We start from the raw sequence: 282,829 nt of genomic DNA on the forward strand, positions 1-282,829 counted from the left end.
TATATGCATTTAAAGAAACATATTCCAGGGAATGAAATTACTGGAGTTGTGCTTGAGCAAATCCTGGTGGTGGCTGGAATGTTCAGGCTGCCCAAGGACTACTGTTTTGTCTGAAATGGAAGACAGCTCTCTTCACATTGTACCAAATCAAAACCATTAACTCATCAATTAAAAAAAAAAATTAGGAAAGAAAATCCATGGTACAGCAGAGGTAACAAAAAGCTGAAGTAAACCAGATGCCTCCCCACAAACTAAATGGGGGTAAAGCAGATTCAATATGGAACTGATAATAAACCTGGAGATAGGGCAGTGCTGAGGGATTTCCTTCCTGCTGCCTCCTCTGGACACAAACCCAGGATTTGGAGCATGGAACGGCCTCTTCCTGGTCCAAAATGACCCAGTCATCAATATCTTAGTGAGATTTTATTAATTCACATTCCAAATATCCTTGCTTTTGCAGTTTTTTATCAAGGTGTGTGGCGAGAAAGTTACATTCTATTCTATTCTATTCTATTCTATTCTATTCTATTCTATTCTATTCTATTCTATTCTATTCTATTCTCTTCTCTTCTCTTCTATTCTATTCATCAGTTTTGTTCATTAGCTGTTATTTATTCATAAATTAGATATCATACATAATCACAATATAAGGGAGAAGGTGGGAATGAACGTTTCCTGTCAGGAGCAATGCCCACCAAGGAGCTCCCCAGCAGTTCCTCCTCTGCCACCCTCAGCACAGTGAGCAGGGCTGGGCACAGAGCCTAGAAAAAAGGGGTGGAACTTCCCCTGCTGCCAAGAAAAAGAGACATGAAATTCTACCTTTGCATTTGCATATTTGTACTGCAAACAGAAAGTGACCTCAAATCAACAGCAGATGTTATTTTTCAGCTAATTTGTTTGTGTGCCATTCCAGGCAGTCGCAGCCTGAGGAATTTGGGCACAGCCTGGATTGTGGGGTGTGGAGCTCTGAGTGGCACTGCCCTCTGTCAGCTGCTCCTCAGGACAGCAATCCCAAGGAATAATGTCAATTCTTACCTGTTTCCATTTAAAAAAATAAAGAAAGAAAAAAAAAAAATCCCACCCAGAAGTGTCTTGAAAAGTTTGTGTACTTTCAAAAAAAACTGGAGGACTTTTTTAAACAAGGATTTAGCAATCGTGTATGTGGATGTTTTTTCCCACCCATCCCAAAATAAAGAAGTTATAAAATTGCTTCCTTCAGCGGCTTCCCAGGCTTTTTGTGTCCTTTGGGCCCTGAGGATGCGCTGCTCTGAACTAACAGAACAGAAATGTTGTGTCTCTGCCTGTGGGAAATGCTGTAAACATCCACGTGGAGACCACAAAAAATCAATAAAAGGGGAAAATCACCATTGTACCTGCTGCTGTCGGTGCAGCAGGAAAGTTCACAGCCCATTGCAGCAGTGTGATGGCCCTCCTGCTAATGCCAGGGAAATAATTGTAATCCTGCAGCACGGCCCAGCAGGGAGGCAGCTTATTTTCAAAACACAGCCGCAGTGAGAAAACCAGCAACTCTTCAGCTGTGAAAAATGAGTAGTTTGCTTTCTCCAGACAGGATGATTTTTATTTTTTCTTGTGGCTCGAGCTACAGTTTTGAGTTTTGATTTATTGTGCCCAGGCTTTTTTAGCAGGAGGACTGGATTGATACCAGTGTCATATCCCAAACCTGGCGCCAGTTTTGATCTTGCTCTGTTGTGAGATGAAGATTAAACCCTTCCTTGTGCTCTCTGGTCACCTGAAGAGCAGCACGGCCCTGCCTGAAAGGAGCTCTGTCCACAAACTCAGCTGTGGACCCTCAGTTTAATCCTCTGAAATGCCTCGCAGCGTTCTTGCCAAAATCCTGTGTGCTTTTCCTGTCCAGAGCTCTGCTGACCTGCCTGAAATGCCAGCCTTCATTTGTGGGTCCTGCGTTGTCCTGGGCAGCAGATTCCCTCAGCTCTGTAAAATGTGAGTGACTTTTGGCACTTGTTTATTTGATTTTCTCTTCCTTCCAGTGTTGGGGTCCCCCTCACACTGAGCCCTCCTCAAATCAAATCCCCACTTTGCTTTTGTGACTGAAAAATGGGGGTTTTTTCTCCATTCAGAGAAGGATGATGAGAATTTTAGGAAAACACTGGTCTTTGATTACTGGAAAAATATTGATTGGCAGGGGAAGAATTTACAGCTGGATTTATCAGCAGAAACCTGCTTTCTATGATTGTTGTCATGAGCAAGTGGCATCCCCTCTTTTCTTTCTCCAAACTATTCCATCATGGCAATAAAAGTTAGAATTAGAGGACAATTTGGTTTAAATCTTATCCCCTTTTCACCAGCATGCCATTACCTTTCACCACAGCCTCTTCACTATCAGAATATTTTAAAAACCCCAACAAACACATCAAGAGACCAGAAGATTTTACTTTGTCAATTATATACAGACATTTTCATTGATTATGGAACTGATTAATTAATTTTTAAGCCTGTTGATATTCCCTCTCTACCTGGAATGGCAAAGTATTTTCAAAAGGATCTGCTAAATACACTGCTACAGCAACAGATTCCTTAAAAACTAGTTACCGTTTGGAAACAGATTGTCCCTCCTGTTTGCACTCCCACAAAAATGGCATTAACCAGTGATCTAAGCACTGTAACAATTCATGAATTTTCAGTGATATGTGCTGAAACTCAGAAAATTCAGTGCCCCAGGAAGACAGGACAAGAATGACTGAAAGTCTTTGAATGGGTTATACTACAAAATGCCTAAATTGTCTCTAAATGGCTACTGTGAGTACATATTAACATTTATTTGTATTTATAAAACTGTTATTTTAACAATCTGTGTATAAAATTTGTGTTTAGCTCCAGAGAAGGTGCACAGAAAGCACCTTTTACCTGCTCTTTGCCTTGGCCATGATGGGAAACTGCACCTGTGGACTGAGCCTTGTTCTAAAGATGCCAAACCCCAAATCCTCCTGGGCCCTCTGCTTTGTACACCACCTTCCCTGGCTCATTTGAGCTTTGGAGTTTTGTTCCCTGATATTTTGGTATCATTTTCCTGTTACAGCTAAAGATTCAGGGTGGGCTTATTAATAAATAGATCAGAAATGAAGTGGGTTCTTTTTAAAATCAGATTTTTTCTAATCTGATCATAAAACCTTCTTGCTGAACCATAATTTTTACCCTCTCGCTAATGATAATTCTTAAGAATAGCAAGTTTATAGAAGATATCAATATTAAAGCTACTTTAAACAGGTTCATTTATACCTTGGAGCAAATAAGTAGACACTAAAAGTTGGGAGGGGTTGCACATGGTGCTGGGGTTTTTTTATATTTAATATATTCATACCCAGTGTAGTAGTTATTGTTAATCGTGTCTTTTCCAGGTGGAGCATTGGCATTTTGTGCTCAAGAAATGAAAAGCAAAATCTTTGGAGAAACTTTTGTACCTTGGCTTCAAACACCTGGTGAAAAGAGACGGATTGGGACTGTGCACTACAGTCACCTGTCTTGCTACCAGAGCTTGGATTTGCACTTAAAAGAGCAAAAAAATGAGATTTTCTGATTTTTTTCTGTAGGTTTGTGTGTGAAAACACCTCTGTGCTTAACTCCATGAAGTGGAGCCATAAACCAGGATGGAACAAGGAGGGATTCCAGGCATTTTGTATTAATCCATTCCAGATTAAATGCAAGTTCTTCCCCAAATTTACCTGGAACTCTTCCAGGAGCTCTGATTCCCAGAAGTCATGATTCCAGTTGGTGTTGTCTTTCTGATTAAAGGAATTTCAGAAGGCCCTGCAATCAGAGGAGTGACCAGACAGCCCTGGCCTCGGGATGGGCCCTGAAATTCCAGTGCCATTCCCAAAACCTGATTGTGGGCTGGGTAAAACCTCCTGCACCATGGAACACAATCCCCCCTGAGCTAGGGACTCTGACCTGGGGCTCCTGGCCGGTTCTGAAACAAATTCTGCTTTCATCTTTTATGGGACAGTGCATTCTGTGAGCAGACTGTGGCATTCAGGGGTTATTCCATGAACAAACTCCTGACTTTCTCCTGCTCCAGCCCCCAGCTGGAAACATAAACCAGGCAGTATTTACTTACCCAAAACCCCCTAGAACTTGATTTTGACGACCCTCACAGTACATTCAGTACAGATTTGCAGATGCTTTTATATGATAGACTCTGAAAATCAACTTTTTATTGCCCCCAAAGCTCCCCTGCTCCATTCCCTGCCCCGGGACTGCAGTGCCAGCCTGCACATGACATCAATTCCTGGGCTCTGCCTTGATTGGGGTCTGAATCCAATCTTGTTAATAGTCCTCCAGTTCAGATTGTATTGGAAACAGATGCTTCCAAATCAGGTTGAGGAGCTCACAGGAATCTGGTCAAGTATAAAGTGTTGGTTGGGGATGGATGAAGTATTTGTAATCAAGAGAAAACAAAAGCAGACCTCCTGCTTGGAGAGCCCTGAAGGTAAAGGAGGCACTGCTTTTAGAAAGCTGCCTCTTGCCAAGCAAGAAAATACAAATCTGGCAAATTTATCCATCACTTCAGTCAGAAACCAAAGGATGGGCTCACCTGGATCTTGGAAAACAGGAATTAACCCCAGAAGTCCTAATTTCTAAGAGGGAAGTGTTTCATCATTGGTATTTGTGTAACAGTCTGTTTTGAGGAGAAATTGCCTAATTCTGGTCGACTTTATTCCTGATTGCATCCAGAGTTTCATTAGGTGGAAAACAAACCCTCATTTCTCAAGGTCCAAGGCAGGATTAAGAGTTCACTCACTCTGTGTCTGCCTCACTGTTCCTGTGCTTCCATCTGACACGGATTAATGCTGGAAACAAATGGGCTCCTGCTCGGGCCGGGGCAGGATTCCCCAGGGCAGGATTCCCCCTCAGCCTGGCTTAAAGGACAGCAAAACCTCACCCAGAGCTGTGGGGGCTGCAGTTAGAGGGGTCTGCTTGCACAAACAGCCAGTTATTCCCATCATTAATGGGAGTGCCCAGCTGTCTGCAGAGCGTGAGCTGCCCTCCTGTTCACTTTGTGAGGGGTTTCATCTCTGCACATTTCAATTATAAATTGGACAGAATTTCCTGCTCCGGTCGATGTTTCCTCCCACTCTGCAGCAGGAGATGGTTGGGATTCCTCCAGGTATTCTGGGGCTTGTCAGAGATGCTAAACCTGCTAAACCCAGGTTTGGATTTTAGTAGAGCTTTAAGTTCTGTGCATGACTATTTAATGCTTCCCTTGTACACAGGGCTGCAGTCCTAATTGTTTGAAAATCCCAAATCAGTCCAGCCCTTGGTCTTGGAGCAGCACCTTCCTGAAGCTGCTAAGAGCCTGAATCTAGTGCAAGTTTTTCTGGAAAACTTCATCCTTTCCTCGTATTTCCTCCCCTGTGTCCTTCCTCCCCTGCTCCCTCCAAACCCAAACAACTCTGCTTTGTGTTTAGTTCAGAAAAAACCCTTCACCGAGATTTTTTCCCCTTATTTTTTAGCTTTGACATCACCCTATTGTCTGGGAATTGTGTCCAGCTCTTCCACATGTTTTCCTTTTCATTAACCATGGCCAGGCTGTGGCTGGATAGCCAGAGTTTATTCAGCAGGAGCCAAGCTGCTGTACACAGACTTCTCCTGCACCTTTGGGATCCTTTCTAACCCTCCACAAAACATCAGGCTCTGCAATTTAATTACTGGGCTAAAAACAGAAGCCTGGCCTGACAAGTGAGCCAGGAGAGTTTCCCAGCCAGGCACTGAACTTCCCTGCACTCCTGGAAATGCTTGGGGTTGCCTCCAGTTTTCAAACTCAGTTTTTAAATTCATCTCAGATTTTTAAATTGCCAGTGCATTGTTTAATTTCATGGAATAAATTTGCTGCAGTAGCTCAGTGGCTGTTGGAAAGTTTACCCTGGAACCCACTTTGGGTGTCTCCTCCACCCTGGGCTCTCTCTTGGGGTCTGAAAGTTCCTGGATTCAGTATTTTGGCAGTTTTTTATTATTATTAGTAGTAGTAGTAGTAGTAGTATTAATAATATTATTATGCAGTTTAGATAATAATAATAATAATAATAATAATAATAATAATAATAATAATAATCATAATCATAATCATAATCATAATCATAATCATAATCATAATCATAATCATAATCATAATAATATTGGCTTTTCCAGCCTTAAAACCTCCAAGGTTCTGGAACTCTCTAATCCATGGTGCAGCTTCCAACAGATTTTCCCAGTTCCCATGGAAGCCTCTGTTAGAAACCAGAGTGGTTTGTACCAAACTCAGACCTCAAGTACAAAACTCCTCGGTTATCCAGCAGAACTTGGGGAGAATTGTGATTATTTTGTATTTCAGGGCTGCCTGTGCTCCAAGCCAATGACTTTACTGCAGAGCTGACACCACCAGAGAAAGGACAAGGACACATTTGTTAATTCTGTTTAGATGAGCAGTGTTTCAATGGCCTGCTTTACAATGGGGATAAATAATTATGTCTAATTGCACAACTCCTGCTGAAAACAGCTCTAAATGTTGAGTCATTTGTTGTCTGAGTGTCAGTGCCTGGAAATTGGACTGCCTGGAAGTTCTGCAGGGGATGAGAATTGTGTTTTGTGACCAGGCCCTGCTGAGCTACTGCTAAGAAGAGTTTTTACATAATTTTTAATAACCTTTTCTCCTTACCAGCCTCTCCTCTCCTTTTATACATTTGTGGGCTGATCAAGAAGCTCCTTTGATTTCAGGTAACTTAAAGGGACACAATATAAATTTTGGTTTTAAATAATAAACTAATGGATTCAACTGATTGTATTTAAATTCCTGTCAAAAGCACCCCCTGAACATGAAATGTTTTCCCTGTGTTTTTGAGGATCCACCTTGGAGAACTCCATTACTTTATTAGTTTCAGTCTGTATTTCCCTGATTTCTGGAGTGAGTAGAGGGAATTAAAAATTAACCTTTTCAGTCCATAAATTAAAATGCAATTTGTTGTCCTCCCAGATTTATCTGCTGTACACATGATATTAGCAATCTCCTGCCTGGCTGTGATTGAAACCATGACTTGTTCCTTCTTAATGCCCTTAGAATTTGTTCTTCCATCATTTCTTCAAAGATTATTTCTCCTTGTATTGCTGCTCTGTGTAATCCTGTTTTGGGATGTCTTTTTATCCCCGTTTCATGCTGCTGGTTAGAACAGCCAAATGTGGAGTGTATAAAGTTGCTGTGATTTAATTTGAGGCTTTTGACTGAAAAGAATTTTAATTTTTGCATGTGAAGCTGTGGTAGTTATTTACTGGTAGGTCATATATAAGTAATTACTGTGTATGGGTTAAATCAAGGCTTCAGCTTGAGAAAATGTTATTTCCATGCTCAAACATTCCAGGTCAAAGGCTGAAAGGCAGGTCCTGATCACCTCTTCCTTAATCCCAGGAAAGCACAGCATGGAGCTCCCATCCCAGCTACTTTATTGGAGAGCAAAGTGCCTTAAATCTTCTTGATTTATTTTACTAATTCTTCCCTGGTGCTGCTTGTAATCCCAGATTAACAGCATTGTTTGCTAATTTCTTTGTTTTAACTATCATGGAAATCTCATTAACTAAAGGAAACATCTAAAATGTCTCCAGGGCTTTATTTCTAAATAAATTAATCCCATTTTAAACAAATTCACCCCACCACAGTTCTCTGCTGTTGTCAGCAAACTCCTCCAAGGCTGGAGTTACTCCTGGTTCTTACATCCCAGGTTTGATCCCTTGTTCAATAAGAAAACTGTGTCTGAAATAAGAAAACTCTGCTTTATTTGCACCTTCTGCCTTTCTCCTGGAATGCGAGGTTTTCCCAAGCCCATCCTGGTGTTCCACTCCCCAAACTGGTGTTGCTGGGAAGGGAAATTGGTTCAGCACAGGCGTGTGCTCTGTACTGGGACGAACTGGGATTGCTGCTGGAGCAGCCCAGTTCCCTGCTCTGTACTGGGATGAGCTGGGATGTACTGGGATGAACTGGGATTGCTGCTGGAACAGCCCAGCTCCCTGCTCTTTACTGGGATGAACTGGGATTGCTGCTGGAACAGCCCAGCTCCCTGCTCTGTACTGGGATGAACTGGGATGAACTGGGATGAACTGGGATTGCTGCTGGAACAGCCCAGCTCCCTGCTCTGTACTGGGATAAACTGGGATGAACTGGGATTGCTGCTGGAGCAGCCCAGCTCCCTGCTCCAAACTGGGATGAACTGGGATGAACTGGGATTGCTGCTGGGCTGTGTCCCCTGCCCCGGGAGGTGACAGGGATGCTCCCAGACTCTCCGTGGCAGCACAGCCTCTCTCCAAAGGCTCTGGAGCTGTCCCCTGGGAGCTGCTCTGGCTTTTCCAGTCCCAGCCCGGAGTTCCCAGCCCTCCTGCCCTTAGGGAGCCCCATCCCAGCCCGGAGTTAAACCCAGCTCCTGCTTGGGGGCGTTAAGGGAATCCCAATGGCACAGGGAGCATTCATGAATATTAACAGCCTCCAGTGCCTCGGTGTCCATCGTGTGGCTGCTCGAGAGGCTGCTGGAAATATATGGGCCGGAGACAGGGCATTGATTCATTCCAGGATGAGGGGGGTCGCCCTAATGTGCTCCAAACAGCTTTTAAATAATGACTGCGGAGGAATTAAGACCAGTTTAATCCGACTAAATAATACTCCTAATGATAAACCATTAAAATCAAGTTGACTTTTAGATTCTAGCAATTGTATCAGACAAGGTGATTACACTCACCATCAGTATTGATAATCATTAAAATAGATTAAACCACGGCCTGGGAAATGAGAGATGCCGGGTGACTCGGGCAGAAACGCTGCTTTGACTTTCCAGCAGGGCCCCTCCTGCTCCCTGGAGCTTCTGCTGCTCCCTGGGCATTCAGGGACTGTTCTCCACCAGCCTCAGAACGAGCAACTCTTGAGACAGCACATTTTATCTCAAAATGTCTTGGGAGGGGGGATGCAGAAGAGAGAAAGGAAAAGGATTGAGTGCTCTTGCTTTGGTCCACCCTCTCTGCCTGGAGCCCAACCCTTGTTCTCCCATTTTCCAGGGTGGGAACACATCCAGAGGGAATGGCCCTCACTGGGAACTGAGCTTTGATTCCTTCAGCAGCAGGGAGGAATTCTCCTGAGGTTTCTCCTCTCACAGGAAGCTCTTGTAGATGTGCCCCAAGGTGACTCTGAGGAAGCTGAGCATTCAGAGCTGTCCCAAGCAGAGCCTCAGCTCTGAGCAGGACGCGGCTGGACACGAGCCAGCCCTAAAGTCACCAGCCCTAAAGCCAGCAGCCCTAAAGCCAGCAGCCCACGGGGCCAGAACCAGGTGGTCTTTAAGGTCCCTCCCAACCCAAACCATTCTGTGATCCTGTGACAATGGGAAGGACCAGAAGCAGCCAAGGCAGGGGGAGAGGAGGAACCACCTTGTCAGAGCTGCTCTTGTCCTGCAGCACCTCTGCCCTGTGGATGGGCCACAATCCCAGAGCTTGATGGTAAAAATCCCCTCCACATGAAGACAGAAGGTGTTCTGTGAGTGGATGATGCAGAAGAGCCCTTGGGCACGCTGGAAAAGGAATTTCTCAGTGTTCCAAAAGGCTCCTTGGCAATGGAGCCTCCCCTGCAGTGCTCCCTGCGAGCCACCTCATCCCTCTGAGGGCTCTGACTGAGCCTGGCGTGTTTGGGGTGATCCAGGGCAGCGTGGCTGCTGCTCTGCTCGGGGAACATTGATATGGAGCACTCACTTGTCTGTGCCTTCAATTGCAAAGGGCTTTTTAAAATTGATTACTAGTCTGGCTCAAGTTATTGGATGACCCTGTAAATACAGAGCGAGGATGGGCGTTTTATGATGTCTGACTTCCCTACAATATTTTTTTATTAAGTAAACGGTAATGGAAATATTGGGTTTTCATTCCTTGCTTGCTCCTTTTCCAACAATTGCCAGTAAATCAAAGTTGCAAAGAGCTGCTCCGTGCTGGCAGGGCTGACAGAGCCTGGTGGGCACTCATTTTGGAGATGATATCCCCTTATTTCTAGGCACTCAGCAGACTTCAGCGCTGATGTATTGACACTCCCAGCTTTCAGGTCAAGGAAATAGTGCAGGAAAGCATTTCCAGCAGAGAAATGCCCATATTTTAAAGTAAGGACTGCCGGTGGTAGCGACGCCAATTTGCTGAGGTACAAAAATGCCACGCTCAGAAAGCAAGGAAGTATTTCTTCCCTTCTTGTTCCCACATCATGTCTGGGTGTCTCCATATCCATCAGGCACTTTGGACAGCACAGAAACCCCTGTGAGCCCCAGGCCAGGGGGCCAGGCTTGGGCCACCTGTCCCATCACACGTCTAACACCCACAGCCAGGCAATTGGGGCGCTCCCCACCCTCCCAGGAAGGATCTGATCTGAATCCCCTTTCTTTTCAGTGATTTGTTTATGACCCGAGAGCAGCCAGCCCGGCTCAGCTCGGTTTCTTTGGGACTGGTGACTCCAGCCGGGATTCCCCGGGATACTGGGAGCCCTGGGATGTGGGACTGGCCAGGACTGGCTGGGACATCCCTGCTGCTCTGCCGGGGGAGCTGCGAGCCTGCATTCCCCATCGCATCCCACATTCCCCATCATATCCTGCATTCCCCATCATATCCTGCATCCCATCCCTCATCCCTCATCCCATTCCACATTCCCCATCCCATCCTGCATTTCCCATCATATCCTGCATCCCATCCCTCATCCCTCATCCCATTCCACATCCTTCATCCCATCCCACATTCCCCATCCCATCCTGCATTTCCCATCATATCCTGCATCCCATCCCGCATCCCTCATCCCATTCTACATTCCCCATCACATCCCGCATCCCGCACCACATCCTGCATTCCCCATCACATCCTGCATCCTGCATCCCCATCCCAACCCGCATCCCCCATCCCGCATCCCTCATCCCATCCCACATTCCCCATCCCATCCTGCATTCCCCATCACATCCTGCATCCTGCATCCCCATCCCAACCCGCATCCCCCATCCCGCATCCCTCATCCCATCCCACATTCCCCATCCCATCCCGCATCCCTCATCATATCCCACGTCCCTGATCCCATCCCGCATCCCGCATCCCATCGCGGCCGGAGCCGCTCCCAGCAGATGGAGCAGTTGCTGTTCCAGCGCTGCCGAGCCGTGAATCCCAAACTCTGCGGCTCCAGGCCGGACCCGCTGATGCTGCGGCTGCTCCCGGGTGTGCATCTGCCGCGGGGCTCCCGGAGCCACGAGAACCAAACCCCGGCCCTGCTTTGCTCCGCTCGTTTCGGCAGCCCCTGCTTCCCGAGCACGTCCCGGCTCTGCCCGGCTTTTCCCGGCTGTGCCCGGTTTTGGCCGCTGCTGTTTTAGCAAACTCCTTTCACCCGGTTTGGCCAAAAGGGCAAAGAGGCGATCAGAGATCAGACAGCCTGAAACAGTGACCCGTGCTCCAGGTGGGACTGGGGGGTCTCTCCTGGGGGAGCAGAGGATGCCCACACAGGCACCCCATCCCTTGGCACAGCTCTGGGGCTGGGCCCTGTGGCTCCACACGCATCCCTGACAGGGACGGGAGGTGAGGGAACGGCCTCGGGATGGGCCAGCGGAGGGAAGGTTGGATATTGGGAGAATTCTTCTCAGAAAGGGCTGCCCAGCCTGGCACAGCTGCCCGGGGCAGTGGTGGAGTGCCCAAACCTGGAGGGGTTTATCAGCCCTGGGCATGTGGCACTTGGGGACATGGTCAGTGTGGCCTTGGCAGGGCTGGGGGAATGCTTGGCCTCAATGACCTCAGAGGGCTGTTCCAAACTGAACAGTTCTCTGAGCCTGTTCCTTGACTCTCCTGCTGCTTTAAAAAGAAATTGTTCCTAAGCCATCCTGCCCTGGCTGTGCGCTGCCGTGGAGGGTGATGTTAAACCCTGTGTGCCTGAACTTCTGTGATAACCACGAGAGGTAAAACTTGAGATTTTTCTGTCTCTGCTGGAGGCAAACCTGGGGGTCCAGGTACCCCCAGAATTTGGAAGGCTCAGCCAGAGCTCCAGACGTTGCATTTTGGAGCTGGCTCTGAGCTGGTGAAACACCAAGGTGTGATTTATTATTGCCTCATTCGCCTGCACATTGAAAATAAGATTGTGTTACATAATCAGATCTCATTTGTTATTTATTGCTTTCTCTCCCTGCGCAGATGTGGATGTTTCTCCCTCTCCCCTGGTGCATAATCCCCGTGGTTTTCCTGCTGGGCTGTGGGAGGTGCTGTGGGATGGGTGGGGAGCCAGGGGCTGGAGGGATGGGATGGGTTCAAGTTTTTCCAAAGAAAACCAACATCTTTTGCCTGTTAGTGCCTACAAAGCTGCAGGAACTCCTGCAAACATTGAGTTCAGGGGCCATGGCTTGTCCTGGGAGGTGAAATGCTTGGATATCGGGGTGATACTGCTGCAAAAAATGCCCCAAAAATGTTTGGTGACACCAGACCCCACCACAGCTTGTGCAGGTAACTGTGCTGCCTTTCCCAGACAGGGCAGGCACAGTCACCCCCAGGCATGGGCACGACAATCCCGATCCAGGTGCTGCCCAAGTGCAATCCTTGCTGCTCGGTGCCACAAACACCTGCAGCACGAGCACTTTCCCTGCCCAGCAGCCTTCCAGAGCTCAGGGAGAATTTGGACAACGCTCTCAGGGCATGGTGGGGCTTTGGGAGTGTCCTGAGCAGGGCCAGGAGCGGGACTGGATGATCCCTGTGGGTCCCTCCCCGCTCAGGATGTTCTGTGATTCTGGGACTCTTCTGTGCCACAGAGCATCCCACAGCAAGCTGAGCCCATCCACACCCCAGGTAAAACCCACATCCTGCTGAGAGACAGCGAGATTTGGGATTTAGAAATGGTGTGAGGTGAGGGAGGGAGGGCTGTGCATTGCACCAGAATCTACAGGTGGCTGTGGGTGCCAGCCCTGCTGCTCACGCAGAGCCCTCAGAACAGATCCTGCTCTCTAATCCAGATGGATCAGCCCTTGGAGCGTGTCCTTGCTCCCAGTCTCCCCCAGGCCCACACCCATCAGCTCCATCTCCCAAACCACAACAGACAAGTGATTTGAGTTGTGTTTTGGATCCCCACAGCAAATTCAACACGACCCCGGCGGTGCCGGCGCTGCAAGAACTTGCCCCGAGCACAAAGCTGAGACGGGTTTGATTTTAAACCTCTTTATCCAATATTCCAGCTCCTACTTAAAAGCAGGTGTATGATGGGGACGTAATAAATGTTGATCTTCTCGCTCCAACTCTCTGCTAATGTGATTTTTGGTGCTGCATCGTGTAGAAAATATGAATTCTTGTTTTCTTATGTAAAAGGGCTGTCACAAACCCCAGCAAGTTTTCTGTGTGATGAGACCCTTAAAAAGGGGTATTTTTGTTGTGCTGTAGTTACTGATGTCTTCTGCAAAGGAGATGCTTAGGAGACAGGAACAGCTCTGGCTGCCAGTGCTGGGAATCCCTCGGACCCTCATGGAATGCAGGGACAGTGATGGAAAACCTCCCCACATTCTTGGCTGGGTTTGTCCTGCCTTGCTTTGTGCTTCCCTCAGGTTTTTCACTTGGGACCAGCCTGTGTCCCCTCCCTGCCTGTCCCTCTCTGCTCTCACACAGAAGGACTTTTCCTGCCAGCCCAGCAGAGCTCCCCGCTGTCCCTGAGGGGACCTGGTGGCAGCAAGGGGCACAGGGACATTTCCTCTCCATGCAGAACTTCCCTCAGCAATGCTGTCCTGGCCCCGGCTGCTGCTCAGCACGAGGGTTTCTCACTGACTGCCCCAAAGGTGAAGCTGTTGGTGAATGCTTGTTCACTCCTCTGCAGCCCAAATTAATTAAACCATGCTGGATCTGTTGTGTGGAATAAATGGGAATCATTTTATGTGGTGGAGTGATTACAATGTGTGCTCTTCCAGGGTAAATATGGGGAAACAGGGTGCTCCCCTGCTTTTCCATACATCCCTGAGCTAAGGGGGAGTGCAGAGTAATGCAGGGTGGCTTAATACCCAACATGACAGACGGATAATCCACACCCATGTAAAACGCGGCAAGCACCAGCTGCACGTGACCAGCCTTCATCCAAAACACGTGTGGATCTCCAGCATTCCCTGCACTGCATTCCCTGAACTGCTTTCCCTGCATTGCATTCACTGTGCTGCATTTCCTGCACTGCATTCCCTCCATTGCATTCCCTGCACTGCATTCCCTGAACTGCTTTCCCTGCAGTGCATTCACTGTGCTGCATTTCCCGCACTGCATTCCCTCCATTGCATTGCCTGCACTGCATTCCCACCCATCTCATTCCAACCCCTTGCCAGGGGCAGGGACACCCCCCAGACCTCCAAGTATTCCAGAAGAAAAGGCATTACTGAGAGCCCACTCAGGAGCACTGCAAGTATCCATTTCCTGAATGAAATAAAATAAAACCCAGAATAAAATTCTGCTTTTTTAACTGAAAATGGGGATGTGGGGCCACCAGCCGGAGAACAAAGGTGACAGAGCTGTCAGAACCGAGCTTTGTCTTCAGAACTATCACTAAATCATCAGATGTTGCTGAGAGAGGAGCACCAGCCCAAATTCCTTATAAATCCTTTCAGATAATAAGGCCACAGTCAATAGTACATAGAAGAGGAGGAGATTTGGAAATTCCTTTGGAAAAGATCCAGCTGCTCTCAGAATTCTCCTGCAGGATGTTTGGAGCACTGGGAGCAGCTCTGGGAGTGTGGGGGAGGCTGTGCCCAGTGGTGTGCCCAGGAGCCCAGACTGTGCAGGATGGAAGGAAAAACTGTTCAGTCCTCTAGAAGCACCAAAAAAAAAAAAAATTGGGTCTTTAATACATTAAATTTCTAATTTCTAGGAGAATGGTGCTTCTTTCCATGCTGGTGGGGCTCTCTCAGTCCTCACATCTCCAGGAGTTTGGGGTCACTGGGTTCTGCTCAGGGTGAAGGGAGCAATGCATTTTGGAAGAGGGGTTATTTGGATAATTATATTGATAATTTCAGGCTTTGCAAAATTCCTCAGCTCCTGATCCCTCTCACTGTTTGTATTTGCTTTCCAAAAGAGAAAATTTGTTTTGCATTTCCCAGCCACGCCAAACCTGGGCTCCTGATGCCCAACACGAATCCTGTCCCAGCCGAGCTCCCCTCTGCTGCCCTGAGGGAAAACGGGAATCTGAAGGAAGTGTGGGAAATGGGAATCAAACAGAGAACAAAGAAACCAAGAGCCCGATTTTGGGGAGGGTGAGGAGCACTCCTGCACACAATCCCCCCCTCCTGTGCTGCCTGTGTTCACAGATTCTTGTTTTACTCATCCTGCAGCTCCAGCTGTGGCAGCAGCTTCTAAGAAAGCGGCTCAAATACAAATTTGATGTTCAAGTGGAGGAATCAACAGAATTATTCAAGTGGTGCAGAAACAGCCTCAGAAAAGAGTGTGTGCAGCATCTCAGCTATTAATGTATTATTCCCTAACAGCATTCCTCACCCATTGAAAGAGCAGAAAGGCCTGATTTGGAATGCTCCAGTTTATATAAGAATATTAAACATGCCAAAGCTTTTCCAAATAATGGTTTTATTAGTCCTGCTGGGATCACACAGGATCCAATCCTGCTCCGTGCAGCACCTGGGGCACCTCTACCCACAGGGTGGCACCACACCTGGAAAGGCCAATCAGTGCTTCATTTGCATAAGAAGTTCATTAACAGGTAATGAAACGGCAGGAGTGAGGGCTCTGGATGGGCAGGGTTTGGTGGAGGAGCCAAGGAGCTTCTCCTGGTAACCTGGGCCCTGTTTGGTGTTTTTGTAAAACCATCTCAGAGTTTGCGGTTCTTACCAGAGCTGCTATCAGTGCCCTGGGTTTGGACAGCCCAAACCAAGCGGGGGAGCTCTGGGCATGGCCTGGGGATGATTCCTGTTCTGGTGTGATTCCACACACCCAGAGAGAAATCCGCAGGAGTTTGGTTCCTGTTCTGGTGTGATTCCAGAGAGAAATCCCCAGGAGTTTGGTTCCTGTTCTGGTGTGATTCCAGAGATAAATCCGCAGGAGTTTGGTTCCTGTTCTGGTGTGATTCCCCACACCCAGAGGTAAATCCCCAGGAGTGTGTGGCTGTGTGGGGCACCCAGCTTTGCTGGAGAGTGCCTTTCCTCCCAAGCTGGCTGCAGGAACACGAATCCATCCTTGACCCGGCTGGACAGGGGCAGTGAGCGCACCCTGAGCGGCACCAGCACGGTGCTGGAGCAGCATTCCCGTTCCAGGAACAAAGCCCACCGGAGCTGCCCAGCGCTGCCCAGGCTCTGCACAGGGCTGCTGGAGCTGGGCACTGCTCGGGGGGAATTCACCTTTTACCAGCTGGGTGCCCTGGCCACCGGGGCTGCCGCGTCCCCCGTGTCCCCCGGCTGGTGTCACACCCGGCCATCAGCTCCGGGGCTGCCTCTGGAGCTGCTGTTTGCAGCTACTCAGTATTCAGTGGCACCACTTACCTAATGCACGCGGATTTAATTCATTTCTGATTGATCCCATAATTACAAAATTTGTTTAAAGCTGTTATATTATCTCCTTATTTGACACAATATGGCACAATTTTGTTATAGTATTGAAAACCAAATAAGACAACTGCAGCTGGTAGCATTTCAAAGAGCCATTCCCTTTAAGATGAAATCAATCCCGTTTCAAGTTTATTCCCTTGCTTTAGGATCGAGGCTCTAGGGGTGTATTTTGCTGAAAAATGTCTTTTTGATTTTTCAGAAATTCTTTAGATTAATATGCAGCTGTCATTGCAAGGCAAATCCAGCCCGGCTTTCATGTGCTCCTCTCTCCCCGGGCTGTGGCGAGCGCCCGGCCCTGCCGGGAGCCAGCGCGGGGCTGGTGGCAGCGCGGGCACCGACACCGGGCACCGGGACCGGGCACCGGCACCGGGCACGGGCACCCGGCCTCGCCCCTCGGCCCCGCCCCGTTAAACCGGGCTTAAAGCACACGCCCGTGACAGTACAGAGAGTGCGGGTCCTTTGTGCGGCCCCTGGCGTGTCCTTTGAAAAGTTGTTTAACTTGCAGATCATGTCGGCAAAACTTTCCAGGGGGATGCTTTGGAGTAAATAGACGCTGAAGGGCCTGAGTGAAGTTTAAATATTTATATCAATATTTGGCTTATTCTTTCAGCAGCATCGATCAGAGAATCACAGAAGGGTTTGGGTTGGGAGGGACATTAAAGCTCATCCAATGTCCCATGGGCAGGGACACCTCCCACTGTCCCAGGAGCTCCCAGCCCTGTCCAGCCTGGCCTTGGGCACCGCCGGGGATCCAGGGGCAGCCACAGCTGCTCTGGGCACCCTGTGCCAGGGCCTGCCCACCCTGCCAGCCAGGAATTCCCTCTCAACATCCCATCCATCCCTGCCCTCTGTCTATGTGCAGCCATTCCCATTTCTCATGGATGTGCCCTACAGAGACTCCACCTCAGCCACGGCTCATCCCTGGTGTTCGGGAAGGAATTTTCCCGTTTTCTCCCTGCATCCCATCCCTGCGGAGCCCCCCGGGCTGCTGAGGACCGGGATCATCTCAGCCCAGCAGCTCCTGCCCAGGATTTGCCCGGGTGGGCAGAGGAGACCCTGGGGGCTGTTGGAGCTCCTGCCCTGCAGAAAACACTGCCACAGCTTTCGAGACGGCGTCGGGAAAAAGGGAAGAAGTTCTCTTTTTATTCTTTTCCTTGCTGAGTGGGAAGAAAGAAGGGAAATGGTTATTTGAGCGCTCCTGTGGCGTCCCGAGCCGGCCCGGCCCCGCTCCTTCCCCTGCCGGAGCAGCCGGGCCGGTGAGAGCGGGGATGGAGCGCTCCGGGAAGGGCAGCGGCGCCGGTCTGGGCGTTCCTGCAGGCTTTAAAGAGCTCGTCTCAGAGCGGGGACAGGGATCCGTCTCTTTTCTTGCAACTCGCTTCACACAGAGCCCCGCTGTCCCCTGACATCTTCAAAGGCGGCGCTGGCAGCGCGGTTGAAAGCGGCCGTGCGGGAGGCGCGCTCCTGCGGGGAGATGGAATGCGGGAGATGCGCTCCCCTGCTCCGAGCCCGGGCCGAGCCTTCCCCAGCACCACCCCCGAGCCTTCCCGAGCACGATTCCTCCGCTTCCCGGCCCCCCAGACCCGGCCTGGGCCTCTGCAGGGGCTGGGGGGGCTCCCCGGGCCCCCTCCCACACCCAGATGGGCATCGGCCACCCGGGTGTTGGGGTGCTGCCAGTGCTGGGGAGCTGGGGCTACTGGGAGCACTGGGGTTGTGGGGGTGCTGAGGGCACTGGGAGTGCTGGGGTGCTGAGGGCACTGGAGGGTGCTGGGGATGCTGAGGGTTCTGGGGGTGCTGGAGATACTGGGAGTACTGAGATTCTGGAGGTGCTGAGGGCACTGGGAGCACTGGGGTGTTGAGGGCACTGGAGGGTCCTGGCGGTGCTGAGGGCACTGGAGGGTGCTGGGGATGCTGGAGGCGCTGGGGTTCTGAGAGTTCTGGGGATCTGGGGATTCTGAAGGTTCTGGGGGGATCTGGGAGTGCTGGGGTTGTTGGGTGTTCTGAGGGTTCTGGGCGATCTGAGGGCTCTGAGGGTTTTAGGGGATCTGGGGCTTCTGAGGGTTCTGGGGGTGCTGGTGGTTTTGGGGGTTCTGGTGGTTTTGGGGGTCCTGGGGAATCTGGTGGTTTGGGGGTTCTGGGGGGGCTGGTGCGCACAGCTCGGGCTGCAGCGCTCCCTCAGCCGTGCCAGCCTGGTCCCTGCTCTCCCTCAGCCCGTGTCACTCCCGGCTGTCCCACCCGAGGGCTCTCAGGGGCCGGGTCGGACCCTCCCAGCCTGGCCGGGACCCTCCGGAGCCCGGGGCCGGCCCGGCTGCTGCTGCTCACGGCAGCGATGCAAATGAACGGCTCTGGAGCGTGTGGGATAAACACAATGTTTGTTCTTCCTAATGGATTTCAGCAAGATATGGTAAATATTAACTCCCAGGTGGGGCAAATGCATAATTCATCGGCAGGCTCGCTGTGATGAACGCGCGGCAGCCCTGGCTGCGGCAGAGTTAATTCTCCTCCCAGGAGCTGGGCTGGGGTTTGTGCCGGGAGCAGCACCGATAAGCCAGGGCTGGTTCTGCTCTCTCTGGGCAGGGCTCACACGGCAGAGAGGGCTTTGGGCGTGCACAAGGAGCTGGGGAACCAGCCCCGACAGCTGAACCCAGCTGACCCCAGGGGTTTCACTTGGTCCCTCCCCAAATCCCTCCAAGAGGGACTGAAAACCTCAGTGAGGTGATGCAGGTGAGTGGTTGAGCTGGGGACAGCTCTGACATCATTTCTGGGCAGAAGATGGGGTTTAGTCATTAATTATCCCTCTCTCAGTCATTAATGATCCCTCTCTCCTGTGTCCACACTCTCCTCTCTGTGTCAGCCCACACATCCCTGTGCAAACCCCACGGCACCCGAATCACTCCCTGCTGCTCCATCCACCTTCTCAAATCACAATTTTTGGTAGGTACGTGCTGAGGAAAGGGTTAAGAGCTGAAACCCTCCTGCATCGATCCTTGGCCATGTCATTTAACCCAATTAATTCCAGCGCAGTAAACAGGATTTAAATTTCTGCTGAAGTGATTTGTTAAGTCAGGAGATAAATACAGGCCCTCACCTCCTTCCCGTTAATTAGATGTCAATTCATAAACGCAGGAATTTGATGCCACGGCGAAAATTGCCCCCAGAAATGATTAGAGCCTCCCTTAAACTGGTGGAGGAAATCTGTTTTTACAGACTGTTGGCCCTTCCACTTTTTCCTGGGCATAAATTAACCCCTGCACACCCCTTGGTGGCTCTGGTGGCAGCGCTGGGTGACACCGTCACCCTCTGGAGCTGCTCCCTCGCCCTGCAGTTGGATTTAAACCCAAGCCTAAGAAGTCAAGGCGGGCGCACTGACTTAGCAGTGCCCAGATTTTCTCCTTGTTTGAAGCTGCCTTTGCCCGGTGTGGTGACAGCCCCACCAAAAGCCATCTCCCGAAATGAAAGCAGTGACATTCAGCGATGCGACTGCAGACCTGGCTAAGTCAGATGTTAAACACCTTAGGGGTATAATCTCCTTTTAATGTGAGCACAAGTCCCATTAACATTAATAGGGGGTTGTGTGGCGGCTTCAAAAGGAGAATATGCACCTAAAAGTGCAAATTAGCACTTACAAACTCTATTGATAAATTATTAAAGCGGATCATTAAAGCATAGCCACGCCTCCAGATCATTAGAGCGAGTCCAAAACATCACGGGGGCATGCGCAGTGCTCCCTCATTAAAACAGCTCCTAAAATGCCATTTAGGCCCCAAAATGAATCCAGAGTAAATATTGGTTCATCAGCCGCAGCTTCGTGCAGAATTTGGAGCTTTAAGAGCTTGAACTTCTTTTCTTTAAATGCAAATGAGCAGCAGGCAGTGCTTTAATGCAGGTCCCCGCTCAGAAATCCGTGTTTAAAAGGTAAATTGAAGCCCAAAGCCCCAAGCTCGGGGCCAGGCTGTCACCAGAGCTCTTTGTTGTTGTTTATGTGGTGACAAAGCTGCACCCCGTCCCCAGGGCCCAATTCCCAGCTCTGGACATCTCATTTTCCTCCTGTCCTGGCGCCGTGGGTGACGCCAGAGGCTTTGAGGGGACTCTGGAATCCTCCTTGCTGTCCACTGCTGGCTTCCCTCATCCCCATGGCTCATTCCATGGCTGCTGCAGCTCATGGCATCCCTCGTCCAGCCCCGGGGATGTGCCTCACTGGGCAGGCTGGGGCTGGTTAATCCTCCCTGTGGTGACACAGAGCAGATCCCTCCAGGCTGGATCATCACGGGAATACAATCACCTAAAATCCTAAAAGGGGTTCAGCAGGACGTGGTCATCCTGTGAGGTGTTTACTCAAGCTGTGATGATTTTCAGATTTCACTAAAATGGTATTTCCCCAACTGCAATACTCAGGTTGCCATGGTTTGTAGCATCCGAGTGACCAACATTCCTAACTTATAGAGTATTGCCTTCTCCCTTCCAGGGATATTTTTTTAATTTAAAAAAATGGGTTATAATGTTATAACCACTATCCTAAACACAAATCCCAAACTCCAAACCCATTCCCAAAACCATTAACCAAATTCTTTTTGAAAATAAGATTATTTCTATTAATGTAGCAGCAAAAGGAGCAGGAGTCAAGAAAGCAGCTCCTCAGTGCTGATGCTGAGTTTGGGATCATGCCAGTTCTTTCTGCTGTTGAGAATTTTGAAACAGGTGAATGTGAAGCTAAATAAATTTTATTTAGTTATCTATATTTATTTGTTTATTTTTAATAAATAAATAAATAAATAAATAAATAAATAAATAAATAAATAAATAATGTTTCTGGAGATAAATAAAGACACTAATTTAGCTGGGGAGGTTAAAACAGAACAAGAACCAGGTCTTGGTGCACCATCAGCCAGAGCTGGGTGCTGCTGCATTTCCCAGGAAAATGGAAAATGTGGATTTTGGGGCTGGGTTAGAGCAGGTTCAGCTCTGGGCTGGAGGCTCCGGGTGCAGCATCTGCCCAGGCACGTCTCCAGCAGCCCCCGGTGCCCCCAGAGCCACCGGTGCCCCCAGCAACACCCCCCGAGGAGCCCAGCCGGGCTCAGCCCCATTAAACGAGTTTTAATTATTCCGCACATTGCACTGAAAACACTCGTTCCTTTTTTAAAAATAATTCTCCTCAGAAAACACGTTTTATCTCTCTAATAAGAAACCATTAATTAGGAGATGTTGACCCGACGAGCTGTGATAGTTTGGTGGCTGATGAACGCTGCCTTTAATCAGACCTTTTACAAGCTGGTGGATGTTAACTTGTGGCTGTTAATTATTCACACCTTCAAGTATTCCGATGGTCGGAATATTTCATGAATGCCCTTCTTTTTATTTAACAGCGACGATGGATTTTATGAGCCAGGAATTGCACTTATTAATTTACAGTCATTTTGCACTTCCATGCCAGTCGTTTGGCATTAACTCTCTGTTTAAAAATAATAAATGATCCCTGACTCTCTATTGTCTGCCCTAATTAGCATATTGTCTTTTAAAGAGGAAAGCGTGTTTTCTCTTCATTAACAGTAATATTACCTCGGCAGACAATCAGTAGGTCCGTGATCTAGAAGCTGCCGTGGACGCCAAATTACCTCCTCTACCAGGACAAAATCAATTAACACCACTAGGGATGTCATTATTGTCACATTATGTCACCGGATATACTCCAGGGTAAATAAATGATTTGTGGAATTTTTAATGCCGGAAAGCCGCGGCTGAGCCACCCGGGTGGTGGGAGCGGGGAATGCGGGCACTGCCCGGCCGTGGCCTGCCCTTCCTGGGGGACAGAGCTGGGCAGTCCCGGGGAAAGGGTTGGGCCGGGCTGGGCTGGGCCGGGCTGGGGACCCCAAATCCCCCCGGAGCGGACCCCAAATCCCCCGGGACACCCGCACCGGGGCAGCACCGAGCTCCAGCAAGGAGCGCCCGTGCGGAGCTGGGACAGGGAGGGCTCAGCGAGGGCACAGAGCAAATTATAAACAATTTTATTGCCAGGACCGCCCGCGTTTGCCGCTCCGACACGAACCGCCCGGCTGCTCCTCGGCCGCGCTGCCGCAGAGGTGCCGGCGCTAAAAGTGTCCCCAAGTTGTGCGTTTGCCCTGCGTCGGGGGGGTGTTTAATTAAGTCTGCTCTGTCTGACACGATCTGATGTCATTGTACAAGGAGATGTTCTTTGTTAGCGGCGCGCTTAGTTTCGGGCTCCTCTGTGTATTTGAAACCATGGTAACAGAAGAGTAAGCTAAAGCCAATGAGATAATGAGATATTCTCATTGTAATTGTGTTTCACGAGGGCACACGCTCCCATGGGTGGGATCCGACTGTCTTACAACTGCGAACAGAATTTAAGGGACAGGAATAAATTAGCGCGGCGGCGTTTGCCGCACCAGCCGTGTAAACACTCCCGACGCGGCGCTGCCGCTGTCCCGGCGCCTTCCAGCGCGTCCTGCGCGGCTGCGGCGCGGGGAAAACGCGGCCAAATGGGGAGCGCCGCGCTCAAACCCCTCAGAACTTCAAGGAAGTTGGGGTTTGAAAGGCATTAACGAGCGGCGAGGTGCTGGTTTGCATGATAATTGCGGTGGGCGCTGGAGAGGAGGCGATGGAGGCAGGGGAAGGGGGACCGGGTTGGAGCTGCCGCGGCCCCGGCTTGTTGGGGAGATTGTGGAGAATCCCATGGGGAACGCAGCCCAAGGGCCCGTGGGGTTCGTCCTCCTGCTCCCCTGGAAGTGAAATCCAAAAGTTCAGCCGTGATTTAAATGATAAAACTTTCTGGAGGCCCTGAGGAAGGGAGGAGCTTGTGTTCTCCCATTGTAGAGGGAGAAGCTCAAAGCGAGGGGTGGGGTTTGGAGAGCCCTGGGTGAGGTTTTCACTCTGCTCCTACAAGGCGACAGGGGGGCCACACCGTGGGCAGCACTTCACACACGAGATGGACTCCGAGCACCACAAAGCAAACTAGGAAATGTGATTTGGGGAGTGGAAACAGGATCAGATCTGCTTCATGCCCTAATTGTCTTCATCCTATAATTGTCTTCATCCTGTGCAATTCCCAGCAAATGTACAAATATTGCTCTTTTCCCCAGAACATCTCAGTGCAGGCAGGGCCATTTGGGGTGGAGCGTGAGCCCAGGAAATGTGGGATGGTCTTCTGAGAAAAGGCACAAAACGTCTGGGAAAATCGTTTTTTCCTGGAGCAGGAATAGCGAGGGGGTCCCCAGGAGCAGAGCCTGGAGCTGCTCCACCACCCGGGCAGGCTCAGGCAGGGGAGCAGCCACAACTTGCTCCACATTAGGCAGGGATGATTTTTATTAATGTAATTATTACTGTTGCTCAAAGAGCGCACTTCTGATGTGGGGACAGCTGACAAGATAAATTATATCTGTTGTCAGCTGCAGGGAGAGACCTTTGGGAGATTTTAATTGGCAGCAGGCTCCCCCCAGCACATTGTGCATCTTCCCCAGAGCGGGGCTGGAGCCACACGGCAACCACCCCATCCAATCTCCTTCTGAATCATCCAACCTCTTCTGAACCACCCAACCTCTTCTGAACCATCCAACCTCCTTCCCAACCATCCAACCTCCTTCTGAACCATCCAACCTCCTTCTGAACCACCCAATCTCCTTCTGAACCATCCAACCTCCTTCCCAACCATCCAAGCTCCTCCCCAATTATCTGAGATCCTCCCTAACCATCCAACCTCCTTCCCAACCATCCCACCTCCTCCCCAACCATCCCACCTTCTCCCCACACCATCCAACCTCCTTCCCACACCACAGAGATTTGGGGTTTGCCTCATGCACCCCAAATCTCAGTGCCTGTATTTATTTGGTGCAAAACAATACCATGAAGTGCCATATTTTACATGGGCATCACTCTTGGGGGCATTTCCCATTAAAGCTGTCAGCAAATCATCATCACAAGGGAGATAATCAGATATAAAACCCCCTTTAACTGGCTGGCTACTCTGTAAGCTCCTCCCTGGCACAGAGTCCAAAGGAGAGGTTGTTTAGACTCTTAAAGGAGGATTATTTTCAGTGCTGCAGTGCCTGGGCACTCTCTGACCCAGAGCCTGGGGACTATGTGGGATAAATGGTGCTTCAGCTGCAAAGCTGGTGCAGGAGGATCCTCCAGCACCCAGGTGTGGAGTTGGACTGGTCAGTGCCACCCTCTGAGCTGCCCACAACCATCACCCCCAAAAGGTCCAGGGCCTCCCACATAGACAGATGCACCAGGAAGGAAGAATATTTTAGAAATTGTTCCAAAAGAATCTGCCCAGACTCTCATGCAACCCCATCTCCTCCTCCCTGACGTGCCCATGCACAGAGCAAGTTGCCAAGAGCCTTCTCTCAGAATTTACCACAGAAGAGCTGTCTGACAGCCTTGTACAGGAAATCAGAGCTGTGTCGTGGCTTTTTGAAATTTCAGCAATATACACAAATCAAGTGCATTTATTAAATCAATGTATAATCATTTTTACAAGGAAGTGTAATATAAAAACAGACATAAAAGATTTCGAAAGTAATGCTACACATTTCTTTTGGACAAATGTTATTTCAGGGATTTATGATAATTCCTTTTCTGAAAGAAAAACGAAGCTAATTGAAACAAACTTTGTAGTTTCTATTAATGCCATTGGAATACAGTATGTGCTGCCAGTTACAAAGTGACATTGAAAGCTGATGCTGTTCTCAACAACACCACGATTTCTCAGTTTTATGTACTTTTTAATTTCCTCTGTGGAAAATCTGTTCTTCATAAAAGGGCTGCTGAAGAAAATGTGGAAAAAGTTGATTCATTCCATATTTACATTCTTGCAAGTACCTGGAAATGAACCAATTACCAACGGGAGCCAAAAGAGAAGTTAGGAAAGTCATTTAGAAAACTCATCTTCTGACAGGCCTCAGAAGTGCCCTGGGAAAGTCCTGCTCTGATTGCAAACCCCTTCCAGCCCAGCAGGATTGGGATCCTTGGCCCTGGTCCTTGTCCCACTCCGAGCTCCAGACCCTCTGGAGCTTGGGGACAGCTCTGGAAAGGGGCCTGGACTCCTGTCCCAAACTTCAGCTCACACTTGGACTGGGACCCCAATCCAACCATCAACTCAAAGCCAAAGCCAAAACCAAACCCAAAACCAAACCAAACCAAACCTGAACCTAAATGTAACCCAACTCTGATGTGAACCCAACCAAAACCCAAATCCCGACCCAAAACCAAGCCTACACCAAACCCAAAGTTGAGCCCAACCAAAACACAAACCTGAGCTCAAATAAATCCCACACCCAAACCTAAATCTCAGCCCAACCCAAACTAAAACCTGACCCTAAGCCAACCTTCAGCCAAAGGCAAACCAAAAATAATCAAACTCCTCCACAAACCCAGACTCCAAACCAAACTTGAACTTTAACCCAACCCAAATCTAGTCTCAAACTGCAGCAGCCTCTCAGCCCAGCACATCAGGGCAGGGCTTCTGTGGTTGCAGGAGAATGCTCTTCCTCTTAAACCCTCAGAACCTCTCCTAGTTAAAAAAAAAAAAAAAAAAAAAAAAAAAAAAAAAAAAAAGGAAAACCAAAATTCCCCAAAAGATTAAGAAGAAGGGGAGTTAGTTGTACTTTTGCCAGTCCCACCCTGAAGCCACCAGGAGAGCAGAGTTGCCTCACCCAGCTCCAGACGTGGCTGCTGCCAGCCCCAGCCTGAGCCATTCCCCCCTTTTCCCCTCAGAGTTTCAGCTGATGTGCCCTTCTAAAAAAGCCCCCCAGCTCAGGAGGGGCTGTTTGGAGCCTCTGTGCTCCCTGTTGGTGACTCAGCTGTGCAGGAGCTGAGTTTTTCCCTAAGCCTGGCTTTAATAAAGCCTTGCTGCCCTGAGGTGCTGCTTGGGGCTCGTGCGGCTTTCAGCGGCACTGGGCCCGGACAAGGCTTTATTAAATTCTGCCAGAGGAAGAAAAGGAAAAAGTTGAGTTTTCTGCACTAATATTTTTTATTCTCTTTTTTTTATCCCCCTCACCAGCCTGGTGGCTTTCACACTTGTATTGTGAGTCCATTTCCAGCAGGGTTTGATGGGTCCTTGTTACCGGGAAAAGCCAGGCCGGGCCCACAGCCCCACAGGCCCCGGAGAAAGGGAGAAGTCTTGTCCTTGTCCCACCTCGTGCTCCACAAACTGGAACACAACCTCTGTCAGGGTGGATACACTGAGGTGGAGAGTTTTGCCTCCCTGAGGTTTTCACACCCCATCCCTGCAATCCCTGTTTGTGTTTATTTTGGCAAGGAAATAAACTGGGGATCAGGGATCTGCCCCAGCACCCGGCAGCCCCGCTCTGCTGAAGGGTGCAAAGAGGATGAACCTCCCTTCTTGCAGGCGTGGAGAAACTCAGGGAGAAGCTTCCCACATTCAGGAGAGCTGGGAAAGAAAATGTTTGTGTTCTTGAAGAGGGAGAGAAAACCATTCCCCAGTCCTGCCCTGGCCATGGAGCCAGCATTGAAGGGGGCTTGTCTGAGCCCACACTCCTGGCTCATGGCTGTGCAAACCCTGGCTCAGATCTCCCTGAGCCTGAGGATCCCGAAATTCTAATGGAAAGGCAGCACTGGGCAGGTGGGATTGACCCACTTATCCCAATCCCCAGCAACCACACCATAGCCACTGCACAATAAACACAGGGCTTGGAGCAGAAATACCAGCATTGATCTGATACTAATGATCCTTTGCACTTTCACAGGGCTCCTAGGGAGTCTCCAGGGTTTCTAGGATTGTTCTTCTTATCCAGAGCCCTGAAACAGCAACTGGCTTTGGTGTTCCCCTTGGATCTGTGGGAGCATCAGAGCCATCAGATTTTATAGGAGCAAAAATTAAAATTGCTTGATATGCAACAGGTTTCTCAGGCTCCCTGCTCCAAATCCTGTTTGTAAACCCAGCCTTTCATGTTCCTCCCAGCAAGCAGTGAGCAGGGAAGTTGGTTTGTGGCCTCCAAATTAAATTAGGATTGATTTTATTTTGGTTTTTTTTTCCTACAGGCAGACTGAAGAAATATCTCCAGTTAAAATTGCTTTAAGTCCATTTTAAAGTATGCACTTTCATACTGAATTTAGCACACAGGCCATTAGTCTTGTTATTTTAAATTAACTAGAAAATCAATTGGAAAAAGTAATTTCCATGCACAGCTGCAGGAAACTGTGGGAGCACCAACATCTGCTGCAATGGGGCATCTGAACATCTTAAGTATTAGAGGGTAAATGAACCACTGAATGTGGACACTTTAAACTCAGCTGAAATACACCACCATGGCATTCATTAACTGCATCTGTTTGGATGTGTCAGTGTTAGGTTAATTGTTGGACTTGATGGTCTTAAAGGCCTTTCCCAATATTAATGATCCTGTGATTCTGTATTTTATATAGGATATATATAGATTTGTTCATATTTTTCCTCTTGTTGTTGTTGCCGTTCTTCTTCTTCTCCTTCATATCAGTATTTTTAATTTCCAGTCTTCCTCCTTTCCATCTCCTCCTGCCATTTCCCTCCCCCAGATTCTGAGCTCAGAACATTTCTGTGCCTCTTTGAAGCTGTCCCTGCCTGGTCTTTTCTGAGTTTCCAGGAGACAGGGCCCAGGTAATTCATGGGGCTCTTTGCTGTTAGGACTGGCAGGAGAAATGCTGTAATATCTTTGCAAAATTTAATGAAAGGAGAAAAACAAATTCTTAACTGAGCAAGAGGAGTCAAATGTGCAGCTTCTCCAATAGGAATGGTTCTGTTTTCCCCTTGGATTTTCCATCCCAAGAAGGGTGCAGGTTGTACATGGGATTTACGTGCTGGCTTTTGTTTCGGTGTTGATTTATTTATGCTGAGGCTATGAACTGAGTGACTGCAAAGTGCCTGCTGAATGCCATTCGGATAAATCACTGCTGGTATTTATTGTATTCCTTGCTGGACTGGTGTTGCACACACTGATATAAAAAAAATGGACGGGAAATCAATGTGGCTCAGTGTAAAATATCTTGACTATAAAGATTTTTCAGATCTATCAAACATCCAGTGTGTTTGCTGTGTCTGGAGGCCGTTCCCTTGACATGAGGATTGTACTAATTGTCCAAGTATTTGATTTAATTTGCCGTGGGAGCCAGGAAGGAGCACACAGCTCCTTCATCAGGGATTTCACTGGGTTTGGGGCAGGAAAATGCTCTGTACATAGACAGCCATGGGATAGAATCCCTTCCATGAATTTGAGCCCAATCCAAAGCCCCCAAGGCTGTTTTCCCTTCCTTCCCCCATGCTCCCTGGTGTAGGGATGCTGCAGGACTTCTTCACACCACAGAAACCAGAGCAGCACAAACTCTGCCTGTAGACACTGCACAGATTTGCTGTTGGGTTAGGGATGTCCTTCAGCTTGGAGAGCTCTGTTTCCTGCTGGGATTGCACAGTCAGCAGTGTCCCCTGAGCACAAATTGTCTATAGACACTCCACAGATTTGTTCTTGGGTCAGGGATGTCTTTCAGCCTGGAGAGCTCTGTTTGTTTCCTGCTGGGATTGCACAGCCAGCAGGGTCCCTGAGCTCAAGGTGCCTCCTCCTCCTCCACCATGAGGTCTCTTGAAGAGGATTCTGAGCTGAGCAGAACTTGCCACGGCTGCACATGAACCATTTCACAGTGATGGAGAGCAGGGCTGGATGGGACATTGGGAGGAAATTCTTCCCTGGGAGGGTGGGCAGGCCCTGGCACAGCTGTGGCTGCCCCGGGATCCCTGGCAGTGCCCAAGGCCAGGTTGGACACTGGGGCTGGGAGCACCTGGGACAGTGGGAGGTGTCCCTGCCATGGCAGGGCTGGCACTGGGTGGGATTTAAGGTCTCCCACCCAATTCTGGGATCAGAGATGCACTCAGTGAGGCTCGGGGTGCACCTCAGGGTGCTCATGTGTGCAGACAGCTTTCAGGGAGCCATGAGGGAGGCGAAATGCTGCTTTCCCTGCACATCCCTCGTTCCAGGGAAGCCCCTCATCCCAGCACCGAGTGTGCCGTGTCACCGCACACCGCGGCACCGCGGCCTCGTTAGCGGGGGGTTAATTGGGAAAGCGGGAAGCGTGTCCCCCTCAGAGCAGCACCTCTCCTGTTTGGATAGAAAGGAGCAGAACAATTCCAGTATTTCAAACATCACTCAGGCCCCGCCGCTCTAATCGCCGCCGGCCCAACCTGCCTTGGGTCACTAATGCATTCAAACACCGCTAATGACACCGGGGGATGACAAGATAAGGACGGGCTGCGGATGAATGGCTGCACAAAGGCAACGTGGCAGAAGTAATTAGAGCCTCACGTGGGCCCAGACGCCGAATTTCGTGTAGAGCTGAACCCCCACAGATAACCCCGTGTGCTGGGAGCTGGGCTGGGCCACCCCTGGAACCCAGCTGACATTGGCTGCCGTGAACATGAACCAATTTGCAGCGAAGAACCAGCCCCCATTTCCCTCCATTAATTAGACAAATTAATTAAAGCGCTCTTTGGAATCTATTCCCCATTCAAGACGAGGATGCTGCAGAGATTTTGTTAAATGGTTCAGAGAAGGCTTATTAATCCTGAAATGAATTCTATCAAGCCCTGTAAAGCACCAACTTCAAGTGCATTTGCGGAGAAGAAAGCTTTGCAAATCAGATAGGAAAGCTACAAAAGTGCTGGGTATTATCCTAATCTGGGGAGTGTTTAATTTGACACTCTTATGTCAAGATATTAGAAGAGAATGAGCAAATGGCCTGATAAATATGTACTTAAAGAATGACAATCCTCATAATCAGTTAATTTCTATTTATCTTGTGATACCCTTTTCCGCAGAAACTTGTATTAGAAAATAAATAAGATTACAGGGTAATTCTGAGAGTTGTAAAAACATAAAACACTCGTCTGCCCTTAAAGGCAGAAGTTGTGTTTTATTGTGCATCACTTCCACAGTGATTCCATCCACTCCCAGATGTGGGATTGTCTCCTGCAGGGACTGGTGCCGCCAAAACCCCCAGCACGGACATCTCCCTGCAGCCCAGGGACATGGAGCAGCCAGGAGCAGCCAGGGAGAGGCATCAGAGCTTGGAGAACTTCTTGTGCCAGAGCTTGGTGATTTCTTCTGCAAACCACATTGCACTGAGGAACAGAGCCTGTCTGGGGGAAGGCTTGGTTTGGGGGCTGTTCTGCTCGGGCAGTGCCTGGGAGGGCTTGAACTCAAAATTCCTCATCAGAGGGGCCAAAGAACAGCCTTAAAGGCTTCAGAATATGACCCAGGCCTGAAACAATAGCCAGCCCAGAAGAAATGAGTTTATTATCTGCTCTAAAGGGATTTTATTGACTTGCTGAAAAAAAAGTCATATTTAATATTGAAGTATAACTTTTAAAAACAGAGATGCTGACTCTATAAAAATGTGCTCTGGAGCTGAGACCTTGACTCCAAAGTGTAATCCAGAGTTTTTTTATAGCTGTGCTATAAATCATCAAAATTAAATGTTTGCATTAGCAGCAGTGGGAGAAGACTATGCAGAGTGTGGGGATGTGTCACCCGGCACAAAGCTCAGCAACTGCACACCCTGGGGTGGTTCTGACCCGGGGAGGGCTGGGGGTGGGGTTTGCCTCTATTTCTAGTGGGTTTTGCTGTTCCCCTGTGGGGTTTTTCCCAGTGGGGCAGGCAAGGTGTCGGGAAGCTGGCAGTTCCCTGAGTCCCTGCTGGGGCTGGGTGCTATGGGGTGCTTTCTATCCAAACAGGAGAGGAGCTGGGAGAGGACGAGCAGGGTGGGGAGAGGCTGCCCAGGACAGTGAGGGTGAAAAAATTAGGAGTTTCCCCCATTCACATGGAGGGCACCAGGCTGGCACCACCAGCCCTGGGCTTGGCCTTCCTGAGCTGCTTTCTCACCATAATCATCACAGGAATATCATCACTATCCAGGAACTGTCCGGATCCCCTGGCCAGGCTGGCCCCAGGGTGTTTGCAGCCCTGGCCTGGCTGGAGGAAGGTTTCAGTGCTGTCCTGCACATGAACCCCTTCCCTGCACCGCTGCAAACACTCTGCAGTCCGGCCAGCCAACCTGTTAACATCCTCTCCTTCACACTCCCGCAACGAGCCAGCTGCTCTGCTAGGAAAATACAGCTGGAGAGGTTTATAAATAGTAAATTAAGGCTTGCTCCAGCCACTCCAGCTGGGCAATGTTAGAGGAGTGAGCAATTCATCACCGGGGTGTCATCCCCCCTTGATGAGCTGCCCACCAGCCCCGCGCCGGCGCGAGCCGGGGACTCCTCGCCTGGCTTGGCTCAGCTCCCAATCAATTCAGGGTTTGATCCTTCTCTCAGGGCTCACTTTGCAGTGTACCCTGCCCACTGGGGAAGTGTCGGTGACAGGTCGCCCACGGAGGCCCAAGGACATGGCTCCCAGGGAGGGACGGGTGCTGCAGGGCCCAGGAGCCCCCAGTCTGCCCCGCTTCCCCCTCGGCCTCTGCAGGGACATTTCAGGGCCAGGCCTGAACAAGCTCCATCTCTGCTGGGCAGGAGGGGCTGCAGAGATGAGCCCGGACATCTGACACATCCTCCTGCTGTGACTTTGCTTCAGGGAGAGGGGAGAGAGGGCTCGGTCCCTCCATCTGTTGTGTGCATCAGCCGAGGGTCTCCTGGGGGTGTATCCATATCAAAACTCAATTAGAAAATGAGCCCTGCCTGTGAAGGACTATTGTGTTCCAGGTATTTTTATAATTAAATCTGAGAATGTGGGACAGGCTTTTATGAAGGGCCTTCACATGGTGCATGGAGGAAGGGGGTAGGAGAGTTTATTTTATGTGTGGTTATATCATTTTCAGTGCACAATGGGGAGAAACCTCTCTGAGAGGTCAGGATCCCAAATGCACATCAGCATCATCATCATCCTCATCAGCACCACCCTCACCCTGCACTGTTGCTGGTTAATTGTTTAATACCCCTCAGTCACTAAGCAGAGATTTCATCCCAAGAACTGGAGGGGTGCAATAGCAACCTGCACCTCCACCCCATGGAGCAGCCTCCAATGGAATAGCTCAGAATCACTGAATCCCAGAATGATTTGAGTTGGAAAGGACCTTATAGCCCACTCAGTGCCACCTCTGCCATGGCAGGGACACCTCCCACTATCCCAGGCTGCTCCGAACCCCAGTGTCCAGCCTGGCCTTGGGCAGTGCCAGGGATCCAGGGGCAGCCACAGCTTCTCCAGGCACCCTGTGCCAGGGCCTGCCCACCCTCCCAGGAAGGGATTTCTCCCTGACATCTAATCCAAATCTTGCTTCCTTTATTTTAAGGCCATTCCCCATTATCTTATCATATCTGCCTGTGTTAAAAGTTGCTTCTCTTCTATTTTATAAGCCCCCTTCAAGTACTGGAAACTGTAGGGCTTCAGCTTTGTGCTTCTGCTCTTGAAGTCCTGCACTCAGAAGAAAAGTTATTCCCTTTCTAGATCCCTGCCTGAATTATTTCCCACTTGCAGAGCTGCTACCTACAGGATATAATCATGAGCACAGTAAATCATTGTGCCATGTCAAGCTGCAAGTGGTTTTGGAGTTAGATCTGGAGTTCAAATCTGCATCTGACTGTGTATTTTATCTCAAATGTACTTTTTAATTTGTCCTTCTGAAATTCTTCTAAATTTAGGGGGTATGCAGAAAGAAGAGAAAAAGTTTTTCTAAGTAACTGTGGTTATTTTACTGCCAAAGTCTCTGCAAGAAATCTCAGCCCAGTGCTGGAATTAGGGCTGTGTTTAGGACTGGATGTCCCTTTCCTGCACCCCAGACTCTGCTCTGCCCACAGAAACACCCAGAGTGTACACACAGATTTTTCAGCCACAAATTGCATTTCTGTTCTTTGCACAGATCTATTTAATCTATTAATCATGATTGTAATAATTTTTATCTGTCCATTTTTTACTCTGTTGAAAAGCCAGTATGATGGCTCCCGTTAATCACCCAAAGGAGTGGGAGTTTTAATATTCTTCGTAGCAGGTGAATATTGGATGTGCAGATGTCACCTCCTTTGGCGGTGATGGGGACATTGTGACAGCACCGGGCAGCAGTGAGGGGACGGGAGGGACAAACTCCTCCGTGCTGTCCTTGAGCTCCCCTTGCTGAGGGGTGGCAGGCGGGGGAAGAGGAGGACTTGGCCAGGAACAGAAGAGTGCAGGGCCCAGGATGAGACGTCTTGGCGTTTTCTGGGCTGGCTCCCTGGAGCCTGGCTGAGCCGTTATCCCGCTGCCAGCGCTGCCGAGGCCAAGGCTCCGCGCCACAGCGTCCCCGTGGGCACGTTCGTGCCTCAGAGTCTGCATTGTCCTCAGAAAATAATCCCCCCTCCATAACTCCCCTGTAATTCTCCACACGAGGGTCTTCCCTGCCCAGGCAGGGGATGGGAAGGCAGCAGAAGCTCTTCCACAGTCCGTGAGCCCAAAGTGAATCGTGCTGGGCATGGAGCGCGGCTCTGCCGGCACCAAACCCGGCTGGCACCCACGGGCCAGGGAGACCACAGGTCATCACAGCTGAATCAGCACATTAAAAAATAACATCCTGGCAGAAGGGACTGTCTTCAAAGCACAAAGGCCAGAAAGAACAATTGTATTAAACTGCATTCATGAATTCATAATAAAGTTCAATTTGCCACCATTTATCATGTGACTTAAAATTAAATTGAGTTTTTAGAGCAAAAGAAAAGGGTTTTGTGCTTTTTTTGAAAATAATACAAGATCTTTCATGCCGTTCACAAATCATTTGTATTAGCACCAGTGTATACAGATTAATTTATTTATTTTCATTAATTCGTCGCTGCTTCCCATTGTTCCATTATCCTCAGGGACAATCCTTATTCTTTCATGTATTTTTAAGCACTAAAGAGTCACACAGACAAATAACAGACTAAAAAGACACAGTGGCTTTGGTTGTCTCTTGGATTTGGAGTGCTGGAAGGAGTTAAAAAGCATGTGCTGGAGGAGGCCATTGTGGTGGTGGCACTGACCATGGCATTGGTGTTGACATTGGTATTGATTTGGCATTGATGTTGGCATTGGTACTGGTGTTGGCATTGGTGCTGGTGTTGGCATTGGTGCTGGTGTTGGCATTGGTGCTGGTGCTGGGTTTTTGGTATTGATTATGGCTTTTTGGTGTTGATTATGGCTTTTTGGTGTTGAAGTTGGCATTGGAATTGATGCTGATGTTGGTGTCGACATTGGCATTGGTGTTGGTGCTGGCACATTAGGACAGGACCCAGGAAATAGGGAGGCACTAAAACAGAGACTCTATCCCATAAGGATTGGCCTGTTGGAGAGAGACTGGCAGCAAACCTTCATGCCCACCAATGCCTCCATGGAAATCAAGGAAATTCAAGTGCTGGAGCTGCAGCTGCCTTTGGGCACTGCACAGAGGTGCTGCAGGCCTGAAGCAGGAGCTGCTCACAGGAACCCCTCACCCCGTGCAGAATAAAGAGCAAATCCAGCCCAGCGTCCCCCGGTCGCCCCTGCCGAGCGCGCTCCTTATCAGCGCCGTTTGTGCGCCCGCCGAAAATAATCATCTGTGAATGGAGCCCTAATTACATTAGAGCTAATCCATTTTCCTCTCTGAAGCTGGTAGTCAACAGTTTATTCTCTCACCTCCGAGATGAAACCGAATGTCAATTTTGGAGATAACATTGACATGAACTTATGTATCAGGCAAGTAGACAAATACCATTATAATCATTTATAATCCTTTAAAGCTGTGACTGAGAAGTGGCATTTGGACTGGATTTAAACTTGGCGTTGTCCGTGCAGAAGATTAACCGCTCCATAAGACTTTGATTTCAGAATATTGCCCATTAGAGAGTTTTGACATAGGAAATTGAAGTATTATATATAGTTTTAACGTGGTTAACAGAGTCTGACACAAACAATAACATTCCAACTTCAGTTAATTCTTTCGCATCCCATTTTCCCCAGCAGGGAAAACTCCACTCTCGTCCAAAAGCACCCCAGCAGGACTTTGAAGATTATTCCTGCTGGATGGGAATTACACATCCCCAGCTCATTCCTGCTGTTGCCGATCACTATCGATGCTCTCCAGGAGCTGCTCTGTTTGTGCAACCAGGCCCAGCCTCTGGGGCCAACACCAGCCCACAAAATCATAAAATCATGGAATTGTATAGGTTGGGAAAACCTAAGACTGAGTTCAACCATTGCCCCAGTGCTGCCAAGGCCACCACTAACCCATGTTCTGAGGTGCCACATCCACAGGGATGGGGACTCCACCACTGCCCTGGGCAGCTGTGCCAGGCTGGACAATTCTTTCCTTGGAAATTTTCCCTGGATGGAGCAAAGGAACGGCCAGACTTCTGCAGTATCTAGAGTTCACCCTTCCCAAATGCTCTGCAGGAGCTGATGGCAGAAGTCAGTGCTGACTGCTGACAAAGGAATGGATCCTATCCAGTGCCACTGAATTCTCTTGGTGACTTTTGTACTAGAACTACAAGTTCCAGACATTGCCCATGCAGAAGTAGAGAGCCAAACCCCAGCAGGGAATGGTGCTGTAGTCCTTGCTGGATGATCCCAACCCTGCAGCTGCTCCAGGGAAAATGAGCACCAGGATCACACTTAGAGCTTCCAGGAGGAAATTAGTGATTAGTGTTTAATACTTTTTATTGCCACTTGTTCCTCAAAATCACAAGCAGCTTAGGAGGGACAGAAAGGAAATTTCAGTGGTGGTGCCTGCTAGATGACAAGAAGGCAAAAGGGGAGGGTGGTCAAGGGAGAGGTGGAAATTGCTCTGGTTTAGATGTTCTCCAGGCACAGGGATGTGCCAGGCTGTTGTGGGCTCCTGGTGTTGGCTGGGTCTTCTCCAACCTTTGAAAAGCTTGAGGTGCTTTCCATGCATCATTCACAGTTTCCAGGATTGTGCCCCGATTTGAGGCCTCTCCTTTTACCACAGGAGGGATGGCAGTGACCGTGAGCAGGTCCCAGGGGAGCAGGAGTGCCCAGCCATGGTTGGACAGGGATGTCTGGGGCTCTGGAGGAGGCAAAGGGAAGGAGCCACCCAGAGCAGCCCCCACGTTCCCCCCTGGGTCCCCAGCCCGGAGAACTGGGTGTCTGTTGGAGGCACATTCCAGCCCATGCGAACAGCCCGCTGTCATCTGGCTTCAATCTGGGGATAAATGGGCTCCAGAAGTTTTGGAATATTTGTATAAGACCACAACGCTTCTTATCAAAACATTTCCCATTATTATTTTCCAGTCTTCCCTCCATCCCCAGCTACCTCCTCCTTCCCTTCGGTGCCCAGCCATGCCCCAGCCATTAGCAGTGCTATCGTTTTTTCTCTCCATATGGGAAGCAGAGGAGAGCTTTCCTCTAAAGAGGGCAGCCCAAATCCTCCTGGGGCTCCCAACCCATCCTCCATCTGCGGTCACACAAGTGTTTCCTCCCGGGCATTATCCCTGGAAATGAAAGAATGTGAACACGCCAGGCTCATTTGTTTTGTGTGTTTAATTTCGGCGTAGGTTTGTGTAAGTACTTATCGTCTTCTCCTCGGGAGATAATCCAAGACAAATGTGCAGGCGAGAGGCAGCTTTAACAAATGGGGCTGCCTCCCGAAAACTCCGTGGAATAAATCGGGATGGAAGAGCAGAAGGGATGCTCCCAGGAAGCACGGCAAGTTATGAACACAGCTCAAATCAGCACGACCCCATCATCAATATTCATAGAGCCCAGACAAAATATTTCATATTGGAGCTGCTCATAAATCAGAGGGAGAAAGAAGGGGGAAAGGGAAGAGGTGAGGAGAAAGGGGAAGATAGAAAGGATAGAAAGCTGGGGGATGAGGGGATGGCGAGGGGGGACTCTGCTCATGTCAGGGTAACATCTGCTCACTCTGAAGTGGAACCACCTGTTAGTTTATTAAACTGTGCAATTAATTTATGTGGAAGACGGGAAAGGCTATATCCCCTCAAAACCTTCCCTTTTAGCCTCTTCCTCCAAAAGTGAGCTGGGTAAAACTGCATGGCACCATCACTTCTACAGGGAATGATGGAGGATCCCCAGCATGTCCCCCCATGGTGCCCATCACGGCTGGGAGCCAAGAGAATCCCAGAATCCCTTAGGCTGGAAAAGCTCTTTGAGTCCAACCATTCCCCCAGCAGTGCCAGGACCCACATCCCCAAGTGCCACATCCACAGGGCTGTTAAATCTCTCCAGGGATGGGGACTCCATCACTGCCCTGTTCCAGGCTTTGACAAACCTCCCCACAAAGAAATTTTCCCTAATATCCAACCGAAACCTCCCCTAGTGCAACCTGAGGTTGTTTCCTGTCCTGTCACTTGCTCCCTCAGGGAAGAGCCCCATCCCCACCTGGCTTCAGTGTCCTTCAGATGGAGGTTGAGGATCACAGAGCATCTCTACAAGGAGCATCATCATCCCGAGCAGGCAAACAGGGGCTGCAAACCACTGCTCACACACATCCCAAAGGTTTGTCTCCAAAATCCTGCAGTGCCAGGGAAAAGCACTGTGCAGGAGAGGTTTTGCACCAGCCTCTTGCAGCCCTGCTCTCCAGCACTTACCCATGTCAAAACACTTGAATTTTTCATTATCAAAAAAAAAAAAAAAAAAAAAAAGCCCAAAGATTTTCAATAATTTATTTCAGGCATCTATTCTGGAAGGCGTCCGAGCGGCTCCTTCCTGCAAGTCCCCACCAGAGGAGGGTTCAGAGCCCCCGGGGGTCCTGGGCCTTCCGAGCCCACAGGATCGGGCTCCAATTAAGTGCAACGCTCTCCAGATTTGGTTCCCATTATTGTCTTCCTTTGGCATGACCGACCGGAGCACTCGAATTGGAAAGGCCCCAGAATCTTCAGCCTCCTAAAATATTTTCAATAACGTTGAGAGCAATTTTCCTTAGAGCATGTAAGGATTTCAGTGGAGGAGCCAACTTTCCCAGAGGAATGATCCAATTATGAGCACTGGATGCTCTTGTCAATCTCTCCCTCAGGGACGTGGAAAATCAAAATTATGATTTATTTTTTTGAATGTGACAGTGAGCGTAAAGGCAGAAATCTAAACCATGCCCTTATCTCCCCATGCACCCCCAGCTCCCTTTCTGATAAAGTCAGCTAAAAATACCCCCTCGTTTCAGGCAGAACCTCCTGAAGCTCTGCTCTAATGACAGCACAGGCAGGACCCAGCCCTGGGAGCAGCTGAATGATGACTTTTTAATGGTGACCTTTGCATGTAAAAATTGAGTCAAAATTACTCTGCTTCTCGGTAATGCAACGAGGGAAATGTGGTTTGAACCCCGTGGTTTGTGCTCAGTGACAAAGGGGGGAGAGGCACCAGCAGGCCCCCAAAAGCTCAAAATAGCTCCCATGGCAGGGGGCAGGGGAGGGTGGGGGCAGTGAGCGAGGAATTGGCTGTGCCTTCGCTCAGGGTGCTGCGGGAGACGGCCCCAGGGTGCTGATCACGGGCTGTGCCAGCTGGGTGGGATCCCAAAGGGCACCATGGGCTGTGCCAGCTGGGTGGGATCCCAATGGGCACCATGGGCTGTGCCAACAGGGATGGGATCCCAAAGGGCACCATGGGCTGTGCCAGCTGGGTGGGATCTCAATGGGCACCATGGGCTGTGCCAGCTGGATGGGATCCCAATGGGCACCATGGACTGTGCCAACTGGATGGGAACCCAATGGGCACCATGGGCTGTGCCAGCTGGGATGGGAACCCAATGGGCACCATGGGCTGTGCCAGCTGGATGGGATCCCAAAGGGCACCATGGGCTGTGCCAGCTGGGTGGGATCTCAATGGGCACCATGGGCTGTGCCAGCTGGGATGGGATTCCAAAGGGCACCATGGGCTGTGCCAGCTGGGTGGGATCCCAATGGGCACCATGGGCTGTGCCAGCTGGGTGGGATCCCAAAGGGCACCATGGGCTGTGCCAGCTGGATGGGATCCCAAAGGGCACCATGGGCTGTGCCAGCTGGATGGGATCCCAATGGGCACCATGGGCTGTGCCAGCTGGGATGGGAACCCAATGGGCACCATGGGCTGTGCCAGCTGGGATGGGAACCCAATGGGCACCATGGGCTGTGCCAGCTGGGATGGGATCCCAAAGGGCACCATGGGCTGTGCCAGCTGGATGGGATCCCAATGGGCACCATGGACTGTGCCAGCTGGATGGGATCCCAAAGGGTACCATGGGCTGTGCCAGCTGGATGGGACCCTGATTGGCACCATGGGCTGTGTCAGCTGGATGGGACCCTGACTGGCACCATGGCTCATTCCAGCTGGGACAGGACCCCCACGGGCTCCCTTGCCCCCCACCACCCTGCAGCCCCGGTTCCCCCAGGCACCCCTGTGCCCTGTGTGGGTGCAGCTGTGCCTGTGCCAGCCCCGCCGTGCCGTGCATTGTGCCGGGAAGGGGCTGCCTTTGTCTGGCGGGCAGCAGGGGGCCTTTGTCCCCTCGGGGCCGCCTGGCTCCCGGGGCTGGAACGCCGAGATCAAGGCGTGGGCAGTGGGATGTGCACCACCCGCTCCCCCTTAGAAGTTGTTGTTGCTATGGGGTCCATTGTTGGCAGCTTTCCCCCGGTGCTTTACATCCTGCACCTTGCTTTTCACAGGGTGAACAATAATGCAAACTCTTTTTGCTCCTGGAGTTGCCTTTTCACAGTTTCCCCCCCTTTTGCAACCTATAATGAGTGATAACTCTAAAGAACAGCACAATTCTCCAAGAGACTCCCCCCTCCCCAGCTCACACCGTGCTGCTCGCTGGGTTATTCTGCCCGAGAAGCCCAGGAAAATCTGCATATTTGGGGATGTATAATTACCCAACGTGACATCTCTAGCTCTGCAAAGATCATCTCTGGCTAATGAAGCTGTCAGGGCAGGCTCCACGCCGATGCCACCCTGCCGTGGGTGCTGGCCCATGGCCAGCACAGCTCCTGCTGTTCCCTGCCCCAGTCTGCAATCCCAGCAGCACAGGAGCAGCATCCAGCCCTGGCTGCTCCCATCATCACCACACCAGCTCCATCCTCCAGCGCTTCTGGATCGCCTCAGCAAAAAAAAAAAACAGCTGGAAATCAAAACTGTTTGGTCTCATCTATTAATCCTGGAGGTTGAACATGCAGCAGGAGGAACCAGAGCTTTGATCCTTTCAGGGTGTGACCTCAGGCCCCTGCAGATCCTCTGTGTGCTCCTACAGGGCTCTGGGGAAGACAAATGGAATGAATTTGATATTGTGCCAGGGACAGGAGCAGCATCCCTGGCCTGGGTGCTGGAGGGCAGAGGATGGCCAGGTCCCTGCACCAACACAGCACTCATTTCCTATGGTCAGGTTCCCATCCTTGTTCCAGCAGTGGGGAAACATCCCAAGACGCTGGTCCTGCTCCTGGGAACCTCCAGGCAGTGATCTACCCCATGCTCCCATCCTCAGGAATCTGTCTTTCATGAAACCCATTGTAAGGGATGAATAACCCCCCGTTCAGAGCAGCTTTCCATGATGGGACTGATCTTTCCTGCTGATACAGACTGGGCTCCCTCTGCTCAAACTCAAGCTGTAAAATTCCTTAAATGGAAATTGATACTCATGTTTAAATAAATTATTTTATTGGTTTAAGAATTCCTAATGACGAGGAGCAGGAGGGCTGCAGGAGCGCGTGCCAGATCGTCTGCTTTCCTAATGACAAATGTTTGAATTAAAATAATTCTAATTAAATGGATGTCAAAAAAATGTTTCAGTTCGAAACACACTTCACAACCTCACATCACATCCTATCAGGCAGCGGAGCACATGACAAAACACAAAACAAACTGAGACCTCTAGGCAGACATTCCTCAAAGAGCAGCAGTAATTCCCAGCTGGCTGTGCCATGTGCTGGCAGCCAGAGGGGTGGCAGGGCCAGGAGTCACCTGCACCAAACCAAAGCCACTTTGGGGCTTTAATTACTCTGACATCATGTCACTTTGTAGGGCTTCAGCTCTCCTGGAGGATGTGGGAATCTTCACTCTCACCCAGCACACGTGGAACCAGAGACAAGGTTTGATCTCCTCCTACCCAGGGTGGTTTTCAGGGTTGGATTTGGATGATTTCTCCTTTGGAGTGGTGGTCTGGGAACATAGAATCATCAAATGGGTTGGGTTGGGAGGGACCTTAAAGCCCATCTTATTCAACTCCCCACTGTGGGCAGGGACCCATTCCACCATTCCACCACCCCAGGGTGCTCAAAGTCCCATCCAGCCTGGCCTTGGACACTGCCAGGGGTGGGGCACACACAGCTTTGGGGCAATGGGTGCCCAGTGATTGGGGCACACACAGCTTTGGGGCAATGGGTGCCCAGTGATTGGGGCACACACAGCTTTGGGGCAATGGGTGCCCAGTGATTGGGGCACACACGGGAGCAAACTGCAGCCCGGTGCTCAGTGTGGTCAGGAGGGGAAGGGGGGGGAGTGAGGGACATCAACAACAACATCCCCAGGACCCCCCTCTCTGACCCCAAAGTGATCTAACAGGACTTGAGGCCATTTATCATTTTCTCCATCTGACCCTTTTAATTTCCCATCCCAGGAGTATTTCCAAGGGATCCCCAGCCCCTGGGGGCTGCAGGTGAAGCTGCCAGGATCCCATGAGATCCCCCATCCTCTATCCCACATCCCACACAAGGCAAGGCCGCTCTGCCGCCAGGGCCGAACGCTGTAATTGGATCTTAATTACACAACTCTGCAAGAGGTTATTTTTATTTCTTTGTTTGTTAATGCAATTATTTAGCTGCCCTATTTTAGCCTTGACCTTGCAGGAAGAGGGTATTTTCCAGTCAGCATAATGCTTTATCTTTGAAAGCTCCAATCAATAAGGATAATTAATGATGCCTGCTGCAATGATAGCCTCAGCAATCATTATCCCACATTAATCCCTGCAGTCAGCCTGGGGTCAAGGCCATCTAAATCATTCACCTGGGGGTGGAGAAATTCAAATAATTTCCCCATTTAAATCCAAGCAAACAAATCCCACTGTATTTTTCCGAGCTGTTTGGAAGAGGCTGCAGCCTGTTGCGGCTGTGTGTCTGCAGGAGCTGTGGATCCTCCTTGCAGGAATCCAGGTGCCCTGGTGGGGATGGCAGTGGGGACATGCCTCAGGGACATGCCACATGTGACACCAGGCTCTCCTCAAACTGGCAGGAGGATTCGATGTGGGGATGGTCACACTGCACACACAGCACACCCCAGTCCCAAAACTGGGATCACCCAGCGTGGTTGTGCTGTGGGAGCAGGAAGGGAGTTGTGTTCCTCTTGAAGGCACAAAATGTCTCTGTCACCAACCCTAGGAGGGGATTTTGTCAGCCTTCAGTGCTGGTTTGTGCTGGAAACCCTTGGGACATCCAAAGGGGGGACAAGGCATCTCCAGGACATCTCCAAGAGGAGCAGAGGTGTCTTCCCAGATTATTCCTGTCCCCCACCAGCCTCCCAAACTCCAGCCCATGCCTGAGCTCACGGCACAGCCACCTGCACAACCCCTGATCACCCAACTGCTGCTGCTGCAGGTGTCCCCAACCCTCCTGCCCATCCCACATCCCATTCCCAGCCAGCATGGAGTGAGGCACTGGCAACTGGGCATGAGCACAAACTGCAAACCCGTTGATCTTTCTCGTTCTTCATCCTGTCCTTGGCACATTTATAATCTCTTAGGGGCAGGAATGCATGTGGGGCAGTGTGGAGAGCCCAAGGAAAACCCTTGGCATGTTCCCTCTGGAATCTGCAGCCATCCTTGAGGCTGGGGCAGCTCTGTGGCTGCTGTGCCCGGCTGTTTTTAATGTCCCCTGTCAGAGGGGTGCAGCTTTTTGACATCTCTGTGCTAGCAGTGAAGATATCCCTTGTCTGCGCCCTGCAAAGATAATTTTTGGGATACAGCCAGCACTGATACCTCCCAATGTATTCAGCTGGGAGAATGCTGCATCCCTTTGACCCCAAGGTGAGGAGGAGGACAAGGATCCCATCCAGCCCCGGGTGCCAGTCCCAGCCAAAATGCCCATCCGGTGCTGCTGGGCAGAAAGAGGCACCAAGGACTTTGTCAGGATATGGAGAAACCCACAAAGCCAAGCTGGTGTTATTATAGAACAGCTGCAGAGCAATGTCCTTGGCCAAAAACCGGCATTGTTGGTAATCAATACAGTTTTGCTGATCTAAAGCTACCTCTGGTGGCCCTTGCAGGGCTGGGTTTTACAGCTGGACATGTGGCCTGCTGAGATGCCCACTGCAATGCCCACCATCATGTCCACCACAATAACCACAGCAATGTCCACCACAATGTCCTCAATGATGCCCACCATGATTCCCACCGGGACATCCAGCACCCTGCAGGACCAGCAGTGGAGCAGGATCTCAAGGCTGTCCCTGTGTCCCCCCAGGGTCTCAGCCCAGCTCAGGGGCTCGATGGCCCCCAGGGTGGGTGAAGTTTGAGACGTGCCAGCATTGAGTCCCTCCATGGAAACGAAGGGACAATTTGGATTAGTTGTGATTTATGGCTCTGTTATGACCAAGTTGGTGTTTTCACCAAAGTCCTTCTCCCCCTGCCTGGAATTAATTCTATATTAACAGCAGCGTATAATTTATATGTGGACACATCCACATATTCAATAAATTATGGCCTAACTCTATAATTCCACAGCTATAATTAATTACATTAAAGACCTCCATTTTAAGCCCACAATTAGATAACCCTGGGAGACAATCCCGTTAGCATTTTTAATAAATACTTGTGTTTGAAGCTGTTGAACAGAGCACCTGATAACTGATAGAGCAGTGTTAACATCTGTTCCATTATTTCCACAGGACGTTGCTTTAACGTAATGCTCCTCACATAAAATATGCATTTGTTCTTGACTGTCAAGTGCCTCTATTATTTTATTAAAAAGTCAAAAAAGAATATAATCAGACTTCATAATTTATGTGTGACATTTTCATTACAGAAAACTTTATGCAAAATTGAATTCTAAAATTTAATTTCCTGTGATGTTTAAATTACTTACTATCTGGCTCCTCTCCAAACATTGTGATCACTCCAGGCCCCATATGAATTCCATTAAGGATATGTTTAGCTGCTGCCAAAACGTATGGGGTATTTTCCTATGTAATTCCAAGAATATGCTCCCTAAATTTATTTTGTGCCAGTTTAAATAGTTTCTCTCATGCAGGAAAGAAACACAAGACATTTTAACAGCTGCCATGGCTTTTTTTTTGTTGTTGTTTCCCTTGGGTTTTGATGCTCATCGTGGTTCTGCAGTCCCATTAGCCAGAGGAGAATTCCCAGCAGTCTGGCAGGACTGGATGGAGACCTGAGCTTTGAGGGTGCCCTGCTCACCACGTTCCCTGTGTGCACTGGAAATTAGCACGTGCAAATTAGGTGTAATGAGTGTGTGGCTGAAGGAATATGGTCGGTGCTGCCTCAGTTCCCAAAATCTGGGGTTTTTATTGTCCCTGCTCCACGTCATCTCCCTGGGATGTCTTCAGTATCCATGTGAGGAAGAGAAAGCGAATCAGGGCCTGGAGAAGGGCAGGAATTGGGAATTGTGAGGGGCTTCATGGAACCTGAGTGGGTCAGACACAGAATCCCTGAATCACAGAATCCCTGAATCACAGAATCCCTGAATCACAGAATCCCTGAATTCCTGAATCACAGAATATCCCATCTGGACCCACAAGGGTCAAGTCCAGCTTCTGGGCCTGGAGCAGTGGGGGGTGTGGGGGGACCCCAAGGAGGGACAGGGGGATGCTCCAACCCCACCAAGACCCACAGGACGTGTGGAATCACCCCTTCCTTGGTCCCATCACCACCCAGGAGTGCTCAGGTTACACATCTCAGCATCTCCCAACTTCATCCCTCCCTTGGAGCAGTGTCCTCTGGCCATGTCCATGGCTGTGGACAAATATTTGAGGAATAACCAGGTGCCCTAAGCTATCCCAGCTCTTCCTGGCAGCTCTTTCTAAAATCAATCTGCGTTTTGCATGGCCTCATCCACCCGGAGCCAAGGCACTCTCAGCGCTGAGATCAATACATCCTCCGGCCCAGCGCTATCAGGTTCACTCCTTTGCTGAGCAGAACACGCCAGTAAAGCTCAGCCTGCTTGGGAAATATAGCCTGAGCTCGTGAATCTTCAGAGAAATACAGGGAAAACCTTCAGGCTTGTCTTTGGAAACAATTCCAAAGTTGTTGTTGCTGTAAAATTGTGATGTTTCGTGCGCTGTGATTGACGCTGACGTAGGGGTCACCAAAATAAAGGTGCTCTGCCAGGTTCCTGCTTCCCTCCCTTTGCCTGGAACCTGTGAGCAGCACTCACACCCTGCTGTGTGCCTGTGGGAAGAGTGACTGGGAATAAAGAGATGCTGGGAAAAGGGGATGCCTGGACAGAGCCATGCCCGTGCCCTTCGCAGTCAGCTTTGGTGTGGATCAGGGAGATGAGCATGGTGGTGAACATCCCAAGTCATCCCAGCATGTCCCAGCAGATCCCAGCAGATCCCAGTACATCCCGGCTGATCTCAGCATGTGCCAGGATGTCCCAGCAGATCCCAGTCCATCCCAGCTGATCCCAGCATGTGCCAGGATGTCCCAGCAGATCCCAGTACATCCTGGCTGATCTCAGCATGTGCCAGGATGTCACAGATCATCCCAGTAAATCCCAGTTCATCCCAGCACATCCCAGCTGATCCCAGCAAGTGCCAGGATGTCCCAGCTGATCCCAGCACATCCCAGTAACTCCCAGTGTTCCCAGCTCACTCCAGGTCATTGTCTCTTCAGGGATGTTCAGGAAAGGCCTGAGCTCACTGACCCCAAGTCAGAGGAGAGGAGATAAAAGCCAAAAACCCCTCAGCTGCTTGGATGGAGAGGGATTTTGCACATGCCAGGGGTGGAATCCCTTCCCCAGGGACATGGTCCCTGCTCCCTGGCCGTGTGCATCCCCCTGTGCCTGGCTCCCTTTGGATCTGCTCCCATTGCAGGTGGGGGAGTGAGAGCAGGGCTGATGCTGGGAACAGGGATGTCACTGCTGGGACGGGCCCTCTCCCAGCCCTCCCTGGGCACTGGGAGGCCAAACTGGTGAGTGGGAAGCTCCCAGTTGCCGTTGGGAGTTGCGGTAACCGGATCTGCCCGGGCCAGTAGCGAGCACAGAACTAATAAAGGATGCAGCCGGGCTGATGCCGAAGGAAGGCTGGGCAGGAATAGGATGACAGAGCAATATCGCAGGAGGTAGGATCCTGCTGAGTCTGGAAGTGCCTGATTTATTTATATTCAGCTAAACTGAAATATTCAGAAGGAGAAAATCTTCAAGCCGGACCCTTTCGCTGCCTCCTTTCAGAAGGGAGGGATGTGTGTGGTGTTTGCCAGGGAATGATGCTCACCCTGTGCCTCTTCCAGTGCCCAGCTCCCATTAATTCAGGTAGCACAACTCCAAGATGAATTTCTTCTCTGATACCTTGTGGTTCCCAGATTGGATGATGACAAAATGAGGTAATTTATTACCAGTATATTAATTTATTTATTATTGAACATTTGATTAACCTGTACACTTTGCTGCCTGCTCATCTTCAGGGGTTTGTAGTAAATGTATTCATTTATTCCTGAGTGTGATCTGGTACCTTCATAATTCACCTGTTAATTTTGTCCCCCTTAAACCCTTTGTTTAAGGGTTAAACACTAATGATGGTAAAGCACATTCTCATTCTGGAGAGTTGCTTCCCTCAAAATCTGCTTCCCCATCCCTGGCTCAGCCCTCCTCGTGTGAACAGGTCATGCATTGATATGGAGTCCAGCATTTGGAGCCTATTCCCATTCCTTAATGGGTCAGAACCATTTAGGCAGACTGTAAAAGTGGGTATAGAGGGTGATCACCATTCCTGTAGGCTGTTCATAAAACAGAATCACAAAATTCCTGAGCTGGAAGGGACCCCCAAGGATTGTCCAGTCCAACCTCTCCCTCGCCCTGCCCAGACATCCCAACAGTCCCACGCTGGGCATCCCTGGCAGTGCTGTCCAAACTCTCCTGGAGCTCTGGCAGCCTCATGGCCGTGCCCATTCCCTGGGAATGTGGACAGTGCTCAGCACCTTTCCCTGCTACCCAAACTAACCCTCCTCTGGCCCAGCTCCAGCCATCCCCTGGGTCCTGTCCCTGGCACAGAGGGCAGAGATGGCCGGCTGTGTTGGCTGAGCAGTGCTGTTGGTGGGTGCTGGACATTTGACCCCCGTGAGAAGATGTTCCCTTGCAGGTGAAGCTTTCCACAGCTCTGAGCTGCCCTTGGCCACCTTTTGCACATGCCAGCCTTTTCTGCCAGGGCTGGTGCAGCAGGGTGTTTTGGGGGGGATCTGGTGTTTTGGGGCAGAAAACTTGAGGGGGAAAAGGGCATCTCACAGCGCAGGGAATAAAAATAGTATCGTGGGGAGGGGAGGGGGCTGTAATAAGAAACATGTTGGGCTGGAAATAACTTAATTCTGTCACAAACACCAGCTTAATGTATGCCCTTAAATTTGCAGCCATCTAGGTTTCCCTGCAACATCCGCCCGTATCGGGAGGATCTGCTCCATCCAGACACCGTGGTGCCTCGCGCCCGCGCTCGCAGCAGCTTTTAATGAGCATTTCTCTATTTATCTCATGTCACTGCTTCCCCAGCAGCCCCGTGCCCGGCCTGGCCAGTAAAAGCCATTATCTCTATTATGCTGCCGATAGCCCATCGCCGGGATTGCTGCTCCCTAATTGCTGGAGCACCCTCCTCCTCCTCCTCCTCTCGCTGATAGATTACCCCGGGCTAACGGCCCCGGAGCCCGCTCCCCAGCGCCAGCCGAGCCCCAGCTATTGGGCTGTGCTCTCAGGAATAAATCCTAAGCTATCAATATATAATAGGGCTAAATAATCAACAGCTCGAGACGTTGTCTGCTCCGGGAGGGCTCCGCCGCGCCGGGCAGTTTTTATCGGCTATAATTAGCAGCAGGCAGAGCCTGTGCCTGGCCAGGCTGCGCAGGAACGAGCACGGGTTTTATGCACGTTCAAACATGATTTAATCGGCTGCTCTGCCTGTCTCGATAATGCGCAGGGGTGTAAAAAAGTCCAGCTGGCCTGGGAACGTGTGGGAAACATAAATCCTGCGGCGGGCGGCTCTGGAGGGAGCTCTGCCCTCGCCGCTGCGGAGGTGCCGTATTGCTGATAGCGGGGCAGCGGCCGTGGGAGAAACCCTGCCAGGGGATTGGGACGGGGCTCGGAGCAGTGGAGGGTGCTGCTCCCCATGGCAGGAGTGGGGCTGGATGGGCTTCAGGGCTCCTTCCCACTCAATGACTGTGATTCCGAGATTCTGTGATTGTGTGCTCAGCCTGGGGGCTTTGATAGGAGGGGTTTTGCATCCATTTAGGAGGGGCTTTGCAGCCAGGAGCAGAGGATGCTGCTGGAAAACCAAATCCGCTAGAGTAAAGTAGCTGTGCACCAGCCATGGGAAGGGAGGAAGGAAAGGTGCCCCAAAACAAGGCAGTAAAACTATAAAGTTAATGAGGAACCCGTGTCCTTTTTTACAGTATCACCCTTTACAACCCCTCCTCCGGAGCCAGGCTTTCAGGGGAGCACAGCAAACGCTGTAAAATGCATGTTTAATGTAGCTGGGGGCCAAGAAAAACATTGTATAATTGTAGTAAGCAGCTTGCTAAGTAAAGCGATAGCTTTTAAAGGATGAAATACAGCGTGGGTTTGCAGGGCTGCACAGGCTCCAGCCTCAGATTGCCTCAATAACAGTTTCCTCCTTCCACTTACAAACACATCTCTGAGAAGATTTGGGATTAATATCTCTGGCTTTTGAGACCAGCTGCTGACTAGGCCTGCTCTGGGAATAAATGACTTGGGACAGTCAGTCCTCACCCCACTCACACCAAATTTGTTTGATTTTCATCCTTTTGTGCAGACACGATCTGTCCCACTGTGTCCCAGCAGGGCACGGGGGCAGTGAGGGACGCTCCCCTGGGATAACCACCCCGGCTGCACCCACACTTCAGTTTGGCTCCTGGGGGTTCCATCATCCCCGCGCCTCCCAGCCACCCCGGTCCCACCAGGACCACAGTTCCAGGGCTTCCAGCCTGTGTGATGTGGTTTGGGCTGGGCTTCTGAGGAGAAGGGGCACAGGGAGAGGGATTTGGGTTTGGCTGGTTGGTGGAGTTAAAATTTTCTTTGTCTCCCAACATTCCAGGCCGATGGTTGCTGTGCAGCCCTTGTAAATTCAAATTAAAGGGCACCTGTGTCTTGGCTGTGGTTTCTAACACAGAAATGAATCTGTTATATGTGATATGTGTCCTCAGGAGGTGGGGAGGCCACTGCTCAGGATTTGTGGTCTCAGTGGTGCATTTTCCCTTCCTGCCTCAGTTGTCCCCTGGTTCCCATCACCCTGAGAGTCACAATGCCCAGCCTGGGCCATCCCCCAGGGTGTGCAACTTCTGCTGGAAAAGCTGCTCACTTTTCATGCGGTGTTTCCTGTTCAGAGATGCTGAGGGTGTCACTGGTAAGCTCAGTGAAGTGAGGGGCTGAGCCTTCCTGGTGGCAGTCAGGAGATGGCACCGCCACAGAGAACTGTGACCAAAGCACCGTGTGGTGTAACAGTCACAATACTCTCAATTTGGGCAGAAACAGCAAAACTCAAGTACAAAATACCCTCCTTGGCTCCTAATTAATGGGGCCTGTTGAAGCTGAGAATAAACCCACGCACCTCTGCTTTCTGTGTGTGCACATAATGGGAAATTTCATCAGCTGCAATATTCCCGAAGACAGGACTCGTGAGATATATCACATGTAAATGGACACATCATCTGAGCAAGGCCCCATTCATCAATAGCACTTGGAAATGCAGTGGAAGATCTGATGGGATTATGTAGATCTCAACTATCCATGGGTGAATGAAATTGGGTAACCTTAGCAACCCCAGGTACGCTTGTGCAGCTATGAATCAAACGTCAGCCCGATGAGCTCTGTGCAAAATAAAGAAATAATTCTTTGAAATATTCATAACAGTCTGCAGAGTATTATTTTATCAGGCTCTGCCTATTATGCATTTTGGAAGCCAGGTTTTAAAAGAACCAACATTAGCATTTACATCCCCCACGCTGGCATAAATGCTTATAAATAAACCCAAGATGAAACACAACCAGCAACTGCAGCAAACCAGGGCTCCTCTTCCTGCTGGGGGAAAGGGCATCTCCCACCAAGCAAATATTCCTGCTGGAGGAACAGCACAGAGGATGGGTTATCCACAAAGGTTTGGAACAGCACCTCCCATGATCAGGTTGGATAAAAACAAAAGTTGTACACTGTCCTTTCTCTTGTGTTAAATTCATCAGGCTGCTTTAATGCCAGGAAAAAAAAAAAAAGGTGTGAAAAGCTGAAAGTCTCCCTTAAAAGTTGATTAAGTAAAGAAAATGTATGGTTTGGGGTACTTGTTATGCTGTTTTGAATATTTATTTTGGATGTCCAAGAAGTAGTTTAAATACACACTGTATGTTCATTTAAAAATCCATAATTACATCTGAATTTGCAGAGAATTCCATATCCCTCTGCCCTTGGCTCATGTTCAGCTCCAGGGAGCATTCAGGCAGGTGCCAGCTGTGGTCTCCTCCAACTGAAGCACTGAAGTTTTCAAAGTTCCCTGATTTTTCCCCACGTGGAAAGCCATCCTTTATCCCTGGCATTGCTTGGAGACTGTAGTTCTCATCCTGAACATTTATTTTTAATTAATTAATGGCCACTGCAGTGACCTGCAGCAGCTGGGATCACTCACTCCAGGACAAACAACCTCTGAGCAACTTGGTCCAGTGGAAGGTTGGATGATCCTGAGGGTCGCTTCCAACCCAAACTGTTCTGGGATTCCATCACAAGGAGAAGACAGGGCATGGCCAGGGTGCTCAGACACCTCCAAGCTGCCTCCTCCACCTTGGTGTTCCCTGCAGATGTTCTAAGGTTTATCTGTGGCAGAATCACAGAATCCTACAGTGGGTTGGGTTGGAAGGGACTTTAAAAATCAACCAGTTCCAAGCCTAAAGCTGGAACGATGTAGCTGAAGTTTTCCTTGCAGCCTGAGCACAAGAAGTTATGTTGATAATTGAGAATCTCAAATTTCCTTCAAAATAATTCCTCATACTTGTGGTCAATGAAAAAACCCAAACATATTTGACTCTTGGGCTCCAGTTCCCTCTTGCTTTCCAGGTCCTGAACACTGGAGAAATCAGATTACAGCTTCCCAGTCCTCTCAGCACCACGTGCCCTGTGGAGGGCTCAGATTTCAGAGCCGGGAACCACCCATTTATTTATTTTATAGTGCTTTAACCCACCCTCACGCTTAACAGGCTGGCAAGCTCTGCGCTCTGTTTCTTTATTTCCCAAACAGCTCTTAAAGAATTAGTGTTTCCATAAATGCTTCTCGTTCCCGTTAAACATTTTGGGTGGTGCTGGAGAGCTCAGCAGTGAAACCACCCTGAGAATTGCAGCAGCAGCTCTGGAGCTGCAGCCTTGTTTGTTCCAAATCACCTCCTCCGATGGCTCTCCCCAACGAGCTGGATTAATTGTTCAGGACCTATAGCACATGCTTCAGTGAAAATAAATTACTTTATTTCTATTACACCACCAGTGGCTGTGTAACTTAATTTCATTAGCTCAAACCTGTTGAGAGTGTTCAGATTTCCATGGCAGGACGCACTCGAAATGAAAAGACGCCTTCGATTCCCAATTAACAGAATCGCTCCCTTTCAACTGAAATGAATGTTATTGAAACCAATTAGCATAGACTGGAAAATCTCTCATTAATGAGGGGAGTGTGGGTGAGTAAACAGCAATGAAAAGATGAAATTAGAGAAGAGGCTCTTCTTGTTGGCCTGAATAATTACATGCTTAGTTGCCTAATTGTCTGGTGAAAAGCCTCGCCGTGCTGGTAACAGATTGCCGTGTTCATTAGGCTGCAAAAGGCCACCTGCTGCTGAGGCTCATTTTCCTGCAGTCCATATCCACGTGTTGCTCCCCAGGGACTGCTATTTGGACACAACACTGGCTGTGAAAAGCAAATGAGCTTGCCAATATGCTGCAATATTGTGTCCTTTATGCCAAGATACAGAAGCTTAATATGTCAAATATAATGAATAAAACCAACAGCGATAACGAAGTTTATGAGGAGAGTGACCTTCCAACACGGCCTGGTGCAGGAGGGCAGGGCCCTCCATGCAGATGTTCCTGCCTGGCCTGGACTGCTCCGAATTACGGAGCACAAAAGAGAAGTTACAACCGCCACCCCTTAGACAATGGCAGAAGGAAAGCCCACAATGGCAACTGGTAAAATTGGAAACAAATGTGAAATTCCGAGCGCTAAGGAGGGCTCACGAAGCCCGGCATTGTTCCGATTTGCTCCGCTGTGGCAATAAACATCAAAGGCAGGAGGCCTCTGCTCCAGCCCTGCCTCAGATCATTCCGTGTCTTATAATTGCTGGCTTTATGGGGCTTTTAAGCCAGGCTTTATTGCATGGCGCTGTTGGCAGGCAGGAGTCACCCTGGGCACGGAGTCGAGGGGCTCTTGCTCCTCTGTGAGCCCCGGCACGTACTGAGAGTCCGACCTGCCAAGGGTGGGATGGAGCCTTGGAGGCTGCTGGAAATGTGGGATGTTGCAGGAGTGTCCAGAGAAGGGAATGGAGCTGGGGAAGGGTCTGGAGCTGGGCAGGCTCAGCCTAGAGAAAAGGTGGCTCAGGAGGGACCTTCTGGCTCTGCACATCTCTCTGACAGGAGGGAGCAGCCGGGTGAGGGCTGGTCTGTGTTCCCAAAGAACAAGTGAAAACAGCCTTGAGTTACACCAGAGAAGGTTTAGGTTGGATATTGGGAAAACTATTTCATGGAAAAAGTTGTCCAGCCCTGGCACAGCTTCCCAGAGCAGTGGTGGAATTTCCATCCCTGGAAGGATTCAAAAGCCATGTGGATGTTACACTTGGGGACAGGGTCACTGGTGGCCTTGGCAATGCTGGGGGATGGTACAACTCCCTGATCTTAAAAGGTGTTTCCAGATTAAAAACTCCATGATTCTATGATTCCATGATTCCATGATTCCACGTCCTGCACTGTGCAGGAGGAATTGCAGGGTACAGCAGGTTGGTTCACAGTCACCAGCAAAGAAATCAGGGATGTGTGGATCTGAATATGGATATAAGTATTGATGTACACATTGGAGGGTATTATACTACTGCAACTACTACTAATGAACAGCTGAGGCAACTAATACTAATTGCATTGGGAGGGGAGTGGCTGTTCCCTGCTGTCTCCCATGTGGGGACAGGATCTGTGTCCCTGGCGGCATTCCCAAGGCACCCTGGGTGAGGAGAAGCCCTGTTGCCATTTCACAGCACAAAACTTCTTCCTCCGCAAAGTTAAAATACTCCATGCCCGCAGTTTGAGCCCCTCACCATGGTGGCACATCCTGCACTATATCACGCAGCCCCCATTGTCCCCATGTCCCACCCGCTGCTGAGGCTGGATCCACATGGGTTAAACACAAAGGCTCCAGTCGCTCCCAGTGAAGGCTCGGGTGACCATGGGGGAACAAATGCTGCTGCTTTGTCAGATTTTGGTTTGCTTTCTGTGGAGAGGTGAGTGTGGAATGTGTCCCCTCATAAATGCAGAGAATGGTAAGATGAGATTGAGAAATGTTTTTATTGTTGGAAAGCAAGGATGATGTGCCTGGCAAGGAGCAGGAACATGCCAGGTGGCGTTGAGGGGAGCACTGGGAATGTGGTTCCAGTGGTGGAGCCTGCACAAGGCCCTCCTCAATGGCCGCCCCACCAACAGATCCTTTTTAGGGTGTGCTGTAGCAAACTCTCCCTCCCTGACCATAATCACGGCCTTTGTTTAACTCCATAAATTGCAGCACAGGGATTTCACCTCAATTAGCCATCAAGTGTCCATTACAACCCCTTTGGAATGGCTCCAGGTAGGAGCAGGCCCTGATGCCGAGCAAAGGCCGGCTCGAAGGAAGGAAACAAGCAGGCCCTTCCCTCCAGGATGTGCTGATTTCTCTGGAAATCCAGAGCATTAATGAGCACACAAAACACAAAAAATACGCAAACCACACAAATCCTGCTCTGAACCAGGTCAGGATTTGCTGTTTGTCTCCGGACAAATAAAACCTGCTGAGGCCTGCAGGCCCAACTCCCATGAAAATGGCGGATCTGCATCTCCTCTCCCTCAGCTGAGCAGTGACCCCAGGGGACAAAGTTTGAGGCCCTGCCAGGGGTGTCAGAGCACACAGAGTCCCCTCCCCAATGGACAGGGACCCCCTAAAGCCACCTCCATCCCACAGCTGGAAGGGGATGTGGTTCAGCCGAGCCAGGAGGCCTCACACCCATCTCCCCTCAGCAGTGACCACCACAAAAACTATTTATTGCTGTGCCTGAGTCCATGTGCCCACCTGAGCCATAGCTCTGTGTCATATCCCAAATCAAAATTACAGTTCCATGTTACCCTGAATGATTTTTACAGCTCTCTCAGGTTTTATTCTGTGAGAAACCCAATGCGATTACATTATTTAGGCCTCTTGCCAACTGGTTAAATATAATTGACTAAATTAATTACTAAGATCAGTTTTACAGCAGATTAGGATAATTTATTGGGCAGTTTGTTGTTTTCCTAATAGTCTCACCTGATTGATGGAGAGGCTTGGCTATAAATGATTTTTTATGACCGAGAATGGCAAACACAAACTTAATCAGGTGTTCCACTCTGCACTGAGGAAAGCCTGTGTAACTTGGATAATGTGCAGGTATCATTCTTTGGAATGACTGTGAAAATTTTGAGTGATTAAAGGGGAAAAACCTCAGAGAGAGGCATTTATGTGAAGCAGCTGGTTTGGGGGGCAGCCCCAGCTCGCCCCTGTTGAGCTTTAGGGTGATGGGGATGTTGGATGAGAGCTCAGCCTCAGGATTCACCCTGAAATCCTTCTGTACTGTCCCTGTGGGGAAAAACTGGCACCTTTGGAGACTCTCTCTCTCTATCCAACAAATTTTTGGGCCAAAAGTTATTGTTAGTGACAAATCAACAGCAGAAAATTGAGAAACAATGACCCAAACTTAATTAAGAAGTTCAAAAAAAGGGCAAAGCTTCTCTGGGTGTGCAGCAGCAGGTTCTCAGATCCCCTCTCTCACCCACCTGCAGGGGGTGAGGCACAGGATGTTAATTTGATTGCACCGACTCCTTTTCATGCAAAGAGTGAATTGTTTTCAGACTGCTGATGATTAATGTGGTTATTGATTAATTGATCAATAAGGCTATGATGTCTAATTATTGATAATCCTTCCCCAAATGAAAGATCGAGTGTAAGGAGTGCTACTTACAGAGCTCAAAATATAAAGTGATTCAGTGTGAAGCCTGGTAATTGAAAGTCAAACTAATTCCATAAATTAAATCACAGCAATCCATAACATTTACCTGATAAATCCTTTGGAAAGCTTTATTTAACTCTCAGTTCTCATTGAGAAAGCTTTGGAGGCTCCCAGGAAAGTGTCTCTGAGTCTGGGTTTGAAGTGCCATCCTTAATGCAAAAGTTTAATTTAATATAAATGTATATAATGACAGTGGTTTGAAATGTCTGATCTCACAGCTATAACTGAATATATTTTGCTACAACAATTTACTTTGGAAATTTAAGGATACTGGTACCAGTCACACCAGTGTGTCACCTGTACACCAAATTGTTTTCCAAACTTCCCCTCTAAGCCCTTTCCCTCCCAACCATTTATATCATAATTAGATGGGGGAAAACAACCTCCCTTTTCCCTGACAGCCCCTGCAAGACTTTTTAGGCACTTGGAAGAAACAGAAATAAACAAAACTAGCATTTTTAAAGAAAGAGGTTTCTCTTTTAAAATCTAAGCATTGGAAGAGCATTTTGAGAAAGACATTCATTAGGAATTTGTGTTAAATACAATGTAATGGTCCCCAAATGACAGCAGTGATTTGGTTCTAAAAATTGCCCCATATTTAATAACAGCATAAATCACCTGTAAAAGATTCTTCACACCAAGCGAAACTGCTTTACATACATAAACCCCATAATTTGTTTTTATTGAAAAGATTCTGACAGTCGAAGGTTATTTATGTTTTTAATTTGTCTGCACCACTAAATAACTCCCTGCTCGGCGTGCAGCCCTGTGGGGAGCCTGGGATGGGCAGGGCAGGGGGAGGCAGGGCTGGCTGTGGGTGCTGCTTCTCCTTGGGGTGAGCACATTGCACAGAGCTGGGGTGCAGCTGACCCCTCGTGGGTATGGAAATTTGTCATAAAGTCTTTGCAGTTCCCCACCAAAGCCCCAGCTCGTTCTAAGCCCTTCTACGACCTCATTAGTCCTGGAGCAAACCAAAGAAATTGTGTCCCTGAGAAACAAAATCAAAGTGGGTGCCATTTAAATATCAGCTGGGAAGCTGTCCTGAAACAGCATTATCTGTCCTTGGGGTGATAAGGGCGAGGATCAGGCTGGGAGCCGCCCTTCCTGGCGGTCCCACATGGGCTGGTGGCACCTCCAGCTGGCACTGGCCCTGCCCGGGCTGCGGAAGGCACGGAGGCACCGCGGGGAGCGGGGCCGTGCTGGCTCGGGGATGAGCAGGGCAGCGGGAATGAGCCCTGTGGGGTGTCCAGCCTGGCCCAGGGTGTGACCGGAGCAGGGCAGCGGGAATGAGCCCTGTGGGGTGTCCAGCCTGGCCCAGGGTGTGACCGGAGCACGGCACGGGGCAGAGCTGCGCTTCGGGGTTTCCCTGCACAGAACGAGCCTTGTGCTGGGAGAGGCCCTCGGCTTGCCCGGGTGGCAGCGCTGTCCCCACGGAGCGTCAGCTGGGCACAGACACCCCGTGCCCCCCCAGCCCTGCCTGGTGCCATCAGGGGCTGGGGACAGGTGGGCAGTGGGTGTGGCAGTGCCAGCCCGATGCCATCAGGGTCTGGGGACAGTGGGTGTGGCAGTGCCAGCCCTGCCCGATGCCATCAGGGAAAAGGCGGGCAGTGGGGTTGGCAGTGCCAGCCCGATGCCATCAGAGGACAAGAGGGCAGCGGGGTGTGGCAGTGCCAGCCCTGCCCGGTGCCATCAGGGGACAGGCGGGCAGTGGGGTGTGGCAGTGCCACCCGATGCCATCAGGGTCTGGGGCAGTGGGTGTGGCAGTGCCAGCCCCAGGCCTGCCCGATGCCATCAGGGTCTGGGGCAGTGGGTGTGGCAGTGCCAGCCCGGTGCCATCAGGGGCTGGGGACAGTGGGTGTGGCAGTGCCAGCCCCGGGTCCCGGCGCTGTCGCGCTGCCGGCACGCGGCACTGGCAGCTGTGACAGCCTGATTTAATCTGCGGGAGCCTCGCTGCCTCCGACCACTGCGCCGAGTCATTAACCTTGACTCGCATAATTGAATTCAAGGTTGATTGCCTGTGACCCTCCTCGGCGAGGTCCTCCAAATGTACATATTCATTATGAGGCGCGGGGCTAAATGGATTGCACAGGGAAAGCTGTAGCAATCAGCCTGCTTGGTATGCGAGGGGCGAGGAGGGCACTAATTGCATGTTAGAGTTGAGGATTAGATTATGAAAAGAGTGAGAAAATGAAGATAGATCCCTGTGACACTGTCAGATTAAGGGCAGCCGTGCACAGGAATATGACATTGAAAATTTACGGGACTGTTAAAGCAAAGGAGATTTGAAAGGGGGTGGTGGGCGTTGGGGTTTTTTTTAATTATTTTTTTAAATTCCCATATATTTTCTCAGTTAGGAGCTATTTAAAAGCACAAGCTGACAAATGTGTATTTTGAATCTCACTAAATGCTGGAGTGGTTTTGATGTCTCTGATAGTGGCTATAAGGAAGAACATTTTGAACATTTAGCCCCACAGCACCTACTGGGTGTTTAATACACCCTGAGCAGCCTGGTGTGGGGAAGGTGTCCCTGCCCATGGCAGGAGTGCCAGGCTGAGCTTTCCAAACCACTCCATAACGCTTCCATGATTCAAGCTGTCCAGTCAGGACACAAACACCCAATGACCCAGGGGGTGACAGGCTCAGCAGGCTCCGGGAATCCAGCAAAACTCCCCTTGGCAAGGGGGAAATGTCTGATCCCCAAAGCTTTGCCTTGTCCTGATGCCAGACCTGGCTCTGCCCAGCCCCGGAGGGAATGGGCTGAGGGAAGGTGGCCACCAGCAATCTTTGGGTTCACATCCATGTTGTTGTGATAGCTGGGTAAGAATTTTCCCATGTTTTGCTGCAACTCCAACCAGATGGGATTTTTTTTTCTTGAATTAAATGAAAGTTAAGTACAAAAACATTTTGCCCGCAGGGAATTCAGATTCTCAATGTGCTTTTAATAACTGTTTGTAAAACATTTAGGAAAATCTATGGCAACATGTTTGAGGGGAGGGGGGAAATCAAATTATTCTTGCCTGAGGATGTTATTCTGGTATCTAAACTTTATGAATCATCCTGTGTGGCCCAATTTCTAAGCAGTTACACTGTGCAACAGAATGGAAGTGTCTGAATTTAATAGATGTAAAAATTTTTAATAAAGACATTAATCACAGCCATTGGCTGGAAATCTGTTAAGAGCTTTGTACTAATTTAGATGTCCAAACCTCTGCAGTCTAATAAAGCTTCAAAAGCCCAGTTCAAATTAATGTTCTTGTTAGAATTGATTGCAATGGGTAGGCCCCAGTTTTGGGCCACCACTCTAAGCCTGCTCTTGTGTTAAAATCAGGCTTAAAATCACAGAATGGTTTGGTTTGAGAGGGACTTAAAACTCTTTTCATTCCACTCCCTGTACCATGAGCAAGGACACCTTCCACTATCCCAGGTTATTCCAACCTGGCCTTGAACACTTCAATCTGCCATAAAAATTGTATTTAATTCCAGCATTTCTGGAGGTGGAAGCTGAACACCAAAATCCCAATCCAAATGTTTTGTCAGCATCACAGGGTTGTTGTTAAATAGAGAAATTCAGGTTGCAAATGGGGCAAAAGCTCATGCAGGTTTTTATCCCAGTCCTACAAAAGGAGGTTTTGGGGAAGCTTTCCCCTTGCTATTCCCAGTTCTTGTCATTCCAGGTGTCAGGGGAGGCTGTGAGCACCTATTGATGGAAGGATAAGGGAGAAAGCACTCAAATGCCTCCACACAGGTGTAACCTGTGCCTTTCCCAGGCAGCAATCTCACCTTTTATGCAAAAAAACCTCTTTCTTGTGTAAGAAACAAACCCTGGAAAGCTGCAAACAGCGTGCAGAGCTCCTGGGATCTCTCAGCTTCCCCTCATCAAGGAGCAGAGCTCTTCAGCCAGGCTCCAGGTCACTCCCTGCTCAGGGCACCTGTCCCTCAGCCACCTCTCCAGAACAGCAACTCCATTAATTTAATTAAATTCCCAATGTTCAGACCTCATAGTGTTGTAATAGCACTGAGGTGGCAGCACATCCCCAAAATCTCAGCCCTGTGAATTGCTGGGGTTTTGGGGGTTCTGATGTGTTGAGGACATAATTAATGGGATAACTTTCCGCTTTCCATGGCAGGGCTCTGTCCTGAAAGGAGGGCTTCTCACTAAATGATCTGTCAGGACCACTGCTGGGTGGGTATGAGCAGAATTTTTATGTCCCGCTCATTAAATTACCACGGGCTATGACTTTCTAGGCACTGGAAGTCAGGGGAAATCGTTGCTGACTGACAATCTGGGATTGCAGGTTACCAACAGCTGCCTCAAGTTGAATAAGACTGACAAGTGAGTGCTCCTTGCACAGGCCTGTAATAAAATCACCCTGCGACGTGGGGGTGTCTGTGCAGGAGGGTGGTGGCGCCCACAGAAGGAAGAAAGAGTCGTTCATTCACAGGGGGGAAAAGAGGAAGTTTCTGAAGTGCTCAGATTCAGCAGCAGCACGTTGCTCTGTGGAGTAGGCAGTGAGACAGCTAAAATCCATTTGTCTCCAAAAATCCCTTTGATTTGTTTCAATTTATGAATGAGCTGCAGAGAGCGAGGCAAGAGCCCAAGGAATGTAAATGAAGTGGCTGTGCCATGCTCTGTGAAAAAGGCCCCCAGACATCTGATGAAGGAAATTTTCTGTGAGGAAAACCCAGTTTGTTGGCATTTTGTGAATCCTAAAAATACCCCAAGACAAATAGTCTAACTCACTACTGCTGAAATTTCATTTACTTACCAACCACACTAATGAGGCACTGCAGAGGGACTTCTAATTAGATCCACTTTATTCCTGTCACTGAAATTAATTTATTTGCTTCAGCTCCTAGAACTAGTTTGATATTACCCTGATTTTTAAGCTGGGCTGTACAAAGCTGGGGCTGGCTCTGATGTTTACACCCTCTGACCCAAGGCTGGAAGTGCAGGTTCTGCTGCTGGGCTGGTCCCAGGCAGAAGCTCTTTCTCAGCAGGTTTGGAGCATCCCTGAGCTGAGCAGGAGCCAGGGGAGCCGCAGCCCTGGGCTGGCTGTCCCCCGAGCCCGGGCAGGGCTCTGAGTAAGCACTAAAGCAGCAATATTGTGCCGCTTGGCGATTTCCTGCCTCATGCATATTCAAAGAGGGAAGAGGCTGCATGCATAATTCATCAGCCATTACAATTGCATTATACTATTTATACTATTACTTCGGGAGCTGTTTAAATTAAGGGTTACAAATGGCTCGTTTGTTTTTCCCAGCCCCTCCAAGCTGCTGGGAGGGCTCTGGCCAGGGCCGGGGGCACCGAGGGGTCCCCAGCCAGGGCACCCAGGAACTCTGCAAACTTTTGTCCCTCTGGGATCTGATTTTACAATGAATGGAGTCCCCTGGGGGAAAGCCCAGCCCGGGGGTCCGGGAGAAGCTTGGTTGGGACTCTGGGAATGCTGAATAAATCACAGCTGTGACAGTGACATGAAATCCTCTTCACACCCCAGTAAAACTCAGAGAAACATGGGAAACCCTCAGCTGGTAACTAATTGTCAACTAACTGCTAAACCCCAGGTCTGGCTGCACAGATTATGACTCTTGGTGCCTTTCCAAACATTATTTTATTAATATGAATAATATATTAACTATTGAACAGTCTGGACTGCATCCAAACCACTCTGTTGTAAGTGCTTTGCTAAGACTTACCAAGGATATTTACTTCTCTAAACAACAGGCAACATTTGTATCGGTTTTGGTTTTATTATTGTTTTACTAAATAGTTATGAGAGCACCAAGTGGGGGATCTGAAGATTTTTAAAACGATTTGAAAGATAGTCCATAAAGTGCTTTACATCTTGGTGAGTTTAAAAGGTGAATTACTGTTCTTTAATAATTTAAAGAAAACCCTCCAGAATGCATTTTTAAATGTATTTCCAGCTAAACACAGGATCCTGTCCTGGGCTCTCATCACCAGGGGATCACGTCAGGATGAATCACAGCAGTCAGGGCTGTGTAATTGAGAGCAAAGCTGCCAAGGGAAGAGCTGCTCCCCAGGGACAGCCAGCAGATACCTCTGTTCATTACCCTGTGCCCAGGTCACAGGCCAGGGACAGATCTGATTTAGATACGACTTAAAATTCAATTTCTCAAAGTTTACTTAAAATTACTGAGTTCTGCAAACGGTTTTCTAGAGCGGTGGGGCATTAAACTGAGAGAGGCTTAGATGAGATGTTGGGTTAGATACCCTTTGTGGTGGGAGGTCCCAGCTGGAGTTTGGCAGCAGGAGCTGGACCCAATGATCTTTGTGGGTCCCTTCAAACTCTGGTTACTCTGTGATTCTCTGATTCTGTGAATAGGAAGGAATTCCTGGCTGGGAGGGTGGGCAGGCCCTGGCACAGGGTGCCCAGAGCAGCTGTGGCTGCCCCTGGATCCCTGGCAGTGTCCAAGGCCTGATTGGATCAACCTGGGATGTTGGGAGGTGTCCCTGCCCAAATCAGGGGGGTGGAATGGGATGATTTTTAAGGCCCCTTCCAACTCAAACCATTCTGGGATTAACAGATCCCCCCCCACTCCCTGCAGACCTGCAGGACTCAGGGATCACACAGCAACAGGAGAATGAAGTGAAACTGGCTGTGACAGGAGGCCCTCTCTGAGTCTGCAGGGTCAGGAGAGACCCGGCCCTTCCCACAGCATTTCCCAGCCAACCTTGGCCATGGATGCCAGGAGCCCACAGGGGCACCCCAGAGCTGTTCCCCAGCCCTGGCAGCATCCTCGCCTCCTCCTGCTCCATCGAGGGGGTGGCTCCCACATCACCTTGGGGCTGGCTCCCACATCACTTTGGGGCTGGCTCCCACATCACCTTGGGGATGGTTCTTACATCACTTTGGGGCTGGTTCCCACATCATTTTGGGGCTGGTTCTCACATCACTTTGGGGCTGGCTCCCACATCACCTTGGGGCTGGCTCCCACATCACCTTGGGGATGGTTCTTACATCACTTTGGGGCTGGCTCCCACATCACTTTGGGGCTGGCTCCCACATCACCTTGGGGCTGGCTCCCACATCACTTTGGGGATGGCTCCCACATCACTTTGGGGATGGTTCTTACATCACTTTGGGGGTGCCTCTCACATCACTTTGGGGCTGGCTCTTACATCACTTTGGGGATGGTTCTTACATCACTTTGGGGATGGCTCCCACATCACTTTGGGGCTGGCTCCCACATCACTTTGGGGATGGCTCCCACATCACTTTGGGGCTGGCTCCCACATCACTTTGGGGATGGTTCTTACATCACTTTGGGGGTGCCTCTCACATCACCTCGTGGGTGGTTCCCACATCACATTGGGGATGGCTCCCACTCCACCTCCCCTTCACAGCTGAAGCAGGTTTGCTGTCCAGCTCATTCCCATTTCGCTGCCCACCCCCAAACTGGCTGTGACACGGGTATGCACAGCTCTGAGCATCCCTCGGGGTGACCCCCAGCCCAGAGAGTTTAACCCTCACCAAGCTGTGCAGACATAAAAGACACCTCTCAGTTATAAACTCTCAAACTCCCTCAGACTTGCATTGACACGTCCCTAAGTGTGTTTTTTGCCCAGCAGACCCTTCAGGGAGGTGCATTTTGCCTTCCTCGAGTTTCTGCATTTTCCAGCCTGGCGGGGAGGTGCCGTTTCACCTTTCCCACACGCTGGGGGCTGGGCTGGAGGGGACGGTCCCTCCACGGCGGGGTTAAGGCAGGGAGCTGCCTGCCCAGCAATGAGGATCCTCTTCCAGACAGCCCATCATCCACTAATGGGACTTAAGACAGTTGCTGCCTCATCGGCAGGAGCGTAATGATCGCTGGGCAGGGAGAGACCCATTATCCATCATCCATCCTTCTCCTCTGCCTGATGATAATGATTTCTTAGTTCAACAGTGGTGCACTGGGACCTCGGCGCTTTGTGCACGACTGGGGTTTAATATCCTGATCAAGACAAATACAGATCGTGGCCGGGCCATGGGGCCACTGCAGAGGACAAAGCCAAAAGGCTCCCTGGAAAACTCAGAGGATACACAGGAGCCTGAGAAAACCTGAGGAGTGCCTGCGTTTTGTGCAGTGAGGAGAAAGTCACTCCCTCCCCCCACAGCACACAACTTTGAGATGAGGATTTGAGTGTAAAGAATCCGATCACCAGGCTGAGGAAAAACCTAAAAGCTCTTGAAAATGTATTTCTACTTCCCATTTCATTCTCTTCAGCTGTTACTCTCCAGCTCAAATCACTCTATAATTCCATTGATTGCATATTGTCTTTTCAATAATTAGTACTCATGGATTTAAGCTGAAAGAGCGTAGATTTAAATTGGATATTGGGAAGGAATTCCTGGCTGGGAGGGTGGGCAGGCCCTGGCACAGCTGGGGCTGCCCCTGGATCCCTGGCAGTGCCCAAGGCCAGGCTGGACACTGGGGTTGGAGCAGCCTGGGACAGTGGGAGGTGTCCCTGCCTGGCAGGGATGGAATGAGATGATTTTTAAGGTCCCTTCCCACCCAAACCACGGGCATTTGCACCACGGTGCTGGTGAGCAGTGTCACGGTGGTGCTGAGCCACCAGGGCCGTTGTCCCCAGCCACAGCAGCTGTACTCATCACTGGCAGGGACAGGGTGAAGCCATCTCACCACACCCTCCCCGCCACTCTCAGCAACTTCAAGTCCAATAAAGGATGCTCAAAAGAAACACAATAGCAAGAGCGGAGCCGCCGCTGGAAATTAAATCTGAAAGACGAGTATTTATTCTTGTCGGGGCTCCTCGAGGAGCGCGGGCACACCGGCAGCATGTTAAACACTGCTCAGGTTCAGCCAGACAAATGTCCAGGCAGCTCTGCTGCAATATCCATTTGAAAGGAGCTTAGTGCCACGAGCCTTTCATCTCAATATTCCTGAGGCCGGATTTGAAAGTGCTTAAGGTTAAATATTGCTCACTCCTGGAAAGAACAGCTCCATCTGTCTCGTAAAAAAAAAAGCTTTCAGTCTTGGAGGAGCTCAGGGAAACTCACCCATAAACACGGTCAGGAGAGGCTGCACAGGCAAATCCTGTGGGCCCTGTCCCAGGAGTAATTAGCCCCTAAAATTGAGCAAGGATTAATCCAAAATACCTTATATACAAAATATAATCCATACTTTATGTGGGACGAGTGACCTGCCTGAGTCAGTGCTACACAGCTGGATCCTCTCATCTGGGCATCCTGAAGAGTGAGGCAAGGCGAAAAGTCCCATCTGACGCTGAAGGATCCCAGAAAGGCACTCCTGACACGGTCCCTGGCTTCAGGACAGAACCTCTGGGTGCTCCTGGCCGACTGGAAGCTGCCACAGCATCTCAGAGGTGCCAAGAGACTCACGGGCTGCTAAATGCCCAATTCACTTTTGAAAACCGGATTTAAGCAGCTGGTTTTGAACATTTGTGGTAAAAGAGAGACCCGAAATAGCATTGTGTGATTTGGGGTGAAGTGCCCCGAGGCCTGGTGATAATAATTGTAGTGCTCTTTAAAAAGAAAAATGACATTTTTTTCAAGGCGGTGAAAGCCGTTGACGACATCCCTGGGGAGCTGGGGAAGCTTTGGAGAGGAGGAATTCTGTCTTTTCAGAGGCTGACAAATGACAGGCTCGGCAGCCTGGAATGTGTCTCCTGGAGTCCTGGATCAGACACAGAGTGACAGTGACAGTGCCCTGGGCCCGTGGTGACCAGAGGGACCATGAGAACCCTGGCCAGCAGCTGGAAAAGCCTTCGAGTTTTCCAGGGGAGCTGCTGGGAAACTCTGCTTTAGGAATCACTCCCTGCTCATCCTCGGGGAAGGAGCTGAGGTGGGTCCTGCTGGCAGGCTGGGAAGTGTGGCTGCTTCTCCTCTCAGGTGTGAATCATCCCCAGGATGTCCCAAGGCCAGGAGGGGAGGTCTGAAGGGTCCCAGTCCCTGCTGCTGAACAGGTTTGTTGGAATAAAACTGATCCCAAGATTAAGCTGCGTTTTAGATGGCTCCTCATTCTGTGAAAAATACTTTATTGTGCAGGCGTCTCCTTCAGTTTGAAACCTCTTCCCACCACCATCCTCACTCCTGCTTCATTTCCCTGCTCTGCTCAGCCCTGTAAGGTCCCAACACGACCTGGGGTCTTTTTAACCCCCCCGACTCCAGTTCAACGATTGACTGGGAAGATGGTGCCGCACTGGTCACTCCATGTTGCCAGGAGAGGCTTCCAAGGAAAACTGACTTTTAATGTATTGATCGCTGCTATTTGATTACACTGGGAAAAAGGTCGGAGAGAAAATGCCAATAACGGTGCAAAACTTGAAAGCAAATTAATGCTTTTCCATCATCACCCTCTGCCTCCCGCCAGCATCACAGAGCAGCAGGAGCAGAGCCTTGCACAGAGATTTTATGGTGAGGACTTCTCCTTCCCACTGCAGGTGAAGCAGGGAGATGTGTGGTCTGGTCCTGATTAAATGGCCCCAATCTGTGCCCAAGGGTCACACCACTGAGGTGTGGGTGCTGGGACAGCTCCTCAATCCCATGGACACAGGAAAAAGAGCGCCAGGAACCCAAAACCAAGACACATTTTCAAAATATTTTCAAAATAGCTTTGAAAGAAGGGCTCTGATATTTTAAGTGACTCAAAAAGAACAGAGAATCCCATAAAATCCAGAGGCACCTGCACCATGGATGTCCTTCAGCAGAAAGATTATCCTGGACATTGAGATGTTCATCTGGAGCCACTGCCAACCCACACTCACCCAAAGGGGCTCTGTGGGGGAAAAATAAATCCAGGCAGGAGGACCAATGAGAGATCTCGCAGAAACACACAAAAGCGACCCAATCAATACCAATAAACTCCTTCAGATGGTGATTAATTAATAGCAATTAATTTTGAAAAGAAGAGGATATTGACTTAAATTGACAGAGGGGCTAACCTTTGAGCAATTCTGAGAAAACATCTTTAAAGCACAGTGATTAAGTTGTAGAAAGTAATAAAAGGGCTACACTGCCTCCAGGACGAGCTGAACCCAGCTTGGGAACGGTGTCAGGAGAGCTCTAATTAGACGTTGCAGCTTGATAAAGTAAATTGATTAGCTTGGCTCTGCCAGGTGGGATTTAAACAGGCATCTCAGTTTGGAATGTGTCCTCTGTGCCAAGAGAGCCAGATTCTGGCAGATCATTAAAAATGCCAAAAGATTTGCAGGCTGGATGTGCTGCAGCAAGGGAGGCTCCGTGGTGTCCCTGGAGTGAGATGGTCCCTTCCAACCCAAACCATTCCATGGGTTTGTGATTCTGTGACACCTCACCTCCTGAGAGGTCACAGCCATTCCAAAACCTCCTTATTCATAGGAGAACAAGTGTCCAAATGTCCCCACGTGGATGCTTCACAGGAAGGCATCCCTGCAGGTGCCCTCGCTCCTCAGAAGGTTTTGGCAGCCTTTCCTTCTGCTCCAGGCACAGGGATTGGTGTCTTTGAGCGAGTGAAGCTGCAGAGTCAAACCTGGGTTAGGCTGGGGGTCAATTAAATTATTTGTGAGCTGATGTTAGAGACATGAGGCCTAAACTCTGCTCTGACAATTTGCTGATAATTAATTACTCATAATTGGTTGTTGTGGGGCCGCGTGTGGTGATGGCCAAGCGGGCAGAGCCCATGGCCACAGCAAACATGACTCAGCCCTGGTTTTCGGGCTTCTCATTTTCCTGGGAATGTAAATTATTGAAACCCTCCCGGATAGGAGACAGGGACATCTGGTAGCTCTTTGTGGTGGGATCAGGAGACACAACAGCTCAGCAGGTCAAAATTGTCTTCTGAAGGCCTTAATTTCTTCTCCCTTTTCTTCCTCGACATCCTGAAGTCCTGACAGATCATTTGAAGGGAGTCCTAACCATAATCAAGCAAAACCAATTTCCCAGCCTTCATGAAATGCATCCCCCAGAATGACCCTCCATTACAACAGGATGCTCAGAAATTCCTGAAATCTGCTCCTGCTGGGAGCTCCCCCCAGGCAGGAGAGCCCAGCTGTGGGTTTTCCAAGGAAGAGGCTGTTTCTTTTTTAAATAACTTTGCTCTACCTTTCTTCTTGAGTGGAACAACAATTCAGCAGCTGAAGGAAATGGTTAATCACAGCCACGTTGTCTGGGATGCAGCACGTGGGCTTGAGCATTGTCTGATCACTCTGTGGGCTTGGAAAAATCGTCTCCTCTCCCAAAATGTGCCATTTTTAGCTGGTTTTTACAGGTCTGGTGAGCTCCTTCAGAGCAGGCACGGAGCTGTTTACTAACAATTATTTCCAAACAGATAATTAAAAGCCAATTTTGATAAAAACCTTAAAAATAGAGGCATTCTAGAAACCTTCTCAGCTTGTTTTGAAATAGCTCTTTTAAATGTCAGCAGATGAAAACATCATCCAGCAACAGGGAGCTGGGCCCTGTTTTGAAAAACAAATAGCAGTGATTGGATTCAGCTGTACAACAATGGGAACGCTGGAAAAGCCCAGCCAGGGCTTCACCCCCACGGAAGAGCCCCGTCCTTCCCCCCAGCTCCAGGGCCACGGGCAGAGCCCAAGAGGTGCCAGAGCCTCGTGGAGAACCCCTTGTCACCCTTGTTCTGGGCAAAATAAAGCCATTTCTGTTGGCAGAGACTTGGGAAGGATCCCGAGGCGTGATCGGGTTTCTCCCTCCGAGCTGAGAGGCTGAAGACAGCCCTGTCTACAACGGCTCGTGGAGCAAATAATTATTGAGGCTGAGGACCTAAAATGACCTTGCAGAAAGAAAAAATTGTTATGGCAAGGGAGAAAAACTCACCCCAAGAGGGTCTATTGTTAATGGCTGGCACCGTTATAAAGTTCACAATTGGTAACTTATTTAAAGATTATTTTTGCCCGGATTTTTTGTGCTTTGTGCAAATCTGACTTGAAAGGAATGCCATTCTCTCAGCTCTCTCCCAACACTGGTGTTTGCAGCCATGAGCAGCCCCTAAACTTGTATTTCAGCACTAAAGACAATTGCAGAAGCAGATCCAGATTCTGATACGACTTTTTAAAAACAAATAAACATCCCCCAGTGGGATTTGCAGCCCGTGGCTGCAGGGCCACACTGATGAGTGGGAGCTGGAAAAGCTCATTTCTGGGGCTCACTGAGGCACACAGGGAACCAAACCAGTTCTTGGCTGTTCCAGCAGAGAGAGAGAGAAGAAAGCCAAATGCAGGCTCCGAAAATGAGATGAGGTTTTTAGATTTCTCTCGATATTATTAATCTACAATGCTGCCTTTTAGCACTGTTGACCAACATTTTCATACAATTAAAGCTGGCGCTGCTCCCGACAGCTCGGGAGCGATCAAGAGTTGATTTTGGTGTTGCATTTTGACACATTAGCGGGTGAGGACAACGCTGCATCCCACTGGAGTCAGCCAGGAGGTTTCTTCTTGCTTGTAGGGCTGGAGGAACAAGAGTGAGACCTCAGCCCTGGGGTCCCTGCAGGTCATGATCCTGCAGCAGACCCCCAGTGAGCCACTTCCAATGTGGTGGAGCCTTGAGCCATGAAAAATGAGGAAAGAAAGAAAGGAAAAAAAAGAAAGAAGCTAATTGAAACAACAGAACATTGGACTGTTCTAAATGTCAGTTTATCTCTGTTTTAAATATCAGTCTAATTCAATTTTAAATGTCAAGGCCTGATTCTCCTCCAGGTCACACAGGCCTGGTGTGGGCCCTCCCTCCCTGCTGGGCTGCAGAGCCCAGGGATGGCTCTCCAAGGGGGCTGGGGGCTCAGAGCCTCCCAAAACCACCCAGCAGCAGCCTGGCTTCCCAAAAACTGTGAGCAAAAGGAGATGTGAGGGTCTCTGAGCAAAGTGAAGGATCTCGTGGATGGGACACCCTCTGAAGCTGTGACCATGAAGGACAAAGCTGCTCCTGCCATGGCCTTCCCGACCATGAGAGCTCTGCTGGCTCCCAGGAACCCTCAGCAATACTTTTGATAGAAAGCTGTGGATTTTTTGGTCAAGACTTGCAGCAAAGGGACTTTTATAATAATATTTTACTGGCTGTAGCATGCCTGGTATTACACGGGAAAGAACAATATAGGAAACACATGTGCAGATATTATTTGCTGCAGAAGTTAAATTCCATCAAAGACCACAGAAATATTTATGTTTCTAGTTTGTAATGAAAAACTGAGTTGTAATTATGGATTTGCAGAGGTGGGAGCACAATATCAGCACAGCATTTATAAAAGAAATACTCATTCCCAATCCTGAAGGCCGCAGTCAGAGTGAATCTTGGAAATACAGGGACACCTCCCTTCATAAAGCTGCTACAGCATGTCCATAATCCCTTTTCTTTTATGATCCAACTCATGCACAGAATTTAATAAAATTGTATTTGCTTTACCAAAGGCACTGAGCGCACACATGTGGAAGGATAAAGAGAGAATGTCTCAGGAAGGGGGAAGACGTTCAGCTCCATCATGGAGAGGAGCGAGGTGGGAATGTGGCTGCTCAGCAAAGGCTGCAGCGTTAAATCCTTGCACCAGAGACACCATCTGAGGTCAAGGGAGTCTTTGGAGCCCTTGGCAGATGAAATCTTGTCCTGCTGAGGAGTCAGGGAAGGGTTTGTTGGGAGGGAGGCTGAGGACACAATGAGAGCTCTGCCCAAGCTGCTCTGAAGGGCACCAAGGTGCATCCAAGGGATGTGTCCCAGCACAGTGACAATGATCCCACTCTGTCCCCTCCCTGAGGGTGTGCCAGGGGACACTGTGCTGCCAGGCCACCAAAACACCTCCTAGAAGTCACCACCCTGAGCCAGAGTGTCTCCAGGGAGCAATGTGGGGCTGTTTTGTCCAAATTCACCTCATTTTCAGTTACTGGCCAAATGTGATCCCCATTGGACATCCTGTGGATTATCTTCACTCAGAAGTGGATGTAGGACCAGGAATTTTTCACATTTTGTCTCCAAAAGCTCCAACAGAGCCAAATGTGCTTCTGCAAAGGCTTCTCCAAAGCCAGCAAAGTCCAGAGCCCAGGAAGGGGCAGGCAGGAAGCTCCTGTTTGGTGGGGTAACATTCATCCTTCAAACAGCATTTTGCACACATGGAGATGGAGATATTTAGTGCAGGTGCTCCGGTGACCAAGGGAGCTCAGGAGCTCAGCTTCTCCAGCAGTTTGGTCCTTTCCCCTGCACTGGGAAGGTGCAAACCCTCTCCTGGGATCACCCAGGTGGGCTTGAGGTGTTCACACACCTCTCCCATCACCCATTTGGGAGAAATCCTGCTGCCTAGTGTGGGCTTTCCTGGGAGAATGTGGGGGCTGCACCTCCCAGCGCTGCTGACCCAGTGGTGATGGCCAAACCCTGGGCTTGACAGCCCAGACACTGCTAGAAATACTTTCAAAACCGGTTAAAATGAAGAGAGCTGATTTTTCAGTGCTCAGTCTGAGGCAGCAAAACTAAGAATAACTAAAATAAACTCTCCTAATGAGCAAAAATATCCTTGGCTATGGATGTGTCCAATGGTGGTGACGACTCCTTATTGATTAGGTTGAACAGGATTGCTCTCTAATTATGTGACCCACTGATGTCCTAAAAATCTTGGCAAAAACTCAAAGTTGGAGCAGGTTATTACACAAGGTTTTAGCCCTGGGTTTCCCTTTAATCAATCATAACAATGTGGTTGAAAGGATTCATTGAGCACATTTGGTTTTTCCCCCCATTTTGCAGGAGTTGGGTGGCAGAGGAGCTGGCACAGCCTGCAGACCACCACGGCTGCTCCATGAATTATAAGGAGCAAAATTTCCAGCACTCCAGCCACCTCCCTGAGTGGTGTCACCCTACAGGCGTTAGGGGAGAGAATTTTAATAATGAAAAGCTTAAAAATTATAGATCTGTAAGGGTCGAATAAGCTGTCACACCTTCAATGAAGATAACAGATCTGTACAAGCACCTAAAATATTCCTGCAGACTTTGGAATTTAGGCTTATGGCATAATAGCATTTGCACAATAATTCAATCTAATTGTGTAGGGGAGCTGTAAAACTGCTCCATCTCTGATGCTTTACTGTGCAGAGGAAAAAAAAAAGGGATGCTGTTCCACCTTTTTCGCTGACATCTAATGTTTCAGGTTTTTAAAAATATTGTATAAAGACTGAGATTTATTTCCTAAGATGTTTCATTAATGGTTGTGGCAGGCAGCTGGCCTGAGGTTTGACACACAATAAAATCCATGTCAAGAATATTAAAGATAGTGCAAAAGATAACTATGAATTTACATTCAAACAGGCTTTTGACAAAGCCATTGCAACAGGCTCCTAATCAGGTCTTGAGACCCAGCCTGCCCTCTCTTTAAACCCGTGATCTTGAAAAGGAGCTTTAAATTGGAAATTATTACACATTAAAACCTCAACATGGAGCAGATCGAAGCGGATCGATATCTTGCCGAGCACAATAAATCAGCTGCTGCTCTGCGGTTACTGTTTGCTGAACATATTTAAATTTTCTTGTAACAAATTAATTCCAACATTTTCTCTTGATTGAATTAGGGCGAGTGTTGGAGCTGTCACAAGTATTTCACTGCTTCAGGGAGACAAATTGCTCGTCTGGACATGGGTAACAAGCCAAAGTGTTGAGTCCCTGATAATCTTTCCACTAATTCTCCATTACAGCAAAATGAAGCCATAAATCACCGTGACAGCTGATCGATGCAAACATTGTTTCCGCCATGATTGCCAGCGCTCCCCGCGGACCCACTGTCCGCTCACGATTCCCGGGAATTACTCCCCGGCCAGGCTCCCCGGCCCCGCTCCCGTGCCACAAGTAACCATCTCATTTCAGCCCTCAGCCCTCCCCCAAAACTCAAATATCCATCGTGGTGGTGGTGCCCGTTTGGGGCAATCCGTTACAGCCCGGCGCCCTCCCTCTGCCGCCCCAAAAAAAATGGGATTTTAAACCTCCTGTTGTATAAAATGATTCTGCGGGCTTGTAACAACGTCAGGCTCCAGCCCTGTCGCTTCCCCTTAACTAACTGGTGGCAAGTTGGATGAAATTACTTGACCCTTTATCGAGTTCTGCTAATGCCTTCTAAAAAAGAAATTAAAGCCGCCCGCGGCGCAGCCCCCGGCAGCTCTCCGTGCACATTTAATTCCAGGGAAGATGGATTAAGTAGTTCCCAGGACTAATTCACGCAGAGGTGGCTCCGTGGTGCTCCGGACAAGGAACCTGGGAAGGAACCACAGAGCCTGGGAAGGTCTGTGTGGGTTCCCAGCCCCAATCCAGACTGGGAATTCCAGATTAAGATGGGGTTTTGTGTGATTACCCAAAGGTCAGGCTGCTCCGCGGGAGGAGGGCTTCAGCACCGAGTGGGGATGTGGCAAGGAGGACAGATGGGGTAAGTGCTCTAGGAAAGCCTGAATTCCATGAAGGAGCTGTTTGCATGGCTGAGATAATGCAATAAAAGGGATGAAAACAATGGAGAAGTGGTTCCAGGAGAGCCTTAGGATTGCCGATGGAATGTTGTCCCCATGTGTGACTGGGAGCAGCACGAGGAGCCCACTCTGGGACAACTCATTGTGGTTGGACCTCTGACCAGACAGGGCTGGATGTCACAGCCCTAAACTGGCCCAGGGCACCTCAGCATCCTCAAGAATAATCAAGGTTGGAAAAGCCCTCTCAGACCATCGAGTCCAACCATCCCCAGCACTGCCAAGGCCACCGCTGAGCTACGTCCCCAAGTGCCACCTCCCCAGGGCTGTCAAACCTCCAGGAATGGGGCTCCACCACTGCCCTGGCACAGGACAACCCCTCTGCTGAAGAAATTTCCCAGATATCCAACCTGAAGCTCCCCTGCCACAGCTTGAGGCCGGTTCCTTTGTCCTGAGCACAGCAAGCGTGTCCCATGTCCCGGGGGAGGTGCCAGGGAGAGGGGGAACAACAAATGTGCACAGTGCAAATGCATCCAGCAGATCCCTGCCAGGGAATAACAGGACATTTCCTAATATTCAGGTTTCAGAGCTGGATCATTTAGATACCAACAACACTGTGTTATCAGCTCTGGAACTCCCCTGTCAGGAGCAGAAGAGGCACCACCTTCCCCAGGCTGGTTATGGATGAGTGAAAACTGGGGAAACAGCGAGAGGGATCCAAACTCCATTTCCTCCCATCAAACACGAGGTGCTCCATCCTGTCACAGCCTCTCCACTCTGCAGCAAATCCCAGGAATTCCATCGAGGAATTCCATCTGTGAGCTCTCCCAAGGAGCCAAAATTCAACCCTCTGTGCCTGCCTCGGCCTCAGCCCCCGATTTTCCCTGCACAGGGCAGGGCCAGGGAGCTCAGCCCGGGAAGGTGAGGGGCTCTGGGCATCCATCCCCATCCCCATCCCCATCCCCTGGAGCTGCTCCCAGCACTCCCAGCTGGATCAATGCGGGATCGTTAGGGAGGAGGGACAGCCCTGGGGGTGACCAGAGACACGCAAAGATAGCAAACCCCGGCCTGCCCTGGGTGTGATGCATCAGAGAATTCAAAGAGAACTTAAAAAAATAAAAATAAAGCCACCTCTGCATCACTTCTGCGCCCTTCCTTTCTTTTCCATGCTGCAATTCCACTTTGGAAACTCTTATTATTATTGAAATACACTTAATTGAGGCACGTTTAACTGAGATTAATTGAAATTCCACTGCCACAGCAGTAAATCTAAAAAGAGGGGGAAAGATCAGAAAGGATCTTTTCTTGACATTGCTAAACTCCAGCTTGTTTTGCTGTTCCAAACTGGAGCGCTGCTAATAAAAAGCCTTGTTCTTTTTGCAGTAATTGTGCATTTTCAAATATTGTTTCTAAGAAAAAGAATCTATTAAAACCAGAGAAACAATCCCAAAGAAATGCCAGTCAAAGCCATTAAGATGTTTTCACTGATGCACTGCATGTAAATCTGATTTATGTTGGTTTAAACAGTTAAGAAATCCCCGAAATAACTTCATTTATTATTTTATTGCCTGATTAATGGTTCAGAGGAACTGATTTGTAGCTGAAGTTTTACAGAACGCAAAATTAAAATAAGAGCCTTTTGTAGAAACGTCCCGTATTTGTTCAATTACGTGTTCAAAACTGAAACAAATATAAAAACTTCAATAAATATATTTTCTTCCAAGGAATGACATGCTGTGGGTTTGCTGTTATTGTTGGGTTTGATGTTTTTGCCTCTAAGGAGGTCAGCAATATGGAAACATAAAGGCCAATTTAATTTGTGCATCTGTGGCTGCCAAGTATTTTAATTCCGACAGCTGTGACTGAAGAGTTAATATTTTACTTGTCAAAATCCAAAAGGAGGCCAGTGAATCACTCTAATTCTCATTAAGAGGCTTCCCCCCAGTAGCACCCTAATTCAAAATAATGAAAGTAGAGACTGAGTGCGATTCTAATGCCAGTTGAGACCTATCTTTTAATATTTCTCTGGTGATGGATTAGGGATCGGGGAAATTCATCTCAGATCATAGAGCCTAATTTAATAAGGGATCATTCCAAGAGTATTGCATTTTATAATAATGTCATTTAATGTGTCGTCTTCCATTTTTACTGTCCCATATGGATGCTTACACGATGGTGCCACAGGGATAAACTTTTAAAGAACCAGGCTCGCTTTTTGTCCTGGGCTCCCCTTGATGAGGAACTTTATCAAGGAGATGGTTTATTAGCCAGCTCTGGTAATTGTGGGGTGCTTAAAGGAACCTTTGGAAGGCACAGGAATGGTGACAAAAGCCACACTTTCAAACCCTGGAGTGGAGGGGAAGGGAGAACATTTAAAAGTACGTTAAAATCTGATTTTAGTGCCTAACGCAATTGTGCCGTTGCATGAAAAATGTGGGCACCTGCTTGTTTAAAACACATGATAATAAAATCATTTTCCCTCCGTAACCACATCTCTATACAACGTTTCCTACTTGCTTCCTCTGTGTATTCCTGAGATTATTTAGCTAATTGCTTCTTTGGGGGTTTTCATGCCTGTTTCCCATCGTTCTTTTCCCCAAAAATACAAAGATTTGCCATGCTGTGAGGGCAGCAATTTCAACAACCATTAAGGGATTAGATGTAATTATTCTGTCTAAATATTTGGGTTGTAATATTTAATTGAATTTGTGTTTTTTGGCATTGCACAGAAGGGGAGATCCTGGGTGATTGCCACCCCAAACCTGAGCTGCTCAAGGTCAAGGAACGAGCCAAGCCCCCAACCATCAATGGCTGGGGATTGCCAGAAGCTGCAAAGCTGCAGCCTGAGCTTTGGGTAATCACACAAAGCCTTTAGGAAAAACGGGGCCATAATGAGGATTTTTGTTCCCAATCCATTGGCGTGATTAAGTCTTTATTTTCAGGTAGCAACTCAGGGGCTGCACTGCAAGGTTTGACAGAATGAGATCAAACGCAGGCAGGCTGAACAGGAAGCAGCTGAGGAATAAATAACCTGCTGTAAACAATAATCCCATTACAGCAGTTTTTTCCAGTGTTGGAATGTGGTGTCTGAAAGGGAACACAATTAATACAAAATGAGGGTTTTCATATTTTCTCTTTCCTCCTGAGTGTTTTCACAGTTTTGTTGTCTTTAGAACATTGTAACTCCTGGTATTTCTTGCGCTTTTCCTCATCCAGCTCAATTTTTTATCCCTGCATTGTTGAAATTATTATTCCTTGGCATTTCTTTTGATTTTCTGCTTTTCTCCTTTGACATTTTGCACTTCTTTTTCAAGTCCCTGTTTGTTTACTGTTTATTCTCTTCCTTTGCCTCTTCCTTCCATTTTATTCCACTTCTCCCCAGTCCAGTTCTTTCACTCTTTTTCAGGTTTCATTTTTGAGCCATACCTTTGCTTAAACTAGTGTTTGTAAAACTCTTTGTATGCATTGGAGAAGTTTCATCTAAATTTTATAGACTGGACTTTTTTCTTCTCACCATTTTATCTCTTTATGTGCCAGTGTCCTGTTTGCTAAAGTTGTTGCTTTGGATTCAATACCCAAAATTCTCCCCCCAGTAGGAATGTTACAAATGTCCATGTCTGGCATCTGGAACTGCTTTAGGGACTCCTTGGGTTTGCAATGAGAAAATTATATTTATAACTGGTTTAAATCAGAAAAAAAAGGGGGCTCTGCTTGCATCTAAAATAATTAAAACTGACTAGTTTATATTAAAGAATTAAAAACAAGCAAACAAAAAGTTAAATAAACGGGGGTTGAGGGCTGTTGTTTTTTTTTTTTTGATGAATGCTGCCTGTGTGAGTGACCATTTTCCATCTGCACTGCTTGTTTTTCCCATGTCACCTGCATTCCCATCCTGGAGGTGCTCCAGGCCAGGGCTCGGAGCAAGCTGGGGTGGTGGAAGGAGCCCATGGGAGTCAGGCTGAGGGGACAGGGGGACACAGAACCAATTCCTGGGCACTTTTCCCCTCTGGAAAGGAGGTTCCCAGAGCAGGAGGCCCCTCCTCGGGCAGCTGGTTTGGGGGAAGTTGAGCTTGTCCAGCTCAGCTGTGTCCCAGGGGTTGGGCTGGCCCAGCCAGGCTGCTGAGCTGCCCCTGACACCCACCCCATAGGGCTTCAAATAGAAATATCCCAGTGGGACAAAAGGGACCAGCCAGGAACGGGGGCCTGGGCAGGAGAGAGGAGAGAGCAGCAGCAGAGTCACCCCCTGCCAAAGATCATAAACACAGAACGTTTCCAAACGGACTCATTCCCGCCTTGCCATCCACAGCTTCAGCTCCCTCTCCCCTCTCCCAGCCCCGAGTCCATCAGGAGTGCCCATCCCTCCCTCCACCTCCTCCTGCTGATGTTAAATTTGATATTCCTGCCTTGTCATCCATAACTTCAGCTCCTTCTCCCCTCTCCCAGCCCCAAGTCCATCAGGAGTGCCCATCCCTGCCTCCACCTCCTCCTGGTGATGGTAAATTTGGCATTTCTGCCCCCCATCACAGAGCTGAGCTGTTGAACCCCCATTTCAGACTCGTGGGCCCTCTGACAGCAGGAACACCTGCAGGAGGACACTCCAGGAGGGAGCTCTCCACGATGCTCTCACTGCAGGTCTCCCTCCCTGCCTTGTCAGGCCCTGCCAGGGGATCCAGCCCAGCCCCACCACGGACCAGAGCTGCTTCCACCCCATCCCTGGAAGTGTCCCAGGCCAGGCTGGAGAGGATTGGAGCAGCCTGGGGTGGTGGAAGGCATCCCATGGCAGATCAGCTTCAAAGTCTGTCCAACCCCCTCTGGGATTCCAGGATCTGTTCTCACATTTTGAGCCCTCCATCCACTCCGGACCATTCCCATCCATGATGTCAGGTAGCAGCTCATGGCTTTCCTTTTGTTTCTTTCTGATCCTTAAATTAATTAGAATTCATTTTTAATCAGAAATTCACAGTCAGTTGACTACAGGAATTTGAGAGTTGATACTTAGGGTAATAGAATTGTGCAGTTAAGTCTTAAGGCATTTTTCTTTAGCTGTCTGGACAGGTATAAATCAGTCTCCAGAAAAAAAAACCCGGGCTGCCACAGCAAATATTCTTTATTACAATACAAAACTGATTTCCAACAAATAAAATATGCTGCTGTGGTCAGGACTGCCCCAGATCTCTGCCTGCTAAAGGATTTGCAGACAGCAGGCACGGGCAAAGACAAACACCCCGTGAATTGATGCTTTAAAGATCAACCCCCTCGCACACAGCAACTGCCAATAGCTTCACTGAGCAGAAACCAACATCAGCTGAAATCCACCACGTCCTTGAGAAGGTTGGGCTCTTCCTGGAGCACAATTTATTTTATTTTTTTTGTATCCAAATAATCAAGCCTGCAATATTGATAAAGGGGTGGTAGAAATGGAACCAGATTGGCCATGGAAATGCAGCCAGAGCATTCACCCTGTTCTCTCTGATACTGAACTGGTATTTTTCCCTTTGCAGATTCTTTATTAAATGCCATTAACTTTACGTCTGCCGCTCCAAGTGTCTGCCCAGTGGGGAGTGCCTGAACACGAGGTAACTCTGACTGTGTTCAGGGGCTCCTGCAGCCCTCGATCCCTGAATCCCAGCCCTGCCAGGGTTTGGATGCACAACCATCATTAACTTTTACCTCCCCGTGGTGCCCAGGGGAAGCGCTGTGGAAGGTCCCTGTGGAAGGACAGCTGGAGCTCTGCTCCCTCCAGGAGCAGGAGGGGAAGATGCTGGGATTCATCTCCAGCAGCAAGGAGCTGCTCCAGCGTGGGCCTTCAGATCCCAACACGTCCTCCCAGCTGGAAACCTTTCCACATCGCTTTGGCAGAGCTGTTTGCTGCCCTGCGCTTTGAGGGGGAAATGAAGGCGCTGGGAAATGACTGATCCGGGGATGTTTTCCCCTCTGAAATCCCAAACGGAGCCTACAAAGGGCTCGAGGGTGCCCCCGGAGCCCGGGGCTCCGTGTGATTCTCTGTGTTTAAACACTCCCTGCTCAAGCACCCGGGCAGGGTTTCCACAGCTCTGCCACGGCCGCAGCTCTGGCTGCGAGCTGGAAACCCACTTTGATCTCTGCAAACAAATGCGTGTGGGTTTGGGCACAAATAAATGCTAAACCAACAGTTTATTCTGGGGGCCCAACGGCTCTGCTGAGAGCTTGGAACATAAGTTGTTACTTAGGTTTGAATCTCCTTTAAAATGGGTGTCAAAAATAAAAATTATCCTTTGTGAAGTTGCGCTTACACAGACAGAGCCCCAGCTCAGTGAGTGCTGCTCGTGAGACTTTCCATGGAGTCACACCCCACTGGAATATTTATTATCCATGTGCTGCAAGTGAGGGAATCCAGTTAGAATTAAATGCTATTTTGCATTAATTGTGTTTAAATGCTCACAGTTTGCTGGTAGCCAGGCTGAGGTTGGCAGTTCCTGTGCCTCTCTGAACAAATCCTGAAGGAGGGAAAAAATATTATTTACAGCTTAAAATCTTCTGTCTTCCTTTCCATCACTGCACATCCCCTTTCAGCAAGGTTTCCATCACCCTCACTCTGGAACTGCCTTGCTGGCAGCAGGTGCAAGGCCAGGAGGACATTTGGTGAGGAGGAGGATGATCTCCATGCCCTTCATCCAGCTGTGATCCCTTCAGGAGCCCCCCAGCTCCCCTGAAGGAGTTTTGTTCTCCCTGTCCCTGGGAATGATGGAGACAGTGGCCATTCATGGATGATGGATTAATGGATAGCAGGAAAATTGAATTTCCTGCTTGTACTCCATGGTTCTGCTCCTTCTGTGGGACACAAAAGTGCATGAGACAATGACATTCCGAGGGCCAAACTGGAGATTTCCCTTCCCACCTTCACCTGCAGAATTCCCAAGCTCTGGGAGGGCCAGCACTGCCAGCCCGTGTGGCACAGACCGCCCAGGCTCCCTTGGGCTGTTTCATCCGGGAAAATAAATTGGTGAGTGAACAAAGCATCCCATGAATCCATTGGGGTTCACAGAATCACAGAATTCACAGGATCACTGGGTTGGAAGAGACCTTCAAGATCATCCAGTCCAATCCAGCCCCAACACCTCAACTCACCCCTGGCCCCCAGTGCCACATCCAGGCTTTGTTAAACACACCCAGGGATGGGGGCTCCACCACCTCCCTGGGCATAATTCCAGAACTTTATCACCTTCCTGTAAAAACTTGTTCCTGATATCCCACCTGAATTTCCCTTGGCACAACCTGAGACTGTTTATTACAATTAGAGCATTGTGCCCAGCTGGGAGGGCATCCAGGGGACCTGGAAATGCTCCCGGTTTTGTCCATGGCTCCCACCAAACTCCCTGTGCTCGTCCCCATCCCCACATTCCCTGTCCCAGCTCCTCCTGTCCCTGTCCCCATCCATGGCCCATGCTGGCTTTTCCCTGCCTGCAGGGATGGGTTCCTGCAGGGATGGGTTCCTGCAGGGATGGGTTCCTGCAGGGATGGGTTGCTTCAGGGATGGGTTCCTGCAGGGATGGGTTCCTGCAGGGATGGGTTCCTGCAGGGATGGGTTCCTGCAGGGATGGGTTGCTTCAGGGATGGGTTCCTGCGGGGATGGGTTCCTGCAGGGATGGGTTCCTGCAGGGATGGGTTCCTGCAGGGATGGGTTGCTGCAGGGATGGGTTGCTGCAGGGATGGGTTCCTGCAGGGATGGGTTGCTTCAGGGATGGGTTCCTGCAGGGATGGATTCCTGCAGGGATGGATTCCTGCGGGGATGGGTTCCTGCAGGGATGGGTTCCTGCAGGGGTGGGTTCCTGCGGGGATGGGTTCCTGCAGGGATGGGTTCCTGCAGAGATGGGTTGCTTCAGGGATGGGTTCCTGCAGGGATGGGTTCCTGCAGGGATGGGTTGCTTCAGGGATGGGTTCCTGCTGCTTTGGCCCCTCTGTCACACTCAGAACCCCCCCTGTTCCCTCTCCCCCTGCAGCAGAGCTGGGATGTGGCTCCCAGCACCCCTGCCTGGGTTGGGTTGGAGCCGTGCTCAGCACCCACAGCCCCCCAGATTTCGGGGCTTTGCTGGAATTCCCTCCTTTGGCTCTTTCCTCATCCCTGCCATTCAAGGACCAGCAGCAGTTGGCTCCCAAGGGGCGTTCTCAGGTTAATTATTTCCAGGGAACTCAGAATCCCAGAGCTGTTTGGGTTGGGAGAGACCTTAAACATCATCTCCTTCCACCCCTGCCATGGCAGGGACCCCTCCCACTGCCTGGGATGCTCCAGGGTGCTTCTCTGCAGGAGCTGCAGCTGCTTTTGGCAGTTTTACACCTTTTTCATGTGAGACTGCCCCAAAGACTGCCCACATTTTGTGCCTTCCTGGGTGTCCCAGGGCAAACATTGGGAATGTCAGAGCAGGAGAGCTGGGATGGACATTTGGCCTTAAATTGTTCCCCAGGACCTCAGCGATAAGAGCCACGCTCAGGCACCATCCAAGAGCCTTGGGCTGTAATTTTCTTACATCTTTGAAGCTGAACAAGGTTGTGCCAATTGGAGAGCTGTACAGAAATCAGGGAAAATGCAATTTGTGGCCAATGCATTTCTTCTGTGCCCAAATCTGATTTTTTTGTTTTCATTTACATTCTGCAGCTCCTTCTCTGGAAGGGCTGGCTGGAGTCCATCCTTCCATCCTCCTCCTCAGACCCCAGGGCCAGGGGGTGCTGCCCACAGAGGGACCCGGTGCAGCCCCAAGAGCAATTTGCAGAATTCTTATGGTTTTCTTCAAATGTTTGCAATTTCAATTCCATGTTGAGGTTGTGACCATCCCCATTTTATAGGTGTTAAAATACAAAAGTCTGAGCATTTTTTCAGGGCCAGGTTGGGCTGGGCTTGGAGCACCCAGGGGTGGTGGAAGGTGTCCCTATCCTCAGCAGGGAGTGGAATAGGATGGGCTTTAAGGTCCCTCCCAACCCAAAACATTCTGTGATTCTCTGGATTTTAATTGCAAATTGCAGAACAAAAGTTTCTCTTTCTGCTCCAGTTGTTCTCTTGGCTACTGGAGCCTCCAGCACGAATCCACACCTCTGCTCCAAGCTCTCTGCACTTAGACAAGACCAAACCCCCTTTTCCTCCTTGACAACACCTGAACCCCCAGACATTCCCCACGTGAATGACCCATGATTGTGCAAGCACACAGGAAACAGTTAAAAACAAACCCAAATCCTGCTCCGTGTTTGTTTTTATTTTCCTGAAAACTAAGCAAGACATTTAAAGAACTCATGCACAACTTGAAACAAAATTTAAATAAATTCTTACATTTGATAGCCCTGGAGATAAATTACCCACAGGAGTACTTCAGCCAGAGCTCAGCCTGGCCCAGGCCATATCTTGGCTAATAACAATTGAAGTGTATATGTTCCATTCTTGAGAGAAGGCTTAATTCATCTGAATTCATCTTCCTGCAGGCCCAGAGCAGAGCTGGCACCCTGTAAATCTGCCTCTCCATTGTTCCAGACACAGCTCAGGGCACATTCCTGCCAGAGAGCTCGGAGGGAAAATCCACAGGCACTTCCCCAGCCCAGGAAAAGAAGTTCTGGATTTCCAGCAAAAGGAGTTCATTAGAAAATAATCCAAATTAATTACATCTGAACGTAAAATAATGCATGAATTGCAAATGTTGCTGTTTCCTTTAGCAGTGTTGATGTGGCCAAATTAGTTTTGAAATTCATGCAGAATCCTTTACCTGGGTAGGAAAGTATTGTAAACAGCTTGTGTAATTAAAGTGATTACACATGTACTAATTGTCATCTGCTTGAGGTTGCACAGCTCTTTGTCAGCTGCATGGAACAGGGACAAAACCCACCAGGCTCTGTCTGGGGGAGGAGGACAGAGCTGCCACTGCTTCCACCAGGTCAGGAATGGCCTGAAACCACCAGATCCATCAGGAAATGCTGTCCTGCAGTTCCACCAGATCCACCAGGAAATGCTGTCCTGCAGTTCCACCAGATCCATCAGGAAATGCTGTTCTTCAGTTCCATCAGATCCACCAGGAAATGCTGTTCTTCAGTTCCATCAGATCCATCAGGAAATGCTCTCCTGCAGTTCCATCAGATCCATCGGATCCATCAGGAAATGTCTCCTGCAGTTCCATCAGATCCATCAGGAAATATCTCCTGCAGTTCCACCAGATCCATCAGGAAATGCTGTCCTGCAGTTCCATCAGATCCATCAGGAAATGCTCTCCTGCAGTTCCAGCCATGTGGGATTAACCCAAATCCCACTGCAGGGATTGCACAAGGAGGAAAAGCTGCTAAAAGCCAAGCAGGAGCCCTGGGATGAGCTCCCATCCCTGTGCAGAGGGAGGATGGATGTTGGAGCTGCGGTATCTCTGTAAATGAATGACTCTTCAGTAATTGGGATAATCTGAACCAGGTATGGGATGACAAAGGGAAAGATCGGATCCTGGGAGGGAATTTCTGGCTGGGAGGGTGGGAAATCCCTGGCACAGGGTGCCCAGAGCAGCTGGGGCTGCCCCTGGGTCCCTGGCAGTGCCCAAGGCCAGGCTGGAGCACCTGGGGCAGTGGGAGGTGTCCCTGCCATGGCAGGGGTGGGTGGGATGAACACTAAAATCATTCCCAAACCAGTCTGGGATTCTGTGGTTTCAAATCCATCAAACCCAGTTAATTCCTCACCCCATTGTTTCCCTGTTCCTCCAGAGTCAGGACCCCAGCAGAATTCCTGCTGCAGCCACCAAAGTCACTGGGAACATCCCTGGGTTCCCTGCCAGGGACAGCAGGGACATTTCCATGTGGTTCCCATTGTCCTGCATTTAACCTCTCGGAGATATTTTGGGGCAATTCTTTATTTACATTTTCTTTAACAAAGAATATGTTTACCTTCTTCCTAAAGATTACCACATGGCCAAACACTTCCAAATCCAAATATTTCCTAAAGGGGAATCTGCATAATAATTAAAGTGTGTACATAGAGCGGAGGAGTGGTGAAAAAGATGTTCTGAGTGTTCACAGGGATTTAGCAAGGGGATCCAGGCAGGATCTCAGTTTCCAGCAGATTGCCAGTCTGGGGGAGTGCAAGCCAAGTTTCCACTGCTTAAATATTTACTCAAAGGACAATGAGAGGGCGGGAAGTGTGTTGTTGTTAATAATAACAGTTTGCACGCTGCTGTCTGAGCTGGGGTGCCAAACCCCATCCTGGATGCTCTGGACACCAGGAGGGGAGGGCACCTGGGCCAGCCCTCAGCACAATTCAGTCACTGAACTAAAATCACCTTCAGGACAATCCTTGTGGCTTCTTCTGGTTGCTTCCAAAATTCAGATGTTTCTTCTAAGAGTATGTAGAGACAGGGCAAGGGGGGGAGATGGCTGCAAAGTGATGGAGGGCAGGGATGGGTGGGATTTGGGAAGGAATTGTTCCCTGGGAGGGTGGGCAGCAGTGCTGGCACTCACTGCACCAAAACAGCCCCAAAACATCACCAAAACTGGCAGTCACTGCACCCAAACTGGTACTCACAGCCCCAAAACTGGCACTGTCAGCACTCACAGCCCCAGCAATCACCCTCACAGGGAAGAGAAGGGTTTGTGTGGCTCTTCCCCCTGTCAAAGCATCCCCAGTGATAGCACAGGGCTGAGGGAGGTGATGGGCAATGGTGGCTCTGCTGGTTCTGCCCTTGGGAACTGGGGCAGGAGGAGCTGGCAGGGCAGCACAAACACATCCCAAAGCCCAGAGCCTGCCCGCAGAGCAGGGAGACTCGGGGTGTCGAAAATTCTGAGGATTTCCTTCACTCACACCAAGTTAATTGCCTAAAGAACACCTGGAGGGAAGGCTGAGTGCTGGTGTAAAGTGTGAGTAGTGACAGCTCCCGTGGCTGGGAACACTCACTGGATCCTCCAGGAAAACCAGGGGCAGTCGCTGCTTGAATGCAGGGAAGGGAAATTTAAAAATGAGCACAGCTTTTCCAGGTCCCTGCAGAGCTTTGCTGAGCCCCCAAAGGGACGCACATCTCCTGCTTTTATTCCTCAAACCTGTGCAGGAGGTGACCTTCAAGGTGCCCTCTCACCTGCTGGCACCTCACAGTGAGGGAATCAGGCTCAGGAATAGCCGGGGACCGAGGACTCAAGGGCAAAGAGAACGGGAACAGCCACAAAATGCAGCAAGTATCAATATTTGCTGGGCAGGAAGGAGCACAGGCCGTTCTGCTGGCACAACACGTCGTTAATTCCCTGGCTGCCCAGCCACAGCTCCCTCCAGGGATCCCACAGAGGCTCGGGTGCTTTTCCAACGCTGCCGCTCCAACAGGCAGCTCTGGAGGAGGAGCAGAGCTGTGGGAGAGCCCCAGGGGACGCAGCAGGTCCGTGCCCAGCGCTCTGCACCTTTCCAGGCACGCTGTTTGCTCCTTGCCAGCCCTGCTGTGGGCAGAGCCGAGGGCCAGGCAGGGTCTGTGGGGCTGAGCCCCAGTCAGAGCTCCGGCTGCTCCCTGCCCTGCTCTCCTCATTGCTGCTGCTGCAGGCAGACACCAGCATGTGGGAACTGCTCCTTCAGCCCCACAGACCCCGCGGCAGGGCCTGCAGCAGCACAGGAACAGGTGTTTGTCCTTCCTGCAGCATTCCTGGGTCCCTTCTCCACCCCCTGCTCGGGCCAGCGCGTCTCCCCGCCAATCCCACACCAAAGTTTTATCTGCAGGAAGCACGGGCTGTGAGAGCTGGCTGGTTCCTGAAATAGCCGTAATTAAATTTGGGGAAATCTACGGGGTTTTGTAGAGGTTCAGACACTCTAAGAAATAAAATAGAAACAGAAGAGTCCTGGCCAACTTCTGTTGGCCTGTAGACTTATTAGGGATTCCAGTCCAAGGAAACCAGGAATGTGAGTATTCCTGTCCAAAACATCCCGTTAAGGCTATTTTATTTTAATCACAGCTGTGCTAAAAACCACACAGTTCTCTCACACCATCCAATCACCTTCCCTGATAGGATGAAAGCCCATTTTCCCTGACTTTTTATTACAACCATCTTGAAGACAGACGTGCCAAGAGCTGGGGGAAGGTTTGAGGCTCCCACCACGTTTGTGTTACACCCCAAAAACACGCACAAGGCTTTAGGGCTGCTCCACCTCAACAATTGTGCTCTAAGCAGAGCAGGCAGGACCTGGCAGGTTTATTTGGAGGAGGGAGAGGGTGGCAGAGGCCGGGGCTGAGCCTGCCGCGCTCTCATGCACATATTAATGAACTGCTCTATTCGGGATCAATCGACAGCACCGCTACTTTTATTGACTTTATAATTAGCAGTATCTTACTTTTGCCGGAATAAAGCCGTTTTACCTAATGTAAAATCTATCATTTCCAGCCCGTTATTAGCACAGGAACGGCCGAGCTGCTTGGGGCCTCGCCGGGAGCGTCCTGCCTGTCCCTGTCCTCATCCCTGCCCTTGTCTGTGTTGTTATCCCGGTCTCGATCCCTTGTCCCTCCCGCGGGGACACCTCGGCCTCTCCCGTCGCTGCCCGTGGTGCTCGGGCCGGCCAGGGGAACCCTTCTCGACCCTCCCCATCATTTCCCGACCCTTCCCAGCCTTTCCTCGGCGGGGTCTCCGGGCTGCGCATCCCCGGCCAGCCCCGGAGCGGCTCCTCCCGCCGGCATTTCCCGGAGCTTCCCGGCGCCCCGGGAAGGAGGAGCGGGAGGAGAATCCCGGAATCCCGGGGAGGGGAGAGCGGCCGGCCGGGAGCGGGCACGGTGCGGGCAATGCCCCGGTGCGGGCTCTCCCCGGGCACGGTGCGGGCAATGCCCCGGTGCGGGCTCTCCCCGGGCACGGTGCGGGCAATGCCCCGGTGCGGGCTCTCCCCGGGCACGGCGCGGGCAATGCCCGGGCACGGCGGTCCCGGTGCCCCCTGTGGGATGGGATGCCGCCCTGGAGAAGATGCCGAGCCGTTCCGCTTTGCTCGCTTTTATTACCTGAGGGAACCTGACAGAACTCGCACAGACACAATTGCCGTAGAGCGCCCGGCCCGGCTGCCGCAGCGAAGCCCAGCGCGAACGTCCCGGTTTGCGCAGCCGAAACTCGGGGGAAACTCGCGGAAAGTGGAGGGGAAATAAAAAAATGTTTTTAAAAAAAGCTGCGCGGAGGCGAGCGGCGCTTCCTCGTCGTGCTGAGCGCTATCGGCGTGTCGCGACATCTACGGAGCGGGAAGGAACGTGCGAGATGTGGAGGAGGTGAGAACACGGGAAAGCAAGAACATCACCGCTGGCCGGGCAGGGAGCTGGCACCGGCCCCGAACCGGCCCCGGCATCCACAGGCAAAGTGTCTTAAATTCATTACTTGGCACTTATTGAAATTCGTGACGTCGAGAATGGATTAAAAAAGGTGAAGCAAACCTGAGTGAAACAAAATATATTGTACTGACAACAAATGCAATGAGATAACAGCATCTTGCTTTCTTTTCTTTTTTTTTTTTCTCTTTTTTTTCTTTTTAAAATAACTTAAAATACACTAGAAAAAATATGGTCAATATAAATAATTTTGTTTTCATGGAGAACAAATAGATACAAAGCCCGTCCATACCAAAGTTCACGTAGAAGAGCTTTCCCTCTGTCTTGGCAATAAGCATGAGGGTCAGATGGCGAAATCTGGGATAACAATCACTGACTGCAGGGTACCCCAGGTTAAATAGCTATACGTCTCTCAAATAATAATAATAATAACCAAAAAAAATCACAAGATTACGTGAATAGATACACCTTTATGAGATAAAATGTAAATGTTTGACAGTCAACTATCAATTCACAAGTTATAGCCAAAATAAACTTTGTTCGTGTGTATCAACATATTTTACATGTACCCAGTACCTCTTATTGGAAATTGCCGTGGTGACAAGTGGTGGTTGGGAATTAAATACTCTTTTTTTTTTTCCTTTTCCTTTTTTTTTTTCCCCATTTACTTTTGCCCTCAGGACAGGAGAGACCCGGCAAAGGGAGGCAAACTCCGCTCTCCTGGCGCTTTCCGCTCCCTTTTATTTCAGAGGTGGGACAGCAAACGACCAACAAAGATTTGAGAGTGGGGAAGGTAGCGCTTGATCTGCCTCTCTCTGCCTGCTTCCCTCCAAGATTAAAGGAGAAAGAACCCAGCCACGTTTGTTTGTTTGCTTTTGTGGTTGTCTCGGTTTTTTTTTTCTACTAAAGATGAGGGTGAAGTGCAAGTGAATCAAAGGACTCCATCAATGAAATACAAATACATGCAACCCGGAATGCTGCTGGAGGAAGTATCCCGGACAGTTTCCCATTAGAAATTCGCAGAGAAATCATTGTCTTTTTTTTTTCCCTTTTTGTTTCTGTTCGTCGTAGTCTTTCTTTTTTTTATTTTCCTTTTTTTTCCCCTTTTTTTTTGTCGCTTTTCCAGACGTGGTTGTTAAACTCAAGTACCTGATGCAATGTGAAAGGAGGCCCGCCTCTCTTATCAAATTTCTTGTATTAAAGTGAACTTCGCAGAAAAAGGTCAGTTTCAAAACCTGTGAACTTCCCAGCTGCGCGTCCTCTAATTCCTTAAATAAGTATATATCTCCCGTCCGTTTCTCCTCTCCCTCGTTTCTTTTTCCTTTTTTCTTTTATTTTTAACTCTTTTTTTTTCGCTTTTTTTTTTTTTTTGTGGAAGAAAAAATAGTAATAATAAAGCAGCGGCGTTGCGGTCACAGCCCGAGGGCGGCGGCGTGTTTCTTGGCCTTGAGGCGCAGGTCGGCGATGCTGGAGTTCTTGCTGGTGGTCTTGGCGGCGGCGGCGGCGGCCACCACGGAGGCGGCGGAGGCGGACTCGGCCAGGGTGGCGAGCGGGAGCCCGAAGGGCGGCGCGGGGAACATCATGTAGGGGGCGTGGGCCAGGTGCGGGTGCAGGTGATGGTGCGCGTGGGCCACGGCGCTGTCCAGCTGCAGCTGCGCCTGCACCTGCGGGGACAAGCGGAGAGGGCGGCCCGTGTCACCCGCGGGGCCGCGCCGCGCCCGCGCCGCGCTCCCGAGCGCACTTGCCTGCTGGAAGGGCATCCTGAGCGCGCCCACGTTCACGTAGGGAGCCACCCGGCAGGCCTCGAACTGCGTGGCGGCGCCGATCAGCACCCCTGGCAGGGGGCACGGCGCGGTCAGGCCCGGGCGGCGCGGCCCCGGCCCCCCGCGCGTGCCCGCGGCGCGCCCCCGGCCCGCTACCTTTGTGCAGCTGGTTCTCCTGCTTGCGGCACTTGGCCCGGCGGTTCTGGAACCACACCTGCGGGAGCGGAGCGGGACACCAGTCAGGGCGGCCCCGGAACGACAACAGCGACAACGATAACCACCGTGATAATCATTAAAAATGACTGAAAATGCCCCGAACCCCGCAGACAAAGAGGCGGGCGCGCCCCCCGCCCGGGCAGCCCCCGCTCCCCGGCCCCGAGAGGCGGAAGGGAAGGAGCCCAAAGCCCCGAAATGGCCAAAGGCAGCGCGCACCCCCGGGGAAACGATTGCCCCAGCCCCGGGCTCCTCTTCCCGCACCAACTCCCCGAAGGCTGGAATCGCCCTCGATACCCGCTGCTGACGGGCGGTAATGGCCTGAGAAGCTGTGCTCATTAATAAATAAATTAATTAGCTCTGTCTTACAGAAAAACTCAACGACAACAGGGTTTTATGACTTTTTATCGTCTTTTTTTTTTTTTTATAGGGGGTGGAGGAGAATCGCGGTCCTAAAAGCTTCGCTACAAAGAAGTTTCGAATTTCTCTGTTCACTGGAGTGTAGCGCAGAAGCGGAATAATTATCTCATTATCATAATAATCTAATTTGCTTGCACCGAAGAGGCTGCCCCGTTAGACAAGAACGTACTTTTAATATTGGAAATGGAATCGTTAAAATAAATTCCCGGCCCGAAGTTCTGCTGGCTTTGGAAAGGAGGGAGGGAAAGGGGGAGAGCCGGTCCTAAAACATCCCCGTTTTAACCCAGGGCTCTGCAGCGCATCCCAGCAGCCGCATCGGCCAAGGAATCCTTTCCCCGCGGCCAGAAAAAAAGAAAAAGATAAAAATTGCATTTTTTGAGGTCTTACTTTAAGAGACAAATCTAAACGGGAATTCCTCCCGCCCTGTCATTTTCTCCAGCCAGGGAAAATCTGCCCGAGAGCCACGTTCGCCCTCAGCCTCCCGTGGAAACAAACGCGCCTTCCGTCATTTACAAATTAGAGCAGATACGAGGCAAAATATTATTGAAAAGCGGTTTTTTTTTCCGGGCGGATTTCTAGGGAATGGGTTTAATCTATGTAAATCTCCAAAAGTTATTATGCACCCTGCGATTTGGCATCATGGGAGTGCGGATTATGCGCCGCCGCCGCCTCCTTTGTCGAGCACCTCCCTGCTCCATTTTCCACAGCCAACAACTTTTCGCCTTGGTTTTGTTAGGGTTTTGTGAACAGAAATAAAAAACAAATTTAAAAACCACGAACAAACACAATTAAAAACCAAGCAACCAAAAACCGAGCAGCCAGGGAAAAAAAAATAAAAAAGATAAAAAGCAACCAAAAAATAACAGGAGGGGGAGAAGAGAGGGGAAATGAAGAGTTTTAAATTTTTATTTCTTTTTCTTTTCTCTCTCTTTTTTTTTTTTTTTTTTTTTTTTTTTTTTTTGGTGGTTCAGGCTCTGACAAAAGCTGCTCGTTTTGAGTTTTTCGGTTCCCCGTGCCGGCTCTGCCTCTGTCCTCACAACCTTACACGATGCAGGGAAAGCCCCCAAGGACTGAGCGCGTACCCGGGTGCAGATGGTGCCTGCGAGCATAAAGATTGAGGGGGAGTATCTGTTACAGCGATACTTTCCACCAGCTGCAGATGTTCGGGGCCTAAAACTTCTCCATGTGTTCCAGCAAGTAATGACCATCATTTTCTCTTCTTTTATTTTCAGAACGGAAATACACCGGAGCAGCTACATTTGTTCTCATTTGAGGGATCTCCCCTTCCTCTCCTCTCCTCAGCTCATCCCGACAGAACTCGCAGGGAGCAGCCCAGGGACCCGTTCGGAAAAACTTTGGGAGGGTGCAAAGCGCAGGTTAAACCCAGAGAAGCCGCGGCTTCCCGGGAGGACAGAAAGCTCAAAATATCTCGGGTTAATCCCGGACTTTCTGTATTCCATAAACCCCAACAAAGCACCTCGCTCAATTTTCGTGTCGTTTCAACATTTAGGAACTACGAGGCGAAACGGGCAGAAAATGCCTCTAGCATTGTTTCACTCGGCGGTGTCTAATTCAGTTTACGCTCGCCACATCCATGACGGGAATCGCTGTCCATGGATGAGCCGGGCAGCGGCCCCGGGAGCGGCTGCCGAGGCGGGGATGGAGCGGCGGCGGGGCTGGGATAAACCGCGGCAGAACCGGGGGACACAAACCCCGGGCACGCAAAGCCCTGCGAGGCCCCGGGCAGATCTGCGGGGGAAGTTGGGAGCTGCGGAGCCGCCTCCGGGCCCTGACAGAAGGATGCGGCTCGTCCACATCGTCCCCCCGGCTCTCCCCGAGCACACGCACCCGCACGGCCCCGGCTACCTGCACCCTGGCCTCGGAGAGCCCCAGCCGCTGGCTCAGCTCCTCCCGCATGAACGCGTCCGGGTAGTGCGTCTCGTCGAAAAGCCTTTCCAGCTCGTTCAGCTGCTCCAGGGTGAAATTCGTCCGGCTCCTCCTCTGCTTGATTTTCGTCTGCCCTTCGTCTTCCATCGCTTTCGCATCCTCCTTGCGCTCCTTCAGCTCTGGGGACACTGGGCACGACACAGCAGTCAGAGCGGCGGGGCCGGGGGCACCGGGGCTGGCCCCGCTCCCGTTCCCGCCGCTCCCGGCGGCCGGGGGGACGCGGGCGGGAGCGCCCCGGGGCCGGGGCAGCCGGGAGCGGGGCCTGTGCGCCCGGGCCGCGCTAGGCCGCTGCCGTGCCGGGCTCCGCCGCCGGCTCCGGTACCGCTGCCGGGGGAGCGGGCTCCGCACCGAGCCCTCCCGTCCGGCCCCGCCGCGGCCCCGGGGGATGCGCAGCAACAGGTCCCCGGAGCCTCCGCCGGCCGCCGCGGCCCCTCCGCGCCCCGGGATCCGCCGCTCTCGGTCAATTCTCGGCCGGAGAGCGCGGCCCGCGCCCCGACCCCCGGGACCGCCCGGCCCGGTCCCGCCGCCCCGATCGGCTCAGTGCGGGCACCCGATCCGGGATGCTCCGGGCGCTCCGCCGGCCCGAACAAAAGGGCGGCAGCGACCCGCGGGTCCCCGAGGCCACGGGCGCGGGCCCGGCCGCTTCCCGCAGCGCCCGGGAGCGGCGGGCGGGCGGCCCCGGTGCCGGCCCCGCGGTGCCGCGCGGAACGGCCGCGGGCGGATCTGCCGAAGGCGCGGGGCCAGCGTGGGCAGCGCGGCCCGGCCCCACGCGAGTCCGCGGGGGAACGAACGGGCCCGCGGGGCCGGGCTTTCGTTGGCGGCGCGGCTTCCCGTGGGATGCCGAACGGGAACGGGAACGAGATCGCGTTCGGAGCAAGTTAAATCCGGGTTTAAATATTTTAATCTAAAAACTTCGAGGCCGGCCGCCCATCTCCCGCGGCTGGGAGCGCCCGGGCAGCCGCCCATCACCGCCGGCCCCCCGCGACCGCGGCCGCCCCGCGCGTACCGACCCCGACGGGGGAAGGGGGGACGGGGAACGGGAACGGGAGAAGAGGAGCCCGCGGTGCCGCCGTTACCGTCGCTGAGCTTGGGGGTGGCCGCCTCGGCCGCTCTCTCGGCGGCGGCGTCGGGCTCCCGCGGCGGGGAGCGCCCGGCCGGCCGCGCCGCGGGGCTGCCCGTGTCCTCCCGGCCCGGCTCCGGTGCCGCCGCCCCGCCGGGCTCCCGCGGGCCGCCGCCGCCGCGCAGGGGCCCGCTCTCCAGCACCTCGCGGTAGGTGATCAGCTCCTTCTTCTCCTTGGCTTTGGGATCAAACGACTTGGAGACGAACGCCGTCAGCTCCTCCATGGCTCAGGGGCGCGCTGCCCCGGCTCCCCGGGCGGGCATCCACGGGGCGGGGAGGCGGCGGCGCCCCGGGCCGTGCCGAGCCGGGCCGGGCCGTGCCGCCCGACGTGCAGGGCTCCCGGGGTCTGACAGCGACGCCGCAATTGAAGTGGCACTATTTATACTTTGCAAAGCCGGCCCCTTGTTCCCGGCGAATTACCTCCCCTCGGAGCTCTGAATGGACCCCTTCCTTCCTCCCTTCCTTCCTCCCGTGCTCGCCGGCCGCCCGCCCGCCGCGGGGCACTGCGGCCACGGCACCGCCCGCCCGCCGCGCGCTGCGCCCTAATTAATTTAATTAGGCGCGGGACCGTGCGCGAGGTCCCGGCTGAGCGCGGCGCGGAGCGGGGCCGGGGCGGCGGGGGAGTGGCCACGGGACGCGCGGGGGGGCGGCGGGGACGCGCAGGCTCCGCGCACCGCCCCGCGCCGCTCGGGTCAGCCCGGGCACGGCCAACCGGGGCGGCCCCGGCCCCGCGGGAGCCGCCAAAGTTCCGCCGTGGGCGCCCCGAGAAGCCGAGGGGACAAATGACGGCGAGGGACATCGCGCTCCTTCCGCGGCCGCGCAGCGAGCGCCGAATTAGAGCCGAACGCGCCGATATCGCTGAGATTGGTGTCCCTTTGTTTTTTTAAATCCCACCGCGGAGCACTTTTGTCGGCGGAGCTCGCCTCTTTCCCACCTTCGCTAAATTCTAATAAATTATTCAGAATTGTTTAACTCTTGCCTGCGTATCGATTTTTCATTGACCTTTGGGGCGATGACTGCACGTAACGGAGCGTTCATTTACCGGGGCAGGGTGGGCACCGGGGGTGGCAGCGGGGTTCATTCCGAGCCGGTCACGCGCGACCGTGTCGCGACAGGCGGCGAGTGCCGGTGCCCGCCCGGGAGCCGCTCCCGCGGGGCGATTTCGGTCCCCGGGGCACCGAGCACCGGGGCATTCGGTGTGACGGGCCCGCCGCGGCTGCCGACCGGCCCGGGGACCCTCTCCGGCCCCTCCGCCCTGACATTTCGTTTGTCCCCACGCGCGTCCCGCCGCTCCCGTGGCGGGGGAGCGCGCGCTCGGGAGCTCGCGTTAAACGAACCAAATTCGGTAGGAAAATCGAATTAAGCGGAGCGACGCGATCGTTCTGTTGCATTTCTGCTCGGTGCCCGGCGGGGGCTCCGCCCGGCCCGGTGGGTCAGGCTCGGTCCGTGCCCAGCCGCGCCCGGCGCGCTCCGTCCCGCGGGGCGGCTCTCGGTGCCCACGCCGCGCGTGGAGCGCTGCCCTCGGCCCGCGGGGCGGCTCTCGGTGCCACAAACCCCCGAACCTCCCTTAGCTCTCCGGGACGGAACGAAACCCGCTCCGTGCCGCTGTGACACGGGGCGGGCGGGACACGGGGCAGGGGAGAATACGCCGTGGGTCGCCGTGTTGGGCACGGTGCGGACAGAACTCCGTGGGCTCTGCACCCCCCGTGGGCAGCGGGACCCCGACCCCGGGACCACCCACGCTCCCGTCCTGCGCGGCGTGTCACGCCGTGCGCCCGTGGGTCACTGTGTCGGGCACGGTGCAGACCGTGCTCCGTGGGCTCTGCACGCCCGCGGGCAGCGGGACCGGTCCCGACCCGGGCCCGACCCCGGCCTGACCCCCGCCCGTCCCGCGTGGGCGCTCGCCGGCGCGCCCCATCGATGGCTCGGCGCTCGCTGCGGCCGCCTGGCCGCGCTCGGCGGTGGATTGGCGCTGCCTGCCCGCCGCCCCGGAAGGCGCTGGGCTCGAACCGGGGCCGCGGCGGCTCCGCCAGGTACGGGGGACACGGGGGGCATTGGGGGCACAGGGGGGGACACAGGGACACGGGACACAGCCGCACCGGCACCCGAGGGCACGGCAGGGCGGCCGCTGCAGGGCCGGCTGTGCGCAGCGGCCTCCGGTGCGGGCGGTGCGGGGCACGGTCCCGGTCCCGGCGGAGCCCTCACGGGGTCCCGACTGTGCTGGGCATCGCCGGCGTGCGCAGGGCTTGGGCCTTGGGAAGGAGTCCCTCGAGCTGCTGGGTGGCGGGGAGCGGCTCCGGGGGATCGCGGTGCTCCCGGGCCTGGCCGGGACCGCTCGGGAGCTGCCCCGGTGCGGGTGCCGTGCCCAGACCGGGCCGCTCTCCGGAACGGGCCGCTCTCCCGGAGGGTGTTGTTCCCTGGAGCCCCGCGGCTCCCGGCAGTGCTCCGAGAGCTCTCCGTCTCCTTACGGTGGATTTGCCTTTCTCCGCTGCAGGCGCTCGCTGCCCGGTGGATCAGGAGGCGCTGCCCCGGTGACCGGAGGTGTGAGGATGGGCCAGAGTTTGGATGGAGGAATTGAGCGAGTTGGAGCCGCCCGTGCTGGGAAGAGGAGGAGCAGAGAAGGGAGCGGAGCTGGGAAGGGAATGGAGCCCAGGAGGGGCTGAGGGGGCTGGGAAGGGGCTCAGCCCGGAGCAAAGGGGGATCGGGGGGGCCCTTGTGCCTCTGCACAGCTCCTGCCAGGAGGGGACAGCCGGGGAGGGTCGGGCTGTGCTCCAGGGAACGGGGACAGCAGGAGATGGAACGGTGTGTTTTGATTTAATTTTTTTAATATGATAAATACAAACCAAGCCAGGGCGGGCAGCAGCCCTGTCCCAGCTGGGCTTGTCTGCGCTCCGTGCAGGTCGGGATGGGCCGGCGCTCCTCGGACACGGAGGAGGAGGGCAGGAGCCGCAGGAAGAAGAAGCACCGGCGGCGCTCCTCCTCCAGCAGCTCCTCGGACAGCCGCGCCTACAGCCGCAAAAAGTCGGGCCGGAAATCCAGGTCCAGGTCGCGCTCCCGGGATCTCCCGTCCTGGTCCCACTCCTATGAGAAAAGGTGCATTTGTAGGAGATTTTAGAAACTCTTTCGTGTTACAGCAGGAGGCTGGAAGGGTTTGGGTGCCACGGGTTGGGGTGTTATGGCACAGGTTGTTCTGAACCTTAAGAGATGTGAAACTGCTTTCACTTTGTCAAAATAAAACCCCAAACCCACCACCATGACCAGAAATACCCACACCTCCTTCTCCCCAGGGGAACAAGGCAGGGAATGTGCACGTCCAAAGGGAAATTCTGCTTTAACCCAGGGAAACCCCAGGAGGCAAAATAACTTTTCCTTTCTTCTGCCAGCAGGGACATGTCCCTCTGCCCCAGGGTCTCCCAGCTCATCCTTGGGCACTGCCAGGGATGCAGGGGCAGCCCCAGCTGCTCTGGGAATCCCATCCCAGCCAGGAATTCCCAATTCCCAATGTCCCACCCATCCCTGCCCTCTGGCACTGGGAGCCATTCCCTGTGTGCTGTCCCTCCATCCCTGTCCCCAGTCCCTCTGCAGCTCTCCTGGAGCCCCTGCAGGCCCTGCCAGGGCTCTGAGCTCTCCTGGAGCTGCTCCTGTCCAGGTGAGCCCCCCCAGGTGTCCCAGCCTGGCTCCAGAGGGGCTCCAGCCCTGCAGCAGCTCCCTGCTCCATCCCGGCTGTCTCAGCCTGGCTTGTGCAGGTGAATTCACTGGGAGGAGGAGCTGGAGAGCTCTGCTGGTGTCCAGGAGGAAACGCTCCTGCCAGGCCTTTCTGGAATGGCTGCAGGGTGGGAATGAACCTCAGGGGTGCATTGCCAGCCCTTTCTCCTGCTCCTGCTGGGATCTCCATCCTCCCCAGGGCCAGGGCAGGGCACCTGGATCCCGTTATTCCAGCACAGCTCCAGGGATCCCAAGGCATCCCTGCTGCATCCAGGGATGATCCAGGGCTCTGCTTTTGGGATCCTGACTTTGTCCCTGGGGCAGGGCAAATGCTCCTGGCAGGTCAGGCCCTGCTCCATGTGGGTTTATCCCTGACCCCCAGGAATCAAAGGCAGCAGTGTCTGGAATTCCTGTTCCTCATCCAGCAGGAACATCACATTCCCTTTCCAGGAGCAGCCCTCTTCTTCAGCATTAATTTTTGTATCCTGCCCAGCATTGCAGCTCCTGCTGCCCCTTTGCCCTTGCTGAACCATCCCTGAGCACATCCTGAATTCCATAATATAATATGATATGATATACTATAATATAATATAATATAATATAATATAATATAATATAATATAATATAATATAATATAATATAATATAATATAATATAATATAATATAATATAATATAATATGATACATAATATAATATGATACATAATATAATATAATATAATATAACACATAATATAATATAATATAACACATAATATAATATAATATATAACATAATATAATGCAATATGACATAACATAATATAATGTAACATAACATAATATAATGTAACATAACATAACATAATATAATATAATATTTTTTGCATTTTAATATTAATCACATGTAAAAATAGGGAGGTTGTAATTGTTAATAAATTAACTATTGGGGGGATGGGGAGGAAGTGTTAATATTTGGATTTTGGGGTTAATATCTTTTCTTTCACCTTTCTCCTTGGTGTAGAAGAATTTATTCATGGAATAGACAAAACTGGGAGGGAGGGGAAAAGGAAGAGACCCTTTTGATTCCTGATTGGACTCAGGAGGGAGCTGCCCTTAAATGAACTCAAATGAAGTAAATCAACACTGATTAACTGAGTACTACTAATAGTAGTTAAGGACCCCACCCAAACTTCATTTTTTGCCTGGGATGTGGATTTTGGAGGACCAACTCTTTAGGGTAGCAGTGTCCCTGTGTATGTGAATTATTTGCCATGGGGGAATAGTGGGATTTGAGGTTTCTGGAATCCCCCAAGTCTGTGCATGTTTCCTCAGGAATTGTTGGGGGTTTGTCATGGTTTTTTTATGGTTTGGGGAGCAGTGCCAGCCTCACCCCTGGCTGTGTTTTCTCAGGAATTGGTTGAGGTTTGGAGAGCAGTGCTATGTTCAGCTCTGGCTCTGTTTTCTCAGCGATTGCTGGGGGTTTGTCTCTGTTTTTGGGGTTTTTGGGCAGTGCCAGGCTCACCCCTGCTCTGTTTTCTGAGGACTCCTTGGGGTTTTTTTGCTGTTTTGCGTATTTTGGCAGCGTCAGGCTCACCCCAGCTCTGTTTTCTGAGGACTCCTTGGGGTGGTTTTTGCTGTTTTTGGGTATTTTGGCAGCGCCAGACTCACCCCAGCTCTGTTTTCTCAGCACTCCTTGGGTTGTTTTTGCTGTTTTTGGGTGTTTTGGCAGCGCCAGGCTCACCCCTGCTCTGTTGCAGGCGCAGACACAGATCCAGCAGCAGCTCCTCCTACGGCTCCAGGAGGAAGCGCAGCCGCTCCCGGGGCAGAGGCAAATCCTACAGATCCCAAAGGTCCAGGTCAAAGAGCAGGACCAGGAGGTAAGAGTAACCCTAGGAAAAAACAGCAGCGGTGTTTTATTGGAAAAACATTCCTGGAAAATCCTGCCGGAATCACTGGGCTTGGGATCAATGGGAATAATGGCTGCAGGTGATGGTTCACACCACACATCCCTGGAATTCCTCATTTGGGGTCCCTGCAGTGCTTCCCACACACTAAATCTTTCAGTTACCCTGGTGAAACACTTTTGAAGATAAGATATTTATTTTGCATTTGATTCAAGCAAAAACCCCCATAAATAGGGTCTCTCAGTGTCATACAATCATTTGGAAATGTCTAGTTTTTTGGTTTTTTTTTTCCCTTTGATTCCTGCTTTCCATAATTCCCACACATAACGCTGGCTCCCTGAAGTTCAGAATAAACTGATTTTCTCACCTGTGTTCCTCTCAGAAAAGGATGAGTCTTTTTAGTTATGCAATCTTTTATTAATATTTAAGGATGTCTGCAGTGAAAGTTTGCATGCATTGGTTTGTGACAAACAAATATTTCACAATTTAAATATTTAAATCTTAACCAGGAGTTGCAAAAGATATTCTAAAATCTGCTTTTCTTCTTTAATTAAAAGATGCTCAAGTTGTGCTTGTGTGTATTTTCCAATTAAGAGGTTTAACTGAAGTTTATCCTGGCTACCAGGTTTCCAATTAGCATTTTCTATTGATTTGAAATTAATTATTGAGTGGATCAGGCAGATCAAAGCTGTTTGGGTCCCTATTTAAAATCTTCAGCCAGGTGATTTTGTGTGCTTGCACTAAGAATTTGTTAAACCTTTGGTTTCCATGTCCAAACCAGGAGAGCTGTTGCCTGTAAATGTTGAAAAATTGTTGTTGAAAGATGTGAATATTCCCCTTTCTCCTCTTTGTGCTGTGCCATGACTTATTCCCAGCTGTTCACTGGAAGAGTTGCTTGGACCCTTTATTGCTGCAGTGCCTTTGTAGTAGAAATTTGATTATTTAGAGTTAGAAATAAATTTAGAAATTAAACTGCCTGACCTCTCCTGGAGTGTCCTCCCCATCAGAGCTGTGCAGGTATTCCTGTGAATAGCCACTTTTTTTTTTTGCCAAGAAAATCAGTTTGAACCCACAGAAATGTCAGAAGAGTGAAGTAAAAGGGAAGAGTTTTCACATACTCAGTGTTAGGAAGTGTGATAAACTGATTTAAAATGGTTTTTATTATAATAAAACAATATATAATAAATCACAGACCTCATTAGCTATGGCTTAATGGTCATACAATAATATATAATAAATATAAATTGCAGCTCTCAGTAGCTGTGGTTTAGTGGTCATCTTTCCAAGGGATTTGATTTTAATCATGGTTACAATATATAGAAATTAGGCACCTGAACTTGAAAAACCTGGCTACTGCTAGGAAATATTTGGTGTTAAATAGTTGATGTATCAGATATTTCATGTATCAGATATTTGATGTATCAGGTGTTTTATGTATTAAATATTTGGTTTGTCAAACATTTCACATATAGAGTGTGCAGCACCAGAGGGGTAGAGCTGCACATTCCTTTAAATGCTGGTTCTGTTCACACCCACAGAGGGAAAATATTGCTAAATAACATCCCAAATGATCCCACAGGACCCCAAAAGCTTGAAGTTAAACCCAACAGGACCCATTCCATCCTTTATTGTAAATTTTTCTGCTGTAGTGTGGCACTGAGCAGCTCTGCATTAATCTGATTTTGGGGAGTTAAATCTTGGTTTAGCACAAAGCTGCTACTCCAGGCCTGTGCCTGCCCTGCTTGTCAGTGATGCCAAATAATCCCTTTTCTGCCTCAAAATCACTCAACCAGGGGCTCTCCAGCTTTCCAAGGAGTTCAGGATTCCTCAGGCTGGAAAAGAGATTGTGGGGGAGAGAGGGAATGTGATGGAGGGGTAAAAAAATAAACCTAAAAATAAAGATGGTGGGAAAAGGTGGTTCAGGATTGAGGGTTCCCCATCTCTGCCCCACCTGGGACAGGTGTGACAATGTTTGTCCTGGAAAATGTGTGTGTTTCTAGTGCTGGCATGGAATTCTTACGGATTCCAGCTGTAATTCTGAATTTTTATTTGTTCAGGGCGGCACAACTTATTTTCCTATGGCTTTTCAAGGGAAATCCTGAAGAAACCACTTGTAAATAATTAAAAAATAATTAATAAAAGGCTCCAGAGGAGCTCAGGCAGCCCCTGTGTTCCTGTGGTGAGGAAAGGGTTATCCAGGGGAATATTCCTGGGGGTCTCCTGCATTGCCAGGGAGTAAGGAAAAGCTGTTTCCCACCTGGAAAGGGGAGATCAGCCCTGGTTTGTACCTCCTGCTGCACCCCCAGAGGATTATCCCCTTTAGGAGCCCAGAAAAACTACATTTGTAAATTTTATTTTATTTATTAGGAGTCTGCCTCTAGAAAATCACCTTCCTGTTGGAAGTTAAGGTCTTTTTTGTGTTCTCTTTTAAATGCCTGGAATTGTTTTTGGTATAAATCATGCAGGTGGCACAGATTCTCCATCCTGTAACATCTTTTCTCCCCACAATCTTCTTTGAATTTGTTTTTCAAGGTACTGAAGGTGGTGTTAAAAGTAATGTGTTTTTTAATAACTTCTCTAACACAGGTGTTTTATTTGAGCAGGTGATTTACAGATCTCCAGCAGTGCAAAGCACTGAGATAGATCAAGTTTTACTTTGAAAAGTTGAATTTTTATAATGATATGTGTAAGATATTTTAAATAGGTGTTGTTTGCAACCTGAACTGATTTCTTGTACTTTTTTGGAGAAGAAAACTTGTGCATATTGTGATTATTTTATTTTAGATGCATTTTTAGGGTGAAAAAAGTGGGACTTCCCAGTATTGCTTGTACTTTTTTTTTGAGAAGATAAGAAAACTTGTGCATATTATAATTATCCTATTTTAGATGCATTTTTAGAGTTAAAAAAGTGGAGCTTCCTAATAATAGTTGTGTTTTATTTGAGAAAATAAGAAAATTTGTGTGTGTTGGCTGTTTTATTTTAGATGCAGTTTTTAGGGTGAAAAAAGTGGAGCTTCCCAGTAGTGGTTGTGTTTTATTTGAGAAGATAAGAAAACTTGTGCATATTATAATTATCCTGTTTTAGATGCATTTTTAGAGTCAGAAAAGTGGAGCTTCCCAGTAATGCTATAAATTCCAAGCTGTCCTACAGTGAGGGAGTACAATGCAAATACGACTTAATAAGATCACAAACTGAATTTCAGCAGAAACAACCAAGATTTACATTAAATTAGGAATTTTAAAACCGATTTAGTTTGTTTTACTGAGCATTTGCTTAATAACATTTCGCCTCCTCACAATCTTTTTAAAGCCAGTAATTCGCCTGCGAAGCGCGGGCGCATCCTCCTGTGGAAAAATTGGAAGCAACAGCTCCCTCTCTGCAGCCAGGCATCCAGAGCTGGGAAGGAATATTTCAGCTCCACAGAATTTAATAAATCATCCCATTTCCTAATTTGATCATATTAGATGCTGATGTGGAAGGAGCATTTCAAATAGCAGCTCCTCATTAATATACATCAGGCTGGGGAATAGCAGGGAATACTTATGGAGGGATGTCACAGTTCCTGTTCCTTAGTTTACTAAGTGGAACAGGTTGATGTGATCCTGGGTGTTATTTGTCACTGTCTTGCTAAAATGGTTTGGGTCGAGTTATGGAGTCCAGGCAGACGGGGCTGATAAATCAAAAGTGGATTGAGTGGACAGCAGGCAGTGATTGATACCGTGACAGGATATGAGGAAAGGAATCTTGATAGGAGCATGCCCCATATTGAATATGAGAAGGAAAATGGCCCTGGAGTATGGATATTATTCAAGGAAATGAGAATAATAATATCATCTTGAAATTATTGCTGGGTGAAGATTAGGGGAGTTCTTATTAGAATATTCTGCTGCTGTGTCTCCTGCAGGATTCTGGGCTGGATGGAGCCCTGGGAATACTGGGAGAGTTTCCACTGTGATTGTTCTGCCAGTTAATCACATAGAAAATACTCTGCAGCAGAACTTGCTGCACAAATCTTCTAATTCACAGAGCTTTAAATAGAATTAACCAAAAAATGTTGACCTTTATTCCCTGATTTCAGCCAATCCTGGGAGTGCCTGTGAATATGCAGGTTTGCTTTATTGTCTGCCAAATGGCTTTGGCTTCTCCCATTATGTTAAACTGCAAACTGCTGCCTTAAAATATCTTTAATGCGCTTCAACTTAAAAATCTACACAAAACCAGCGAGTGCATCTGTACATGTTGAAGAAGAAAAAAAGATTATATGGGAAGTAATCCTGCCTGGAGAGCTGATCCTTGGCAGTGTGGCTGAAGGAGGTGTTGGATCAGGTTTTACATCTCGTTTCTTTCCATTCCTCCAGTCTGGTTATTTCATGTGCAGGTTACTGCAGCCAGGGCAGGGGAGCTGCTGCTTAGGGCAAACCCCAAACCTTTGGCACAGCTTTGGGTTTGGGGATGCAAAAGCAGCTGCCACCATGCCAGCAGTGCGAGCTGGAATTAACCTGGGCTCAGCCTGGCACAGTTCTTTGTGGTTAGCAGTTAATTTGTGCTACTTAAACCCAGAGTCCTCAAGTGCACTGTGAGAAGAGTCATTAAATACCTGATAGTAAAACCCCACTGATTATGGGGTTTTGGGGTCTTAGAGAGTTTCCCTTATAATCCCTTCTTTAAAAAATTGCTGTTATATATTTTATTGAAGGGTTGGTACTGCACAGTTTGTAAGACTTTTTAAAGATGGCATCACTGAATGCTTTTGTATTTGTGTTACTGGTACCTGCCCTCAGTTAATCTCCTTTTTTCCATGCAATTATCTTAGTGTGGGATTGAAATGCTGGAGTCTTTCCACATTAAAACCAGGCCTATCAGACCTCAGAGCTGATAAGAACTAGTGGATCAAGACACAATTTGTAGTAATTTTGTGTCTGTCTGTCCTGCTCAGCACACGCTGGTGGAGAGCTTTTCATGGATTACAGAGCAGGGGCTTCATTATGAAAACTTCAGGAGGGATTTCCTCAAACAGCATTGGCCTAAAAGGAAAAGAAAGCTTTTTAGGAGGGAGGAAATGAAAAGGGATGGATGTTTTGAGTGGACAGCAGATAAATAAAGAGTAAAATTGTGATGGAGAGTTTATGGAGGAACAGGAGGATATAGAGGAGAGATTGGTGAAAAAAAAGAATGGAATGTGTCCAGTGGTGGGCAAAGATCCACTGTAGTGGCGTGGAGTTAGCAGATTGGTTTTTAGGGGTGTTGGGGTGTGAATTTGAGGGTGCTGCAGCTGTGGGATTAAAGCTGGTGGTGCTCCAGGTGAGAGCAGAGGTCTGGCTGTGGCACTGAGCGCTGGCACAGCTGATGGTGGCAGCTCAGGAAAAGGACAAGCTGGGGACAGAGGGGAGGGTTGGGCTGCCCATGCAGCAGCTGTGTGTGCTGGGAGGGTGGCACTGGGACTGGCACTGGGCTGGGAGCAGCAGGACTGGCTCAGAGGGATGGGACAGGGACAGGCAGGGCCCTGCTCCTGCCGCAGGACACCTGGGCACACAGGGACACAGCTGTGCCCTCTGCAGCTGGGAAATCCCTTTGGAAATGCCAAGGGAGGAGTTTTCCAAAGAGAAGCAGACAGGAGTCCTGGCAGAAATCAAGCAGTGCTGTTTAATTAGAACATTGCTTTTGAAATTCCAAGCCATTCCATGCTTCTGTAATTTTATTCTTGTGATTAATTCTTAGGATTGCTTAATTTTTTGCCTGGTTGTGGCCACTGGAGTGACTATTTCTTTCAAGTATTGATCTGCAGCTTAGGATATTTTTTTCCCCTGTCCTTGCTCCTCAGGTTAACCCACTCAGGTGCAATTATGTGAGGAATCAGTGTAAATATTACATGTTCTCTCTTTTTACTGCTGGGAAAGTTTTAAGCCTTTGGTCCATTAGCAAATAAATTTAATTAAGATATTGCAGCATTTCTTTCATGAAACTTCAAATAAAAGCTTGAGGCAGGAGGGTGGAATTGACGTTACTGAGTGTGATCCTGCTGATGGTAATGTCAGCTCTTGTTTGTTTTTCCCCCAGTAAATCCAACCCTGCAGTTTTTATTTAGGATCTTGTTGCGTTCCAGGTTGTATCAGCACCAGCCTCTAAAAATATCCTCTTCTTTTGTTGCAATAAGTGACTTTTTCAAGAGGATTGATCAGTTTGTGTCCGTGGCTGTCTAGGAAAGGCCCAGAGGTGGAGCAGGAGCAGTGAGGATATCCTGGAGCAGTAGGCACTGCTGAGCTCATTGCCCACCCTTAATTGACCACTTTGGGAAATTAAACTTCACAAGGCAACGCCAAGGGCCCTCCAGTTATCAATAAAGGCACAGAGCTGCGAGTGACAGCTGCTTTGATGCTTTTCATTGGTATAAAACCAAAAAAAGGAGCCTTAAAAAAGCTCTGGATGCAGAAGTGCTGCTCATTGGAGCTCAGGCTCGAGTCTGGTTGCAGGGAAAGTTGGTTTTTGTGCAGCCCAGGTGGTGGGTACACAAAATGTGTTTAAAGCAGAGCTGTTTATGCTCCAGAACCTCTCACTCCTGCCTTTGCAAAAAGGGGTCTTTGCAGGTTGTTGGGATTTTTAGTGCTTCAGTTTTCTGTTTGGAAAAGGAACTCCCCTCAGTGAGGAACTGACTTTTTGATTTCGGCGTGCCTACATTCTAAACCACTACATATATTTTAATTTTTTTTTTAAATTCTCTTTTTCATCTGCTACCAAAGCTCTGGCCATGAAACAGAATCTGTTTTTTCTTTGCTGCAGAGCTCGAGTTTCTCGAGGCAGCCCTGCAAAAGCAGATGTCTTGAGGATGCCCTGGTAATCCAAAACCCTCTTTGCTCTGTAAATTGTTGCTCTTTCCAGGGTTCATTTCTAGGAGTGATTTTTTTCCCCACTGTGAAACACAAAATAGCAGAATTTAGTAGTAAAAATTTACTCTTTATTCCCTTCTTTCACTCTTTCTAATTCTGATAATGTATGGCAGGAACAGAATCTGGTTAAAATGACGAATTCAAAAAAAGCGGTTTTCTGCCAAAAAAGTGATATGGAGAGGTTATGTTGGGTGTGGAGTGATAGAGCAAGGGGGGGATGAATTCCCACTGCCAGAGGGCAGGGCTGGGTGGGATTTTGGCAAGGAATTGTTCCCTGGAGGGTGGGTAGCACCGGGATGGGATTTTGGGAAGGAATTGCTCCCTGGAGGGTGGGTAGCACCGGGATGGGATTTTGGGAAGGAATTGCTCCCTGGAGGGTGGGTAGCACTGGAATGGGATTCCCAGAGCAGCTGGGGCTGCCCCTGCATCCCTGGCAGTGCCAAGGCCAGGCTGGGCACTGGGGACAGTGGGAGGTGTCCCTGCCGTGGGTGTGGATGAGCTTTAGGGTCCCTCCCAACCCAAGTCATGCCATGATTGTCTATAAACCAGCATCCATGCCCTGGAATCCTTTGCTGTCAGTATTTCTGGATTCCAGGCACTGCTCCTTACCAGGACATGGCTGTGTGTGGGCAGGGTTTGGGGGCCTTGTATCAAACCTTATCCCATAAAAATCCATTTTGTGCCATTCCCAAGGTGTGCTCTGGGAGTGAGTCCATGATTAATTTGGTTAAAACTCTGCTATCCTGCCACTCCCTGGCTGTCCTTTCATCCTTTGTGCTGCTGCTTCTCCTCCCACATCTGAGCTCCTGAGATTTTACATTTTCCCAGTTCCCAATGCTGAGGCTCCCAAAAATTCCAGAGCAAGTGTGGAGCTGATAATTCATCTGCTCCTAGTGCAGCTTTATTGGCATCAAACCCCAGCCCTGGCAGAGCTGTGGCAAAGCTGCACCTGAGTTCAGTGATTCCAGATTCTCCCAAGCTGGGACATTCTAGGAAGAAAATGTTCCCAAAAAAAAAATGGGATAATTACAGGCATGTGGAAAGCTTTTGTCCTTTTGCTGTATTAAAATAGAATAAGAACAATTCTTTGAACAAAATATTTAATGTTAAATATGTGGTGAGGGTAATAAAAAGATGGGAAAACTTAGATTTGTTTTTGCACAGTGTAACTGAAGACAGGTGTATTGGATATATAATGTATATTTAAAAAACTGAAATCTAGAAAGATATGGGAAATTAGTATCTATACCATAATTGTAGCTATAACTAAAATATTTTTATTGTACTCCTGTAGAATTTTATTTTGAGTTCAAGTTTTCTGCAAAATTCTTACGTGCAAAGCCCCAAAATCCTGGGAATTGTGTTTCAATGGGGAATTTAATACTTTATCCATAGGTGTTATTGTAAGAGATTCTCCAGTTGTGTTTTTTATTGGATCATATCCATATCTCTTAGGAAGGCAACCTCTCAATGAATTTAAAGGGTCAGGTCATGCTCAGCTCAAATAACTGATGTAAATTCTGGTTGTAATTCTGTGCCATGGATTTATATCCTAGAAATGAAGGCAAGGCCAGCAGTTTGGGTTTATTATGTAATTCTGTATAAACTCTTAGGTATCTATTTTTCTTCCATGGTTTTTGTTTCTCCTCTATGGAAACATGGAGGGATAAACTGAATTGTGACAGAATTTAAATTAATCTGTGGCACAGCACTGAAAATCTGTTCCCAGTCTATATCAAAAAGAGATGCTAAAAGTTTTCCTGTTAGAGCTCTGAGCTTCTTGATTGGAGAATGGGTGAAAAAAAAAGCAAAGCCTTTTCCTATTTTTCTCCTATATAGTCTTCTTGAAGTTCTTCCAAATTAGATTTTAAATGCCAATTAGGAGGTTGAATATACTAAAATAAAAGCAAATACAACCAAAATGGCCTCACCTTATGGCTAGTTAGGCTTTTTCTCTCAAAAGCAGAACCTTTGCTCTGAGCATGGCTTTGAGAAAGATATTCAGCTTAATGAACACATTAATTAGAACCATAACTATTTATAAGATAATTAGAAACGAAGCACGGTAAACTGGGCTTTTCCTGCAATTAATGGAGGATTAATTACTGGAGGTAATGAAGTGGATTTTTAAATGCATTAAGGTGAAGTACAGAGATGTGCAAGGCTTTGTGATAGTTGCATAATTATTCCAGGCTGTTTGAGCAGAGCTCCTATGAGCTCGCTAATAAGCATCATTGCATCATTATGTATGCACTTAAAAAGACTTACCACCAAAATGACTGCCTAATTATTTCTAATTGGCAGGACTCTGTGTAGTCATTGAGCTGTTTGTAGCCATTTTAAGGTTCATTTAACTATCCTTGGGGCCATGTGATAGATGGAAAAAAGCTCCTGCTCCGCGCTGGCCTTGGCTGGCGCCGTTAATCAGTTTTGGTGGGCTCCAGTTTGAAATGCATTTGCTCCTGCAGAGGTCAAAACCCGAAGTAGTCCAAGCAAAGTTTGGCTTTTTGAAGCCACTTGACTGTATTCATTAGCAATTAGTAAAATAATTGTGTCTGTGGCTGTGTTTGGATTTCTGTGGGGCCGGGTGCGCTTTCATCGCCGGCCCTTCTCACGGCGCATCGGCTTCCCAGGAATCCAAACCTTCTCCCAGAGCCCCTTCAGCAGCCTCAGTGCTGTGCCTTGTGTCCAGCTGCAGCACCTTTCTTCAGTCATTTGTTCCTGATCCAGCTGCCAGGGTTTCACCAGCTCCTGGTTCCCAGTGGGAGTTTGTGCCCTGGGACAGCGCAGGGCATCTCTGAGGAGCCAGGACTGTGTTGGGAGAGGGAGCCAGGAGCGGGCAAACCCTGCTGTTCCCCAGGGTTTGGGAGTCTGGGGCATCCATTCCCCAGCTGCTGACAGCACTGACGTCCAAGGACATCTCCCAGCAGCAGGAATAATCCCAGGTCTGTGTTGGGTCAGTGCAGGCAGCAGTATTTCCATTGGAAATGTCGTGGCTCGAAACCCTCTCCTGTTTGGAGAGGTGGAATCAGTCTGGAGGGTTTATCTGCCCCTCTCTGTGGGGCTGAACGTGAGATCCCCTTAGGAGAGGGCCTGGGAGGGTCCTGGGTGTAATCACAACCATCTGCAGGGCACTGTGAGCTACAGGAGCCACTCAGGGGAGCACTGGCAGCAAACTGCAGCCTGAGAAAGGAGAGGTCAGCAGTGCCTTTGGGCCACAAAAAATGGCCTTGGGGGATCTAATATTAATGCAGAACCCAAACAGGTATTGTGGGCAAAGTGTAACGTTGATTAAAAAGAGTTACGAATTACAAAACAACCAAAATGTCATTTATTAATGAGATATTGGTTCAAATAACAGATAAAGGATTAAAGCAAATGAATTGTGGCAGTGTAAACAAAAATAAAACCAAATCCTTAAGGAAAACTGCAGAATTGTATCAATTTTTTAAAAACTGGTTTAATTGTGAGACTTCTCTAAGGGTAATATTTTGATTACTCTGTGAGCAAATATTCAATACAGAAAAATGATGTAAAATACAAATATTTTACAAAAGTACAAACAAGCCTTTCTTATTCATTAGGAGTTTTATTTTATGGAGTCCCATCAAATATGTGGTCATGGAAATTGTTCAGTAGATTATCAGAACTAGGAAATGCATTTTAGAGTGAAGCTACAGCTTTAATTACATCCATATAATATGGAAAATGGGAAATTAAATTAACTTAGACTTTCAGTGAAAATGGTACCCACTTCCTCAGAGGGTGATGGTGGGAGGATGGGGTGTTCCTCATTCCCTTGAAAGCAATGTTGGAAATGTGCATGTTGTGGGTCAGGCAGCAGGACAAAGCCAGAGCTGGAGCATTGTGGTGGCTCTAAAATACCTGAATTCTGAGGTGTTCCTCACTTCAGCCACGTGAAAAGATGGAATTGTCTGAATAATCCACTGAAGGCTTGGCCTTGCTCAGAGCATCACTCCTGGTGAGGGGAGCTGGAGGCTGGGGAGCAAAGCCAAGGGGTTTGTGTTGTCCCAGCCCTGGGGCTGAAGGATTGTTGGTGGTTTCAGCTCAGCCAGGGAAGGGTGGCACCCCCAGTGACCCTCAGGTGATGGGGACAGGGAGGGGCTGGGTGGGATGCAGCTCTTTGCCCTCTGCAGCATCCAGGAGTGTCCAGAACAGAAATGCCAGAGGCTTGGAGCTTGGTCAGGAGCAGGAACCAGTGAGAGGGAGAAAAAGCTGGAGAAACATGAAAAATACATCAGTAAAAAACTCCAAAATGCACAGCAGGAACAGCTGGGGATACCAGTGACTCCCAGAGGGGTGTTGGACACATTTCCCTTGGGTAGTACATTGGTAAACAAAAGTTGCACATTTCAGTGTCTAAAATCCCATTATATTCCTATTCCATCCCCTCCAACGTCCCCAGGATGGTGTCAATGATGGTGTGAATCTTCCCAGAGTTGTGGGGACAGAATTGTGGAAGGTTTTGAGTGACACAACAGGTACTGGTTTCTTTTTGGAATTTATTTGTGGAATTCCTCAGCTGCCTGGTTTGGGTAATATTCTCAGTGATGGAAAGAATTCATTTTTCATTTTAATTCTTGCCTTGAGGTCTGGAAATGCAGGTGAGTGTGGTCCATAAGAGCTGCTGCAGAGTCAGGAACCTGTCACTCTTTCCTGGGTTAGTGAGGCTTTGTGAGTTTCTTTTGTGTTTTAAACAAAAAGCAGAGCTTGGAAGAAAGTTCCATGAGACCCTTTTTTTAACAAAGCCTAGCTATGTAGGAATCACATCATAATTCACCTTTATTCCCCATTTAAATTAGCACTGACACCAACCAGTTTGTGCTCAGCATCATCAGCTGATCAGAACAGTCAGAACACATTTTGAAATATAATTATTAAGTACTTCTGTTGCTTTTTGTCTTTTTTAAACAACAAAATCTGGATTTTTTTTTCCTGGTGTGATTTATTTGACAATATTTTTGTAGCTATTGCATATTCCATGAGGAAAACACTAATTTTAGAATAGTAAATGAAATATTGAGAGTTTCTTCCCTGGAATTTTTAATTAGCCATAAGAATTGGGCTTTGGGAGGGACAGGACAGGGTTAGAGGTGATAACTCCCAGAAAAGGAGATTTTGGGGCTGATAAAGGTAGCAGCTCTGTGCTCCTCAGCAGTCTGCAGGAATGGAGCTGTTCAGTTTTCATCCAGGGGAATATTGAAAACAGCCCCTGCCTTCCTCTGTCTGCTCTGGGTTTGTTACATGCAAAATATTTAAAGGGAGATGCATCCAACTTGCATGGAAATTAGGAATTATCCCTGTGTTTATAGACACAAAATATCCAAACTCTTTGTGTTGTTATGTTGTCCCTCCCCAAGATTTTGAGTGGATGGTGTGAAATATTTTTGTTTTTCTTGTGTTTTTCTAAAACCTTTTAATGACTTAATTTTTGGAGGCCAGGTATAGCAATTTTCATTAAAAATGTTAAGTTTATTTTGTTTTTATTTTGGGAAAATGCAGTATTCTGAAAATCTTTCTGTATTCTTCGTAAACATATGGTGGTAAAAAGTACAGGTGGAAAACCTTAAATTTTTTTGCATCTCATAAAATTTAAACCTCCACCTGTCTGGTTATCACTGAATTAAAGAAAAAAATTGCCTTTTTTAGAAGCTGTGAGCACAGAGAATGGGTTCATTTGTTTTACTCAGGAAAAGGCAGAGACACAGCTTTTCATCCAGGTGTTATTATTTGTGTTGCTTGTGGTCATTATGAATCCAGTCAGTCTCAATATTCCCCGTCTCCCAAATTAGGTATTTATTTCTAGGAAATGCCTTAATCCTGTATTTAAGCAGATTTTTTTTTTCTTTGCCTTTTAAAAGGTGTTGCAGTGTTGAAGAATGAGGAATATTCAGTTTTTTTCCCCTGTTGTTTCAGTTTTGGCTCCGTGCTGGTGGCACTTTGAGATCTCAGTTGCCGGTGCTGGTGCTGCATGACCTAAATTGGCATTTTTGGGGTTTTTTGCAGTTTCTGAGAGCAGGTGGTGTGTAAGCTGATTTCAAATGTGTGTTTAGGTAATTCCCTTCAGCTGTCTAATATCAATTTGGGGATGTAAGGACACACAAATATTACAGATTCTTTAAGCCCATCACTGGGGCCTCAATCTTGGAGGTTTTATGATCCCAAACCCTGAACCATTGGGTTTGTCCCAGGCAGACAGGGGAGCAGTGTTTACCTGTAATTAATCTGAGCTGAGGCACAGGGGAAGTGGAAAACCTCAACCTGAAAATCTCTCCTGTCTGTCCCTTAACATTTTACCATAATATCAGAGGTGTTGTCAAATTTACAACAAATAATTGCCTGGCTCGTGGCTCCATCTGGAGAATGAATTGGAGCCTTTTCCTTGCTCTGGGATCCATCCAGGGCAGATGCAGGGGCACTAATGCCTGCACAGGCAGAGAGGGATAATCTGGCCTGTTTGTCCAGGGTCCTGCAGAAAGCTGCACCTTTGTGTTTTCAAATAGATTCCAGCTGCCTGGAGAAGGGAGCAGCTCCACGTGCTTGTAGGAATTAATTACAGGGGCTGATGGATCTGCTTGCTAATAGAACGTGGGGCTCGTTTGTTCCTGTGGAATTCAAGTTTTCCCATTTTTTTTGGAGAAAATAAAAAATGTTTTCTCTCCAGGATTGCAGAATTTAAACTTTCATTCAGCCCATTTTTTTTCTGGTTGCCTTTCCTCAGCCTAAGCAGGGACAGTTCTGGGGTTTGCTTGGGAGAGGAAGAATTTCCTTGCTGGTGTCTTTGTGTGACAAATGAGCAACTGTTGTGTTTTGCCTCACCTCGTGCTTTAAACTTTGTATTTTGTATTTTTTGTATTGAAAACAAGTTGGGTATTCTCAACTCAACTGAGCCTTTTTTTGTTTTGTTTTCAGATTATTGGAATAATATTTACTTCCCTTATCAACGTTAACTTTGGTTTTATATGGGAGTTTTTATCTAATGTCCCTGCAGCTGGGTGTTGCACCCTTTTTTTTTTAGATGTATGTGGAGTTTTTGCCTTTGAATTCCAAGATTGCTTTGAATGAGAAAGGACAAGGAATGGGAGAGAGTTTGGGCTGTTTATTTAATAGGACAATGCACCAGTTTCTGTATTAACTTTGCTTTCTTTATTATTTTATTCCCTAAAGATTATTAGAATTAGGGTCCATATTTTTCTGCTCAGTCATGACATGGCTACAGGAATACAGGGTTAGAAAATAGTCCTGCTTTGGGACACACTCTGAGAAGAGGTGAGGGAAATTCATGTCAGGTAAAACCAGATGGGTTCTTATCTGGTGATCTTAATTTGAAGTTGAATTTTAGGAAGGAGTCTTTGAGCAGATTGACAAGAGAAATAAATGGTTTATCTCCCTTCTCTCCAGGGAGCTGTGCCTGGATCCCAGGGGATGTGCAGGGACTCCTTAGGATAACCAAGGCTTTGTGGCAGAGGAGGCACCTTCACCCCCTCTGTAATCCAGAGCAGACCAAGAGTCTGGAGAGCTCAAGTTGTGCCAAACCAGCTGCTTCAGAATTCCAGCAGTGACCCATCCCTGGGTTCTTCTCTCCAGCTGCATCCCTGTCCTCTCCATGCTGCCTCTCCATCTTTTTCAAAATGACAGTTGTGGGAATTTCACCTCCTCAAATGTTTGCTCGTGAAGTCGCCATGATTTAAAAGTGCAGAACTGCTGGGCTGAGTTGGTGCTGGTGTTTGGTGAGTGCATTTCCTCAGCTCTGCATTTGGCATAATTTGCCACACAAAGACACCAGCACGGAAATTCTTCCTCTCCCAGCCAAACCCCAGAACTGTCCCTGCTTAGGCTGAGGAAAAGGCAGCCAGGAAGAAATGGGCTGAATGAAAGTTTAAATGTTGCAGTTCTAAAGGAAAGACATTTTACATCATCTCCAAAAATGTTCATGGTTGTCCCAGTTCTTGTATTTATTTCATCCTGCTTTTCTCTGGCACTGTGGATGATACTTTTAAAAATCTTAAATATTTCCTTATTCTGAAATAATATGTCTGTTTTGTCACTTTCCAACTCTCCAAACAACTGGTTTGGTACAACTTTTCCCTCTTAGCATCAGTCTCCTTTCAGGTTGAAACTCTGCTGCTGCCTACTTTTGTTATCACTCACCTTATATTGAACAGTAAATTATTAAAATACTATTATCATACATATTATCTGTATTTAACTTCCTCAAAGGCATGCATTTTAAAATTGCAAACTAATAATAATGACCTGCAATGTTTATGGAGGCAGCTACATTTGTATTATATATACATCTTTAATAATTTCTGCAGTCTGAATGACTGCAATTGATACCTGAAATTATTTTACCTTTCCAACAACTTGTACCGTGATTTTTTTTTTTTCCTGGTGGTGAAGTTGAGTTAAACAAGGAACTTTCTCTTAATATGCTTTGAAAGAGAACATGGCATTTTGCTGCAATTACTTGTGTGTTTGCACTCTGGCTTTATTAGCAGTCTGAGCACCCAGGCTTGATGCAGCGCAGTTGTTCCATTGTTCCGCCCTTGGATTTATGGCTGGAGTATTAAAGAGCCCTCAATTTGTTGCCTTTTGTTTGTGGCCATTGAGCTAAACATAATCTAATAAGGCTTGTGTCAGGTGAGAGATGCTGAGAAGAATTCCAGGGGAGAAGTTGACATCTCAGCACCCTTCTTTGGAGTGGGGGGTGCTGTTTGCCAAGAAAACAGATTATTTGTGCAAAAATTGATCTTTCCTGGAAGAGCTCAAAGAGAAGAAAACAAGCCCTGTCTTGGTTTTGGGCTCTAATTCCTCTTTCCATTTAAAAAAGTCTCTCTTTTGCAGTTGTAACCTTTTGAAGAGATTAGATTGGACCTCTAAGATAGAGTTCAGTGCTTTAGTGCAATATAATTGGGGAAATACTAAACGCCACTGACCTCATTTCCTTTAGAACAATGAGAATTAATAGTTGCACGTTTTATTAGGCTGATATTCCAGATGTAGTGTACATTTAATTAAGTGTAGTTTCCTTTTGGTTATGGTATGTGGCTCTGCTTTTTGTCGCAAATTCTTTCTAGTTTTACAGTTTTCCACATGTTTTCTTTCACCATTTATGATTTTTTCAAAGCGGGGCTATAAGGATTTAAATCACTTTAGCATGCAGCAAAACAGTTCCCATTCAAACAATAAACGCCATTTTAAAAAGCCTTTAGATCTTCTGTCACTTCATAAATATAAATGTATAAAAACATTATGCAGTTGTAGTGCCCACCTGCTAATTAAATGCAGATTTCCTCAAACTTGTTTTAAAATCCGCTTATTTGTTTCAACTCTGTCTCTGCTCAGAATACATATGGCCCTTGTGCAACTAATTATGCTTATGGAGCAGCTGTTAAATTTAGTGCAACTAATTTTATCCAATATTTTACATTTTAATTGATTACCTGTGAAGAAATTAGCAAATTAACACTTATTGTGCAGTAACTGAATGGGCTTTTATGGAGACTTTCAATTTTTACAAGCGGCCCGAGTGCTGATGGAATAAAGCCATTTCTTAGGGCTGGAGATGGGGAACTTATTGGTGAGCCTTGATTATCTGGTGTGAGAATTTAGGGATCCCGAGTGATGCCAAGCATCTGTGTGTTCTGCAACTTAGACATGAAAAGCAGATTGGAAAGTAATGGCTTTTCACAGAATTTTGGGAACATATGGGCTTATCTGGATCTAAGAACCCTTTGAAGATCTTTGAACTTGACTAAATGACTTAACCTTTGGCATGGTGGGTGGGTGTTTTGGGTGTTGTTGGGGGGAAGGGGATCCATGCTGCAAATCTCCTCTACAGCTTCATTTTTTGGTGGTGGGTTTTTTCCCCCCCCCCCGGTAGTTCCATAATTTGAACATTTGGGGTCTTGCTTTAATAGGACTAATTGTGATTCTTGTTATTTTTCAACAGCAGATAAAATAGAAAATCTGTCTGCTCTGCCAGATCTGTGGCCTTTTGTTGTGGTTTGGTGGTGAGCTGGGGACACAGATGACTTTTGGGAGCTCCATTTCAGGAAGTCTTATCTTGATTTCCTGTCCTGTAGATCTTGCAAGATACTTTAATAGGAATTAAGAATCAGTAGAGAGAGGCTCTTCCCAAGGCCATGGAGTGATGGGATGTGTGGGAATGGCCTGAAGCTGGTGGAGGGGAGGTTTAGAGGGGATATTGGGGAGGAATTCATCCCTGTGAGGGTGGTGGGACACTGGGGGCACAGGGACACCCTCCACTGTCCCAGGGAGCTCCAGTCCCTGCCTTGGACGCTGACAGGGATGGGGAGATTTCATGCAATAACTCTTTTAATTTTTAAAAACTGTTTCCTGTGTGTAAATGTCACCTGCACAGACATGGGAATGAGCAAAAATCCAGGAATTGAGCATCCAGCCTGCCTGAGCTGAACTTGTTATTTGCACCTGCAAAAGGTAGAGCTGAACTCCAGTTCAGATAGGAGCTGGGAAACTGGAGTTCTTTAGTAATAAATATTTTAGATTCCTGTTATTGCTGGTTGAGGACTGTGCCATTAAATGAGGAGAGGCCCTGCATTGATTAAAGATGATTTGTGTTGCTACAGGGCTTTGTTTGTTTGGGGTTTATTTTCTGTTTTGGACTTACCTGCAGTTCTGAGAAGCCAGGGTTACCTGGGAATACTGGATTTAGGGCAGTGCTGTTAATCTGTGCTGCCTCATCATGATGTTTGTACAAACAGTGTCTCTGTGCCAAACAAAAATTAGATTTAATATCCAGAACTGTCTTTTGAGTCAAAACTTCCTCTGCCTGAGGAGTAAGGATGGATGGATGGATGGACACGTTTACATTTGTGATGACACGCTAAAAATCCAGTTTATGCCAGCAAATGCTCTCCAGTTAAGAATCCAGCAGTGCAGTGGTAATTTGATCTATTTATGAGTGTTAATAGAGTGACCAGGATGGGAGAGCTGCTGCTGGAAGGTACCAGCTGCTGAAACAGGAACCCAGCCCTGACCTCTGGAGCTGCTCCTGGCAGGAACAGGGACCTGAACTCCCATGTGCTGGACAAATTCCAGAAATGTAATTTATAGCCTCATCTGGATGGAGGATTTTCTTTTGCTTAGTCTATTGTTGAGTTTTATTAAGCAGTTGTTGTTTCATAAAAGGAGGGATTTTGTCTGTGTGATTTGGCTTTTAAAGGCTTTGGGAGTTTTGCACTCCAAGAGGTGCTAAAGAAACTTTTTACACTGTTTTAAAAATTCTCCTATTTCCTTCAGTACTTGATGAAACTTTTCCATGAGGTGTCATCAGAACTGAATCATGGAATTGTAGAATCATGGGATGGGTTGGGTTGGGAAGGACCTTAAAGCCCATCTCATTCCATCCCTGCCCTGGAGGGGCACATTCCAAAGGCCAGGGTGCTCAGGTAAGAGAAACCAAGGAAAACTTGACCTGATTTTCCCCAAATATCCCTTGTTCACTCAGGTAGCATTGATCTGTGACAAATTATCAAATAAAACTCAGAAAATGTTCTACAAGAAATTCAGGAATAATGAAATAATTTTGGACACACAAAGAACCAGCCCTAATATTTCTGGATTTTTTTTCCATTTTGTTAATGGATGAATCTATTATTTGTTTTAAGTTACTTTGCATCTCTTTCCAGAGCAGGAGCCATGTTTTCTATTTCACTTCTTTTGCTAAATTGTCAGTTTAAAGGTATTAAATTGTGACATATGCTGCATTATTAGGTGTATTTATTAAATGTATTGAAATTTAATAAAAAATAACACTTTTTATTATTTAATTAAAATTAAATAATAAAAAATATAACAAGGCTGAGGAGCAGTGCTGGTGAGAAATGGCTCATGGATTGTTCTGATGATGAAATTTTCTAATTGTGAGGTAGGGCAGTAAGGTCTCTGAGATTTTCACTCTAGACCTTTAAGGCATTTAAAGTGTTTGTGTTCAGGGCTGAGTAGCCAAAATCTTCTAAAACCTGGAACTGAAACCCTTGGTAGCAAACTAAGCCTGGTGATGTCTGAGTCTGACTTCACTCACTGTGGTTTTTGGAGAAAAAAGTTACCTAGATATCTCTGTGGAGGAAGGCAGAGGAATTGATGGTACTTTGTTAGGCTAATTTGGTATTTTACACTATGGAGATCCTTGTTGTCTGCCTAGAAGCAGCCCCTTCTTTCTCTGGTGAAGGAGAACCTTCCTTCACTACCTGGGTGCTTCCCCACAAGTGTTTTGGTGACTCCTCTTCTGCTTGTTTAGATAATCCAGTAGATCCTGTAAAAGATTTAACCTGTTTTAATCAGAATCTCTTTTCCAGTTGCTTTTACTCCAATATGGAAATGGACCAAAACTTGTAAAAATGTGAGAACTTGTGACTTGGGGTCCATCTTGGGTCTGTTTTGGGTGTAGCCTTGGTCAGGCTCTTGCACTGCCCAAGGTGTATCCTTTGAAGGCATTTTAATAAATCCCTGTCTGATTGCTTTAACTCTGCCCAGCCTCTGTTCCAGGCAGCCTCTTTAGGCATCAGTCACCATCCCTGGTGTTTAAAAGCAGACTGGGTGTGGCACTCAGTGCCAGGTTTAGTTGGGGTGTTAGGGCTGGGTTGGACTCAATGATCTTGGAGTGTTGGAGTCCTGGATGCCGAGAACTTTGGATTTCTGTGCTGCCCAGCACGGACCCCAAAGAGAACACTGCGCTCTTACAGCCGCAGCAGCGAGAGGTCTGGCCACAGGGCTGGGTCCCTGTGTTACTTCAAATTAATTCTCATCTGCAGGCCAGGGTTGTCCTGTTCCTGTAAGAGTAGGGCATGTCCTTGTTCTGCCCAGAACTCTTCTCCAGCTGGTGTCTGTGTGTCCCTGCAGGTCATGGTCACAGCAGCACTCCTACAGCCGCAGCAGCGAGAGGTTCTGCCACAGGGCTGGCTCCCAGTGTTCCTTCAAAGTAACTGTGTCACCTGCAGGCCAGGGCTGTCCATTTCTTGTAGGAGTAGGCCATGTCCTTGTTATGCAAAGAGTCCTTCTCCACCTGGGGTCTCTGTGGTTGTGCAGGTCGCAGTTGTGGTGGTGCTTCTACAGCTGCAGCAGCAAGACGTTCTGCCACAGGAGAACCCACAGCGGGTCCCTGTGTTACTTCAAAGGAACTCTACAATCTGCAGGCCAGGGCTGTCCAATTCCCATAAGAGTGGGGCGTGTCGTTGTTCTGCCAAGATTCTTCCCCACCTGGTGTCTGTGTGTCTCTGCAGGTCACGGTCATGGTCACAGCAGCACTCCTACAGCCGCAGCAGTGAGAGGTTCTGCCGCAGGGCCGGGTCCCAGTGTTCCTTCAAAGTAACTGTGTCACCTGCAGGCCAGGGCTGTCCAGTTCCTGTAAGAGTGGGGCATGTCCTTGTTCTGCCCAGAACCCTTCTCCCCCTGGTGTCTGTGTGTCCCTGCAGGTCGTGGGCGCTGCCGCGCTCCTACAGCCGCAGCAGTGAGAGGTCCAGCCACAGGGCTGGGTCCCTGTGTTCCTCCAAAGTAACTGTGTCACCTGCAGGCCAGGGCTGTCCAGTTCCTGTAAGAGTGGGGCATGTCCTTGTTCTGCCCAGAACCCTTCTCCACCTGGTGTCTGTGTGTCCCTGCAGGTCGTGGGCGCTGCCGCACTCCTACAGCCGCAGCAGTGAGAGGTTCTGTCACAGGGCTGGGTCCCTGTGTTCCTCCAAAGTAGCTGTGTCACCTGCAGGCCAGGGCTGTCCAGTTCCTGTAGGAGCACAGCATGCCCTTGCTCTGTCAGGAATTCTCTTGCAGCTGATGTCTCTGTGCTGTGCAGGTCGCGGTCGCGGGCACGGCAGCGCTCCTACAGCCGCAGCAGCGAGAGGTCCGGCCACAGGAGAACGCCCAGCGGGTCCCGGGAGCGCCGCAAGGGCAGGGACAAGGACAAGGACAAAGCCAAGGACAAGGGCAAAGGGAAGGAGAAGGAGACCCACGGCACCAAGGCTGGGTGAGTGAAACGGCAAGTGATACAGCTGGAGCAAAACCGGGCAGCAACACCATGTCCTTTTACTCTTCCTTTATAATAATCTTCCTTTAAATTGTACTTGATATCAACTAAGCTTATGTAAATGCAGAATATTTGAAAGGTGGGGAATTATTCAAACTGTTTGGAGAGTGGGGTTTGTAGGGTTTTACAGTTCTGCAGTGTGGTAATGTTTCACACTAAGTGATGGTTTAATTTTCCACCCTTTCTCTCCTTGCTTGGTTTCAGGTGGGTTAAAGACCTTCTGCAATTTGTTAATATAAACATTCTTCCCATATGTAATAGCCATGATATAGGGGAAAATGAGGAATATTGGAAAGCATGAGGGCTTCTTCCTAGAAGAAGGTGGGTTTCACTGTTCACACACACCTACACCTCCTCCCAGGGGCAGGAGTTCCTCCTGGGCTGTGGTTGAGGCTCACAAATGCAGTTCCAGCACAAGCCTTGCTCTGGGTGAATGATGGGAACCCTTGAGAACCTGCTGTAGTTGAATTTCTGCTTGGAATAACTGGGGTTGCTGATGACAGATTGCAGGAAAGGCAATGTAATTTTTTTATATTTTATGTAATTCACGTAATTCCCTCTGCTTTATGCATCATGATCTGATGCAGCCTTTCCTGGCTGTTTGCTTTTCCCTCTTTGTCAGATCCCTTCCAAAAAAACCCAAAACACTGAGGTGTCACTTCATGACCTTCCCTTGGGTGGATTCCCACTGAAAATGCTCCTGGGGAATTTCTGGAGCAATATATTCCACCCACATTTGGGCTTCTGTTGGCTTCTGGAATTCTCCCTTTGTTCCCTGTGGCAGCAGGAAAATTCCTGGTTGAGTTGGATCCAGTTTGGACTCTCCAAGCAGATTTAGTTTCTAGACCCAGAGTCTGGAAAGTCTCATTATTCTACAGAGCCCTTCCAGAACCTCCAGCATCAGGGAATCCCTGGTGGAAACAATCCTGTGGCCTCAGTATTTGAGCAGATCCTTCCTCAAAGGCACCTCAAGGACCAGGTCTGGTTCCCAGTTTAAATTCATGGCTGTTTGCAATGTATTTATTCAAAATAGCTGCTTTGGAGCTGTAATGAAGATCAGCCTGAAGCCAGATTGTGGGAAGAAGGGACATAAATTCTCAGGTGCTGCTTGACTTTATAGTTTAACTTTGCATAAAAGGAGGTATTTCAGCTTGGCAGCACTGTGGCTTATCTGAGAGATGTTGTATATTTGGGGCTTTACTGCTCCTCTAAAGCACAAAATCAAAATGCTTTTTTTTTCACTAATTAAGCAGCAAATTTGTTTGTGGCTCCTGTGAGTCCTAATGATGATTTTCTGTCCTTGGCTTGGCTATGTTTGTAGATGTGAGGGGGAAAGGTCTGTTCTTGGGGCTTTTTTCAGGCAACTTTAGATTCTTTCAAGGGAGATCTTGTCACAGTAAACATCTCAAGAGGAATTTCAAAAGAAAAAACTAAAATTATTTTAAAAACATATTCTGGGCATTGTCCTTTGACATTCCCCATTTCAGTGATGATTCTCTAACATTGAGCACTGAATTTCTGGGGTGCTGGAGAAGTACCAGATGTTCATGAGCTGGGCTGTGAGACACCTCAGCTCCTCTCCTCTTACACCCTGAAATGTTTTAAGGGATGTTCCACTTGTCCAGCCATGATGGAGGGAAATCCTGGGAATGTGGGGAGCTCCAGGGAGTTCCCTCCAGCCCCAAATCCCACGTTTAGACCAGCAACATCTACATGCAGGAAGCCCTCAGCTGTCCAAGTCTGCACAAGTGAGGGGTTTTACAGCACTACAATGTTTTCCCAGTATTTCTTGTACTAATCAAAGCATTGCATTCATCTTTTATTTATGCTTTTTGAAATTCTCTTGTTTTAAAACAACCTGCATGCGTGTCTTCATTGACCTGGTTGGGTGTGCTGTTGAATTTTGATGTTTTGAGTCTTGATCAGCTTCTAAACATGCAAATTCTGTTGTTCTGAGATGTGTTTTTCATAAGGCTCCTTGCTTATTGTTAAAATTGGGGGGCAAAGCTACTAAAAGCTTGTTAGTTTTATATAAATTTTCCTAGATTTAGTTTTTTCCTAGATTTAGATTTCCTAGTCTCGTAGTTTCTTGTGTACTGGTGGAATTTGGGATTACTTCTCCAAGTGATTTTGACAATTTTTAATGGAATAAATTAAGAGCAGCTCCTCAGTCGTTAAGAGAAAAGAAGTGGTGAACCCTTAATCAAACCTGACCACTGGTTTAATTGCTGATCTTTAATGAGGTTATTGATACATTTGAGCATCAATGGTTTCACAGCTTCCTAAATACCCTGACAGATCCCAGAATCCTGGAATGGTTTGGGCTGGACCATCCCTAAATCCCATCTCATTCCAGCTCCTGCCATGGCAGGGCCACCTTCCATGGACCAGGCTGCTCCAGGTGGCCTTGGGCACTGCCAGGGATCCAGGGGCAGCCACAGCTGCTCTGGGCACCTGTGCCAGCCCCTTCCCTCTCTCCAGGGAACAATTCCTTCCCCATATCCCATCCATCCTTTCCCCTGGCTGTGGGAGCCACTCCCTGGGTCCTGTCAGTACTCCAGAGCTGAGGAGCTCCTTGTTCCAACACAATCCCCATTTTTCCTGTCAGTTCCACACTTCAGGGCTTTGAGGCTTCACCGAGGTCCCCCAGTCTGAGGGCCATTTTCCAGTGGCATTTCCTGCAGTCCCTTGGAGTGGATCCATACCCAGTGCCCCATGGATGGCACGTGGCTCATTGATGGCTGTTGATGAGATTTTTGCTGTTTGGAGGAACATCAGCAGTCAAGTGGCAATATTGGACTTTCCAGAGTCACACTCTCCTGGAGCTTGGCACAGGATTATTTTCCCCTTCCTTCTTCCCAGCCAGTGCAGTAGGAAGTCATTGATGGTAATTGGCCCTGATTTGCATATAGGTGATGGAGTTGTGTGGGGCAGAGCACCCCCGAAGTGCTGGGAAGCTGTGCTGGGATCAAAGGGGCTGTGCAGGAGCTGTTGTCTGACACCAGGCTGGGGGTGTTGTTTGCATTAAACATTCATCACCCTCCCAGCCTGCCAGCAGGAATTCTGGGCTGGGCTGACATGTTTTCATGCAAAATTTATTGGGCAAGACGAGGGTTGTAAAGAGAGATCTCGCTGCCTTTCACCAGCAGCAGAGGGGGAATGCTTGATTGGGAGGAAGGATTCCTCTGGCACGTTTGGGGCCTGTGTTACACCAGAGCTGAGGGGTTGGGAAGGCTGATTCTGTCTCTCCAAGACCTTTTCCTCAAAATCTGACCTGCCAAAATCCATTTCTCAAGGAGCAGAAATGTGCAAACACAAATTGATGTTCAGGATGCTACAAGGCTTGTTTAATTTGCACTGCTCAGGTCTCTCTTTCAGGAGTTCTTGTTGGTTGTTTCAATTCTCTTTGGAGTTTATTTCAAAGAGGTTTATGAAGAAAATATAAAGTACATTGTGTTTGGTTTGTAGCTCAGGAGTCCAGGAGGAAAATGCATTCATTTTGGAAGTTCTGATCCCAAATAGAATAAATAAGGATTGCTGCTGGGCTGGACCCTTGCATGCCATGGTTCAACCTTGATCAAATTCTTGTTGTTGAGTTGTAAACATCCTAGAGGAGGTGCTTCCAGGAAAATGGAAATGGGCAGCAGAAATGGGCTGCTGGGAATTGTAGAATGTGGCCAAAAATCCCTCTTAAACATGGACATTCCTAGAAATACTGGAGAACTTCTTTAAAATCTGTTTAAAATTAGCAACTGCATTTTGAATGCTGAAACCAAACTACTCCATCCTGTGGTGGAAAGTAGTTTGAATGCTTATGGGAGAAATATCTTCTGGCAGAAGGGAAAACCCTTTCCTTAATCCAGGTAGGTTTATTTTCAGTGTCTGGGCTAAATTACGAGGACTTTGAGAAGTGCTTGCAGTAAAGTTTTAAGATGCTTGGTAGGACTCCTTGGCTCCAGTGATTTCCTTTGGTAGCTTCTTGAAGAACAGCTTCTAAAATTGAAAGAGCTTGAGCCCCTTTGTCTAGCCTGGGATACTCCAGTGGCTGCCAGGCACTTCCTTGGACTCAAATTAGATTTTCCAGGATCTTTAGGATGGCAAAGGAGTCACTTAACCACAGTAAAACCAAAATGCCTCTTCTATTGATTAATTAATAATTTATTCTTACTCCTTTTGCCTTTCTCTCTGCCTCCAGCCTGCAGGCAGAGCCCAAGCATGAGGTGACGGGAGCAGGTAATGAAGAAGTCACCAGCAATAGGTCTCTGGGTGACTCAGAGCAGAAAGATTGAATCCCTTGCCCTGTCAGGATCTGTGTTTGCTGGTGGAAAAGGAGCTGAGCAGTTTGGGCTGGTCCCTGCAGTGCCCGGGGTGGGGATCCAGGGAACCCCTGGGCGTGTTTGGGGTGATGGGTGAGGATCTGAGCTCTGCTGGGAGGCAGAGGAAGCAGCTGAGAGGCCAGAGCAGGACAGTTTCCTCCCTGTAAGTCAGCCAAAGGCTAATGGGAAGCAGAGGAAGGGTTTTCTCTGAAAAGGACTGAGACCTCCATATGCCCAGAGCAGCTCGAGGGTCACTTGCCTTTGACCGAGATTTGTTGCTATTGTTGTCTAAGCTGTGTTGGCCTTGTTTTTCTTTTTGTTTGCTAAAAATCCTCTTTTAGGACTCAAAAGGCTGGCCATTTATTTAATGGGCAGCAGCGTATGGGATGATTTCTTTTCCTTTCACTCCCAGACAGCTGGAAAAGCCAGTGTGGATGGCACACGTGTGTGAGCTGTGGAGCAAAACTGTGCAGGAGGTGCTGGGGAACCACTGGCTCTGGAAAATAAATAGAATTTAGTTCAGAGTAAACATTTCGTTTTCATTCATTAAGTACTTTTTGTGCTAAGTACAAAAATCTAAGTTTTGTGTTCAGATTCTGTAGTTCAGACTGTCAGTTAGTGATGGCTGTCAAATGAGCTTCCCTGCTAAATTCATGGACTATGCTGAGGGAATTATATTTCTCCCTATTTCCAGAAATAGGTTTTGGAATGCATTTGAAGGCAGTATCTTCAAAGACACACATTCTTTTAAGCTGTTTAAAATTTTCCAAACTATCCGCTCCTTAAAACTGCCAGCCACCCTGATTGTCCTTTTATAACTATATAATTTGCATTATCCTGGGGTTTGGGGGGAATCATCCCTTGAACGTGGGGTGTTCCTGCTGAAGGAGGGTTTTGTTTGCCCACATGTCCAAACACACACACGCTCTGAATGTAAACGTGGAGTTTTGGGTTTTTTTTTCCCTGGGACACCTTGTGCTGGGAGAGCAGCTGACTATTGTTTTAATGGCCTCCCTTAATCTGGGCAGGAGGAATCCAAACTGAATGATCCAGAGCTGTGCAAATCCAGTTAGTGTGAGCTGTAATCTCTTTACTGGGTTTAAGGAGTTGGAGTGGCACTGAGACACCCTGCAGATACTGAACAGCAGAGATAGAGTAATCACCTCACCCTGCACCCTGCTCCTGCATCCTGCCACTAAACCCCAGTCCCAGCAAGGATTTAGGGAAAACCCAGCCCCAAACAGAAAACTGCTCCTCAGAGCAGGCACAGGAGGGGCAGGTCACACACAGCCCATCTGAAAGATCATGCTGTGGTAAAGGGAAATTGAAATTCACATTAAAAATATTAAACTCGCTGTTGCGCCTCGTATTTTGGATTGGAAATGCTTTTTTGGAATGAGCTTACCTGCTGTGGAGATTATAAACCGTCCATGGCTGTGATTAGGAAGGGAAGGAGAATCTTTGTTTGGAGGACGCATTTCTAATCCTGGTCTAATTTTGGACCTTTCTGTTGTTTGGAATTATAAAATAATGTGACGAACTTAAATAATTTAAATTGTTATCAGTGATGGGACACGAGGGAATAGTTTTAAATTAAGAGAAGAAGGATGTAGTTGGATATTGGGAAGGAATTCCTGGCTGGGAGGGTGGCAGGCCCTGGCAGAGGTGCCCAGAGCAGCTGTGGCTGCCCCTGGATCCCTGGCAGTGCCCAAGGCCAGGTTGGACATTGGGAATTGTAGCACCTGGGACAGTGGGAGGTGTCCCTGCCATGGCTGGGGTGGCACTGGGTGGGATTTAAGGTCCCTTCCAGCCCAAAGCTTTCTGTGATTCCACAATTCACTTCCAGCCCCTGCTTTCATCCTTGGCACCCCTGGTTCTGTGCAGGGCAGGTTGTTCCTACCCAGCAGGAGTGAAACCCTACAGAGTTTATAACCTGTGCTCCCATTTTCCTGCTTGCACATCCTTTCATTGCAGTGATTTTCCATTGAGGAGGGAAGGCTCTTGGATCTTCCCATGGGGGAGAGACTTGCCAACCCAAATTTTCCATTCTGGAACTTGTGGGTCTGGTTCCCACAGGAGATTTCCAGATGCAGAGGCTGCTCTTGACCTTCATGTCCTTCTTTGTTCATTGAGAATCCCCTGATCCCTTCTTGGAATGATCCCCTCTGGTTCCCCAGCAGGATGGGATGATGTTCCCCATGGAGCAGAGTGGTCCTTGTGACAATAATTCAGCATTGTGTTGGATTTATTCCTTCTTTTTTTTTTTTTTTTTTTTTTTTTTTTTTTTTTTTTTTTTTTTTTTAGATTATGGCAACCTGATGCATTGCACTTTTTCTGGGGCAAAACTCTGGGAATGGCTTCCACTCCAGCCACTGATTTTTACATTATTTAGTGTAAAAACCAACACCTTCAAATATCCATGAGAACAGGGCTGGGAAATGCTTAGTGTGCCTTCCAGGGTGGGAATGGGGAGACCCAGAGGAAACATCTTGGATTCTCCTGGATCCTGCCTCGCTCCTCAGCTGCTCCAGCAGCTGAAGTTCTTGTAATACAAGGCCCATGTAATGGTGAATTATGTTGGGAATGATTTTTCCTGGGCTGAAACTGAAGCAGCAGGACCAGTCCATTCTCTCCAAATGGATTAAGGAATTGATCAGGAAGGTCTGCCTTGGCTGCTCAGAGCAGAATCTTTTGAGGCTGCTTAATGGGATCATGCTGTGTCCAAGAGGGAAAAGGGAATTTTCCATTGATTATTGTCAGGTGGGCATTGAAAAATATTAGGGAAATCCAGACAATGGAGAGTGTTCACCAGAGGAATTGGGATTGCAGGGCCAGTGGTAAGAAGGCGTCATGTGCCTCCCTCTGCCATCTCCCTTTTTCCTTTTTCCTTCCTCCTTTGCTCTGCCTTTATTTCCTGGCCACACTAAACAGTATGAACAAAACCTGGGTGAAGTTTTGGATGATGTTGCAGTGGGAGTTTCTGCTTGGAGTTAATTTACAGGTCCCCAGTGGGTCAGAAGCATGAAGAGGGAAGAGAAGGAAGGGGTTTATAAGGAGTGAGAGCCACTAAATCTGATTTAAAGGGTCACAATGTGCTTTTTATTGAGGAGGACAAAAGATTAAAGTCCATCAATTAATTTATTTTAAAAAACAAAGCAAGCTTTAGGCCCCAGAGCTTGTTGGAAACTCTGTCCATGAGCTTCAAAGATAAATTTTAATAGTTCTGCTGCTTTTTTCCTTTTTTAAACATTAATGCTACAATAACTCAGTAAATGGAGAGTGGATAATTAGGTCTTGATGTTACAGGCTCAAAATTTTATATGCTGTAGGTTTTAGATACAATTTTTGAGAATTCTACTCTGCCCTGTAATATATTCTGACTCGTGCCTTATTTTTAGGTTGTGCTTCTCACATTGTTATGGGAGAGGAATTTTTTTCTGATGAAGTTTCCTGGGATTTGATAACTGTATTTCCTCCAATGTCCAGCCTGGCCTTGGGCACTGCCAGGGATGCAGGGGCAGCCCCAGCTGCTCTGGCAATCCCATCCCAGCCAGGAATTCCCAATTCCCAATGTCCCACCCATCCCTGCCCTCTGGCACTGGGAGCCATTCCCTGTGTGCTGTCCCTCCATCCCTGTCCCCAGTCCCTCTGCAGCTCTCCTGGAGCCCCTGCAGGCTCTGCCAGGGCTCTGAGCTCTCCTGGAGCCTTTTCTCCTCTCATGGTTGGTTGTTTCTCTTCTCTGTCCTGCAAGTTCTGGAGCCACTTTGGGAGCAGGGCCTGGCGCCAGAGGAAGGGGCAGGGGCTGATCCCAGGGAATTGCCCCAGACCAGAGGGGCTCTGGAGCCTCCCAGGGGCAGTTCCAGTGCTGTGCCCTGGGGTGGCACCAGGCGAGCCCTGCGGTCCCTCCCTGGGCTGGCATGGAGCAGCAATCTGGGCAGGGCTGCAGAGATTGCCCCACGGAAATGCAGCCCCAGAGCAGGGGTTGCATTGGAGCTGCTTCAAGCAGTGCTGGTAAGGGGTTCATCACCACTTATGCAATATTTTTATTGGAATATTTACCAATATAGCCAGAAGGGATGTGCCTTGGCTTGTCTGGCCCTTGCAGGGTGGGGAAAGGAGGGATGATTGACACACCTGAGAGGGAATGGTCGGGCAGGGACCCCGGTTCTGGGGTAAACCTTGAAATCACACCTCAACATCTTTTAAAATATATTCCCCTTCAGTGCTTTTCAAAGCTCTGTCCAAATGGGTTTTGTAGCAATTCTGAAAATTTTACTTGTCTTGGATAAATGATCCTTCCAGTAAGAGCCAGGACTTCTCTCCCAAACCCCTTCCCATGTGGAGAACGTGTGGTGAAATCCCTTTTTTGGGCAGCCTGGGAAGGGCCATTTTGGGAGGCCAGGATCCCATTTCAGCGTGGCACTTGTCACCCACGGTCCCAGTGCTGTCCCTGTGTGCCAGCAGGAAGGCAGGGCTCAGTTTGCAGACACTGCCTTCCCTGCTCTGCCTTTAATCTCTGCTGTGTTTATGTAATGCAATAGAAATGTTGCTAACGTGATTATACTTTTCTATCTTATTAGCTTCAATACTGAGCACAATAAAATGGAAAACTGTTTAAATGTTATGTTTAAGTGCTTGAGATAAGAGTTCTTGTAAATGAAATGTGATTACATTTCTGTAATAGATCTTCTCTGTCTGCTCGGACTTTGTTGAGCAATGTAATTCTTTTGGGATTGCTGTTTCTAAGTTTGATTTCTTTTTTTTCCCCCTTTAATTTTGATAGAACCAGCCATGTAAAATGTTACACACCAGCAGACAATGCACAGAAATCTCTTGAAAAGGCAGGGCTTCCTGTGTGAGGCGCAAAACCAGGGCTCCATAGTTCTCTTTGTGATAACCAATTTGAATTAAACATAATTCCCCAACATCACCTTGAATTTCCATCTGTGTAACCCCGATGTTCTTAGGGGGTTTTGCATTTACCTAATGCTCTGGGCTATTTTCCCTCAGCACGGATGGCAAACTGTGACTATCTCCAAACTGGAGATGATATGAATAACAATTGTTTGCTGATCTTCCCCTGTATCTCCCTGCATAACCTGCAGCCTGCAGAGGCTGAGGAAGTGGCAGATAGCTTTTGTCATCCCTTATCCGGGCTGTACACTTGTAAGGAAGAGCAGGGATAATCGCCTAAATCTAATTAGGGGTTAAAAGAGGCCATGACTGTGATGTGGCAGTGAGACACCTTACTGTAGCAATCCTGTTTGCATTAGAAAAATAAGGTTGTCATATTGATTATTCAAATGAGCTTCCATTGGCCATGGCTCAATGGCTGCTCTGCAGCTGAAGCTCTGGAAGGTCCCAGCTTTGGAGCATACATTATGTGATGTCTTGTTTGCTCATTTCAGGGCTTTAAACCTGAGGCTGAGGGAGTTTTGTCGTGACAATTAAGGGTTTAAGTGACCACTGGAAAATGAAGTTGAGCTTGCCTGGGTGATGGCTGCGATTGCTCCAAGCCATTCAATGGGGGCCAATGAATTTGCTTCACATCCTTTATGGAGAAATCAGTATTGGAGTTAACAGATCTTGTTTGTGCATTAATTGATGTTTAGTTCAAAGTCAAACAGAGCTGAAAAGAATAAAGTAATTGCATTCAGATCAATTCCACGTCCAAGAGATAGTGAATTCCCCTGGCTCTGACTTTAGGGGCTGCCTTTTAATTTTTAAAAAAATGTTTATCTGGTGCTGGGCTATTACAGCTTCTCAAATATTTCTCAGCACTTGGCTTTTTGTCACTTCCAGTCAGTTCTGTGACATCCTGCAAGTGCAGGAGATGCTTCAGGATGTGCTGATTTCAGCCTTGCCTGTTACCTGGTAATGTAAATGCCAGATGCAGGATGGAAAAAAGTGTTTTAAAAAACCAATTTATTAATAAAAAAAAATATTTTTGGTCCTTCTGTAGTACACCAAGTATCATGTGCTAGGCTGTGTTTTATGTACAAAGAGTGGACATTTTTCTAGTGTTCCTACCATTGGTTTGTGCAGCTTCTGTAATTCTGTAAATCATTACAGATTTAGAAGGAAGAGCCCACCATGAATCCCAGACATGAAGCAGAGTTTGCAAATTTTACCCCATAGTTGAAATTATTTCCCCCATTTCACCTGCAGTTTGAACATTGTTCACTCCAGCTGTTGGCTGTGCTGGGCAAAAAAATACATCTAGAGATACTAAACTGTTTTATCTTCTTGTAAATAGGTACAAAGTTTTCAAAATTAATATTTATTATTACTATTTAAGAATAATAATTTTTATTGATTAATAATTAATCATTATTATTTTAAACTAAAGTTTTTTTATTTTTTCACTTGATTCTTCCAGTTTCTTCCATTCTCTGCTTTTTGTACTGGATGAGTAAAATTTACTTTCGTAAATTTTTTGTGAAAAGTAAATTGTAAAATTTACTTTTACAGTAAAAAAATTAACTGTAAAAGTTATTCACTCAAATGCTGACCTGGTTGACTGAAGACATGATGACCAGAGGAGGGGAATATTTTTAATATCTATATTTTAATATATTATTTATTTGTGTTGCTGGACCATCCTGGCCTGTTTGAAAGGCCTGAAAATTGTCAAAAAACATTGATGTAACTTTGCAGCATCTTGCTTGGACTGGAAGTTAAGCAGTGGCTTATCCTGTGCTGCCTTTGTGTGAAAGTCCTGAGCTTTGTGCTGATGCCATGGATGTGTTTGACTGCTTGGAGCAGTTCCAGTTCCACCTTCTGGGGACTCCCCTTTGTGGCACTTCTTTGCAAGGCACAATAATCTTGTCTGTTGAAATTGCAGCTTTCAGCCCAAACTGAAAATGGGTGAAAAGCCAATATATGAGGGGTTTGTTTTTCAGCAGTATCAAGGTGTTGTTTGTGGAGATCAGTCTCTCATTTTGCACATTCATTCTAAATAAAAATTTAATAAATTATCCATTTATTTATTATTTTTAAAATTTTCTCTTAATCCCTTTGAGCCACAAGTATTGCAATGTTCTCTACCACGTTCTTCGTCCACCAGCAGTTAGCAAAAATGCAGTTTGTTGTGATTGATGTCAGTGAGATCGTCTGGATGCATTTCCTAAAGAGAGGGAAATAAGACAAATCTGAGGAGTGTTGCAATAGGGAAAATCCTTGATCCTGGGAGCATCACAAAGAGGCAGAACTTGCAGTTGGCAAAGGGGTTTTTGGCTGCTCCTCCTTTCAGAAATTATAAAAGCTCAATTCACCCACGAGCTCAGCTGACTCTGGGCTGGCTGAGGTCACCACCTTGAAATTTGAGGTGAAAATAAGAATTTTAAAGTAAAGCAGCAGCACTTTGGGTGCATCAGTCTGCAGTGGTTCAGGAATGGTTGGCTCAGTGATTTTTGGGGATGTTTTCCAGCCTTTGTGAGAGCCAGGGGAGGTTCAGGTTGGACTTTGGTTGGAATTTCCTCCCTGAAGGATTGGTTCAGCACTGGCAGGGCAGCCCTGGAATGGTCACAAAATTGGATCTCCGTTTCATAACCTGATTTCATTGCAGGATTTGGTCGAAGGCTGGACTTTGATGGTCTTGGAGGTCTTTTCCAGCCTCAGTGGTCGCAGGAGGTCCCTCCTGAGCAGAGCTGGGGGACTGCTGGAGAGGACACATGGCACAAAAACCTGGGTACAGCTCACTGGGTGGGTCTGGAACTCGAGGTGCTTGGGGATATTCCCCTGGTCCTTTGAGCATTTGGGATTCTTCCCTCCAGTGTCAGCTGGATCATCCACATTCCCTTTTGTATGGGCTGGGAATCCTCTGGGAAGGGCTGCCCTGTGAGGATCTGGCCACTTATTTGGTGTTTTTATTTTAAATAGAATATTTCACTTCACCTCCAAGACTTGCAGGTACAACAGGAGGTGCTGGTTTTAACCATCAACCTCTAAATTCCTTAGGATCCAGGTTTCCTTGGAGCCTGCCTTGTTTATGGTGCTCGATTCCTTCAGGAGTCTTTTCTCTCTATACTTAAAAACAACCTTTGAAGGAAATCTTGGCTGTAGAATGAGACATGTCTTATATTTTTGTCTGTTTTTGGTCGCATTTGGTGGTAAGTCAATAATGCGCAGCAGTAATTATTTTGATTTCATTGAAGAAATGCCAGAACACAAAATGTTTTTGGGAGATTCTGGGGGAAGGTGTCCGTGGGGAGCTGGAATGGGATGGGCTTAAGGTCCATTGCAACCCGAACCTTTCTGGGATTTTGGGATTCCTGATCTAGAGCTTGGCTGGCACTTTGCTGGGAGTTTGTTCCACCCTGCAAAGCCACTCCTGCTCTGTTTCCACTGGAAGTGCTGGGAGTGAGGAATGCCAAAGCAAACTGATGGTGTTGGCTTTTCATGGCAGCAAAAGTTTAAAAAAGCAAATTACTGAGAGCAAGAGAGTGAAATGAGTGAGGCCAGTGTGGTGTGTAAGAATTTTAGGTTTAATAATTGGTGGAATGAGAAGCCTGAAGGAGGTTCTGGTGCTACTCAAGGAGCATGAAGAGCTCAGGCAGCTTGCTTGGTGCTTTTGGGGTTTTTTTAGGCTGTCAGATTTTCTACCAAAAACACAAATTGTGATTTAGGGGAACTTGCAGATCTTTCCTTGTTCTCACCCTGCTGTGGTGCACATCAGCCTGTGTCTGTGTTTCCAGCCCTGTCCCAAAGGTGCCCAGCCTTGTTTTGGGCTGAATCCTGGGAAAAGCAAGGTGAGAACTTTAGTGATCCCTGTCCATCTCCTCTCCTTTACGAGCTCCAAGTAGCTGGTTTTAATTTTATTTGATTTTTTTCCCCTCATGCTTTTATTAATTTCAAAGCATTTCCAGGTTATTTTGTCACTGTCTCTTAGGCTTGGGTTTGGTCAGATGTGTTTGAGACTTGCAATCAGTTTCTGTTTTAATTTCCTTTTGATGAAATATTATTTCTTCCTCTTCATTTGTGGCCAAGGAACTTGAGGAATTCCCCCTCAAGCTTGACTTCAGCTCTCCCTTTTAAAATTTTATGAATTTGTCTTGCAACACAGCCCAGCATGGAAGTTGTTGGAAGATACAACTTCCTTCCTTACTGGGAGTTAGACTGGGCTGCTTGGAATGAGCATCCTGGAGAGACCAAGAGACTTCCAAAGGTTTTCCTTAAAGCTACATTGAGTTGAGATTAAAAAAATATAATAAATTAATTGTGGAGGAAAGCCTGAAACTCAAATCTCTTCTGACCAAAAAAGCTGAGGTAGGTGAGGAGAGGAAATATTCTCAGATCAAGTGGATTTGCTCTGTTTGGGAATGGGGAAATTCTTGTCTTGTGTAGGAATGAAAAGCTGAGATATTCTGAGAATATTCTGAGATCAGCCTGGGCTGGGTGGAAGGAGGGAGAGGAATTAAACCAAAGTCACCAACTCAACCCAGCAGCATTTCCAAGCTGGGTTTTCATCCCTCCCCACAGGGATGCCTAAACCCCCAGGAGGTTTCAGGCTGCTCAAATGGGACCAGGTGCAGTCCAAGGGCTGAATTCCAGCCAGGTGGGAATTTGTGGGGCTGAACTTGACCATGACTCCCAAAGGGCTGCACTCCTCTTCAGGGATATTGGAAACCTCTGTTTAGTCTTTGCTTGTAAAAGCTGTGCATCCAAGGCTTGCTGGGTGTCCTGGTCCTTCCCTGAGCTGTGGAGAGGAGTTGGTTGTTGGTTTATTGTTTTTTAATCAGTTGTTTGTTTTTCAGCAGTGTTGGTGCCATCCTGCTGCTGGCTAGAGAGCACATCCCAAACTTCTCCTAGGTTTTTTTACGTTATTAATCTTTCTTCCTTTTTTTTTACTTTATTCATCTTCCTTCTTTCTGACCTGCTGTTTGAAATCTGTCACTGTCTCTTAATTCCTATTGTAAGTGCAACATCTTGTGCTCTTTCAAAGTCCTTCAGAATTGTGCGAATTTTAAATTAATTTTTATTTCAATTAATTTTTATTTTGAACTATGGGGCAGCAGGGCATCAAAACCAGCTGCATCCTATTCCTTCATAGATAGAGGCATTTAGGCTTTGGGTTTGTTCAAGTATTTTTTTAATTATAAGAACATCTTTGCGTTTAGAAGCTTTGAAGAACTTGTGAAGTGCAAAGAACAAAAATGAAACTGTAACTTGTGGTGTTTGGATTTTCCATAAAAGAAAGCCTGAATAGAAAGGAACATTTGCATGAGAAGAGTGGGGAAGAAGTTGTCTGACTTCTAGTGATGGGTTAGAAAAACAATCAAAAATCTGAGTTCTGCAGATAGAGTAAGAAGTCATGGGTGAGGTGGGTCCCTGGGTTTGAGGGAAGAGATTTTTAAATTAATAGAATAAATTAAAAATATGTACAGCTCTGTATTGGTTATAGGTTGGATAAGCTGAGCTCAGTTCAGATATTAAATACAAATTTAGCTTTGGTCTCTGAACTCAGATCTGTGGGGATTAAAGAAAGAAGGAAAAAATTGGGAAAAAAAGAGTAATTTGTTTCTAAAGTCAGTATAGAAGCTTTAAATTGCTTTGTAGAATCCTTGAGGTTGGAAAAAAAATCTCTGAGATCATAAATCCCAACCTTTAAATATGCATATGCAGTAATAGAATGATATCTGTGCAAGGGAACCAAGGCTGTGCCTTGTAATGTGAATTTTGAGCAGTGAGCAAAAGCTTGAAGAGTTTTATTCACAGGTCTTAGTGGAAAGTTGTGCGCCAGCAAATAAGTTTAAAATACTTAATAAACTTCTACAAGATTTTCTCCTCTTGGGAAGAATTCATGGCACAGAGTCTTAGAAAAGAAATACAAATAATTAACTCAGATAAATTGGAGGTTGCCTTGTTTCCTAGGCTGAAATCCTTTAATTGGTAACTTTATTTTTGCTGAATATTTAATGAGCAACTGGCAAATGTTTCCCCAAGCACAATTTTCATGAGCATTTAGTATTTTTTGAGCAATTTATAATGAATTTAGACAAAGATGGAGCCATTCAAACCCGATGTAGTTTCAGTGTGGTGTGAAGCATTTACCAAAGATTATTGCAGAACTTGTTTAATGTGCATAGAGAGTTTTAGAACACCAACCCCAAACTAAACAGGCTTGAGGTTTCCTTGTGGGATTTTTTTTTTTTTTTATCACCAGACTGAGGGCCTGAAGGAATAGAGGAAGTGAATGGACACCAATGTATCCAAATATCTCATTTTGCCTAAAAGCAAGTGCCGGCAGATAAATGCCCATAAAGGGATTTCTTTCTTAAGCCCCATGGATTTTTTTTTTCTGCAACTTTTTGTGTGAGTTGGAAATGAAAACCATTCATCCAGTGCCCCAAAGAAGGGCCTTATTGAATGGAATAACAGTGTAATGTACCATTGAAGGCAGGATTGAAAGTGATTATCTTGTTAACTCTTGACAGTTACCGCCAGCTTGAAATAGAACTGGCAGGCTTGATTTGCAAATGAATTAGAGCTTTTTCATTTGGTGCCAGGATCATCTTTTTATATTCTGATATGACAGATGCTATGTTCCATGCTTTTGTTTCTCTTCACTCTTCTACTTGCAAATAAAAAACAAAAGATTATGATAGTAATTTTATTTGCATCTTTTCTCTAGGAGTTTATTCTTTGTCTCGAAGTTTTTAATCTTATATTTTTTTCAAGAATTTGTTTAAGAATAGTATTGTTCCCGCAGAATAAAATTTCATTAGGTTAAGTACAGTAGTAATTGGGTGAATGAGGGGGATTTAGAAGCTTTCAGCAAATGGAAAATTGATTGTACTCAAATTGTTTTAGTGCTTAGAACATTTAAATTTCCTCCCTGACTTACACTTGCATTTAATACTCCTCAGTACCAGGAGCAGAGGAGAAGCTCACAGAGTTTCAGCATTTCTGCTAATGGCAGCACACGTGTAATTAGTGGCAGCCATAGTGCTGTGTTTATATTCTGCAGCCATCCCAGCCCAGATGGGGAGGTGTTGGGTATGATAATTATTGTGCTCTGCCTCTATGTTCCTCATTAACCTGTAACACTCTCTACCAGTCCAGAGAGTTTTTCCCATAGTTGTGCTTCCCAGGACTGGAACTTGCTGGGCTTTGTTTAATATTCAGCCCAGCCTTGTGGGCATTTCCAGTGCTGGGCTCGCTGCTCCTTCTGTAATCTGGTTTGTTCTTGGGGGCTAATTAGCAGCACTTCCGACTGCCACTGATGTCCATTATGGAAATGTTTCCCTACACTTTCACCTACAGGATGTGTTTTAATTGAATATCTACTAAATAATATTACAGAGAAGGTAAACCAGGCCAAAGTTGTCTAATTTATTTAAGGCTGGTTAACAGAGACGGTGACATTGCAGAGCCTGATGTTTAATTGCCTGTGTTTGCTGGGAATGCAGACTGGGAGGAACAGGATTTCATTCCTGGTGAAGGGAACAGGAGGAGAAATGCCACCCAGCCAGCCAGAACCAGGGGAAAATCCAGCCAAAATCAGGGAAGAATCAGCCCAGCCAAAGCCAGGGGAGAACCAAACAAACCAAATCCAGCCAAAACCAGGGGAGAACCAAACAAACCAAATCCAACCAAAACCAGGGGAGAACCAAACAAACCAAATCCAGCCAAAACCAGGGAAGAGCCAGCCCAGCCAAAGTCATCCAAAACCAGGGAAAACCAACCAAACAACACTCCAAGTAGGAAAACTCCAATGATTTGCACCTTGTGATGTCCTTGGAATCACCAGGTTGAGTTGAGGAATGGCTTTAAGGCAGCCAGAACAGAGGAATCAGCTTTGGTCATTTATGGGGTTTCCATACCCAGCCTGAAGCCTCCATGAAACAAAACCAGGAGATTTTGGGTGGTTGTTTTATCTCTTGTGATTTATGGGATTTTCAGATCTGACTTGAAGCCTCTGTTAAGCAAAACCAGGAGATTTTGGGTGGTTATTTTGTCTCTTGTTTATCTGAGAAATACATGCAAAGAAGGGCAATATTTTTGTAGGGTCTGTTTGAAATTACTGCTTTTATCAGCACTGTATTTTGGAGTTCTCCCTCTCTGTTTAGTTTCAGTGTTGATATTGCATAAAATCTCGGATTTTACTCTCTGAGCCAGGGTTATTATATATTTCCCCTGCTGAATATTTGATAAGGTCTCTTGGGTACTGATTTTCCTTCTTTCTAGGATAACATCTTATGGAAATTGTTTCACCTTGTGTCCTGTTTAAAGTCCTGGTTTTAGCATGATTCAATTTGGTTTGCCTTATATTCCATGGAGTTCCTTGGCAGTTCCAAGTTATTCCAGAGTGTTTGTGTGGGGGCTGACTTTGGCTTTTCATCCTGCTTTAACTAAGTGACCTTCATAGGATCATCTTGGGGTCTTTGCATTTAAATTTATTAGTAATTGGCCAAAGTTCCTACTGGTTTTTCCTGAGAGAAATTATTTGGATGATGGGAGGGATCCACTGGGGCCAAGACCACCAAGTTTGGAGTCTTCACACTCCAGAATCAGCTCCAGATCATTTGAAGTTGGTGCTTGGTAAGAACAAAACAACATTGCACACTTTAAAAAATATATAATGGGTGCTTTTCCTATCAAGACGTGAGATTCCCAAACCATTTGCTCTTCTTGATGAGTTTGTTGTGCAGGAAAAATTGGAAAGAGCAGCAAAAAATGACAAGTTCAGCAATGTCTCATCTTGGGATATCCTGAGGTAGAAATAAAGTTGTGTGATCACATGGAAATCTAATTCTCTTCTCAGGAACTCTGCACCTTCCAAAAGCCCCTTTGACCTGAGTTTTCCTGTAATGTCCATGTAGGTATAAATAACCCAAAGGATTATCCTGCAGCCTATGGCTTCTCACCCAGAATCTATGGCAAAGACAATTATTAGTTATTAATTAACTGTGTATTAATTCTACAGTTCTTGGGTGGAACTGCTGTAAATTCACTGGAGAGTACATTATGTGTGAAATGTTCAGCTGTTTTATAGTACCTAAATGGGGTGTTTTGAGGATAGTGCACATTTTTCAGCTCCCTTGATTGATGGTTAGTTTGATACAGGGAGTATTTTTAGGAACATGAATATGTTCCAGGTTAAAATCATTATTTCAGCAAGTTCTAGGGAATATTTTTAATTTAATTTACTAGCAAAGGAAGTTCACACCACCTCAGTTAGTTACTGTAGGTTTAAGTAATCCCAAACCTGGCAAAACCTGGAGAATTCCAGAATGGTTTGGGTTGGAAGGGACCTTAAAATTCCTCCAGTTCCACCCCCTGCCATGGGCAGGGATGGAACTTCCTTAATTGAATTCCAGCTTCTTGCTACAGGTCCCTGATGACCAGGATTCAGATGGAGCTGGAATGTTTTCCCCTGGCACTGCTGAAAAGTTTGGATGAACCTGAGTATGATATTTCCTGGGTTTAATGGATGACTTTAAATATATATGCATGTCAAGTGGTGTTGTACTGCAAATCCTTGGCCAAAGTGGGGAAAAATTCCAAACCTTCTCTGGTAGAATAAGGAAGACTCAGGAATAAAATCAAACTTGCCTAGTGAACCAAAGAAAGGAAGGTGCTGCACTGGAGATGGTATGAAAAGCAAATATATGGGGAAGTCTGGGCTATAAAATGAAGTAAAACATAATTACCTGGTAATGATACCAGATTAATGGTTTCTGTTGTGTTGTGAGCATTGGAATGTTGGATGTGCATAAAGCTGCTCCTGGCTTTTATTTGTGGTGTTTAATGGTTTAAAATTCTGCAGGCACTCAAGGCTGTGTGGGAGAGACTGAGCTGTGGCCACAGGTCTGATTTTGCCTAAAACAACATATGAAATATAGTAATAATTGGAGCCTTATTTGTATTTGTTGTACAAATAATATAATTTAAATATGTGGTTATTTCACATAATTATAAAAATGCAACAGATGTTGTAGTATAATTTAAGGTATGTATTTTAAATATATAATTGTTAGATATATTTATATAAATATAAGGGTAATTATGTAATATAATTTATAGTATGTATAATGTAACATAGAATGGGATGCAGAATATAATTGCATAAGATCTCTAATATAATCTATGGGCTAACTAAAAGATAAACCCTGCCATAGCCTGGCTGATTGATGCCCTGCAGCCTGAGGGTGGGAAGAGGTTTTCATTGGAAGTGACAGGTGCCCCAAGGTTTATTTAGGACAAGCTCAGCCTTGTCCTGGTTAGTTTGATAATGTTTTCCTTATGGATGTTCCAGCAGTGCATTTCCTGCGTTAGGGCCTTGTGCTACACCAATATTCCTGTCTGGGCTGCCTCAACTACAAATTGGCTGAACAGCCCGTGACACTTTTTCAATATTATTGCATTAAACCAAGTGGATTTTGATTGATAACCTAATATTCAACTAATGCAAAACATCAATCATGGCAAGTATATTAATTATTTAATATTGCAGCCTAATTCAGGAATCGATGTGCTGCAGGAGGGGAAGGGAAACTCGCTGTTCCCAGAAGGTTTGAGACAGGGCATGATTAAAAAACAGCCCCACCAAGCCCCGCTCTGCTCCCGTGTGTTGGTTCGATACAAATCTTTATTCATTTGCCGATAATCTCCTCACATTTTCCACTTCAGGACCTTTTTTATCAGTTTTGAGGCCTGGAATTGAATTAGGGCTGCTTTCAGCACAGGCTGAGGGAGGTGCACGGATATTGATGGCAGGGATGGGGCTGGCCTGGAGCTCCTCCAGCCCTGCCCTGCGTCCTCTCCCAAAGCAGCTCCACCTCCAAGGGCCAGGTGGAGCCTCCAGAAGGGATCAGGGAATCGTGGAATGCTCTGGGTGGGAATGGAGATCAATCCTATCTATCCCACCCCTGCCATGGCCATCCCATGGGAGATCCATCCCATGGGAGATCCATCCCATGGGAGATCCATCCCATCCATCCCATGGGAGATCCATCCCATCCATCCCACCCCAGCTACGGCAGGGACACCTCCCACTGTCCCAAGTGCTCCAACCCCAATGTCCAACTTGGTCTTGGACGTTCCAGGGATGCAGGGGCAGCCCCAGCTGCTCTGGGAATCCCATCCCAGCCAGGAATTCCCAATTCCCAATGTCCCACCCATCCCTGCCCTCTGGCACTGGGAGCCATTCCCTGTGTGCTGTCCCTCCATCCCTGTCCCCAGTCCCTCTGCAGCTCTCCTGGAGCCCCTTTAGCCTCTGGAAGGGCTCTGAGCTCTCCCTGGATCTTCTTCCTGTCTCCAAAATTGGGATAAATCCTATAGGGCTGAGAAATTAAATTCTTTCAAAGTCAAACAACTAAAGTACTTATTTTTTATTTTTCCCTCTCACTTCATTAATGACATTTAAACAGAAAAAAAAAATCTTCATACCAGATTCTGAAAAGCTTTAGGAAATGATAAACAATTAGCAATTTTAGTACTAGTAATTAGTAATAGTGTAGTGTTAACTGGTTCCCTGCAGCCCTCACGGGCTGGTTTCTCTGTTTGCTGTGGGAATGACCCACCTTCCAAGAGGGAATGTTTGAATTAGGTAGAACCTGGGGCTGATGGAAGCAGGAATCATCTCCTTGTCTGGTGGGTTGGCATTTGGGGAATTTTTAATTTGTTTTCCATTGGATTTCGTCTTTTTTTTTCCATAGCATGATATGTTAAAGATAGATTTTCCCTCTGAATTTTTGTTTTTCAGAGTTTTTACTTGGATACTTCAGTCCATTCTTTTTGCAGCTGCCTTTATGTAAAATTCTTCCCATTTTCTCTCTGTACCTTTGTACTTTTTGCAGCTTTCAGGGATTGGATGCCCAGCTCCAGCATGGCTGCCACAAGCCATGGAATTAATGACAATTCCTTCTCTCCATCCCCTTGGAAAGGGGCAGGGAATTTCATTGTGGGAGTGGTGGCAGGGCAGAACCAGGAGGCACCAAACACAGATTTGATAAACAGCCCCATTCCCTGATTCTTTCCAGTGTAAATAGTGGGATAATTAGGTTAAAATGCTAATTTAAATGTGTATCCTGTGACATTGCCACAGTTTGTACAATTTCAGGGCAGGTACTGTCTGAGAGTTGAATTCTGTCATTGAGCATTAGGATAATCAATGTTTTTTAGGTGTTACAGGTAAATATATGTATTAAAATTAAAAATTGGACACACTGGAGAAATTACCCAGCTTTGCCATTTCAGAGTTAAACAGAAATCGTTGCAGACAAGGGTTTAGCAACTATTTAGAACTTTTGTTCTTCTCTTACAGGGACTCTGCAAACATCAAAGCTGGATTAGAACATCTGGTAAGTTTTAATTTTCTCTTGAACATTTGCATCATCTTTGATATCTGCATTCCAAATGAACACTTTTGAATGAGCTTTGAATACCTTGAATTGAGAAAGTCAACCATTTCCCAGAGGGTCAGGCTACTGTTATTATGTGAAGGCACTCACATTTTCATTTATCTCCCCATTTCAAGGGAATTTTAATTTTTTTAAATTACTTTTTTTTGATGTCGAGATGAAATAAACTGGACTACAATCCTTGGATTGATGATTGCCTTAATTATAAACAAAAATTGTTTGGTGTCGGATTTTTGGCATATCCTGATCTGAAAACAACAAACTTGTGATTAAAAAAAAAGTAAAAAAAAAAAAAAAAGAGCCAGGGACACAATCAAATATTGCATGCATAAATATGGTGTGTTTGAGTCATTTGGAGGCTTTGAAAGAAGTGCACAGCTTTGTGTTTTCTCTTGTCTTTGCTTTATGAATAATGGATCGACTTAAATTCCATTCAGGGCTGCAGTAGGAAATAATAATTGAGGTGCAAAATATTTCTGGTTTAAGTAAACATATTAAACCCACAAGTGATGGCAAGCCAGGCTTAGCATTAAAAACTCATCAGTTGATCAAAACTGGGAAAAATAAAATCTTGTCACAAGTCAGAAGCAGTTGAGCCTCACATGTTGGTACCAGCAGTCAGTGGAACATTAAATAGTTGATGTAAAGTGATTATTAAATCCCATTAAATGAAAATATTCACTATTAATGGCGCATCCATCCTGAGAAGGGTTTAATTTTGTCATGGAATATCTAAGTAATCCCTGCTGTTCCATAGTGCTGTGAAAAACTTGGTGTGTCTCTTTGGACAGAGCTGCTTTCCTCTGGTTGCTTCCCATTCTGGGAATTACCTGGGAAGGGTTTGGAGGAGCTTGGGCACCAGGATCTCCTTGGAGTGCCAGAGGGTGGAGAGGATGGAGATCCTGGTGGGGTGGAAAGGATGGAGATTTTGATGGGATGGAGGTCCTGGTGGGGTGGAAAGGATGGACATTGTGGAAGAGAGGTCATGGTGGGATGGAGATGATAGTGGGATGGAAATGATGGAGACTGTGATGGGATGGAGGTCATGGTGGGATGGAGAGGATGTAGATCCTGGTAGGATGCAGATTGTGATGGGATGGAAAGGATGCAGATTGTGATGGGATGGAAAGGATGGAGGTCCTGGTAGGATGGAGATCTTGGTGGAATGGAGAGGATGGAGATCCCGGTGGGATGGAGATCATAGTGGGATGGAAATGATGGAGATCCTGCTGGGATTGAGATCCTGAAGCTCCTCCTTTCTAAAGGTGTCCTGTGAAATGTGTTGGGAATCACCAAACGCAATAAAGAGCAGAGTTCTCAGAGCAGTTGGAAAATCCACTTTGTTTGCTGCTTCCAGGGGTGTCTCACCTGCAGGGTGAATCCCTTAAAGGTCTTTATTTTGATTTGATAATCTGTTATTGGATCCCTTCTCTAAAATTGTGTTTTACAATTTGGGATTTACAAGAGTCTGGGCTGACAGGACACAGGGAATGCTTCAAACTGGAAGGAGTAGGGTTAGATGGAATACTGGGAAGGAATTTCTGGCTGGGAGGGTGGGCAGGCCCTGGCACAGGTGCCCAGAGCAGCTGTGGCTGCCCCTGGATCCCTGGCAGTGCCCAAGGCCAGGTTGGACAGGGCTTGGAGCAGCCTGGGGCAGTGGGAGGTGTCCCTGCCATGGCAGGGGTGGCACTGGATGGGATTTAAGGTCCATGTCTTTCTTTAATCTGATCAACCAAAAAAACCCCAAACTCCAGCCAAGAAAGAGCCCTTCTCCTTTATTCTGTGTTAATACTTGATCAAGCATTGATTTTAATTAAACGTCAGTATGTTTTCCTGGCTGTCCCTGGGTTTTCCATGGAGCCTGGTTGCAGTGCTGGCCCCTTGCTGCTCGTGGCTCTCTGGGTTTGTCACCTGTGGTGTCACAGCTCGGTGGCCCTCGGGTGGCCACCAGACAGCCACGTCTGGCAGAGTCCTGGGCTTCCTAACGAGCTGTAAACCAAGCAGCCAATTATTTTTGTTCACAAACAATTAATTAACGCTCTTAATAGGAGTAATTATGTTTATCTTGCTGTCCTGGCAAAATTCCATGCTGGTCAATTATGCTCTGCAGGCTTGAATTGTCTCTTCTGTCTCTCTTGAATTGTGTCTGTCTGTTCCATTCTGAGAGGAAGGGAGTGAAGGTGGGGGTGGAGAGGTTTTCCTCCTGAGGCCAAAGTGACATTTGTGCCCAGGGACATTACAAATTTCCCTTTGCACAGGCTGGAGAGCCAATGAGTGTCCAGCTGGACGCGCCAGCTTGGAAGGTGCTGTTTGGGGAGCAGTGCTGGCTCTGGCTGTGTCCCACACTGGGAGGGGACCCTGGTGTCCCAACCCATCAGGTGTCAGTGGCTGATGGACCTTTTGGCTGTGCCGGGGTGGGCATCCCAAACATTCCCTGGCTCAGCAGCAGCCTGGCCCTTGGGAATCATTCCAGCTCCTTGAGGAGCTCTGGACCAGGTTCATTCCAGGTGATCACACTGCAGAGATCAATGGCTTATGAATATCCATGGGAAAGCAGCTTGGTTGGCTCTGCCTGCCTGCAGGGATGAAACCCGGGCTGCTCCTGCAGAGGGGCTCCGTGGATCCCAGGATTTGGGGAGAGCTCTCTGCAGTGAGTGTTGTTAAAGTGTGTGCACACACGGCTTTATTTGTTCTGAGGTTTTGCTGCTGGTGGCTGCAGATGTGAATCAAACAGCAACACGATCAAACCATCAGAGGCAGAGCATTTCATGGCAGAATATTCAAAGGCTTGCAGCAGTTTGTTGTTCCAACAGTGACAAATTTTGTGGAAACTTTGTAAGAGAGGCGAGTTTTACCCTGTCACTTCCCATTACCAGCGGGCTCTGAAACCAGAGCCGCTCCACATAAAACAACACTTTAATGTCTCTGTGTCTTTATTAAAAAGTAAACTTTGATCACTCACTCACCACCGAGGCTGAGGTGCCTCCCCTGCCCTTGGCTGTGGTGGGGACCCCATGACCCTCCATCCCTGTGACCTTTGTGCCTTTATTTTGCTTTCCCTTTGTCACCCCGCTCATATTTCCCCCATAAATTCGTTTGGCCGCCGTTCTGCGCCGTAAATTCGGAAAGGCCGACGGGAGCGTCCCCGATTCCCGCTCTGCAGGCTGAGGAGAGCAGTGATCAGCTGAAGTAAATAAGGCTGTAAAATATCAAGAGTGTGATTTTCCCTGGCATCTGCATAAAACCCCCGGCACGTGCGGGTGTTGTTTCCAATCGCGCCGGCGGTTTGTTCGCAATTCCCGTAATTTGATCGCGGCTGATGAAAAGCTGACAAGATTTCCACAGCGCCCCATTAGATGAAAGCAGCATGAAACCAGAGGTTAATCTGCAAACAGATTTTCCTGCTTATTACTCTAATGATTCCATCAGATTTGATGTAGCAGGCTGCGAGGCGTCTCTCGGCAGCAACAGTGTGCTGGGGTTTGATCTCGGTGCTCATTAAATGATGGAGTAATTTGGGTGACCTCTGCCCAGGTGCACATCTCCTCATAATTGCACGGCATTCTGATGGGGAAATTACTGGCGAGAACCCCGAGTATTCATCCCGCTTTCCGAGTGGAAAAACTAACAAAAGAAATATTGCATTAATTTTCAAATGATGATATTACATTTAGTGCCTGGGCCCCATATATCAAAATCTGAGAACTGCTCAGTTACTCACTGCTCTTAATCTTAATGGTATCTGTGGATGTCAAGGGCATGGAGGAAATTAAATCGGAAAGTGCAGATAGACCTAAGAAGACATTATCTCTTGATGATTGCAGTTTTGATAGGTATTTCAGTGAATTTCATTTTCGCAGAATGGTGGAAGATGAGTTAGCCACCAGATTTTCTCATTTTTCTTCCCCATGATTTATGTGAGTTGAGCATAAAACTTTTTATGGGAGTGCAGTTACGGCGGATGAGAGGTAAATTAATGCACTGGGTTTCCATCTCGGCCCCGCGCGCGATTGTCAGAGCTGTACATACGTAATGGGGCCCATCATTATTCAGGGTTGTTTACATTCAAAATATGTAATGAAATCTGTTCAGAATAATGAGGGAAATAAAAGTTTAGAAAATTGTAAAGGTCATGAAGTTTGAGAAATGATGCAATGCTCCCAAAATAACATTTAGGCAATATAAATTACATTATTATGCACCAACTCTGCCTTATAGAGACATGAAGATAAAGTGCTTTCGACGAGTAAAATGCTGTTAGTGCTCTCTGAAGTATGAGAATGTGTAAAATGTTTCTGATTTCATATTCTGGTTTTGTGCATATTGTGGAAAAATATATAAAGGAACTTTATGGAGGGCAGTGGCTGCTTCTCTATCCCCAAGTTTAAGTGCCTTTCCTGGGAGGGTTTTCTCCAGCAAACAAACACTTTGGCAGAAGTGTAATTGATTTTTAATTTAATTGTTGAGGCCACCAGCAAGTTCGTCTTTTTAGGGGGATCTTGCTCCTCTTCTTTTGGGGATTTTATATTTTGCTCTGAATGTATTTTATTGCAGATACTGAAGAGGGATCTTGGCACAATACTGAGATGAAGCATAAATTTGCCCAACTATCTGTGATCTGCACCTAAAATACAAATCTCTGCACCCTGGTTTTATGCAGGTGCTCCTCAGAATAATTATGTTTTGCCCTGCACATTTTATATTGTACTTATTTGTCAGAAGAAGCAGCCAAAAGCATGAAACACAAGTCATTTTTGGAAAAGTTAAACCTGCAGATCTGTGCCAGCCCAAAAAACGGTGCAGTGGGGCTGAGTTGATCATTGAATCCAAGAGCAAAGAGAAAATGCACTTTTATTCAAAGTATATAATCTTGATTAAGTTCAGGTTAATTCCTGTATAATTAGGCATCATTTGGGGTAGATTGTCAGATTATTTTGAAACTTAATGCTGATTTAGAACCCACTGGATCCTTGTGGTATTTGAAATGCTTTTAATTTTCAAAATGTTTTTTTTCTATTATTTTTCAATTGCTGCATTTTAATGCAGAGGTTCCAAAGGGGATGGGATTCCCTTTTTCTGAGAAATTCTGATTTATTTAGAGAAAATTCCTCTCCTAGTGGAAAAAGTAAAGCAGTAATTCAAGTATAAGCTATTCCTTTTCTTAATTAATCCCTGTTACCTGTTGGTTGTGCTCCTGCTTTTCCAGCCAGTCCAACCTTGGCTGGAGCTGTTTCCTAAGCAGTTTATGATGTGTTAATTAAAAATTTTCATTTCAGAACCTGCATTTATCTGCTGCTATTTTTATGTCCACATCTTTGTTGCAACATAATGCAGCAAAATTTGAAACAGTGATAAAAGATTAAAATCCATATTTAAGAGTTAAATATTAATAATTTTATAATTTTTGTAAGCTGTGGGGATCGTTCTACCTTTAATTTTTAAAGGTCTAATTAGGAAATAGATTAATTTATAGAATAATAACTGGATGATGTTGATGCAGAAATCTCCGTTCTGTCAGCTCTTTATCAGAATGTTGAATTTTTTGGTGGTTGTGGCTGCATTTCCATGCAAATGTAAATCTAAGGGATGATATTCCAGGCTGCAAGGAGATAAATAAGGGGAGGTAATTTTTTAGCCTTTAGTGCAATATTATCCATATTTCCTCTCTTATTGAAGAACCCACACAGAGTTTTATGGCTGTGTAAGTTTAACACTTCCAGGAATTTTTCCTTTTAAAAAGACCTGGATTTACCGATTAATTTTCTAAAATCTTATTTACAGCTCTCCCTCTTTCTGCTGAGTGTTTAATCCATTTTGCTGTATCCACTTCCAGTAGGAAGGCCTTTTTCCTTGCTTTTTCTCAGGAATATTCACTGAAATGAGTGCATTGTTGTTTTCTGGTCCTGTTAAAGGTGCCTTTGCTGCAAAAACTGCTTTAAACCCCAAAAATCCCGTCCGTGTGCCCGAGCCACCCGGGCTGTTTGCCACAGCCGTTCCCTCCTGCCTTTGATTTGCATCCAGCAATCCATTGTTGCTTATTCCTGACATTTTGGGCTGGTTTTAGAGGAAACAAGATGGGATTTTCCACCCACCTGGTGTTGCAGGGTTCTCTGGAGATCCCAGCTTTAAACCCACCTTGCTCTGGGAAGTGGCTCCTGCTGAATGGAGTGAAATGGAAAATCCACAATTAAAGTAATAAATCCACAATTAAAGTTAACAAATCCAAATGTTTTAGTGGCCATGTGTGTCCTGGGTGAGAGGAAGGAGAGGATTTGGGGAATCCTCAGCTCTCAGGTCAGAGTGCTGCTGATGTTTGGGGACAGTTCCAGGTTTTTGTCCCTCTGATCTCAAATCTGAGTGAAAATTCCCTCAGATGGAAAACTCTGAGTCTGAATATCCTGTGGTGTTTTAGCAGGAAATTTGGGCATTCCATTCAGAGCTGGGATTTTATAGTTCTGCCTCATTTAGTTCCTCACTGGGCCCTGAATTTCACAATTGGGCATTGTCATTGTTGGCTCTCTCCTTCCCAGTTTTGGTAAATTGGCACTCTTGGAGGAGAGCTCTGGGAAGGTTTTGTGTCCTTTCTGTCAGTGTTCCAGTGTTTTCTCCTGGCTCTGGCTGCCAGGCTTTCCCTTCACTGTGGCGTTGATGTCCAATTAGGGTGGACTCTTCCCTTCATCACTGGTCGTATTTTTGGTGGCCTTTACATAAATTAAAATTTCAGATTTTCTGCCCATTGTTTTGGTTAATAATTTCCTAATTAGTCCATCCCTGATGCTGGATTCTTTATTTCTGTTGATATACAAAGAGCATCTGTGAATTCCATGGACTAAAATTGCCATTTTTCCATGTTTTGCATGATTTTTCTCCACTTATAGTTAATTTTGATAAATTTAAGGTTATTTTTTTGGGAGCAGGTGGATCTGTATCCAGTCAGGACACTCCTACCATAGCCTATTCCTGAGTAGTGTTGTTGATTAATTGTATCAGAGGAAAAACTCAGACGTAAATATAATTTTACCATCCAATCTTTTCAACAGATTTATGTCTGAAAATGCAGGGGTTTAATTCAAATAGTGCCAGATGTGCTTATTATATTTCTGTGCTATTAATTCAGATTAGGGATTCTTCTGTGGGATTTTATTTTTATGTTTTTAATGTGAAAACCATTCTTTTATCAATCTGGAATTTGCCACCCTCAAAGACTTATATAAGGAAAAGTTGACAATTGCAAATTCCCAATCTCCTTTGGTTTTATTTTTATTTTAGTATTTTATTCTCTCATGAAGAGAGATTATTTTATTCTCTTATGTCTTCTTATACAAATAAGCATTTTCAGTTTCTTTGGTAATTATTTTTTAATCACCCAAAGAGGAGTAAATGGCAGGAAAGGAATCCAGCATTCCTACGATAAACCTGTCCCACAATATTTTCCATAATTTGATCAAAATCTGTTTAAAAGCTGGCTGGGCTTAGGCTCCTTTGTTGCTCTCTCCTGTTGGGATTTGCTGGGAGTGGGATGGATAATATTGCAGGTGGAGGCAGGCCCCTGACTCACAGAATAAATTCAAATATCATTTTAGGTGCATCCCCTCTGATTTCTTCCTTGGCTCTTCCCCTCACTGGCACTTGAGGTCTCTTTTTGCTGCCCACAGCCCCAAACTGGGGATTTCTCTGCAGTCAAACATGGAATTCTGGTTTCAGGTACAGATTTTCCTGGCAATGGTGAGGGCTGGATTTGTCTTTATCAAATTCAAAGAGAAAAGATTTGTGTAAAAAACCCCCAAAATGGATCACCATCACCAGAAAGTTTGTTGGGCTTTTATCCAGATGGTTTGAGACAGAAAAGTCGTGCAGGTGAATTTTACCCCAGCAGTGCCAGGGATGAGCAGGAGGAGTGGAACCTGACCAGTTTTAGCACATCTCAGCCATTTTCTATATGAAATTCCATGATGGTAAAAATTCAGAAAGGCGACATTGCAGCTCAAAGTGCTGCAGCCTCATGACCTGCTGGAATCCTGGATAAAAGTTTTCCAGGCTGCCAAGACCCACATGCTCTGCTCCACAAAATTCCCAGTGGCTCCAGCAGAAACTTGGACTCTCTTTATCAACTTCATGTTTCTCAGATTTTTTTCCTCAGTGTTCTCAAGTTTTCACTTTAATATTGTTTCCTCTGTCAAGAACATTTGCCATTCATCCCAAATAGCAGGAATAATTTCAAAAATACATTATAAAGCTGAATTAAAGTGTTTGTTCCAATCTATTAATTAATTGAGAAGCTACGTCTCCCTTGAAATGGAGTATTTGGGAAGCCAACCGTGGCTCTCCCAAATATTCCTGGCACTTGTTTCCTGGATCTGTGAATGACAACCAAATTATGGGGGGATTTTTACACAAAACTCACCAAACTTTAAGTTGTGAGTCTGTTTTAGTGTAGTTTTATTAAAATAACTTTTTATAAAAGGAGTAGTGATGGAATGCAGTGGGTGAACTGCAAAGAAATACAAGTTAAGGGTTGTGCTGCACCTTTATAAATCAGCTGCCATTAAACATTGAATGATCTAATCCAATTTTTGCTTGAAATATTAAAAGCTGTTATTAATCACATGGATGTTGCTGGTGTCCTATGGAATCTCATCCTTTTCTGAGCTGGGATTCCAGTGTCTCACAGACACTTTGGGCATGTGTAAAATTCATTGCTGGGGATGACCTCAGGTCATTTTACAGTGTGCTTGTTAAGGAATTTTAGGGAATTCCTCTCCTGCTTTTACAGTTAGTGGACTCCTTCACCAGCTGCCACTAGAAATACTTTTAGTTTTCCTTTAACTCTCTGAATTCTTTTCCTTCTGTGTTATGCTTGAGACCATGAGAAAGGTACAAGGGTTTATTTTGCTCAACATCACTCTTGGTAATGCTTCCTCCACCAATCATTTCACCATTTTGAAGTTTCCTGAGGCTCTTGCTGAATTTTTTCACTTAATGGTCCCCAAATCAATACTGACCTGGGGTAGCTGCTTGTTCTCACACATTGCTCCTGGCTTGTTTGAGGCTCTAATTGTGGTTTTCAGCTGAAATCCCCTCTGTCCTTTTTTCTCCGAGTGCTGGCCCCATCCACCAGTTGGAGAGATGTTTTCTGGGGCCAAGGCAGTCACCTTTATTCAGAATCCTGCTTTCACTCCTTGGTTAGGGCTTATTGATTGATGAGGAGGTGGCTGTGCCGAGTTCTCCCCTGGAGTAATTAACACCTGGGGCCAGGGCAGAGGGGAAGATGCCTCAGAGCAGCTGCCTGGGCTGCTCCCAGTGGGAAGCTGCTGGGTAAAGGAAGGATTTGAGTCTTCCCTCCCTTACACCAGCAAGGCACATCCATAACTCCGTGGGAGGAGTGGGGAAAGGTGTTTGGAGCTCCTCAGAGCAGCAGGATAGGTTGTGGAAATCTGTGTTTAGTGCTGGGAGTGAATCTGTGCAGCTGCTGCTGCTCCCTTCTCCTCCTCTGGAGCCTGCTTGGGGTTTGCTCTTTGGTGGAGTTCTTGTGGGAGTGGTGGTGCTGGGCACAAATACCCTAAAGCTGCAGGTGGAACCTCTTTCTCCAGTCAGTGGTGCTGAACAGTGCTGGTTGTGTGGCCATAAGGGATCAAAGGCCAAGATCAAGGTGGTTGTGTGGCCAGCAAGAAGGGATCCAAGGATCTGAGAGATCCAGGGATTTTTTGGGTAAATATTTGAACTGGATATGCTGTAGGAATAGGAAATTTTATTTTGGGATGCCAGAGCCCACCTGATGCATGAGGTGCACAAAGACTTGGGCTGTTCATGTGCAGACATGAACATGGTGGTGTTTGACTCCAAACACTTTTCCTTCTCTGTTTGTCCAGCAAAATTTTGCCAAACTTGACTAATCCAGGTGGGATTTTGAAATTTACAGTTGTCATGGAATGGAGAAACCACAAACACAAGTAAAGCTTCTCTGAAACTGAAACAGGGCATGTTGGTTCTGGATAAAAAGCAGATCCTTCCCTTCCTCTCCTGCCTCTCCTCCCATGGCATACCAAAGATGCCAAAACAGATTGCAATGATTAGTTCATGGCAGGAAGAAGAAATGGGAAGATAATTTATGATAAATTTCAAGATGTTTCTTGCTGCCACCCGGATTAGTGGTCAGGTCTGATGGCAGGATCGATATTGCAGCTGTAATAATAATAAATTCTGCCCAGTAATTCTGGGTTTATGCAAACAGCAAAAATCTGAACTAAAAACAATAGAACTCTGTACAACCAAAATCTGGATCTTCATTTAAATTGCACTTTAATGCAGCATCTCTCCTATTGGAAGGAGCAGTCAGTAAATTCTTGGAGAAGAAATAGAATTGTTCTGTCACTGTCAGCCTCTCCTTGTGGGTGTGGATGAGGGTGGTGAGGCCATGCAGAGCATCACCAGTTGGGATATTCATGGCAAAGAGCTCTGCCTAATTAAAATAATGGAATCATGGCATGGTTTGGGTTGGAAGGGATCTTAAATCCCATCCCATCCTCTGCTGTGGGCAGGGACACCTTGCACTGTCCCAGGCTGCTCCCAAGCCCCAATGTCCAGCCTGGCCTTGGACACTGCCAGGGATCCAGGGGCAGCCACAGCTTCTCTTGTCTATATTTTCCTATTTAATTTTCCCTTTTGCAGCCATTTAGAGAAACTCTTGAGAAGAATTTCCTAAGCTGCAAAACGCCACCAAAAATTCCCGTCAGGTTTTGTTTTCAGTGTAGAGCAGAAACCTCCCAAACTTCTCCGACGCTTCCAGAAATAATCAACTTCTGAACCCCGTGACAAATAGGGTTTGTGTATCAATTTAACTGTGGCAACGTTTGAGTGGCTTCACATTTGGAGGGATGGCAAACACATTGGACACAGTGCAACATCACTGGGATGATTAGCATAGTGGGGCCATGGCCAACAATGTGCTCCTCGAGCCAACAGATGTGCAGCAATACCTTCAGGAGAGGGAAAAACCAGCCCAGATAAGAGAAAAGTGTGAAAAACTCAGCACATTAATCACGTTAAACCCAGTTCTGGAGCGTCTTGTGGAGCTGTGTGTTTGTGTGGAGCGAGGTCACCCAGGAGCCAGGCAGGGTTTGGGGTGGGAGGGCTGGGAGAGGAGCTGGGCATGGGATGGTCATGGTGGGGATGGTGCTTTGGGTCAGCTCTGGAGATCTCCTTGGTGATTCCTCCCTCGGTGACTCCAGTCTGGGAGTTCCTCTGGCTGCTCTGGGTATGGAGTGGCTGGAGGAGGCAGGAGCTCTCTGGGGTGGGAATGTCCCGTGGAGTGCTCAGTGTCCCATGGAATGTCCATTGTCCCGTGGAGTGTCCAGTGTCCCATGGGTGGGAATGTCCCATGGAGTGCCCAGTGTCCCACGGGTGGGAATGTCCAATGTCCCATGGAGTGTCCAGTGTCCCGTGGGTGGGAGTGTCCAATGTCCCATGGAGTGTCCAGTGTCTCGTGGGTTGGAATGTCCCATGGAGTGCCCAGTGTCCCACGGGTGGGAATGTCCCATGGAGTGCCCAGTGTCCCAGCAGGTGTGAGCTGATCCCTCCTCTCTTGCAGACTCCTGCTGAACAGGCCAAGGCCAGGCTGCAGCTGGTTCTGGAGGCAGCTGGTGAGTAAATGACAATCTTCAAAACTTTGCTTCATTTTTGTGCCGTCAGGTGGGATTTTATCCCTTTGTGTTTGGCAGATGCTGATCCTGTTCTCTGGAGCTCACTTGAATTGCAGGTTAAGATTAAATTGGTTTGCATCATTGTTGGTACTTAGTAAAGCCCTTTAAGGAAATAAAAATAAGGCTTTTCCTACACTAAAACCTCATGCTTATCCTCTGGCTCTTGCTGCTACTGAGACATGATTCTGTGTTCTCAAAAATTTGGTTTTGTTTATTTTTTTTGCAATTTTCTTTATATTTTAGCATTGTTCTAAATCAGTACAAGTATATATATATATACATATTAGTGTGTGTATATATATATATATATATATATATATATATATATATAATTTTTCCCCTTTTGGAAACCCTCTGTTTAGAGGAATCTCCTCACATTGCTGATGTACTTCATTTTCCAAAATCCATCCAGCCTTTTGCTTTGTCTCTCTTCCAATACATTCCTTGTTCTCCAGAACTTTTAATAAATCTTTGAAGCATGTAATTATGAAATGGATGTGACAGCTCTGACCTCAAAAGCACAATTTGTGTATTCTGCTGCCATCGATCACATCTCATTTTTTAATTTCACACCTGGGAGATGTACAAAAGATAACTGGGGGTTGTATATCATCGTGACCTGGGCTCCAAAATTTTCCAAAGCTTATCAGAGGTCTGTAACATTATTAAATTTAAATATCCACCATTGAGGGCTGGATCTTAGATTGAAGCTGCAGGTTGTTCATAAGGAACAGAAGAGATTTAATATCTTTGTGTCTCTTACAATCTAAAATACAGAATCAAGTTCCTTCCTGGCTTTATTTAAGTCTTGGTCATCCCAGGCATTTATGGGATCATCACCCACCTTCTTCCCGTAGTCCTGCATGCAGTCAATTAAATTTAATTTTTATTTAATTGCTGTGAGAAGGGGTTGGAAATGTTGATAAATGTTGTTTCAATATATTTTTGTGTGTTTACTCCTTGCAAAATTGGCACCTTTTAGTCTTCAAACTTAAAAATGAATTTCTGCTGAGCCATTACCCAGCAGCTTTTGAGGAGCTGAGGCTCAGCAGGTTCATTGCTGTTGTGGTAATGTTTTGTTTGAATATAATTGAAATTAACTCTGTACTTCAGTGGTGGTGAGTGGAGCTGCTGTTGGTGTGCACAGGGCTCCATCCCAAGCTTGAGAATGAGCTCATGGAATATCTGTGCAGGTTATGGGGATTGCTCCGAGCCCACTGGGTGGGAATGGGGAGCTGTGCTGTGTTCCCAGTGGGTTGTCATGGATCTGGTGTTGATGCTGCTCCTCCCTGGTTGGGACAGACAAAGCAGGGGCTCCAGATCACCTGCAGGGCTTGTAGGGACACTGGGGACAGTCCCTTCATGGTTCATCCCTGCTGAGGTTGTGGAATCATGGAATGGTTTGGGCTGGAAGGACCTTAGATCCCATCCAGCCCACCCTGCCATGGCAGGGACACCTCCCACTGTCCCAGTGTCCAGCCTGGCCTGGGACACTGCCAGGGACCCAGGGGCAGCCACAGCTGCTCTCCAATTCCCTCTTTGTATTTCCCTATCTGAATTGCCCTTGTGGAGATATTTAGGATCTTGAGAAAACCTGCTTTTTGAATTTAACCTAGATATTATTTTAGGAAATAGCAGCTGCTCCTTCTGAAAGGCAGAAATCAGCACCTAGTAAATCAGGCTCTTGTTACTGAGATTTTTTTTTTCCCAGGTGTATTCGGAGATTGGAATTGTGACTCTGGTCTCTCATTAGGAGAGCAGGTAAAATAAAAAATACTCACCTGTGTCTGTGGGGGAGTAGGGTAAGATGGCCATTTTTATATTTAGGTTATACAGTGCTGAGAGATTTTTCTCCAAGTCCTGCATTCATGCTGACTTCATTATTTTTTTTTTTTTATTTTTAAGTGTAGATTAATGTCAGTGTTTTGTTCTCATTGAGCAAGGCAGTATTGGGAGGTACCCAAACACTTTTAATTCTTGAGACAACTGAGTTTTGATTTATAAAACCCTTCATTCCTCAGAGGTTGTCGGTCCCAGCTATAAATTCATATTTCCATGATTTATTGAATTAGATTTCTTAATATTGAGGTGCCAGGGAGCCTTTTGAGGCTCCTCTGACAGCCTCCCACAAGTCGCCGTGCCCGAGCAGATGTTAAGCAGGCAGTAGTTGAATGTTAATTTGGAGAGGGTGGGATGTTTAAGCCCATCTGAAGTATGTTCCATGTGGGCCTTCCAGACTGAGCCACAATGCTTTGTCTCTTGGGAGAATTTCCAAGCTAAACCTCTTTCTTTTCCTCGCTCTATATGGACTCTCTCAAGTCAGTATAAAGCAGATCATCCCTGGGCTAAAGCTCTCCAGCTTTTGTTAGCGGGCTCTGTAGGGCTGTAATTAGGCCTCCTGGCAGGCCCTGCCGGCCAGTTAATGGTCATATGGAGTTTTTCTGAGGCAGACTGGCTTTGTGTAAATCCTTGCTCGCCATCTCCTTCTGGGTCACTTCCTACCAGGCCGGGGCTTTGTGGCCTGCCCCACGGGCGGACGGGGAGCAGCGTCCCCTGACCAGCGCCGGCTCCGGGAGCGCCGCACAATCCACCCGGATAATCCCCAGTGTAAACAGAGGATTTAGCTCAGCTTCTGTCACTTACAGTTGCCAAACCACTTGGGTGTCTGTGATTTCTTTCCCAGACTTCATTACCGAGGGACGCGGAGGATCCGGGCTGGGGGTTTGTGCCGAGCGTGGCTCCCGGCGCCGCTTTTTAGGGAGAAGTTGCAAATGTGAAATCCCGAGCTCGGGGCGAACCTCAGAACCTGAGAGCTGCTTAGTGCGTGCTGTAAATTATATGGGCACCTGTGCTTTCTCATAAAGATTCAGATATGGATGGATATTCCCAAAATGTCAATAAATTCCCGTGAAATAGCGCACGGGTGTCTCGAGCTGTCGATGCTGCCGCCTCTTCCAAAGGGCTCCGGGAGCTTTTCCATGGTGCTAAGCAGAAATTTCTTACTCTCCATATAAAGGCGATGACAAAAGGCAATTGATCTGGATTTTCAAAGGTCTAGAGTTGAAATAAGTGACTGAAGTATTTTTGGGATCTGCATTTCAATCTGTGGCTGAAAGAGCAGTCAAGAATAGGGCGTTTTGTGCAAAGAATTCGCCGGAGTTTATTTAAAGGAAACTTCGGGAGCGAGGCTCTAAATGTGAGAAAATGGGGGAATACAAATCCCAAACATTTACCATTTATCAGATCCAGTTCTGGATATTGGATATTTAACTCATCATCTTTGAATTATGCTATCAGATCGCTGCCTTTAATTTTGTAGCCTGCATCTTTATTGTCTTTAACATATTCCTCAAAGGGAAAATCATGGAATACGATGAGTACTTCAGCCTTAACTGGGGTAAATACAAATATTTTATAATTCTTACTGCCTTTTTTTTTTATTAATCTACACATTCTACCAGGAATTATTGAGGAGAAAAAGCCTGATTTGCACTCAGTGCCTGATAAATATAGGCAAATATTCTCTGCTTTTGGGTATCAAAATGGCTCATAACAGATGTGGCTGAAAGGACCACATACGTAGACTGTATGATTTTAGTCTGGTGGAACTAATAGGATCACTTGCTACTTTATAGATTCTTGCTTTTCTTTTACTTTAATAAAAACTGTTTAGTTAAATAGGTTGGCCTCTATTTTGCTCTTTTCTAGCTATGCAAAGCAGTCGGGCGGGCAGGTGGCAACAAGTATGAAAAATTTCCTTTTATTGGGGCTTCTTTTCAACTGCCAAATTTATGAAATGTTTATGGATTTCTCGTTTTGATGGTGGTTTTCTTTCAGTTTTCTTATTTGTGCTCTTTCCACTGAGAACTCTCTGGCTTTAATTTAAATTTCTAATTATGCAATGAATTTTAGGAGGGTGGATAACATGTGCTGTTATATACACACAAAGGATGAAATAATACTTAAAATATTTTACTTGTTCTGTGGAAATTTAAAGCAGGCTTTAAAAATAATTCTTGCCTCAGAAACTGCAAGAATTTGAACTATTAACAAGCTTAAAAGTTCTGAATATTGAAAAAAAGATTAATTCAGTTGCTGTGTAGGATTGATTTATTATAAAATTCTAATTTTTATCAATTTCAAATATTGGTCTTGAATAGTGGCTGTTGACACTTTAAATAATTGAATTTTACCTCTGTTTATATAAAAATCTCTATTTGGAGAGCAAAGGAATCTTTCTTGAATCATGTTTTCTTGTTTGAATCATCAAATTCTTCCTTGAGTCATGCTTTCTCTTTGTGACAAATGTGGATGGAGGTGCTGCAAAGGCTTTTGAGGCTGTTTTGTGGAGCATTTCCTGAACCCCCAGCAAGCAGAGGAATTTTCATCCCTTGTGAGTCTTCACCAGTGGGAAGGTTGTTCTGTTCCCTGTGTCAAAGGAAAATAAACTGGAATTGCCTTGGGAAGAGCCTCAGCAGTGATGGCTCAAACACCTTCCCTTCACGTCCTGCTCTAGGGCCACCTGAGATTCCATATTTGGGGAATGGTTTGGGTTGGAAGGGCCTCAAATCCCCCCCAGTGCCACCCCAGCCCCGGCAGGGACACCTCCCATTGTCCCAGGGTGTTCCAAGCTCACCCAGCCTGGCCTGGGGCACTGCCAGGGATGCAGGGGCAGCCCCAGCTGCTCTGGGAATCCCATCCCAGCCAGGAATTCCCAATTCCCAATGTCCCACCCATCCCTGCCCTCTGGCACTGGGAGCCATTCCCTGTGTGCTGTCCCTCCATCCCTGTCCCCAGTCCCTCTGCAGCTCTCCTGGAGCCCCTGCAGGCCCTGAGCTCTCCCTGGATCCTTCTCCTCTCCTGGCTCCATAGGGGAGGTTTATCCTGCTCTTGGGCACCAGCTAATTTAGGAAATCCATCTAATTATGGAGTTAATGAACCCAGTTTTTAGGTCAGCTGCTGATTCCTACTCAGCAGATTTTGGTGTCAAAACCGATTTCAGTGACAGCATCAGGAGAAAGAACATTTGGAAAAGCTCAGAGCAATAGAATAATTAAACAATTAGTTTAAAAATCAAGAAGGTGTGCATTAGAAGAAGTAGCTAATTTTTATATTATGTGTTTGATGGGAATTTCAGGTGTTTTAAGACTGAATTTCAGAAAATTCAGGAAGTTTTTGAGCTCACCTGGGTGCTCCACACCAATGAGCTCCACAGCCAAGCTGGACAGAGGCACATTTCCTCAGCCATTCCTTGCCCTGAGCTCCTGGCAGAGCTTCATAATCTCATTAGAGTTCTAAAAAAAGTGAGAATTTCTGCACACAAAGTGACAACTGTAGAAAAAAAGAGTCTTTCTCCAATTAATTGCTTCTTTAACATATTAACGGTGTTGTGTTTACAAAATTTGTGATTTCTGAAGTGCAGCTGGTTTGTGGTAAACAAAGTAAACACTTGGATAATAGTAATTAATTAAATAATGTAAATTAATTTGCAGGATTCCTGAAAAAATACAGGATTTTAATTGAGTGTAGGTAGAGAATAAATGTGTTCGAAATGAAATAATTCACTTTTGCAATGTATAATATCATTCTGTTAGTTCACTTCAGGGACCTCTTTTAGGTTCTTACAAGAAACTAAAAAAAATTGCTTTGAACCATTTTTGTAGAATATTAATTTGTTTTTAGAGTCAGAAGCCAATGAGGACTTGTAGGGATGCCTAAATAAACCAGAGCCTATAAGCAGAATTTAGAGGAACTTTATTAGTTAATGAACATTTATTGCCTCCAGAAATCATTCTAAAGCTTTTAGAATTTCTAATTTTTTTGTTAGATTTTTATCCAAGGTTTTTTTTTTTGTGGCACCAAAAGTATCTCAGGCTTGCATGGTGCCTAATGGGTTTCTGTAATATTGCAGCATATGGGATCCAGGATTTTGATGCAAATCTCTGTGCTAATTATGTGCAGATGAATCTTGCAGGCCTGCTATTGATCTGCAGTCAAAGACAATTTTTCAGTTAGCTCAAGTTTTATATCAATTCATATTTAGCAACTTTGCTGTAATTTAATTATCCGCTGGTTTGGCTGTGCAAACCATATGTGGTCGTGGGGCTCGTTTGTTTTTAGCAAGTCTTTTGGGAGATGTTATTTCTTAATATTGATGGGCAAATATTTAGTTCTGGTGTTTCACATGGTCTGTCACGGGCTCCTCTGTGTGCAGCTGCCCTGTGTGGGCTCTGGCCATCCAGGCATTCCCAGGAATGGGTGTCCTGAGCTTTGTGCTGACAGCTTCCCTTGTAACATCTTTGGATGTTTAGATTTTCTACAAGTGAAAGTGCAGAGTGTTTTTATCCATGGATATAAATTCCAGTGGTGGATTTTACAGCCTGAATGCCCAGGAAAAGGTTTTCAATTGCCCCATCTGCTCTGGCTGGTGCTGTTCTGGTGTTGGGGGCCTCCCTAATTTCCACGTGGGAAGTGTGCCGGAATCATCTTGCTGAAAGGAACCTATGGATTAGATTAAATTAAATTAATTACAAATCCCAGTGAGGGTGGGCAGGCCCAGGCTGCCCAGAGAAGCTGTGGCTGCCCCTGGATCCCTGGAAGTGTCCAAGGCCAGGATGGACATTGGGATTTGGAGCCACCTGGGAGAGTGGCACTGGCTGAGCTTTAGAGTCCCTTCCAACCCAAATAACTCCATTTTCCTAAAGTGTTTCACAGGAAGTAGAAATAAATCCCTGCTGGTTTTGTGCTTTTCCCATCCATCCTTTCAGGAGAAGCTGGAATGCCAGCACAGGAGTTCAGCACTCATCCGGCACCTTGTCGTGTGCCTGCACCATCTCCTTGTAACTCCTGGATATTAATTTTCTCAGGGACAGTATTTAATATGGGTAATAACCCCCTTGTTTTAGTTATTGAAAGCCCATTTATCACAACTTTATTAAACATGGAGAACTAAGTGTGCCATTTTGGCCAAGTGCTTTCGCTCGCTCGTGTTCTCTTTGTTGCCCCAAATGAATGAAATTAGAACAAACAATCTCCGAGTCATTTGTAATCAAGCACTGATTAATGGACTTTGGTTTCACAGCCATTATTCATTCAAGAACACCTGATATCTTTCCCATAAACAAATCGTGTTTGTCCAAATTAAGAAATTAAATGAAGCATTTGATGAGTTTATGATTGACCCTTCCAACTCGGAGCCCATTAGTCAACGTCGTTATCATGCAAAAGCGCCTGACTAATGTGCTGCCTGAGTGTGCTGTGTGGATTTATTATGATTTCTGATTAATGCCTGCTGCAAGCCAGACCACGGCATTGTAATAATTCCTTGATTTCCATTTGAGCAGCGCTGAAGATTTTCATCTGTGATGAAATGCATTTGTGTCCCATTAGATTTAGAGATGATTATGAGGTGTCGGCCGAATAAATCTTAGCGTGGAGCAGAGGGTGCTTGGCAAGGACTCTTCAGTCCTGGTGGGCTTTTTGCAGGGCTGCTGCCTGTCATCGGCAGGGATTTTGGGGTGGTTTAAGGGCAGTTCTCATACTTTGGCTTTTGCAAATGTGGGGGGTTGTGAAAGTTGATAGAAACAAGACCCCCAACGTATTTTTATATGTGAATCATTTCTTCTCATACCTAAGAGGCTGATAAGAAAATTTTCTTTTATTTTCTTTTTGTTGTTTACACACCTTTATTCTATGAATATTTATATCTGTGTTTTCTTAGGAGTGTTTGGTAACTTCAGTCACTTGGAAAGGATTTTATGCAGTATTTTCTGTTTTCTGCTGAAATAACTTTTTTAGCGGTGTTTTCTGCTCTTGAAAGGCAGGTGTCAAACTGCTGTAATAGTAGGTTATATCACTCCTCCAAATGTCAAGAAAGGCAAGTTCACACTGAGTTAAACCTGCATCAGGTGGTTTGAGCCCTGTTTCCCCAAGCCATGAAAGAATCCATTGGAAAGGGCAGAACAGCATCATCAGTAAAAGGCAGCAGTAATGGAAACTTGTGTCCTCTACCAATCTCTCATATTGATCACCCCAGCAAGGAAAAAAGAAGTGTTTCAAAACACAGTTTATGTGAAAAATCAAATTAGGTGCCTTTATTGCAGATCCTCCCTTTAATTCCAGTTCTGTTTCTCTTCTCCGTGGCTGCACTGTGATTTATTATTGAAGATTTCTGAGCTGTTTTGTTTAAGCCATGGTGTATCCCCTTATGTTCTTAAAATACCCACTAAAACTATTTAATCAGTAGTTTCTTGAAGGTTTTGAGCATTTTGTGCTGCTGATCTGAAGCCCTTGGAGAGTTTTCTCTGAGAAATGTGAATGATTTTATAGTGATGAGTGTCTTTGAGCAAGAGGAAATTGTGGTTGCATTGGACAGGGCTTGGAGCAGCCTGGGACAGTGGGAGGTGTCCCTGCCCCTGGAAGGGGATGGCACTGGGGGGGCTTTGAGGTCCCCTCCAACCCAAACCACCCTGGGGTTCTCACTCTCTGCAGCTCTGCCTTTGCCTCCTGTACATTCCTACCTTGCAGCAGCTCTGGATTTGTGTTTCCATTTTCTGGTCTGACATGTGGGCAAAGCTGAAGGGCAAAGGAAATAAGTTGTGGGAGAGTACATGGAATTCCAGACTGGGTTGGTTTGGAAGGGGCCGTAAAGCCCATCTCATTCCAGCCCTGCCGTGTCCCTGGGCCAGGCTGCCGTGTCCCTGGGCCAGGCTGCCGTGTCCCTGGGCCAGGCTGCCGTGTCCCTGGGCCAGGCTGCCATGTCCCTGGGCCAGGCTGCCGTGTCCCTGGGCCAGGCTGCCATGTCCCTGGGCCAGGCTGCCCTTCCCTGGGCCAGGCTGCCCTTCCCTGGGCCAGGCTGCCCTTCCCTGGGCCAGGCTGCCCTTCCCCGGGCCAGGCTGCCCTTCCCTGGGCCAGGCTGCCCTTTCCCGGGCCAGGCTCCCCTTTCCCGGGCCAGGCTCCCCTTTCCTGGGCCAGGCTCCCCTTTCCTGGGCCAGGCTCCCCTTCCCTGGGCCAGGCTCCCCTTCCCTGGGCCAGGCTCCCCTTTCGTGGGCCAGGCTCCCCTTCCCTGGGCCAGGCTCCCCTTCCCTGGGCCAGGCTCCCCTTTCGTGGGCCAGGCTCCCCTTTCGTGGGCCAGGCTCCCCTTTCGTGGGCCAGGCTCCCCTTTCGTGGGCCAGGCTCCCCTTTCGTGGGCCAGGCTCCCCTTTCCTGGGCCAGGCTCCCCTTTCGTGGGCCAGGCTCCCCTTTCCCTGGGCCAGGCTCCCCTTTCCCGGACCAGGCTCCCCTTTCCCGGACCAGGCTCCCCTTTCCTGGGCCAGGCTCCCCTTTCCTGGGCCAGGCTGTGCCTTGGCCTCCTCCAGGCCTGGGGCACTCTGTGCCAGTTGAGTTAGAAATAAATTATTTTAAATCAATCTCAGCATTACCATTTGGCCTGTTTTCTCAGGTTTCCTTACAGTAGAGACTGACTTTTAAAAGTTCATTTTCCAGCCTTATTCCCAATATTTTGGTGCCTTTCTCAGTGTGGCCGTCCCCCGTTGGTGCTGGCCCTGCCTGGCCGTGCCTCTCTGCCCTTTCAGCTGGCCATTATTGACATTTTATTCCCAGATAAACATCCACATTGAGCTGGTGGAGGTGATTATGTGGGGCTGCCACCAGAGAAACCCTAAAGCATCCTATTAGCAGGGCCTGGGCCTGGGAATAAAGGCCCCAATTACGGAGCGCTGGCGAGGCCCTCCCGTGACATTAATGGTGTCTTTATAACCTTTTTCACTTCTGCTGCCTCTGACAGAGCCACAGTCACTGCCATGGCTTTGCCCTTGGCAAGCAAAACCTCATTTGGAGAGGATAATAAGTATTTACTATTTAGATGGCTGGCAATAAAATTTCTCTGAATGAGATTTTACGGAGAAAACGCAAACTGATTCAATTACTTCCTTTAATGGACTGGGGAGACCTGAGATAACAGTTTGTGGAAGCTCCAAGTCTCATGCTTAGCTTCTTTTCTTCCCTTTTTATTTATTTTATTTTTTGAATGTGTGAAAATACAGACTGATTCTTTTTCCAAGTAGAAATTACATCATGGAACCATTAAGGTTGGAAAATACCCAGCATTGCCACATTCACCATTTTCACTGGAAAACTTAATCCAACTTTTCCCTGCCTGTCCCACAATATTTTTCTCATCTTAAAAGTGGATAAAAATCTCAAATACTGACAATGTTGTAGCAGCAAAGAGTGTTGGGAATCCCTAAATATTTTTACAGAGAATTCCTATCATCTGGCGTTGGGGTGGAATGGGGATGTCATTGTGTCTTAAAAATAGAAATTTCTTGTAAAGCCATGGAGCACAACTGCTTTAACAGCTGGGTGTGTGCCAGCAGAAGGGATTTCCCAGGTGATGTGGAATATTTATGAGATTTAGGAAAAAGTCCTTTTAAGGACAGGGATGAGAAACAGCTACTGAAAGTTTTTGGGTTTCTGGTATTTCTAAGCAAAAAAGCATCTTGTGAAACTGATCTGCAAACATTTCTTTATTCTCTACTATATCCTAAAACCAGCTGTATGTTAAATAATTAAAATCATCCTGATCCATGCTTTAAAGAATACTTCATTTCATGACTGGTTCCAGGATGGATCTTGGAGAGCCAGATATAAAATTTTGGAAATCCCTGAATGTCTGTCTGTGCCAGACGACTAATTCATTATTTGCATTTATTTGGAGAATTCCATGTTGTTGCTGGGATAAATTTAATTGAAATTGAATGAATTAAAATGTTTACAGAAACATTAAAATGTTTCTGTACGTGTGTATCTCACAATTTACCAATTTCACTGATTTACCCCTTTTATCCCCTGGCATCAATGTGGATTTTTCTCTCTTTTTTTTGGGGGGAGTTTTTAATAATTTCAGGAAATCTGTGTTTGTGGCATTAGGGAGCACCAGGGACAGCACCAAACGTGGTTAGTGCAGCTCTGGAAGAAGACACAGGATAATATTTCCTTCCCTTTTTTAACCATCAGTCACTGTACGGAGCCACTGCGCCAACAAATTCATAACCTCCTCTGTATTTGATTTTAAAAAAATAAACCCAACCAACTTTTGCTTTCCCCAGTTCAATAACTCCCTAGAAATGTGCTTTTATACAGTGTAACTCATACAATCCTGCACGGGCTTATAAATTGAAATCCCACTTTTTTCGGACGTTGCTGCCTGGATGACTGATGGCTGTGTGTATTTGCCATAAAATTTTAATTATGACAGAGTTATGAATCACTGCTCTCGCTGGTTAAAGTGTTAAAAAATGATGGGTTTGTTGTTTATTAAACTTGGGAGCGTGGAGGAAGGAAATGGAAGAGCCTTGGAGTTGTGTGGGCTGGATCCCGAGCTCGGGTGTTTCCTCAGGGGCAGATTTTGGATGTGCCCTTCCCTCCCTGGGCTCTGCTGCTGCCCAGGGGGACAAATGCCATGGATTTGATTGCTTTGAGCATCCCTGGGTGTGCTGGGTGGGGTTTGTGTCATCCCATCCCTCGGGATCAGGGCTGTGGCTGCAGGAATAGCAGAGCAGCCCCGCTCCTTCCCAGTGTGAGCATGGGGATAAAACCAAAGGGGTTCACTCAGAAACACCAAATATTGAACAAATGTCAAGGGGCTAGAGCCAGAGCTGTGCAGAACTTTCAGTGTGAGGTGGTTTTTATTGAAAGTGTCAGGCTTTGTTACCAATATCAGTGTGTTTCAACACAAGTTCCCTTAGAACATCACAGCACTTGGCATTTCCCAATTTTTTCCCCAAATTTTAGGCAGCAAACGTGTGCAGCAGCACCTGATGTATTTGGCACGTGAGGGGTTCCTTTGAAGGGCCCCACTTTGACTTTTTCTGCCTTAAAATCAGCTTTATTTGCCTTCCTCTTTGGCCTGGCCGGGCAGGGCTTTTGCACAGAGCCAGAGGAACAGCTTGGAGTGGTTGCAGGGTTTCCATCCCTGGGGATGCTCCAGGCTGGGCTTTTCAGGGATGTGCTGCACGACAGGTTGGTGCCATTTGGGCACGAGCAGGGAGAGCACCTGGGGGAATTGGGGATGAATGGGGGGAGCTGGGGCCCATTAGTGCTGCCCACTCCTGCCACAGCCTGCGATAGGGCTAAATGAGTTTTAAAGGACAAAGCTGGGGGATTAGAAAGTCCTTTATGGTTTGATCCACGTGGAATTGGGCCTGGTAATAAGGAACAGCCCTGTTGCACTGTAAACTAAGGGGAAAAAAATCCAAAATTTGAAATACTTGTCATTTGTATTGTAATTTTGGGAATAGCATCTCGTTTTTCTTTCTCGTGAACATGAAATGTTGTTTGACAGTACATTCTATTTGCAATTATTCATATTTAAATGATTCAGTCACCTGCTATGCAAAGTAAACTTTGAACAATATAAATAATTCTTGAAAGTTGGACTGGATGGCCTTGAAGGTCTTTTCCAACCTTAATGATTCTATTAGTTTATTTTTAGTAAATTAAGTTTAAAATCAAAGCTCAGCTTCATCAATAATTTCAATTTACTTAATGTTTTTGTTAGTCTCAGTGAAAATAATGGATGTGTGTGTTCGTGATATTTTTTTAATTGATTTGGCTGGTAAGAAAGTAGTGAATGTTATTGTAACAAAGGAAAATACAAAAATATGAAATAATAACTATTAAATACTAAAAAAATTCCAGTTGGTGGTATAAGGAATATCCTAACCCTAACCCTAATCCTAATCTGTAGAAGTGACAGGGGATAGGACAGTTGGGATGGACAGAGATGAGAGATCTCTGAAGCCAGGTCATTGAATTCATGGTTTATTGCAAAGGGCCTTGCATTGGCTGGGGGCTCTTCAGAGGAGTGGCTATCCAGTATTGGAAGAATATAGAGATTAAAGCAGTTCAGTGGGGTTTTTGGAGATAGTTATTAACCCGCTTGCAATATTTGTACAAATTGTAAAAATAAAAATTGTAAAAATAATATTTTAATATGATGACATTTTATTATAATATTATAATGTTATACATAATATTATAACATTTTCCAAAAATGTTATGATGGAAGTTATCTGAAAAAAGGGGTGATTTTTCTTTAAGAATTTTTTTTATAGAATCCCCAAATGGTTTGGGTTGGATGGAACCTTGGAGACCACCCAGTGTAACCTTTTGTCACCTTCTGATGGACACCTCATCTCTGGAAGTGTCCCAGGCCAGGCTGGACAGGGCTTGGAGCACCTGGGACAGTGAAAGGTGTCCCTGCCATGGCTGGGGTGGCACTGGGTGGGATTTAAGGTCCCTCCCAACCCAAACCATTCCATGTTCTATGCTTGGACGACTGAGCAGTTGTCCAAGCAATTAAAAGTGTGATTAACACAATGATCTTCATTAAAAAGCACAAATTCCATATAAGGGGTACCCAGACATCCTGTGGGTGCATGGCAAGTTCAGAGGCAGGTTCCTGCTGATGGATGAAGGATGGGGGCCTCAGTGGTGCCAGCCCCACACAGGGATGTGCATTCCCTTTCCTCATGGTTAAAACCCTTAAACACCCAATGACATTTTAATATTTTGGATTATTTCTGTTCTCTAAGAATGAGAGAAACGCCTTCCAGAAGTACCTGGCAGAGCTCTCCCATCCAAAGTTAAAGCTGGCTGGAAATGAAACCTAATTGGAGAAAGTTTATGGAAGTTCTGGTGTTGAATAAGGCTGCTTATTTATTACGTTGCTACAGCTTTATACAAATATATGGATGCACATGTGTCTGAGGGAAAATGATGCTGTCCAGACTTATGAGAGCCAGTTGGAATCTCTCAAGGCTGCAGATGAGCAGTGGGAATGCATGTGTATATTATCAGCTCCGTGCCCTTGGCGGTGACTTCCTCCCTGATGACAAATCTTCCTTCACTGCTCTCCTGGAAATCACTGCTTTGGTGGTTTTCTGCCTTGGATTTGTCTGTTTTCCCACTTGCTCTAATGGGCTCTACTCGAACTTTTAAAAACAAGCGTTTATTTCAAATACATTAAGCCACACAGTACTTCAGAAAAAATGTTTGCTACCCCAAATTCCTTCCTGAATTATTTAAGCGCCGCTGCAGCAAACTGTTTACTCAGGGATGTTCAGCCTGGTGTGTAGTAGGGGTGTAGTTTTCTTTTAATGCAGTTATTGAATTCCAACCCACAGAGCCTCTGGCGGGGTTCCAGGAGCGCTCCGCTGCGCCGAGTGAAGATAAATTGTTTGTTTTCAGCAGCATTTCTTCATCTTCATCACTTAATCTGCAATGAAACTTTACAGCCAGCCGCTGATTATTTAAGCAATATATTTACCTCTTTTATCCTGGGGGAGTATTTAATGAGGCCGAGTACAGTGAATGGTTATAGGAGTTGAGGGTGCAGGCTGGGAACGTGGAGTTTCCCTTCCCTTCCCTTCTCCGCCGGGATGTTCCCGAGGCTGCAGTCGGGTGAGTGCTGGCATCGCTGCGAGTCCTCCCCAGCGATCTTCCCTTGACACACGCTCCCCCTTTTGGTGCCACATGTCAGGTTCCTGTCCCTGCCTGGCTCCTGGTTCCACAGCTCCAGCTCGGTGGATCCTGGCACTTTGCTGCGCCCCCACCCTGAAGTTTTCCAGCTCTGAGTTTTCCACCTCGTCCTCTCCTGATTTTCCAGTGCCCTGTTCGGTATCTCTGAGTTAACACTCCTTGCTGCTAATGTTCTTTTTCTTTAACACTATCTCTGTGTTTATGCGCTTACAGGGTTTTAAAAAAAAACTTCAAAAAGTGCTTTTTGATATTTTTTGCGTTTTGTTGCTTCACAAAAGTTTTTTATTAACATCGTGGTCAAAGTGGGAAAAGATCATACATAGGGTGCACAAATTTCCTTCTTTCTTCAAAAACTCCTCAAAAAGGCTTCCTTGCAGCACAATTTGAATATTAATTGTGCTCCATTCTTGATGAAGTATGCTCCACTGACACAGCTTTATTCCTTACGTTTCCACTCGTGATGATTTTGTCGGGTTGGAAAGCAGGAGCTGGAAATTCTCGGAGTCCTCCGAGGTGCGGGGGCCGCTTTGGCTCCTCTCAGAGCTGCTCTGCACTCAGCTGTGTGCGCTCTGTGCTTTATTGCCTCCTCCCCACAGCCACAGGAGTTGTCATCTGCTTGGTTTTCACTTACCGTGGCCATTCCTGACGTGGGGAAATTGGCAGATGAAAGAAGGGCTCCTTTGGAATCGAAGTTTTGGGAGTGAATTTTTCAAGTTTGCTGACAAGCTGTCAGGCTGAATTCTGCCCTTACCCCAGAAAGAAAAGCTGACTGTCGTTGCCAATCTACAGCCTGTAATGACAATTGTATTTGAGGCACAGTGCCATTTTTTTCCCCCAGAAATCATTTAAGTAATTTGTCTTTGTGGTTATATTTTAAGCAAGGAAGTGTTTTTTGAATTAAAATGATTTCTTTGTGGAATTAAATGGAGGAGCTGGTAGGTTTTCATGTGAAGGTAGGTGGGTAGTACAAGATCAGGGTGATTTCTCATGGGTGGTGGAGCTGGTGGCTGGCAGATCCCATGAGAAATGTGTGTTTTTTGGGGTGTGGGATGTGGGACACAGTCTGTGGAGCTGCAGGGCTTGGTTGAGCTCTACTTACATCAAGGTCATGGTTTGGGCTGAGATCCTCATGGGAAAGGGAGCACTGAAGCCACTGAGAAGGAAAAAAGCAGCCTGGCTTTGTCCTTCAGAGTTTGTGTGATGGCTCTGACAGCATTTCCATGGGGACTGCAGGGCCTGGGCAGGGACACCTCCCACCAGCCCGGGTGGCTCCAAGCCCTTCCAGCCTGGCTTCCTCCTCTCACCTGCTCACCAGATCCATGGCAGCCCTGCCCATTATCCTCTCCCTTCTCCACCCAGGGTGGGCCAGGGGGAAAGAAACAGCTCTGGGGCAAATACTGCCTGAAGGACAATTTAGATAAATTGGATCAAATTGGAGTTTTTCATAGGGATGGCCTCTTGGTTTTCTGGTTAAGCTGGGGATTATTCCTGAGGGATATAGCAATAACAGCATTCTTTACTACATCAACTTTTATATATGACATTTATTTTTTTTTTTTGCTCCTAAATGTTGCTGCTTCTTTTGTCTCAGTAGTTTAGGGGCAGGTTTAACTCCAGGCCATCCTTTTACATTCTCCAGCTCTTCGTTCCTTGAGGAAGAGGAAGCTCTTCCCTTCTCATCAGCTGGAGAAAATGGCCTCAAGTTGCACTGGGAGAAGTCTGGATTAGGTTTGAGGAACAATTTTTTCTTGGAGGAGGTGGAAAAGGTCTGGCTTTGGAATGAGCTGCCCAGGGAGTGGTGGAGCCTCCATCCCTGGGAGTGTTCAGGAAAGGTGTGGATGTGGCACCTGGGGACAGGGTTAGTGCTGGATCAACAGCAGGACTCGATGATCTTAGAAAGCTTTTCCAGCCTTAGCCATCTCCTGATTCCATCATTCCCCTTCTCCCCTTAAAGAAACTGCCCTGGCAGGTGCATTTGAGCACTTCCCTTGGGATCCCTGAGCTGTTCTGAGCACTGGTGTCCTCCCCAGGGCTGAGCAGGAGGTGACAGTTCCCCATCCAGTTCTGCAGATCCCCCCTGGACCATTGCTTGGCTGGGAGATGTCCAGGTGGACAATGTACAGCCTTTTCTGGGATGGACACAAACCCTTGCAATATTTAACAGCAGCCCCTGCAATCAGTCAGAAGCCAATTAATCCTGAGTGTTAAACCCTGTTTAAGGTTGGATTTTTCCTCCAACGTGTGTTTGGGGGGGAAACTGGGGGAGAAAGAAAAAAAGAAATTAGGGATGCACTAAATAATGGATGGATGTACCTAGCCAAGAGCTGCTGATTAAGTCTTCTTTAGGATTATTATTATAAATAGGGAGTGCCAGATCCTCAGCTGGAGTAAATGGGCTTGGCTCAGCTCAAGCCAGTGGAATTGTGCCAGCTTGAACTCACTGAGGATCTGGCCCTTAATTCTGGAAAAGGAGGATATTTGGGGAGGAGGATGGTGGGGGCTGTGGGAAGTTGGGTGATGAGAACACTGTTTTCCTGGTAATATCAGGGACAAAAATGTAAATGACTATTCTTTTGAATTTTGTAATGAGATTCAAGGAACTACCTGATGTGATTTCATTAGATAGAAATGACTTTTTCCCCAAGTAGCTACATCTTAACCCCCTGCATGTAGGAAGGGAATATGCATGGAAAATGTGGTGGTTTATTTATTTTTGTGGCTGATTGTCTCTTGCACCAGCATTTCTGCCATTCCTACCTCAAAAATGCCTGGATGGCCATCACGTGTTCCTTGGAAGGAAATAGGAATAAACAGAGTTGATTGTGGAAATCTGTTTCCCACTCTGCTTTCCCACCAGGAGTGAGGTGGGCTGGAATTTCAGATGGCAGCGATTTCAAATTCAACGTGGGGATCTCATTTGGCTGCGTTTTAGAAAGGTATCAACAAATCAGATTGCAAAGCTGCTGGTTTGGTAATTGTTTGTAAAAAAAACCAACCAACAATCTATTTCCGTAGCAAAGGAAATGCACATTGTTCAGCAATACCTTAAAATACAGTGTTTGACCCTCTAGAGTGGACTCAAAACAAACCCAGCTCTGAAATAACACTTTTAAAAGTGGAATATCTTGGAAGGACTAAAAATAACAACACAAAACAAGTTTTTTGTATTCCTAATTGTTCTGACCATGGAATGAATTTCTCAGTCAGAGGGGGGCACAGCTTTTTCATCATTCCAGTACCATAAAATCCAGTGTCTGACCATTTGGTGTGGCCACATTTATGCTTAAAAACCAAAAACCCACCTTTCTAAGGAGAATATCTCAGAAAGCCTGAAAATAACACCATGGAGCAAGTTTGTTATATTGCTAATTGTTCTGACCACAGAATTAATTTCCCAGCCAAAGGGGGGGCATGGCTTTTTCATCCCTGCCAGCCTGGAATATTCAGCGTGTCACAGATGTTCATGAATAATGTCCATTTAGAAGCGTTGGCAGCGAGCGGGCGAGATGAATGAAATGTTGGGGGGATCTGACAGGCAGCACGCTGCTTTGTGATCATTCCAAAGTTCTAATAATCTCCCTCACCTTCCCTGCCTGCCTCTAATGAAAGAGAATAGGTGATTGCACCTCGGGCTATGTTCTGCGCCTAATGACTCCTCCAAAGGCGGATTTATGGAGAAAAAATTAACTTTGAATGAGGATTGAATTGGCCCTGACAGCCTGATAGACTGTGACACAGATTCTGTGGCAAAACAGACGTAGCCCTAATTGATTATCAATATTTTAAGCAAAGTGATGAAAATAAGCATTAAGTGATGAGAAAGGCAGTCTTAATACAGGAGGCAGTCACCGGGATCGGGGAGGCCTTTGGGGAGCTGGGCCCTGCTCAGCAGAGCTGGATTTCAGCTCTCGGTTCTTCCTTCCCTGCCCAGCGCCCCGTGGCCCTCCCAGATCCCTGCCCTGCACCTTGATATTCCAGGGATGAGCCTGCCTCCCTCTCTGCACAAGGTTGGTCCCATGTCTCACCCCTCTGTGCTGTTCAGAGGGTTTTTGGATATTCCCTCTTTGCTGCTGGGCTCTCTCCCAGCCCTGTGCTGTTCCCAGCCAGCAGGTGAGCCACAAACTGCTTCCTGAAAATGGTAACAGTGAGTGAAACAGGGGGAAAATTGCCTGCTTGGTGAGAAAGGGTTTGTCTTGATTATTATCTTGGTTATGCTCAATACAAACAAATACCAAATAACTACAAATATCTCAGTTACCCTTTGGAACGAGACAATGTTTGGGTTTTGCCTGTGTTTTTTCAGTTGGGTTGCACATGACTGAATTTATCTTCTACCAAAAATCCATTTCATATTTGGGAAAACCCTCGTGGCCGTGACCCAGGTGCTCATTAACTGTGCCATAACAGGACATTTATCCCAAAATAAGGAATATTTTCTGAAATGACAAAGGGAAGGGAGCTGGTGCTGAGGAGGTGAGGAATAGCATTCCTTCAGTGGGATAACATCTCCCTTCCAAACACTGGCAGTGTTCCCCTGGGAGCTCAGAGAAGTTTAAAATAACCAGATTTGGGTTTCTGGGCAGTTTCTAAGTGTGACTGGCAGAGCAGGGGAGGGGCAGTGAGCTCCTCCCTCACCCTCAGGGCTCCAATATCCATAATTAGGGTCTGGTGTAATTAAATTACAGGGCAGCAAGGGCAGAACTTCCCATGTTTGGGAATTGGGTGTTCCAGGTGTAATCAGGGAGGGCAGGGAGACAATGGACTGGGCAAGTGAGCCCCCAAAACATGGATTTATGGAATCACAGAGCCCCGTGGAGCTATGGGGTCATGGATTAATAGAATCATACTCTCATTTAGGCTGGAAAAGCCTTCTAAGGCACCCAAGTATGTTGGTGGTGTTTAAATGTTGGGTGAAATGTTACTAAAGGCAAAAATACAGAAAACCAGCTCAAATCTGGGGTGGTAAGAGTGTGTGTGGTGGTGTCGCTTTTCCTCTGGAACTCTGAATTCCTGGGTGCTGCTCCTGTGCTGCTGTCAGAGCAATGCTCTGAGCAAGTGGTTGTTTGGAGTTTGTGCTGGAATCTGTCAGATGGATAACAGATAATTTTACACGTCAGCCCATGAATATTCAGCGGAGAGGATTTCCACAAGCCTTGATAAATTTAATATACCAGAGAAAAATAGCATGTAAATTAAACAGAGCCTTGTAAATTAATAATGGATTCCACTTGTATTTTTATGTGTGAGCTGACTGAATATTTTATAAGTGCAAAAATGTTTGTGTTTAAAAAAAAAAGGTGAAGTCTTTCTGATGAGCACCGTGGATGGTTGGCTGCATTTTAAATGAGATGTCCATGTGTTTTTACAGTTTCTTGGCTTTCTTTTCCTCAGACACATCTTGTATTTTCAACTCTGAGCAGTTGGAAAGTCCACAATTATGTTGAATTATTTTATTTTTCCAGACCTCTGGTGGTTTGCAGTTGTGGGTGTTCTGACACTCCCCTCTTTTTTAATTTTGACAGGAAAATGAAATCTCCTTAGTGAGGGGCTGAGTGTTTTCCATGCACCTTCCCTGCTGTTCCCGTGCAATGGAGAGGGCTCTGCTGCAGTGGCTCCTCCATGGCCACACTCTCCAAAATGCCCTTTCCAGCCCCAAAACATCCCCGGCCCTGTTCTACCTTGGTGTAATTCACAGTTTTCCTGGCTTCTCTTAATTATCAGCTTTGCTTGGAATAATTTCACCTTGGCACAGTGTGAGGCTGGTGGGGATTAAAGCATCAGGGAGTGACTCTGCTTCCAAAACCTTGAGCATTTCCAGGGGTTCCATGGAATTGTTTAGGCTGGAAAAGCCCTCCCAGACCATCAAATCCAACCCTCAAATTGTAAAGATCTTTAAATCTGTTGTTTGATTGCAGCTTGGTTTGAGAAAAGTGAATTTCTTTTAGCGCTTTTAATGGCAGTGAAGAGTGCCATCTGCTTTTGGACAGTGAACAACAATATATTCACTAAATAATAATAATAATAATAATAATAATAATAGCATTGAGGTGGAGGAGAAGAAAAGGAGAAGTAGAGAAAGGAGAAAGAGGAGAAGAGGAAGGAGAAGAAAAGGAGAGGGAGAAGAGAAGCAGGAGGAGAAGAAAAGGAGAAGAAGAGAAAGGAGAAGGAGGAGAAGAGGAAGGAGAAGAAGGCAAAGAAAAGAAGGAAGAGGAGAAGAAAAGGAGGCAGAAGAAGAAGAGTGGGCACAATCCTGTGCCATATTCTCCAGAATGATCCTCTCAGCCTGGCCCATTCTGGGATTCTGTTAAAAATGACAGAAAATGGGAAATGTTTGAGGAGAACTTTTGATGTTAAGTCCTGGAAGTAACTCAGAGTTTCAATGCCTGCGTTGGTCGCGGTGGACAGAGCCCTGTGAGCTCCAGGACTGCTCTGGAGATTTATGGGCTAAGTTAAATTGTTGTTAATGAGCGATTTTGTGTGGAGAATTGTCCTCGTGATAGTTCCTAAATTGCCCCATTGTCCCTCTAATTAACCAGGACTTGAAAGGCCGAGCTCTGCCTGGGCAGCAGTTTTAACTTGGCTTACAAGGGCTGGAAATCAGCGATTTAAAGTTAACAAAGACAAGCTGAAAATGTATTCATTGACCAGCAGCATCTTTGCTGTGTGTTTTAATATCTTTTTGCCACTGAGATACCCAATGAATTGTTCCTGTGCAGCAACAAATCGGGCAGGAAGAACAAAGTAGCTCAGTGGAATAGATAAATCAAATTTAGGCCTGGTAGTTTATTGAATCTAAATTGTGCCCAGTTGGCCCACGAGCTATATGAGCAATCCATCTTGTGCTGATAATGGAGGGTCTTGAAATCCACCTGATGTTTGCATTATTAAATTCCAGCCTAATGAGCTCTGCTAATACATATTGAAGACAGTTGTAAGGAGCAGAATGGGAATGGGAGCGGGATAATTTGAAAGAAACATAAGCTGAGCATTTTACATGACTCAAGGGGTATATCTACAATTACACATATCACCAAAATTGAATTTAAATGGAATTTCTATTATCCCTGTCCTTTTACCAAGGAGAATAAAGTGTAAATGAAGTAAAAGTCTTTAGAGTTACTCGTGGTTTGGTTTTATTATGGGATTTAATAGATTCTTGTAATGATCTTCAGTGGCATAAAAAGTTTTAATATTTCACGGCTTTAAATGTTGTCTAAATCTGTATAAAACTGTGGAGATGGGAGCAGCTGTCAGTGCAGTGATGGGATCACTTTGTGACACCCTGGCCAGGTTGTGCATTTTAAGGTGGAGCTGGTGGCTCCAAAAAGGAACAAGCCCTTCACCCCTCCTGAGCTGAATTTGGTTTTCATAGATTCTTGCTTAATTCAGGAGGTGCTGGGATTAAATATTTGCAAATCTGACTCAGCTCTTACCATCCAGAGCGCAGTTTATAGTGATTTCCCTCCCCGAGAGGGCCTGGTGTAAATTCTGGATTCCTGGTCCTTGTTGGTTCTTCTCTTTCTGGCCTGGTGATACTTCTGAAAACTTAATATTTCATCAAGTATAATGTTATTAGAGACTTATTCTCACTTAGTTCACTCATCAGGCAGTGAGATGGCAATAAAAGAGAATGGCTCCTTTGAGACATTAATGCTTTGGAATAAATGATGTGCTAGAACAGAAATTTAATTAATTTACAGAGTATATTGATAGTCCCTTGTTACTGTGCTGTATATTTTTAATCTTCTTTAACATCTGTAGGAAAGTGTTTGAAAACCCCTGCAGTTGAGCAACTGGTAGATAATTAAGTAATAAGGGAAGAGGTTTCTAGAGGGAAAAAATTCTTTTAAAAGAAGATTGTTGTAACATGGATTAAGTACTGCTGCTGTGATTTGGAGTGAAGAGGAAATTGTGTACTACCTAATAAAGTCCTGAGGAAGAGCTGGCTCCCACTCTGAGCGGAGTCTGCAGCCCTGGAAATATTGTTTTGTTTCTGTTTTAGCCTCAAAATAGGTTTGTTAGATTACTCACCGTGGCAGCAAATCTGCCCCTTCATGGGTGCACCACGTTTGGTGCAGTTTGGACTGGGCAGATTTGGGTTTAAAGAAAGAAAACCTCCTAAAAGTCTCTTAAGGGCTTTGCTTACCACAAAATGCATGTGGGGATTTGTATTGAATTAATATTGCCTCTAATATTGACCTGATATTACCCTCCATAATCCCATTTATGCCATTCCTTGACTGTGGGGATGACTTTACATAAATTTAATGAAGAACCAAGTTCTGGTCTGTCAGGCACGTGGATTTCATTGTGGGGCCTGCAGGAAGGAACATGAAATTGGGTTTAAAGCCCAGGAAATATTGTTTGGCAGGGGGTTGTTGACACCTGGCAGTGTCCCAGGCCAGGTTGGACATTGGGCTTGGAGCACCTGGGACAGTGGGAGGTGTCCCTGCCATGGCAGGGGTGGCACTGGGTGGGATTTAAGGTCCTTCCAACCCAAACCATTCCATGATTTGATAGGATAAATTTAATTAATTCCCACTCATTTTCTTCTTTTTAGCCAAAGCAGACGAAGCGTTGAAGGCCAAGGAGAGAAGTGAAGAAGAAGCCAAGAGGAGAAAGGAAGAAGGTGAGGAATTTTCTTTTATTTCATGACAAACTAAAGCCCAGGAGTCAGAAATTATTATTTAAGTGCCCACACTCCAGTGGGGCTGTGGGATTTTCCTGCCTGGGCTGATGATGGAATTTGGTGCCCTGAGCTGCTGCTTTGCAGGTGGAATAATGAAACCACAGGGACTGGAATGTCAGGGAGTGATGGGAAGAGACAAATCCAACATCGTGAGGGAGCCAATCCAAACAATCCAGGAGCCTCAAATCCTCACTGGAGCTCTGGGTGGGCTTTAAGGTCCCTTCAACCCAAGCCATTCTGGGATTCCATGATTTACTTCCAAGAGGGACCTCAGGAAAATTCCCCATTTTTGAAACGGCAGCTGCTGAGAATTTCACTCACAATCAAAATGTTCTGATCTTTAGTTTGTTTTGCTTGGGGACTGTGGGATGCTGAGAGGAATTCATTGGTGCTCCCAGTTAATCCTGCTTGGAGAAGGTTGTTGTGGTACCAAAGGAGGAAATTCAAGTGGAAAAGTGGGATGGCCCAGACATGGCAGGAGGGGAAAAACCCAAATCTGGCTGGAAAAGGGACCAAACCAAGGGGCTGTGCCCTCTCCCCATTGTGATTCCTGGATTTTGGAACCAGTGGCCCAGGGGAGCCTTTCCACCTGGAGGAGTCCCACGGGCACAGGGATTTTGGGATGAGCTGCTTGGCTCCCACCAGCACCAGTTTGCAGGGAAGGTTTGGAACAATGCAGGATTTATTTTTGTTTGTGCTTCCATCCCATTGTGATGGCAGATGTGCTGGCAGAGGCTGTGCCAGCAGGGATTGGGAAGGGTGAGGGGGGAAAAAAGGGGAATTCATGACTTGGGAACAATGGAATTTCCAGGGAAATGGGGAGGAAAACTGCTCTAAAATTCATTCATAAGCCATGAAAACTGTCCTGGGGTGGCTTTGAAGGGTTGTGAGGATGTCACAGTGCTGGAAAATGAAGAAAAGGTTTTCTCTGAATAACTCAAATGTGTCCATTTGCTGAATTGGCTCCCAGTTAGGAATGGAAGATTCTGCCTAGAAAATACAAAGTTTTATTAAACTGTGTATGAAGCATTGAAGCATTCCAAGACATCCAGGGGAATTGCACACTGGGAAACTCAGTTTTTTTTTTTAAGTTTATGTCCCATATGGATTCAGAATTCCAGTTTTAGGTAGGTTTGTATCCCATATGGATTTTCAAACAGGGCATTTATCCAGTGGTTTGAGTGTGTTCCCTTCCTAGGTCCCAGGCTCTAGTGGCAACTTTTTCTTGGAAAAAAGAGCATTTTGCATTTTTTCTGAGTTCCTCCTTCCTCACACATCATCTCTGGGTGGTTTTTAACCCTCTTTGATCCCTCATGGGATCCCTGAGGTTGGAAAAACTTTCCAGACCATTGATTCCAAACTGTGACTGATCCCCACCAGAGCACTGAGTGCTGCATCCAATCATTGAAATTAAATAAGATAAAGCAAAATTATATTAAATTAAATCTTAAAAAATATTCTAAATTACTATTTTAAAAGAATTTTTATTTCTCTAGTATTCCATATTTTATTTCTCTAGCTAGAACCCTCCAAAAGGAAATTCCAGCCTGTGTAGACAGCCTGTGACTCCTTTACTCAGGAGCTGCAATAAAAATAATTGTACAAACAAACCAATCCTCTCCCAACTCATAAAACCTGGTTATTGCCCACCCCACAGCGAGGGTGTCTTAACATTCCTTTTATTGTCATTTTATTGCCAAATCAGGTGTGAGATTAGACGTTGGATGTTCCGTGTAATCTGCTCAGAAATCAAATTATTTGACCTCCAAGCCCAGCTCTGCCCCTTCCCGCTGGTTTCCTGTTCAATATGCAGCATTTCCCCAGCATGAATAAAAAATTGAGGACAAATTAGAATCTACAGACAGCTGACCCCAGCTCCAGATTAGAGGCTGGGGGCTTGTGCTGGTTTAAATGTTTTAATTACCACAGTCCCTCCAGCCTGGTGAAGGACACACAGCAAAATGCTGATTTTTTTTTTTTTTTTTAAGTGACTAAAAAGCAAAGAGAAAAAGGAAAAGGCTCCCCCCGCCTCATTTGAATTTTTCAGTTTGATTACATTTGCACTTCCATTGGAGCTATGCTAATTTGCTGCATGAAATTAGGTCTATTAGCAAAACCCACCACTTTTCCAGGAGAATTCTCAGTTTTCAGTGCTTGGGTTTTCCTACTTTGGTTTTTGTTTACTTGCTTTGGGGCTGCCTGAAAAGTGACAAAATCCAGAGGGGATTTTGCCACCCAGCTGTGTTTTACTCCTGACAAATTCCAAATAGGTGACATGGACAAGAGGAAAATTGGAAAAAAAAAATGCAAAGGAAAAATTGGAACACGTTGGATGATGTTAGGGAGAGGTTTGGGGATCGTTTTGCTTAATCTACCACAAATAATAATATTGTTAAATATTGAGTTTAAAATACACCACGGCAGAGCAACGTGTGGGGAGGAGGAGCTGAGGGTGCATCAGAAAACCAGGCAAAGAAGTTGTTCTGGAACACAGCAGAACAGAAAATAAGCATTTTTGGCAGTCAGTCATTCCATAGGTGGATGGGTGGGAGGGTGGTGCTGGATGGGGCAGGTGCTATCCCACTGCCTTTATCCCAGAATTTGCATTTCCTGGTGCCTTTGTCCCAGTGCCTTCATTCTGTGATTTGCATTTCCCAGTCCCTTTTTATTCTGTGATTTGCATTTCCTGGTGCCCTTATCCTGGAATTTGCATTTCCCAGCGCTTTTAACTCAGGATTTGCATTTCCTGGTGCCTTTATCCTGTGATTTGCATTTCCTGGTGCCTTTATCCCAGAATTTGCATTTCTTGGTGCCTTTATCCTGGAATTTGCATTTCCTGGTGCCCTTATCCTAGAATTTGCATTTCCTAGTGCCTTTAGCTCAGGATTTGCATTTCCTGGTGCCTTTACCCCAGAATTCACATTTCCCAGTGCCTTTATCCCGATGCCTTTATCCTAGAGTTTGCATTTCCTGGTGCCTTTATCATGTGATTTGCATTTCCTGGTGCCTTTACCCCAGAATTTGCATTTCCTGGTGCCTTTATCCCAAGATTTGCATTTCCTAGTGTCTTTATCCCAAGATTCACATTTCCTGGTCCCTTTATCCCAGGATTTCCATTTCCCAGTCCCTTTACCCCAAGATTCACATTTCCCAGTCCCTTTATCCCAGGATTTCCATTTCCCAGTCCCTTTATCCCAAGATTCACATTTCCTGGTCCCTTTATCCCAGGATTTCCATTTCCCAGTCCCTTTATCCCAGGATTTCCATTTCCCAGTCCCTTTATCCCAAGATTCACATTTCCCAGTCCCTTTATCCCAGGATTTCCATTTCCCAGTCCCTTTATCCCAAGATTCAAATTTCCTGGTCCCTTTATCCCAGGATTTCCATTTCCCAGTCCCTTTATCCCAGAATTTCCATTTCCCAGTCCCTTTATCCCAGGATTCACATTTCCTGGTCCCTTTATCCCAGGATTTCCATTTCCCAGTCCCTTACCCCAGGCTTTGCGTTCCCGTGCCTGGCATGTGCCATCTCGTTGCTGAACTGATTCCTTCTGCCCCCCACCCCTGGTTAGCTCTGCAACATTTTGATAAACTCCAGGGAAATAAATTTGGCAGCAAATCAGCAGGAGTAGATTTAATTACGGCTCGGAGACCTTTCCCTTTTCTGGCTTAGTGATCCCGAAAGTCCGCGCGCCGTTCCCCGGGATCCGCTGCCCAATTTGTCCCCCCACGCCGTGATAAGCCAAGCAATTACTGCTTTATTGATTTTTCATCAGGGCAAATTGGAAGTTGATTTTTTTCCCTGCAAAGGCTGGGGTGATTAAGTGCTTCCCGTCGGTTCAGTCCCGGAGAGCTCCGTGGCAGAATCCAATATCCTGAGGTCAACCTCTGCAGGGAGATAATTCGGTGTCTTGGCCACGTGTGAGGGAGAGGAATCAGGGCTACAAATGTGAGGGGGTATCTGTGGAGACAGTTTAATTTGTTCCATTTATATGAACAAGTCGTGTGGCACATGCTTGGAAAATATCATTTTGAATAGGCCTGGGAATGAGGCCCACGTGGGCAGGGAGGGAGGGCGGGATGCAAACGAGAGTGGAAATGTGGCTGGGAGACAGCTGGCCCTTCCACAGGGAATAAACCCCATCCCTGAGGGGCATTCCTGCCTTTTACTGAGCTCTCTGTGCTGCTGGCATGACTTCCCTTCAGCAAAAGGGAGATTCTTCAAGTGTTCAGGTCCCTCCAAGCCAAACCAGTCCATGGTTCTGTGATTCTGTGATTTTGAGTGATAGAGAGGTTATGGAAGCAAAGTCAGAATGTACAAAAAGCCTGGAGGACTTGACTTTTAGAAAATCCCTAAATTATGAACTCTATAAACCTGAATTAAGAGTTTTAATTCTTTTTCCTATTCATCTTTAACCTGCTGGCCAGGAGTTCTCACATGAAGAATCTCATCCATGGCCACCACAGAATACCCTGAGCTGGAAGAGACCCACAGGGATGTGTCCAACCCCAGCCCTGCCCAGGACACCCCAACCCACTGATTTCCCTTCCCACTTCCTTCAGAGAGAGTTAAAAGCCTTTCCCTGGGTGTAATGGATATTAAACCACAGCTTGGACGTGCCAGGAGAAGATTTGCTGGGGTGAGGTCAGTCTGTAATAAGTTAAAGTGCTTTACTCAGCCCTGGATTGGGATGCCCTGAAGTTCATCAGTTACTGCCTGAGCTCCTCATTTATCTTCAGTAAATTTTCCTGAAGTTCATTGTGGTGGCAAAGACCAAACTCAATCTGTTTAACCCCCAAATTATTTCCTACAGATAATACATTTAGATATAGACATGGATTATTTTTCCCTGCCTCCTCAAAGCTGGAATTTCCAATATTCCTCGGTAATGGCAGGTTTGGAGCCCCTCCCAGGGTGTCCCTGGTGTGCCAGTGTCACTTCATTAGGCTGACACCAACACCTGGTGTTGTGCTGCTGCTCCCAGGGGGCTGTTCCAGCATCTGGCACTCACTGTGATCTCCTTTTATCTCTGTTTAATCTTCAGATTGCTGAGTTGGAATTGAAAGGGGGCAGGAACAAATCAAGGGGAAAACAAAAAATGCCAAGTTTTGGTGCAGTGGCAGAGTGTGGCTTGTTAGGAAGAGCAGCCACGTGAGGAAATGAGAGATGGGAAGGAAGAGGGGAGTTTGGGGTCCTGGCCACTCTCTGTGTCCAGAGCTGAGGAAAGGGAATTGGAAATGGGATCAATGCCCCCCCAAGGATAATGGCTGCTGGAGGAGTCCATTCCTGGCTTTTTATTAAAGCTGCTCTAATTAATAATCACTTCTAAATGAGTTCCTTACATTTTGCCCTGATTTGTGCCTGCCCATCGTCTCCTGGCCCTTTGTATTCCAGAGTTCCCTCTTTGGCTTCCCTGCTTTCCCTGGAGAGGATCCCAATGGGATCCCAATGTCCTGGAGCTGCTGCAAGGCTGGAGCCCCTCTGGAGCCAGGCTGGGACACCTGGGGGGGCTCACCTGCAGAGGAGCAGCTCCAGGAGAGCTCAGAGCCCTGGCAGGGCCTGCAGGGGCTCCAGGAGAGCTGCAGAGGGACTGGGGACAGGGATGGAGGGACAGCACACAGGGAATGGCTCCCAGTGCCAGAGGGCAGGGATGGGTGGGACATTGGGAATTGGGAATTCCTGGCTGGGATGGGATTGCCAGAGCAGCTGGGGCTGCCCCTGCATCCCTGGCAGTGCCCAAGGCCAGGCTGGACACTGGGGCTGGAGCACCTGGGACATTGGGATGTCTCCCTGCCATGGCAAGGATGAGAATTAAATGATCTTTAGGTTCCTTCCCACCCAAAGCATTCCATGAATCTTTAAAAATATCAAAGTATATTTGAAGCTGATATTTGAGTGATTTTATTTCAGCAATCACAGCTGGTGTCATTAATGTTTTACTGTTCTACGAGTGAAACAGAAATTTATGATCTCCCTAACAGGGAAATTTATGGTTTATTTTTACAAATTAAAAGTCTTGAAATTGTCTTGGAATTTCAAGATGAGAAACAAATCTGATTTCTGTACCTCATTAATGTTGTGTGTTTCCCTGTCATCCCCATGGCATTTATTTGTGCTAAAGGAGAAGTCACTTAAGGGAATGGGGTTGTAAAAACCATCATGGAATTGCTTATTGGACTTCAGTCAGTGGGAACACAAATTTATGGCTTCGTATTGAAAAGCTGCTTCTAAAGGGCAAATAAATAGGGGTGTATGGGAAATAAACATGGGGTTTGGGGGAAAATAGACAGGGGTGTATGGGTAAATAAATAGGGGTGTGTGGGGAAATAAACGGGGGTTATGGGGGAAATAGACAGGAGTGTATGGGTAAATAAACAGGGGTGTATGGGGAAAATAAATAGGGAGTTATGGGGGAGATAAACAGGAGGTTTTGGGGAAAACAGGCAGGAGTGTAGGGGAAAACAAATAGGGGTATATGGGGAAAATAAATAGGGGTGTATGGAACAAAATTCCAGATCCATTTGCTCAGCCCACAGTCCCTGGTGTGGGGAATTTTATTTTGATAAAAATTAGGGTTTTGTGGATTTGGGCCCATCTCACAGGTACTTCCAGAGGGGTCTTTTTCTGGGAATCTATGGGGCGAGCCAATTCACTGGGAATTGTCCTGTTCAGGCTGGCTAAGGCCTAGGTAGGTTGGGAATTTAGAGGTGGATGATATTTTACTGGTGCTGGGCAGACCTTGAGCTGGAGTGAGTGACTTTATTCCATGTCCCAGCTAAAGTCTGGGAAAGAAACAGCAAAATAATTTGAACCAAGCAGCATTTCCTGATGTGCATTTCCTAAAGTGCATTTCCTTTTCCCTGCAGCCAGCCCAGGTGTCTGGGGGCAGCAGAGGTGGCTGGAGCTGCTGTGCCTTTCCCCTGGTGGGGTTGCCAGGACCAGGGTGGGAATAAAGGGCTGGGCGCTCCTGACTGGGGCCCCGTGTGCCAGCACGGATCCCACGGGACACAGAATCCCTTGGGAGGGCTCTGTGGGGTCACCACACACTGGCACAGGCCAGGGGGAAAGGAAGGAGCCCTGGGCACGTGCCAGCAGCACTTTCTGAAGTGACAACACAAAGTGATCCCTGGGAAAGCTGGAGGGCCTCCAAGCTGCAGCCCTGCTGCCCTGCACGCTCTCCCACAGTTTATTCCCACCACGCTGCGCCGATTTCCTCCCTGTACCCATTGCAGAATCCCATTTTCCTGTCTTTTCTCTGCTGTTGGACCCTGGGCTCCAGCAGCAGGGGCAGGAATTCTCACTCTGCCTGTGTCAGCGTGGGTTTGAACGTGGACAGATCTCTCTGTAGGAAACGTCCGTGTGGGATCCCCACTGGTGAGCTGTACCTCCAGCGCAGAGGTTATTTGGGATGGAGGTATGGGACAGATAGAAGCAGGCAGTAATTGCCTTTAAGATCAGAGCACAAAGCATTACCTTGGATTTTACAAGGCCAGTGAGCAACAAAAGAGCAGTAATTTATGAGCTCAGCGTAAAAGAAGAGCATAATTGCATTAAAAATTAATGCTAATGAACACTAAAATGGGGAAGGTGGTTATGATGAAAGTTTGGATTCATCTTCCCCGGGTTGAATGATGGCTGGTGCCTTGATTAATGGCTTAATTTCTATCAATTAGCGGGGAGAAATCTCCACTGAGACAAGGGTAAATTGAGCATTGAATTACAGGCCTGGCTTTGTGTGCCCAGGCAGGAGCACGGCGGGCGCGGTGACAAACACGGGGTGGCCACAGATCCTGCAGAGCTCCCTGGGCCACAGATCCTGCACAATTCCCTGTGCCACGGATCCTGCACAATTCCCTGTGCTTCAGAGATCCTGCACAATTCCCTGTGCTTCAGAGATCCTGCACATTTCCCTGTGCTTCAGAGATCCTGCACAATTCCCTGTGTCCCACAGATCCAGCATAATCCCCTGGGCCACAGCTCCAGCACAATTCCCTGTGTCCCACAGATCCTGCACAATTCCCTGGGCCACAGATCCTGCACAATTCCCTGTGCCCCACAGATCCAGCACAATTCCCTGTGTCCCACAGATCCTGCACAATTCCCTGTGCCCCACAGATCCTGCACAATTCCCTGGGCCACAGCTCCTGCACAATTCCCTGTGTCCCACAGATCCTGCACAATTCCCTGGGCCCCACAGATCCAGTTTCTATTTTTGGGGTGTAGTTATTGTTCCTGTGACCATGGCTGGGAAATCCTTCCCTGGAAATCCCAACAGCTGGGACAGAGTGTTGGAGGGGGTCTCAGGCATTGGGAAGCGTGAATGGGAATTAACTGGGATGAGTTATGGGGGGGATGGAAGCTGATCCCAAAATCTGGGATGGATGGATCCCTCAGGGATGGATCTTGCAGGGATGAATGGGTTGGTCCCACAGGGATGGATGGATCCTGCAGGGATAGGTCAGGGATGGAACCAGCAGGGATGGATGGATCCCTTAGGGGTGGATGGGTCCTGCAGGGATGGATGGATCCCTCAGGGATGGATGGATGGATCCTGCAGGAATGGATGGATCCCTCAGGGATGGGTCAGGGATAGATCCTGCAGGGATGGATGGGTCCCACAGGAATGGATCGGATTTTGCAGGGATGGATGGATCAGGTCCCGCAGGGATGGATGGATGGGTGGATCAGATCCCGCAGGGATGGATGGATGGATCCTGCAGGGATGGATGGATCAGGTCCCGCAGGGATGGCTGGGTTAGGGATGGATCCTGCAGGGATGGATGGGTTAGGGATGGATCCCGCAGGGATGGATGGGTTAGGGATGGATCCCGCAGGGTTGGATGGGTTAGGGATGGATCCCGCAGGGATGGATCCCGCAGGGTTGGATGGGTTAGGGATGGATCCCGCAGGGATGGATCCCGCAGGGTTGGATGGGTTAGGGATGGATCCCGCAGGGATGGATCCCGCAGGGATGGATCCCGCAGGGTTGCTCCGCTCGGAGCATCCTCGGGCTCGCCGTCCGCGGCTCCGGCGCTGTTGAGTGAGGCGGTGCCTCCCTCTAACGGCAGCGGAGCCCGGCCGGGAAACGGGATCAGCGGCTGGAGATCCCGGGGAATGTCCCGGGAAACATCCCAGGAAATATCCCGGGCTAGCCCCCTCCGGGAGGGGTTTGTGGAATGGGACAGGGCTGGGCTCATCCCCTCGGGATTGTGTCCGGCTTTGGGAGGGCTCACCTCGGAGAGGGGCTCCAGGGAGGGTCTCCAGTGAGGATCTCCAGGGGGTTCTCCCAGGAATCTCTCCAGGGAATCTCTCCAGGGAAGTTTTCCAAGGGGATTCTCCCGGGAATCTCTGCAGGGAATCTCTCCAGGCCGCCCGCACTGTCTGGAGTTCAGCGCTCGGGCAGGGAAGGGTGTCAGGGCTCTGGGATGCCACGGGATCAGGGTCAGGACAGCTGCTCCTCTCCTGATGCAAACAGAGAGGATTCGAGGCAGCAGAATTCCTGAGGACAGAGCTCCAGGGGTGACACAGCCACAGTCAGTCCCCCCTGTCCTGCTGGATTCTCCTCCTTTTCCCAGTGCTTAGAGCAGACTCCAGCATCTCCCTCAGCCAGGGAGGGGTTTGTGTCACCCACTGCAAATTACCCAGGCAAAACTTCATTTTTCTTCAATTTGTCAGCTTGTGCTGCTTGAGTAAAACTGGGATCAATTAAAAACCATGGGACGTGTGAAAACCCAGCTCTGGTGGAAAACACACAGCTCTGGAAGGCAGCTGGATAAAAATATCACTTCCAATAACCCCAAATAAAATGGGATCAAAGGGGAAGTATTTTCTGCTGTAGTTGTTTGTTTAGTCTGGGATCTGGGGGTGTTTCCTTCTTTTAATCCTCAACTCAAAAGAGCAAGAAAAAATAGCAACTTTTTCTGTATTTCAAAGCTTTTTATGTAAAAAGTGTTATATTTTTAAATTAAATTAACCCCTTAAATCTAATTAGTAAAATAGGAAGAAACAAATTCTGAGGAATATTTGAGGTTTTTTGTCTTTGCTTTGATACTGGAGTTAGACCTGCTTGAAAAAATCTCTTTAAGTTCATGTTCATGGTCAGGATTATGGATAAGCAATGAATCCATAAAAATTTACACTCAGAGATTAGTCAAAAAATATTTAAAACATGTTTTTGTTTAATGGGTCTTTCACAAGATATTATTGGTCATTTAATGCTTCTATTTCAGTGATTTTAAAACTCTTAGTGGAATAAATTCTGTCTTTAAGGAAAAAACGGGAATATTTTAGGCAGAGCCCACAGGGAAGTTTTCCTTTCACCTGATTTGTAGAATCATAGAATTCCCTGTTTCTTTTATCTGATTCTCTGCTGTTTCTGATTATTGTGTGTGTAATGTTTTGGGGTGGCATTGAGAGAATTCCAGCCCATTTTAGTTCTCAAGTGACATTCCAGCCCAATTCCATAGGAATTTACAGCTGTAAAGCTGGGTGTGTGTATTTATACATGGGAGGAGAGCAATAGGTGGAACTAGAGAATTGTAAAATACTGAATTATCCCTGAAGGATGATGATGTTCCCAGCTAAACTGGGAAGGCTCCCCCTGCCAAGGTGACAGGGCTGGAAATTGTGCCTGCTGCTGGAATCACCTTTTTATTAAAAACCAGCCCTAATCCAAGATTTAGTTCCTTTATTTCCCCCCTAACAGGGTGAAAAGACTCACGGTGCACTGAGTTAGTATTGATTTTTTTTTGTCTGAAGCCTGGGAGCTTTCTGACTCCATTATTTTTGATTTTCCTATGAAATACATATCCTTGCCCCTGACAGCTGACAAACAACAGCTGGAAGTCATTTTATCTCCCCATAATGTGTTTGTCAAAACTCCCCTGCACTAATGGGCTCTGCTTCCTCCAGTCCATTTTCCCCCGTTAATGTCACTGATGTCATTGGCAGCTTTTAGTGATTTTTGCCCCTTCCCTAATTTGTCATTCCCATCCCTTTGTGCAGGATCTGGGTGGGATCCTGGAGCTGCCTGGGATTTGGTGAAGCTGGAGATGAGCTGAGGATTTGAAATCTTCTTTTTCTGTCTTTCTATGCCTGGCTTTAATCAGGATCCTTTATTTACCCTCAGACCAGGTGTATCCAAAACCTCAGTGAATTCTGATTCCTCCTCCTTTGGTTTATCCCAAAAATCCTTGGGAATCTGTTCTAAAGGAGAAGGTTTCAGCACCAAGGCAGCAGGACTTGCAAGCACAAGTTTAAATGTAGCAAATTCTTTTTTTCCTTCCAAATCCACAAAAAAATTGGGCTTGAAGTTGTGCTTATGGATTTTGTAGTAGTGTAGAATTATGTCAGTGTAGAATTATGGATGGTTTGGGTTGGAAGGACCTTAAATCCCATCCCCGGAAGGGGCAGGGACACCTCCCACTGTTCCAGGGTGCTCCAAGCTCACCCAGCCTGGCCTTGGGCACTGCCAGGGATGCAGGGGCAGCCCCAGCTGCTCTGGGAATCCCATCCCAGCCAGGAATTCCCAATTCCCAATGTCCCACCCATCCCTGCCCTCTGGCACTGGGAGCCATTCCCTGTGTGCTGTCCCTCCATCCCTGTCCCCAGTCCCTCTGCAGCTCTCCTGGAGCCCCTGCAGAGCCCTGCCAGGGCTCTGAGCTCTCCCTGGATCCTTCTCCTCCCCATTTATCCCACAAACGCTCAGGTCAGCATTTGGGATGTTCCCAACCTCACTGCTGCTATTTTCACTCAGAGCTTTCCCTTGTAACAGAAGATTTTGGGCTGCATTGCACCAGCAGTTCTTCCTGGTGTGTCCCAAAATCTCCTCCAGGGACAGGGCCTGGCTCCCAGGATGTCACCAATCCCATAAATGCCATAAATGCCACAAATCCCACAAATCCCACCTTCCTGTGCAGACCAAGCCACCCTCCTGGACCAGGTGAAGCGAGTGAAGGAGATCGAAGCCATCGAGAGCGACGCCTTCGTCCCTCAGACCTTCAGGTCCAGCAAAGAGGTCAAAAAGGTACATTTTCCTTCCAAAAAGGGCATTTTCCTTCCAAAAGGTACATTTTCCTTCCAAAAGGGGCATTTTCCTTCCAAAAGGGACATTTTCAGTCCCTGTCTTGCTGCATTATCCTCTCAGGGCCAGGAGGAAGCTGCACTATTAAGATTTTCCATCAATGAAGGAACATCAAGGTTGAGAACATTAAATCCACCTGAAATCCCACCAGGGACTCCCTGGTGGTCTCAGGAAGTGTTCAGGGAATTTAAATGTGGCTGAATTTAAGGAAATCACCTGATTTGAAGACTTTTATTAGGAGAAGGAGAAGAATGCAAATCCCAAAGTTAATCACATTTACTTTGTAATTAAAGTGGAGATGATTTAATGGTGCTTAACTAAAGCCAGACTTTAAGTCTGTATTTATTCCTGAAAAGAAGCAGCTTGGTTTTCAATCAGCTTTCCAGAAACCCAACAGGAGACATGCAGATCCCAGAATTCACCTGAATTTTGGCCAGCAGGTGTTGCAGGGAACTGGTGTGGATGTGTTCATTTTCCCACTGGCAGTGAGTGTTTGGAATTAGCCTGGCTCTTTCCCCAGGAATGTGCAATTTACCTTTCTAGAAATCTCCAAGAATCTGGTGCAGCTTCTTCAGGAAGTGATCCAAAATCCCAGTGGTGCAGTTTTTCCAGCTCCTCCCTACACCTTGGTTTTGTCACTTCATGCCCTTTGTCCTTTGTCCAGTGTGTCCCACTGAGGATCCATGAGGATCCTTTCAGGGAACACAGCCAAGAGCTGGGTTAAAATCCTGCCCCAGTTGGGAATATTGGGATAAACCACTCCAGTTCTGTGTGTGTGTTTCTTTTCCAGTCAGCAGAACCTGCTGAGCCCCACCAGGAGGCTGTGAATGTGGGAGCAGGAGCCCCTGAGGCAGCTGCTGCTGAGAAGGAGCCTCCAGCTGCCAACATCCCCACTGCCATCAAGTACCAGGATGACAATTCCTTGGCACACCCAAATGTGAGTCTTTATCCCATCTTTTCAGCCAGGATTTATCCCACCCTTGGCTTTAGAGCAGCCCCTGGGATCAGAGCAGGGTTGTGGGACCCCAGAGCTCCTCACAAAATCCCTGCTCTGGGATGAAGAGATCCCACTCCTCCCACCACCCCGCAGAGCAGTCCCACAGGAGGGTCAGCAGCAGTTTTAGAGAATTTTATAATAATTAATGTAACATTGGGGAATTTAAGATAAATAAAAATTCAAGGCAAATTGGTTTCTGTAGTTGGAAACCTGGTGGAAAACTCAGAACTTGCTCATTTTGCCAACTTGCAAAGTTTTAAACACGAGACAGACTTCAGCTAATTTTAAATCATTGTAGCTAAGCTTGAGCAAATCCCTTTGGAAGAGCTTTAGAGGGAAATAAAAGTTTTTTTAAGATTTAGCAAGTTAAAAATGACTTGCAGTGAAGAAATGAGTGTGGGTTCTGTAGAATAGACACAGAGAACAGATCAGGGCATGTCAATGATGAATTGCACTGGAGCTTTGCCTTTTCAGTCATGAGGATCTTTAAGACCCTTCCCAAGTCCAACCATTTTAGGATTCCCCGAACAGTCTCTGCTGTTATGGATGTTTTGGCTCCCCTTTGACCCCCTGAGCTTTTCCTGTGTGCCCTGAGGCAGTGCTGGGTGCTCCAGGAGACGATCACAGACCCAGAGTTGCTGACTGTGCCCTTTTCTGCCCTGGCAGCTGTTCATGGAGAAGGCAGAGGCTGAGGAGAAGTGGTTCCAGAGGCTGGTGGCTCTGCGCCAGGAGAGGCTGATGGGGAGCCCCGTGGCCTGACAGCCCCCAGGACATCCCAGGCCCTTCCCCACCTTGGGAACTCCACACTCTGCTCCTCTTCTTGTCTCCTAGAGGAGATTTCAGTGAGCTGGGCAGCCAGGGAGGGTTTCACCTGGAAAACCAGGAATGTCCTGCCCTGCTCCTCCTGGATAACTGGGAATGTTCTCTCCTGGTTCCCCTGAATAACCAGGAGTCTTCTGTCTTGGTTCCCCTGGATAACCAGGAATGTTCTGTCCTGGTTCCCCTGAATGACCAGGAATGTCCTGTCCTGCTCCACCTGTAGAATCAAGAATGTCCTTGCCTGCTCCACCTGGGTAACATGGAATATTCTGTCCTGGTTCCCCTGGATAACCAGGAATGTTCTCTCCTGGTTCCCCTGAATAACTGGGAATGTCCTGCCCTGCTCCACCTGGGTAACTGGGTGTGTTCTGTCCTGGTTCCCCTGACTAAGCAGAAATCTTCTCTCTTGGTTCCCTTGGATAACCAGGAATATTCTCTCCTTTCTCCCCTGGCAAACCAGGAATGTCCTCTCCTGGTTCCCCTGAATAACCAGGGATGTCCTGCCCTGGTTCTCTCCAAGCTCAATGCTGGAGATGGGCAGGGCAGCACAGCCAGGGGCATTTCCTTTTTTTTAGAGGGAATTCCTCAGGTGAGGAGCACCTGGCAGCCCATGAAATATCATTTTATCCCTCCCAGTGGAATATCATTTTATCCCTCCCAGTGGAATATCATTTTATCCCTCCCAGTGGAATATCATTTTATCCCTCCCATTGAAATATAATTTATCCCTCCCAATCCAGAAGGTTTCCCAGGGCCAGGTGGGAGCTGGGACAGTGAGGGATGTGTGGAGCCATCCCAGGCCATCCCTGTGCTCCCCTGCAGAGGATCCAGGCTCCATCCCTGCCATCCCTCCCTCCTGGGCAGGGAATCCTCTCCCTGGATGTGTTCATCCCTCTGCTCCACGTTTCCTTGAGCATCTGCCACTCCTGCAGCTCCAGATGGGGAATTTGATCAGCTCATCATTTCTGGAATTACCAAATGATGGAATTACCACACACCTGCTTCTGGGCAGGGGCTGTTCCCAGCCCATGGACTTCCCTTGGGCCAGGGGGATTTCAGATAATCAAAGTTTAGTCTGAACATCTCAATTTAGCCTGGACAAACTTCCACAAAAAGCTGCCCATCATCCATCTGAGTGCAGGAAATCAACCAAATCAAATCAATAAAGTACAAAAGTGTTTCTTCAGCAAGGCTGGGAGGAAATGGTCACATCAGGAGAGGAGAAAGCTGAGCCCCAGCTCTGGGTGTGCTCCCTGGAGCTGCCCTGCACCACCATTCCCCTGGGATTTTTGGGGTTATTCCTCCTGGTTCTCACATCTGTGGTGACAAAAAATGGAGGCCGACTCTGCAAATGGACTTTGGTTGTTTTATTTTTTGTTTTAGATCCTGGATGTAAAAGGAAAATGTGTTGAATTTGCATTCTGACATTTTTATTTCCTTTTTGAAGTGTTAGTTTGACTATCCTGCATCAAAATAGTTCAAGACCTTGTCTGCAGGAAAAAGTGGGAAAAATTTGTTTCCCTTGTTTCATTTCAGCATTTTAAAATGGTAATATTTGTCATTGCTGCGTTTTCTCATCACCTTTTATGTTTCTTTCATAGAAAATAAAAACTGTTTGATGCCCATGGAAGGTCCAGGTGTAAATTCCTCTTTTCACACATTGTGTTGCATAATTTTGGTGCTTTTATTGGATGTAAAATGATTCCTTTTATTTTCAGCCCTGTAGAATATTAGAAAATGTTACAATAGGCTGTAAATAGATTTAAAGTAGAGTTTGTTTGTTTATTTATTTATTGCTTATTAATCAAGATCTAAATTTGCTGGAGGAGAGTTGGGAGCAAGACCTGGAAAGAAAATGGAAATAATATTTCAATAATTTAGATAATTTAAATAAGTTAAAATCAATACATTAAATTAATAAATTTAATTAATTTAAATAAGTTTAATTAATAACATTTTAAATGTTTAGATAACATTTAGGTAATTTAAATACATTAAAATTTAGGTAATTTAGGTAATTTAAATACATTAAAATCAATACATTAAATTAATAAATTAAATTAATTTAAGGTAAATGAATAAAATTTTAAATGTTTAGATGACATTTAGGTAATTTAAATAAATTAAAATCAATACATTAAATTAATAAATTAAATTAATTTAAATAAGTTAAATGAATAAAATTTTAAATGTTTAGATAACATTTAGATAATTTAAGTAACATTTAGAAAATTTAGCTGAATGGAAAATGTACTGAAATATTCCAGACACCACTGGAAACAAGGAGCAAATCAGGATAAAGTTGATTTTTATCGTTCCAGAAGCAGCCCAGTGATCAGACCATCCATGAATTCGTCAAGATTGTGCACTTTTCATGGAATAACAACTTGGGTATTGCCTCAGGGGGTTCATTGTAGGGGGATTTTTCTGGTTTCTTACCCTGCCACCCTCCCAGTCCCTCCCAGCACATCCCTGGGAGTGGTTTTTAACTGGTTCTCTTTGTTTTTGGTACAATATTTTAGGAGGATTTTGCTGCTCAGATGAAGCTGTCAAAGAAACCCCTCCTGGCCAGGATCAGATGTTGCTCCTCCTGCTCCAGTCACTCCAGCCCTGGGTGATGCCAGGGCCCCTGTGCCAGCTGTAACCCTAAACCAGCCCTCTGCACCATGGCACTTTCCCATCTGTCAGCTCACAAGGAGGGAGTTATTTTTAGTGGGACCCCTGAACTCCAGAACCCTCTGTGAGTGGGGATCAGCTGGAACCTGGGGCTGGGGGGACTCCTCAGCTTCAAAGGGACACAAACCCTAAACCGACAACGAACCAGGGTTGAAAATACTCCCCTGCTGTAGTCTGGGCTCAGGGCAGCGTTGCCTGGTTGGTTTTGCCCAGGTTGGACACAGAGCAGACCTGGCTGGGAATGGCTCAGTGCCCTGGGTCCCTCTGGAATGGCCACACAGGGGATTCCGGGTGGCTCCTGCTCCTGGAAGGACACTGAGGAGGAGGAGGAGGGTGCTCCCAGCAGGGTGAGCTGAGCTCCCAGCCCAGCTCCCACATTCCAGGGGCTCTGCTCCCACAAAAGCTCTGGAGCTGCTGGAGAGGGGAGCAGGGAGCTGCTGCAGGGCTGGAGCCCCTCTGGAGCCAGGCTGGGACACCTGGGGGGGCTCACCTGGAGAGGAGCAGCTCCAGGAGAGCTCAGAGCCCTGGCAGGGCCTGCAGGGGCTCCAGGAGAGCTGCAGAGGGACTGGGGACAGGGATGGAGGGACAGCACACAGGGAATGGCTCCCAGTGCCAGAGGGCAGGGATGGGTGGGACATTGGGAATTGGGAATTCCTGGCTGGGATGGGATTCCCAGAGCAGCTGGGGCTGCCCCTGCATCCCTGGCAGTGCCCAAGGCCAGGCTGGGTGAGCTTGGAGCACCTGGAATAGTGAGAGGTGTCCCTGCCGTGGATGGGATGAGAATTAAATGATCTTTAGGTTCCTTCCCACCCAAAGCATTCTATGCTTCCCTGATTCTGTACCAGTGAATTTAACAGTATTTTGTTATAAATTCTTGTTGTCTTATTTCAGGCCTCGTACAAATTCCTGAACTGGGCAACTGGGAGCTGAAGAGATATTTAAATCAAATAATAATTTCCATGTTCTTACACATCTTCCTCCAGTCCTTGCTTTTATGTGACATTTACCAACAGTTCATCACCAGCTGCCTTGGCAGAAGCTGATGTCACCTGTGGACTGAAATCAGCTGTGGAACAGCACAGTCCAAAGGCCTCTCCCACTAAAAATCCATTGAAACCTCAGGAAAGTGCAGAGCAGCTCTGAGCCCACCTGGAAGGAGCAGCTGCAGGGGTGAGGACACCTCATTTCTGCCAGTCCGTGGGAAATGGAAACAGGAGCTGCTGGGGATGGAGCCCTGCTGGGCTGAGCCCTCTCGGGTTTCCTTCAACCTTGCTCCTGACATTGCTGGGCACAGAATGAAGCAGGGCCCCAGGTGCTCCCATTTCTCCCAAAATAGTTGGGAAATCCTTATTTTTACTAATTCTGCTATTTCTCACTAGCTGGGTAAGCAGAGCTAAATGTTTGGAAGTTTGGGGCTGCAAGAAATGCAATTAAGAAGTAATTGTGTAATAGAAGCTGGGTGTTTCTCCAGTGAGCAGTGAAACCTCTCCTGGCTGGTGGAACTGACAATTTATCCCTGCCCTGCTGTGCCATCAGCCAGAACCTGAGCTGGGAACTCGATGTGGTGATAACTTGTACCCTCAGTTTGTCCAGGACTAATTGGAACATGGGATTAATGGGATCTGCTGAAGTAGCAGGAGGCATTTTTAGCTGCAGCCCCTGAGGCAGGAGAGCCCTTTGGAGCAAACACAGCATGGCCTGAACTGGCACGGGCTTTAAACAGGGACTGAAAGTGCCTTCACCTGGTGCCAGTCCCAGGAAAACCTGGATTGGGATCCCTCTGGGAAAGGGCTCCTGGAAGCCCCAAATAAATCAAGCAGCTCCTGCTGCTCTGGTGAGATTTTTTGTTCTGTATTTTTGTCTGATTTCCCAGCTTGAGGCCGTGGCCAAACCTGGGCTCAGTTTTGATGATGTTCACCATTAACCTGAGACACATTTTCCTGTGAAAAACCTCCAAAATCCAGCCCAAATCCAGATCTCTGCCCCTGCTGCCTCTCCAGCTTTCAGAGGAATCAGGGCTCCCCAGAGGTGCTGCTGAGGGAAGCCCCAAAACCCAGTGAGTGCTTTTCCCTGTCCTGCCCCTCTGCTGGGGCCGAGGCTGAGCAGGAATTTGTCCCTCCCTTGCAGGGGCAAATAACTCTGAGTTGTTAAGGAATAACCCTGAGATCCCACACAAGGTGTTCAAGCACCTTCAATGGGTATTTTTGGTGACTTGGGAATGCAAACTGAGAGAGAATTCCCTGTGCTTCCAAAGGCTTTTTCCATCCCCAGTGACTGATGGATGGCACCAGAGCCCATCTGAACAAATCCTAGTTGGGATCAAATCCTGGGGTCAGGGATGGAGCTCCCACTGCTCTGGTGTTTGGGGAGAATATTTCTGTGCCTCAGTTGTCACTCTGCTAAACAAAACCAAGAGAAAATAAAGTCACAAAATTAGGGCTGATTAAAGAAATGCTGGCTCACAATGGGAAATGAAGGCCAGGGATTCATTAAACCCAAACCTCAGGGACTCTCCACTGCAGAGATGATTTGAAAAGGAACATCCAGAACTTCCCAAAAGCCCCAAAAGCTTCTCCTGGCTCTGCTGGGAATGAGCTGGGATGGCAGTGAGGTGCCAGGCCTGGCTGGCTGTGTCACATCCAGCTCCTGGGGGACACCAAGGATCCATCCCAGCCATTCCAGCCTGGCAGTCCCTGCAGGTGTTTTGTACCCAGATTGGTGTCTTACTTTGGGGTTTGTACCAGTTCTCAGCTTCCTCAAAGGAACCCACCCCAAATGCCATTTCCCACTTTATGGGCAGGGCAGGCTGGAATGGCCCTGGCACAGCCCAAGGTCCCTCCTGCTCCCAGAGGGATCTGTGCACCCAGCACTGTTCATTAGCCCATCCCTAATTGCCAATCTCCCATCAGTGTGGGTGAGGGAGCTGGGTTATAAAAGGGACACCATCAGCAGCCTGCACGAGCTGCTGACAGCTCTATTTATAACCCAACCCGGGCCCCAAAATGTGTTTCTTCCCCTTTTTTGGTGCTGCAAGTTCAGGGTTAGGAGTTCCTGCAGGCAGGAGTGACTCCTTTTATCAGCTGCAGGCACACAAGGGCAGTTTTTTAGGGATATTTCCTAATTATGCACAAAGAGAGGACATGGGGAGGTTTTCTGTCACAAGTTGTTGGGTGGGGAATGGAAAAGATTGGAATAATAGTAAAAGAAATTGATTATTTTTTCTGTAGAAAGGAGTAAAAGAAATTGATTTTTTTTTTTCTGTAGAAAGGAGGAATTGTCTTTCCCTGGCTTGCATCTTCTATAAAATAGGGTTCAACTTATCCAAGTAGGCTGACAGCATAGTCCTGAACAGGTATTTTATATTTCATCAGATCAAAACCACCCCTGGTCAACATTTGGCTCTGATTGCTCCATTTCCCTCATTAGGGTAATTAATTACCCAGCTTTTAAACCTTGTCAGACCCAGCATCTTCAGAGGAGATTCACAGGATTCACATTGGATTTCAGCAAAAAAAATTTGCTGACAATGAGCAAAGGAGAATTAATTCTTTCTTTCCTCTTGGTTTCTTCTCTGTGTGTACAAACCGGGTATTTCCTTTGAAATTTGCTGGGTAATTTGCATCTGTATTTCTGTTTTAAAGAAGGGAACCCTGTCTATTAGTTCTAATAGTGAATGAATTCCAGTGTGGCCAGCAGTGTGTGTGCAGCCTCAGGGAGGGCTCTGGCTCCAGCTCTCCCAGCCCAGTCTGGCACTTTTCCCACTCAAACACATCTGCAGAAATGCAATTTTCACCTCCAAGTGTTAAAGCTGCTTCAAAATAATCCTTTGGATTATTAGAGGAGTTAGAGTGGATGATTTCCCAGAAAGGCAGAAGAATTCCCTGGGAGTATTTCAGCAGTTCACCAAGTGTTTCCCACAGATTTTAGTGTGTTTTATATAAAAAGTTGATCACAATCAGAGTCTTTTTGGGCATCACCAGAACTGATTTTTACTCTGGAGGCAACAGAAAACACAAACCCAGACTGGTGGGAGGGAAACCTCTCAGCATGAGGAGTGAAGAGGAACTCAGGGCTTGGAAGGAAATGTTTGGGGCAGGAACTAAACAGGGATCTTTGGAATGGAGAGAGAACAAGGGAATTACAAATACCAACAAACATCAATATGGCAAAATGACCTTTTGTTCTGGCTGAAAGTGCTCAAGGAAGCTCTGAAGTCTGGAGCAGATTTAAATAGTCCTATCACCAAAATGAATAAGAATTAAGAAGGTAAATTAATTCCTAAGGGAAATCACTGTAGATCTCATTAGCTCAGGAACAAGATACCTTAAAACTTTTAATTAAAGATAATATTTACTGCAAATGAATAAGAGTTGGCAGGTTTCAGCAGAAACCATAATCTCATTTATGCAAAGTTTTCTTCCATTAGGGCAGACATCATTAATCTGATTGGAGATGCCCTCCAGCCTGGCAGAGCTGCAGCACGAGCAGCTCCTCACAGAACTCTTTTAATCTGCACAAAGGAGCTGCAGCTGCAGCAGCCCCAGAGCTGGAGAAGGGCTGGGCAATTAAAGAGATCCCTGTGCAAACACAGCACCCCATAATGAGCTCCTTCCTACAGCTGCAAAGGGATCAACTCTGCATCCTCATCCCCCAAATCCTGCACAGGATCCTGGAAAATGGGGAATTAACAACCCCTGCAGCCTCATCCCCCAAATCCTGCACAGGATCCTGGAAAATAGGGAATTAACAACCCCTGCAGCCTCATCCCCCAAATCCTGCACAGGATCCTGGAAAATGGGGAATTAACAACTCCTGCAGCCTCATCCCCCAAATCCTGCACAGGATCCAGGAAAATGGGGGATTAACAACCTCTGCAGTTTCATCTCTGGGTTCCTCACAGGATCCAGGGCTGGAGCTGCTCTGGCTGGCAGAGGTTCCATCCCTGGGAGTCAGAGTGGGCACAAGATGAACCAGGGGAGTGTGGGGGATGTGGAGGGCTGGGAGCAGCTGTGGGACAGTTCCACAGTGGGTAGAAATAATTTATTTTTACAGGGCTGAGTTGAGGGAGTCGTGGAATGGTTTGGGTTGGGCAGGGACACCTCCCACTGCCCCAGGTGCTCCAGCCCCAGGGTCCAGCCTGGCCTTGGATCCAGGGGCAGCCCCAGCTGCTCTGGGAATCCCATCCCAGATGTTCCCATCCCACCCTCCAGGGAACAATTCCTGCCCAAAATCCCACCCAAGCCTGCCCCTGGCAGTGGGAATTCATTCCCTGTGTTCATTCCCTACAGGAAACATGCCTGTTTGGGATGACCATTGGGATTAGAGGAGCCTGGAGTGTTTCCGTGCTGTCAGGAGAGCAGATCCTTGTTCCAACAGGATCCATCCATGCAGGGACATCAGAGGGGAACGAACTGAGGCTGCAGCACTGCTGCAGACCACAGCAACCAGGTGATCCTGCTGGAATTCCCTCAGATCCCAGGGTTTGGGATTCACTCCAGGCTGGGGAGTGACTGGTGACAGGGAATGCTGCAGGGACAGGGTCACCCTGATGCCTTCAGCTTTTATATTTCCCATTTTCTGCACTGCATTCTCACAGTGGGTAACTCTGAACCCCACACACAGTGCCAGCAGCTCCCCTCCCAGCTCAGGCACACAGAACAATCCCTGTCCAGCCCCAGAACCAAGGACACCAAGGCTGCAGCTTCAGCCCAAGCAGTGCAAACAGCAGGGAACGGAGGAGAGAAACTGGGAGGGTGGGACTGCACAGCCTGAGCTGGAATTGGACAATGAACCCAATGTGGAAATGGACCAAAACTGATAAAAGTGTGAGAACTTGTGACTTGGGGTCCATCTTGTGTGTAGCCCTGGCCAGGCTCTTGCACTGCCCAGGGTGTGTCCTGTAAAGGCCTTTTGACAAATCCCTGCTTTATTCCTTTATCATTTCCAGCCTCTGTTCCAGGTGGCCTTTGAGGGCATCAAGCCCAGGTGAGCTCTGGGGATGCGAGAGCAGCAAATAAAGCAGCTCAGCAGCAAACAAACCAGCTCAGGGAGCAGCTCTGCCTCTGCTGGGCTTCTCAGGACATCTCCTGCCAGTGGGGATGGGTTTTACTGCTCTCACACGGAACTCAGCTTTGTTTGAAGCCACACACAGAATATTACAAACAGTTTAGTGACCTCAACCTCTGCACTGCAGTTACTCAAAGATTATTTAAAACTGCTCTGAAGGTAAAGTTTCTTTACACTAAAAATGCCACAAGCAGCGTCTTTAGCATAGTGATTAAATCATTTACAGTGGTCATTTATTAATTACTTGTCAATATTCTGATTAGCAGGGCATCCCGCTGGATCCCTGCAACAGCTGCTCTGGGTCCCTCACCGCAGCCTCTCGCTCTGTCCCCCGTCCCGCAGTTTCCAGCCGTCAGGAGGAGCCCGCAGCTTTATTTTACTGCCATCTACTGGAAAAAAAGGAATTTTTTCTCAAATCGCCGAGGAGCGGGACGCGCCGCAGCCGCGCTGGGGCCGGGCCTGTCCCCGCCTGGCACTGCCCGGGACCGGGGGCAGCCGGTGGCAGAGGGGGGCTGCGGGAGGGGCCGTGATCCCCGCGATCCCCGCATTTCCCGCATTTCCCGAATTTTGGGAATTTCCGGAACTTTCCCCGTTCCCGGGGCCCCTCTGGAGCGGAGGCCCCGCGGTCGCCATGGCAACGGGGGCGCGCGGTGGAGCCCCGCCCCTCGCTGCGGGCCGGCCAATGGGAGCGGCCGGGGGAGGTCACGCGCGCCGGAGGGGCGGGGCGGAGCGGCGCGGTGAGGAGGGGCCGCGCGGGGCCGGGGGCGCGCAGAGCGCAGCGGCCGCCGCCATGTTCGGGGGGCTCGGGAGGTGCTTCGAGGATGATCCCTTCTTCAGGTGAGGGGCGGCCGGCTGCGGGGCACGGCGGTGAGGCGGGGGGAGAGCGGGCTGGGGCGGCGGTGGGCTCCGACGGGCTGGTCCGGGGCTGGAAACGGGCGGGCGGGGTGGGTGTGTGGGACCGACTGTGGGCTGAGGCAGCTCCGGGGGTCGGTGCTGATTAAAGGGGTCGGGGCAGGGGGAAGGACCGGGACCGGGGCACATTAGAGAGATCGGTGCAGGTGTCAGGAGCTGGGCGGATTAAAGGGGTCAGTGCTGGTGGAAGGATCGGGGTGGGTTCAAGGGACCGGGGCGGGTTAAAGGGGTTAATGCCGCTGTCGGGGCCGTTTCACCGCCCGTGTGTCCCGGCCGGTACCGCCCGTGCCCCCCAGAGCCAAGCGGGGGTTAAACGTCCTCAGCGAGCTTCCATAGCGGAGAGTTGGCTTTGCCTCCCCTCTCAGCAGGGAAGGGTTTAATCCACATTTCTCACAGAGGAGATCTTCGCCTCCTTGCTGGAGATCCTGGAGTTTGTTTGCTCCTCAGGTTCCCAAGTACAGGTTGCGAGCGGTGCAGCTCATCCGGCTTTATGTGCGTGTTTAATTAATGGCTCAGCCGCAGGCGGCCTCTGAACTCCTCTCAGTGCCAGCCCTGCTTAGAGCGCCGGCTGTCCTTCAATTCAAACTTTGCCGACGCGCGTGTGAGAGCACTGATGGCAAATTGTCTCCTTGTGCTCGTTTCCCGAGGGCACGGTGCTGCTTTACCCCAGCAGATTGGGTTTTGTTCTTATCCCGTGTGAGGCACGGGCAGTTCGGAGAAGCCGTGGTGCCACATCCCTGGAGCTGTCCGAGGGTGGGTGGGTTTGGAGCAGCCTGGGGTGCTGGAAGGTGTCCCTGCCCATGCAGGGGGTGGGACAGGACCATCTTTGAGGTCCTTTCCAACCCAAACCATTCTGAGGTTCTGTTTCCATACCGTGAGCACAGTGGTGGCTCCTGTCTGTGAACTCAAGTCTGAGCCCGGTTTATTGCATGTGGGAATCTTCTTTTGCCACTGGAATCTAAATATAAATAGTGAGTGATGCAGGTGCTTCTCCCCTCAGCCAGAGCTGCTGAATTACCTGCTCTGGCCCCGTTTCATGTCTTTGGTCAGAAACTGTGATTTGTAGTGCATGGAAATGGGATCAGAGCACGCTGAGGAGCCTCAATAATTATTTTAAATCTTTGAAAAAACTCTCAGGAATTTAATTAGCAGCCGTGATAAGGGGTGGGTGAGGAAGGAGCAGCAGGCCCTGTGATGTGGTTTGTTGTCTGCATCTCCTGGTTACTGGCAGCTCTGCTGGGGCTGCTTAAAGGAGAATCTCCCGCTGAGCTACAGCACATTCCAGGAGAATTCCCAAAGCTGTGCCACACGCGTTGGCACTCTTGGTTTCTAGGAATATTCCTGCTGTTATAACAACTCGTGAGTTCTGTGCAGGAAACTTCCCTATGCAATCCTCTGCATGAAATTAAAGTTATAATAGAAGTTATGTCTTGTTTGAAATAACAATTGTTTATTTATTAATTTATTCCTTGTTATTGTAGCCACAAGGATTGCAGGAGGTGGAGGCAGGGAGCGTGTGTGAAAGACGAGCTGGAAATCGAGGCTTGATTTTCTCAGCACTGTCCTGTCAGTCTGCTTTGCATAGAGTGGAGGAAATGAGCTGATTACCTCAGATAAGATTAGCTCCAAAATAGAGTCATAATGGGCTCCAGCTGCCTCATAAGGAGAGATTTGGTGCTGGACTGGAAATAGTGCCTGGGCTGGAGCCCCTGTGCAGCAGCTGTCCCGGGGAAGCGGCAGTCACTCACTCACTCACTCACTCACTCACTCACTCACTCACTCACTCACCCACAGGTGCAGGGCCGGGCTGGGCTCATCCCTGACTCCCTGCCCAGCTGCAGGGGCTCTGTTTGCCCTGCCAGCTGCACACTCTGCATTTGATTCTCTTTAGTTTGTTGTGCCAGGTGTTCTCTCCAGGGGGAATCTGCAGCTGCAGCCTTACATAACTTCATGAGTGGGGGAAAAATCTAATATTTCCATCTAATAGCTAATAAAAAGAAACACATCTAATACCAAGTACAGTTTACAAAAGTAATAAGTGGGGTTTATTGTTCTAGGAGTGATTTTTTCATGCACTGAAGTAAGCATTAACATTACACTTCATGTTTAATGTCAGGTGAGGGTCAGGTTAATACATATTAGACAAAATTCTGTTACTGCAGAGTGCTGGAGCAATAAATGTATAAAGTTTGTCTCCATGCAGAATTTAATTTTAAAGATAATTTAGTGTTTAACACGTGAAGGGCACAGATGTGCTGTGCAAAGCCCTGTGAGCCCCTCGCTTTCTCCTCATCACTTCTATGCTATAACAAAAATCTCAGCCTTCTCATCAAAAGTATCTCCCCCCCCCTCAAAAAAGGTCGTATTTAAGTCAATAATTGTTAAATTAGAGTGTCCCACACCTGCTGTCATCCCATAAAATCTGTGCTTGGAGCAAGGATCTTCAGTTCCTGCAGGTCCCCTGCAGAGACTGTGCCTTGTTCAGTACATCTGTGTCTGTCAGGGTGAGCTGCTCCTCTTGCAATTCTGGCTTGAGTTTCAGTCATTGGAGCCACCAGGGTTTAATTCCTTGGAAACTTTGTCTTCCACATGGACTTTCTGTTCCCTTTCCATTGGTTTTACCCTACTCGTACCAAAATGGGAGTGTTTCTTTTGAAGCTTGATAGCATTTATTCTTTTTATTAATTACTCCCTAAAATTTGGAATTGAGGGCCTTTCCTCGTGTTCCTGAGCCTGCCATTCCTGAGTTTGTGTCTGATTTCCCTGTCCCTGGTACCAGGGAGCTCTCTGTGTGTGATAACCCAGCCTCTCTGGGGTTTGGGATCTGCTGGAATGGTGCTGCTGGTGTGGTTCCTGCCCTTGGCTCATGCCAGAGCTTTTTCCATCTGTTCTTCATCCTGGGCTGGGTGAGCTCCTTATCAGCCAGGGCTGGGAGCAGAGCAGGGGCTGCTCCATGGCATCACTAAAACACTTTCTGGGCTGAGTTTAAGTCTGGGTGTAGCTTAAAGGGATATTTTTGTGTTTAAAAAAAATCCTATTTCAAAATTAATCCAACCTCACGTTTTGTCTTTTTCACTTGAAAGGGAAAAGAATAAACATAAAGTGTGACTTTGGCACAGGATCAAAGCAGCCACGTGATGTGGGAGCTGCTGTTTGTGGGGCTGGAGATAAGGGTGGGAGCAGCAAGGCTGGGCAGGGAGGGATCAGGAGCAGCCTGGAGCCTTTCCCTCTGGGGTGTCCCAGGAAAGGCTCTGCTGCCCTGTGGGGAGTGCAGGAATTGAGGGGAAGGAGGGTGAGCTGTGTTAAACCTGAATAACCACGCCTGGGAATGACTGCTCATGGTAATAAAGGGTTTTCAGTGGGGTAGCAAGGAGGAAGGGAAGCAGGGTCATTTGAGTGTGGGAATTGTGTCCATTTGTGTGTGTGGGAATTGTGTTCATTTGTGTGGGGGAAGTGTCCATTTGTGTGTGGGAATTGTGTCCATTTGTGTGTGGGGGAATTGTGTCCATTTGTGTGTGTGGGGATTGTGTCCATTTGTGTGTGTGGGAATTGTGTTCATTTGTGTGGGGGAAGTGTCCATTTGTGTGTGGGAATTGTGTCCATTTGTGTGTGGGGGAATTGTGTCCATTTGTGTGTGTGGGGATTGTGTCCATTTGTGTGTGTGGGGATTGTGTCCATTTGTGTGTGGGGGAATTGTGTCCATTTGTGTGTGGGGGAATTGTGTCCATTTGTGTGTGGGGGAATTGTGTCCATTTGTGTGTGGGGGAATTGTGTCCATTTGTGTGTGTGGGAATTGTGTTCATTTGTGTGGGGGAAGTGTCCATTTGTGTGTGGGAATTGTGTCCATTTGTGTGTGGGGGAATTGTGTCCATTTGTGTGTGGGGGAATTGTGTCCATTTGTGTGTGGGAATTGTGTCCATGTGTGTGTGGGAAGTGTGTCCATTTGTGTGTGGGAATTGTGTCCATGTGTGTGTGGGAATTGTGTCCATTTGTGTGTGTGGGAAGTGTGTCCATTTGTGTGTGGGAATTGTGTCCATGTGTGTGGGGGAAGTGTGTCCATTTGTGTGTGTGGGAAGTGTGTCCATTTGTGTGTGTGGGAAGTGTGTCCATTTGTGTGTGGGGGAATTGTGTCCATTTGTGTGTGGGAATTGTGTCCATTTGTGTGTGTGGGAATTGTGTCCATTTGTGTGTGTGGGAATTGTGTCCATTTGTGTGTGGGAAGTGTCCTTTTGCAGCCTGGCCCTCAGGCAGCAGCACTGCCCATACCCTGCACTTCAGAAAAATCCCTGCTCTGCTCCTCTTTTGGCCTTAATTAGGAATATCAGGGCTTGACCAGCTTGGAGAGTTGGGGAAGCTGAGCAAGGTTTTCCTTGCAAGCCAAGGTTTGTGAATACTGGTGGAGTTCTGCACCAGTGGAGGAGGGGAAAATAAGAGGGAAACAAAAAGCCAGTGAGAATCTTCCTAAACACAGGAAAGGGATGTGGGCACAGGATTTGTGGAGAGGGAAGGCACAGGTGCCGCAGTGGGTGACTGTAGATGGAACTGGCCTGAATTTAGAGGATAATGATTATTTTTAAGCATTTTAAGGTATTTTAAGTGGGACAGGGAGAAGGAAATTTGGGAACTGGAAATATGGTTTATTTATATAATAATACCTGCCAGTTTATGGTTCTGGCAGGTATTAAACACGGGCTGGAGTGAAAGGTGCAAGGATGGATATTTCTGGAGAGGATGAGGAAGAGGAATAGGGACAGCCAGGAGGGCAGTGAGGGCAGCTGAGAGGAAATAGATCTCAAACACCCAACCTTAGAGATGGGAAGGGAAGAGAAAATCAGAGTTTGTTAGGAACGGGAGATTGCCCATTTGAGTCCTATTAAAGTAAAAAAAATTGGATAAAGAACCTTATGGAATATTAAAAAGCAGAGTTTGGGCTATCCTGGAGCCATGGTCCATGAGCTGGAATAACGCGGTGCTCTCTGGCGCGCAGGGATCCCTTTGCTGCCCACCATGAGCACATGAGGCGGGCGATGAGGAACTTCTCCGAGCCTTTTGGGCGGGATCCGCTCCTGAGCCTCCCGGAGGGAGGGGAGAGACCGGCGGGGAGGAGAGCGGGCGGCAGAGCCCAGCAGGACTCGCAGGTGGCCACCAGGGGCCCCCGCAGGGTAAGTGCTGTCCTGGACTCTGCTCTGGAACGGGCATTCCTGGGGAGCAGCCCTGGCACTGCCCCTGAACGGGCATTCCTGGGGAACAGCCCTGGCACTGCCCCTGGAATGGGCATTCCTGGGGAACAGCCCTGGCACTGCCCCTGAACGGGCATTGCTGGGGAGCAGCCCTGGCACTGCCCCTGAACGGGCATTGCCTGGGGAACAGCCCTGGCACTGCCCCCTGAACGGGCATTCCTGGGGAGCAGCCCTGGCACTGCCCCTGAACGGGCATGCCTGGGGAACAGCCCTGGCACTGCCCCTGAACGGGCATTGCTGGGGAACAGCCCTGGCACTGCCCCTGAACGGGCATTGCTGGGGAACAGCCCTGGCACTGCCCCTGGAACGGGCATTCCTGGGGAGCAGCCCTGGCACTGCCCCTGAACGGGCATTGCTGGGGAACAGCCCTGGCACTGCCCCTGGAACGGGCATTCCTGGGGAGCAGCCCTGGCACTGCCCCTGAACGGGCATGCCTGGGGAACAGCCCTGGGGAGCAGCCCTGGCACTGCCCCTTCAGCTCCTCCATCCCTCAGGAAATGGAAGGGTTCCTCTGGTGCCTCCCTCACGGCACATCCCTTATCTGGGCTCACTGATCACTGAACAGACATTCAATGAACAAACTGGTCGCTTACCCAGTGCTTGCTTTCATAAATGCAATACAAAACCTGAAGAGTTCCTAAAGCTATTCCAGAGCTGGAGAATTCCTTTTTTTCCATTAAAGTTCCTGCCAGGGGTTGGGTCCTTCTGTCCCCCCGAGTGTCTGCAGCCCTTGTCTGATTCTCCAGTCTGGCTTTCCTGCAAACACCCCTGTGCTTCCCAGGATCTCCCTGCCCTGCCCTGCAGGAGTCCTCAATATCTGTGGGATAATTTGTTGATTTGCTGATTTGAATCAGCTTTCAGTGCTGCCTGACTGGAATGGAGCATTGCAGGGTGGGGCCTGAAGTGTGGAATCAGCACCAAGGTTCTTGTGGGGTTCAGATGTTTGCCAACCTCCAAGTGCTTTTCACACACTCTTATCAATATTTGTTAGATGTGGTGGCAGTTATCATTTTCTTATATCACCAGTATAAATATATTATTTCTGCATACCTAGGGATTAATTAATTCATTACCAAGGCCCTCCTGGGTGATTTTGATTAGATGTGAAATGTTTCATGTAATCTGCTGCATATAAAAGTCATTTCTGCTGTTCCTGATAATGATTCCAGATGTTGCTCCTTTTTTTCCAGGCCACCAGCTTCTCCCTCATGCCCTTTGCAGGTTTTGGGAGAGGGGTTAGTATCCCTGGAGTAGCTCCTGTGTAAGCTGTGTGTAACCAAAGCATGGCAGAGGCTGAGCTCTGCGCTTGCATCCTGCTTTTGGTGCTGTTTGCAGTTTGGGAATAAGAAAATCCAGGGAAATGAATCCTTCCTGGGGCACTGAGCTGTGGATATGGATGGGATAACCCCTGGGAAGCTGCAAACCTTGAGTGCTGCTGGAGCAGCCTTTGTGGGGTGGCACAAACCACTGCTCCCAGCAGGGCAGGGCAGCCCCTGCAGGTGGGCTTGGGGTTTTCTGCAATGTCCTCTTCAATATCCATCACCTGCCCAGAGCATTCCAATTCCTTGTACTTAAATAAGTTGAAAATTTTCTGTCCTTTAATTTTACTTCATTTTGAGCTTCAATGTTGCAAAATGAAAGCTGCATTTAAATACATAACTCTGGAAATGAATTAATTGAAATTTAAACCCTGAAGAGTCATGCAGGACTTTCAGAGCAGAAGCTGGTGAGGTTTATGAACACATTTGTGAAATAATTGGATACTTGAATATCCAATGAACATTTTTGTTAAATAAACTCATTTTGTGGCCAGCTTGACATCTGGGTAACAAATCTTCCACTTTCATCTTCCCAATATTCCCATCTTAATCCAACTCCCTCAATTTCCTTTTGAAAAGGTGCATTTTGGCTTGTTTGTGTGTGAAGTGCATTCTGAAAAGCTTTTTGAATTCAAATGCATGTGAAAAGCAGCTCCAGGACTGGGAGAGCTGAGACTGTGTTAACTGGAGTCTTTTTTTTTTTTTTTTCCTTTTTCTAGTGGGATGCAGATTTTATGGATCCATTTTCTGCAATGGACAGGATGATGTCAAACATGAGGAACAACATGCTGGAAATGCACAGGAAATTCGTGAGTTCTTTAGAAAATCATTCTGGAATTTATTGCACTGGAGAGTGCCAGTTATTGCAAATATTCCTCAGAAAATAATGCCAAGAAAAATGGGATTACTCTCAAGGAGATAGTAAGAATTAAAGGGGTTTTTGCCCAGATTATATTGTGTTTATAGTTTTTCTTTATTCTTTGAAGGTAAAACTGAAGTTGAATGTGGTGCCAGGAGGGTTAATTTTGTGCAGGGATATTCTCCATAATAAAATAATAAGGAACAGCTCTTACCCACAGTGTTAAGTTCCAGCAGTGAGCCTGCCTTGCTTTGTAGGATGACCTGTCCATCCAGCCCGAGGGACACAGCTTCAGCTCCTCCTCCATGGTGACCTACTCCAGAGTGGGGGATGAGCCTCCCAAGGTGTTCCAGGCCACGAGCCAGACGCGCACGGCTCCGGGAGGGGTGAGTGCTGCAGGGGCTGGGCACCAACCACAGCAGGGCCTGCAGCTGCTTTCCCTGCACACACTTACTCCTGGGCTTTACAGAGCCCTGCCTGCCATCGCTGAGCTTGATTTGAGTCCAGTCTGTGCCCAGTCCCCACCTGGTCACTGAGTGCCACCTCAGGGATGGGCACCCCAAACCTCCCTGGGAGCCCCTTGCAGTGTTTATTCAGCCTTTCCCTGGGGAAATTCCTGCTGGTGTCCACCCTGAGCCTGCCCTGGCTCAGCCTGGGGCTGTTCCCTCTCCTCCTGTCCCTGTTCCCTAAGCACAGCCTGACCCCCCTTGACTGCACAAAGAAGATTTAGGGATTGAGGAAAACACAGGGCTCTCCATCCCTGCTCTGTATTAAAGGCCTGATTTCCTCCCTGTAATTTTGTGCTTTAAGTACACCCTAAAATAAATTACAGACCCATCCAAGGCTGGGAAAGCAGAGCACAGAGCAGCAATTTTCCAGTGCCCTTCTCTTTGCTGCAATGAATCCTTTTCCTGTCCACTTGAACTCCAGTAGAGGCACTGATTTGTGCAAGCCCTGCCTTGCAAGCACCCCTTTGGGCAGACACTTACATAACCCTGGGCTGCAGCTCCCTTGCAGCTGTCGTGTCTAATCCTGCTGGGAACTGGGGTGGGAATGTGAACCTGGCCTGGGCTGTGAAAGCCTAGACAGGATCCCTAAAGGCTGTGGGCAGGATTGGCTGGGAATGTCCCAGCTCCAGCACAGCCCTTATCACAAGGCTGCTAATAATAGCCCAGCACACTGATAAGGGCCAGCCTGCCCTCCAGGCCAGCCAGCACCACAGCCCAGTAACTGCTTGTTCCTCACGCTGGGAATTTTGGCATCGGGTGTTGCTCTTGTGTTGCCAAGGAGAACGTTGGAACCTTGGCTCTGAGGCATTTTTAAACTGAGGGGTTTTCCCCAATAATTAATACCCAGTTTAAAAACTTGAGGTGTGTTTCATCTTCCTCTCTGGTGGCTGAAGGAAAAGAGGCTTGATTTGTGTTTTGTTGGTGTGTTCACAGCCAAGACGGGAAATGAGAGAATTGGAAAAGCCTGAGAAACGACTTTTGTAAAGGAAAGATAACAAATTATTGGGGGAGGGTTTAAAAGATTTAACCCTTTGCATGGGCCTGGAGTGGCAGGACAAGTGGGAATGACTTTTCCCTGCAGAGAGCAGGGTTGGATGGGATATTGGAAGGGAATTCTTCCAGGGAAGCTGTGGCTGCCCCTGCATCCCTGGCAGTGCCCAAGGCCAGGTTGGACACTGGGGACAGTGAGAGATGTCCCTGCCATGGCAGGGGTGGCACTGGGATTCTGTGAACTCCTTTTACCTCATTTTTAGTTGGAAGGACACTCAGTTCCCCCCTTTGGTTTTTTTTTTTTTTTTTTTTTTTTTTTTTTAACAGGTTAAAGAAACAAGAAAAGCACTGAAGGATTCTGAAAGTGGCCTGGAGAAAATCTCTGTTGGTCACCACATCCACGACCGGGCTCATGTCATCAGAAGATCCAAGAACACCAAGACTGGGGATGAGGAGATGAACCAAGAATTCATCAACCTGGATGAATGTAGGTCTTTTTAGGCAGTTAATGAGCTTTACAGTGTTTCACACTCTGATTTGGAAGTTCCAGCTTGAGATATCCTAAAAGTCACCTTTAAATCCAAATTCTCTTTTACATATCCCCAAAAACAGTTGCAGGCCATGTGGAGAATTGTGGGCTACAAAGTTTACAATCGCTACCCAAACCCCCTAATAGTCATTAATTTTTTTCCCCTCTTTGTTAACATTTGAAATGAATGTGTCTGTTTTCCAGCTGAGGCTGGCACCTTTGATGAGGAGTGGCAGAGGGAGATCATGAAGTTCAGGCCTTGCCGAAGCAGAGCAGCTGTGCAGGGTTCGAGATCCAGGAGTGCCCATTACAGCCCCAGGGAAGGTGGCTCTAGAAGGTAAAAACTGTTCCCTGCTGTCCTGCAGGGTAAGGGGGCTCCAGCAGCAGCAGGAAAATCCAGTTCTGGAGCCATGTGCCAAGGGAACTGCAGGTGTTATTCCTCCTGTCCTCGTGGAGATTGTGACCATTGTTGTTCTTTTTGCAGAGAGAAGCCCCTGGGAGCTCCGGGATCCAGGGTGCCCAGGGATTCCTTGGAGGCTCTCAGTGTGAAAGGAACTCCTGCCCCCCTGAAGGGCTCCAGGAATTAACTGTCCCCATTCCCTGGGGACAGAGGTTCCCTGGAGCAGATGAATGGTGCTCAGTGCTCGCATCCATAAAAATACACCTGGATTTGTGACCAATCTCTGCTCTGTGTTGTGCCTTTGCTCCTCCTGCTTGTCAGTGTCCTCAGACCTCAGTGAATTCCAGCCCAGCAACTTTCTGCCTAAAAGCACTTTATGGAACGTCTCTAAGCCTGGTGAAACCAGCTTGGATTTGCAGAGCTCTTCTGCTCCAGCTGCACCAATCTCAGGCTTTACTAAGCCTGGTACTGCAGCTCCTCCTTCCCACTCTGAGTTGCACAGAAAGCAAATTTCCTTTATTTTGGGTCGCTGAAATAATTACTGATTTTATAGGTTAATTAATAGAACTTGAATACACTCTAAAGCACTACTTTAAAATCATGTGATAAATTGTTACAGAACCCCCACACTCACTGTGGTGTAACATAAAATGAGAGGAAATACTGAAATATGACAATACTTTACATGTATCAGAGTTTTTATGTTAATAAGCTGTGCTTGCACCTCATTTCCTGTGCCTGATCTGTCAACTTTGTATTCCTGATCCTTTGTTTCTGTGGAGTTAGCCCATCATTTTCCATTTTGAGGATTGTCTGTAGTATTTCATTACTTTAATTATACTGTAGTAATATCAGTGTCCTGAGGTCAGCTGCAAATAGGAATTACTCATGGGAAAAATACATGGGAGAAATGAGCTTAACTGGAATGATTTCACCATTTCTTGTGTTGTGAAGAGCCCTGGATACAGGAACCCCTCTCCTTTCTGTGTTCTTTGTGTTTTACTGAGGGTAGAATGACCCTAAATCTACATTTGATAGTTTAGGAGAGCCAGCAGTGCCTGAGAGCAGGAAAATCCTGGGATTCCAGGTGTTCAGTCCCTGTACTGTTCTACCATGCAGAATTATCCCTGTGGTGTAGCAGAAAGAATTTCTGTAAATTAAATAATATAAATTAATAACACTAAAGCTTTATATAAATTCAAGGCTCCATTATAATGTAGCCTTTAAAAGTACTGTTTGTATGATAAAATAGAGTTTAGTAAGTTAAGAGTAATATTTGCTTGGCCAAAAAGCCTCTAAATCATATTTTATCTTCCTGCTTAAGGTTATTTAATTTTAATTAATTAATGTTTATTAATGTGCAAACCCAATCAGCAGCACTTCTGTTGAGCTCTGAGAAGGGAAGGACAATTATTTGCTTGTGGTCTCTTCCTGAATTAGAGAAGTATCAGTGGCAATAAGTTGATGTGATCAATGTTAATGGCAATAATTGAACCCTTTAATGAGCAGTGGGGATTGGGGGGGGGGGGGGGGGTTGGACACCCCTTAAAGTCAGGGACTCGTTTTCCATCCACTGGAGACAACGTGGATTCTGCAATTAATTTGTGAGATAATCTCAGTAATTAACAGCAACAATCTTGGAGAGCTGCTGCTGTTAAATTGAAAATTCACCTGCTAACTCGGATTTTTGTGTGAAATAAAACAAGCACATCCTGGGTTTGAAGTGACAGTGGGAAGAGGTGAATGTTCCCTCCAGATCCCTTTGCTACACCAAGACTGTTCTCCAATGTAAGGCACAAGTTGTGCTCTGTAAAATCATCTGAAAATGCAACTCTTTAATAAAGTTATTTATTATTTATGAGGTTTGTTGGTTTATTCTACACGCAGAGGGATTTGTGCATTACTTAGTTTGGGCTGCTTTGAAACAGTTCAGTGAAGGAAAGCTGGGCTCTGGGCAGTGTCCCTGCCCATGGAGGGATGGAATGGGATGGGATTTAGCAGAACCAGTCCTGGATTCTCTGGAAATCCCTCTGTTTCCAGAGGTGAGCAAGGTTTTCCACAAAAATAAAAGCTTGATGGAACCAGAGTAGGGAGAGGGCCTCTTTCAGTTTCAGAGCAGCTCCTGGAACCTCAGCAGGCATGAAGAGCAGCTTCCGGGGAGTAATTTTGTATCGAGAGTAAATTTTAACAGCGTGTAACAAACGGGTCCCAGTGCCCCATCCCAGCCTCGTGTTCCCCTTTCCAGGCACTTCAGCCCCCCGGGCCAGGGAGCGCCGCTCTCCAGCTGTTTTTAATTCCTGCTAATTCCCAAACTCCCGGGCTGTGACCCCGCCGCCGGTGCGGGCTCCGTCCCCCTCCATGGTTCGGCTGAAATCCGCCCCTTTCAGGCCGCACTCGGAGAATTCCGCACACCGGGACTCCACGGCTGCTTCAGGATGGCTCCCGGGAAGGGACCAGCCCGAGGGCGCTCCAGGATGGGCTCGGGGCGAGCCTCCCTTCTCCGTTCCCCCCTCAGGGCTCCCGCCCGGTGCCGCTCCCTGAGGGGCCCGTGAGGGACCGGGGGAACACGGAGAGCCTCCCCTCTCCATTCCGGCCCTTGGGCTCCCTCATGGTGCCGCTCCCTAAGGGGCCGGAGAGGCGGTGAGAACCCCCCGCCTCCATTGCCCCCTCAGGGCTCCCGCCCGGTGCCGCTCCCTGAGGGGCCCGTGAGGGACCGGGGGAACACGGAGAGCCTCCCCTCTCCATTCCGGCCCTTGGGCTCCCTCATGGTGCCGCTCCCTAAGGGGCCGGAGAGGCGGTGAGAACCCCCCGCCTCCATTGCCCCCTCAGGGCTCCCGCCCGATGCCGCTCCCTGAGGGGCCCGTGAGGGGCCAGGGGAACACGGAGAGCCTCCCCTCTCCATTGCACCCCTGGGGCTCCCGCCAGATGCCACCGCTCCCTGAGGGACTGGGGGGGAGATGAGAACCCCCCGCCTCCATTGCCCCCTCAGGGTTCCCGCCGCAGCCGGAGGAGCCCGTGAGGGACCGGGGGAACACGGAAAGCCTCAGCCTCCCCTCTCCATTGCACCCCTGGGGCTCCCTCATGGTGCCGCTCCCTAAGGGGCCGGAGAGGCGGTGAGAACCCCCCGCCTCCATTGCCCCCTCAGGGCTCCCGCCCGGTGCCGCTCCCTGAGGGCCCGTGAGGGACCGGGGGAACACGGAGAGCCTCCCCTCTCCATTCCGCCCCTGGGGCTCCCTCATGGTGCCGCCCCCTAAGGGGCCGGAGAGGCGGTGAGAACCTCCCTTCTCCATTGCCCCCTCAGGGCTCCCGCCGCAGCCGGAGGAGCCCGTGAGGGACCGGGGGAACACGGAAAGCCTCCCCTCTCCATTGCACCCCTGGGGCTCCCTCATGGTGCCGCTCCCTAAGGGGCCGGAGAGGCGGTGAGAACCCCCCGCCTCCATTGCCCCCTCAGGGCTCCCGCCCGGTGCCGCTCCCTGAGGGGCCCGTGAGGGACCGGGGGAACACGGAGAGCCTCCCTTCTCCATTCCGGCCCTTGGGCTCCCTCATGGTGCCGCTCCCTAAGGGGCCGGAGAGACGGTGAGAACCCCCCGCCTCCATTGCCCCCTCAGGGCTCCCGCCCGATGCCGCTCCCTGAGGGGCCCGTGAGGGGCCAGGGGAACACGGAGAGCCTCCCCGCTCCATTGCACCCCTGGGGCTCCCGCCAGATGCCACCGCTCCCTGAGGGACTGGGGGGGAGATGAGAACCCCCCGCCTCCATTGCCCCCTCAGGGCTCCCGCCGCAGCCGGAGGAGCCCGTGAGGGACCGGACGGGACCGCGGCGCCTGCGCGGAGCCCCGGAAGAGGCGGGAGCGACCCGGGGCTGCAGCCGGGATTGGAGCCGGGATTGGAGCCGGGAGCGGGGCCGCAGCCGCAGCCGGGGCCATGCTCAGGGTGTTACGGGCCGGGCTGGCCCCCGGCCGCCCGCAGCACATCCAGGTACCGGCGGCGGGACCGCCCCGCGCCTGCATGAGGGGACGGCGCCTGAGGGAGGGGAGGGGGCCGGGAGCAGAAGGGATGGAGGGCGGAGGGACAGCCCGGACGGGCCGCAGCAGCTGCAGGGAACGAGCAGCTCCCGGTCACATGGATGGGGACAGGGATACCGGGAATGGGCAGCGGGGCGGGGTGCGCGGTGTGGTGACAGCTCCGAGGTGACCCTGGAAAGGCCACTCGGTTTGAGGTGACCGGTTCGGCATAGACTGACGGGAAGCCGTGGGGAAGCGGTTTGGCAGTTTAGCCATGGGCACAGCGAATCCCAGGATAAATTACCTTAGAAAAGCCCTCCAAGATCATCGAGTCCCAGCTGTGCCCGATGCTCACCTTGTCCCCAGCCCAGAGCACCGAGTGCCACCTCCAGGAATTCCTGGGACACCTCCAGGGATGGGCACTCCAAACCTCCCTGGGCAGCCCCTGCCAAAGCCTGACCACACTTTCCATAGAGAAATTCCTCCTGGTGTCCACCCTGTGCCTCTCCTGGCCCAGCCTGAGGCCGTTTCCCCTGGTCCCATGGCTGGTGTCCCGTGAGCTGTGTTGGATCACCCCTGGCTGAGCCGGTGCCCCTGTGTTGCCTTGCAGCTCCTGCTGACCTCGTGCCGGCACTGCTCCTCGGGGGTCCTTCCCAACGAGAGGATCAGGAACATCGGCATCTCGGCTCACATCGACTCCGGCAAGACCACGCTGACGGAGCGGATCCTGTTCTACACGGGCAGGATCGCGCAGATGCACGAGGTCGGGCTGAGCTCCCGTTGGGATGTTCCTGGGACTCACCTCCACGCTGTGTTCTTCTGCGTGAGGGAGGATGCTCAGTCCGTGCAGCATCACTCCTGCATGTGGATTCACAATATCATGGAATGGTTTGGGTGGGAAGAGAGCTTAAAGCTCACCCATCCCACCCCCTGCCATGGGCAGGGACACCTTCCACAGATCAGGTTGCTCCAAGCAACCAGCCTGGCCAGCCTGGCCTTGGACACTTCCAGGGATGGCATGTGAATTCTTAGCAAACTCCTTGAGCTAATTTTTTAATTTCTCCTAAGGTGAAAGGTAAGGATGGAGTTGGAGCTGTCATGGACTCCATGGAGCTGGAGCGACAGCGGGGCATCACCATCCAGTCTGCAGCCACTTACACCATGTGGAAGGACACCAACATCAACATCATCGACACGCCAGGTACGGGCAGCTGGCAGCACCCGGGAATTGCTGTTCCTCATGGATACAGGGCATGCGCTGCATCTTTGTGTCCCTGGTTGTGATAGAACGTGGAGTGATGGGTTCAGACTGACAGAGGGATAGATGGGATATAGGGAAGGAACTGTTCCCTGTGAGGGTGGGCAGGCCCTGGCACAGGGTGCCCAGAGCAGCTGGGGCTGCCCCTGCATCCCTGGCAGTGCCCAGGGCCAGGCTGGATGGGGTTTGGAGCAGCCTGGGACAGTGGGAGGTGTCGCTGCCATGGCAGGGCTGGAATGGGGTTTAAGGTCCCTTCCCACCCAAACCATTCCGTGACTCTGTGCTCCATCACTTCAGTGCATTTAGCATTTTATTTGTGTTTGTTATCCAGGCCATGTGGACTTTACCATTGAAGTGGAGAGGTCTCTGAGGGTGCTGGATGGAGCCATCCTGGTTCTCTGTGCCGTGGGAGGTGTGCAGTGCCAGACCATCACTGTCAACAGGCAGATGAAGCGTTACAACGTCCCCTTCCTCACCTTCATCAACAAACTGGACAGGATGGGCTCCAACCCGGCCAGAGCAGTGCAGCAGCTCAGGTTTTGGCATTTGCAGTGATTCCTGAAATTCCATCCCCGTGGCAGCTCATTAGGAGCAGTGTTGGAAAGGCTCCTCTTGGGAGCTGCAGTTTGGAGAATTCCTGACTCGGGGTTAAATCCTGACCTGAGCCAGGACAAATCTCCATTGTCCCAAAACCCCCCAAATATTGGTGTCAGCCAGGACCTGCCATGACCAAGGGCTGGGGTTTGGTGTTTGCTTTGTTGGTGGAACTGTATCAGGACCCACTTTGAGAGCAGCCCTTAGTTTTCCATAGATCCTGCTGAAATTCCAGCAGGGAGGTGACACAGGGTGCTTTGGGTTCCTGGAAGTCCTGTTTACTCCCAGCCTTTCCCTGCCTAATTTGATCCATGAGATAATCTCATTAATACTCATTAAGGGGGAGGCAACTCCTTTAATCAAGCAATCAATCTCAAACTGGTTTCCCCTGCTGCCTTTCCCATGGGAATTGCTCCCTCTTGGGATACAAAAGGTGGGACACAAAGCCCTAAACCACAGCTGGGTGGTTTTTATCCATATTGGCAGAACTGGGCACTGTCCAAAGGACAAAACACAGATTTTGTGGGAGGGGGATGTTGCTCAAAGACCATCTGGAGCACACACATAGAAATGACTTTTTTATTCAATAATTCCTATTTTCCCTTTTTCAGATCCAAGTTGAAACACAATGCAGCTTTTGTTCAGATTCCAATTGGGCTGGAAGGAAACTTTAAAGGAATTATAGATCTCATTGAAGAAAAAGCAATCTATTTTGATGGGGCACTTGGGTAAGTCCTGGAAATTGCTTCTTTTCTAACTGGAGCTGGGAAGAATTCCTGCAGTTTCTCTTCAGAGATGAAACCCAGCTCTCTGGAAATTTGGGAAGGGCTTGTGCCCGGGGCCTGCAGGGAGCTCTGGGTTGGGGTGGCTGCAGCAGGACCTGGCTGCTGTGAAGGGGTGCTGGCCACACTTCCCACCTGGAGAAGCAGGAGAGCGCTCCACGCGGGGATCCTGCAGCGTGTGTGGCTCCCTGGGATGGAGATCAGCTGTGGGTGAGCTGCTGGGAGGTTTCCCTGATCCCTGCCAGCAGCGGGAAGGAGCCTCCCACACCAGAGATAACACACTGATCTTCACAGGGGATTCTTCCCAGGGTGGATTGTTCTCAGTCAGGGTGGTCACGCCAGGGGTGGGCAGGCTGATTGATCCCTGTGGGATTCCTGGAGATCACTGGGGGTCCCTGTGGAACTCCTGGGGGTCCCTGTGCAATCCTGGGGGTCCCTGTGCTCCCTGTACAATCCTGGGGCTCCCTGTGCCATCCCGGGCTCCCTGTGCCATCCTGGGGGTCCCTGTGCAATCCTGGGGTCCCTGTGCCTCCTGTGCCATCCTGGGCTCCCTGTGCCATCCTGGGGGTCCCTGTGCCCCCTGTGCCATCCTGGGGGTCCCTGTGCCCCCTGTGCCATCCCGGGCTCCCTGTGCCCCCTGTGCCATCCCGGGCTCCCTGTGCCCCCTGTGCCATCCTGGGGGTCCCTGTGCCATCCTGGGGTCCCTGTGCCATCCCGGGCTCCCTGTGCCCCCTGTGCCATCCTGGGGGTCCCTGTGCCATCCTGGGGTCCCTGTGCCATCCCAGGGTCCCTGTGCCATCCTGTGCTCCCTGTGCAATCCTGGGGTCCCTGTGCCATCCCGGGCTCCCTGTGCCCCCTGTGCCATCCTGGGGGTCCCTGTGCCATCCCAGGGTCCCTGTGCCATCCTGGGGGTCCCTGTGCCATCCTGTGCTCCCTGTGCAATCCTGGGGTCCCTGTGCCATCCCGGGCTCCCTGTGCCCCCTGTGCCATCCTGGGGGTCCCTGTGCCATCCTGGGGTCCCTGTGCCATCCCAGGGTCCCTGTGCCATCCTGTGCTCCCTGTGCAATCCTGGGGTCCCTGTGCCATCCCGGGCTCCCTGTGCCCCCTGTGCCATCCTGGGGGTCCCTGTGCCATCCCAGGGTCCCTGTGCCATCCTGGGGGTCCCTGTGCCATCCTGTGCTCCCTGTGCAATCCTGGGGTCCCTGTGCCATCCCAGGGTCCCTGTGCCATCCTGGGGCTCCCTGTGCCATCCTGTGCCCCCTGTGCCATCCCGGGCTCCCTGTGCCCCCTGTGCCATCCCGGGCTCCCCGTGCCCTGTGTGTGCAGGCAGACCGTGCGGGTGGAGGAGATCCCGGCGGAGCTGCGGGCAGAGGCGGCCGAGCGGCGCCGGGAGCTCATCGAGTGCGTGGCCGATGCTGATGAGCTGCTGGGGGAGCTGTTCCTGGAGGAGAAGATTCCCACAGCTGCACAGTTAAAGGTACCTTCCTTGGGCTGCCTATTCCCTGTTCCCTCATCCCTCAATAAATGTGTCAGGAATTCTGTTTGCTGCAGTTGTGTCACCACAGCTGAACTCCATTCCCCCTCCCAGGTAGGGCCCGTTCCCAATCTGCTGGAGAATTCTGGAGAGCAGGTTTTGTGGGAAGCCCTTGTGTTGGGGGGTGTCCAGGGGACTGTGGGAGCAGCTCTTTGCTGCAGGAGAGGCCCAGGAAAGCCAGGGAGTTGGGCTGTGCTGCAGGAGGAGTTCACAGGGATGTTTTTCAGCTGGCAATCAGGAGGGCAACGCTGCAGAAATCCTTCACCCCTGTCCTCGTGGGAAGTGCTCTGAAGAACAAAGGGGTGCAGCCACTGCTGGATGCTGTCCTGGAATACCTTCCCAACCCTTCTGAGGTGGAGAACTACGCCCTCCTCAACCAGGGGTGAGTAGAGCTTTTTATCCATTGCAGAGCTTTTTATCCAGCAGCAGCAGGGGTGTCCAGGAGCAGGGCTCTGGAGTGTCCCTGCCCATGGCCCTGGATGGCCTTTAGGGACCCTTCCCACCCAGACCAGTCTGGGATTCCATGGAATAGTTTCAAAGCAGGAAACATTCCTAACAGGATCCACAATCCTTTACCATTGGTGTCAAACAGTGCCACCAGCATTGGGCACAAAGTCCCAGAGCTCCTCTCTCATTCAAGGGTTACTCTGTGCTGGGATTTTACCACATTCAGTGTTGCATTTGGAAAATGACTGTCAGATAATTCTCTAGAATTAAAGCTAGGCCTGCCTAGAGGAGGGAGCATGTGCCAAGTGTGTAAATAGTGTTTTATTCTAATGGACATGAATCCCAGAATCCCTGAGGCTGGAAAAGAGCTCCAGGATCTTTGAGTCCAAGCTGTGCCCAGTCCTCCCTTTGTCACCCAACCCAGAGCTCTGAGTGTCACCTCCGGGGATGGACATTCCAAAGCTCCCTGGGCAGCCCCTGCCAAGGCCTCACCACCCTTTCCATGGGGAAATTCCACCCTGAGCTGCCCCGGCCCAGCCTGAGGCCGTTCCCTCTGCTCCTGTCCCTGGAGCAGAGCCCACCCAGATGTGTGTAAATGTTTAGGGGAAGCTCCTGTGTTGGTTCCTAACCTCTCCTCCCTCTCATCCCTGTTTCCCAGGGATTCTCAGGACCAAACCAAGTTCCTGTTGAACTCTGCTCGTGACGATTCCCAGCCTTTTATTGGCCTTGCCTTCAAGCTGGAGGTGAGTCTCACTCTGCTCCTTCCACAGTCATGGAGAGAATCCAGGTGATGGTACCAAAACTCACCTACAGCAGACTTTTAAACCACTTTATACTGAAAAGCAGTTTATATTTGATTTCAATTGAAATTTAACTTCTTTTTTAAAAAAAAGGCTTCAACCCTAAAATCCAAAAACTCTGCCAGTTTGGAACTTCAGGGTGGGTTCTGGACCTCAAGTATTTCCTGGTTTTCTTAGTTAAAACTTGAACATCTAGAGGATTGTTGGCTTAATGGAAATATTTTCAGGGAAAAATCCTGGCCTTGGAAACAATGGGACATGAGAGAGTCAGAGAGGAAAAAGTGCAGAGATTTAAGCAGATAAGTTGTTTGCTACTTAGAGAGCAGTACTTCAGGATTCCTATGGAATATGGAAAATGGCTGGCCACATTCCATGGTAGCATGAGTCTCTTGGGAAGGTTTGGGAGTGAAAAATTGGTTCAGAAAATTGCCAAATTCCATTGCAGAGCCAAATGAAAGCTGTTAAGAATCTCTCATTTCCAGTAGTAGTGTGGAAACTCACACCACATTTAGTCAGTGCAGCTGGTGCTTGGAATTGGAGCTGCTGATGCCTTGTGCAGGCTGCCCTGGAGCAGAGGCTGGGCACAGTCCCAGAATAAAGCAGGGATTTATCCAAAGGATCTCCTCCATGGATCCACCTTGGGCAGCACCAGAGCCCAGCCAGGGCTGCACCCAAGATGAACCAAAATGGCCCCAAAATGCACGAGCGCTGCCGGGGTCTGTCCCTGGGATCAGTTCTGCTCCATTTGCACCTTGCAGTTCATTGTCCCATTGCAGCTTTAGCCCAGGCAGTCCCACCCTGCTTGTTTTTCTCTCTCCAGCCCACGGGGTTTGTGCTCCTGGGCTGAGATTTGGGTCATTTGTCCTTGGTGCCCAGCTGGAGCAGGAATTGTTTTGTGTCCCTGCTCTGTGCACACAGCTCACCATCCCCTCATGGGAAGCTCAGCCCCACACACTAAAGCAGCATGGAATGTGAAAAATATAAAAACTAAAACCTGAGGCATCAGTGGTTCCCAGAATGACCAGATCTTGGTGGGTTGTGCTTGCAGGCTGGCAAGTTTGGGCAGTTAACCTACGTCAGGGTGTACCAGGGGATGCTGAAGAAGTCAGATTACATCTACAACACCCGCACGGGCAAGAAGGTCAGGGTGCAGAGACTGGTCCGGATGCACTCGGACACCATGGAGGTGAGTGGGTCCCTCCCCAGGGATGGGCTGCCAGCCCCTGGGCCACCCTGGGGGGGTCAGCACTGCTGAGCCCCTGGGCCACCCTGGATGATGATCCTGAAGCACTGGATGGTCTTTGCTTCGTTTGATCCGGAATTAATCCAAGCCAAGCCCTCCCTTTTGTCCTTTGAATAAAGAGGGAGATTTGCAGAGCTTTTTATCCAAGCTCAGAGTTTTTAAGGAGCTCAGTGTCAAGCCTTAAAACAAGTGTTTGTGGATCTTCTACAATCCAGGTGGAGTTTGGGTGTGAGGGAAGGACAGAACCAATCCTGGAATTGGTGGTTTGGATCACCCAGCCACAAGGGCAGGGACACCTTCCATGATCCCAGGGTGATCCCAGCCCTGTCCAGCCTGGCCCTGGACACCTGCAGGGATCCAGGGGCAGCCCCAGCTGCTCTAATCCCAGTGCTGTGTGCAGAGGAGTTTTCCTTCCCTCAGGATGTCAGTGAAGTTTATGCTGGGGACATCTGTGCCCTGTTTGGGATCGACTGTGCCAGCGGGGACACGTTCACGGATAAAACCAGCACTGACATCTCCATGGTGAGCCCCCCTGGCCCTGGCTGCCTCAGGCACTGCCAGTCACTGGGATTTTGCTGGAATTTGTAATCCCCTTTTCCTTGGCCACACAGGAATCCATCCACGTCCCTGATCCTGTCATTTCCGTGGCTATGAAGCCTTCCAACAAGGTAGGAGCCTTTGGACCAACCTCTTCTCCCTGAGTTCCCTCCCTCTGCTGCTTTGTGATTTCATGGAACAGTCTAAGCACTGTTGGAAAGTGTTTTATCCCAAATATCCATGATTTTATCCCTTGGATAACCCAGAGCTGGATGCTGTCACTCAGCCAGAAACATGAACCTGAAGTAAATAATTAACACTAATCAAGAGTTAGAAATCTCCCATAAAAAACCCAAAGAGCAGAAATGCTCAGCATGGATGGGAAAACTTGAGAGGCTTTTTTCTTGGAGTGACTGATGGGTGTTGAGTAAATCTTGGCTCGTGTTTCAGAATGACCTGGATAAGTTTTCCAAAGGCCTGGGCCGCTTCACCAGGGAAGATCCCACCTTCAGGGTGCACTTTGATGAGGAGAGCAAGGAGACCATTGTGTCTGGCATGGGGGAGCTGCACCTGGAGATCTATGCCCAGGTAACTGGGGGAGCACATCCCATGGACTCTGCTTCTGCCTCTGTTCCCATCTCCTCTTCCTCCTCCCTGCTCCTTCCAGCTGCTCAGGGAAAAGTTGGACTTTTAAGTCAACATTTGAAGGTTCTTTCTCTCCAGTGGTTCCGTTCTGAAGGCTTCTAAAAGGAAAATTTGCCTGGAATATTTTTAGGATTTGGTACAATCCATAAAAAATGTATTAAACACTACACTTTGCTCTAGTAGCCTTTGCTTCTGATAATTAATAATACCTAGTTATAATTAATTTCTACAGAAAAATCCTCTGTTTCTGTGGTTTTAAATGTATCATTCCCTAATAAAAGCTGGTGTAGGGAGAAAGGAGTAGTTAGAGGGATTTGTTTCATTCCAGCTGATGTCTATGTTTTAATCTTAACACAAAGGATGTATCTTAAATATTGACAAAATGAAGAAAAAACTGATTTTTGCCTTGAAAAACCTGTATTTTAATAACATAATTAATTTTGTTTCCTTTCCCTGCATCTGAAGATGCATGTCTTAAGTTGATGGGGAATAATTTGGTAATTAAAAAAAAAAAAAACAAAAAGCCCCAAAAATCAATCCAACCCCCAATGAAAAAAGTGATTAATCCTGATGAAGTTACTAAATAATTCCCAAAGGAATGACCCTAACCACTGTGGGTTTCCTCCTGCAGAGGATGGAGAGGGAATATGGCTGTCCTTGCACCATGGGGAAGCCCAAAGTGTCCTTCAGGGAGAACATCTGTGCCCCTGTGCCGTGAGTATTCCTGCTGGGAATTGCTGCGTTCATCCCTGGGAGGGAGGGAGGGGAAGTCCCTTTGGAATTCTGGGACCAGAAACACCCAGCAAGGTTTCATTTCATTTCATGTCTGGGACTGTGCTTGGTCCCCACTCCCACCTGCTCCTTCCAGGTGTGGGAGCTCCCAGGGGTTCCCAGAGGTGCTCAGGAGTTTCCAGGTGTTTCCAGCTTCACAGGGGTGCTCACAAGTTCCCAGAGTTGCTGAGGGCTCCCAGTTGTTCTCAGGGATGTTCCCAGTTGTTCCCAGTTGTTCTCAGGAGCTCCCAGTTGTTCCCGGTTGCTCCCAGTTGTTCCCAGTTGTTCCCAGTTGTTCCCAGTTGTTCCCAGTTGCTCCCAGTTGTTCCCAGGGGTGCTCCCAGTTGCTCCCAGTTGTTCCCAGGGGTGTTCCCAGTTGTTCCCAGGGGTGCTCCCAGTTGTTCCCAGGGGTGCTCCCAGTTGCTCCCAGTTGTTCTCAGGGATGTTCCCAGTTGCTCCCAGTTGTTCTCAGGAGCTCCCAGTTGTTCTCAGGAGCTCCCAGTTGCTCCCAGTTGTTCCCAGTTGTTCCCAGTTGCTCCCAGTTGCTCCCAGTTGCTCCAGTTGCCCTCAGGATCTCGGTGCCCCCGCGGTGCCGCCCTGGGGCACTCGGGCCCCACGCTGGGGGTGCCACAGCAGGGTCACCTGCCAGGGCAGCACCTCCTGTGGGGCACACACAACTCTGTCAGCAGCCCCTGCTGCCCCCCAAGCCAGCCAGGAGCTTCCTGAGGGGAAACCTGGGAATTAAACCCAAGGGAATGGGAGTGCAGCGGGTCAGGAGCAGTGGAGCTGCAGCTGGGAGGGAGATCCCTGGATTGTTACAGTCAGGAGTTTCCCTTCCCAATTTTCTGTGGTTTTCCTACAAAACACCTGCTCAGATCCCAGAGTTTTGCTGGAGATTAGCACAGATGTAAATGCTGTTCTGGGAGGGTTTCTGCTGGGGGTTACTGGGATTATCCTGGGCCATGGAGGATCCTCTCTGGAATTCAGCATCCAGGATGCTCCAGCTGCCCCTCCCCTTTAGCCCTGCCCACTGTGGCACTGGGATCTCCCAAGGAGAGCTGTGAGGAACCAGCTTTGAGCCTCAGCCATTCCCAGCAAAGCCCCAGAGCAGCTGAAATTGCTGCTGTTGTTCCTGGAATGCTGAGACAGGCAGGGATGGGGACCCTGAGCTCACCCTGCAGCATCAGATCTGTGTCTGAGCTGGAGCTCACACAGCTGCACTCCTAAAACACCCACAAAAGTCTTTTTAGGAGTAAAACTGTTTACCTGGGACACCATTTCATGGAGTAGAACCACAAAGTCAAACTGAAGATCATCATCATTTCTTTTCTGCAAAGACAGGATGAAAAGGGCTGAACTTGGGGATTCTCCCACCTCAGAAAAAGTGTTTAGTTCTCCGTGGTTATCACAAAAATTCCCTCGTGGATTTCAGATAAAACTGGCAGCTCCTGATCACAAATGAAGCAGGAGGAGCTCGGGCATTGTAACAAAACTAAAAGCTCTTGGTTTGAATTTCTGTGCACTCCAAAGCTGCACTGGAGACAGTGAATGTAAAGCTTTAAACTGCTAATTCCTGCCTTACAGAGACCAGACCTGTCAGGAATTCTTTGGGATGGGAACACCTCATTCTAGCAGGTGTCAGTTTAACCCAAACAATCCCAAATAAAATTGTCAGGAGGATAAGGACACTCCAGAGGCCTTACAGTGAGTGACAATATAATCCCTAGCCTTTGGAATAGATTCTTTTTCCCTTTTCAGGGAAAAAGGGACAAAACTAGAGAGATGGCAGTTAATCTGGGTTAGTTAATGGTTATTTGTCTCCTTTATCCTTAAGTTTGAACTCTTGCTGGTGCACAGCCCTGCAGCAGCTGTGAATTCTCTAAAATGCCATCAGAGGGAGCAAAACATTCACAAATCCTTCCTCCCACAAGGAATTCCTGACTTTCCTTCAGACCCAGAACTTCCTAGGAATTCACTGTCTGTTCAGAGGGACAAAACTTGTGGAGCTTTTGGTTTTCTGAACACCCAAATTCTGCTGCTTTTTCCTGGCTCCTGTGGAAAATCGCCTTGGATTTAAAGCTGATGATCACTTCAGGGTTATTCTTAACTCAGAATCGATTTTCTCTAACAGAACACAGCAGAACTGGGAGGACCTGTGGAATTCTGTTAATTTAATTTATTGTCCTTGCCACAACTGCTTAGCTCATGAGTACTTTGCAGGTAAAGCCAAGGCCAGGCTGGATGGGTTGGGGCACCCTGGGCTGTGCAAGGTGTCCCTGCCCATGCAGGGAGGGAATGGGATGAGCTTTAGTGTCCCTCCATCCCAGCCCAGTGTGGGATTCTGTCCCTGCTGGTAACTCACCACTTGCTTCACGTGTTTCACTTGGGCAAGGTTGAAGTTGGTGTTTTCAGTGGAATTCTGCCAGATCACGTAGCCAGAGGCCGCCCAGGCCAGCAGGTGGATGGGCTCCAGCTCTGGGGGAACGTTCCCGTGGCTGTCTGCAACCAGAACAAACGCTGGCTGTGAAAGAGAGCCCTTCACAGGGCATTGTCACCTCACACGGGGCTGGCTGCTCCAGTCCTGCCACACTGCCTTCCCCAGCTTGGGAACAGCTGCTCCATCACCACAGGCTTCTCCTCCCACTTCACACAACCCTGAATGGTTTGGGTGGGAAGGGCCCTTGAATCCCACCCAGTGCCACCCCTGCCATGCAGGGACACCTCCCACTGTCCCAGCTGCTCCCAGCCCATCCAGCCTGGCCTGGGGCACTGCCAGGGTGTTCTCCTCTACTTTTTGCTCTGAACAGAAATCTGAGCAGCCCCTCGTTGTGCACTTGTGCCAGGACACCCTCAGAGGGAGCAGGGGCAGGTGCCAGTGCCAGCTGCTTTTCCAGAACTCTCAGGATCAGGAATAAATGCAGTGGCTGTGACTGCAGACCCCCCAAAAAGAGAAAGGTGAAGGCCTGAGCCCTGTGCCAGCCCTGGCCTGTACCTGGGATGTTCTCAGCCACAAGCTCCTTTTCCAGGCTCCTGATCCGATGGTAGAACTCCTTGTCTGCCTCCTCTGTGCTCCTGAGCTCTCCCTGCACTGTCAGCTGCACATCTGGAGCAGAGGTTTTGCTGCCCAGGTGATAGAGAACCTCAGCAGTGCAGTTCACAGTCCTGTCCTGTGGCAGAGTTAATGATGTGCATTATTAGCTGGTAGAGTGTGTGTATAACCAGGGTCATTTGCACTTCTGAAATGTCATTTGTATGTAGTTACTGCTTTCTCTGAGTCTGGTCCCCAGAGGTTTGTGATTATTTAAGACAAGGTTGAATTCCTGGCATTTCTGTGAATGTTTGAGGGGGGATTTGCTTTCTGCAATGATGGAAGGGGCAGTGTTGGGGTGCAGAATGTCCCTTGGGTGGGATTTGCTTTCTGCAGTGATGGAAGGGCAGTGGTTGGGGTGCAGAATGTCCCTTGGGTGGGATTTGCTTTCTGCAATGATGGAAGGGCAGTGTTGGGGTGCAGAATGTCCCTTGGGTGGGATTTGCTTTCTGCAGTGATGGAAGGGCAGTGGTTGGGGTGCAGAATGTCCCTTGTGCTGTTCAGGTGGAGCTGGGTGACACTGAAATGTCCTTGTCCTCCCTGCACCATTGCCTGGTGGTGTAGTGGAAGGTTCCATGTGGTCAGTGGGTTCCTTGTGGTTAAAATTCAGCCTTTTTGGGGCCTGATTGGCAGCACAGAAAAATCAGGAGCATGATTCAAAATATCAAGTGCTGTGTAATGAAACCAGTGTGACTCACTTTGTCCAGGACATCCTCCAGCTCCAGGTCCAGGTAGTACTTGTGCCCCACACCATCAATGTCCTAAAAAAGGGAAAATATTAATAACATTTATTTTGGTAAATGCTGAATGGCTGCATCCTGGACAAAATCAGAGCATCCCAGGATGGTTTGGGTTGGAAGGGACCTTAAATCCCATCCAGTGCCACCCCTGCCATGGGACACCTTCCACTACCCCAGGTTGCTCCAGGTCCCATCCAGCCTGGCCTTGGGCACTGCCAGGGATGGGCACTCTGTGCCAGGGCCTCTCCACCCTCACTTCTATCCTTGAACACCCCTGAATTACCAATTTTGGGCTCCTGTGTGATACTACCCAGGAATTTGCTGCTTAGTTAAATACTCCTCTACAAGCCTTCAGTGCTTCCCTCTATTCATTCCATTTGCAGGTTATTATGAACTGGATCATGCCCTGTATTTTTCTGGCTTTAAAGAAGGGAGCAGGTGGGGTTTGCTGTGCCCTTGCTTTGGGAGGGGTTTGCTGTGCCAGGTGTCCCCGCAGTGCCAGCTTTGCTGTGCCCCTGCAGTGCCAGGTGTCCCTGCAGAGCCAGGGCAGGGCTGTTCCGTGTCCCGGCACGCTCAGGAGCACCCAGCACCCTCCTCTTCCTCCCGGGAGGCTCCTGCTGGCCCGGTGCCGGTGCGTGCCCAGGGCAGGGCTCTCCTGCTGGCCCGGTGCCGGTGCCGTGCCCAGGGCAGGGCTCTCCTGCTGGCCCGGTGCCGGTGCCGTGCCCAGGGCAGGGCTCTCTGGGCGGCGCTGTCCCCACCGGTGACACACGGGCTGTGTCCCAGCGCTGCCCCGCCCGCGGTGGCACCGAGCTCCTGCCGGGAGCCCGGACAGGCCCAGGCGGTGTCACCGCCGCGGTGGCAGTGCCACCAGCCCGGAGCAGCCGCGGCTGGGAGGGACACGGCACAAGGCAGGGTCACCTGAGCGGTGCCACGGTGCGGGCCGGCGGCTTTGGGATGTCCCGGAGCGGGACCTGCACAGCTCCGTGCGGCTGTGCCCGAGCTCCGCCCGCTCCGCGGGGAAAGCCCGTGCCCGTGCCGGTGCCCGGTGCCGGTTCTCGTGTTGGCTCCCGGTTCCCGGTGCCAGCTGCCGTTCCCCGTTCCCGGTTCCCGTTCCCGGTCCCTGCCGCTCACCTGGCGCCGCGCCCGGCGCAGCTCCCGCAGCCGCAGCCCGGTGCCGGGGCCGCCCCGCAGGTACCGCAGGTACCCCACGGCCACGTTGGCGGCGCGGGCGGCCGGGAAGCGGCCGGGATGCAGCTCCATGGACGGCCCGGGAGCCGCTTCCTCCTCCGCAGGAAGCGCCGGGCGGGGCCGCAGCGGGCGGGGCGGGCTCCGAGCCGGGCCGGGCGCTGCGGGGCAGAGCGTCCCTGCGCTGGGATGGATAGCGTGTCACACAGCCTTGCACGGGATATCGGGAGGGAATCCTTCCCGGGAGGGCGGGGCGGCCCTAGCACAGGTTTTCCAGGGAATTTGTGGCTGCTCCCTGAAAGCGTCCAGGTTGGACGGGGCTTGGAGCAGCCTTGGATAGCAGAAAGTGTCCCTGCCCATGGAATTTTGAATTTAAATTCCCTTCCAGCCCAAACCAGTCTGTGATTGTCTGAAATGCAGAATGGGAATGTTTTCCACAGACAGCTGTGGATGGTTTCACGAGTGACCTGGCGTTTGGGGTGTTGTTGGGTTTAGGTTTGAGTTCACCCACAAGAAGCAGTCGGGAGGAGCCGGCCAGTACGGCAAAGTGATCGGAGTGCTGGAGCCCCTGGAGCCAGAGGACTTCACCAAACTGGAGTTTGAGGACAGAACCATTGGCACAAATATTCCCAAGCAGTTTGTGCCCGCTGTGGAAAAGGTACAGACCTCTCTGTGGCACAGAAAATCCTGATTGCTCTTGTGTTCTGCAGTACCACCCACGTTTGCTGTGCCTGCCTTACCAGGAAAGGAGGCTGTTCCCGTTGCTCCAGTGGCAGCAGGATCACAGCTGTGTGGTTTTACTCCATGTCTTGCATTCCTGGGGTTTCCAGCTAATTCAGGAGCTGCTGTTGTTTTTGGTGATGTGTGCTGCCTCTGTTTCCCTTGTGAGAGCCTCCTGCTCAAGCTGCTTTTTCCTGGCCTCTTCTGCTTCTGGTTGTGGTTTCACAATTCTCCTCCCAACCCCAATTCTTCTGTGACTTCTCTGAGGCCAGCTATAGAGGAAACTGTAATTAAGCTGCATTTCCTGCCTCAGTTCCCAAATTCTCTTTATCTCCTCTGTGACTGCCTCACTGTATAATTTATTACACAGAGCTTTAATTAACCTACCAACATCTTGGAATTCCTGTAATAACCTACAATTATTCCTTCATTTTTCCATGCAGCAACACTTTAAGATTTTTGCCAGATCCTGAAAAAAATCATGGTCTTAAAGGAATCTTGTTCTCCAGGCAAGAGCTCTTTCCACACTGAGCTTTCCTTTGGGTTTGGCCGTGGGATCTGTTACAAAGGCAAACCCTGAGGCTGTTTTTCCCTGGTTGTGTGGGTTTTGTTTGTACAACCAAGCTGAGGTGGCAGAGGCTGGCAGTGCAGAGGCTGCAGTCCCTGCTGGTGACAGGAGGTGCTGTTCATTCCCAGGGGTTCAGAGATGCCTGTGAGAAGGGTCTGCTCTCGGGACACCGCATCTCCGGCGTGCGCTTCGTGCTGGAGGACGGCGCCCACCACATGGTGGATTCCAATGAGATCTCCTTCATCAGGGCAGGAGAGGGAGCCCTCAAACAAGGTACAGCCTCCTGCTGGCTGGGATCCATCCATCCACCTACCTACCCACCCCCTATTCCATCCATCCATCCATCCATCCATCCATCCATCCATCCATCCATCCATCCATCCATCCATCCATCCATCCATCCATTCCCCCAAAGCTTGCCCAGTTTTATGGAGCAGAACATGCACAAGAGTTTATACAATTCCTGAAAGAGGCACAATAATTCCTGTGGCTGTACAAAGGAAATCCTGTTTTTCTAGAATTCAGTATAGCAGCGCCACTGGTTTCATCCTTACAGGGTAGGAAGAGAACGTTTGGCCAAAGTGGGCCTTTTTTAGGGAACATTCCTTCACTGAAGGAGAGGTTGGACACTGGGAGGGGCTGCCTTGGGAGTGCTGGGGTGACAATCTCTGGAGGTGCTTACACAACGTGTTGTGGCATTTCACAGTAGGGTTTAGTGAGCACAGTGCTGTCAGCCAAAGGTTGGTCTCGATGATCCTGGGGGTCTTTTCCAGCCTTAATGATTCTGTGATTGTGGCTCCAGGAAGGAAAGGCCAGGAGCTGGAATTCCATGTGTCGCTCGTGGTTTTTCCATGATACTAACCACGAGCCACCTGCTGCTGTGCACGGGAGCAGCGTGCCTTGCACCAGGCTCCCCTCTGATGTCGCACTCCTGTTGCCATCCCTCCCCAGCCATGGAGAACGCTGCCGCGCGCATCCTGGAGCCCATCATGGCCGTGGAGGTGGTGGCTCCCGTGGAGTTCCAGGGGGCAGTGATAGCCGGCATCAACCGGCGCCACGGCGTCATCACGGGCCAGGACGGCTCCGAGGGCTACTTCACCCTCTATGCTGAGGTCAGTGCTCGCTGCTCCTCACTTCCCCTTCCCCGTGCTGGATTCCGTTGTTTTCCTCAGTTTATATGGATACAGCTGTAGGGTGACTTGATTTTAATGTTCCTCCTTTTATTTCCCTCTTAAAAATGATTGGAGAGGATCACTGGGTGTTTTCCTGCTGGATGAGGGGCTCAGGACAGCCACGCCCTGTGGCCCTTCTGCTTCTCAAATTGTCCTTGGAGGAATGTCTGCAGATACCTCAAACCTTGCTGGTTGACTCATCACTGAATTTAGGATATTCCAGTTCCTGGTGCACTCAAACTCTCAGATTTTTCTGCTGAAAACACACTGCAAATATAAATTAATTAAAATAACAGATGCTTTACAACAGCAGATCATTAAATCAGAGCTGTTTACACACAGCACTGACTCTTTATGTCATAATTGGGATTAATTAGCTGATAGCCCAAAAGTGATGGAAAAAACCTCATTTTGAGCAAATGTGTTTGGATTTTAGGTGCCACTGAACGATATGTTTGGATATGCCACAGAGCTGAGGTCTTGCACAGAGGTGAGTCCTCCTGGTCCTTTCTGGTAAAACGTGTTTGATTCTGTAAATTTGGGCTCACTGGATCATCCTGTCCCTGGCAGCTGCAGCAGGGAATGAGATCAGAGCAGAGCTGTGGAATTGCTGGCCAAACAATTCTCCTGTACTGAGGAGTTTGTTTGGGTGGGATCAGGAGGATCCCTTCACAGACAGGAGCTGTGTGCCCAGCAGGGTTGCACATGGCCCATCCTCTCTTTCTTTTCCCAACTCTGCAGGGAAAAGGGGAATACACCATGGAATACTCCAAATACCACCCCTGTTCAGCCAGCACCCAGGAGGAAGTCATCAACAAATACCTGGAAGCAACGGGGAGACTTCCTGCCAAAAAGGGCAAAGCCAAGAGCTGATGGGGTTCCTCTGGAGCCCACTGACAGTCTGTCCCAGCCTTCTCCAACTCGCTTTTCCAGGCCATGGAGCAGCCCAGGCTGGCTGGGTAAGGTGGGCTCCAGTGGGATTTGGACTTGGAATTTTATCATGGAACCTTTCCTCTGGGCTGGTGTCAGCAGCACCAGGGGATCACCACGGGATTGCTCTGTGTAAATGCTCTTGGAACAAATAGATGTTAAAACACGGCTGATGATTTGTCGTAATCAAGATCTATTAAAATTATTTTATTTTTTACTTGATACATCTTTATTTGGAAATGTTAAACTGAGGTGAGAGCTGCTGGACAGGTACAGGGAGTGGGCCATCACTTAGAACATGGTGCTCCAGCTTCCCTCCAGGGAACAGATGGAATTTCCCCCTCCCAATCCTTTGGAAATGGCACAGGAGCCTCCAAAGTCTCAAGCCACTGGGCAAAGCCATCAGTCAGTGCTTGTCACCAAATCCAGTTTCACTGGTGCTCGAGGACGGAGCTGAGTTGCCAAGGATGTTGGGAGGAGCTGCCTCTTCCCAGAGCTGGGAACAAGATGGAATTACTGCGTGGCTTGGAGATGTGGATTTAATGGGCTTGGGGTGTGGATTCGTGTATGGGCTTGGCTTTTGGCTCTTGGTGAGAAACCCAAACCAAAGATCCCTTTTCCCAGAACATCACAATCCAGAGGGTATTAGAAATCCAAACCAAAGATCCCTTTTCTCAGAACCTCACAATCCAGAGGGAATTAGAAATCCAAACCCAAGATCCCTTTTCCCAGAATCTCGCAATCCAGAGGCCGAGTTGCAGCCGATGTTCAGCTCAGGAATCACTTGACTTTGCTGACTCCAAGGTGTTAGGTGAGAAGATATTCCCATCATTCTGTATTTGTAATTATTCCCAGAATGTCCACGTTGAGTTTTCTTTCCTCCTTCCTGCCCTGCTCAGCTGAAAAGTGTTTTTGCAGATTCCAGTAAACGGGGAGTGAAGTTCCAGTTCAAACCCAGCGACATTCCTGGCACAGCACTGGCGTTGCTGCTTCCCAGACAGAAACAAGTGGAGCAGCCAGACTGCTTCTCCTCTGCAAGGGCTGGAAAATGATTTATGGAAACCTTGGGAAAGGAGTTGCCAGGGCCTGGAGCTGCTGATGGATGCCAGGCAAGATGTGGGGTGTCCACGTGGTGCTGCCTTGGGACAAATCCCCAATTCCTGCACATCCGTGGCTTTGGTTTTGGGAATGCTCAGCTGGAATTCATTCCCAGAAAAGCCCTGCAGGTTCTCAGACATTTGGAAGTTTTCTAAAACAAGCAAATGTAGTGCTTTCCCCAAAATTTGGAGATGTCTGATAAAAGTAGTGTCAACACAGGACAGGAAACAGGGTGGGTATGATGTTATTTGTGTCTCTGGGGTTTATATTTGTGTTTGTGAGGTTTATTTCTATTGGTGTGATTTATATTTCTATTTATGGGGTTTATATTTTGTTTAGACCAGTTGTGATGTGAATTCCTGGCCGACGAGTTCTGCCAGATGTGCTGGTTCTCCACAAACCCGGGAGAGAAACAAACCCCAAGAACTTTGCCGTATGATTTGAGGTTTTAGGCTGAAACCTTGGCCTAAAAGCAGCTGGGGGAGATTTTGCCTTAGAATTTGCTTTGCTACTTGTCCAGAAGCTCCTGGGGAGCTGCTGAACTGCTGTGAGTTTGTGAGCAGCCAGTTCCACCAGCCTGGTGCCTGGGAAGTGCCTAGTGCTCTATTCCAGCCCTGCAGAGCTGAGGCACAAAAAAGGTAAGGAGACAAAAGCAGAGCCCCAAAGTGCCAAATCCATCCTATTTTCTCGACTTAACTCCAAAAAAAATATTTTAATCACCAGCTTCTTTAAGGAATTTTGGAATTTGACTCCCTGATTTCACACATCTGATGATAAGAAATGTTCTCTCCCAGTAGGGAAGAAAACACCAGGAGGGTGTGGAATGCTGCTTCCCCGAGTTTATTGGGTGCTGAGGGGAAAAGCTTCAGTCAGGAAATCAGATTTATTTGTGTAAAATGCTGGAATTTGTGAAGCTGACATCACCCAGCCTGAAAACATCCAGGGAAAGCTGTTGTGTGAAATCCTTGAATTGTTCCAAATTACAGCTCCAGGATTGTGAAGATCACCCCAGGTTAAACAGAACAGCCACCCCAGAGCCTCTGTTCCTCAGGAACGTGCTGTTCCTAGGATTTCATTCATCCTGCCACAAACCTGGCTGATGGGGAAGAAGGTGACTTTGGGACAGTTTGGCACATTGCAGTGAGCAGAGGTGGGACAGGGATGGATCTGCTGGGAACTCAGCTGGAGAATTTGGTGGCACAGGACAAAGCCATGACTTTGTGGTGGGACAGGACATGGCAGGAATGTCACAGGAGCTGTTCCCAAACATGGGGATTCATCCCCAAGGAGCCTCCCTGGCTCTGCAGGTCTGGTTTGATTCAAGGTGACAGAGAAGGTGGAAATTTGGGCTCCAACAGCAGCAGAAAGAAAACCCAGCCTCAACCCTGAGTGATGGCATTTGGTTTATTGGAGATGTGAATTAAAAATCAGCATGATTCTAGCCCAAAACATGGCAAAAAATTAGCAGGCAAATCTCTCTTAGTGACAGATTAACGCTTTGCTCATGATTTTTATCCAAATATATTAATTTTGTTTACAAACTCTTAAGTAACAGTTAATGAGTGACATCAAATCAACTGCTGTATGTTCATCTGTGTATATATGGAGTAGCAGAGGGTTCAGGCAGAGCTGCAGAACTTGAATCTCGCTGTTGAAGAAGTGACAGGAATTGATTTTGGCACAGAACAATCAGTGAAACCACTCCCAATCACTGACTTGCATGGAAGGACGATCCCAGCTCCGGGTCTGTAGCACAAGGATTTGCTGAGGATCCATCTCCACAAAAGGAGGATTTCACTCAAAAGCTGGCTCCCTTCTCAGCTGAAGGCCCAGCAGCTGATCCCGACTCTGCCCCGGATCCCTGCTCTGCCCCGTGGCCCTCGGGAGCACAGAAATGTTTCACCTTCAGGGGCTGCCCGGGCAGCCACGTCAGGCGCATGTGGCAGGAGATGATTTCCTGGGGAAGGGAATGAAACACAGCTCTGATCACCCTGCTGCATTCACACAGCTCTGATCACCCTGCTGAATCCAACACAGCTCTGATCACCCTGCTGAATCCAACACAGCTCTGATCACCCTGCTGCATTCACACAGCTCTGATCACCCTGCTGCAGCCCAGCCCCTGCTGCACGAGGGCTTGTTCATGGCACTTCCTTACCTGGGTTGGCATTTCATGCAGGAGCACCGTGTAGTCAAACTCAACAAAATCATCTTTCCTCATCTGGGCAGGTGTAAAAAAAGGGAAGAATTATCAGAACACAGGTTTATATTGTTACAATTGAATGTCTGCTGTGATTTATTGGAGCTCAGGGAAGGAGATGAGCAGGGCCCTGTGGCTGTGGTTGCTGGCTGCAGTGAGATGGGTTTTGATTGTGGAAAGATGGAATTGGGAGCCCTTCCTGCATGGAATGTTTGAGGACACCAAGAGCTGTGTGGCCCTGCAGCCTGTCTGCACTGAAACCAGGTGCTAATTAATTGAATTTAACCCTCAGTTACATCTGAGACTTGCATGAACCTCTCCTTCAGAGAGATGCTGAATGGCTGAGGAGCCAAAGCTGGAGGCTGCCCGTGGATCCCAGCTGGCTGAGGGCTCTGGGAGTGCTGCTGGATGTGCTGCAGCCTTGGAGCTGCTGCCCAGCTGGGCTGGTGTCAGGCGTGAGCAGGGGCCTCTGCCCAGGGGCTCAGGAACTGCAGATCCAGTCAGGACAATCTTCCCAGCAAAACCTGGGGAAGTGCTCGTGCAGAGGAGGAGCTGCTGGTGAGGAGCAGGCCCTGGAGCTGGGCAATCCCCTCAGAGGGGCTCTGTGCTGCCCCTGTCCCTCCTGCCCCACTCACCCACTGCCTCACGGACTTCACTTGGGCCAGGAAGTATCCCAAGGTCTCCGTGGACTTTTCCCACATGATGGAGCTGCTGCCAGCTACAGCCAGAGCCCACAGTGGCTCCAGGGCAGGCTCAATGTTGCCATAGCTGTCTGCAAGGCAAGGAGAAAGAGAAAATAATATTAATTCTGGCTGGGCAGCAGCAGAATGATGAACCTCAGAGCAGTTTTGCCTGGCACAGCACCGTTCCTGCACGGGGCTCCTCCCTCTGCTGTGTCACAGGGAGGGGGATGATGCTGAACCTGCACACCCAGGGGAGTGTAAAGAGTGGCACAGCTGACACTGCCAAGAGAGGGATCCCCATGAAGAGGTGAGAAACCCAAAAATCCACAGTAATCTGAGTCCTTACCCAGCTGGGAGAAAAGATGGGATTTTTCCAGGATGGAAAAATGGTGTTGGTCATCCTCAGTGAGTTTCCAGCCACGGCTGGGGAGGTGTGTGGGTTTGGGCACTTGTTATTCCTGGAGGACAATCTGCATTGACTGGACTCAGAAATGGTGTGGAGCTGCTTTTAAACCCAAACCACCCTCACAGGATGGGGCTGAGTGCCAGTGGTAAATCCAGAGGGGCTCTGTTCTCCCCAGAATCCCTGGGGAGGTGGGAGTGCTCTGACAGTGCTGCTGTCAGTAACGTGTCTCTTTTTCAAATGCTGGTGTCCTTCATGCCCTTTGAGATAAAGTGAAATACAGGTGAATATTTGGAGGAATATACCTGGAATGTTGTTTGCAGTTATTGGCTTGCTTTGGTGCCTGATCCTTTGGTAAAATTTGTTGTCCTCCTCCTGGATTTCCTTCTGGTCTTTGGTGTGGGAGCACTTGATGCTGACAACAGGACGAGACTTTTTCTTTGGAAAGAGCACTGTGGCCAGGCAGTTCCCAGCATCTTCCTGTCAAGGGAGAGTTTAAAACTGTTATTTTAATCAAGACTTTATCTACCAGCAACTCACTCTTTGTATGGAGCTGTTCAGGGATTAGGAAAGTGTCAAGGAGGATTTTATTTGTCTTTTTTCCAGGAACGAGGTTAAAACCACAAGGCTAAAGGGATTTAACAGAAGGTTTTAATTAATGCTTGTCCTGCTTTCAGGGCACGACAATGCTCTAAGTCATCTTGGAAATATGTTTGTGAGAGCTCAAAAAACAACATTAATTGATAGCAGGGACTTTCATTGTGCCAGCCTTGAAACAAAAATAATCTAAGGCTTCACGGTAAGTTCTGAAAATCATTTGAGTTCCACAAAGTGTGTGTGAAGGAAGAGGGCAGTAAAACGCTGCTGACAGCTGGGGCAGAGGGAATGGAGGGGTGGAATTGGAAACACCATGGAGCTGCCAACTCCTGATTCCCATTCTGGGGTGTGGACAGCAGGAAAACGGGGACCTGAGGGGGGGAACAGGGCCCACACTGTCACACTGTCACCCAGCTTGGGCCACTGCACAGTTCCACTCAGGCCTTTGGTGGCCTCCATGACTTGAGCAAGAATTCCCTTTGGGACTGAGGCCTGGGGATCACTCAGGTGAGCCCTGGAGCAAAGCCAGGCAGGGAGGAACAGCAAGGTCCTTCCATGGTGGCAGATCCATTTGGGACACACATGTCCCTGTTTGGGAGCTGCTGCAGTGGATGTGATGGCCAGGGTGAGGAGGAGGAGGAGCAGGAACTCACCCCAGTCCTGTAGTCCTCAGTGCTGAACTGCAGGTAATACTTGTGGCCAGACTCTGGGATGTTCTGGAAGAGAGAAGATGGAGCCAGCAGTGGGATTAAAGCCTTGTGTGCTGCAAGGAGCTCTGAGGAGGGAGGGTCCTTCTGGATTCCCTGGGTTTGAGTGCAGCATCACTGAGTTTTAGCCCTTCTTGGTGTTTAAGTGCAATTCTGGCTGTTTGCAGGTCCCAAAGCAAACCTCTGTGTGTTATTTATCTAACCCTGAGCCTTCCTGTTCCCAGCACACTTTTCCCAGGAAATGTCTAATGGTACAAGGTGAGTGGGGTTTCATACCCACAGCAGATCCTCAGCTCACACCTGCCTGTGGCACCTGCAGAGCTGGGAAATGCAGGTAAACAATTGCTTCAGCCACTCTGTTTTTATTTAAAATCCCCTCCTGCAGCTTTAGGATGAGGCAAGTCCAGTGTGGAGCCAAATCTCACCATGAAGGAGGTGCAGGAAACAGAGAGGATGAGCTCAGACTTTCTGATAATTTCTTTCTTCTCTGCATCCTCCTTCTCCCCTTTGCCCTTTTTGTGTATTGCCTCAAACATTGTGCTCCAAGTGACAGTGGGACATGGGCATGGTAGTGACAGTGACTTTCTGCAATGCAGGATCACCACAGAAAGAGGGATTGCAGTGGAATTAGGTTGGGAAGGGTCTCACCTCGTGCAATAACCACATTGAAGTCTAAGATTCCAACTGCTGTAAAGCCAACTAAGAGATGTTATTGCCATGGTTTATAACACCCCTAACCTGATTAAATTTGGGGATTTTTACAGTGACCCAGGATTGCTCCTGTGTACCATCAGTCCTGCAGGAGAGAGAAGCTGCAATACTCAGCAGGACTTTTTAAAGAGTGCAGAATTCTGTGTTTCTGGGGGTTTTGAAGCAGAGATTCCCTCCTGATTTGCAGCAACTCCCCACAGCACTGCTAGTAGCTACTACCATCCTACTACTGCTGCCTAGACAGCTTGCAAATGATGCCACACAGCTAAAACAAATATTTAATCTGGTGTGAACACCTGAGGCTTCCTGAGCTCACCAGGGAGAAGGGAGAAGCTCCATTTGGCACAAAATAATTCTAAAAAAGTGTTTGTAGGCCTGAAGGGAAACTTTTATTTCCACTATTTTCCCCGCTCTCATCCCAAATGCTGTTGCCCAATCCCAGAGTGTGGGCTGAGCAGAGCTCAGGGATGTCTGGCAACCCCCAGGGAAGCAGCCAAAGATAAAAGTGTCCAAAAAGGGAAGAAAACAAGTGAGTAATTCATTTTTCCACTCAATATCTGGGTCACGGGATTCTTTTACTTCTGGGCTCCAAATTACTGCGACTTTCAAAACTGACAGATTTTTAGTCCTGGGAAGGCCAAAACAGCAATTTCAGAGCAGCTTCACTGCAGGTCCCTGAGGAATCGGTTTCCAATCGGTTTCCAGTTGGTTTCCAATCAGTTTCCAGTCAGTTTCCAATCGGTTTCCAATCAGTTTCCAATCGGTTTCCCCTTCCATCTGTCCCGCTCTGTTTCCCCAGCAGGATTTTCCCCTGGGATCAGTTTTTGCCTGGATCACTGGGCTGGGAGAAGGAGTCAGAGCTGCCCCTGCTTGGATTCTGCCTTTGCCACCCACCGTGGGGCTCTGGCTGCTGCACATTGATAGAACATTTCTAATTGATTGCTGGTATCAGGGAGCAGAGCTGTGGTGACAGAACATTTCTAACTGATTGCTGGTATCAGGGAGCAGAGCTGTGGTGCTGCTGTTGTGTCCAGCTGAGGCTGTGAAATGTCCACCTGGGTATTTGAACACTGGATTTTCTAGCCCAATTTAAGCAAATGTTGCATGAGGCCACCTTTCCCTTTCCTCTTCACCTCCCTACTCCTGAATTAGGATTTCCAGGGCAGACTGGGACAGGGCACTGCTCCCCAAAGCTTCCCTTTAAATTCTGAGATTTTATCTGGCACAAACTAATGCTTCATTATCAAAAGTCCATTTTAAAGTGCAGGACAACAACTCCAGGAGCTGCTGTTTCCTAGAAGATCCTCACTCAAGAGAAAAGAAGGGACAACAAAAACCATCTGCATCCAGCAGCAAGGTAAGGATTATTCCAGGTTTTGCATTTTGTTGCCAGGAAACAAAGTCTCATTTTACCTGAACTTGAAAGATCATTCCCATCTAAGAGAGTTCCCAGTCCTGTTTCCAATTACCAGTTTCACCAGCTCGTGGGCTAATAAAGTTTGTATTAAATTACTGTGCTCATTATTAAATTCCACTAAAAATTATCCTGATTTTATGACATCCAGTAATAGAGTAACCAATAGGAAATTAGCCCACTTTCAAAAACAATTAAATACCAGACAAACCTAAAAAATACCCAAATCCCAATATTTTTGTCCCTTGCCTTTATGTAATACAGCCAATTCCTCGCAGGAAATGCTTTTCATTTTTTTCCAGGGGAGGACAGGAAAGAAGGAAGTGCCCACTTTTCAGGCATTTCTCCTCTTGTTTTCACAGAGTATGCAAAAAAAAAAAGGGGGAGGAAATAAACTGCAGAGAGTGGTTCCAGGGAGCTCCTACTGCAGCCAGCCCCGAGGAAATAAGGAGCAATTTCACTTCTCTATAATGAGGCAGTTATTTTCCTTCCTGTATGAGGAGGCAGGTGGCTGATGGAGGGGGAAAAACCCCTTTCCCTCCCCACAAATATTCACTTATTCTTCAGCCAGGCACAGGTATTTATGTAAGGAAATGTTCACATGTAGACATATGCAAAGTGCCCAGGAAATACAGAAGGAGCATGGATACTTTTGGAGAGTATAAAATAACAGAGAATCCCTGTCATAGGTGTTTGTAGCAATTTCACAGGAAAACTTCAGTATCCCAGGAGCACCTCCATGCTCAGCACCCAATAATCTCTAATAACACAAGGGCTGCATTAATTAATGCATCCCAGATATTCCTGATTGGTTTGGAACATCTTTTTGGAAAGGGGAGATTTAACACTACACCTTCTTACTCAGTTTTAGGAGCTGCACAGGACAAGTGGTGGAAGATCTCCAGATCCTGGAAAGGATCCAGTGGAATCCAGTGCTGCCTTTGGCACCTGACACTGGGAACCCAGAACAAGCACCCCTTGCTCTCAGGAGCTGCCCTAGGATGCAGAATTTGTTGTTCTGGGAACCCAGAACAAGCAGCCCTTGCTCTCAGGAGCTGCCCTAGGATGCAGAATTTGTTGTTCTGGGAACCCAGAACAAGCAGCCCTTGCTCTCAGGAGCTGCCCAGCAGCAGGAGCACAGGGCTGGATTTAAATCCCATCCCTCGGCTCTCCAGGAAGGGGATGCATTCCTTCCAGGATCTACATCCCAGGACAAACATTCCCCAGAAGTTTTTGCCTGATCCTGTACTTTCAGAAAGTGAATAAGCTGTAAAAAACCCCCAGACCTGGAGGAGGAGAAGGGCTGCACCCCAGTACCACCTCGAGCATCCCCGGTAAGCTCCCCATGACGGGAAGGCTCTGTCCCCGTAGCTGCTCCTCTCTGGGACTCCTGTCCCATTCTGCCACCTCAATTCCAGGTGATTTTTGGAATATTAAGGTTTATTTTCTGGTGGGAACTGCACCGCCTTTAGACGAAGCTCGTGGTATGAGGGAGGGACAGGACAGCAGCTCCTGAGGAGAGCCAGGGGCCCCTGAGGGATGAGGCTGTGGGACAGCGGTCCCTGAGGAGAGTCGGGTGTCCCTGAGGAAGGGGAGGTGGGACAGCGGTCCCTGAGGAAGGGGAGGAGGGACAGCGGTCCCTGGGGGAGGGGAGGAGGGACAGCGGTCCCTGAGGATAGCCAGCGGTCCCTGAGGAAGGGGAGGTGGGACAGCGGTCCCCGCGGGGACCCGGGTGTTCCTGAGGAAGGGGAGATGGACAGCGGTCCCTGAGGAAGGGGAGATGGACAGCGGTCCCTGAGGAAGGGGAGATGGACAGCGGTCCCTGAGGAAGAGGAGATGGACAGCGGTCCCTGAGGAAGGGGAGGAGGGACAGCGGTCCCTGAGGAAGGGGAGATGGACAGCGGTCCCCGCGGGGACCCGGCTGTGCCCGAGGATGGGGCAGCGGCTCCTGAGGGACGCGGGAAGGCGCCCGGTGCCCTGCGTGGGAACGCGCTAATCTCAGTTACATATACCAGTACTAATGTAATAATTAATTACACACTGTTAATTGCACTTCCCCAGCGCCCCTTTACACCCCGCCGGCTCCCCGCTTACCTTCAGCGTAGCCTTGCGGACCTGCCCGAGCGCCCGGAGCCCGCCGAGGGATCCCGCCTGGAAGTTGCGGTACTGCAGGGCCACCCGCGCCGCCGCCGCGGCCGAGCGGCTGCCGGGCTCCAGCTGCTGCACGGCGAGGCTGCCCCGGGGCAAGGCGAGCGCCAGGAGCAGCAGCAAGGCGGGCGGTGAGGCGCGGAGCCCCGGCATGGTGCGGGCAGCGGCGGGCACTGGGGCGGGCTCGGCCCCGCTCCCGTACAAATAGCGGGGCCCGGCCCGCTGCTCCCGCCCGCCCTCCGCCCGCTGCCAGCGCCCGCCGGAGGGCCCGGCCCGGCGGCGACTCCCCTTCCCTCAGCCCTCCCACCCCGGAGCCCCGCGGGCTGGGGGGAACCGGGACCTTCTGGGAACCAGGAGGATGCTGGGGGGACTTGAGAGGGACCGGGGTATTGAGGGGAGCCGGGGGGTTTGAGGGAGTCTGAGACTTCCGAGGGAAGCCGGGGAATTTGAGGGCGTCTGAGGTTTCTGAGGGGAGCCGCCTGAATTTGAGGGGTGTCAGTACTGAGGGGAGCCTGGGAGGTTTGAGGGGGTCTGAGACTTCTGAGGGGAGTTAGAGGAATTTAAGGGGTGTCAGTACTGAGGGGAGCCTGGGGCACTTGATGGGGACCAGGGGTTCTGAGAGGAACCAGCGGGATTTGAGGGGGACTGAGGACTTGGAGGGCAGCCAGGGGGACCAGGGGTTTTAAGGGGAGCCAAAGGGCATTGAGGGGAGCCAGAGGAGCTTGAGAGGTATCAGGGGAGGTCGGAGGGATTTGAGGGGCCCTAATGGAAGCCAAGAGGACTCAGGGGGGATCAGGGTGTCTGAGAGGAGGTGAGGGGGACAGGGGGTACTCAAGGAGGGCTGGGAGCCAGGGGGACCTGAAAAATACTGGAACTGGAGCAGGACCAGGGGTTCTGAGGGGAGCCAGGGGCACTGACAGTCACAGGATTTGTCTGAAGGGAGCCTGCAGCTCGAGCCAGATGTGCAATGCTGACACAGATCAGAGCACACACAGGTAATGGTTGCAAAAACACACTTAGCTCCTTCTCAGCGTTACCACAACTCAACACCTCCCAAAAGTCCAGAGCCTTACTCAGACCATGGCATGCTTTGCCTGGGACACAGCTGAAATATTCCAAATACAATGCACAAGAAGCATTCATCTCTAGGATAAATCTCACTTAGTGAAGTTTTTGGAACCAGTACAGTCATGTCTTGGTAACGTGAAGAAAATCAACAGAGAGAGCAGCCAGATTCCCTTAAAATGATGTTTTGGATACAAGTGGGCTTGTTGCCTTGCTCCTCCTGGAAGCATCTCCTTTGGAGAGACTGAATGTGGTAAAATGTAAAAGGCTGCAGCACTTCCTGTGTTAAAAAAGCTGATTTTTAATGACCTGCTCTATTACCATCCCAGCAGACGGGGGTTTGTATGTGCAGCTGGGAATCTATTTTTGTGCTCTGCATGAGTATTGGGGCAGGTTTCAGGGTTGGGACCTCAGAGAAGTAAATCAAAACTAAATCAAAACTCTGCTTAAGTACTCAAACTGTCTCCTGTGGAGCTTAAAGTCTCTTTTTATTACTGGAATGCTTTTTCACAGAACTGGAAGTTTAGTGTTTCTGAGGCTTTCCTAAGTGAGGGCAAGAGTTATTACAGTAAAGGTATAGTATCATTCTTTATTACAGCTTTTTATACCACCCAGCTAACCTTCCTGAATTTGTTTATTATGAATTTCCCTGCTGAAACAGATTTTGTAATTAACGGTTTGTATCTTTTCATGCCAGGCTGGAGGGGGCTTGGAACAACCTGGACTAGTGGAAGGTGTCCCTGCTTGGTGCCAAGGCTAGCTGAAGGATGATTTTTTCCTTATTGGGACACATGCCATGTTTGTCTCCAATATTTTTCTGGAAGAAACCGACATTTTCTCGTTTATCCCCGCAGAGGTGGCAGCGCTGATGCCCCGTTCAGGCCGGAATCCCGGGGCTGCCTGCCCTCCTGGCACTGGGAGGGGTCGGGCAGTGCCATTCGTGTCCCGCTGTCCCCTTCCTGCCCTTCCTGCAGCGCGCTGGGTGTGGGACGAGCGCCGAGAACGCCGTGGGAGCGCAGGAAGCGCCGATCAGGGGAAGGCGAGCGGGGCTGGCCCGTGAGGAACCTTTGGTGCAGGATGTCGGCAGGGTGCGGTGCGGTGGGAGCGGCTGCTCCTGCTCCCGCTGCCCAGGCAAGGAGAGAAACCCACCCAGCGTGGGGGTTCCACACTCACAGCCTCGGTGCCTTCCCTGCTGGGGGAGTTTGATAAACAGAGGCAAAAGCCTCTAAGGTTTGTCACAAGGAGCCTGCCAGGCTCAGAGCCGAGCCCTGGGCCCCCATCCCTGACTCTGGATGTGCTTCCTTCCCCCTCGCCCTCTCCTCCTTTTCCTGCTGTCCCAGTGACAGGGCAGTTCCCTTCCTCCCGAGGGCAGCCCGGGGACTGTGAGTAACCCAGGGTGACAAGGACACTGAGCCCTGTGACACAGCAGGGACAATCCCCGCGCAGTTTCCTACCCTGCCGCAGAGATCACGCTGCCGTAATCTGCCCTTCATCTGAATTTACAAAACAGTTTGACTTGGGAAAAACAAAAGTTCATGTGCTGAACAGGTCCAGGTCAAGGCTGGGGCATGTTTGTAAATGTGTACAAGCACAAGATTTTGTGCTTCCACAACATTTAGGAAATGTATTTCCTTTGAGTTCTGAAGGTTTTGGACCCTCAAAAGCTGGAAGTGCATCCTGCAAGAGCCCAGGTTGCTTCAGGCTCTTTGGTGAAATGAAGCTGTGCCGTGTGTCAGAGCTGACCCAGAGGAGCTGAGGTGAATTACCTGCCCTGGGGGGATGCATCCACTGCTGGAGTGAGTCCCGAGGATGATCAGAGGCGTGGAGCAGCTCTGCTGGGAGGAAAGGCTGCAGAGTTGGGATTGCTGAGCCTGGAGAAGCCTTGGGGTGACCTCACTGAGGCCTCATCTGAAGGGGCTACAAGAAGGATGGAGTGGGACTGTTTCCAAGGGATGGAGGGACAGGACACAGGGAATGGCTCCCACTGCCAGAGGGCAGGGATGGGTGGGAGACTGGCAAGGAATTCCTGGCTGGCAAGGTGGGCAGGCCCTGGCACAGGGTGCCCAGGTCCAGCTGCCCCTGGGCAGGAACCCTGGCAGTGCCCAAGGCCAGGCTGGACACTGGGGCTGGGAGCACCTGGGACACTGGGAGGTGTCCCTGCCATGGCAGGGGTGGGGCTGGATGGGCTTTAAGGTCCTTCCAACCCACACCATTCCATGATTCCATGATTGTGTGTATTGTGCTTAATTAGAATGTGGTGCAGGGGCTTTGTCCTTGGCAGTATTTTCCCCTCTCATCCCACATCATTTGCTGCAGCCCAAGGAGGGCAGAGCTGGTGCCAGCTCCATCTCACAGAGCTCTCTCCCTGTCCCCTTCTCCACCCCCTGTAGGAGCCAGGACATTCTGGGAAGCTCCCAAGGTTTGCATCACACTTCTGCCACAGCTGACTTGGACCCTGTGGAACTGGAAGCAAGGCTTGGTGCAGGCAGGGGCTCTGAAAAGCATTCTGAGGTTTGCATTTTCCTTTTTCATACATCAAGTGCTTGTTTAGTGCCAGTTATCCCTAATTAGTTTCATATTTGGAGGCGATTTCTATATCCCCTGTATACACCAGACCTCACTGGCTCACAATCATTACCAGCTGTCTGTAATTTAATACAGGGAATTTGGACAAAACTCACTTTATTTGGTTGTGCAACTTTTCCAGTTTTAACTTCACCATCTTGTTGTAGTTATGAACAAGTTCTGTTACTTGATTTTAACTGATTTGGGATTTAGTCTCAATAATTTATCCCAAGAATTTGTTTTTAATGACTCTCCAAATATTTTGCTGGCTAAACCATGAATTGGTCACCTTCTAATGCATTGCTGGACTGACCTTACCTATAGGAATAAAATATGGGTATTGATTTAGTGAGGCTCATTTTTTCCAGAAAAATTTGGGTTTGAAGGCTTCTGATTATTTTAAAATCACAAATAGGATTTTTTTAAAAGAAATATTTGTATTTTGTGTCAGCAGTTCTGTCACTCCAGGCCCTTGCAAATTGTCCATCTTTCCTGTAGCTCCTTTCAGCTACTGGAAGGCCATAATTAGGTGACCCCAGCACTTGACTTTTAAGGGACAATATTTAAGTCAGCCAGGAAGGTCTGGTAAGGCCTTCTGGTCAAAACCAAGCTCATTGATGCTGTTTGCATTATTTTGTGTGTTTTTATGTTGGGTTTAAGATGTGTGCCAAGGTCCTGCACATTTGAAATGGCACCAGGAAGTTTCTGAGCTCTCTTAGCTGCTGTTCCCACTTTTCCAGTGAATTATCCATCAGCACTTCTGCTGCTGTTGTTGGGGGCCCCTCCAGCCTGAAGGTTCATGGTGTGAAGTCACCTTTAGTGCCCCATTTCATTCAGTTTGGGGTTTTTACTGCCTCAAACCAATACTTCTGCAGTGTCAGACATTCCCACACAGAAAAATCCCCTGGTGAACCCAGTGAAACAGAGAAGCACAGAAACTCCAAGCACGTCAGCATTTACAGGATCCTCTTTTACTGCACTTCCCCAAAAGTTGTTTTGCAAGGAAATTGGAATGAATCTGCCATGACTTTACCCAGGAAAGTGAGAGGACATGGATTATAAACAGGGAGTCAATCATTGCAGATGATCACCGTGTTGGAGAGACACAGAACATTGGCAAACCTCTCTGGGATAATTGCCTCTGAGTCCTGGAGCTGTTCTGGAACAGAGAAACCTTTCCAGACAAACAAATCCCTTCCATGTCCAGTGAGCTGCCATCACCCAGAGCCAGGAATAAACATGGGCAGTAAATAATCCCTATTAATGACCTGAAATCACCGTGTTGCCTTGTGAAACTGTAACAAAAGCGTGTGGGATCATGCTCAGGCCTGTTTAAAAACAAACATAATTAAAGCAGCCCTTTGGAGCTGAGCTGCTGAGGGGAATATTTGCTTTTTGGAGTGCTTGCTGGCTGTCACAGGGGAGCTCAGCTGGGATGTTTGGTTGGTGGACAGCTCTTGCAGCACTTCTGCCTCTCCAGAGATGTTTGGGCAGATCCCTAAAAGATGGGAATCTGCAGTGAAGCCTCTACAGCACTGCCCAGGTGGAATTCCTGGCAGATGATGGATGTGGAGGCACAACCCCTCACCCCACAAAACTTTAATTTGTTTGAGGCTAACATTTACTTACCTGATAGCAATAAAATTCCCCTTGTAATGCTGACTTTGTGGCACTGATTCTGTAAAGATTCAGTGCACACCCCTGTGAAAGGGTTGCAACAGCACAATAACTTGGAGGTGTTTGGTTGCACAATGTTTGGAGAAGGCATTAAATATTTGCACAACAAGGGGGTGATGCCTCAGGGATGTTTGGAACAAGGTGAGGACAGCAGAGGGATTCTCACCAAAATTCCCCAGCACTGTCTCAGCAGCCACCCCTCTCTGCAAGGTGACAGTGGCCCCTCAGAGCAAGGAATATTCCATGTCCTGCTCATGGTCCCCTCTCTGTGCCCCTTTCCAGGAGCTGGAGATGCTGAGCTCCCAGGTTCCTTTCATCAAAACCCAGAAGGGACAGAAACCCCTGTGGGGACAGCCCTGCACTGTCACTGCTCTGGGCACACCCCAAAGGTGATCCCAACATTATTGATTTCATAATTGTTAACATCTCTTAGACAAAATACAACACAAAAAATTCCTCATTGAGACTTTCCTTGAGAAGCTGGGGATGTTATTTAGAGTGGAAAACATTTATTGTTAATTCTGCTATAACAAGAATTTGTGTTGCAGGGAGATTAATTAACTTAAATGAGGTGTTTTATCTTCACATACAAATTTTGTATTTAGGCTTTTTAAAGGTTTGCTCAAAGTTAAACACTTAAGCCTGTATTTATGTCAGTAGATGCATAAATTTCTCATGGAATTATTCATTGAACTTGATGATGTTGGAGATCTTTTCCAGCCTTAATGATTCTGGGATTCTATTACCCAATTTTCAGCTCACCCTATAAAGTGTGTGGTGACAGTTTGCAGGTTTTTAATTTTACTCTTCTGCAGGATTTCCAGTAACCAGGTGATGGAAGCAGACTGAGCACCCTGACAGCAGAAAAGGCAGGTTGGTCTTCAGAAACCCCTACAATTATTTCACAGAACAAATCAAAATCCACATTGTGATTTGTCTGTATTGCAAAGTTCTTATTTGGTTATTGGAGGCACCACTCCTGGGACTTAAAAATCAACCAGGATTGCATTTTAGTCTGAGTATTAGATGGACATGGAATTAAAACAGAGCAGCAGTGTCCAGTTCTTTAAGCAATTAATGTATATAAAATCTCATTTCCATATTGATGCATGGTTTGGTTTCTCTCATCTCACATTGGTCAGTAAATTATCTCACAATAATCTCGTTTTCTTGGTTGTGATTAGCAATAACTCCTCCTTTGTTCTGTTCTGCATCACTGTGTGTTCCCAGAACTTCTGAGAAAAGGATCTTTTTCCCTGGATTAGTCACGGTGTTTGGACAAACACGGCCTTGTTTCCTCAAGAAATGTATCAGCACCACTGTGTTTATTTCTCCACAGCCTTAACCAGCAGGAGGATGGGGGAGCCCAGCTGAACATTTGGATGTAAAAATCTGGTGAAATCTCAGCTTTTCCAAAGCTCAGTGTGGGCAGTGTGGTGCTTTTCATGAGTGTGGAGTGCCTGGCCAGTGTTGATCCTGTACAAGCTCCAAGGGAAGGGTGAGGGCTGTGAGCTCAGCGTGGTTTGATCCATCCAGCAGCTGCCCAAGGGCCTTCCAGACATGCCAGGCTCCAGGAGCAGCTTGTGGAGAGCAGCAGAGGGACCCAGCAGCTCCATCCCCCTTGGAGGCACTCCAAGGAGAAAGCTCTTCCCCTTTGATCCCTGGGAAAGAAAGGGAGGCAGTTGGGGTGGTCTGGCAGAGCTCCCCCACCCCACCATCCCAGAGAGGAGTGACAGGGCTGTGCTCACCATGCCCTCTGCTCCACTGAGGGATGCACCAGAAATGCAGCCAGGGGCACTCTCAGGTTTGCTGGTTTTCCTGTAAAGTGAGAGTTTTCAGGAGAGACAGCAAATGAAATTGGGAACAGTTCATGTCTCAATGTCTATTTAATATCTAAAACGTGGTTCTGGCTTGGAAAATGGGCCTTTGGTACCATCAAATGTTCACAGAATTATGGAACTCCAGACTGGATGGGTTGGAAGGGGCCTTAAATCTCTCATTCCCAGCCCCTGCCATGGCAGGGACACCTCCCACTGTCCCAGGTGCTCCAGCCTGGCCTTGGCACTGCCAGGGATCCAGGGGCAGCCCCAGCTGCTCTGGGAATCCCAGCCCAGCCCCTCCCCACCCTCCCAGGGAGGGATTTGGGTTATAAAACCATGTCCACGATGGGTTTGTTAATTTTTTTTCCAAAGGAAAAAATGCCTTCAGACTTGTAGAATTTTATTCTTCCAGGTATTGGTGTTACAGAGTGTGCTGAACTATTTGTATGGATGAAATTGATGAAATTATCCCAGATGAAATAATTTGCTGCCAGTTAAGAGCCTGGTGCTATAATTTTTTATTAAATATAGATCTCTTCAAATTGGTGATGTGTTGACAAACACCACAGTGCCACATCTATATAAATTACAAATCTATATACATATGTATTTAATGAGAGAGGTGTAGCCCATGATTGATGTGATTTTGTGGCTGAATCTCTGATATCATCCACATTTCCCTCTGAAAGGATTTTTAATTGAGTGTTTAATTGTCCAAACAAATAGAGAAAGTTTAGGGGAAATTCTTACATAGAGGAAAAAGGGAGAACTTTCCCTTTTTTCTGTGCAAGCCTTTGCAGAGTTTCCCTGCAGAAAGCTCCAACCTGTGTTGACATTTTGGTTTCCTTCTTTCCCTCATCCTGGCTGCCCTCGGTTCCAGAGGAGAACAATGGAGGGGAGTGAGTGCTGAGGGTATTTCCAGCACAATGATGGGAAGTGCTCCATCAGCACAGAGCCCTTCTCCCTGCCCTGGTGGATCCTCTGCTCCAGAGCCTCTGCCCCAGGGGATTGGTGACCATGGAAAACTCCTGGATTGCAGGGGCACCGTTGGGAGGCACAGGGAGCCTCAGGATCCTTTCCTGCTGCATTCACAAGGTGCTGCTGGGGGACTTACACTGACTCTAACAGCTCCAAAGGTCAGAGATTTATTGTTAATGAATTGTTTTTCCAGCCTTCTTAACTCTAATGATCAGCTTTCCATATTTGTAGTGATGGCAGGGTTTCAGAGGTACTTCATTTATACCTAAATGTGATTCAGCTTTGATTTGCCATTTCTTAGCCAGACTCTTCAAAGGGAGGGGAGGGATGTTAATATTTCACATGGCTGGAGAGGAAATGCCCGGCAGTCCCAGGGGAAGAGTCACAGCACCTGTGCTGAACTCACCCAGATTTTTGGCAGGAATGATCTCATTGCTCATTGTGAGTGGAACAGAAAACAATTCTGACACAGAGCAAGAGAAGCCTGGCTCAGGAGGTGCCATCACTGCAGTCTGAGAAGGTTTCAGTGAGCTGGAGGAGGTAACAGAAATAGGTTGTGTGTTAAAATAAATGTCAGGGGGTGGAAGATCAATACCAAAATCAAACCAAATCAATTCTTCCTTCTTTTATTTTTGCTGTGTTTCCATCTTTCCATTTGCTGTGTTTCCTTTCCAAAGCAAGGAAGGGGCAGGAGTTTAGGAGAGTCTGGTTCAGGTCAGTCTTGCTCATAAAGCAATTTGGGTTTCCCTGATCAATTTATTTAATTAACTAAAAATGCAGAATTTGAGAAGCTGTTGGATAGTTGTGCATTTTTCTGCAGTTGGCTGCAGGAGATTTTTCTCAGACTATTGCCTGAAGGTTGGGGGTGTCCAGCTTGGAGAAGAGAAAGATCTGGGGAGATTTAATTGGGGATTTAATTGGGGATTCCAGGACCTAAAGGGAGCCTGAAAGAGCTGGAGAGGGACCTTGGACAGGGACCTGGAGTGCCAGGACAAGGGGGAATGGCTTTAAACTAAGGAGGAGAGAAATAGATGGGATCCTGGGAAGGGATTCCTCCCTCTGAGGGTGGGGCTGGGCTGGGATTCCCAGAGCAGCTGGGGCTGCCCCTGGGTCCCTGGCAGTGCCCAAGGCCAGGCTGGACCCTGGGACAGTGGGAGGTGTCCCTGCCCATGGCAGGGTGGGGCTGGAGGAGCTTTAAGGCCCTTCCATCCCAAACCACTCCATGATTCCCACCCAAAGAGAGCCTGGCTATGGAGCCAGCAGTGACTGGGGGCTAAAGCACCTTCCCAGCTGTTGATCTGAACAGGAATTGCAGACATTTCATCTGGTTTTTCTTGCTTATCCCTTAGCTGAGAGGTGAAGGGAACAACCACAGGAGCATCCCCAAGCCCTGGGGGGGGACACTTTGGGAATGGGACACTTTGGGAAGGGGACACTTTGGGAGTGGGACACTTTGGGAGTGGGACACTTTGGGAGTGGGACACTTTGGGAGTGGGACACTTTGGGAGTGGGACACTTTGGGAAGGGGACACTTTGGGAAGGGGACACTTTGGGAGTGGGACACTTTGGGAGTGGAACACTTTGGGAGTGGGACACTTTGGGAGTGGGACACTTTGGGAATGGGACACTTTGGGAGTGGGACACTTTGGGAAGGGGACACTTTGGGAGTGGGACACTTTGGGAGTGGAACACTTTGGGAGTGGGACACTTTGGGAGTGGAACACTTTGGGAGTGGAACACTTTGGGAGTGGGACACTTTGGGAGTGGGACACTTTGGGAGTGGCACTTTAATACCCATTATTGGCTTTGAGGCTTATCCTGAGCCAACAGAACCAACAATAAATTGTCACTTGAAGGCCAGCATTTTGTGCCAGCTCAGAGAAATGCAGGATGGCTGTGGCAGGTATTAAACACCCCGAATAAACCCTGCAGGAGGATCCCAGGGTAACAATGCCTGCTTGCCAAATCTGTTTGCAGAGTGCACAAAGCAACCAGGAGAGCAGCAGCAGCACAAAGGTTTCCTGGCAGATCCACCACAGGCTGCTGTGTCAGCAGAGCTGATTGCTGGTGCTTTTCCTCCAGCCCCAAAGTGGGACTGGGCCAGGCACTGCATCCATGGGGACTGGGATGCTGTGGCTGCAGGACAGACCCCCAGCCAAGGCCCCAGGGAGCCAGTTGTGCTGTGTGGAACTCATTTATTTTTCCTCATTTCCTTGAAGAAGGCTGTGGAGGGCAGTGACTCATGCAGGCCCTCTTCCCAATCCCGAGGGATTTGTGTTTGTTTCCCATTTCCTGGAAGCACTCCGTGTTTGGGGAAGGTTGCTGGGCCACAGGGGAGGAGCTGCTGGACACCACCCACAGCCACTCCCAGGCATTTTCTGCTGGGTGCAACTCCCTGAGAATCCCAGTCCTCCAGCCTGGTAGGGAAATCACTTCTCCTCTGGGGCACACAGGGTGTGAGGCTGGCTCTGGGAAATGTTCCCAGGGAAGGAAGGCTGGGAATGTGCTGACAGCAGCACTGCTCTTTCAGGTGTCACTGTAAGAGGCTTATGAAAAGCTCCAGTTGTGCTTGGTGAGCAGAAAGTGCAGGAAAATGGGCTGGGAATGTGAGGAGTAGAAGCTGAAATGATGTTGGGACAGCTCGGGCTGGAGGCAGGAATGCTCAGCAGGGAAGGAACAGGCAGCCTTAAAAGGAAAACTTAACATGTGAATTCTAGACAAAAAAATTATACAAAGCTGATGAATTATGAGCAATTTGCAGAGTGACTTTGGTGAAGTGACTTTGGAAAAGAAGGGTTTGGACTCCTGAGGGTGCAGATTTGGACCCCTGGCTGTGAGAGCTGTGATCTGAGTTTTGGGGGTGCTGCCATCCCCCTCCCCAGCAGCAGAGCAGGGCTCCCCCCTTGTCTCCAGTGCATCTGCTGGCTCTCATTCCCTGCAGTAATCAGATTTGAAGCAGCTATAAAAGCCTCAGCAGTTGTTTCTCCTCGTTTGGTGGGGATGTAAACTCAGGGGAGCCAAGGAAACCCCCAGTGGGTGCCAGGCTTGGGCAGAGCCCAGGGGTGCAGTCAGTCCCCAAGGAACGAGGTCCTTTGGATCCAGGGAGTTCAGCTGGGGCTGCTGGAGCCAAGGCTGCCCCAAAGCTCCTATTGTTGGGGTGCAACATAAGAAGTGTGAGTTCAGGCTTTGCCAGCAAGCTCACACAAGGAAGCAAACACTCCAGCTGCAGGATGGGATGTCCTTACTTGGCCTGGCTCTCTAAAGCAGGATTTTTATCTGTTCCCTTTCCTGAGTTCAGTTTCCCCTCCCCATTTTCCATTCCCTATCGCTTTCCAGAGCCTTGCCCTTGGCACTTGTTGTCAGATGTCAGATATTTGAACTTGGAGCTGATTTTCTATGAATGCTTTGTGGTTGTGGATCTCAAATTTCCAGGGGAAAAAAAACCAACCCAAAAGCTGTATTTGCCTTCCAGATAAGAGAGAAAAAGAAAACTTCATTTATTTTCTCTCCATTTTCTTCTGATCCGACTTCATCTCCTGGTTGCCATGCAGGGAGTGGTGGAGTCCCCACCCCTGCCTGAAGTGTTTAAAAATCCTGAGGATGTGGTTTAGTGCTGGGTTAACAGCTGGACTGATGGTCCTGGAGGCCTTTTCCAACCTTAGGGATTCTGGGATGATTCTAAAAGGACAAAGAACTTGTTGTTCAAAAGGGTTTCAGCTCCTCTGTGTGTAACCAAAGCAGATTCCACAGGAGCTGTCCATGGCCTGGTCAGCACGGTGGGATTTCCTCCCCCATGCAAGGAGAATTTGGTTTATATGTGCAATTCAGTCATTGAAATATTAATGTCAATGGGAATGTTGTTCCCACTGGAAGCAGGGAGAGGTGAAATCCCATGTGGCCCCCACATCTCTGGGATCAGTTCCTTGTGCTGCTGCTAAGGGCTGGGTGGAATTCAGGATTTGCCTAAATGGAAAAGGTAAATATAGAAATGAACCAGGCTGTGAGGGAAAGGTTCTCCCAGCACAGCACAACTTCCACTAAAACCATCTAGAACTTGCTTTACTCATTTCCTTCTGCTCAAACCAGGTTATTTTCAAGGAATTCTGTTCTTTAGGACACGTGGAGCCCAGGAGCAGCTCAGACCCAGGTGGTGAAAGCACAGCACCATTTCCCTGCCTTGAGGGAGGAAGGTGAGTCCTGGAGCTCCCTAAGAAATGACAACATTTCCAAGCCAGGGAAGCTGGAATGGCCTTTCCTTGACACTCTGGGCTAGGAATAACTCCCTTCACACTTCCTGAGTGGGATGAGCTGGCTGTGGTGCCAGGAAAGGTGAGGGGAGTATTCCAGTTACTCACCTGGAGCACTTGGATTTATTCACTTGTCAGTTATGGGGAAGAACTCTCGTTTCCTTCTGCCAGGCCATGAATAATATTGAGGAAATTGTTTGCACTTGGAAACCACAAGGTGGGGAGGTCAGGGATATAAAAATGCAAAGAATTGTAATCTGTCAGTGAAACTGTGAAATCAAGTGTTGAGCAAGATGCTTCTAAAGGAAACAATATATTTTCAGAATTAGATCACAAGGGATTTTTTTTTCTTGCTGTGCAGAATAATATCTCATTCACTCTTTGAAGGAAATGAAAAAGAAAATTGCATTTCACCTCCCTCTCCAGCCCCTTACTTTAAGGAATACTTAGGCAGAATTTCTTGTCCTCTAATTTGAATTATCAGTTTGTGAAATGGTTTTTTCCTCCCCTCTCCAGCTTGTTTCCAATTCTTTGCCTATAAGGAAATGATTATGCTCCCCCTTTCCCACCTTTTCTCTTTTCCTCGAAATTAGAGCTTTCTGTGATTTTTTCCCCCATAGTATCACTTTCTTGGGTTATGAAGCAATGCCTCATACTCAGAGATAAAGCTGGATATATGAAAATGACTCAGGATTATTGGAATAATTGTGATTTTTCATTTTTGGTTTTATTTTAAACCATCTCAACCCAAGGAGAATATTTAACATAGCCCTGTCAACTACAGGGATGGAATTGACTTGAATTTCCTCAGCTCCAAGGTCTGGGAGAGCTGCTGAGAAGGAATTCCACTGAGGGGAGGAATGAATTGAAAGTGAGGGATCAGGTGTATCAGCAAAGGAATTCAAGCTCAGGGAACAACAGGCCCTCTGAATCAAAGTTGTTTGCTTGGAAAGTTCTCCAGGCTGCAGCAGAGAGAGGGAAAGAAATCCAGCCCACCTCAGCAGGTCTTGGAAAGGCTCCAGCAGAGTTCAGGGCAGAGGAAATGCCTGAGGAGGAGCTGCTGGATGTGCAGAAATGCTCAGCCTTGGGCAGGACAAGAGCAGGAGCCTGGCAGGAGATGTGCCTGGGAATGAAGGAACTGAGGGAGAGAGCAGAGCTGAGAGGGGCCTGCAGGAGCTGGGAGAGGAGCTGGATCCTTGGGGGTTCTTGGGGTGTTCCCCAGCTCTGGCTGTGGGAACAGGAGGGCTCCTGTGCTTGCAGGGATGCCAGGGGGCACTGCCAGGGAGCAGCTCCCTCTGGCACCCATTCCAGCACTGCCTTCTGCAGAGGATGAGGAGCCCTGTGACAGTGAGCTCCCCTTGGCCTTCAGCCAGGGCAGGGGAGCAGAGGCCTTGGCCAGGGTGGGAACTTCCTTCATTCCCAGGGCATTGAGCCTGGGTGGCACCACCCTGCAGCATCTGAGTCAGGATCAGAGCTCCCTCCTGAAATTCCAGGGCTGAGCCAAGGAACCCTTCATGTCCTGGAACCCTTCATGTCCTGAAACCCTTCATGTCCATCCTGCTGGAAGAAACATGAGAGTTTTAAGAAGTGGGAATGTTTGAGAAGGCATCTTTTCAAAGATGAACTATGGAAATGCTCAGTGGCTCTCGGGAACTGTTGTTGTTCACTATTTCCACCAAATAACTTGGGGATTTTTAGAACTTAGCACTGTTAAGGTCCACCAGGAATTTGTGTACCCTGAGGAAAACAGGCGCAGAGGAAAGTTGTGCACAGAGCCAAGTTCAAGTGTTACCCAGAAATTCAGGTACAGTCCCCACAGCCCTCTGAATTCCCAGAATCACAGAATCCCAGACTGGTCTGGGTGGGAAGGGACCTCAAAATCATCTCATCCCACACCTTCCACTGGACCAGGTTGCTCCAAGCCCTGTCCAGCCTGGCCAGGAACATCAGAAAAATCTCCTGGAAGTCCTGCCTTGGCTGAGAAGCTGCACATCACTAATGGTGCTCCTACACTCTTCTGGGGGGTTTTCCACTCCATTACCTGAGCTGGCTTTGGAGAAGGAGCCTGGCAGCAGCTGCCCTTGGGAGGAGCTGTGAATTTCAGGGAGGACCAGAACAATATTGAACACTATTAACACCAGGAGCCACAAACCCACCCCACCTGTGCTCGTGGCACTCAGCAGAGGCAGGAGCTGTTTGTGTGGCACTGGATCCCTCCCAGCCACAGGAGCTGCCTCAGGCCAGGATCTTTGCTCTCAGAGAGGGCAGAAAAGCCTCCTCAGCCTTGTCCCAGCACTCTGAACAAGTCAGACTTGCCTTGGGATGGTGCACAAACACCCAGTAATGTTTGAGTGAGACACAGAGGTTTGTAATAACCCATTCCTCAGCACATGGAGGGGTTAAAAACTGTTTGCACGCCTGTGTGTGACAGATCCCTCATCCTTTGGGGGGAAAGATGAGAGTTTTCCTTCAGGAAATGGATAATGGGGCAATGATGGTGCAGTCAGTTTAATCATGTGGAACACAGCTCCTGCTTCACTGCAGTTTGAAGCATCTCCCCAAAGGCAGCAATGGCTCTGAGCAGCTGAACCCTGAAATTCTTCCTTGTTTCCTGGGAGTCTTTGCTGTCCTGAGTGCTCCCTGCACCTGATCTGGGCAAGGAGGGGAGGCCACGAGGGTTTTATGGCCCCCATAAAGTTCTGTGCACAGCATTTCCTCCATCTGCTGCTGCTAACCACAGCATTTGGCATCATATGGCACTTTAAAAGCTCTGATTTATGGGGAGGCACCAACTGCACCTGTAACCAACATTCTAAAGCCTCAGTTTAAGAGCAATCTACTGTATTTATTTGGGATGTAAACACTCACTGCAATGCATGTGAGCTCACAGGAACATCACAGACAGCCAAGGGCAAGGTGATGGGGGAAAGGCAAATACTGGGAATTTACAAATAGAAAACTGTCCTTTGCTCCTGTTAAATATTCTGGATGCATGGCTGTAGTTTCTCACTCTCTGATAAAGAGCCTGATGTTACACACAACGAGATAAACACAACCCCAGGCTCGATTTAGCTTTGCTCCCCACAGTTATCTGTTTGACCTGTGGATAGAAATTGTCTCCCTGGAATCAGGAAACTCCAGGTGGCTCTGCAAGGACAATTATCTTTGAGCTCCCTCAAGTGGCAATGAAACCTTGGAGTTTGTCACTAGAACCCTCGAGTTTGTCACAGAAATCCTTGAGTTTGTCACTGGAACCCTCGAGTTTTTACAAAAACCCTCGAGTTTGTCACTGGAATCCTCGAGTTTGTCACAGAAACCCTTGAGTTTTTTACAAAAACCCTTGAGTTTGTCACTGGAACCTTCGAGTGTGTCACAGAAATCCTTGAGTTTTTCCCTGGAACCCTCGAGTTTTTACAAAACCCCTTGAATTTGTCCCTGAAACCCTTGAGTTTGTCACTGAAACTCTCTAATTTTTTTACAAAAACCCTTGAGTTTGTCACTGAAATCCTCGAGTTTGTCACTGAAACCCTCAAATTTGTTGCACAACTGCTTTTCCAAGGTAGCCTTGTAATTTCAGACCATGTTTTTCACAGCCACTGTGCTAAACTGAGATACTCAGATTTCAAGGAATCTAAAGGAGTTTGGAGCAGTTGAACATGATTAATTTATTAACACATTTCTCTTTTGGCAGGTCTCTGAACAGACATGTACCAAGGGAAATGAAGTGATTGATGTCCCAGAGGAGTCTGCACTGATTCACAGCAGGATACCTGCATGTTTGGAGAGGTTGTTTTGACTTTCTTCCATGGTTCCTTACCAAATTCATGACAGGGTGGCTGGGAGGTGAATGTGTTCTTCAGGTAAAACTCAGCCCTTTGCTTTCTACACCTCAAAAAGGTAAATAAATTATTATTGCCTTGGAAAGGTAAATAAATCCTTTGGCTTAAATCACAAGTGGTTGTGCCTCATTGAGAGCATGTAAATGAATTTGGGGAAAAGTTTACTATGCATGAGGAAGGTGTTGTGTTGTTGTGGGGGTCCCCAGGACGAGGTGAGAGATGAGAATTGACTCCAAGTTTGCAGAAGGTCGATTATTTTATGATATTATATTAAAACTATACTAAAAAAGAGAAAGGAGCCAGAAGGCTAGAACAAGAATGAAGAATAAAAACCTGTGACAGACCACACACAGCTGGCTGTGATTTGCCATTAATTAAAAACAATTCCCATGCTGGATGAACAGTTCTCCAAATCCCATGCCAAAGCAGCAAAACATGGAGAAGCTGAAGCTTCCCAGCTTCCCAGGAGAAAAGATCCTGGTGAAGGGATTTTTCATACAATATCATGCTGACAGGGGGGTCTGTGGATATGTAGCAGGCTGATACAACAGAACTGGTAACTAAAGGGTGTTTGCAGAACAGCAGCTGTGCTCTTGGCGGAGTGCCAGGCTGTTTTTAACCCTTTGCTTTACTGCTGTCTCATACTGGCTTTTTAGTAAACTTTAGTAAAATTTAAAAAGTTTACTAAACGTAAAAAACGGAACTTCGTTTTTCACAGTTTCCATTTCCATTTTTTTATATTCATTTCACGTTCCGCTTTCCCTTTTCCCTGGGGCCTCTCTCGCAGGCCCCGGCCCAGCGCTGCCATGGCAACGGTGTCACGTGGGGCGGTGTCACGTGGGGCGGTGTCACGTGGGGCGGGTGTCACGTGGGGGCGGTGTCACGTGGGGCGGTGTCACGTGGCGGGCGGTGTCACGTGAGCGGGCGCGATGGCGGAGGAGCAGCGGGCGCTGCTGGGCGCTGAGGGCGGCGATGGCTGCGGCGGCTCCCCCGGCCCGCCCCGCGCCCTGCCCGCCGCCTGCGACCCTCGCCGCCTCCCGCACCGCCTGCTCGTCCTGGCCCTCATGTGCTTCCTGGGATTCGGTGCGGGACGGGCCCGGGGGGCGGCGTGTGCCGGGGGGGGTTGGGGTGTGGGGTCAGGACAGAGCCCTGAGGTGTCCCCTTCTCCCCGCAGGCAGCTACTTCTGCTACGATAACCCCGCCGCTCTGCAGACCCAGGTCCAGCGGGTGAGTCGCGCTCAGGGCGCTTTGAGAAACGCGGAGAGTGAGATTCTGTGTGGGCATGGGCTAACGGGGCAGCGGGGAAGGGAGTCCGGGGGCAGACGGGAGCTGGGATTTGGGAGGGAATTGTTCCCTGCGAGGGTGGGCAGGCCCTGGCACGGGGTGCTCAGAGCAGCTGTGGCTGCCCCGGGTTCCTGGCAGTGCCCAGAGCAGCTGTGGCTGTCCCGGGTTCCTGGCAGTGCCCAGAGCAGCTGTGGCTGCCCCAGATCTCTGGCAATGCCCAGAACAGCTGTGGATCCCTGGCAGTGCCCAGAGCAGCTGTGGCTGCCCCAGATCTCTGGCAATGCCCAGAACAGCTGTGGATCCCTGGCAGTGCCCAGAGCAGCTGTGGCTGCCCCAGATCCCTGGCAGTGCCCTAGACCGTTTGGAGCACCCCCTGATAGTGGAAGGGCTTGGAACAAAATAATTCCTTTCCACCCAGCCCATCAGGAATTGTGTGGATTACAGGAAATGCTGTTTCTGCTTGGCTCCTCCTGAATGCTGACTCTGCAATAACGTTTTTTCCCCCTGCCCCTGTGCTGTGCAGGACATGAAGGTGAACACAGCCCAGTTCATGGCTCTCTATGCCTGGTACTCATGGCCCAACGTGGTGCTGTGCTTCTTTGGGGGCTTCCTGATAGACAGAGTGTTTGGGATCCGGTGAGTGCAGCCTTGGTGTCCCTTGTGTGCAGGGAATCTGAGATAAAACTGCAGGGGAGGTTTGGACTTTATAATATAAAGATTTTCAAGGTTATAATCAACCCCTTCAGTATTTCTTCCCACTCAACTTAAGATTTTTTTAACAATATAGATGAGCTTCCTTTCCTTTATAACTTAAATAAATTTGTTTCAAACCCAGCACTTTGTACTACCTGTTCTCTGTGGGAATCATTGAGCTGCACAATTTATGGCACAGACCCTTTACCTGCCCATCCACCTCCCCTTGTTTCCCTGCTGCAGGCCTAAAATAGAGTTTTGTAAGGAAAATAAAGGATTGTGGTTGTGCATGAGGTGATTTTATTCTCTTTGCAGGCTGGGCACTGTAATATTCAGCATCTTTGTGTGTGCTGGGCAGGTGAGTGCAAGGGAGGGAGAGCATGGGCTGGGCCTGCAGGTTGGGTTTCACTGTAGAGAGCTGGAATGGGAGAACCCTGGGCTCTGGTGGGAAGGGGAACCTTGGGGTGTGGCTGGAATTGTGGGAAGGGCCCACATTTCACCTTGGGATGTGGCTGAAGCTGTGGGAAGGACCCACATTTCACCTTGGGATGTGGCTGAAGCTGTGGGAAGGGCCCACATTTCACCTTGGACTGTGGCTGAAGCTGTGGGAAGGATCCACATTTCACCTTGGGATGTGGCTGGAGCTGTGGGAAGGACCCACATTTCACCTTGGGATGTGGCTGAAGCTGTGGGAAGGATCCACATTTCACCTTGGACTGTGGCTGAAGCTGTGGGAAGGACCCACATTTTTATATGTTTGATGTGAAATTGGTTGAGGATAACCCAGTGCCAGGTGGGCCAGGCTGGAGATGATGAACAGCAGAGGGAGCAAAAACCAAGATGAGCAGGAAATGGATGTGGGAAGGGAAACCTATTTTTGTTCCTGTTTTCAGCCAGTTCTGCCTTGTTCCGTGCCTGAAATGCACACTCACCATTTTCCTTTGCTGCTGTGCAGGTGGTGTTTGCTCTGGGAGCACTGTTCAACACCTTCTGGCTGATGGAAGTGGGCAGGTTCATTTTTGGGTGAGTCTGGAAGGGCACATTTGTGCTCTTTGAGGTAAGGCCATCTGGAAAACTCCAAAACCAACCCTGGAAAGCTCTCCTGGAAAAGTGCTGCCACGTGGAGCCAAAACTGAGCATTCTGAGCCCTCTGGAGCTGGGGAATGCAGGATCTCCAGTTCCTTCCATTGTGTAACTTAGAAAACCAAACCCAGGAGTTGCTGAATCAAAACCTCTGGAGTTGTTCTGCAGTCCCTGCACTTCCATTTGCTTTCTGTGTACACAGATGTGCACCATCAGCCTGTGCACAGGGGTTTCTCTGGGGTCCTGCCCTTTGCAGTGCTGTGTTTGCTTTTGCAGGATTGGGGGTGAGTCCCTGGCCGTGGCCCAGAACACCTATGCTGTCAGCTGGTTCAAGGGCAAGGAGCTCAACCTGGTGTTTGGATTGCAGCTCAGCATGGCCAGGATTGTGAGTGGGCATGGGCACAAGGGCTGGCTCCTCCTTTGGGGCTCCTTTTGGGGGTTTCACCACTGCAGGTTAACCCTGCTGGGGCTGGGGGTTATTTTGGTTATGGATCCTCCCCTGGGGACAGAAGGGGCTTTTCCCTGCTCCTGGCAGCTGGGAATCCTGTTTGCTCAAATCTATTCATTTCAGCTCAGTTTATGAGCTCGTGGATTTATGCACTTCTCACCAGTGAAAACTCCTCCAGACCTGTACAACCTCCAGTTTGTGATGTTTTATCCTTGTTGGAATGATGGATTTGTTACCAGCCCAGCAGGGAATCCCCTGGATGCTTTTCCCTGCTGTCCCCTGGGTGGCATTTCAATAATAAACCCTCCTGGTGAATCCCTGGGGCTGGGAGGTGCTGGGTTCCTCACGGGGCTCTGTTGTGCCTAGGGGAGCACAGTGAACATGAACATTATGGGATGGATCTACTCCAGAGTGCAGGATCTCCTGGGCTATGCTGGTCCCAGCACCCTCGGCCTGGCTCTGCTCATAGGTCAGTGATGTTCTCTGTGTGTTACTGATTTATTAATCTCTGAAAAGCATTTATTAATCACTTAAAAGCAGCACAACTCTGAGCTTAGAAGGAGCAATTCCAGCATCTTTTGTATCATATTCTCATTTTCTGTCAGGTTATTGCAGCTTCTGAAATGCTGTGGCATTTTTGGGGCTGCCAAGTTCAAGTTTGTGTCTTGTGCAGATGGAATATTTCACATCCTCTGAGCAAAGGACAGGCTTGGAAACTTTTCTGAGGAGTGTCAAAGTTTGCCTGTGGTTATCTGATTGTAAAAGGGGAATTTGAACAATTTTGGGGTGTGTTCCCTTCCCTCAGAGCCATGGGCATGGAGATTTGGTGTTGGGAATGAGGCCAGGTTTGTTTCTGTTCCTGCCAGGGGCAGATGAGGAGCTGAGGAGGAGTGATGGTGATGACTGAAATAAAATAAATCCATGTGCATGTCTGTGCTCCAAGGCAGGTGTGTGCCACGTGTCAGGGCTCTGTTTTACACCTGACCCTTGGAGCTGGTGCTAAACTTGGTGTACCTGACATGCCCAACAAAGCCTGCTCTGCCTGGGCTGGAACCCCAAATCTCTGCTGGAGCTGTGAGCTGACCATGGGGTGTTGCCTTCCCCAGGTGGGGTCACCTGTCTGTTCTCACTGGGCTGTGCTCTGATCCTGGCTTACCTGGACAGGAGGGCAGAGAAGCTGCTTTGTAAGGAGCAGGGGAAAACAGGTGAGTGCTGGGGCTGAGCTGGAGCTGCCCCTTCCTGCAATGCACCAGGTATTTAGCTCATTTCTACATGGAGTTTTAGTTTTAAACACCAGCTCAGCAGGCAGATGCTCTGCCAGCTGCTTTATTTATAAAACCAAAAGTTTGCACCAGTTTGTGCCACTGGTTCTGAGTTTGCTTGGAGTTGATTTCCTTTAGCTGGGGTGCAGAACCACGGAGCTCCTCCCTGTCAGTGTGTGCTGGGTTGGGTTTTCCATGTGGGACAACTCAGGGCAATTAAAAATAAACTGAATTTGAGCTCCAGTGGAATCCCAGACTGGTTTGGAGGGAAGGGACCTTTAACCTGCAGCCAGGGCTGTGGTGCAGGTGGGGTTTGGGATCACTGGGTGTTCTCCCAGCTGTGCCCATCCTGACTGCTGCCATGCTGTGTCTCCCCCCTGCAGGAGAGGTGATCAAGCTGACAGATGTGAAGGATTTCTCCCTGTCCTTGTGGCTCATCTTTGTCATCTGTGTCTGTTACTACGCTGCAATTTTCCCTTTCATTGGCCTGGGGAAGTAAGTGCCACTCACTTTTCCAGCCATTCCCCTGGAATTTGGCCAAGCTTGTCACCAAAATGCTTAAAAACTTCACATTCTTTGGGAATTACAAACTCAGGGGCACGAGGAATGTTTGATTTCCTGATGAAAACTGGATGCAGGTTTAAAACATGGGGTGGAATTTGGGGTCCTGTAGGATTCCTTCCATATTTACAATCCAGTACCTCATTATTTGGGTTAAATGTTGGTTATGGACTTTTTATGTGTTCCCCAAAGTGCAATTTGGATGATCCTTAAATTAAAATCAGTGGAATTTGACAGCAAGCTCCTAAATTAATTATAGACAAAAATCTGGGATATTTGTGTCAAAGCTCTATTTAATATTTTTGTACATGAGATTCTCGTGTCTTTGTCTGACTTAATTTTGATTTCACATCCTTTAAGTCTGCATTTTTCTAAATAATTTTTTTCCTTTTCTCAGGGTTTTCTTTATTGAAAAATTCCGATTTTCCCCTCAAGAAGCCAGTGCAATCAACAGGTACATGGTGCTTGATTTAATAAGGAACACTGCCAGGGTATAGGGTGGATTTTTGGGTTCTGGGCAGGTGGGAAGAGATTTGGGCTCTCCTGTGAGCTGCATTTAAGTGGAGAAATAATTTCACACGACCCAAGGAATAACTGGGAAATGGGGATGTGGTTTTTATTAAAAACAGATGTTCACACTGGAAAGAAAAAGCTCTGGAGGGTTTTATTTTAGTATTTAGTGCTTCTTTTCTGAGTGATAAAAGCAGTTTAATAGCAGCACTAAAGGAACTCAGTTTGGGCAGTTTGAGGGTGAATTTGTGATGTGGCCAGAGCCCAAAGCAGTAAAACCCCACAAGGAAACACTGGCTGGGCTCTGAGTCTGTCACTGTTGGATGCTGAGCACTTCATGTCCTCAAACCCTTTGGAAATTCGAAATTACTGAGATTTCTTTGTGGGGTGCTTTTTCCTTCTGGCCTTGGAATGCACAAAGGGCCCTGGGGGTGTTAAATGCTGAATTTCCCTCTCCTGCAGCATCGTGTACATCATCTCAGCCCCCATGTCCCCAGTGTTTGGCCTGCTGGTGGATAAAGTGGGCAAGAACATCATCTGGGTGCTGTGTGCTGTGGTCACCACTCTGGCCTCACACATCATGCTGGCCTTCACCTTCTGGAACCCCTGGATAGCCATGGTAACTCAGAGCTAAATGGAAATAAAATATTAAATATTAAATTCTGGGACTTAGCCCTAAATAGAAATAAAATAGCAAATATTTATTCTGGGATTTAAACCTAAATAGATATAAAATATCAGATATTTCTTTCTGGGATTCAGACCTAAATAGAAATAAAATATCAATATTTTTTCATAAATATAAAATAAGCAATGGGGTTGGCACTGAATTATTGTATATATTGTGAGGTGGAAAAGACTCCTCACTGTATTACTAAATTCCTGTGCCAGGTGCTCACTTTTCTCCTAAGAATTGTTCTTTTAGTTTATTTCTGAAGGTTATTACTATTACTCAAACTGCTCACTTTTCTCCTAAAAATTGTTATTTTAATATATTTCTGAAGGTTATTACCATTATACAAACTGCTCACTTTTCTCCTAAAAACTGTTCTTTTATTTTATTTTATTTCTGAAGCTTATTACTGTTACTCAGACTGCCTGTAATGTGCTGGTTGGAAGCTCAGTAAGAATCTGCATTATTGAGGGCAGATTTCCTGACATGTTTGTTTGGAGCTGAGGATGATGGTGCTCATCAGTGGGGCAGGGATTAAAAACTTGGATTTTCAAGCATTTTTCCAGTGAGGTGCAGCTCTGGGTGCTCATTCATTAACTAATTTAAATTAACAGAGTTAATTTTAGTGCTCATTCCTGGAAGCAGAAGCTCCAGTTGTGGATATTTATTTACAATTTCACTGCACAGAGCATTTCTTGAGCTCCTTGTTGGGAGGAAGGGAGGGGATGTGTGGGTTTGTGGTGGCTGCAGCTGGCAGGGGGCCCTGCTGTGACCTGTCCCCGTGTCCCTGTGTCCCCAGTGCCTGCTGGGCGTGGCCTATTCCCTGCTGGCCTGTGCCCTGTGGCCCATGGTGGCCTTTGTGGTGCCCGAGCACCAGCTGGGAACTGCCTATGGCTTGTGAGTATGGCAGGGCTGGGACTGAGCACCCTGCAGGGGAGGGACAGGGATGGTGGGAGGTTGGGAATTGGGGATTCCAGTGAAGGGAGCCTGCAGGAGAGCTGGGCAGGGGCTGGGGACAAGGCAGGGAGGGACAGGACACAAGGACAGGGACAGGGATGGTGGGAGGTTGGGAATTGGGCATTCCAGTGAAGGGAGCCTGCAGGAGAGCTGGGCAGGGACTGGGGACAGGACCCAGGGAAGGGCTCTGGCTGCCAGAGGGCAGGGATGGGTGGGGTTTGGGAACTGGGAATTCCAGGGAAAGGAACCTGCAGGAGAGCTGGGGAGGAACCTTGGACAAGGAGCTGCAGTGCCAGGACAAAGGGGAATGGTTTAAACTCAGTGAGGAGAGATTGAGATGGGACATTGGGAAGGAATTCCTCCCTGGGACGGTGGGGAGGGGCTGGGGGGGATTCCCAGAGCCTGGATCCTGGCAGTGTCCCAGGCCAGGCTGACCCTGGGCAGTGGGAGCTGTCCCTGCCCATGGCCCTGGGGGAGCTTCAAGGTCCTTCCATCCCACCCCATCCCCTGGTCCCTGGCACTCTGGAACCACTGAGTCTGAGCAGATCCAACCCATTCCTGGTTCCAGCTCCTCAAGGCTGTTCCAGGAGCTCCTGGCTGCTCTGGGATGGGGCTTGGGACAGAGCCTGGGGCTGGGGGAGGCACAGGAGCTTCCCCATGTCCCAGCAAATGGGGGCAGTGCAGCCCCCATGGGCTCAGTGCCACTGAGGAAATGAAAATCCATTTTCCTGAGCAAAGCAATCCCTGCTGTTCTGCTCTGTCCCAGCATGCAGTCCATCCAGAACCTGGGCCTGGCAGTGATTGCCATAGCAGCTGGCATGATCCTGGACACCAGGGGATACCTGTTCCTGGAGGTCTTCTTCAGTGCCTGTGTGTGCTGTGAGTGTGGAACACACTGGGGGGGGCTCAGGGAGCTTCATGGGGCTCTTTGGTTCACATTCCTGGAAAACAGAAACCATTCCTGTTCTAGAGGTGCCAGCTGGGGCAGTGTTGGGGTGAGCTCACAGCCAGTGAAGTGCTTGGGGCTTCCTTGAAACATGGAGAGTTTCAGTGTTTAAAAAATTGAGTGGAAGTGGACAAATAATCCTTTTAAAGTGTAAATTATAAGTTTAAAATTAAAATCCTTTCTGAATTACCACGTGCTGTGAGCACAGGGAGATTTACAAAAGCAGAAACTCCTCTGAGTCAGAGCCACCATGAAGATCTTGGGTTAAACCTGTTCATTTATTGTCAGCTAAGGCTGTCCCTTTGCCTTTGCAGTGTCACTGCTAGCTGTGGTCATGCTGTACTTTGTGAATCACCTCACAGGTGAGTCTGCAACTGCTCCTTGCCTCACTTTGTGCCTCTGTGGAACCATTCTTCTGCTTTCCCAGTGCCCTGAGAGCTCCTGGGGGAGTTTTAAAGGTCTCAGTGCCCATTGCTGCTCTTACAGGTGGGGATCTCAACTGGTCTGCAAAGAAAAGGGCAAAACTGCAAAAAGCAGCTGCTTCTGAGTAAGTACAGAGCCAGCAAATGTCACTGGCCTTGGGAAGGGTTTGTCCTGGAGGGATTAAGCAGATCATTTCTCCAGTCTGATTTCTGGTGGATTTATTTTATTTAGTCTGTTTCAGGATTTCATATCCTGCCTCCTGTGAGTCAATATTTGAGGCAGCATTATCCAGGTCTCCTTTCCTGGCCCTGTTCCTCTTTACCCTCCTTTATTTCAGTGGCCTCAAACTGATACAAAATGTGGTGGTTTGAGCCTAAATCACAGCACTGATGGGGTTTAGGATGTCCCAAATCCAGTGTGTGTCACCCTTGTGTAACAATTCAGGGATTCTGTGGGGTTTGGGGTGTCCCATCTCAGTGTTTGTCACCCACATGTAACCATTCAGGGATTCTGTGGGGTTTGGGATGTCCCAAATCCAGTGTGTGTCACCCACATGTAACAATTCCAGGGATTCTGTGGGATCTGGGCTGCCCCATCTCAGTGTTTGTCACCCTTGTGTAACAATTCAGGGATTCTGTGGGGTTTGGGTTGCCCCATCTCAGTAACAATTCTGGGATGTCCCATCTCAGTAACCATTCAGGGATTCTGTGGGGTCTGGTCCCCCAGGGCAGGGTTTGCAGTAATTGTTGTCCCCTGTTTCTTTCAGAAAGGAAAGTTGAGTAGCAAAGCCCTGCCAGGTGGGAGCTCCAGCAGCAGGGCTGGGCTTGCTCTGGAGCTCTCTGGAAGATCTCTCAGCCCTGGGGTTCCAGCCCTGCCTCAGCCCCTGCTGTGTTTCAGCAATGCCAAAATTCCTTTTCCTGCTGGGCTGAGCTCTGCTCCCCACAGGCACCTGGAGTGAGGCTCAGCCCCCCTGTGCTCACAGGTGGAGATTTGAGCAAAAAGCATTTTGTGTTCTCACCCAGAGCTCCCACGGCTCACTGCTGCTGCTTCTGTCACTGTCTAAATGCAAAATCCACTTTTTAAATGTATTTCCAGCTTTGGGCTTGTGTCCTTTCAACACAATGCAAAAAGAGCCACAGATGCTCAAAGGGACTTTTGTTTTTTTGTAGATTTCTGAACTCTGAGACTGCTGAGCAGTCTTTTATTGCCTTCTGGATTCTCTTTGTATTGTAATGTTTATTTTAAGGATGAAAGTTTGTTTAATAGATAGAAAAAATGTTACAGAACTCCCTGAGCACGTTGTAATCTGGGAAAAAGCAAAAGGTTTCTCTTTCTACTGAAATCTTGGAGCGAAATAAAAGGAACCTGCAGAAATCAGCCTCTCTCTTTATTTACACTGAATTATTGATCTCATGCTCATTCACCTGATACCCCAGAACATTTCCTAGCTATTAAAATAACAATATTAAACTATTAAATAATATTCCAACAATTCCCTGCTGGGCAGGTTTTCCCTCAGGGCAAACACCTTTCTGCCACTTTTCTTTTGCAGAGCAGAAGAGCAGGAGAGGCTCAGAAGGCAGAACGAAGATGATTTGGCAAAATTGCTGCCAAAAGCTGATGCCTTTAGTTTAAGGAATAAATACCTGTCCAGGCTTGGAGCTCAGGTATCACTAACAGGGGGTCACAGACAATCCAAAACCAGAATAATCAGGGGTTTATTTAAAGAGTTTGCCTGGTTTTAACAGCCAGCAGCTGCACTTCTGAGTGAAATTCCTGGGATTTGGTCTCAGAAGGAAATCTCCCAATAATTAAAAATGGAATGAAAGAAAGGGGTCAAAGGCTGGCCCACCTCAGAAGCTGAGGAATGTCTTAATTTTATTTTTTTGCAGCTCCCAGCTCATTACTCCTCCTGTTTCTCAACCCTGGCCCACAGAAGTGTGCTGAAATAGCAGCTTGGCCCTTGGAGAAGCAGGAATATCTGAATTTCCTGGGCCACAGAGCCCAGCACCAGCAGATGCTCCGTGCTTTGCTGCCAGCCTAGATCCTAGATTTCAAATATTGCCTCAAACTCCTCCTGCCTGGGCAGTGCAGAGATCCTGATGGGAACTGTGGCTCTGCTGGAACCTCTGAGTAGCTGCTCCAGCCTCCTGTCTCACATACTCCGTGAGTAGCTGGGCCAGGGCCAGGATTTGATCTCTGGCTGTGAAATGGGAAAATTCAATCATTGGATTGGGGTGAGCCTGGATGGAGGTGGGGATTCCCAGCCTCTCTTGGACCCCCTCATGGCTCTGATTTGTTTTCCTGAGAGAAGGTGAGGAAGAGCTCCCAAGTGAGTATTGCAGAGGAATCTCCAATTCCAGAAGGACAAAAAGTGTTCACCTTGGAATTTGTCCCAGGGCACTAACAGCAATAACCTCTCCAAGCCTGAGTAATGTGAAAACTGATTTGTTTTTAAGAGTTAATGACTAAAAACTATAAAAAGAGTTAAAGCAAGAACTGAGTTTTGCTTCCAGAGGGAAAAGCCTTGAATTCCATGGTGGAACTCATCATTTTCCCATCGTTTCAGTGGGAATTTCATTTCATTCAGTTCCCAGAGCTCCTGCAGGGTGCCCTTGGCTTTGGTTTAATTACTCCTCGAGGTAATTGGATCAATTACCCCTGAGAAGAGAGCAGATCTTACTGTACAGGAGGTTTGTGGAGCCCCAGGAATGGGGAATTTCCTGGGATGGCTGCAGGGAATTCTGTGTGCCACAAGAAGCTCAGGAGCCTTTCCCTGTGTTTGGCTGCAGGTGGAGGAGTCTGCTAGGATAAAAATGCTGCATTTGATGTAGAATATTCTTAATTTAATCTTTTTAATTTAAGCAGAGCTCACAGTCTTAAAGTTGGTTTTAAAAGAGACTTTTCAGTGGAGATTTCTTTGATGTCCCTGGAAAAATCTCATTTTCCTGAAGGACCTTTGGGTGAGAGTTGTGGATTCTGAAGGACAAAAGCAGAGCAGCAGCTTGGGAGCTCCCTGCCCTGAGCTGTGCTGGTTTTACTGGTGCTTGCTGGCCCCTCAGAGCCTTGGCTGGCTGGTTTCCCTGTAGGATTGTGAATTTTGGGTGTTTTTAAATAAAACCTTCCACTGGACACTGGCCCCCATGGTTTTTGCTTGTTGAGGGTTCTGTTGCTGCCTTTGGGGGTTGTTGAGGATATTTTTTCCCTGAGAATGGTGGAGAGTTTGGGACACGTTTCTCTTTGAGGATCCAAAGGCAAAGCTGCCCCCACTGCTGGGAGGGAGAGAATTAAATTGAATTTTGCTCTCCTGCTTCCCTTGAACTCTGCCACGTTCTGGTGGGAGGAGGAGCTGCTCTGCTGTTCCCTCCAGGCTGCATTTCCAGCCCTGCAGTTCCTGTTTTGGTTTCACTGCTGCTCCCTTCAGGGTCCTGCCCCAGTCCTGGGGGACAAATTCCCCTGTGAGCTGCAGTGGAAACGGCTTTAACCCTCACGGGGACACATTTATTGAGAATATCTCAAAACCGGAGATTTATTGTGCCAGTTCCTCATAACCCGCTCTGTGCCAGTGCCCGAGGAGCCTTTGGCAGGAGGGGCAGGGATGGGGCACGGTGGGACGGGAGGTTTATCCCGGGAATTCTCCCTTTCCCAGGCATCCCTCACTAGAGGTCAGCACCGGCCCGCGCTGCCTCGGGGTGTCGGCGATGGGGAAATTGGGATCCAAAATTCCGGGCTGGGGTTGGGTTCGTTCTGTGCCCGATTGGCACGGCCCGGCCCTGGCACGGGTGCCCATCCCTGGCAGTGCCCAGCGGTGGTGCAAAGGGTCCCTGCCCATGGCTGGGTGGATTTAGGATCCTTCCAGCCCAACCCAGTCTGGGATTCCATGGGATAGAGTCCAGCCTTTGGGAAAAGCACCTCAATCCCTCGCCCTCTTGGACTGAGTTTATCTCCAGGTGGGTGAATCTGGGTTTTAGCTCAGGGTGGACAGCAGCAGGAATTTCCCCATGGAAAGGGAGCTCGGGGCTCGGCAGGGAGGGTGGGACACCCATCCCTGGAGGTGTCCCAGCAACTCCTGGGGTGTCCCCAGAGCTCTGGGCTGGCACAGGGTGGGGATCAGGCACAGGTTGCACTCATGGGCTGGGAGGGCTTTTCCAGCTCAGGGATCCCGGGATTCTGTGGTTGCTCCTCCTGTTCCTGAGTGGGCTCGGGGAGCTTCTGGTGGATGAGCTTTGTCTGATCCAGCTGGGCCTGACCTTTGGAGGAAAACTTCCTCATTCCTTTGGGATTTAGGGCTGAACCTCTCTGTTCTCCAAGCCAAAGGTGGGGCCTGCAGGGAACAGAAGGGAAAAACTCCTGCTCTGTTCCCCCTGCCCAAGCTGCTCCTCCTGGCGTTTGGATCTTGCAGCTGTGGCTCTGTGAACACGGGGCTGCTCCTCAAATGATCCCAATCAACGTTAGCCCTTAATTAATGGAGTTGTTAACGAGTTTATAAAGCTCTGTGTGTGTGGGCACAGCTGGGAAGGGCAGAGATTGAGCCCTGGTGGAGCTGGCACACCCCACATCCCTGCTGGCAGCTGGAATGGGATGGAATATATAATAATATATAAAATATATAATATATATAATATATAAAATATATATTTGATATAATATATCAAAAAAGGTCAGGGAAGGAGCAGCCTCCTGGCAGCTGGGGGGAAATGCTCATTTGGGGCTGGGGCAAACCCAGAGGGACATCTCAGCTGTCCCCTCAATCCTGATGGAGATTTCCTTCAACTCCAGGATCTCGTTAAAAACCCAACTTTATTCCCAGAGTATCTGCAGGTAAGCATTACATGGATTTCTGATTTTATTGGATATTTTTGTATATGGATTTTGGGGTTTATTTTACAGTGTAGCAGTAGCAACAAATCAGCTTGGATCTGTTAGGCCAGAGGAGGTTTCTGGGTGTCCCTCATTGCCCACCCTGCATTCCAGACCCCCATGAAGATGAAATCCAGAGCAAACCTTGATTTCCCATCCCATCAGAAAATGCATTGCTTAGAGGAGCTGCCTAAAGCAAATTTCCCAGGATTTCAGATTAAAGAAATCCCTGCAAGCAGTTTGCAGTGAGAGTGAGGTGAGATTTTTGTCCATCATCCCAGCTCAGGACAGGTGTCAGGAATGAGGGATGGACACAGGGAGAGCTGGGGGGACAGCTGGCACTCCAGGCTCCATGGAAATGCAGCAGCTCCTCATTCCACGGATGGATTTCCCTGCCTGGGACTCTGACATGGATCCAGTGGTAGATGATGGACTGGCTGTAATGCCAGTGTTATTTCAGAGCTGAACCCAGGGAAAATCTCTCACTGGTGCTGCTGGAGTTTGGAATTCTGGGCTTTGTTCTGCTGCAGGGGAAGCAAATCCAACCCTTTCCTTCTGTAATGGCTCCAAATGGGGAATGAGAGCAGAGGTGGCTGCTGGGGCAGTCCTTGGAATTGTTTGGGGTATTCGGGGCACAGGGAGCTCCTCCTGGCCTGGAATTGTCCTGGAATTGTTTGGGGTATTTGGGGCACAGGGAGCTCCTCCTGCCCCAGAGTGTCCTGGAATTGTTTGGGATATTTGGGCACAGGGAGCTCCTCCTGTCCTGGAATTGTCCTGGAATTGTTTGGGGTATTTGGGCACAGGGAGCTCCTCCTGGCCTGGAATTGTTTGGGATATTTGGGCACAGGGAGCTCCTCCTGACCTGGAATTGTTTGGGGTATTTGGGCACAGGGAGCTCCTCCTGGCCTGGAGTTGTTTGGGATATTTGGGCACAGGGAGCTCCTCCTGTCCTGGAATTGTTTGGGGTATTTGGGCACAGGGAGCTCCTCCTGTCCCAGAGTGTCCTGGAACTGGCTTGGGGCAGTGCCAGGGGCTGGGCTGGGGGGATGCTGGGCAGGAATCCTCCCTGGGAGGGTGGGCAGGGCTGGGATGGGATTCCCCAAGGATTCCCCTGTCCCTGGCAGTGCCCAGGCCAGGTTGGACACTGGGACAGTGGGAGGTGTCCCTGCTATGGCCCTGGATGGGCTTTGAGGTCCCTCCAAACCATTCCAGCACGCTGGCACTCCCACAGTGCCCACCCATCCCTTCCTGTGCCATTTCTGTTCCCATTGACCGTTTTAAGGGTGTCACATGAAGGGCACAATCCACAGACTCACATTTTCCCCTTTGAACGGAATAATTTTTTTTCCCTTCCCCTTTCCTGCCCTTCCTGCTCTCCCTTTGCCAGGCTGCTGCTCTCCAGGGTTTGCTGATGAGCTTAACCCAATTAGTGCCCTCGGGAGCAGAGCCTGATTGCCCTGCACATCCTTTTGGAATCCATCACTGGAGCACTGCCTGACACAGTCAGCAATTGGCCTCCCAGTGAACCAAAGGGATTCGGGAGCACATCCCCTGCCCAGTGCTGCCAGCAAGGTTCTCATTCCCAAACTGGGGCTTTTCTGGGGGATCAATCTGTGCTTTTGAGGTAGAAAACCCAGCTTGGATCTGATGCAGCAGTTCCAGAGCTGCTGCTGTGATCCCTGCCCGAGGTTTTTTATGGACACAGCAGAGATTGCCCAGAGCAGTTCCCCCTGAGAGGCTGCAGGAATGAATCAGGAGCTCGGGGGCATCCCCAGGAATCAGGAGCTCAGAGGAATCCCCAGGAATCAGGAGCTCAGAGGAATTCCCAGGAATCAGGAGCTCAGGGGCATTCCCAGGGCTGCAGGAATGAATCAGGAGCTCAGGGGCAGTCCCAGAAGGAATCAAGGCCTCAAGGGCAGCAGTTCAGGTGCTTGCATTTGTTTCCCTGGCTGGGACCAAAGCTGGATTTTCACCCTCAGTGGGAAATGCTCTTCCCCAGGAGAGCCTTGCAGGAGGGATCTGCTGCTCCAGAGGGTGCAGGGTCCAGCTCTGAGCTGGAATTATGATTTTCCTTTGGATATACAGAGGAAAATCACAATTCCAGCTCCTCCTTCAGCAGCTCCCTGGGCTGGGCTGGATGAATGGCAGCCTGGCACCACTGGGTATCAATGGGCTCCCTCTGGTTTATTTCCTGGCAGCCTCCCCTGCTCCAGGCATCATTCCCAACATTCCCATTTCCCTGCTGGGGCTGAACCTGGGCCCAGCTGCAGCTCTGTGGGATCTCCCATCCCTCTGAGGGGTCACTTGTGGGATCTCACACCCCAAAACCTCCTGGTGCCCTCTGGGCTGCCCAGAGCAGCTCCCCAGCCCTTTTGGGGCTGCTTTTGCCATCACCAAGCTCTTCCCCAGCTCTGTTATTCCTGAATAAGAACTGGATCCCAGGGAGCTGTGCTGTGGGACACTAAAGCCAGTATTTATTTGTGAGAGTCGCTCTGGGAGGGCCTAATTGGAGCAGCTTTTCTGCTCAGGCTGCAGAACGGGGCAATAAAAATCAGAGATTGATGGTTATGGGCAGATTAAATGGGCATCAAAGTTATAAATTACAGCCCTGCCCGAGCTGGGATTGGCCACCAGAGATGCTGCTGAGTGCCAGGGGTGTTTAATGAGCTCGTTTATTTGCAGGCTCCAACTGCATCAACTTGGGCAGTTTATTGAAAGTGTGTTTAAAATAACCACAGTGCCAGGAGGGCTGGGTCAAACAGCCCAGGGGGAAAAGCAGGAGCTGGGAGCAGGAATTTGGATTTCCAGGGCAGTCTGAGGGCTTGGGGAGCGTGAGGGATCCATCCTGTGGCTCTGCACTGCTGGATTTTGGTTCCCTCTGGTTTTTGGTCATTTCATGAGGCCTCAGTGTGTTCGGTGTCAGAAATATTGGGTGTGGGTTGTGGTGAAATGTTCTAGGGGGGAAAAGCAGGAGCTGAAAGCAGAAATTTGGGTTTCCAGGGCAGTCTGAGAGCTTGAGGGGCAGGAGGGGCTCTGCCTCTTGGTTCTGCACTGCTGGAATTTTGGATTCTCCTGGTTTTTGGTTATTTCACTGTAAACACAAGCCCCTAATCTGCCAGGAGTCAGAAATACTGGGTGTGGGTTGTGGTCAGGTATTCCAGAGGGAAAAGCAGGAGCTGAGCAGAAATTTGGATTTCCAGGGCAGTCTGAGGGCTTGGGGAACGTGAGGGATCCATCCTGTGGCTCTGCACTGCTGGAGCTTTGGTTCCTCCTGGTTTTTGGGCATTTCACCAAAGTGCAGATGTTGTGGGACGTGCCTGGGATGCTGGGCTGGGCTGGCTGGCCTGGTTATCCATGGAAATGAAATGTCTCCAATCCATGGAAATGAAATGTTCCCATTCCCAGGGGTCCTGGAGGGACTCAGCAGCTCAACCAGAGCTTGGAGGAGCTCATGGAGCCCTTGGGAGTGCTTAAATGACATTTAAAGGTTGTTTATTCCTTGTTGGGAAACTGCCCTGGTGGCTCCAGAGTCACCCCTCTGCTCATGAAAGGAGAGGGAATGGAGAGTTCTGTAAATGGAGGAAAAAGGGAATATCCTGGTGATGTGGAGAGTTCTGTAAATGGAGGAAAAGGGAATATCCTGGTGATATGGAGAGTTCTGTAAATGACAGGAAAAGGGAATATCCTGGTGATATGGAGAGTTCTGTAAATGGCAAAGAAAAGGGAATATCCTGGTGATATGGAGAGTTCTAAATGGCAGAAAAGGGAATATCCTGGTGATATGGAGAGTTCTGTAAATGGCAAAGAAAAGGGAATATCCTGGTGATATGGAGAGTTCTAAATGGCAGAAAAGGGAATATCCTGGTGATATGGAGAGTTCTGTAAATGGAGGAAAAGGGAATATCCTGGTGATATGGAGAGTTCTGTAAATGGCAAAGAAAAGGGAATATCCTGGTGATATGGAGAGTTCTGTAAATGGAGGAAAAGGGAATATCCTGGTGATATGGAGAGTTCTGTAAATGGCAAAGAAAAGGGAATATCCTGGTGATATGGAGAGTTCTAAATGGCAAAGAAAAGGGAATATCCTGGTGATATGGAGAGTTCTGTAAATGACAGAAAAAGGGAATATCCTGGTGATGTGGAGAGTTCTGTAAATGGCAAAGAAAAGGGAATATCCTGGTATTGTCTGCTCACAGCTGGCAGGGCACAGCCTGGAATTCAAAAGCACAAAATTCACACAACAGATCTGATCACTGAGGTGATTCTGTTGGATTGTTCCCAAGCTCCAGAGCTGGAAGCTCACAGAGAAAGGCTGGAATTGGGGCTGCTCTTAGAGGAGAATAAATTCCATTTCCTGCCTCGTTGAGGGAGATTTGTAATTGGGGTTGGGGCTGAACTCCGAGTTCAGCTCAGTGCAGGATGTGGCATCAGGAGCTCTCCTGTGTCCCTGTCCCATCCTCTGTTCCAGGATCTTTTGTTTCTCTCCAAGGAGCCCCTTTGCCCTCCTCCATTGAAAAATTCCTCTTTTTTTCCTCGTGGCTGCATTTCCCTGGGAGTTCTGGTGAAACCTTTCAGTGCAGGGGTCTGGGAGGGAGGGTTTGGGGTCAGAGCAGCGTTATTGAAAGTGGTGTTTAAAAATGATATTATTGAAAGTGATGTCATTTGAGGTGCTGTTACTTAGGGTGATGCTTTTTGAAGTGATATTTAGGATGATATTATTGAAGGTGGGGTTTTTTTGAAGTGACTTTTTGGAATGACATTTTTTTGGAGTGATTTTATTAAGGGGATATTATTGAAAGTGATATCATTTGAGGTGGTGTTACTTAAGGTGATATTTTTTGAAGTGATAATATTTAAAGTGGCGTTATTTAAAGTGCTTTTATTTAAAGTGGCGTTATTTAAAGTGATTTTATTTAAAGTGGTGTTATTTAAAGGGCAGTTACTTAAAGTGGTGTTATTTAAAGTGATATTATTTAAGGTGCTGTTATTTAGTGATATTATTTAAGGTGATTTTACTTATGGTATTATTTAAGATGCTGTTATTTAGTGATATTATTTAAGGTGATTTTACTTATGGTATTATTTAAGGTGCTGTTATTTAGGGTGATTTTATTTATGGTATTATTTAAGGTGCTGTTATTTACAATAGCTGTTGATGGGCTCCCAGCCCCTCGTGCAGTTAAATGGAAAATGGCAGCTGCAGCTTTTAACAGAAATGTGGGGTTTTCCTAAAGAAATGAGGTGAAGTCTTTGACACAGGGCAGAGCTGGAGGATTTTTTTTTCCTGGAAAATCCGGGGAATGTGGATGAGGAGGAGCCATTCCCAGCTGGGAGATGAGGCAGGAGAGGGTCAGTGCAGGAATTCTGCCCTTGCCCAGAGCAGCTGTGGCTGCCAAAGCCCCTGCTCAGGGCATGGGATGGGCTCTGAGATCCCAAACCATTCCACGATTCCTCTCTGCTGGAAAAACACAAAAAGGGAATTGGTGTGGCCTGGAGCCTGGGCTGGGAATGCTCCCTCTGGAAAGGGAATGCTGCTCCTGCAGCCCCCGCCTCACATCCGAGGGAAATAAAGCACCAGGATGATCCCAATAAATTACAATAATTGTGCCTGGCAGCATGTGGTAATTTAAAATGGATTAATCTAACAGGGCTTAAAGAGGAATAAATAATAAACATCTCCAAGCAGCGGGAACCCTGCTCTCCTCCATCCTGCCTGGATATTAATTACTGCTCATAAACTGCTGCAGAAATCAGTGTGGGAGCAGGAGGAGGAAGGGGGAATTCAGCCCAGGGATGGGGCAGAGCCAGGGGAGCGTTCCCAGCCCCCTGAGCAATGGGGATGTGCTGCTCCATCCCTGGCTGGGGCTCGGGGGCTCAGGGTGGGCTCTGTCCTCATTTCCTGAGCTGGGATTCCCCGTGGATGAAGGACGGAGCACGGCTGGTGCTGGGCACTCCTCAACCATGGGGCTGAGACCCAGGGCTCTGCTGCTGCCCAGAAATCCCAGGGGAAACATTCCTGGGCTGGGCAAGGGGGGAAGGCAGCCCCGGGGCTGGATCTGTGCTTTTGCAGTGCCCTGATTCCCGGGCTTGGCTCTCACCCACGCTGTGCCAGGCATTCCAAGGGCAGAGCAGGGCTGGCAGCCATTCCCTTCCTTCCCCATTCCCATCCCCTTTCCCATTTCATTCCCTTTTCCTTCCTTTCCCTTCCCCATCCCCGTTTCCGCATTCCCTTTCCCTTCTTTCCCTTCTTTCCCTTCTTTCCCTTCTTTCCCTTTTTTCTCTTTCCCTTTTTTCTCTTTCCCTTTTTTCTCTTTCCCATGCCCATCCCTGTTCCCATCCCTGTTCCCAGCAGGGCTGGGGCTGTGGGGCAGCTCTGGTCCCTGGGCTGGGCTTTGGGGGCCTGGGGAGGGGATTCCTGGCTGGGCTGGGTTCTGTGGGATTTGGGGAGGGGATTCCTGGCTGGGCTGGGGCTCTGTGGGATTTGGGGAGGGGGTTCCTGGCTGGGCTGGGGCTCTGTGGGATTTGGGGAGGGGATTCCTGGCTGGGCTGGGTTCTGTGGGATTTGGGGAGGGGGTTCCTGGCTGGGCTGGGGTTCTGTGGGATTTGGGGACCTGGGGAGGGGGTTCCTGGCTGGGATGGGTTCTGTGGGATTTGGGGAGGGGGTTCCTGGCTGGGCTGGGGTTCTGTGGGATTTGGGGAGGGGGTTCCTGGCTGGGATGGGGTTCTGTGGGATTTGGGGAGGGGATTCCTGGCTGGGCTGGGGTTCTGTGGGATTTGGGGAGGGGGTTCCTGGCTGGGATGGGTTCTGTGGGATTTGGGGAGGGGATTCCTGGCTGGGATGGGTTCTGTGGGATTTGGGGAGGGGATTCCTGGCTGGGCTGGGGTTCTGTGGGATTTGGGGAGGGGGTTCCTGGCTGGGATGGGGTTCTGTGGGATTTGGGGAGGGGGTTCCTGGCTGGGATGGGTTCTGTGGGATTTGGGGAGGGGGTTCCTGGCTGGGATGGGGTTCTGTGGGATTTGGGGAGGGGGTTCCTGGCTGGGATGGGGTCCCAGAGCTGCCCCCGCTCCCGGCAGTGCCCAGGGCCGGGCTGGAATTGTCCCTGCAGGGCTGGAGGAGCCCCGAGGTCCCCCCAAGGTCCCTCCCAGTCCAAACCAGTCTGGGATGGGACCCTGGGCTGGGCTGGGGCTGCACCCTGCAGGTCTCTGTCACCCTCCTGATTAATCTCAGTAATTAATTAGTTCATTAGCCTGGTTGGGTGTCATAATAGACAGAGACGTGGGGGTTTTTATGTAGAATGGGTGAATTTTTATTTACAGAGTTGATTTTTATATGGTATTAGAAGGTATTGTGTGTGACTTTAATTAGTTAATTGGTGAAACTCAGCTAATTGCCTGGTAATGACCAATGCATGTGTTTCTCACATTTTTCTCTTTTTAGATCATTTACATTTTTTGTCTCTTGGGGAGTGAGGGTTTTACACAGGTGGGATTTTCTTTGTAGGTGTGAGCTGGTTTTTCACAAGAACAGATTGTTTTGTAAACTGATTTTTATCCTTATAAATTTTTTTTTAATGGGAACTGAACAGGTTAACTTTAATAGCAAGGCTTGAACTGTGTTTTACAAAATTTTTAATTGTATTTTTATTTCCATGTAGCAGTTTATGTGACAGGGTTTGAAGCTCAGCTTCTCCCGCTCCTTTCAAACCCCAGTTTGGAAAATATCACTGTTGAAAACATGAAGATTTTCACCAAACTTATTTTTTTTAAACAAAAACATAGAAGTGACGTTAATGTACAATTGTAACAGCTGTGTTTGATCCTTCCAGATTTTAAAGAAGAAGGAAAACCAGAAGGGAAATGTTCTCCCAGGGAACAGCTGAGCTCTAAGGTTCAAGTGCTTGTTTTGTTTGCAGATGCATCAATAATGTTCAGAGGTTCTATTAACATTAATAATATTGTTAACATTAATAAAATGAATAATGAATATAATTATAAAACGTATAAATTCAATTAATGAATTTAATGGAATTTAAAATGCTGATATTAATACAATTATTATTATTTATTATTTGTTTCCAGTCTCGTGTGCTGCCCACCAGGAGTTTCTCTGTTTGGAGCTCCATCCCTGTGTCAGAAGAAAGGAACCAAACCAAAGTTTTATTGTTGGAATAAAATTTCCTTTGTTGGGTCACTCAGGCTCTGTGTGCTGTGGTGCTTCTGAGACTCCTGGGAAAAAATATTTCAGGATTTCAGGCTCCTGGACCCTTTGCAGGCTGATTTTGGGGCCGGTTTAGAGCTGTTTTGGCAATTTCTGTTAAATTCCAGTTCACAGCGTGGGTGCTGTCAGGGAAAGGTTTAAAGTAATGAAAAATATTCTGAGAGACTCATGGAATAAAGGCTCTGATCCAGCGGGAGTGAGGAGGATACGGCGATAGCACCCAGGAAGGGAATCCAAGGGAATCCTTGGGAATATTCTGCAGGATTTGAGAGTTCTTGCAGAGCAATTCTAGGAAAAAAAAATTAAAAATTATTTATATATAAAAATATGTACTAGAAATATGTATTATATTATATATTTATATTACATATATTTACATAGAGCATAATATATATAACATTATATATTATTATATATTATATATCTTATATATTAATATATAAATATTATTAAATATTATATATTATATAACATATATATATAATGTAAATATCTAAATAGTTTTTACCATTATGTGTGTATACACACACATATATATATATTTATACATACATACATATACATATACATGTATATAAATAAACCCACACAATTGTAGAATTCCATAATTTATCTCCCTCCCAATTCTAGAACAGAATTCTTGGAATTTTTTATTTATTATTATTAATAGGGATAAGGAATTGTTGGTCTGTGTCTGAGTCCATGACTAACCCATGGCTCTGTGCTCAATGATCAATAACTGATCAAGAATTGCCAATTTCCCGATAACAGCGATGGGATAAATCCCCAAGGACTGACCCATGGCCAGTGAGCCCCAGGGCCACGGGCTGGGACAGGGGACAGGCCCCGAGGTCCTGCTGGGCTCCGTCACACTCAGCTGTCCCCGCTGTCCCTGGGGAGCCCCAGGACCTTGGGGGACACCCAGGGCACCCCCGGAGCCCCAGGACATTGGGGACATTGGGGACGGGGAGGGAGCCCCAAAACCCCCGAGGAGCCTCTGTGGGGTCAGAGCAGGGAAACTGAGGCTGAGGAGCTGCCGGGGCTGCTCGGGGCACTGAGACCCGACCGGGGACACTCAGGAGCATTCTGGGGCCACTCGAGGTCACTGCGGGTCATTGCAAGGTCACTTTGGGGTTACTCAAGGTCACTGGGGTCATTTGAAGGTCATTCAAGGTCATTTTGGGGTTACTTTAGGTCATTGGGGTCACGTGAGGTCATTTTAAGATTTTGAGATTTTTGAGTTCCTGGCTGGGGTTACTTTAGGTCATTTTTGGGGTCATGTTGGGGTTACTTCAGGTCATTGGGGTCATTTGAAGGTCATTCAAGGTCATTTTGGGGTTACTCTAGGTCATTGGGGTCATTCAAGGTCAATTTTGGTTTGGGGGATTTTTGAGTTCCTGGCCGGGGTTACTTTAGGTCATTTTTGGGGTCATTTTGGGGTTACTTCAGGTCATTGGGGTCATTTGAAGGTCATTCAAGGTCATTTTGGGGTTACTCTAGGTCATTGGGGTCACTTGAGGTCATTTTTGGTTTTTGAGATTTTTGAGTTCCTGACTGGGGTTACTTTAGGTCATTTTGGGGTCACTTTGGGGTTACTTCAGGTCATTGGGGTCATTTGAAGGTCATTCAAGGTCATTTTGGGGTTACTCTAGGTCATTGGGGTCATTTGAGGTCATTTTAAGATTTTGAGATTTTTGAGTTCCTGACTGGGGTTACTTTAGGTCATTTTTGGGGTCATGTTGGGGTTACTTCAGGTCATTGGGGTCATTTGAAGGTCATTCAAGGTCATTTTGGGGTTACTATAGGTCATTGGGGTCATTCAAGGTCATTTTTGGATTTTGAGATTTTTGAGTTCCTGGCTGGGGTTACTTTAGGTCATTTTGGGGTCATTCTGGGGTTACTCGAGGTCATTGGGGTCATTTGAAGGTCATTCAAGGTCATTTTGGGGTTACTATAGGTCATTGGGGTCACTTGAGGTCAATTTTGGGTTTTGGGATTTTTGAGTTCCTGACTGGGGTTACTTTAGGTCATTTTTGGGGTCATTCTGGGGTTACTCGAGGTCATTGGGGTCATTTGAAGGTCATTCAAGGTCATTTTGGGGTTACTTCAGGTCATTGGGGTCACTTGAGGTCAATTTTGGTTTGGGGGATTTTTGAGTTCCTGGCCGGGGTTACTTTAGGTCATTTTTGGGGTCATGTTGGGGTTACTTCAGGTCATTGGGGTCATTTGAAGGTCATTCAAGGTCATTTTGGGGTTACTATAGGTCATCGGGGTCATTTGAGGTCAATTTTGGTTTTTGAGATTTTTGAGTTCCTGACTGGGGTTACTTTAGGTCATTTCTGGGGTCATTTTGGGGTTACTCTAGGTCATTGGGGTCATTTGAAGGTCATTCAAGGTCATTTTGGGGTTACTATAGGTCATTGGGGTCACTTGAGGTCATTTTTGGCCTTTGAGATTTTTGAATTCCTGACTGGGGTTACTTTAGGTCATTTCAGGGTTATTTTGGGGTGATTTTGGGGTCCCTCGATGTCATTCTCGTCCCCAATAATCGATGCAGGGCTCAGAGCTTGGCTTTGGTGTTGGTTTTCAGTTTTTATTCAGCAGAGCTGGGGCAGGGCTGGGCTGGAAACCTCCACAGCCCCGGGGATGCGCTGGGATCTCTGTGCCAGGAGCTCCCTGGGGCTCCCAGAGGGGGAAATGGGAAAAAATGGAAAAATAATGGGGAAAAATAAATAATGGAAAAAATAATGGGGGAGAAAATAATGGGGAAAATAGTGGGGGAAAATAATGGGGGCGAAATGTAATGGGGAAAAAATAATGGGGAAAAAATATCAGGGGAAAAAAATGGGGAAAATAATGGGGGGAAAATAATGGGGGGGAATAATGGGGGGGAATAAGAGGGGGAAAATAATGGGGGAAAAAAAAGAGGGTGAAATAATGGGAGAAAAACAATGGGGGGAAAAGAAGGGGGAGAAAATAATGGGGGAGAAAATAAGAGGGGGAAATATAATGGGGAAAAATAATAGTGCAAAAATAATGGGGAAAAATAATGGTGGAAAATAATGCAAAAAATAATGGGGAAAAATAATGGGGGGGGAATTAGGGGGTGAAAATAAGGGGGGAAAATATAATGGGGGAAAAATAATGGGGCAAAAATAACACGGTAAAAAATGGTGCAGAGAAAATGGGGAAAAATATAATGGGGAAAAATGACGGGGCAAAAATAATGGGAAAATAACAGGGGGAAAATAATGGGGGAAAATCACGGGGGAAAAAATAGTGGGAAGAAATAATGGGAAAATAATGGGGAAAAATAACGGGGAAAAATAATGGGAGTGAAATAATGGGGGAAAAATAAGGTGGGGGAAATAAGGGGGGGTAAATAATGGGGGAAAATCAAGGGGGAAAATGGGGAGAAAATGGGGGAGAAAAAAAGGGAGGAAAATAAAGGGGGAAATATAATGGGGGAAAATATAATGGGAAAAATAGTGGGGAAAAGATAATGGGGAAAAGATAACATGGAAAAGATAATGGGGAAAAAACCGGGGGGAAAATAATGGGGGAAAGTAATGGGAAAAATAATGGGGAAAAATAATGGGGAGGGAATAAGGGGGGAAAATAATGGGGGAAAATAATGGGGAAAAATAATGGAGAAAAGATAATGGGGAAAAAATAATGGGAAAAATAATGGAGAAAAAAATAATGGAGAAAAAATAATGGGGAAAGTAATGGGGGAAAATAATGGGGAGGGAATAAGGGGGGGAAAATAATGGTCAAAAATGGGGAGAAAATAAGGGAGGAAAATAAGGGGGGGAAATATAATGGGGGAAATACAATGGGGAAAAATGGGGAAAAAATAATGGGGAAAATAATGGAGAAAAAAATAATGGAGAAAAAATAATGGGGAAAATAATGGGGGGAAATCAATGGGGGAAATCAATGGGGAAAAATAATGGAGAAAAGATAATGGGGGAAAAATAATGGGGGAAAATAATGGGGGAAGAATAATGGGGAAAAAATAAGGGGGGGGAAATAATGGGGGAAAAATAATGGGGGAAAATGGGAAAAAGCAAGGGGGGAAATGGACAGAAATGGGGAAAAACTGTGGGGAAATGGAGGAAAGGGGGGAAAAGGGGGGTAAA

The 282,829-nt window shown here is 48.3% G+C and overlaps 7 protein-coding genes across 11 annotated transcripts; 4 read left to right on the forward strand and 3 right to left on the reverse strand.

Moving 5' to 3' along the window:
* Positions 1-88,981: 88,981 nt before the first annotated feature.
* SHOX2 (SHOX homeobox 2) lies at positions 88,982-93,256 on the reverse strand. Its single transcript, XM_058031608.1, has 5 exons — positions 92,989-93,256; positions 91,832-92,040; positions 89,489-89,546; positions 89,315-89,403; positions 88,982-89,233 (listed from the first exon to the last, which is right to left on the reverse strand). Exons 1-5 carry the CDS (start codon positions 93,254-93,256, stop codon positions 88,982-88,984), a joined length of 876 nt encoding a protein of 291 aa, XP_057887591.1.
* Positions 93,257-95,011: 1,755 nt separating this feature from the next.
* On the forward strand, positions 95,012-191,732 carry RSRC1 (arginine and serine rich coiled-coil 1). Its single transcript, XM_058031607.1, has 11 exons — positions 95,012-95,065; positions 95,527-95,573; positions 95,932-96,125; positions 98,479-98,598; positions 119,363-119,533; positions 141,179-141,215; positions 152,863-152,914; positions 176,076-176,144; positions 188,123-188,229; positions 189,077-189,223; positions 189,950-191,732. Exons 3-11 carry the CDS (start codon positions 95,938-95,940, stop codon positions 190,040-190,042), a joined length of 984 nt encoding a protein of 327 aa, XP_057887590.1. The 5' UTR covers positions 95,012-95,065; positions 95,527-95,573; positions 95,932-95,937; the 3' UTR covers positions 190,043-191,732.
* A 7,858-nt stretch (positions 191,733-199,590) lies between these two features.
* Positions 199,591-211,460, forward strand: MLF1 (myeloid leukemia factor 1). 2 transcript variants are annotated; one of them, XM_058030933.1, is made up of 8 exons: positions 199,591-199,681; positions 204,744-204,918; positions 206,187-206,231; positions 207,035-207,124; positions 207,432-207,560; positions 209,001-209,160; positions 209,407-209,539; positions 209,687-211,460. In XM_058030933.1, exons 1-8 carry the CDS (start codon positions 199,635-199,637, stop codon positions 209,787-209,789), a joined length of 882 nt encoding a protein of 293 aa, XP_057886916.1. In that variant the 5' UTR covers positions 199,591-199,634; the 3' UTR covers positions 209,790-211,460. The 2 variants fall into 2 exon arrangements, with proteins under 2 accessions (XP_057886916.1, XP_057886917.1); XM_058030934.1 differs by lacking the exon at positions 206,187-206,231.
* Positions 211,461-213,460: 2,000 nt separating this feature from the next.
* GFM1 (G elongation factor mitochondrial 1) lies at positions 213,461-230,839 on the forward strand. The gene is made up of 18 exons (XM_058030927.1): positions 213,461-213,577; positions 214,214-214,366; positions 214,672-214,804; positions 215,193-215,397; positions 216,067-216,183; positions 217,564-217,714; positions 217,999-218,153; positions 218,877-218,961; positions 220,067-220,204; positions 220,682-220,783; positions 220,873-220,929; positions 221,249-221,386; positions 222,075-222,157; positions 227,723-227,885; positions 228,644-228,788; positions 229,467-229,627; positions 230,124-230,177; positions 230,429-230,839. The coding sequence occupies exons 1-18, from the start codon at positions 213,524-213,526 to the stop codon at positions 230,558-230,560; spliced, it is 2,226 nt and encodes a 741-aa protein (XP_057886910.1). The 5' UTR covers positions 213,461-213,523; the 3' UTR covers positions 230,561-230,839.
* LXN (latexin) lies at positions 222,737-227,302 on the reverse strand. Its single transcript, XM_058030894.1, has 6 exons — positions 227,174-227,302; positions 226,001-226,063; positions 225,207-225,381; positions 224,577-224,713; positions 223,481-223,543; positions 222,737-222,874 (listed from the first exon to the last, which is right to left on the reverse strand). The coding sequence occupies exons 1-6, from the start codon at positions 227,300-227,302 to the stop codon at positions 222,782-222,784; spliced, it is 660 nt and encodes a 219-aa protein (XP_057886877.1). The 3' UTR covers positions 222,737-222,781.
* A 2,266-nt stretch (positions 230,840-233,105) lies between the features above and the next one.
* LOC131087344 (ovocalyxin-32-like) lies at positions 233,106-240,731 on the reverse strand. Its single transcript, XM_058030935.1, has 6 exons — positions 240,525-240,731; positions 236,252-236,314; positions 235,307-235,481; positions 234,551-234,687; positions 233,874-233,936; positions 233,106-233,672 (listed from the first exon to the last, which is right to left on the reverse strand). The coding sequence occupies exons 1-6, from the start codon at positions 240,729-240,731 to the stop codon at positions 233,514-233,516; spliced, it is 804 nt and encodes a 267-aa protein (XP_057886918.1). The 3' UTR covers positions 233,106-233,513.
* A 17,016-nt stretch (positions 240,732-257,747) lies between these two features.
* MFSD1 (major facilitator superfamily domain containing 1) lies at positions 257,748-268,669 on the forward strand. Of its 4 annotated transcripts, XM_058030929.1 has the most exons (17): positions 257,748-257,852; positions 257,944-257,996; positions 258,577-258,689; positions 259,062-259,104; positions 259,702-259,769; positions 260,106-260,214; positions 260,644-260,746; positions 261,384-261,482; positions 261,923-262,034; positions 262,498-262,554; positions 263,073-263,229; positions 264,083-264,180; positions 265,007-265,119; positions 265,501-265,548; positions 265,673-265,733; positions 267,162-267,276; positions 267,502-268,669. In XM_058030929.1, the coding sequence occupies exons 1-17, from the start codon at positions 257,834-257,836 to the stop codon at positions 267,559-267,561; spliced, it is 1,428 nt and encodes a 475-aa protein (XP_057886912.1). In that variant the 5' UTR covers positions 257,748-257,833; the 3' UTR covers positions 267,562-268,669. The 4 variants fall into 4 exon arrangements, with proteins under 4 accessions (XP_057886912.1, XP_057886913.1, XP_057886914.1 ...); XM_058030930.1 differs by lacking the exon at positions 267,162-267,276; XM_058030931.1 differs by lacking the exons at positions 267,162-267,276; positions 267,502-268,669 and adding an exon at positions 266,376-266,983.
* Positions 268,670-282,829: the final 14,160 nt, after the last annotated feature.

Source organism: Melospiza georgiana, chromosome 10 (genome assembly GCF_028018845.1).
Source record: "Melospiza georgiana isolate bMelGeo1 chromosome 10, bMelGeo1.pri, whole genome shotgun sequence".
NCBI classification, from domain to species: domain Eukaryota; kingdom Metazoa; phylum Chordata; class Aves; order Passeriformes; family Passerellidae; genus Melospiza; species Melospiza georgiana.

Bases quoted from the DNA above. Each gene is read 5' to 3' on its own strand.
- GFM1 (XM_058030927.1), top strand. From the start codon at position 213,524: ATGCTCAGGGTGTTACGGGCCGGGCTGGCCCCCGGCCGCCCGCAGCAC. The intron at 218,962-220,066 runs GTGAGTCTCACT...TTGTGCTTGCAG, and splicing joins GCCTTGCCTTCAAGCTGGAG to GCTGGCAAGTTTGGGCAGTT. The intron at 228,789-229,466 runs GTACAGCCTCCT...ATCCCTCCCCAG, and splicing joins AGAGGGAGCCCTCAAACAAG to CCATGGAGAACGCTGCCGCG.
- MLF1 (XM_058030933.1), top strand. From the start codon at position 199,635: ATGTTCGGGGGGCTCGGGAGGTGCTTCGAGGATGATCCCTTCTTCAG. The intron at 199,682-204,743 runs GTGAGGGGCGGC...TCTGGCGCGCAG, and splicing joins GAGGATGATCCCTTCTTCAG to GGATCCCTTTGCTGCCCACC. The intron at 209,161-209,406 runs GTAGGTCTTTTT...TCTGTTTTCCAG, and splicing joins ATTCATCAACCTGGATGAAT to CTGAGGCTGGCACCTTTGAT.
- LOC131087344 (XM_058030935.1), bottom strand. From the start codon at position 240,731: ATGCCGGGGCTCCGCGCCTCACCGCCCGCCTTGCTGCTGCTCCTGGCG. The intron at 236,315-240,524 runs GTAAGCGGGGAG...TCTCTCTTCCAG, and splicing joins TCCGCAAGGCTACGCTGAAG to AACATCCCAGAGTCTGGCCA. The intron at 233,937-234,550 runs GTGAGTGGGGCA...ACACCTGCCCAG, and splicing joins TGAAGTCCGTGAGGCAGTGG to ATGAGGAAAGATGATTTTGT.
- MFSD1 (XM_058030929.1), top strand. The intron at 259,770-260,105 runs GTGAGTCTGGAA...TTGCTTTTGCAG, and splicing joins GTGGGCAGGTTCATTTTTGG to GATTGGGGGTGAGTCCCTGG. The intron at 263,230-264,082 runs GTAACTCAGAGC...CTGTGTCCCCAG, and splicing joins GGAACCCCTGGATAGCCATG to TGCCTGCTGGGCGTGGCCTA.
- RSRC1 (XM_058031607.1), top strand. From the start codon at position 95,938: ATGGGCCGGCGCTCCTCGGACACGGAGGAGGAGGGCAGGAGCCGCAGG. The intron at 152,915-176,075 runs GTGAGTAAATGA...TCTTCTTTTTAG, and splicing joins GCTGGTTCTGGAGGCAGCTG to CCAAAGCAGACGAAGCGTTG. The intron at 189,224-189,949 runs GTGAGTCTTTAT...CTGCCCTGGCAG, and splicing joins ATTCCTTGGCACACCCAAAT to CTGTTCATGGAGAAGGCAGA.
- SHOX2 (XM_058031608.1), bottom strand. From the start codon at position 93,256: ATGGAGGAGCTGACGGCGTTCGTCTCCAAGTCGTTTGATCCCAAAGCC. The intron at 89,404-89,488 runs GTAGCGGGCCGG...GCCCCCTGCCAG, and splicing joins GGAGAACCAGCTGCACAAAG to GGGTGCTGATCGGCGCCGCC. The intron at 89,234-89,314 runs GCAAGTGCGCTC...TTGTCCCCGCAG, and splicing joins TCAGGATGCCCTTCCAGCAG to GTGCAGGCGCAGCTGCAGCT.
- LXN (XM_058030894.1), bottom strand. From the start codon at position 227,302: ATGGAGCTGCATCCCGGCCGCTTCCCGGCCGCCCGCGCCGCCAACGTG. The intron at 226,064-227,173 runs GTGAGCGGCAGG...TCCCTTTTTTAG, and splicing joins TGCGCCGGGCGCGGCGCCAG to GACATTGATGGTGTGGGGCA. The intron at 222,875-223,480 runs GTAAACAGTTTT...TGTGCCCCACAG, and splicing joins TCCATGAAATGGTGTCCCAG to GAGGTGCTGCCCTGGCAGGT.